This window comes from Desmodus rotundus, chromosome X, assembly GCF_022682495.2.
Source record: "Desmodus rotundus isolate HL8 chromosome X, HLdesRot8A.1, whole genome shotgun sequence".
NCBI classification, from domain to species: domain Eukaryota; kingdom Metazoa; phylum Chordata; class Mammalia; order Chiroptera; family Phyllostomidae; genus Desmodus; species Desmodus rotundus.
This window is the reverse complement of record NC_071400.1, coordinates 29,022,503-29,310,860: the sequence shown is the minus strand read 5'-3', so window position 1 is coordinate 29,310,860 and position 288,358 is coordinate 29,022,503. Positions and strand designations below refer to the sequence as shown.

Genomic DNA, 288,358 nt, shown 5'->3' with positions numbered 1-288,358 from the left:
CCACCTACCTCCCCTCTGGTTACTGTTAGATTGTTCTTAATTTCAATGCCTCTGGTTATATTTTGCTTGCTTGTTTGTTTTGTTGATTAGGTTCCAATTAAAGGTGAGATGATATGGTATTTGTCCCTCACCGCCTGGCTTATTTCACTTAGCATAATGCTCTTCAGTTCCATCCATCTTTTGCAAAGGGTAGGAGCTCCTTCTTTCTTTCTGCTGTGTAGTATTCCATTGGGTAAATGTACCATTGTTTTTCAATCCATTCATTTACTACTGGGCACTTAGGTTGCTTCCAGCACTTGGCTCTTGTAACTTATGCTGCTATGAACATTGGGGTGCATAGGTTCTTTTGAATTGGTGTTTCAGGGTTCTTAGGGTATAATCCCAGCAGTGGAATTGCTGGGTCAAAAGGCAGTTCCATTTTTAGTTTTCTGAGGAAAGTCCATACTGTTTTCCACAGTGGCTGCACAAGTCTGCATTCCCACCAACAGTGCACTAGGGTTCCCTTTTCTACACAGCCTCTCCAGCACTTGTTGTTTGTTGATTTGTTTATGTTGGCCATTCTGACTGGTGTGAAGTGGTATCTCATTGTGGTTTTAATTTGCATCTCTCTGATGGCTAGTGATGCTGAGCATCTTTTCATATGTCTCTGGGCCCTCTGTAGGTCCTCCTGGGAGAAGTGTCTGTTCAAATCTTTGGACCATTTTTTAATTGGGTTGTTTGCCTTCCTGGAGTGGAGTTGTGTGAGTTCTTTATATATTTTGGAGATCAAACCCTTGTCCAAGGTATCATTAGCAAATATGTTTTCCCATACAGTTGGTTCTCTTTTCATTTTAATGCTGTTTTCTTTAGCCATGCAGAATGTCAAATGCAGAAGCTTTTTATTTTGATGAGGTCTCATTTGTTTATTCTTTCCTTTATGTCCCTTGCTCTAGGGGATATATCGGTGAAAATATTGCTGTGTGTGGAATGTCTGAGATTTTCCTGCCTATGTTTTCCTCTAGGACTTTTATGCTGTCACAACTCATATTTAAGTCTCATCTACCTTAAATTTATTTTTGTGTATGGTGTAAGTTGGTGATCGAGTTTCATTTTTTTTGCATGTAGCTGTCCAGATCTCCCAATACCATTTGTTGAAGAGGCTATTTTTACTCCATTTTATGCTCCTGCCCCCTTTGTCAAATATTAATTCACCACAGAGACTTGGGTTTATTTCTGGGCTCTGTATTCTGTTCCATTGGTCGATGTGTCTGTTCTTGTGCCAGTACCAGGCTGTTTTGATTACTGTGGTCTTGTAATATAGTTCGATATCAGGTATTGTGATCTCTCCTACTTTTTTTTTTTTTTTTTTTTTTCCTAAAAATTGTTGCAGCTCTTTGGGGTCATTTATGATTCCATATAAATTTCTGAAATGTTTGTTCTATATCTGTGAAGTATGTCATTGGTGCTTTAATAGGGATTGTGTTGAATCTATAAATTGCTTTGGGTAGTATGGCCATTTTGCTGCTATTAATTATTCCAATCCATGAGCATGGTACATGTTTCCATTTGTGTCTTCCTTAATTTCTTTCTTCAGTGTTGTGTAGTTTTCTGAGTACAGGCCTTTTACATCCTTGGTTAGGTTCATTCCTAGGTACTTTATTTTTCTTGTAGCTATATCAAATGGGTTTTTTTTTTTTTTTTACTGATCTCTGTTTCTGATATTTCCTTCTTGGTGTACAAAAATGCCTTTGATTTCTGAGTATTGACTGTATCCTGCTGTTTTGCCAAATTCATTTATTAGGTCAAATTGGTTTTTTGGTGGGGTCTGTGGGATTTTCTATGTACAGTGTCATGTCATCTGAAAACAATGACAGTTTTGCTTTGTCCTTTCTTTTTTTAAAATTTTTATTGTTATTCAATTACAGTTGTATGCCTTTTCTCCCCATCCCTCCACTCCACCCCAGATGAACCCACCTCCCTCCCCAGCTGCTTTGTTCTTTCCAATTTGGATGCCTTTTATTTCTTTTTCTTGTCTGATTTTTGTGGCTGGGACTTCCAATACTATGTTGAATAGGAGTGGTGAAAGTGGATATCCTTGTCTTGTTCCTGATCTTAGTGGGAAAGCTTTTAGTTTTTGCCCATTGAGTATGATGTTGGCTGTAGGTCTCTCGTATATGGCTTTTGTTTTGTTGAGGAATGCTCCTTCTATTCCCACTTTGCTGTATACTCTAGTATGATTTATTTCCTAGATTTCAAAAGACTGATGTCTGCTGGACTTTCAACAGAAAAATCTAACATGAACAACAATAATGTTGTCATTTAATGAACATTTTATTTGTGCTAAGTATTGTGTTAATTGTTTTACTATATTAAATTCATTAGCTTATTTAATCTTCATGACAAATTTGAGGTAGGCATTGTGATCTTTGTTTTATGGATTAGGAAACTGACTCTCAGAGAAATTAACTTGTCCAAGGTAAAACAAATAGTGGCTTATATTACTTCAAAACTTACATTTTTAATCAGACAAACACAATTGGCTTCATCGCAATGTGATGACTTAGGACAGGGGTATCAAACTCTTTTTCACCGGGGGCCACATCAGCCTCATGGTTGCCTTCAAAGGGCCGAATGTAATTTCAACTCCTTAACAGTTAATGACTAGTTACATTTATACCATCTTAAATTTATTTTGGCCCTTTGAAGGCAACCACAAAGCTGATGTGGCCCAGGTGAAAATGAGTTTGACACCCTTGACTTAGGATGTATTCTAATATAGAGGTCTCCTACCTCCTTCCTTCCCATCCTGGACTGGGTTGCATTACCGCATGAGCTCTGCCTCCTGTGTCCCATCCCCCTTCCCAGCCTGAGCTGCACTTCCTATCTCCCCACTCTCACTCTGGTCAGTGGGAAAGTTGTCCTCCACGAAGTGGTCCCTGGTGCCAGAAAGTTTGGGGACAGCTGCACTCACACATAGTAGGTGCTCAGTGTATGTAAACTATGTTTATTAGACTTTGAACTCAAGCAAAATCTTCTCTGTGAGTCCAAATTGAAAAACCAACTCCTCATACCCTGCGGGGGTAAACAGTCTTGCTCATAGTAGTCACATTGGTGCACACATCCTGAACAAGGTCCTGCTTCACCAAGTGATCTTAATAACCAGACCAATTACATTCTCTTGGGAGGCCCATCCAGCATATTGCAATATTCTGAGCTCATTTTCATTCTGCTTGGTTGCTACGATTGAGCTTTGGGGGCTCTTGATATTCTCACATAGGTTACCCATGCCCATATACAGATGCTGGACTATTTAGAATAGTGATTAAATTTGAGGCATCAGTTGCTTTCCAATGATCTGTTGCAGCTGAAATTAAATACTCCTTTCTTTTATATCTCTACAAGGCTTGGTTAACTTCTATTTACAGATGGAATTTTACAGCTAGCATATTTTATAGAGCACTTACCCTAATGACAACAACAGAGACACCTAACAATTGTGTCAGCTTGACTTTTTATAAAATACTTTCATAGGCATCTCATTTGAATCCATGGCACTTCATCTATGCCTCATGAGATGAATGACTTCCTATCTTATATTATGGCTATTTATATACATGAGGCATTATGGTCTGGTGGGGAAAAAAAATCACAGATTCTGGCATCAGATAGACCTTATTTTGAATTCCAGATCCACCACTTACTGGATGTGTGACTTGAATAAAGCTATGATCCTTACTGAATTTTTCCTCATTTGTAAAATGGGTTTAATTATGCTCATCTTATATGGTTTTTGTGAGGAATAAGGTAACATGTAAAGTGTGGGATAATTAATAAGAACTCAACTAATATTTTCTAAAAATATTGTTAGTTTGTATACTGTTAGCTAGCAAAATCTGATTGTTCTTAGTATCACCAACAGGCCTGGCATTGTGTTTTCTATGTTTTAGAAAGAAGCTCAATACATACTTCTTGAATGGACAAGCCCAGAGGCAGTCAGGGAAGTTATTATTATCTCAGTAGATGGAGGCTAAATGGCTTGCCTAGGGCTCACACTGTTGATAAATGATAGAATTGGATTTTGAATTCTGGCCATTTTCTGCCTAGTCCAATGCATCTTCCTACAGTCTTTTGGATTGGTTTGCAAGATTGATGTTCTATGAATAAAATCTGTTGTGGAAGAAAGCCTAGTGAAAGCCTAGGATAGGTTCTGCACTAGGATTCAGATATTTTTGGGCATGCTGTAAAGAGGATCCCTATCCACTGTCCCATGGAGTACCAAGGAGACTCATGAAAAAGAGTGCCATGTACAATACACATGCTCGCCCAATAACAGAGCCTAAGTTGTTAGAGGGTTGGGGCAAGTGTGAGTACAATCTATTGCCTGCCATCCAGGTTTAGGATAGCTCCCCAGGGATTTGTGTCTAAATAGACACAAAGGTTGAGAGATGCTAAAATTCAAAACAAAATACATGCAGGAAAAACAGTAGTTTCTCTAAAGATCTCTGTGTGGCATTGGAAGGAAGACAAGGCAGGACGATTTTTAAAAAAATAATTAATTTTTTAAAAATTAATTTTTTAAAAATATATTTATTGATTATGCTATTACAGTTGTCCCATTTCCCCTCCTTCACTCCATCCTGCCCATCCTCTCCCTCCCACATTCCCCCCCTATAGTTCATGTCCATGGGTCATACTTATAAGTTCTTTGGCTTCTACATTTCCTATACTATTCTTACCCTCCCCCTGTCTATTTTGTACCTACCATGTATGCTACTTATTCTCTGTACCTTTCCCCCCTCTCTCCCTCCCACTCCCCTATTGACAACCCTCCATGTGATTTCCATCTCTATGGTTCTGTTCCTGTTCTAGTTGTTTGCCTAGTTTGCTCTTGTTTTTGTTTTAGGTGTGGTCATTAATAACTGTGAGTTTGCTGTCATTTTTACTGTTCATATTTTTTATCTTCTTTTTCTTAGATAAATCCCTTTAACATTTCATATAATAATGGCTTGGTGATGATGAACTCCTTTAACTTGACCTTATCTGAGAAGCACTTTATCTGCCCTTCCATTCTAAATGAAAACTTTGCTGGATAGAGCAATCTTGGATGTAGGTCCTTGGCTTTCATGACTTGGAATACTTCTTTCCAGCCCCTTCTTGCCTGTAAGGTCTCTTTTGAGAAATCAGCTGACAGTCTAATGGGAACTCCTTTGTAGGTAACTGTGTCCTTTTCTCTTGCTGCTTCTAAGATTTTCCCCTTATCTTTAATCTCGGGTAATGGAATTATGATGTGCCTTTGGTGTGTGCTTCCTTGGGTCCAACTTTTTTGGGACTCTCTGAGCTTCCTGGACTTCCTGGAAGTCTATTTCTTTTGCCAGATTGGGGAAGTTCTCCTTGATTATTTTTTCAAATAAAATTTCAATATCTTGTTCTTCCTCTTCTACTTCTGGTACCCCTATAATTCGGATGTTGGAACGTTTAAAGATGTCCTGCAGGTTCTTGAGCATCTCTTCATTTTTTTGAAGTCTTGTTTCTTCATTCTTTTCTGGTTGGATGTTTCTTTCTTCCTTCTGGTCCACACTGTTGATTTGAGTCCCAGTTTCCTTCGCATCACTATTGGTTCCGTGTACATTTCCCTTTGTTTCTCTTAACATAGCCTTCATTTTTTCATCTAATTTGTGACCAAATTCAGCCAATTCTGTGAGCTTCCTGATTACCAGTGTTTTGAACTGTGCATCTTATAGGTTGGCTATCTCTTCATCACTTATTTGTATTTTTTTCTGGAGCTTTGATCCGTTCTTTCATTTGGGCCATTTTTTTTTTTTTCTTGGTGCACCTGTTATGTAAAGGGGCAGAGCTTTAGGAGTTCACCGGGGTGGGGTAACGCTGTTTGCTGTGCTGTGATGCTGTACGTGGTGGAGGGGCCTAGAGGGAGTAATGGCACTTGCTGCACTCTCTGCCGGTTTTCAGTCACTTCCTTGGCTACCTACAATCAAATTGGGCCCCTCTGGCGCTGATTCCCTAGTGGGTGGGCTTGTGCATGCTCTAGGTCCCTGTGGGTCTCTCCAACGAACTCTCCTGTGAGGCTGGGAGTCTCTCCCGCTGCTGCCTCAACCACCACGGGTGTTTTCAATCAGAGGTTTGAGGCTTTATTTCCCCGTGCTGGAGCCCTGGGTTCTGCTGTCTGCTTTGCTCCCCCGCCGTTCCTCCTGGTTTATCTATGTGCGAATGTGGGGCCGCATGGTCCTCCAGCCGCCACCTTGTGGGGTCTGCTAGCTGTAGGCTGGCCTGCCCCATTCCACAATCCGCCACCTCGCTGGGTCCTCCAGACCCTGCCTTGCCGCGAGTCCTCTTCATCTGGCTGCCTGTCTCCGCCCCTCCTACAGGTCTGGATGAATGTTTCTTCTTTATCTCCTTGGGTGTCAGACTTCCATACAGTTAGATTTTCTGTCAGTTCTGGTTGTTTTTTGTTTTTAAATTGTTATTGTCCTTCTTTTGGTTGTGCGAGGAGGCACAGTGTGTCTACCTATGCCTCCATCTTGGCCTGAAGGGCAGGACAATTTTTATGTCTACCCAATTGAGAGTTAGCTGAGAACATAGATGAAGGTAATGGCTATAGACAAAGGTGCATGGGATTATCAGGGAACAGAACTCAGTTTTGGTTCTTGGCTCAGTGACACAAGGGGCAGCACTTAGCTATGGATGCTCCCCAGCCTCCAGTAACTGGCACAGCAGTAGCACCTGGTGCCATTTTGTTACAAGAGCAACACAAGGCAGCATCAGTAGCTTAATGTGGCTCTGGAGGCTTTGGGAACAGAAGGCAGCAACATTCTTGGTTATAAATGTCAATGCCCTCAGAAGGTGAGCTCTGGTAGCACTGATGAGGTGCTTGTGGTATCGCTTCTACAGGTAGTGGAGGCCTAGGAAGTCCATAAGGCTGAGAAGTAGACTTGACACAACCACTAGGGAGTGTGAAAAATAAATGGAGGACCTGTGTTTGGGTGAAAACCAGAGAAAGGCTGTTTATGACCATTAATTAATAATCTTGTTTTTTTGTTTTACCTATAGCTTGGTATAGTTTGGGCAGTTATGATTAGTAACATGATACCAAAACTCAAGACAACAATTTATCCTGTAGCCTGGAGCCCTTCCTGTTCCCATTTCTTGGTATGAGAAGTACTAATTGTCAGAGGTAGACTCCTACCTACTTCCTCCAACACCCCACAAGTTCAATCTTCTGTGCCATTGAGAATTCCTGAAAGCACAGAGATTAGAAAGAGGTTTCAACTGTGGCTCCAGATCTCCATCTGACCATTTGGGGGTAACTCCAGGCAATAGACTAAAACTTTCAGGATGACTTGAATGAGGTTTGTAAGCATTTGGAGCTTCTCAGGTGTAGGGATATGGTAGATGGGGGGCAGCATAGAGGAAACTGCCAACATTAACTATATACACAGAGACTGCTAGTCATTTGTCTTGCAGTGGGTGGCATGGCTGCGCTTCCTTCATACAAAGTGTTGCCCATGCTAGGGCTGAGAGGGTGGCATGACGCCTTTGCTGTTAGTGATACTAATTAATATGCCTACTCTGAGAGAAATAAAATAAGCTTCTTTCCTTCACAATGATCTAATCACCTTTCTTGTCCTTTAGGGTTAGCCAAAGATGTGGTAAAGGCATTAAGTACATGTGAAGAATGACACCACCACCAGCAGCAACAAAAGTAAATACTTAGAGTGCTTATTCTGTTCCAGGCACTGTTCTAACACACAGAGATACACACACTTACACTTTTTGTTCTGGAGAAGTTTGTTTCTTTATGTAATTAATGAGAGGAAGTAAGCCATTGTTCCTTTGAAAAGCATAGTAACCTCAATAATGAGAGAGTATGAAACAGTTTTTTTAAAAAAATATAACAGTAACTTTTTAAATCTCACATTAATTAGTTGCTAAAAACACTATTTTTTTTTTATTCCCCTTCATCTTTTTCACCCTTTCCTCTGGCAATCATCAGTTTTTTTCCTGTGTTTCTATGAGTCTCTTTTTACTCAGTTTGGTTTGTTTGTTTTGCTTTTTTTAGATTCCACATATAAGTGACATCATTTGGTATTTGTCTTTCTCTGTCTGACGTATTTCACTTAGCACAATACCCCATAGTTCCATTCATGTTGTGGCAAGTGGCAAGATTTAATTATTTTTTATTGCTGAGTAATATTCCATTTTGTGTGTGTATATCACATCTTGTTTATGTATTCATTTATCAGTGGACACCTAGGTTTCTTCCATATGTTGGGTATTATAAATAATGCTGCAGTGAACATAGGGGTACATATATCTTTGCAAATTAGTGTTCTCGATTTCTTTGGATAAGTACTCAGAAGTGGAATTTCTTGGTTGTACACCTATTTTTAATGTTTTGAGGAATGTCCATGCTGTTTTCATTAGTGATGGCACCAGTTTACAATGCCACCAACAGTGCATGAGGGTTCCCTTTTCCCTTGGGGAAATTTAGTAGGTGGTATTCAAGAAAGGTTTCCTTGATCAAGTAAGTTTATGAGATATTAGATGATACAGTGTAAGTATATTTCCCTACTGAAGGCCTTCCCAGTGGGCTCACATGTATGGAGATTTTGAGGGGGGAAAAATAATAGATGAAATATGAAGAATTCCTCAAAGAGTGTCAGTAAACCAAGGTGTTGAGTGGGGGCCTCTGGCAGCAGACTTTCTGGGTTGAGAATGCAGCTAGGATCTGTCCCTTGCTAGTTATAGGACCTTGGAAAAGTTTATTTCATCTTTTTGTGCCCCATTTGTCTTTATCCATGAAATGGGGGATAATGGTAATACCTATCTCATAGAGTGGTTGTAATGTGTGTGTGTGTGTGTATGTGTGTGTATTCTCATATATATATATATATAACTCATATATATATATATATAACTCATATATATATATATAACTCATATATATATATATATATATATATAGGTTCTTGGTTTTTAGGAAATTCTCAATAAATACAAGCTAATGTGATTAGACTTTCTAACCCTTTTCCTGCAAAGCATCTCATAGCATTAGGGTCTTAAGGCATACACACAGTTTGGAAAATCCTGAACTCTGTCCTTTTGGTAGGAAGATCATAGGGGGATAGCATAGGGAAAGAAAGCAAGTGAAAGAGGTGAAATCAAGCCTGGGCTGAAGGACTACAACTTTGTAGTCCAAATCTCAATTTATTTTTTATTTCTTAATTTCTTTCCCCATCTCCAGATATTTTTTTATTTCTAAGGAGATAATCTCTTGCCAGCCTCAAATTGGTTATGTGTACCTTTTTGGAAGATGGAGAATGGATTAAAATACTGAGGTGTTTTGTCAATTATCCAATGGTTTAAATATGTTTGATTTCTGCATCTGAAAAGTGGATCTACTTTTATTGAATTGCACCTTGGAGTTTTGCTTGAACAAAGGAACGATACCAAAACATTCAAAATTAATCCAAGCCCACAATAAAATTGAATTACCTTCTTGTACTCCATCAGAAAATGGCAAATGGCAAGAAATCAACTGGTATCCTGACTGGGCAGTGGTTTTTTTTTTTTTTTTGAGCTGAATGTTCTACACTTCCAACTACATTTTACAGACAGGCAGTATTGTCTCGAATGGTTCTCAAATTGTCACATGTATCAGAATTATCTGTGTGGCTTGTTAAAGTACAGAAGGCTGGGCCTCAACCACAGAGTTTTGTTTTAGTGGGTCTATTGGTGGCAGGTATGGGGAGAGGGCTGAGAATTTTGTTCCCAGGTAATGAGACTGCTGTTGGTCCAAGAACTTCATTTTGAGAACTGCTGATAAAGAGGTTAGGGGAATAGGCCCTGAAATTGGACAGACCTAGGTTTAAATTTTAGTCCCACCACTTAAAAGATGTGGAATCTAGCCCTGGCTGGTGTGGTTCAGTGGATTGAGTGCTGGCCTGTGAACCAAAGGGTCACTGGTTCTATCCCCAGTCAGGGCACATGCTCGGGCTGCAGGTCAGGTCCCCAGTAGGGGGTGCGTGAAAGGTAACCACACATTGATGTTTCTCTTTCTCCTTCCCTTCCCCTCTGTCTAAAAATAAGTAAATAAAGTATTAAAAAAAATGAATCCTGAATCACCAATTCAAAAGAACCTATACACCCCTATGTTCATAGCTGCATTATTACAGTAGCCAAGTGCTGAAAAAACTGTGATATGTTTACCGAACAGAATAGTATGCAGCAGAAAGAAAGGAGCTCCTACCCTTTGTAACAGCCCTTTGCAACAGCATGGATGGAACTGGAGAGCATTATGCTAAGTGAAATAAGCCAGGCAGTGAAAGACAAATACCATATGATCTCACCTATAAGTGGAACCTAATCAACAAAACAAACAAGCAAGTAAAATAGAACCAGAGACATGGAAACAAAGAACAAACTGACAGTGGCCAGAGGGGAGTGGAGAGGCGGATAGTGGGGGAAAGAAGGGGAAGGGTCATCAAGGAACATGCCTAAAGAACCCATGGACAAAGCCAGTGCAGGGCGGGGGGTTTGGATTGAGTGTGGGAGGAGAGGGTGGAGGAGAGTGGTGGAGGGAAAATGGGGACAACTGTATTTGAACAACAATAAAAAAACAAGGAATATTCAATAGATGAATTTTTAATATTATCAAGCTAAGACAGATAGTCACAATAAAATTGATCTTACCAATGGAAAAATAAAAGAACACTTATATGTCATATCATTCTCTTTTAATTTGCCATTGAAAAGGGACATTAATGGCCTTTGCTGGTGTGGTTCAATGGATTGAGTGCCAGCCTGTGAACCAGAGGGTTGCTGGTTTGATTCCCAGTCAGGGCACATGCCTGGGTTTTGGGCCATGTCCCCAATCGAGGGTGAGCGAGAGGCAACCACATGTTGATGTTTCTCTCCCTCTCTTTCTCTATCCTTTCCCCTCTCTCTAAAAATTAATAAAATAAAATAAATAAAGAAAAGGTACATTAATGGTAGAACTCAATGCCTTGGTTTACTAGAGATGAAGATGCTTTGGGACAGAGCTATCTAAACTCTGAGGGTTGATTCGCACTCCTCTGTTGTCTGGTTGACTGGTCTGTCTTACTCCCCACCATCTCCACCACACAACATGCTTGAGATCCTCTTTTAGCAAAGCAATAATGGTATGGTATGTGTTTGGCCACAGGCCTCTTTGAGAATCTCATGGTAATATTTTCATTGCCGGGAAATTTTATGAAGTGCTCACTTATAGTCCAACTTCCACGGTTTGATGTCTCTGGTAGAGTCTCGGCTAATTATCCTGTAAAAAAGTCCCAGTTTAAAGTTGTGATACCTTTGGTAAGTTGCCCATAGAAGAGAGAAATTTATTAGTTTACAATCCATTCACCCTGCCCTCGGGTGTGCCTCCCTTGTCCCAAGGTTTCCTGTGTACCTCTAGTTCTGATGATAATTAGGAAGCTTGTTAGCATCATCAGGATGCACCTCTGTGCCCTGTGGGAGAAGGTGGATACATCTGAGCATAATGTAACCCACTCTCACTCTCTTTGGATGACAGTCCAGTGTGATTTTAAAGATCAACTCCTGCTCTTCATTGTGGGGCTGATTCTGGTATGCTGGAGGGGAAGGTTAATAACACCCAGTGGGTCCATTAGCTTTAGCCAAATCTTTATTGATTTACTAAAATGGAGTGCAGTTATCATCCACAGCAGCTTTCTCCCTCTGCTCATTAGTTAATGTCAGCGTTTTAATAGTACAGAGCAAAAGCAAGGGGGATGTTTGTGTGTCCCCATTTGCCTTTTCCCTTAACACTCATCAACTGAGAGTAATTTGTTTCTTTCTACTAAGGGCAATATGCTATAAATGGGAAAAAACGTTTATTCTGGAACCAGCATCCCCTCTGACTTGTTCTATGACCTTGGATGTATTAACTAGATTTTCTGGGCCTTTGTGTCCTTTCCTGTAAAATAGGATGATCCTGATCTTCCCATCTCAAAGCGTTGTTGAATGTCTAATGAGATAATATAAATGGCCATGCTTTGAAAACCTATTAGTGTTGTATGGATATGAGATAATTATTATACACAGCAAATTTGGATTAGAAGAGATTGCCTTTTTATCTCACACCCGCCCAGCCCTATTTAATGAGATTAATAACACTCCTTGCAACTTTTAAAATAAAAATATATGAAATAACTCTGTATATTTTACAAAAATAAAAATTAAATTACAGTTCATTATTTTCCAAAGGGCAAAAAAAGCGCAGGGGAATTTATCTATTTGGTGCTGCAATGGATCACATTCAGAAATAAAGTAACATTTTAGAACTGACCAGTAGATGTCAGTGTTTGACAAGCACAGGGTTATTTGCGGAGGCACCCGCATTAGCATCTGGCTTCATTTCAGCTCAAGTCCCTCTGCAAAGGAGAGGGGGTTTGTGTAACTGAAGCAAAGATTTTGCTTTCTCACTTCTCACCCCATCTTGCGGAAAACAGCCTAATGCTCTGGGTAAGTCACCGTTATCTTCACTTTCAGTGATTCCCTTTATAGATCTGCAGCCTGCCGAGAAGTTTAAAACACAAAGTTAAACAAGTGCTTTGCTTCCTAAAGGCCACATACTTGTTTTTCTTCACAAAGGTGCTTTTGCTTTTTCTACACCAGCCTTCCCGTCCTCTCCTTTGTGTAATATTAATCAAATATAGCAAGGAAATACTGCTCTTTGGGGCCCACGTTCCAAAGCTCTCAAAACAAGGTCTTTAGTTTTTGCTACAAAGTGACACTTGCTCTGATTTCAGATCATTTTCTAAAAATGGCAGCTCCTTGGTATGTCATTTTTTAAAAGAAAATGTGGCCACATTGTAGCTGTGCTAAAAAGCCTTTTACAGTTCTCTTTCATTTTACATTTTTACCGGAAGGCTTGAAAAGAGGCGATGTAATTAGGTTCCAGTTCCTTCTGTTGAACTCAGAGATGCTCACCTGCTATGAATCCAGAGATGAATTCCTGTTATGTTGGTTTCTTATCACATCCTGTATTAAGGAGGAAATGTGCGGTGAATTCAGACTAAAGCTAGTGATAAAATCTACTTAGCTATTTGAAAAGGCCACCTGCTTTGGGGTTTTGGATTTCTGATTTGAGGGGCTACCACTCTTGTACAATTTTCTAATGACTGGGTAGTCAGTTTTTTGTGTCTCTCTTGCCCTTTATAGGCATCCAGCTCAGATGCATCTAGAAAGCATTCTGCAGAGTGATTTGGAATTGCAATATTCACTCCTTGGTTTGCTCTGATGCTTTTTGCCCTGCAGTTGGCCAAAAGGAATAAAATGGTTTAGTGACAAAAAATCAGAGGTGGCTTTTGACTTCGGCCACTCTTCCTGGAGGCCAGTGGAGGAGGTTCAGATGTGACAACACCTACCAGTGCAGAGTAGTGCCCTGCTGCAGTCTCCTTAGTGGCTGGTGGCCAGGAACTGGTCTTGTCCTGAGGAATGAGTCATCAGATATAAGCAGCTTGCTGTTGGAGCAGGCTTGCCACTGGTTTCAAGGTCCTGTTGATGCATATCTACTCCCACTTCACTGCGGCTCAGCCTCCCTGTGATACAGTATTTGTAGTCTTAGAGGAAGAAAGGTCCCTCACCCTTCTGCAGGCTCATTTTCCATCATCTTGCCACTTCCCAACTTGTTCCTGAGACCTTATCTGTTCCCAACTCCTGAAGGACCTTTGTCCCATATATATCAGGTTCCAGTCTGGCATCTTGAACTTCTTCCTCTCCTCACTGCCTTCCTACAAAGGAGGGAGTTAAGGACAATAGTTTTAGATTAAGACACTCAGCCACTTGCTACCCTGACAGGAAATCTTTTATTTCTGAGCCTCAGTTTCTTAATAACAGTACTTTACCTTGTCGTGCCTTGTAAAGATTAAATGAGGTAATGTATGTAAAGCAACACACACTTTGTAGGAGTTAGGTAACCATAGCTGCTGCTGTTAATTTTATTGTTATGACTATTCTAATTGCCTCCCTGCTCTTTTTTCTCTCTTCTCCATTCAATTGTTGAATATTTCTAGTGACTGGCTTGTCCTTACATTTACTCACTATCTATTCCCTCTTGTTTTGGTAATTATATATATTTTTTGAATTACAGAATGCCTTTTATTTCCACTTCCTATTCACAATTATATTTTAAATTCTAGAGCTTTATTTTGTTCTCTCCTTGCTTGTAGTATCCTGTCCATATTTAATAGGTGCAAAGTTTATCTCAAATCACTCTGAAAAAATAATTAGAATTAAAAAAAATTCTCTTTAGTTCCCAGAATTATCTATATTACAGGGTATTTTTGTTTTTCCTGTTTGCTCAATCACCCTCCCTTCTCTGATTATTGAAATTTTATCTGTTTTTTTCTATGCCCAACTGAAATGCACATCCTCCATAATGTCATCCTTAAGCCCCCAAATTAGAAGCAAATATTTCTTCTCTCCTTTACTTCTATAACTAAGTGATGGTTTTTGTGGCTTAATTTGACTTTCCTTTTGGAATTTAAATTCCTGGGGTCAAGAACTGTGTCATCAATGCTAACCTTCCTGTGGGTGTTTAGTACTGGGCTCCCTGCCTTTATGGGGGCAAGGAGGGACTTTGATGGTTACCACTGTAGTGTGAGAATCATATGTGAGGTCTGTCCAGAAGGTATCTAGCCATGTACTATGAAAAATAGAGACATTTATTTAAGAAGATACAAGATACAAGAAACAATGTACATGGGGCAATGATGCCTCAGTTCCCTTCAAAGTAGGCACCTTGGGACCTCATACAGTTCTCCCAATTGCCTTCAGCTGCCCCATCGTATTTTCCTGAATCTCATCAAGGGTCTGTAATCTCTTCCCTTTCAAAGGTGATTTTGGTTTTGCGAAAAAGCCAGAAGTCACAGGGTGCCAAATCTGGGCTGAGTCACCTGGGTGATTTTCTGTTTCACCAAAAAACTCTGCATGAGACGTGATGCACGAGCAGGTGCATTGTTGTGATGAAGATACCAATCAGTAGTTGCCCATAGCTTTGGCCTTTTAATCATCCAAATAGTTTTCATGGAGGAATGTTCAAGCTTAACACAAAATTTGATGCAGATTTGTTGCTCTACTCACTTAATCATTTTGAATGTGACGTCCACACGGTACACATGCTCACTCAATGGCATCTATAGCCCCAACCAACTAGTACAGTGAAGTCCTCATTGTTCACACAATGGCATTCCAGTCCACTCTCCTTGGCTTCCAGGTTGCATTGGTGTTGTGCAAACTGTTCTCATTATATTAACAATGGCTGGACTTTTTCTGGACAGATCTCATAAGACTTAAGTATATACTGGCAGATCAAAGATTATGGTATTTGATAGAGCTGGTGGTAGCTCTTTTTCTAGAACTCTTTGCAAATGGCTGTGTCCTCATTGGACTGAGGTGAATGAACTAGAGACTTGCCTGAAATTAGAGCATGGACAAAACAAACTGTTGTGATTCTGTAAGGACAATGGTTGTGGTCTTATGGGACTGCATTGCCTGGAAGGTCCTGTTTCTCTGAAGCAAATGGCCAATAGCTTTTACAGTACATGTGTATCAGCAGGGACCTGGTTCCTTAAGTTCTCAGCAGTGGGTTTGGATTGCATTAGGTTTTCTTCAGAGGGGATTAACACATATCTGAATGTTTTAACTCAAAGTACCCAGCAGGGAAGTCCTCCTCAATAAACATTGTAGTAGAAATGAGAAGATTGCCTTTCATTCTGCCTGAGGCCTGTCAATTTCATATATACAACACAAGGCAAGGCCAAAGCCAAGGCCAAGGCCTAATTCAACTGGTAGGGATACAATGAGTCACTTTTAGATTTAGACAGTTTAGTACTTACATAGACAGCAAAAAGAAGAATAAGCTGGAAGTATCAACTCCCCGTGGTCCTTGTCCCACACACTAAAAAGGATGACATGGAAACAAAAGGGGCTCCATGGCTGCCCTGTGAGTTTTGGGACACCCCATTGCTGAGAAGTCCAATCTAGGATGCCACTAAATAGTTTTATATTCTGCAGAATATATTTTATATAAATTTATGTCTATAATTTATATTTATATCAAGTTTGTATTTTATAAATTTACATTTATGTATTTTATACTACAGCAGTTTTATAGTCTGAGAGGGCAGGGCAGAAAATCCTATACCTCATTAGAACCCAGGAAGTGATGAGAAAGTACCTCATGAAAGCCTCCCATGGGAGGTAGGAGGGGTGAGTGGGAGAAAGCCCTATAGCAGGTCCTTACAGGCCTCCCATCCTCCCATGTTCCAGGAGGATCATAAAGCACTCCAAAAGACTCAGGCTGCCATTCAAGCCTTTGTCTGCATGACCTATGTGGATGTGTACAAGGTCACCAGGGGGCCATGGCAGAGCCATTCCCCTACAGGGCTCCTGCTTTGGAGCCCAGTCAAATGTTAACCTGTAGTACCTTTGGTTTCTGTGACAAAAAATTTCTGACGGGTTCCCCTTCCCCACCTGCTTCTCTGGATTCAGAGTTTAGGTGGTTTCCAACAGAACTATTTACACAATTTTCCCTTATTCACATTTTTCACCCTGACTGTTATACTCCCTACTCAAGCTAAGTGATTCACTTCCTTGAGTCCTCATTCGGGATTCTTTCATTATAAGAAACATCTAAGAAACTTGCTAATCAGGACAGGGACTGGCCTCTGAATCTGGCTCTCCTTGAGCCTGGCACCTCCAATGTGCTCTCTTGTTCACTTTATCCTGACCATTTGGTTTCTACAGGTCTTCAGGATTCTGTACACATATATATCTTTTTTCTAGAGGATTTTCCCTCTTTTTGTCACACATGTCCTTTTGATTCCTGACTGCTTTGTTCAGCCTTGGAACACCAGTTTGATTGATCTGTCAAATCCAAGAGCCTTTAGCTTTGCACTCTCCTGTATAGTTTCTGTTTCATTGTTCTCCTCAACCTTGGGTTCACATGTGCTACTTGACCTCTGACAACCTCCCTGCTCAGGTGCTAACCTATTGTCTAGTCTAGAGCCCTCACGTTGACATATTGTTGGCTCTCTGGATCCTGGCTCTCTGCCCTGGGTCTTCCTGCTTATGTTCTTGGCATCACCAGATTTCATAAAACTACATATTGAAAGAGTCTAAAGTAGCACAGTGAGGCTATGAACCAGATGTGAGTCCTGGCCAAAACCAGTGCTGTGATAGGACACCACTATATTTATATTTTTGACTCAATATCAGTACTATGATATAGTGCTTACTCTTTCTGTTAGATAGAATAGTTAGGGCTGTTTAAAGTAAGTAGAATATACTTTAGCTCTGTTCCCTTGGAGGTCATAGCCAGACACATAGCACTTAGTTATGACAGGAGAGTTGGGTGTGAAGAGTCACCATTGTTCCCTCTACTACGAGTGAATGGGGTAGTGGTGGGTCTCTTTGGGGGTGGCCATCTTGGATAATACACTGTTAAAATATTTTATTTTTTAGAGCAGTTTTAGGTTCACAGCAAAATTGAGAGGAATGTACAGAGACTTCCCAAATACCTCCCGCCTCCACTCATGCACAGCCTCCCTCACCAGAGTGGTACAGCTGTTATAATTGATGTACCTACATTGACACATTACAATTACCCAAAGTCCAGTTTCTATTAGGGTTCACTCTTGGTTTTGTAAATTCTATGCATTTGGAAAAATGTATAATGACATGTATCCACCATAGTATCATACAGTATATTTTTATTGCCCTAAAAATCTTCTTGTGATTCACCTGTTTGTCCCTCCCTGCCCACTTGGCAACCACTGATCTTTTCACTGTCTCCATAGTTTTCCAGAATGTCATGTAGTTGGAATCATACAATATGTAGCTTATCATATTGGCTTCTTTCCCTTAGTAATATGCATTTAAGTTTCCTCCATGTTTTCTCATGGCTTCATAGTTCATTTATTTTTAGTGCTGAATAATATTCTGTTGTCTGGATGTACCATAGTTTATTTATCCACTCACTACTGAAGGACATCTTGGTTGCTTCCAAGTTTTGGCAATTATGAATAAATATCCTATAAACATCCATGTGCACCTTGGGCAAATACCAAGGAGCACAATTGCTGGATCATATGGTCAGAATATGTTTTGTTTTATAAGAAACTGCCAAACTACCTTCTAAAATGGCTGTACTATTTAGCATTCTCACTAGCAGTGAATGAGAGTTTCTGCCGCTCCACAATCTCACCAGCATTTGGTGGTGTCAATGTTGAAGATTTTAGCAATTCTCATAGATGTGTAGTGTTATCTCATAATTGTTTTAATTTGCATTTCCCTGATAATATATGATATAGAGCATGTTTTCTTTTCTTTTCTTTAATTTTTAAATTGTTTTATTGCTATTGAATTACAGTTGTCTGCATTTTCTCACCACCTCTATACCCCACCCCAACCAAACCCACCTCCTTCCCCTGCTTCCACCCTCCCCCTTGGTTTTGTCCATGTGTCCTTTATAGTATTTCCTGTAAACCCTTCTCCCCACTATCCCTACCCCCCTCCCCTCTGGCTATTGTTATATTGTTCTTAATTTCATGGAGCATGTTTTCATATGCGGAGCATTTATGGGGGATGCAATTATGGCTGCAGGTTGAGAGTAGGGACTCATTCATTCATCTATCCATCCATTCATCTGTTCAGCAAACATTTACTGAGTGTTTTTATGGACAAGGCACTGTCCTAGGCCCATATGTGAACAAGACAGATACTATTCTTTAAATTATCATGCAATTCTAATTGGTGATATAGAGGGGAGAAAACATTAAATAAGTAAACAAAAATAATCAGATGAAATCAGGTACTTATCAGTGTTATAAAGAAAATAAATTGGCAATATGCTAGTGTAGACATGTGCTAGATCAGAGAAGCCCATCTGAGAAGAGGGCATGTGATTTATGTAAATTTCAGGAGGAATAGCATCCTAGGCAGAAGGAAGCTAGTACGGAGACAATGAACTGGGACTCAGCAGTCTAGGCTGAGAGAATATAAATAAAGTCATGGTGGCTCAGATCATCTTCATGAAAGGCCATGATGGTGGGTTTTGGAGGGGAAACAGGGGTCACTGTGAAGATGTCTTAATTGGACTTCCTTTTGTCAATACCCCCCCAAACATACAAGGAATAAGGTAACTGGAAAGCCCCTTGACCAGACACAGAGAAAACTGAAAGTGAGGTTTTTCTGTCTCTGACACCTATTCTGATGTTCAGGAGTTGGCAGAGATGGTGGTGAATACATTTGTAGGAGGCAGGAAAATAGGACTTTGTTTCCCTCCCTGCTTATCTCCTCTCTCTATATATACCTAGTGAAATAATTTGACAGATTAATTTACACTAAACTGTTAGTGATTGCATTTAACCCCTCCTATTGGAATTTGCCCTTGTAAATAAGACTTTAGGGAAAAGGGAACAAATATAGGATTGAATGAATGCATTGACTAAACTTCTAAGGTTGGAATTTTAAACCCTGGGCTAACAAAGTAAAGGAGAAATCCCCATTAAGTCTATTCACACATCTCATCTATACTTTCCAGTTCATGATGTCATGTCTGCACCTGTATCTAGACACCTTACTAACATTACTTCCCTATCCCAGATCTGGAGGCAGTTCTAGATGTGTGCATAGTAGCCTTTGGGGACCATCTACATTTTGTATCTGCTGCTGGAGCCCATTCTCTTGAACCTTGGTTTCCTACCTGAAGACAGGAACAGTTTCTACTCCCCTATACATACTTAAGTTTGGAAGGCTGACAGAGACGATTAAGATCATTGCCATCAAATTTTTATCTTCTATAAGCAAAAACAGGAAATCAAGAAATAAAGGCACGTCTCAGCAATAGCTTCTGAGTGGGTAACATGGGAGAAGTTTTCCTTAAATTCCTTTTACCATGTACCTTCCCACCCACATATTCTTAGGCAGATTTTTTTGCATATCAGTTTCTAAAGATGACAAAAAACTTGCCCTTTTCTTTACTATCATTCTCAAAACCAGATTATCCTGTACTTAGTTGAGACCTCTTACAAAACCCTTTGGATAAATAATACCCTGGGCTCAGGGAGTGGGTGTTGAATAGAGATTTTATGATTCATAGTGGAGTGTAAAAACAGCCAGTGCTGATGTAGGGGTCCTTTATCAATTTTGGAAATGACACAGAGTAGATCCACACTCTCTTCTTGTAATGAAATGTTGTAATTGAGGCAAAGTTCTAATAAGAGTGTTAAGTATCTCTTGATATTTAGAAGTTCCACATTGGGCCCTGGCTGAGTAGCTTAGTTGGTTAGAGTATCATCCCAATATGCCAAGGTTGTGGGTTTGATCTCTGGTCAGGGCACATATAAGTATCAACCAACAAATGCATAAATAAATGGAATAACAACTAACTCTCTCTTTCTCTCTCTCTCTCTCTCTCCCTCCCTCCCCCTGTTTCCCCTCCCTTCCTCCCTCCGTCCCTTCCTCTCTGTTTCTAAAATCAATAAAAAAAAATTAAAGTCCCACATTGAATGGTGGTATTTTCCAAAGTTGACTTTTAGCTTGAAAAGGCAGCTGTCCACAGAGGAAGGGACCAGAGTATTTATTCCAGGGTAGGGCAGCCCAGGACCTAAGCTGCCAGGATGATAGGAGAAAACTATTGGCATTTCCCTGGCCTGTGTCTTGAGGTGTTTGTTACCAAAGGGAGCACAGAGTCAGGGTTATATGCTCTCCCTAGAGTAGACTGAGACAAATCTCATGCTATCAGGCAATTAGGCAACATTCCCAGGACTCAGGCCTTTGCTATTTTGTCTGTCCTCTAGAGGAAATGAAAAGTGTAGATCTCTCACTAGGCCCATGGGTCTGAGGACAGTCTTACCTTGAGCAGAACCCTTCTCTTGGGATATTGTCTCAACTACCACACTCAGTATAGGCCCCATTAGTAAATCCTTCTCATTAGTGATTGTTCTGTAGTAATCAGGTTCCATGATATACCTCTCGGATTATCAGTGATCCTTATACATACCATTCAAACAACAAATACTTATATCGACTATGTTCATGATACAGTGGGCTACTTGAAAAGAATACAAAATATATTCCTGCAGCTCATGAGTTTAAGAGCCAGTTGAGGAGATAAAAAAAACCTGGAATAAGGCACTTCCGGCCAAGATGGAGGCATAGGTAGACACACTGTGCCTCCTTGCACAACCAAAAGAAGGACAACAACAATTTAAAAACAAAAAACAACCAGAACTGACAGAAAATTGAACTGTATGGAAGTCTGACAACCAAGGAGATAAAGAAGAAACATTCATCCAGACCACTAGGAGGCACGGAGACAGGCAGCCGGGTGGAGAGGACTCGCAGCAAGGTGGGGGCTGGCAGACCCAGCAAGGTGGCAGATTGTGGACCAAGGTGGGCAAAGCTACAGCTGGCCAGCGAGGCAGCAGTTGGTGGACCAGGTGACAGATGGTGAAACCCAGAGCTCCAGTGCAGGGAAATAAAGCCTCAAACCACTGACTGAAAACACCTGCAGGGATTGAGGTGGCAGCAGGAGAAACTCCCAGCCTCACAGGAGAGTTCGTTGGAGAGACCCACAGGGTCCTAGAACATACACAAGCCCACCCACCCGGGAATCAGCACCAGAAGGGCCCAATTTGATTGTGGGTAGCCAAGAAAGTGACTGAAAACTGGCAGAGAGTGGAGCAAGTGCCATTGCTCCCTGTTGGACCCCTCCCCCACATACAGCATCACAGTGCAGCAACCAGCGTTACCCCGTCCTGGTAAATACCTAAGGCAGTGCCCCTTATGTAACAGGCCCACCAAGACAAAAAAAAATAAATGGCCCAAAGGAAAGAACAGATCAAAGCTCCAGAAAAAACACAACTAAGTGATGAAGAGATAGCCAACCTATAAGATGCACAGTTCAAAACACTGGTAATCAGGAAGCTCACAGAATTGGCTGAATTTGGTCACAAATTAGATGAAAAAATGAAGGCTATGTTAAGAGAAACAAAGGAAAATGTACACGGAACCAATAGTGATGTGAAGGAAACTGGGACTCAAATCAACAGTGTGGACCAGAAGGAAGAAAGAAACATCCAACCAGAAAAGAATGAAGAAACAAGACTTCAAAAAAAAAATGAAGAGATGCTCAAGAACCTGCAGGACATCTTTAAACGTTCCAACATCCGAATTATAGGGGTACCAGAAGGAGAAGAGGAAGAACAAGATATTGAAATTTTATTTGAAAAAATAATCAAGGAGAACTTCCCCAATCTGGCAAAAGAAATAGACTTCCAGGAGGTCCAGGAAGCTCAGAGAGTCCCCAAAAAGTTGGACCCAAGGAAGCACACACCAAGGCACATCATAATTCCATTACCCAAGATTAAAGATAAGGGGAAAATCTTAGAAGCAGCAAGAGAAAAGGACACAGTTACCTACAAAGGAGTTCCCATTAGACTGTCAGCTGATTTCTCAAAAGAGACCTTACAGGCAAGAAGGGGCTGGAAAGAAGTATTCCAAGTCATGAAAGCCAAGGACCTACATCCAAGATAGCTCTATCCAGCAAAGCTTTCATTTAGAATGGAAGGGCAGATAAAGTGCTTCTCAGATAAGGTCAAGTTAAAGGAGTTCATCATCACCAAGCCCTTATTATGTGAAATGTTAAAGGGATTTATCTAAGAAAAAGAAGATAAAAAATATGAACAGTAAAAATGACAGCAACTCACAGTGATTAACAACCATACCTAAAACAAAAACAAAAGCAAACTAAGCCAACAACTAGAACAGGAACAGAACCACAGAAATGGAGATCACATGGAGGGTTATCAACTGGGGAGTGGGAGGGGGAGAGAGGGGGGAAAGGTACAGAGAATAAGTAGCATACATGGTAGGTAGAAAATAGACAGTGGGAGGGCAAGAATAGTATAGGAAATGTAGAAGCCAAAGAACTTGTATGTATGATCCATGGACATGAATTAAATTGGGGGGGATATGGGTGTGAGGGGATGTGCAGGGAGGAGGGGAGTGAAGGGGGGAAAATGGGGTAACTATGATAGCATAATCAATAAAATATATTTAAAAACCCTGGAATAAGTAGAGAAAAAATATAGGTCAGCATAAAATGGGGTGCTAAAATTGTGTGATTCAGACTATAGGGCTTATTGGGGAAGAGGAGGAAGAAGTAATGTGAACTAGCAAAGCTAGGAAAGTCTCCTTGGGGGATGCAGGGCTTAAAGGATGAATTGAATGTGGTTGGGTGAAGAGAAGAGAGTGCATTTGAGGCAGAAGGGCGAGCAAAGGTATGGAGACAGGATTGACTGCAGTGTATGTATGCATGGGGTCAGGCAGTGATGGTCTAGCAAGAAGATTGATATATCTGGAGTGTTCTTGTTTCAGGACTTGTGGGACTGGCAAGCTGGACAGCCATTTGGGGCCAGATAATGAGAATCTCAGAAGCCAGAGAACATTTGATTTGAACTGTTTTCATTACTGTTTGCAAGGGATACAGAATCTTTCAAATTATCCTAAGTAAAGGGGTGGGGGATAGTGTAAAAGAGCTATAAGGGAGAAAGATATTTTAGACCACAAAAACATCAGGAACCAGGGTACAGTGGGAATTCATGTGAACCATACTTAATGCATGGCAGCATCAGAGACCCCGGTCTCAGGATTCTGAGACTTTTTCACTCTAGTGTTCTACCATGAACATGACTCATTCAGCTCTATCCGTCCTTACTACTGCCTGCTTTAACTTTCCCTGCAGGTAAGGTTATCTTCTCTATAGTTCCCAGCTTTTATTTACTCATTGTTTCTGCTTTCTTTTAATTTTTGTTTGTAAGGCCCATCAAAGCACCAGCTTTCTACTTTTTCCCTCTTCTTCATGGCTCCTCTTTAGGAATCTTTCAGCTTCATCTCTCTTCCCTCCCCTTCTTGTTCTCCTCCCTTCTCCTCAGTGTCCCCCTCCCCCTCTAATATTTTAAGGTCAAATTCCTGAGAGTATATGCTATTGTCCTAGTTTATATTTTTGTAGCAGACACTGTCTTAGGTCACTGGCCAGAGTTTAGATTAGCAGCCATTGGACCAGGTGTTTATCCTTTGTTCTTTCAGCTGGGTCTGGGGGGAGAGTATGTGACATCAGAGAAACCACATAAGAGATTGGTCTTGGAGGGAGGAAGTGATGGAACCTGGATTTGGGTTCTGGCATTGAGAATGGAGAGGAGACCTGGCTGGTGTGGCTCACTGGATTAAGCACTGGCCTGCAATCCAAAGGGTCACAGGTTCGATTCCTCATCAGGGCACATGCCTGGGTTGTGCGCCAGGTTCCCAATAGGGGGTGCTCGAGAGGTAACCATACATTGATGTTTCTCTCTCTTTCTCCTTCCCTTTCCCTCTCTAAAAAATAAAATCTTTAAAAAAAAGACAGTGGAGAAGAAAAGATTATATAAAAGATATTTCAAACAATTTCTAGCCCTGGCTAGTGTGGCTCAGTTGGTTGGAGCATTGTCCTGTAACCAGAGGGTTGCAGATTCAATTCTGGATCAGGGAATATACCTACATTGTGGTTTGATCCCCAGTGTGGGTGCATATGATCCCTGGTCTGGGTGTGTGGGGGAGGTAACCAATTGATGTTTCTCTCTCACATTCATGTTTCTCTCTCATATTGATATTTTTCTCCCTTTCTCCCTCTCTCCTTTCCTCTCTCTCTAAAAGCAATGAAAAAATATCCTCAGGTAAGGATAAAAAAATAAAAAAAGATATTCTAATATTCTATATTGGTAGGAATCAGTATTCATTGGCTAGAGGGTCTGGTAGAGAGAGGGAAATTAATGATAAATTCTATAATCTCAGGTCTGGGTGAGTAGGAAAATGATAAGGTAAGGGATAAGGGAGCTGGGATAGGGAGTTTAGGAGAAGAGACAATGAGTTCTGTGTTTGCCATGTTGAACATGAGTCAACAGTGGGCTTTATTGGACACCTTTGTTGTGTCCTTTGTTCAGTAACATCTTTCTTCCATAACCGGAACACACAGTTAAGGAAGAGTACTGAGTGGTTCAGGTGATTTAAGCTAGGGACTAGAATATATGTGGAAAGCTTCTCTGAAAAGGTTTATTTTACTTATTTTCTCCTTCAGGAGGGTAGTAAGGAAGGCAGGTTTGAGGAGGTTCTTTTCAGTCCTTTATGAAACCTGATTTTGTTTTTGTTGTTGGTTTCTAAATATTCAGAATTGAGAAAATGGGTAAAGTCGTAAAGAAATGAATTGAAGAAAGGGGCAAACAGCCTTGAGCAAGTTAGAAATAAGCTGTTGATACATATTCATGACTATTCCATAACCACTTTGATAAAAGCATTTCAGAAATACATGCCAAGTAGAGGCAACACAAGCAATTACAGAGACCCAAGTGAAACTAGCTAAAAGAGATTTTTCCAGGAAGGGTACCTTATAAGTCACAGGTTTGGACAAAATGCTGAACAAGCAGGACTCAAGAAGGATGGGAACTAGTGCAGCTTCATTGGACTTAGGGAGTAAAAACTAGAGGCCCAGATTCTGTCAGGACTCTGCTTCTAGTCTCTGCTTCTCTCTCTCTGCTGGCTTCATCCTATTATACTGAAGATAGAGATCCCTATATGATGGTAGATTTTGCTGCTTTAGCTCTGAGGTCTCATAAAACTCTTTGACTGGAGAGGAAAGGGTCTGTTCTTGACAGTTCCAGTCCAAGAAAGCTCAAGGAAAAGCTCCCATTGATTTGTCGTCCATTATGTGCCTAGCACCACACTAATTCCTGTGGACAGGAGTATAAAACTTTGTCCATTCTAAGTTTTGGAGCAAACATTCACTTCTCAGCTAGTTAGTATGGCCAGGGATATTGAATCATGTAAAAAGAATAGCAGCTACAGTTTGGGCCACATGCCTAGAGCTGGAGGGGAGGAGGAGTGGTTCACTAAAAGAAGGAGGGGAGAGGCGGCACAGACAGGGCCATTGGGATATCTATGTGAACCAGGTAGTCATCCCAATTTCTGTTTTTCCATTGCAGTTTAGTAACTTGATGATGATGGAACAAAACTATAAGGTAAGAAGGCTCACATAGAAACAAGAGGTATAAGGAAGCAATGTATGTCTTTTCAGTATTGCCACTTGCCTTCCCTTCTCCATTGTCTGCCCTACTCCTCCCACCCCATACTATGCTAAAGTCAGACAGAATTTGTTTCTATTCCTTGAAAGCACTGTGTCCTTTCTGTTGTTCCCTCAGCTTTACTTTATCTTTCAGGATTAACTTTGGGTAATAAGGAACCCAAAATTCTTTGGGAAAATAACTGCTCTAATCATCTATCCCTACCTGGGTTAGGTATTCATTTTATTTATTTTTATTTTTGATTTAATCTTTATTATATTTTTCCATTACCATTTAGGCCCCTTATACCCCCTTACCCCCAGCAATCACCACACTGTTGTCCATGTCCATGAGTCCTTTTTCGTTTTTGCTCAATCCCTCCACCCCCTAGCCTCCGCCTCTGCCACTAGCTGCTATCTGCTCTCCATCTATGTGCTTTTATGTGATCTCATTGCACCCTGTACTTCTTCCTAGATTTTATAATTTTTTTTGTTACATATATGTCTCTCCCACTACAATGTAAGCTCCATGCAGGTGGGGATTTGTATTTCTCAGTCACTAATCTCTCTAAAATGCCTGGTTATGTGTTAGATGTGTTGCTGATCTCAACAAATATTTGCTAAATGAAATAATGAATGAATGAGTTTCCAAGCTCAGCTGACAAGGCCAAATGCCCTGAAAAGACCCCAGAACATTCCAGAAACAAATAAGAAACAGAATAGGATTCCTTCAGATAGGTTGTAAATAATACCTAACTTTTGTAGATTAAAGAAAAAATTCATTTTTTACATTATATACTTTTATCAACATTTATTTGAGGAAGGTATTGTAGTTCTCTCTTATCAATAGTTTCACTTTCTGTGGTTTCAGTTACCTGTGGTCAACCATGGTGTGAAAATATTAAATGAAAAAATCCAGAAATAAACAATAAGTTTTAAGTTGTGTGCTGTTCTTAGTACCGTGATGAAATCTTGCACCATCCCACCCAAGATATGAATCATCCCTTTGTTCAGTGTATCCATCCTGTATATGTGCTACCCACCCATTAGTCACTTAGTTGCTGTCTCAGTTATCAGATTGGTTAGAGAGAGACAGATCAGATTCATAGAATTTTTATTACAGTATATTGTTATAATTGTCCTATTTTATTATTAGTCATTGTTGTTAATCTCATAGTATAGCTCGTTTATAAATTAAATTTTATCATAGGTATGTGTGTATGAGAGAAAAACATAGTAAATACAGGGTTTGGCACTATCTGTGGTTTTAGGCATCCACTGGGGTCTGGAACCTATGCCTCATGGATAAAGGAGGGACTACCGTACTATCATTCCATTTTTATTTCTTTATTTTTTAAGTATATTTTACTGATTATAATATTAAAGTTGTCCCATATTTTTCTCCGCTGTGTCCCCACACCCTGCACTCTCCCTCCCACCCACATTCCCCCCCCCCGCCCCTTAGTTCATGTCCATGGGTTGTACATGTAAGTTCTTTGGCTTCTACATTTCTTACACTATTCTTTTTTTTTTTAATTTTTTATTTTTTGTATTGTTATTCAATTACAGTTGTATGCCTTTTCTCCCCATCCCTCCACCCCACCCCATGTGAACCCACTTCCCTGCCCCCTCTCCACCCTCCCCCTTGGTTTTGTCCATGTGTCCTTTATAGTAGTTCCTGTAATCCCCTCTACCCACTGTCCCCGCCCCCACCCCCCACCCCCGCCCTGGCTATTGTTAGATTGTTCTTAACTTCAATGTCTCTGGTTATATTTTGTTTGCTTTTTCCTTCTATTGCTTATGTTCCAGTTAAAGGTGAGATCATATGGTATTTGTCCCTCACTTCCTGGCTTATTTCACTTAGCATAATGCTCTCCAGTTCCATCCATGCTGTTGCAAAGGGTATAAGCTCCTTCTTTCTCTCTGCTGCGTAGTATTCCACTGTGTAAATGTACCACAGTTTTTGATCCACTCATTTACTGAGGGGCACTTAGGTTGCTTCCAGTACTTGGCCATTGTAAATTGTGCTGCTATGAACATTGGGGTTTTAATTTGCATCTCTCTGATGGCTAGTGATGCTGAGCATCTTTTCATATGTCTCTGGGCCCTCTCTATGTCTTCCTTGGAGAAGTGTCTGTTCAAGTCCTTTGCCCATTTTTTAATTGGGTTGTTTGTCTTCCTGGAGTGGAGTCGTGTGAGTTCTTTATATATTTTGGAGATCAGGCCCTAGTCTGAGGTATCATTGGCAAATATGTTTTCCCATACTGTTGGTTCTCTTTGTAATTTGGTGCTGTTTTCTTTAGCCATGCAGAAGCTTTTTATTTTGATGAGGTCCCACTTGTTTATTCTTTCCTTTATGTCCCTTGCTTTAGGGGATGTGTCTGTGAGGATGTTGCTGCGTGGAATGTCGGAGATTCTCCTGCCAATGTTTTCCTCAAGGACTTTTATAGTGTTACGACTTATATTTAAGTCTTTTATCCATCTTGAGTTTATTTTCGTGTATGGCGTAAGTTGGTGATCGAGTTTCATTTTTTTGCATGTAGCTGTCCAGATATCCCAACACCATCTGTTGAAGAGAATGTTTTTGCTCCATTTTATGCTCCTGCCTCCTTTGTCAAATATTACTTGATCGTATAGATTTGATTTTATTTCTGGGCTCTCTGTTCTGTTCCATTGGTCTATGTGCCTGTTTTTATGCCAGTACCAGGCTGTTTTGATTACAGTGGCCTTGTAATACAGTTTGATATCAGGTATTGTGATCCCTCCTGCTTTGTTCTTCTTTCTCAAAATTGCTGCTGCTATTCGAGGTCGTTTATTGTTCCATATGAATTTCTGCAATGTTTGTTCTATATCTGTGAAATATGTCATGGGTACTCTAATAGGGATTGCATTGAATCTAAATTGCTTTGGGTAGTATGGCCATTTTGATGATGTTAATTCTTCCAATCCATGAGCATAGTACATGCTTCCATTTGTTTGTGTCTTCCTTCATTTCTTTCTTCAGTGTTGTGTAGTTTTCTGAGTACGGGTCTTTTACCTCCTTGGTTAGGTTTATTCCTAGGTACTTTATTTTTCTGGTTGCTATATGAAATGGGATTTTTTTTCCTGATTTCTGTTTCTGCAGTTTCATTGTTGGTATACAGGAATGCTTTTGATTTGTGAGTATTGACTTTGTATCCAGCTGTTTTGCCAAATTCATTTATTAGGTTGAGTAGTTTTTTGGTGGAGTCTATAGGATTTTCCATGTACACTATCATGTCATCTGCAAACAGTGACAGTTTCATTTCCTCCTTTCCAATTTGGATGCCTTTTATTTCTTTTTCTTGTCTGATTGCTGTGGCTAGGGCTTCCAATACTATGTTGAATAGGAGTGGTGAGAAAGGAATGGCATCCTTGTCTTGTTCCTGATCTTAGTGGGAAAGCTCTAAGTTTTTGTCCATTGAGTATGATGTTGGCTGTAGGTCTCTCATATATGGCCTTAATTATGTTGAGGACTGCTCCCTTTATTCCCACTTTGCTGAGTGTTTTTATCAGAAATGGGTGCTGTATCTTATCAAATGCTTTTTCCGCATCTATTGATATGATCATGTGAGTTTTGTCTTTGCTGTTGTTGATGTGATGTATTATGTTTATTGATTTGCGAATATTGTACCATCCTTGCATCCCTGGGATGAATCTCACTTGGTCATGGTGGATGATCTTTTTAATATATTGCTGGATGCGGTTTGCTAATATTTTGTTGAGAATTTTAGCGTCTATGTCCATCAGCGATATTGGCCTGAAGTTTTCTTTCTTCGTTGTGTCTTTATCTGGTTTTGGGATTAGGATGATGTTGGCTTCATAAAAAGAGTTTGGGAGTCTTCCATCAGTTTGGATTTTTTCGAATAGTCTGTGAAGGATAGGGGTTAGTTCTTCCTTAAATGCTTTGTAGAAATCTCCTGTGAAACCATCTGGTCCAGGGCTTTTGTGTGATGGGAGTTTCTTGATGACTGCTTCAATTTCCTTTGCTGATATTGGTCTGTTCAGGTTTTCTGCTTCTTCTTCAGTCAGTTTTGGAAGATTATATTTTTCTAGAAATGTGTCCATTTCATCTAGGTTTTCAAATTTCTTAGCATACAGGTCTTCATAGTAATTTCTTACGATCCTTTGTATTTCTGTGGTATCAGTTGTAATCTCTCCACTTTCATTTCTAATTCTGTTTATTTGGATCCTCTCTCTTTTCTTCTTGATGAGCCTACTTAAAGGCTTGTCGATTTTGTTTATCTTTTCAAAGAACCAGCTTCTGGATTCATTGATCCTTACAATTGTGCTTTTAGTCTCTATGTCATTTAGTTCTGCTCTGATCTTGGTTATTTCCTTCCTTCTGCTTGCTCTGGGCTGTCTTTGTTGTTGTTCCTCCAGTTCTTGTAAGCATAGGGTTAGGTTGTTTGTTTGAACTGTTTCTAACTTCTTAAGGTAGGCCTGTATTGCTATGAACTTCCCTCTCAGGACTGCCTTTGCTGTGTCCCATAGGTTTTGGGTTGTTGTGAGTTCATTTTCATTTGTTTCCAGGAAGTTTTTGATTTCTTCCCTAATCTCGTTCTTGACCCTTTCATTGTTTAATAGCATGCTATTCAGTCTCCATGATTTTGAGTGTTTTGGGTTTTTACCCTTGGGGTTGGTTTCTAGTTTCAGACCCTTGTGGTCAGAGAAGATGCTTGATATGATTTCAATTTTCTTGAATTTGTTGAGGCTTGCTTTGTGTCCTATCATGTGGTCTATGTTTGAAAAAGTTCCATGGACACTTGAAAAGAATGTGTATTTTGCTTCTTTGGGATGAAAAGCTCTGTATATATCAGTTAAGTCCATTTCCTCTAGGGTATTGTTAAGTGACACAATATCTTTGTTGATCTTTTGTTTGGAAGACCTGTCCATTTTTGATAGTGGGGTGTTAAAATCCCCTACTATAATTGTGTTGCTGTCAATATCTTTCTTGAAATCCTCCAAGATTTTCTTTATGTATTTGCGTGCTCCTATGTTGGGTGCATATATATTGATAATGTTTATGTCTTCTTGGTGGATTCTTCCTTTGAGTATTATGAGGTGACCTTCTGGGTCTCTCTTTATGGCCCTTCTTTGGAAGTCTATTTTGTCTGATATGAGTATTGCTACCCCTGCTTTTTTTTTCCTGTCCGTTTGCTTGGAAAATTTGTTTCCAGCCCTTCACTTTCAGTCTGTCTTACACTATTCTGAACCTCCCCTTGTCTATTTTGTACCTACCATTTATGCTACTAATTCCCTGTACCTTTTCTCCCTTTCTGTCCTCTCCTGCTTCCTACTGACAGTCCTCCATGTGATCTCCATTTCTGTGATTCTGTTCCTGTTCTAGTTGTTTGCTTCCTTTGTTGTTTTTCTGCTTTTTTAGGTCTCGTTGTTGATAATTGTGAGTTTGTTGTCATTTTACTGTTCATATTTTTTATCATCTTTTCCTTAGGTAAGTCCCTTTAACATTTCATATAATAAGGGCTTGGTGATGATGAACTCCTTTAACTTGACCTTGTCTGAGAAGCACTTTATCTTCCCTTCCATTCTAAATGATAGCTTCACTGGATAGAGTAATCTAGGCTTTAGGTCCTTGCTTTTCATGACTTTGAATACTTCCTTCCAACCCCTTCTTGCCTGTAAGGTTTCTTTTGAGAAATCAGCTGACAGTCTTATGGGAACTCCTTTGTAGGTCCTTTCCTCTTGCTGCTTTTAAGATTCCCTCATCTTTAATCTTGGGTAATGTAATTATGATGTGCCTTGGTGTGTGCTTCCTTGGGTCCAACTTTTTTGGGACTCTCTGAGCTTCCTGGACCTCCTGAAAGTCTATTTTCTTTGCCAGATTGGGAAAGTTCTCCTTCATTACGTTTTCAAATAAGTTTTCAATTCCTTGCTCTTGCTCTTCCTCTTCTCCTTCTGGCACCCCTAGGTTTCAGATGTTGGAGCATTTAAAGTTGTCCCAGAAGTTCCTAATCCTCTCCTCATTTTTTTGAATTCTTGTTTCTTCATTCTGTTCTGGTTGAATGTTTATTTCTTCCTTGTGCTCCAAATTGTTGATTTGAGTCCTAATTCCTCCCCTTCACTGTTGGTTCCCTGCACATTTTCCTTTATTTCATTTTGCATAGCCTTCACTTCTTCCTCTATTTTGCATCTGTACTGAATTATTTCTGTGAGCATCCTGATTACCAGTATTTTGAACTCTGCATCTGATAGGTTGGCTATCTCCTCATTGCTTAGTTCTTTTTCTGGAGCTTTGATCTGTTCTTTCATTTGGGCCATATTTCTTTGTCTCAGTGCACCTGTTACCTTGTAAGGGGTGGAGCCTTAGGTATTCACCAGAGCAGGGCAACACAGTTCACTGCATTGTGGTGCTGTATGTGAGGGAGGGGTCAGAGAGGGAACAATTCCAGTTGCTTGGCTCTCGCCCTGCTTTCAGTCACTTCCCTCACTTCCCACAAGTGGATTGTGCCCTTTTCGGTATGATTCCTGGGTAGGTGGACTTGTGTATGTTCTAGGACCCTGTGAGCCTCTCTAATGGACTCTCCTGTGAGACTGGGTGTTTCTGTTTTTGCCACAACCCCCACAGATTTTTACAGCCAGAGGTTTTGAGGCTTTATTTCCCTGTGCTGGAACCTTGGGTTGTATGGTCTGTCTTGCTCCCCAGTTATTCCCCATGGCTTATCCACATGAGAATGTTGGATTGCCCAGTCTGCCAGCCGTCTCCTTGTTGTGCATCCTCTCCACTCTGGCTGCTTGTCTCTACCCCTGCGGCCAGTCTGGATGAATGTTGGACTTCCATAGAGTTTGATTTTCTGGTTGTTTTTAAATCGGTTGTTATCCTTCTTTTGGTTGTGTGAGGAAGTGAAGTGTATCTACCTATGCCTCCATCTTGGCAGGAAGCCCCTATCATTCCATTTTTAGATGCTTAAAGGGTGAAGTAAGGGCTTGGAATTAAATTTTCTAGAGTTATGCTTTTACCTCATGCAAGACTGCTTCCCTGACATGTATCTATGTTTGTCTGGTTTCATTCCATTATACTCTTTAAACTGTGCTCTAGCAGAGTCCTAGGGATTCTCAGGCAGTCCCTTAGAGTCTGCTAAGGGGGTCAGAATGAATGGGGTGCCATGGGAGGTTGGGGGAGGGCCCTCTATTTTATATCACAGATGCTTTGCCTTTTTCTATTTAACATAGTAGATTTGGGGGTAAGATTTCTTTAGAGGAAAGTGTCCCAAGAAAGTTTGCAAATCAGTTGAAAGATCAATTTTCTGGTTTGTGAAGAGAGGAAAGCAGGTACTTTCTTTGATGAATAGACTTTTATATAGGCACAGCCTCACAGAGTATGGATATAAATCTAAGCAAGCATTAAAGCTATTTTTGGACCTAGTGGAGAGGAAAAGTGGGCTTTTTAGGCAAAGAGGGGTATTAGGGTTCTGGCAGAGTTTAGGGCAGTCTGATAGAAGAGGAATTGGATCCTTTTCTTCCCATAAGGTAGATAGCACTTTTAGTCAGTAGGTGCTAGCAGGTACAGCAGTGACAGTTCTGGTTGAGTTTGGGGTCTGTTGCCCTAGGTGATCCTAGAGAAATTTCAGCTCCTGCCAAATATCCTCAAGTACTAGTATGGAGCCATATAGGTGTGGTGTTAATGTAGCCTGATGGCAGTAGCCTGGATGCCTGACTATTTGGAGGGGTGAGCAGGTGTTGTAGGGGCTGGGCACCCCATGCAAAATTTATTCCCTTGTCCTTTTAAAAAGGCAGATAGCTAAAAGCTGAGTAGATACTTCCATTTGAACACACATGGCATTGGTGTCTCTGAGAGTCAGTTTTATGGGTCAATTTGCCTAGGCTACAGTGTCCAGCTTTTTGGCCCAATACTAGTCTACATATTGCTGCAGTGGTATTTTGTAGATGTCATTAACAGCTATAATCAGTTGATAATAAGTAAAGCAAATCACAAATAAGTAAAATAAGTAAAATAAATAAAACAATGTGGGTGGGCCTCATTAAATCAGTTGAAAGCCTTAAGAGAAAAACTGAGGTTTCTGGCAGAGGAAGGAGTTCTGCCTAAAGACTTTAATATAGAAATTTTGCCTGAGTTTTCAGCCTGCTGGTCTGCCTTATAGGTTTTAGACTTGCCAGCCTCCACAGTCATGTGAGCCAATTCCTTAAAATAAGTCTCTTTATATATATATTCTGTTCTGTTTCTTTGGAAAACCCTTAGTGATACAGTATCCAAATTCAAACTGCTGTCATGAAGTCAGTTTGTGTCTGCCAGCTTTCTCTCTGAGGCCTATAGGCTTTAACTACTCTAGGGAACAGTGTAGCTATGAGAGAAGGTTTTGTTTGGAAAGGCCTACATTCCCCTTAAAGGGATCCTTACCAAACACCACTTCACTTTCACATTCTTATGCTGAGGAGGCAAAACAATGATGTGTGTTGGATTTTCCTAGTCCAATTCAGGAGAAAATGTCCCTGAATTCCCAAAGGGCCATCTAATAGTTCTCTGAGGACTAACAGAACCAGTTTCTCTACCTGAATTATACACACACTGCTTTTTACTGTATTTGAAAGTGCTTTCACAGACATTATCTCGAACCTTTGATGTAGTTGTGACAGAGGCTGCTATTTCCTTTTTAACACAGGTTTCTCTTTCTTCCCTAGTAAAAACTCTCAATATTTTGCCAAGTTAATTGCTTTCCTACTATGGTAGTCCTCCTTGGAGTTACATGAGGCCTAGCTTTTTTGGAAAGGTAGCACTATGGTTAGGCACACTGATTCTGAAGCCAGGCTATGTAAGGTTCAAATCTTTGCTTCATCTGGTACTAGCTATTAATTTATGTCTCTGTGCCTCAGTTTCTGAATCTGTAAAATGGTATAATAGTACCTCCTTATTCAGTTTTTATGATGCATGAATGAGTTTATATTTGTCAAGCCTTTAGAACAGTGCTTAGCACATATTACTTAGCACTAGGTAAAACAGTACTTAGCACATAGTCAATCTATAAATACTAGCTATTATTTTTTAATTTTTGGCCAACAAGATGTAAGTGGTGCATGAGATACTTAGGAAGTGTCATTAAAGGGAGGAGCAAGCCCTTCTGTTCCTTCTTACTTTCTCATAGCTAAAATGTGGGTGGAGCTTGAACAGCCATCTTGGAACATGAGGCAACAAGTTAAGGATGGTGTAATATCAAGATAGAGCCTGGGCCGCAGATGGCTGTGCAGGTGCCACAGCAGTGCTGGGCTGCTTATCTCCAGACTGCTCTCTGTGAGAGAGAAATAAGCTTTTATCTCATTTAAGACACCGTTGTTAGTTTTGTCTTTATGTGTAGCCAAACTTAATACTAAGAAGTATGACAAGACATTATTACCCTCTTTTTACAATTGAGAGATTATCTCCCAGTAAGGTTACTTTGTAAGAGTCAGAATGTTGGATTGGGGGAAAAGCACTTCTTAAATAACCTTATGTAGTTCAGATTGTGACCTGGTATGAGGGAAATTTGCCAGTCCTACGTTTGGAGAGATGTTCCTTTTTAACTCAGTTCTGTCCTCTCCTGTTTTCCCCAAACCAAGCAGAACTACTTGGTTGTTAGCTGACTTTTTCCTCTGTGTGGAAGTCATAAGAAGACTGGGACCACACTGATAACTGTATTTAAGAGGCAGGAAGCATAGTCATTTTCAATTCTATAGTAGTTCATTTGCCATGAAAGTACTATTTCCTTTCAAGGAAATACAGAGAACTCTCTTAATTAGTAAAGTTTGGAATAATGTTGATGGATAATAGTAATTATTTGGAGGCACCAAGAATATGCATTGATGTTCTGGATAATGGAGTTTCCAATTTCATTGAGAATCTAAAGTTTCTATTTTGTACCCATATGTGCCAATGATCAACTTATTGATTTTCACTTCCAGTTTTACACTTCAGTAACTCCTTTGTGATAGTGAACTGGACTCTTTCAGCATTTCTTCTTCTTCTTCTTCTTTTTTTTAAAGATTTTATTTATTCATTTTAGACAGAGGAGGAGGGAAGGAAAAAGAGAGGGAGAAAAACATCAATATGTGGTTGCTTCTTGCACACCCCCCACTAGGGACCTGGCCAGTAACCCAGACATGTGCCCTGACTGGGAATCAAACTGGCAACCCTTTGGTTCGCAGGCCAATGCTCAATGCACTGAGCTACACTAGCCAGGGTGCATTTCTTCTTTATAGTGAACACAGTGGTAAGATTTGTCAGCTATCAGTTGAGAGAACTGAAGTAAGGGGCTTCTTGTCCTGGTCCCAGGTGCTGCATTTTGCTTTTTCTTGCTCTAGCTGCATACACATGTGGTACATGTGTATGAGGACATCTGGTGGGCCTCTATCCCAGCTGTGCATCCAAAGTGCGCAGTCCTTCTGTGATCCTGGCCTGGCTAAGGTGACTACCTCACTGTAGCCTTCTCGATATTGATGCTGTGTATTCCAGACCTTGTGTCACAGCAGCACCCCAACTCTCATTGGATACCTAGTTACCAACCTTGGCTTACCTGCATTCCAGAGGATTGTTTCCATGTTCCATGTTCTGGCCTCAGCCACCGGAGAACTTCCTTGTCATTAGTGGTCTGCAATCGAACTTTCTCCAACAAGGTCTGACCTCCAGTCATAAGAAGGGGAGGGGTACTCCTTCTAATATTGTCCTTTCTTGAATTCTCTCTGTAATCCCTAGGTTACCCCTTTGAATTGTATTTATATTTTCATAGTTGTCCTACTATAATAACTTAACTATTCTTAACTTTAAACTTCTGTTAAGTTATTGTGTGATTTCTGTTTCCTGATTGGACCCAGTCTGATCCACCAGGAATAATGGAACACATCCCCTGCCCCCCAAGCTCTAATTTATACTCTCAACATCTGTACTGTGTTGAAATAAAAGAGGGAGTTACAGCCTTTTATTTTCCAAGGTGGAGTTCTTCTCTAGATTCATTGAAGTATTATTTCTATTTCCATCTTTCTTCCTGAAATTTTTATTTTCCATTTAACACTGTATTTTGAAGCCAGTTTACTCTTTCAGGTCCAACCCAAAACACTTTCCTTCAGACAACCTTCTCTGATGATTCCAACTCCTTCTTAATAGTGTTTTTGTGTGGTTCTAGCAAGGAGATCCAGCTTCTTGCTGGTCCATGATAGAAGGAAACAGGAGCCTTCATTACCTGGGAGGGTTTAAAAACAATGCCCATAGTCCTGACTAGTGTGGATCAGTGGATTGAGCACTGACCTGTGCACCAAAGGGTCACTGGTTCAATTCCCAGTCAGTGCACATGCCTGGGTTTTGGCCCAGGTCCGTAGTTGGGGTATGTAAGAGACAACCACATATTGAGGTTTCTCCCTCTCTCTTTGTCCCTCCCTTTCCCTCTGTCTAAAAATAAATAAATCAAATCTTTAAAAAAACAATGAGCATGAAGCAATGAAGAAAGAAGGAAGTCAGTCTTTCCTATGCAGCCAAAGTAGCTGAATCTAATCAGTGGAGTGACATGTCACAGATGACCTCCCATCTTCTCTGCACCTCTTTGAACTTCCACAATTCTTTTTAAAAATATTTTTATTGTTATTCAATTACAGTTGTATGCCTTTTCTCCCCATCCCTCCACCCCACCCCAGCCAAACCCCCCTCCCTCCCCCACCTCCACCCAGTGTCCTTTATAGTAGTTCCTGTAGTCCCCTCTCCTCACTGTCCCCTCCCCATTCCCCCCTGGCTATTGTTAGATTGTTCTTTTTAAAAAATTTATATTGTTATTCAATTACAGTTGTATGCCTTTTTTCCCCATCCCTCCACCCCACGCCAGCTGAGCCCACCTCCCTCCTCCACCTCCACCCTCCCCCTTGATTTTGTCCATGTGTCCTTTATAGTAGTTCCTGTAATCCCCTCTTCTCACTTTCCCCTCCCCACTCCGCCCTGCCCCTTGTTAGATTGTTCTTAACTTCAATGTCTCTGGTTATATTTTGTTTGCTTTTTTCTTTTGTTGATTATGTTCCAGTTAAAGGTGAGATCATATGGTATGTGTCCCTCCCCGCCTGGCTTATTTCACTTAGCGTAATGCTCTCCAGTTCCATCCATGCTGTTGCAAAGGATATAAGCTCCTTCTTTCTCTCTGCTGCATAGAATTCCATTGTGTAAATATACCATAGTTTTTGGATCCACTCACTTGCTGATGGGCACTTAGGTTGCTTCCAGTACTTGGCTATTGTAAATTGTGGTGCTATGAACATTGGGGTACACAGGTTCTTTTGGATTGGTGTTTCAGGGTTCTTAGGGTATAATCCCAGCAGCAGAATTGCTGGGTCAAAGGGCAGTTCCATTTTTAGTTTTCTGAGGAAAGTCCATACTGTTTTCCACAGCGGCCTCACCAGTCTGCATTCCTACCAACAGTGCACTAGGGTTCCCTTTTCTCCACATCCTCTCCAACATTTGTTTGTGGATTTGTTTATGTTGGCCACTCTGACTGGTGTGAGATGGTAACTCATTGTGGTTTTAAGTTGCATCTCTCTGATGGCTAGTGATGCTGAGCACCTTTTCATATGTCTCTGGGCCCTCTGTATGTCTTCCTTGGAGAAATGTCTGTTCAAGTCCTTTGCCCATTTTTTAATTGGGTTGTTTGTCTTCCTGGAGTGGAGTCCTGTGCGTTCCTTATATATTTGGAGATCAGACCCTTGTTTGAGGTATCACTGACAAATATGTTTTCCCATACTGTTAGTTCTCTTTGTATTTTAATGCTGTGTTCTGTAGACATGCAGAAGCTTTTTATTTTGATGAGGTCCCATTTGTTTATTCTTTCCTTTATGTCCCTTGCTTTAGGGGATGTGTCTGTGAGGATGTTGCTGCGTGGAATGTCGGAGATTTTCCTGCCAATGTTTTCCTCAAGGACTTTTATGGTGTTACGGCTTATATTTAAGTCTTTTATCCATCTTGAGTTTATTTTCGTGTATAGCATAAGTTGGTGATCGAGTTTCATCTTTTTGCACGTAGCTGTCCAGATCTCCCAACACCGTCTGTTGAAGAGGCTGTTTTTGCTCCATTTTATGCTCCTGCCTCCTTTGTCAAATATTAATTGACCGTAAAGACTTGAGTTTATTTCTGGGCTCTCTGTTCTGTTCCATTGGTCTATGTGCCTGTTTTTATGCCAGTACCAGGCTGTATTGATCACAGTGGCCTTTAATACAGTTTGATATCAGGTATTGTGATCCCTCCTGCTTTGTTCTTCTCTCTTAAAATTGCTGCAGCTATTTGGGGTCGTTTATGGTTCCATATAAATTTCTGAAATGTTTGTTCTATATCTGTGAAATATGTCATGGGTACTTTAATAAGGATTGCATTGAATCTATAAATTGCTTTGGGTAGTATGGCCATTTTGATGATGTTAATTCTTCCAATCCATGAGCATGGTACATGCTTCCACTTGTTTGTGTCTTCCTTCATTTCTTTCTTTAGTGTTGTGTAGTTTTCTGAGTACAGGTCTTTTACCTCCTTGGTTAGGTTGATTCCTAGGTACTTTATTTTTCTTGTTGCTATATCAAATGGGATTTTTTTTCCTGATTTCTGTTTCTGCAGTTTCATTGTTGGTATATAGGAATGCCTTTGATTTGTGAGTATTGACTTTGTATCCAGCTGTTTTGCCAAATTCATTTATTAGGTCGAGCAGTTTTTGGGTGGAGTCTATAGGATTTTCCATGTATCCTATCATGTCATCTGCAAATAGTGACAGTTTCATTTCCTCCTTTCCAATTTGGATGCGTTTTATTTCTTTTTCTTGTCTGATTGCTGTGGCTAGGACTTCCAATACTATGTTGAATAGGAGTGGTGAGAGAGGGCATCCTTGTCTAGTTCCTGATCTTAGTGGGAAAGCTCTAAGTTTTTGTCCATTGAGTATGATGTTGGCTGTACGTCTTTCATATATGGCCTTTATTATGTTGAGGAATGCTCCCTCTATTCCCACTTTGCTGAATGTTTTTATCAGAAATGGGTGCTGTATCTTATCAAATGTTTTTTCTGCATCTATTGATATGAACATGTGATTTTTGTCTTTGCTGTTGTTTATGTGATGTATGATGTTTATTGATTTGCGAATATTGTACCATCCTTGCATCCCTGGGATGAATCCCACTTGGTCATGGTGTATGATCTTTTTAATGTATTGCTGGGTGTGGTTTGCCAATATTTTGTTGAGAATTTTACTGTCTATGTTCATGAACTTCCACAATTCTTATTTATGTCATATAGATTTCAACTCAAGTTTTGGCGTGATGTAGAAGTTTTATATTGCCATGATAACTGAGAACAATTTTGCTTTCTGTCCCTTATTCCTTAGGGCCCCCCTTTCTATATCCCAAACACATTTTATGTATAGTAGTCCATATTTTCCAGAGTTCATTACTTCAGAAGCTCAAAGAATTGTCAAAGGCTAAGAAATGTATATTTTTCTTCTCTCCCACTAGTGCCTGTGAGGGTAAGGGAACATATCCCCAGTAGTGTGAAATATACCTCCTCCTTTAGAATGCAGAAACAGAAAAATTAGTTTGTGGTTTAAAAAAGAGTTTTTAGCCCTGGCTGGTGTAGCTCAGTGGATTGAGCATGGGCCTGTGAAGCAAAGTGTTGCAGGTTTGATTCCTGGTCAGGGAACATGCCTGGGTTGTGGGACACATCCCCAGTACAGGGGGTGGGCGTTCAAGAGGCAACCGTACATTGATGTTTCTTTCCCTCTCTTTTTCCCTCCCTTCCCTTCTCTCTAAAGATAAATAAAATCTTTAAAAAACGGTTTTTAATATCATTGTCACACTGATAATACTTGCTATTTATTGTTTACTATATAAAACACTATGCAAAATATTTTATGTGCATTATTTCATTTCACTCTCACAACACTATATTTAGGTATTACAGTATCTATTTTGCAGATAAGGAAAGAGACTCAGGAAGGTTAAGTAACTTGTCCAAACTCACATAGCTGGTATTTGAACTCAGGTCAGTCTGACTTCAAATTCCATGAATTCAACCATACACTTTATTGCTTTTCTTGTCAGTGCTCCTTACTTAATCTGTATGATTTAATTAATTATTTTGCAGTGTGATATAGTTAAAATAATGACTCTGGCATCAGACTTGAGTTTGATTCTGAACTTGTTCTCTTGCTAGTAGTTTGATCTTGGGCATACCTACATCATTTAAATGAGTGAATGAATGAATGAGTGAATGAAGGAATGTGGTAAGGATTAGATGTGAACATGCCCAGCACATATCAGATATTAGATAAAATTTTTCTCCAACTGTTCTTCCCTGGCTTATGTGGTTTGCTTGCATTTTTCCAATGAGATTTCAAATACATTAAGGACAGGGACCATGTCTTTGATTTCCTGTATAGCTTTAGAATCATACATAGTACTGGGCATATTATAGGAAACCAATTAATGCTTTTTGTATTAATATTTTTGTGTTTATTTAATCCTTTTATATTTTTATTTTTAACACTAAAAGCAAGGCTTTTTATTATATTACTAAATGTTTGAACTTATAAAAGTGATGAAGTGCATTAATAATGCAGATTATTCTTTAAAGTGTGTGGTATGTACCTATTACATTGGGTATAGCCAAAAAATTTTAATAATTAGGAAATACTTTTCCAGTATTAAAAACAATTATTCCATAAAGCAAAAATCACTTGTTATTCAAGGAGTGCAAATGGGTGACATTTCAACATATATCTTTATTGCTTCATCATCCTATTTGTTAAAGGAGAGTAGCCCTAATTCCTAAAAGAATAGGTAAATCATGTAAGCACCCATTTTACTAAAAACATATCAATACTAAATATACACCCAAAAAATACTTTTCATGAATCCTTAGGGAAATGCAACTAAAACAGAGAGAGCATGACAAACTTGTTAAAAGACCTAATATTAATAAAAATTGAATGAATCAAGATTTTGCTAGTGTGGGGAAATGCAGCCCTCATATACTATGAGTAAGAATGCATAAAGGTGTAATTAGTTTAGAACATACTTTGTTAGATTCTTCAAAAGTTAAACATTAAACTTATGAGACATGTTTGCACAGTGAACATTTATATAAAATTCAAATCAGATAGATGGCTCCTCAGAAAGATTTCTTCAGTGTCATTACACTGAATAAAACAATAATACATTCTCTAAAATCTGAACTTTTATACAGTATGAACTCTCTGATGTCAAAAGGGTATAGATTTATTGCTAAAGATTTCCCACATTCACTTCACTCTTGAAGCCTTTAAGCAGTGTGAACTCTGGTTAAGGAGTCCATGGCTACAAGGTAAAAGACTTCCCACATTTGATGTCTGCATAAGGCCTATCTCCAGTGAACTCTCTAAAGAGAAGAGAAGAGAGATCGATAGAAAAAAAATTTCCCATATTCACTGTACTCATAAGGCCTTTATACAGAGTGAAAATTCTTATCATAATGGAGGTTAGTGCTATAAGTAAAAGATTTCTTACATTGCCTGCATATATAAAACCTTTCTCCCATGTGAGCTCCCTGATTATAACAGAGGCCATGGGTAAAAGGTAAAAGATTTCCCAAATTTTTTGAATTTATGAAGACTTAGTGTGAATTCTCTGATGACAATGAAGGCCATGGCTACTGGTAAAAGATTTCCCACATTCATGGCACTCAAAAGACCTTTGTGCAGTGTGAACTCTCTCCTGATAATGGAGGTTATAGGTATGAGAAAAAAGATTTCCCACATTCACTGCAGGCATAAAGCCTTTGTCCAGCGTGAACTCTCTGATGATAACAGAGGGCAGTGCTTCTGGTAAAGGATTCCCCTTATTCATTGCAATCATAAGGCCTTCCTCCAGTGTGAAGTCTCTCATGATAATGGAGTTTACTGCCATTGGTAAAAGATTTCCCACATTCACAACACACAAAACACTGTCTGCCAGTAAGGCAGCCCTGGTCCTAAACAAGTGTGTGGTCACAGCCAATGGTTTTCTTGCATTATCTCAAGGTATAATGATATTTTCTCCTTTGAGAGGGTATTCCAGACTTAGAGATTTCATTTTAACTGTCCACGATGTGAATGGCCAGTTGCTAGAGATGTCCTAAGCTGACCAGGAAATGTTTTGCAACCTGACTTGAGGTACAAGGCTTCCATGATACATGTAAATTCCAGCTCTTCCAAGTGTGAAACTGTTTCCACATTGCTTATGAAACAATTCTCTCTTGTGTGCTGTTCCTGGTGCTGGTGAAAATTTGCACTGAAATGCAATCGTTTTGCACATGCTCTGCATCCCAGCAGTTTTTGGCTGAGTTATGTTCCCTGCTGCTCAACCAAGTAGAAGATGTCTCTCAAGACTGGCCCACAACTATCACAAGAGTAGTGTTATAGAAACAAACCCCGCACCTGGGATCTTTCTGTACTATGGTTCTTCTTTGCCCGCCACTGTTAGGAACTGTGGCTCTCAATGGCAGAGTTTGGTAAAAAGGAAAGAAATTTAATTAAAAGGTTTATAGGTTTAGAATAATGGTGGAATTCTACTGTTAAATCTCACTCCCTTTAGAAACAAAGATACACCCACAAACACACAGGCCTGCTCTCCCCACTTTGTCCAGTCAGTCCAGTCTCAGAGCATGCCAGTCAGAAGTACCACCTTCCAGAAGAAAAAAAACAAAACAAAACAGAAGTCTGCAGCTCACTTCTCCCAGTTTCTCCCAGTAACCCATGCTTGGCTGGGCAGGTCTTCCGAGGTTCCCACCACCATCATCTGTGTCGCTGTGATCTGCAGTTCTTAATCCAAAACCATGTAGCACCTCCTCATGGCCCACGAGTGAGAGTCCTTTCACCCCTTTCCTTCCCACATGGACCTGCATTATCCCCCATTGTCTTGCATTGCCCCCTTCTTACATGGTGGGCCACCTTTTTGTTTAAATCCCAGACTGGAACCTCCTCTATAAGCTCATTTCTGACTTCTCCCACAATCGGCTACACCTGCCAGCACTCCCATGTTCTGTGCCTTTCTTGGCTGCCATAGTTAGTCTGGGCAGGGGTGGCCCTGTGGCATGGAGCAAACCATCTCCAAGCTCCCCTACAGGCACTGTAATGGGGGGTGGGGGAGCTGCTTCCCAGCTGCATCATGGGTCAAAGTCATGCCCATCTCCCTGGTTCTGTGGAGGATATGAAGCTAGCCTGCTGTTATTGATAATACAAAATAACTCTCAATCCCTGTGCTCCCAGCCCCCAAGCTAGGCTTGTAGGGGGCCCTTGTGCCTCTTAGCCTGTACCCCGTTACAGTAGCTCTTCTGGGAAGAGTAAGCTTCTTTGGCATCCATTGCTTGTGCCACTTGTACAGATACACTGTATTCAATGAGTGATTCCACATCCTTACCAACTGCCATTCATCAACGCCAAACACCTTCTGAGCCCACCCTGCCATGGGTGGAGTCATTCTCCTCTTGTGATGCACAAAGGACACCCAGTTGAGCCATTACATGGAATACAGATGATACATGTCCTCAGCAGGCACCTCAGGGTCGCCTCTGCCATTGGACTCTGTGAGCTGAGCAGGGCAGGGACAGCAGGTAGAGTGGGCCCTGTCACAACCCCCGCGTGGGGTGCCTGTGCAGCTTTGCTGAGCCTCGCACATGCTGCCATGATCACCACACTCACGACTTCTCGACCTGACTCTATGTATTCTTTTTAACTTGAATTTTTTATTGTTGATACTATTACAGATGTCCCTATTTCCTGCCCCCCTTTGCCCACCAGCCCCTGCTCCCCTTCCCTCAGGCCATCAGCACACTGTGTCTGTGTCTATGGTTTATGCATATGTGTTCTTTGGCTAATCCCCACCTTCTTTTATAGACTGACAAATCTTAGAGGGGATTGGGGTAGGAGGTTGAACTTTTAAAAAATTTGAACAAATCACTTTTCTTTCTTTTTTTTTTTTAGAAGATTTTATTTTTACAGAGAGGGAAAGGGAGAAAGAAAGAGAGGGAGACAAATGTCGAGTGGTTGCCTATCAAATATGCACCTCCTCAGGGGACTGAACCCGCAATTCAGGCATGTGCCCTGACTGGGAATCAAACAGGAGACTTTTTACTTTGCAGCATGGCATCCAACCAACTAAACCACACTGGTCAGGGCTTTCTTTCTTTTTTTTTTTTTAAAAAAGGAAATCTTTTGTATTAAAATTTGATACCCCTAAAATATTTTAAGAGATTTTTCTTCATTTTAGAAACATGTAATTAATTGGGGAAGTACTGTATATTACTATGTATAATGTGCACCCATGTTTCTGGCCCGAACTTGCAGGAAAAAAATCTTTTAGTTTTTAAATTTATTTATATTTTGATACTTGTTTTTGCATTATAAAGGAATTTTAGCATTTATTTTTGAACATATTATGGTACAAGAAATTTTATGTAACAAATAATTACAAAATACGATGAGGGACAAATACCATATGATCTCACCTTTAACTGGAACATAATCAACAAAAGAAAAAAGCAAACAAAATATAACCAGAGACATTGAAATTAAGAACAATGTAACAATAGTCAGAGGGGAGTGGGGAGGGGATAGTGGGGAGAGGGGTCTATAGGAGCTACTATAAAGGACACAATGACAAAATCAAGGGGGAGGGTAGAGGTGGGGGAGGGAGGTGGGACTGGCTGGGGTGGGGTGGAGGGATGGGAAGAAAATGCAGACAATTGTAACTGAATAAAAATAAAAATTAAAAAAAGAAGTTACAAGATATTTCAGGTACTAGCCATGTATCATGTACATCCTTATTTTTCCCTAAAAAATTTGGGCAGAAAAAAGTACATTATACACGGCAAAAAACTGTACTATCTTGGTCCTTTGCCTTTCCAGAATGTGACAGTAGTATAAGCTTGTTTCTAAATGCTTTAGCAATTTTTTTTCTAATTTATAACAGGGGGGATGAGTAACAGTTTTGAAGTCCTTTTTCAAAATAAGAATTAGTTTGTGATTTGAGAATAACTTCAGAAATCCTTGGCTGGTCCATTTCCTTTATGGCCATCTTTAGGGCATGAAAAACAGTTGGTGTACTCAGAAGACTACTCAAGTTAAAAAAAAAATAGCCAAGCTATTTGTTTGGCTGAATTGTGTCTTTTACTAGGTAAATCGACAGGGTTTTATAATCAAAGTTAGTAAGGGCATACATCTTGATATATTCACATCTTATGTTTAAACTACTATTCGAGACCTTTAAAGTGAGGCTAAGAAGCATGGAGGAGAGATTTAAAAAGCCCAAAATATGTCTAAAACAAGTTCCAAAAGGAAGAACTAGAGAGAATGAGGGGAAAGGCCATTTTTAAAAAGATGATGATTGAGAATTTTCCAGAATTGATGAATGACATGAGTCATCAGATGCCAATGGCATGGATCCTAAGAAGAATGAGTAATCTGATTTCTAGACACACCATGGTAAAACTGCAGAACACCAAAGACAAAGAAAAGCCCTTAGGATTAACTTGCTAAAGATCATGGAGCTAGTAAATGGTGAAACCAGTATTCAAACACATTTTTAATTATGAGTACTAGATCCTCTAATTATAGGCTCTCATTTACAGGTGAGATAATTGAGGCGAAGAGATGGGCAGAGATTTGCCTTGGGATCTTAATGGTAGTAGGTCTTGAAGTTACACTGGCCTCTTGACCTCAGAAGTAGGAGAATGATCATTGTGAGTGGTAAGAGGAATCATGCTATACCTTGAAAACAATAAGTCATGGATTTTAGACTGTTGTTTCCAGGGTGATCAGCAGATAGTACATATAATAGTTAACAAGAACATCCAACACTTATATAGTACTTACCATGTGACAGACATTGTTCTCAGTTTTTAACATAAAAACCCATTTAATTCTTATACCAACACAGTGAGTTAGGAATTAGTTTTATCACAGTTTTCAGATGAGGAAATTAAGGTGTATAGCGATTTGCCAAGGTCACAAAAACTAGTAAGTGCAAGAACCAGATTTATACCCTAGGTAGTCTGGTTGCAGAGTCCTGAACTTAGCACTGTAGCTTAAGCAAAATAAATCCTGTAAAGTCAGGAACTGTGTCTGTCTTGTTCACTGCTGTATTCCTAGAATCCAGTGCAATGCCTGACGTATAATATATACTCAATAAATATTCATTACATTAATGAAGTCATAAATAAATTAATAAACTTGGTTTGTAATTCATGTCCAGTGTGGCTGTATGGGCTGGACTGTTCTGCAACCAGCTAGCTACGTAGTAATAGTGAAATTTCTTGCAAATAGGACCAGTTTGTTTCTTGTGATACCAAGCACCTTGGCAGTTAGAATTGTGCCTTAATGCCCTTTGCTCACACCATCAGCTTCCGCTTGCAGGCTTGGTGATTTGCTTAAGTGGATCCCCTGGTTCTGCGTCCCAACTCTAAACTGTAGCAGAAAACTAGGTGTCACTTGCCGATTTTTAAAAAATTTTTATTGTTATTCAATTACAGTTGTATGCCTTTTCTCCCCATCCCTCCACCCCACCCCAGCTAAACCCACCTCCCTCCCCCACCTCCAACCTCCCCCTTGATTTTGTCCATGTGTCCTTTATAGTAGTTCCTGTAATCCCCTCTTCCCACTGTCCCCACCCCACTCCCCCCTGGCTATTGTTAGATTGTTCTTAACTTCAATGTCTCTGGTTATATTTTGTTTGCTTTTTTCTTCTACTGCTTATGTTCCAGTAAAAGGTGAGATCATATGGTATTTGTCCCTCACCGTCTGAGTTATTTCACTTAACATAATGCTCTCCAGTTCCACCCATGCTGTTGCAAAGGGTATAAACTCCTCCTTTCTCTCTGCTGAGTAGAATTCCATTGTGTAAATATACCATAGTTTTTGGATCCACTCACTTGCTGATGGGCACTTAGGTTGCTTCCAGTACTTGGCTATTGTAAATTGTGCTGCTATGAACATTGGGGTGCACAGGTTCTTTTGGATTGGTGTTTCAGGGTTCTTAGGGTATAATCCCAGCAGTGGAATTGCTGGGTAAAAGGGCAGTTCCAGTTTTAGTTTTCTGAGGAAAGTCCATATTGTTTTCCACTAGGGTTCCCTTTTCTCTGCATCCTCTCCAACATTTGTTTGTGGATTTGTTTATGTTGGCCACTCTGACTGGTGTGAGATGGTACCTCATTGTGGTTTTAATTTGCATCTCCCTGATGGCTAGTGATGCTGAGCATCTTTTCATATGTCTCTGGGCCCTCTGTATGTCTTCCTTGGAGAAGTGTTTGTTCAAGTCCTTTGCCCATTTTTTAATTGTGTTGTTTGTCTTCCTGGAGTGGAGTCGTGTGAGTTCTTTATATATTTTGGATCAGGCCATTGTATGAGGTATCATTAGCAAATGTGTTTTCCCATACTGTTGGTTCTCTTTGTATAATGGTGCTGTTTTCTTTCGCCATGCAGAAGCTTTTTATTTTGATGAGGTCCCACTTGTTTATTCTTTCCTTTATGTCCCTTGCTTTAGGGGACATGTCTGTGAGGATGTTGCTGCGTGGAATGTCTGCGATTTTCCTGCCAATGTTTTCCTCGAGGACTTTTATGGTGTTACAACTTATATTTAAGTCTTTTATCCATCTTGAGTTTATTTTCGTGTATGGCATAAGTTGGTGATCGAGTTTGATTTTTTTGCACGTAGCTGTCCAGATCTTCCAAGACCATCTGTTGAAGAGGCTGTTTTTGCTCCATTTTATGCTCCTGCCTCCTTTGTCAAATATTAATTGACCGTAAAGACTTGAGTTTATTTCTGGGCTCTCTGTTCTGTTCCATTGGTCTATGTGCCTGTGTTTATGCCAGTACCAGGCTGTTTTGATTACAGTGGCCTTGTAATACAGTTTGATATCAGGTATTGTGATCCCTCCTGCTTTGTTCTTCTTTGTCAAAATTGCTGCAGCTCTTCAGGGTCGTTTATGGTTCCATTGATCTGTGCGCGAATGTGGGGCCCCGGGGTCTGCCGGTGGTCAGACTGCCTGCCCTGTTCGTCCCACACTCTGCCAGTCTCAGTCCCACCACAGCAATGGGAGTCCTCTCTTCCCTGATGCCGATCTCTGCCCCTCCTACTGGTCTGGATGTATGTTTGTTTTTTATCTACTTGGTGTCCGACTTCCTTGCCGTTGGATTTTCTGTCAGTTCTGGTTGTGCGAGCAGGTGCAGTGTGTCTACCTACGCCACCATCTTGGTTCTCCCATGCAGAAGCTGTTTATTTTGATGAGGTCCCATTTGTTTATTCTTTCCGTTATGTCCCTTGCTTTAGGGGACATGTCTGTGAGGATGTTGCTGCATGGAATGTCTGAGATTTTCCTGCTAATGTTTTCCTCTAGGACTTTTATCGTGTTATGACTTATATTTAAGTCTTTTATCCATCTTGAAATTATTTTTGTGTATGTCATAAGTTAGTGATCGAGTTTCATTTTTTTGCATGTAGCTGTCCAAATTTCCCAACATCATTTTCTGAAGAGGCTATTTTTCCTCTATTTGCTCCTTTTATGCTCCTGCCTTGTTTGTGAAATACCAATTGACCATAGAGACTTGATTTTATTTCTGGGTTCTCTGTTCTGTTCCATTGGTCTATGTGCTTGTTTTTATGCCAGTACCAGGCTGTTTTGAAGACAGTGGCCTTGTAATACAGTTTGATATCAGGTATTGTGATCCCTCCTGCTTTGTCCTTCTTTCTCAAAATTGCTGCAGCTATTCGGGGTCGTTTATGGTTCCATATAAACTTCTGAAATGTTTGTTCTATATCTGTGAAATATGTCATGGGTACTCTAATAGGGATTGCATTGAATCTATAAATTGCTTTGGGTAGTATGGCCACTTTGATGATGTTAATTCTTCCAATCCATGAGCATAGTACATGCTTCCATTTGTTTGTGTCTTCCTTCATTTCTTTCTTCAGTGTTGTGTAGTTTTCTGAGAACAGGTCTTTTACCTCCTTGGTTAGGTTTATTCCTAGGTACTTTATTTTTCTGGTTGCTATATGAAATGGGATTTTTTTTCCTGATTTCTGTTTCTGCAGTTTCGTTGTTGGTGTACAGGAATGCCTTTGATTTGTGAGTATTGACTTTGTATCCAGCTGTTTTGCCAAATTCATTTATTAGGTTGAGGAGTTTTTTGGTGGAGTCTAGAGGATTTTCCATGTATACTATCATGTCATCTGCAAATAGTGACAGTTTCATTTCCTCCTTTCCAATTTGGATGCCTTTTATTGCTTTTTCTTGTCTGATTGCTGTGGCTAGGACTTCCAATACTATGTTGAATAGGAGTGGTGAGAAAGGGCATCCTTGTCTTGTTCCTGAACTTAGTGGGAAAGCTCTAAGTTTTTGTCCATTGAGTATGATGTTGACTGTAGGTCTCTCATATATGGCCTTTATTATGTTGAGGAATGGTCCCTTTATTCCCACTTTGCTGAGTGTATTTATCAGAAATGGGTGCTGTATCCTATCAAATGATTTTTCCGTATTTAGTAATATGATCATGTGATTTTTGTCTTTGCAGTTATTGATGTGATGTATTATGTTTATTGATTTGGGAATATTGTACCATCCTTGCATCCCTGGGATGAATCCCACTTGGTCATGGTGGATGATCTTTTTAATGTATTGCTGGATGCGGTTTGCCAATATTTTGTTGAGAATTTTTGCATCTATGTTCATCAGTGATATTGGCCTGAAGTTTTCTTTCTTCGTTGTGTCTTTATCTGGTTTTGGGATTAGGATGATGCTGGCTTCATAAAAAGAGTTTGGGAGTCTTCCATCAGTTTGGATTTTTTCGAATAGTCTGTGAAGGATAGGGGTTAGCTCTTCCTTAAAGGCTTTGTAGAAGTCTCCTGTGAAACCATCTGGTCCAGGGCTTTTGTGTGTTGGGAGTTTTTTGATGACTGCTTCAATTTCGTCTGCTGTTATTGGTCTGTTCAGGTTTTGTGCTTCTTCTTCATTCAGTTTTGGAAGATTATATTTTTCTAGAAATGTGTCCATTTCATCTAGGTTTTCAAATTTCTTAGCATACAGTTCTTCGTAGTAATTTCTACAATCCTTTGTATTTCTGTGGTATCAGTTGTAATCTCTCCTCTTTCATTTCTGATTGTGTTTACTTGGATCCTCTCTCTTTTCTTCTTGATGAGCCTACTTAAAGGCTTGTTGGTTTTGTTTATCTTTTCAAAGAACCAGCTCCTGGATTCACTGATCCTTACAATTGTGCTTTTAGTCTCTATGTCATTTAGTTCTGCTCTGATCTTGGTTATTTCCTTCCTTCTGCTTGCTCTGGGCTGTGTTTGTTGTTGTTCCTCAAGTTCTTGTAGGCGTAGGGTTAGGTTGTTTGTTTGAACTGTTTCTATCTTCTTAAGGTAGGCCTGTATTGCTATGAACTTCCCTCTCAGGACTGCCTTTGCTGTGTCCCATAAGTTTTGGGTTGTTGTGAGTTCATTTTCATTTGTTTCCAGAATGTTTTTGATTTCTTCCCTAATCTCGTTCTTGACCCATTCATTGTTTAATAGCATGCTATTCAGTCTCCATGATTTTGAGTGTTTTGGGTTTTTTCCTTTGGGGTTGGTTTCTAGTTTCAGTCCCTTGTGGTCAGAGAAAATAGTTGATATGATTTCAATTTTCTTGAATTTGTTGAGGCTTGCTTTGTGTCCTATTATGTTGTCTATGTTTGAAAATGTTCCATGTGCTTTTGAAAAGAATGTGCATTTTCCCTCTTTTGGATGAAAAGCTTTCTCTCTATATGTCAGTTAAGTCCATTTCATCTCGGGTATTTTTAAGTGACACAATATCTTTGATGATATTTTGTTTTGGAAGATCTGTCCATTTTTGACAGTGGGGTGTTAAAGTCCCCTACTATAATTGTGTTGCTTTCAATGTCTTTCTTGAAATCCTCCAAGATTTTCTTTATGTATTTGGGTGCTCCTATGTTGGGTGCATATATATTTACAATGTTTATATCTTCTTGGTGGATTCTTTCTTTGAGTGTTATGAAGTGACCTCTGGGTCTGTCTTTATGGTCCTTCTTTTGAAGTCTATTTTGTCTGATATGAGTATTGCTACCCCTGCTTTTTTTTTTTCCTGTTCATTTGCTTGGAAGATTTGTTTCCAGCCATTCACTTTCAGTCTGTGTAGGTCTTTTGTCCTGAGATGGGTCTCTTGTATGCAGCATATGTGTGGGTTCTGCTTTCTTATCCATTCAGCTATTCTATGTCTTTTGATTGGAGCATTTAATCCATTTACATTTAAGGTTATTATCGATAGGTAGCTATTCATTGCCATTTTTTCCTACCTGTGTTCCTCTCTCTTTCTCTTTTCCTTCCTTTCCTTAAAGCAGTCCCTTTAGCATGTCTTGCAGAGTTGGTATGGTGGAGGTGTATTCTTTTAGACTTCTTTTGTCTGGCAAACTCTTTATTTGGCCTTCAATCTTGATTGAGAGCCTTGCTGGGTAAAGTAGTCTTGGTTGCAGGCCTATGGTTGTCATTACTTGGAATATTTTTTGCTATTCTGTTCTGGCTTGGAGCATTTCCATTGAGAAGTCAGTTGCTAACCTTATTGGGACTCCCTTGTATGTTACTTCCTTTTTCTCCCTTGCTGCCTTTAAGATCCTCTCTTTGTCTTGGAATTTTGCCATTTTAATTATAATGTGTCTTGCAGTGGTCCTCTTTGGGTTTCTCTTGCCTGGGACTCTGTTTCCTGGATTTTTGTGACTTTTTCTGTCATCAGATTTGGGAAATTTTCCATCATTACTTTTTCAAACAGGTTTTCTATCCTTGCTCTTCTTCTTCTCCTTCTGGTATCCCTATTATACAGGTATTGTTACAGTTCATGTTGTCCTGCATTTCCCTTAATCCCTCTTTATTTTTTCTGAGCCTCTTTTCTTTTCTTGCTCTTTCTGGGTGTTTTTTTCTACTTTGTCCTCCAGCTCTCTGCTCTGATCCTCTGCTTCAAGTCTGCTTTTCATTCCTTCTAGTGTGTTCTTGAGTTCCGAAAGTGTATTCTTCATTTCCTCTTGGCCCTTGTTGATAGTTTCTATTTCTTTTTTCATGTTGATATAGTTTGCAGTGAGTTCATTTTTGTTTCCCTGTAGTTTCTGGTAGTTCTCTGTGAGCTCAGTAAGCTTCCTGATAACCATTGCTTTGAACTCAGTATCTGATAGTTGACTTGCCTCCATTTCAGTTAGCATTCTTCCTGAGGCTTCCTCCTTTCCTTTCATTTGGAGATTGTTTCTTTGTCTTCCCATTGTTTGTGAGACCCTTTTGTCAGCCTCTGCTTCTTGAATTGATCTGTTCTAGCGACATTGAAATTAAGTCAATGTAACAATAGCCAGAGGGGAGTGAGGAGGGATAGTGGGGAGAGGGGTCTATAGGAGCTATTATAGAAGACACAACGACAAAATCAAGGGGGAGGGTAGAGGTTGGGGAGGGAGGTGGGACTGCCTGTGGTGGGGTCGAGGGATGGGGAGAAAATGCAGACAATTGTAACTGAATAAACAAAAATGATCTGTGTTGACTCACTGGGTTTATGGTATGAACTTCTATGGTAGAATGCCAGTGGTATTCAGCGGTGGAGTCTCCTTTTTCTCCTGCGCTCACTGATCTTGAGCTAATGTTTATGGGTCTAACAGGGTCTAACTCTGGTCTTTTCAGAGCTCCCGGTTTTGTTGTCTCACCTGTGGGAAAAGGAGAACGAAGAAAAAAAAAGTGAAGGGATGGAAGTAAAAAGGGAATCGAAAAGGAATGGAAGGAAGGAAGTTAGGAAGAAGGAATAGAAAAAGATTGGAGGCAAGATAAGAGGAAGGAATTTTAACAAAAATTAAAATTAAAAATAAATAAAAGAAGGCAGGAAGAAGGAATAAAAAGTAAAGGATGGAAAGAAGAAGGAATAAAAAAAGAAAGAAGGACAGAAAGGAAAAAGGAATTTAGGGGGAAAGGATGAAAAAAATATTCTGCTGGCTTTAAACAGGCCAGGTTAGTTCTGCTGGTCTTCTTGTCTGTGAAATGGGAGGGGCTGGTAGGAAGGATTGGTTTCACTTTTCTCCCTTCCTGAGCCACACTCTTCGCTGTTGTTCAGCCTCCTGTCCAGTTCCTCAGGGTCCTTCTGCTCCTCCCTAGGCCTTTAGTTCACCAGCTGTGCTGTCCTTGAGGTGCGCCAGTAAGGGGCAACTCACACTCCCCCTTCTTGCTCTTTGCTGTCTTAGATGCTAGGGGCTCTTGGTGCTCCTTCGGGGTAGTTCAGCCCCCTATTGGGTCGAGTCTTTCCGAGGACTGCAGTCTCCTCTAGCCCTGCAGCTCCCCTCTGCTGGGTGTTCTGCCTTCCTCCTAGAGAGCTAGTAGGCCCTGCAGGGCTCTGTGCATAGGGGCTAGGTGGGAGATGTATGTTCAGTCCCCTGTGCTTCAGGTGTGGTTGCCTCGGGCAACCAGGCCATTGATTGGGTTGTGTGGCTGATCCTGGCTTTGGGCCTATGCGTGGGGCAGCCAGCAGCTGATCCGGGTGCACACCCACCTGTGGTTTCAGTTGTGGGCTCCCAGGCTGCTGATGGAGGTGCGCGCCCACCCAGGCTCTTTGGGCTTGTGTGCCTAGGCAGCTGGGCCGCTGATCTGGATGCACATTGATCCTGGGCTTTGGGACTGTGGCCCCGGGGAAGCTGGCCTGCTGATCATGTTGTGCGCCCACCCGGGGTTTCAGGTGTGGGCCCCAGGCCACTGATTAAGGTACGTGCCCACTGGGGTGCTTTGGTCCTGTGCGCCCAGGCAGCCGGCCTGCTGATCAGCGTGTATGCCCACCCAGGATTTCAGTTGTGGGCGCCCAGTTTGCTGATCTGGGTGCGCACCAACAGGGCTTCAGGTGTGTGCTGGGGCTGGTTATCCCATGTTCACAGTCCACGGCCTGAGGGGGTAAGGGTGAAAGAGGCCATGGCTGCTGCGAAGAGTTCTCCAAACAGCCGCTGATTGCCTCTATTTTCTCTTTTCGAGAAATTCTTCCTATTCAAGCCCCCCTGGTCCAAACAAGCACCTGGCCTCTCACACAGCCCAGCCTGGCTCTCTCTCAAGAATCCTGCAGCAGACCCTGGTCCCCTGCCGGGGCTTCGGCCGCCCTGGTTCCTGTGCAGGTCCTAGGGACCTTCTTGTCCTTAAGCACTCTTCTTGCTGTCTGATCTTTCAATGTCCTCTATCTTTGGTCTCCGATCTTCATATATGCTGGAATACCGTTGGCTGTTCGCTCTGCTCCTCAGATCAGCTAGGCGTTTCACTGGTGCCCAGGGGAAGTAGACTGTGCTTCCACCTATCTCGCAGCCATCTTCCCAACCAAATATTTATAGTTTTTTAAAGATCATTTTGATTGTGTCTTCCTGTGGTCAATTGGAATGACTCTAAACAGTGTTGTTAGGTTGGTGATCAATTTTGCCATGACAGTGAGAATATGTCAGTTAAAATGGCTGATTCAGATAACTAGGTGGTAATGAAAATGCACTATAGTTTTAGGCTAGGGGATTGGGGCTGGGAGTGTGGGTTTGGGCATGATCTAGTCTACAGGGAACCCGTTGGAACTCCCTTTTGCCTTTGGCTGAGAGTAAGACAGGTCAGTAAAGGCTTTAATGTTTTGCTGACCTATAGTGTCCTCATGAGATGGAATCAAAATTAAGACAGTAGCCAATGGTTCAGGAAGGAGAACTCCAAAAGCATAAGCATACCTCTTTGACCCCAGGGCATAAAGGCTGAATGCATGGCATAGACAAGCCCTAAGGATCATTGTATACAGTAAAACACACTTTCAGGACAGTGAGAAGAGAAGGTTGTTAAAAAGAACTTTTATTGAGGTATACATGCAAAAGAATACACATAAGAATACAGCTTGATAAAATTTCACAAACTGAAATCTAGCCATAAACATTATTATTTTTTAAACATTATTGTTTTGGGTTCATAGAGTGCTAACTCTTTGGGGGCCATGCTGAGTCATGTGACTTAATTCATCCTAGTATATTCCTCATTGTGGGAGACTATGGCTGGCCTTTGAGTGCTGGGGTGTTGTATAGTAGGAACTAAAATGGGATTTGGTGTCAGGAGACCTGGGTTCCTGGATCCAATAAAATGTTGCTATGTGACCTTAGGCAAATCCTTTCACGTATCAGTCTTCATATCATTATCTGTGAAATGTAGTTGATGACAGCTCCTGTGTTATCTAGAGGGTCCAATATAGTTACAGTTGTGAAAGCATCTTTGAAAAATTTAAAGTGTCATTTTCCCAGTGCCTACAGAGTACCTGCAACACAGTGTTCTTGAATGCATAGAACATCATAAGTCTCAAAAATGTTTGCCATTATGGTATTGTAGGGAAACTCACGTTAGATGCAATATGGCTCCAGCAGCAAAGGCATCTGGGAAATGTTGTACTCTTAGCTGTCAATAGCATTAGGCTTGGCTGACTACCCAGGAAATGAATGCTGCCCAAAGGTAAACCTCAGGTCCCCAGGAAGGAGGTTAAAGATTTTATAGAGTGTGATAATTGCCTGATGTTATTTGTTAATTTAGGAATGCATTGCTTTTTTTCTGGTGGTCTAAGAGACTACCCACCATGTGGTTTTACTATTAGCCCCCAATAAAAAGGGATCCTGTTCTGGGGTGGGGGATGTGTGTGGATTCTTCCCAGTGGACACCATTGGGAGCAGCTGCTTTGCCTGTGTATGTAGGTTTCTCCTATTAAAACTGTTATGAATTTAAATAAGACTACGTGTTAGTTCTTTGGAATTGAACCTGAATCTAGACTTTTTGGGCTTTCCCTCAAGAGTATGAAATGTAATTTGACCTAATGCTCCCCTAAGGCCACCTTTAAGACAGAGTCCCTCATGAACATTAAAGTCAATTCAGTCACCCTGACTCTTTCAGCTTTAGAGTTCTCTTTGCTTAAAGGGAATATGAATAAAAGTACAACAGATTCCCATGGTGTCATGGTAGGACTATAGTCTGAGATGCCTGGACATGTTTTTCTGTTCACCTACAGTATTCCCCTGTGACCACTGATACTTATCTGTAATAACTTTGTAATATAATGTTTAGATAGTTGCTAGGCCCCGTTGTCTCCATGGAGACAAGGGTAGATTTCTGAGTGGGCTAGTTATTCCAAGTGACTAACTGCAGCAGATAGTTTATCCAACTTTGTCTCTCTCTTTTTAAAATTTATTTATTTATTTATTTATTCATTTATTTATTTATTGCAGTTCAGAAGTCTTGAAAAAGCCTACTGTACTGCATGATTTGTCTGGAATTCACTTTGTAAAATAACCTTCCTTCCTGAATTTAGTGTACTTTGCCTTGGGGAGAGTGCAATTTGTTTATAGGAATTATGGCTTCTTGCTTGCACATACTTTATGGGTAAAATGAAACATTCACATATAGGAGGCTTTCCAAGCTCCATTGCCCAGCCCCTCCTAACTTTAACATGTTCAGTGGAACAAAGGCAAATGAGAAATGTGCTTGATTAAGAATTACCCCAATAGGAAGGGGAGAAAATGCAGACAATTGTAACTGAATAAAAATAAATAAATAAATTTAAAAAGAAAAAAAAAGGATTACCCCAATATGCAAGGCACTCTAGAGCCTGAAAGTTCTTTCCCTCATTAGAGTAAAGCAATGGACTGAAGCTATAGTCCTCCATGGGTTCTCCATCTAGCTGAGCTTGTTCTGCTCAGGAGAATGTGGCTTATTTATGGTAATGCTTGACAGAACTGAAGCAAGAAGATATAGGGCAACTTCTCTCCATAACAAATCTCTCTGAAAATGTGGGAACCTGACACCAGGTGATGCCATCAAAACAGGCTTTGGCTTTCAAAGCTAGCTCTTCATCTCCTGGCCCACTCTCTTCTCTTTTCCTTCTCTCAGACTTTCCTTGATATTTTCACTAGGAGCAGAACAAGTTATGACCCTCTTGGATCCCAATTACCCTTTGCCTTGAGTTTGAATATAGGCAGGCTGAGTTTGGTAGAGTGAAGTTCAAGGGTCTGAGAGCTTTGATAAAGTTTTGTAATGGAATCAAAGCTCTATTATTAATCCCAGTAATTTCAAATTTGTAATAACTCAGAAGAGTGACCTAAAGTTACCTTTGTTTTGCAGTGTATTAAAAAAGAGCTTTATTATAGAAACTGTTAAATATGTGTGAAAAATAGTGAGAACAATATAATGAACCTCCATGTACTCATCACTCAACTTCAATATTTATTACCATTTTACCAATATTAACAAAACTTTTCTTCATGGAAAATTTCACCTTGGTTTTATGTTGGACTGTTTACTGCTCTTAAGACTTTAGACTATCTTAAAAAAATGTTAAATATTTTAGTTTAGAAGCTCTTCTTTACATAGCAGTAATTGATGTGTCAAATACAAATAATTCCTAATTGTTCATTAAATACATCTCTCCAAGTCATTCTGGGACATCATTTCCTTAAACCATTTTGAGTCCAGCTTGAGTTGTTTTTCTTTGAGGGTAATAAAACTGTGTTTCTTTTAAATTATCCTATGATTTGGATTTTTCCCTGGTTCACACTGACCTTATCCTTATCGTCTTTCCTAGGTAATATTAACTACCAAAGGGGGCTGATACATTTAAGGCACAAGGAGTTTGCAGCCCTGGGTTTTGTGTAGCAGCCGAGCTCTTCCTGTGGAGGCACAATCACTTAAAGGCTAATATTTCTGGCTGGATCACAAGAAGCCATTGGCTCATTTGTCCATGCAGAAACAAAGATGAGTGTGAATGGGGCCTAAATGAGATAGTGATTGTCCATTAGCCCTCCAAGAAAGGACTGAGTCATACTGTTCAAAGGGCATTAAATCAATCTGGATGGTTGGAGTAGGTGATTCACTTCCAAGCTGCTTGGATTAACAACATTATTATTTCTCTGCTATTGACCGGGCTTATTATGCTTTGGGTGAAGCACGACGAATATGCTTGAAAGCACTTGAAAATGCTTGAAGCTTTCCAAGCTCCTAAAAATTTATACACAACCTTGTATAAGTGCTTGGTCTATCTGAGGCCTATCTCTGGGTACTTCAGAGCTATTAACTTCTTTTTAAAAAGATTTTATTTCTTTTTAGAGAGAGGGGCAGGGAAGGAGAAAGGAGAGAAGCATCTATCTGTTGCCTCTTGCATGTCCCCAGCGGGGGCCTAGCCTGCAACGCAGGCATATTCCCCTACTGGGTATTGAACTAACAATCTTTTCATTTGCAGGATGACAGCCAACCCACTGAGCCACACCAGTCAAAGCAGAGGTATTAACTTCTTGCTTGTAGAAGAGAAAAATATGACTTCCCTTCTTCTGTTTTCTTAGCTTAGTGGCATAAATAAACTAGGGGGAAAAACATTTTGTCAACTCATTTGACTTTTCCAGAATTCCACTTACTCTGGCTGTCATAGGCTGCTGTATCACTGTCATGAGCATCTGTTCATGATATAGTTTTTCCTGTAAGTCAGCTGGGCAACTGCTTGGCTAGCTGCCTGCTGAGCAGCCCAGCAGCAAGGAATAGACAAGAGTCACACCTAGTAACTATGCTATTTACTCAGCTTTTATTGAGTGAAGTTTCACTCAAAGTAGAACATTAACATACATTAAAATCCTACCTACACTCTAACCGTCTAAAGGGAATATAACACACACACACACACACACACACACACACACACACACAGCAATCAATGGGGGATAATGAACCCCAGTCCCAGAGACTCAGTCTGCAGGTCTGGGAGACAGCATGGTGGGCAAGGGAGTTGTCAGTGTCTTGCAAGGAAGGATCTCCAGAGCCAGGTGGGCAGCAGGGCAGAAGTACCTAGTCCAGCAGGGCAGCGCCTCCAGCAGGCCAGAGCCTCCAGTGGCTGATGCCAAGGGAGATCAGTGTGGCATGGAGCAGCACTCTGGTGTGTGGAGCTCAGCTGCCTCAGCAGTGGTCTGGAGCCTGTCTCAGTTATATCTTGAAAGTTGTGTATTCCACCCTTCTGGGTCTTTTCGATAAATGTCTTGGCACCCCTGATGCCATGTGTGCAATTTGCCCAGGAGCCTATCTATGGAGTCTTGCAGCCTGTCAAGGCCTGGCAGGTTCACTCTAGATTTGGGCAGATGGAAGAAAATCTGCGGAGTTGTGGGAATGCTGGACATGACTTTATTCAAGGGTGGGGTGATCCACGCATGCCACAGGCTGTCTGTCACACAGCGGGAAGCCCCAACTCCCTTATATACTACATGTACACAAAGCTGGCAGGGTGCCAAAATACTGTATAACACAGTGTGATTCTACCCATGTTGGCCAACTCAATGTTATGGGAATACAGTTTACCAGACTCAGTCTCAAGGCTATGGGAACACTGCTTATCTTAGTTGCCCAGACAGCTAGGTGAGGGAGCCTGACTAACTCCATTTAGCCTACATATGGGTGGTCCTGCTCTGTAGACATGGCTACTCTGACCACATGTGCAGATATCTTATGGGTGTCTCCTTGCCAGATGTGTTTACTGTGACTTAGGTAATTTTCTCTTGAACTGAAGTGTCATGGCTGATGGATAGCCATTTTAGTTAGCATAAGTGACTCCACTTTGTTTTATATACTTTATGCTATCTTAATTGGACTGATGCCATTTTATTGGTCCTGCTCTCCACAATGACATTTCTAATAGTGTCAGCTTTCTTCCCCCCGCATTAGGGATGTAAGAACTGTGGTGTTCCTCCATCCTTCTGGAAAGAAGAACTTTGAGTTAATTATAATACTTGACTGTAAAACCCATTCACAAATATCAAGGTGAAAGTCTGCTTCCTTCAGGCCCTGGGTACTATGGGATATGTAATTGGAATCTCTGGGGTCTGAGTTAGTGCGGCTGCAAATCAATTAAGCTCAGCACTTTGAATACCATTTTCTCTCATCCAGGTGAAAAAGAATCCCAAGTGCAATGTGAGTTTGAAGGAAAAAAAGCATCTGTGTAAACTGGGTCTTGAAGGGTCCTCTAAGTAAGTCCTATATTTTCTAAGATCTTTATTTTGTACAGATAAATTATTCTTATTGCTCCCTACCCTCTTATCTTTTCTCATTTGATACTGGCTGAATTTGGAAGTAGGAAAAGGATATCAATAAGAGACATGTAATTCCCTTCTCTTTGTATGTGCAAATCTTGAGGTAAGAGCACTACTGAACTGGAATGCTTGCAAGTCTTTTTTTTTTTTTTTTTTTGAAAGAATTTGACTAGTAATGACTGTTGGTTTCAAAGCCTTCTTTTACAGCATCTATCTGTTTAGCTCTCTTGAAGGGCTCCATCGTTTCAATGTGGCAATTATTCTCTGTCTTTTAAAGATATTTTTAGGTCCTCAGGCCCAGAAACTTCTTATTTCAGAAACCAGAAAGGGAGAGGGAAGAAATATTGAGGATGAGATAGATAGTCCTTTGCTTTTATTTTCAAGGTCTGAGATTCTCTTCTGTTTACTTTTCTCTCCATTTTCTGGCAACCTCCAAAGGGTGGCTGCCCCCCCCACCCCCGCCCCGAGGAGGATCAGGCCATGCCTCATCCCTGTACTTCTTTATTTGCCCACATCAAGTGCTGTCTGTTGCTCACAGGATGCCTTCTACTTCTTCCCTCCCTCCCGCTATCCAGGATGAATCAACATGTCCCCATTTGTCACATTGTGTATCACAGTACCTATGAAATGAAAGAGACACTTGGAAGTTGTAGTTGTTATTTGTTTTCTGGAAAGTACATCAGTGTACATTGGCTGGTGTATGATCTATTGGTGGTGGTGGAGGAATATTCCTAAAGGAAGGGTGCTTCTATTAACTTCAGGGCCTCTTTCATTTATTACATGTCATGCTTTAGTGTAAATAAGTATTTGCTCCCAAAGAGAGCAATCCAACACTGTTTTCTTATTTTTCCTCCAAACTGGAAGTGTTGATAGTTGTTTATATAGGGGGTGGGGGATGAGAGAGGAAAGTAAAGAAATCCTGAAGTTCTTTTAATGAAATCAAACCCATTGATTTTTCATGGTTAGTATTAGAGGGAGGATTTCCATGTTGGGTGTGCCATCTGGATCTTAGAGTCCTCACTTTCCTTTCTCTTAGGAGATCTCTTACTCTCTTTGAATCTCTTACTCTTACATTGGCCTGAATTTTATGTTCTCAAAAGTGGTTGGAAAAAAAGTGGTTGAGAAGCCTTGATTGTGGTTCCAATCCTCTCATTAACTAACTGTTTGGATGTTTCCTCTGTATGCTCCTCTGTAAAATTCATGGGGTGATACAGATTACAGATCTCTAAGATCTAAAACCAGGTTTCCTGGCTTTCTGGTTCTAAACTCATGAGTCATCTGATTATGTCTGGTGGAAGGCATTGTTGAGCCCCTAGAGACTGGTTCAATAGGTATTCTGTGTCATTCATGCAAGCAGTGAGGACTTTTGAGCTTGCTTTCTCTGTTCCTGGGCTATAAGACATAAAAAGCAGAACAAACTCTTTCAGGCCCCTAACTATAAACTTAGTTTCCTGATTGAAGAACAAATAACCTAGTTTTGTAATATGTATGTATGTATATATTTATTTATTTTAGAGAGAGGGGAAGGGAAGGAGAAAGAGATGGAAAGAAACTTCAAAGTGCAAGAGAAACATTGATCCTTTGCCTCTCACACGCCCCCAACCAGGGACCTGGCCGACAACCCAGGCATGTGCCCTGACTGGGAATGGAACTGAACCAGTGACTTTTCAATTAGCAGGATGATTCCCAACCCACTGAGCCACACCAGTCAGGGCCAAATAACATAGTTTGGGAGGAAAAGGGAAAAGCACATGTGGCCTAAGAGTGTGAATCAGATTCCTTGGAGAATGGCATTCCAAGGGGAAGGTCTAAGCTCAGCACCACTGAGATGAATAGGAGCTCAGAAATCACTGTACTTTCCTTCTGAGACTGAATAGCTTCACATCTAGGAAGTCCTGGGAAGAGGGAGTCCTCATTCTGGGCACATTGGGTCATTGCCATGTGATACCACTTGCTCTATCAAAGTTGTAGAATAAGTGGAACTGAATTAAGAAAGACAGGCTTAGAAACATTGAATTAGTGGCACCTGCCTTTTGCTCCCACAACTCATATTATGTTGAGCACTTTCCCCACTGCCTCGGGGTTGTTGAACGGATATGTCTCCCTTGTGTTGCCCGTGAGCTAGGAACTCCTAGAGTTCCTAGAACGGGAGCAAGTGTCTTAGGCACCTCTGTAACACCAGCATCTAGCTCAGGACTTGGCACACAGTGGATGTTCAGTGAATATCTTCTGAAAAACCTATGATTATTGAAGCTGGAATCACACAGCTCCCATAGCATCCTGCACTCCTTTCATCTGTCAGAGTACTGATTACATTGTATTCTAGGTGCCAATTGACTTATATCTCTGCTCCACTACCTTGAGGCTAGAATTGTGTATTTCTTTTCTACCACAGTGACTAGTACAGAGGAGGTACTAAATAAATATTTGATGGATGTATAGATGACTTTATTTTTGCAAAAACCCAAATGTTATGTGGTAACCCTTCCCTCCTACCTCATGTGACTCCTAGAAAATCACCTTTTACAGTATTTTGCTAAATATTTTGTTCTTGTCATTTGTTTAATCCCCATCATTTAAGAACCTGTTATATGTCTACATTGTACTAGGAGCAGTCCCTATACAGAGATGAGTCAGACAGATCCTGCCTTGTCAAGAAAGTTTTTATAGGTGAGGACCCCCCAGAATTAAAACAATGTCACTATAAACTAAGAGCAAAATCTTAATGCAAATATGGGGATTTTAATCCTAAATCAATTAAGAACTACACATGAGATTTGCCTCTTTTCCATTCTTTCCTCCCTGTATCCCACTGATGGTTGTTTTTATACATCTGCCTATATCCTGTGTGTTTGCAGCCTTCATATTGGAAGTGGCAGTGTTGCAGCCTCTAGCTGTGTTAGTAGCCTGGAGTATTTCTGCTGAGAACTGCAACATCAGTGCTCATTGAGGAATGTTCATTTATGACACTATCAGACTAAATCCATGCCTAACACTTTTAGTGGAGACTTGCCAATAATGTCATCCTCTTTCATCTTATACCTTGATTAGGCAACAGAGCTGATTAGGTAAGGTTCTTTTTAAATTTTATTTTTAATTTATTATTATTTTTTATATATTTATTGATTATGCTATTACAGTTGTCCCATTTCTCACCCCCCTCACTCCACTCCATCCTGCCCACCTCCTCCCTCCCACATTCCCCCCTATAGTTCATGTCCATGGGTCATACTTATAAGTTCTTTGGCTTCTACATTTCCTACACTATTCTTACCCTCCCCCTGTCTATTTTCCACCTATCATCTATGCTACTTATTCTCTGTACCTTTCCCCCCCTCCCCCTCCCGCTCCCCTATTGACAACCCTCCATGTGATCTCCATCTCTATGGTTCTGTTCCTGTTCTAGTTGTTTGCCTAGTTTACTCTTGTTTTTGTTTTAGGTGTGGTCGTTAATAACTGTGAGTTTGCTGTCATTTTTACTGTTCCTATTTTTGATCTTCTTTTTCTTAGGTAACTCCCTTTAACGTTTCCTATAATAAGGGCTTGGTGATGATGAACTTCTTTAACTTGACCTTATCTGAGAAGCACTTTATCTTCCCTTCCATTCTAAATGATAGCTTTGCTGGATACAGTAATCTTGGATGTAGGCCCTTGGCCTTTCATGACTTGGAATACTTCTTGCCAGTCCCTTCTTGCCTGTAAGGTCTCTTTTGAGAAATCAGCTGACAGTCTTATGGGAAGTCCTTTGTAGGTAACTGTCTCCTTTTCTCTTGCTGCTTCTAAGATTATCTCCTGTTTAATCTTAGGTAATGTAATTATGATGTGCCTTGGTGTGTTCCTCCTTGGGTCCAGCTTCTTTGGGACTCTCTGAGCTTCCTGGACTTCCTGGAAGTCCATTTCCTTTGCCAGACTGGGGAAGTTCTCCTTCATTATTTGTTCAACTAAGTTTTCAATTTTTTGTTCTTCCTCTTCTCCTTCTGGCACCCCTGTAATTCGGATGTTGGAACGTTTCAAGATGTCCTGGAGGTTCCTAAGCCTCTCCTCATTTTTCCGAATTCTTGTTTCTTCATTCTTTTCTGGTTGGATGTTTCTTTCTTCCTTCTGGTCCACACCATTGATTTGAGTCCCAGTTTCCTTCGCATCACTATTGGTTCCCTGTACATTTTCCTTTGTTTCTCTTAGCATAGGCTTCATTTTTTCATCTGGTTTTCGAACAGATTCAACCAATTCTGTGAGCGTCTTGATAACCAGTGTTTTGAACTGTGCATCTGATAGGTTGGCCATCTCTTCCTCGCTTAGTTGTATTTTTTTCTGGAGCTTCGAAGTGTTCTGTCATTTGGGCCATTTTTTTTTTTTTTTTTTTTTGGTCTTGGCGGGTGTTTTACTTAAAGGGGCAGAGCCTTAGGTGTTCACTGGGGCGGGGTAACGCTGGTTGCTGCGCTGTGAAGCTGTACATGGGGGAGGGGCCGAGAGGGAGCAATGGCGCCTGCTCCACTCTCCACTGGACCTCAGTCCTTCACTCCGCTACCCACAATCAAACTGGGCCCCTCTGGTGCTGGTTCCCAAGTGCGTGGGCTTGTGCACGCCCTAGGCCCCTGTGGGTGTCTCCAACGACCTCTCCTGTGAGGCTGGGACTTTCTCCTGCTGCCGTCCCAACCCCCACGGGCATTTCCAATCAGAGGTTTGAGGCTTTATTTCCCCGCGCTGGAGCCCTGGGTTGCGAGGTCTGCTTTGCTCCCTGCTGTTCGTCTGGTTTATCTGTGCACGAATGTGGGGCCGCGGGATGCTACCCACTGCTGTGCCTGCCCTGTTCTCTGCCACTCTGAATCTGGCCCTCTCGGTTTATCTGCGCAAATGTGGGGCCGCAGGGTCTGCCAGTGGTCAGACTGCCTGTCCCGTTCCTCCCACAGTCCGCCAGTCTCAGTCCCGCCACTGCAACGCGATCCTCTCCGCCCCGGCTGCCCGTCTCCACCCCTCCTACCGGTCTGGATGAATGTTTATGTTTTATTTCCTTGGTGTCGGACTTCCTTTCCATTCAATTTTCTGTCAGTTCTGGTTGTGCGAGGAGGCACAGTGTGTCTACCTACGCCGCCATCTTGGTTCAATCTTTTTTTTTTTTCCTTTATAAGGATGTTGTTTATTTCAGCTGTGCAATCTTTTGGGAATTTTTTTCAGTGGTTGTTGCATAGCATTTGCATTGGTAGATACTTCAATTATGTTTTGTGTTGTTACCTGTCTTGTGAGACTAACTAACAATTATCCTAACAGGTAACATTGTCATTTCTATGTCCCGTCCCCAAAGAATATGAACTCTCCTCAATTAGAGATGGTAAATTCTGGATTACTTGTGTTTCTGACAAGTTTTCCCAGATATTCTAGGTGTAGTCTTGTATTGATTGGAGTAAATGCTAGCTGCTATAATAGATAAAACCTGAACTCTCAGTGGTTTAAACCAATGAAGTTTCTTCCTTATTTATGTCACTTCTTCAAGTGGTAATTCAGGGACCTAGACTCCTTTCATTTTATGACTCTGATATCTTTAACATGGCATTTCTAAGGTTGCTCTAGGGTTTACCTTTAGTCCAGCCAGCTGTAAGGAGAAAAGAACATGAAAGATGTTATATAGGATATTTTTTTAATGGGTCAAGATTGGAGATGTTTTATATCACTTTGGTCCATATTCTACTGGGCAAAAATCAGTCACATTGATAGAACTAACTATAGAAGAAATGGTAAATATGGTCTAGATATTTGCCCAGGAGGAAAGGGAAACCTGCTTTCATGAACACATAATGTCTGTATTAAGTACCTCCATGGAGACCACTAGAAAACTAAATTGTTCCTTTCACTGATGCAACAGAGCCACTGGGTAACAGATATATTGTTTCCCAGTCCTGTTGCCTTTTGAGATGTGCTCTTAGCTCTCAGATGGAAAGAGTTAGACTCTAACCTGATTGGTTGTAAAAGATTATAGAGGTAAAAAATAACTCACTGAGTACAATCGTAGGGAATGGAATGCTAAATCTTTAAAGAAGTTTATATCCTTGCAGTTTTTTCTTTAAGTTTTCCTCACAGGTTTGCCTAGACATGAGTATAAGGGGTCTCCCTCTGGTTCTTGCTGAAAGGAGACACCTAGTTCTGTGCTAAAGTATCAGAAGTTCAGGATCAAAACCTATATGTGACATCAGAATTAGAGCTGAGAAGATATTAACCAAGCAATCAACATGTGCCAAGTACTTGCTAGGAGCTGGGGATATAGAGATGAATAAGACAGCCAAAAACAGGAATGAGACATCTTTTTTTCTCTGATAATATTGGTAAAATTTTAAAGACTGACAACAGCAAGTGTTGGTAAGGATGTAGGGAAATGATACCTCTTGAGCACTGCTGATGTGCATAAAAGTTGGTACAGCTACATTGGAAAGCAATTTTTGAGTGTCCTTTATTTTTTAAAAGATTTTATGTCTTTAATTTTAGAGAGAGGGGAAGGGAGTGAGAAAGGGAGAGAAACATTGATGCGTGAGAGAAACAATGATCGGTTACCTCTCGCATGTACCCAACTGGCCCACAACCCAGGCATGTGCCCTGACTGAGAATTGAACTGGTGACCTTTTGGTCCATGGGACAATGCCTAACCTGCTGAGCCACACCATTCAGGGCTGTCAGTGTCCATTAAACTAAAAATTCATACAACCTACAATCAACAGTTCTATTTATAGATCTCTTTATTGACATAACACTTATACACCAAGATATATAGTAAAGTATGATTGTTGTGACTTTTTTGTAATAGCAAAATCTTGGAAACAACCTGAATGCCCATAAATAGGGGAAAGATTAAATAAAATGAGGTATATCTATATAATGGTTTATTAGACTGAAATTAAAAGGAATTAACCGGATATATATATATATATATATATATATATATATATATATATATATATCAACATGAATATATTTCAAAAATATTTTTGAATGAAAGAAATGTCAAAATGATGTACACAGCCCCATAACAGTTGCAAAATGATATGCAAGCCAATACTGTATTAATTTATATTAATATATCTGTAAATGTATAAAAACAATTGGATATATATATATATATATATATATATATATATATATATATCAAACTCATGTTATTGTTTGGTTATCTTTGGAAAGGCAAGGAGGGAATAGAGCATGGAGTGGAGGTCAAGGGGACTTTTGGCTTAACCTATAATATTCTATTCTGAAACAATGAGCAGTATTTTCATAAATTATTTTTAAGGGAAATATGGAGAAAAAGACTGAAAACAAATAGGAAAAGACTGGAAGCAAAAGTGCCAAAATGTCAGTAATGGTTACTTGTGGATGTTAGAAACATGGGTGAATGTTGTATTATTCTTTGTATATTTCTATATATTTTTAAATTACCAACAGAAACAACCACAAAATCCCATTGTTTATGACTTCAAAGAGCTTGCTCTCAAATGGGGGAAGACAGGCAGTTAAACAAAGATGTAAACAGGTAAAAAGTTTAGGGTGCAGAGGGAACAAAGAGGAGAGGCTCCTAACCTAGAATTAGGGGTTCAATAAAAGCTTCTCAGAGAATATGCCAATGAGTTAGGTCCTGAAGATCAAGTAATATGAACTTTCTAGGTCAAGGAGATGCACCCTGTGGAGTTCAAAGCCAAGAACATAAGCAATGAAGAGAAGATAAAAAGCAGCATGGGGGATCCAAGATGGTTGCAGAGTAGCTGGAAGCTCTGTCCACTTGTTCCCAGACTCAGACTGGTCTTGCAGCTAAACCATGGAATAATCAAATTGAAAATCCAGTGGAGAGTAAGTGAGAGTGTGTGTGAGTGCATACATGGACGAGTGTGCACGGAGTGTGCATGAGTGGGCAAGCACCTGCCCACCTGCAGGGCACTTGAGATCAGGTGGCCTGGGGTCTCCTAACAGAGTAACTGCCACCACTGTTGCCCAAACTGGCACTTCTGGCTGTGCAGATTTGGGGTGGCTGTGGATTGGCTCAGGATCCATGAACTCTGGGGAAAGAGAGAGATGACTGGGGAGGTGCTGGCTGCAGAAACAGCATGGTGGGCACAGGCCCATCTGAAGCTGAGAATCGCTCAAGGGAGTGGGGACAGCAACCTGTCACCACCTCATGTTATAGTATCACTGCAGGATTGTTATCAATGCTATCTGGGAGAGATCCAGAGAGAAACTATATCTAAAACTGTCAGAGGCTCTGGCAGGTGGTGGCCAGCCCTGACTGAGAGAGACTGTGATTTTGGGGGAGGGGGAGTACATGGACAATACACTCCCCAGGGCTCAGGGCTGCAGCATGAGGGCCACACAGAAACTCTTTTAAAAGAGGAGCTGAGGAGAGACTCAAGACTCGGCAGGGGCCCAGTGCTCATGCGCATGTGCAAGTGTGTGTAGCGGCTCTGCCAACAAAGAACTCAAGAGGGGTAGAATCATGCTGAAGGGACTGTGGGACCCAACATAGCTCTGCTGGCGAGCAGGGGACTGGACAGATTGGAGAGTTTGGGCCAGAGCCTCCAGTGAGAGAGCAGCAGTCTAGGAACTGGATGGCCAGGAGCTGAACACCTGAGAATCACTGCAGCCAGGCAAGCCCAACCCCCACTTGCGGTATTACAGGCTCTATAGGTCAGTGAGGCTGCTGCTGGGTACATTTCTGCAAGAGAAGAAGAAAAAGCTCTGAAAGGAACCCTTACCAGACACTATAAGCTACACTGTTCCTTTGGCCCTGATCCACTAAAACCATCAGGACAGAGATTAGAGACAGGTGCAACAAGGGGTGTTCAGGGCCCTGCCCAGCCTTGGCACCTAGACAGCTGCTGTCTGTGCCAAGCAGGAAAAAGCTGCCCCTTTTAGACAGATTGGCCCCTCACAGGACACAGACAGCTAATACATCAGAAACTACATTATTGGAAAGAATCTGGGACAGACCAAGATGTGTGGCAAGGGAACAGGGAAACACTCCTACCATCTTCCCTAAGACTAAATAGTGTCCCTTCGGGGTGACCCAGGGTTCCCACCCTCCCAATTGCACCAGAGACCCCCTCTGGAGACATGTGGAGAAGATGTTGGTAGTCCTCTTGGGTCATTAAATGAAACACCTCTGGGCCCTGGGGTGATGGAAGGCTGGCAGGTCAGAATAGTGGAGACCAGCCAAATCTGAAGGAGACAGCCACAGACTGTGGATCACTTGTAGACTCAAACAGGCTGCCTAGGACCAGACTAGGACACCATCTGACATCACCAGGGGTGGATTTTGAAAGAGAAGACAGTGATAAACACTAGAATCTACTGAGACAAATTCCACTGTTGTCTTCTTCATGGTTTTGAGTTATTTTCTCTCCTGCATAGCTTTTCAACATTAATTTCTTTTCCTTCAGTTTGTGCCTATTATTTCACTAATTTTTATATTTTAGCTTGTTTCAAATTTCATATTGTGCTCCTCCCTTCTCTTACTCTATTGTATGTTCTTCCTTCCTCTTATTTTTGTTTCAAATTTTATTTTTCTCTTGTTATGACATTTTTCTATTCTATACTCTTACTACTTCTTCCCTCTCCAGCCTCTCAAAATCATTTTTCTTGTCATTAGTCAACCCACATTCTTTTTCCTATTCTCAAAATGCCCTTATTCTCTCTCCACCTTTATTAGCCTTTGGTCATTGGTTGGTGATATGGTGGTGGTTGTTGCATTTCTTCGATTTTATTTCTAGACCATTATTTTTGTATTTCAAATCTCAAATTTTACCGTTTCCCCCTCTCACTCCATTTTGCCTTCCTCCTGCCCTTTCTTTTTTGCATTTTAAACTTTATTTTATGTTTTGCATTTTAAATTTTAATTATTCCCTGTCTTAGACTGGTTTTCATTCCTCACTCTTAGTATTCCTTCTCCCTCTATCCTGTCAAAATCACTGTTTTCCCCTCTAGACAGACATCTCATAAGCTTTTTGCTTTCTTTTTTTCCTTTTTATTCCCATTGCACCTATATTAATCTTTACTCATTTGTTATTGATATTTCTGTGGTGGATGTTTTTCTCCAATTTGGTTCCTATTTTTTCCAGTATATTTTAAAACATTTTTGTTTAAACCTAATACTGTATGCTCCCCTATTCTGCCTTCTTCCCTCCCTTTTTTAATTTACAATTTAAATTTTGTTTTCTCTCCTTCTTTGCCTGGTTTCTATCCCCTACTGTTATTATTTCCACTCCATTTACCTCTTAAAATCTTTTTTCCTTCAGTTAGTCATCTCATATTCATTTTTCCTTTCTTATAATAGTCTTAATCTCTTTACACCTTTATTAATATTTGCTCATTCACGGGTGATAGTGTGGTTGTGGGTGGGTGTTATTTTTGTGGGTGTGGGTTTGATTTTTGAGTTGCTTGGTTTTGTTCTGGTGCACTTGTACAACAGCACACAAGACACGGTGGGCAGTGTGACTCAGGCAGCCAGCCGGAGGGAAGGACCCACTGAAGAGTGACCTAACAACAGCCAAAACCCAATTACAACTAGAGAGCCCACAAAAATGGCATAAAGGGGATCCCAATAGCATCCAACCCAGGAGATGAAGGAAACTGAACTACTTAGTACCATAGGTCTCCTACCAGAGAAGGTCACACCACAAAGAAAGGGAGTCATAGTAGATCAATCTAATACACAGAAACAAACAAGAAGAGTCACCTAAAATTAGAGAAAAAGAAACAACAGCCAATTGAAAGGAAAGGAGGAATCCTCAGTAAATGTAATTGAGGCAAGCAAACTATCAGATATTGAGTTCAAAATAATGCCTAAGGAGCTCACTGAGAACTACAAGGAACTCCGTGGAAGCTACAAGGAACTTACTGCAAACTGCACCAGCATGATAAAGGACATAGAAACTATCAATAAGAACCAAGAGGAAATGAAGAATACAGTATCTGAAATGAACAATACATTAAAAGGAATTAAAAGTGTGCTAGATTATTCAGAGGATCAAATCAGCAAGCTGGAAGATAAGGTAGAAAAAAACCCTACCAGACAGAGCACCAAAATGAACAAAGACTCAAAAAGAATGAAGAGGGTCTAAGGGAGCTGTAGGACAACATGGAACGTAATAATATTCTTATCACAGGGATACGAGAAGGTAAAGAAGAAGAGCAAGGTATAGAAAACCTGTTTGAGAAAGTAATGACAGAAAACTTCCCTAACTTGATGAGGGAAAAGGTCACGCAAGTCCAGGAAGCAAAGAGGGTCCCAATCAATATGAGCCCAAAGAGGCCCACTCCAAGGAACATTATAAATAAACTGGGAAAATTTAAAGACAAAGAGAGAATCTTAAAGGCAGCAAGGGAGGAACAGCTAGGAACATACAAGGGAGCTCTAATAAGGCTATCAGCTGATTTCTCAACATAAACACTACAAGTCAGAAGGGAATGGCAAGAGTATTCCAAATAATGAGAAGAAAATCTCTATATCCAAGACTACTCTACCCAGCAAGGCTCTCATTTAAAGTGGAAGGCTAAATAAAGAGTTTCCCAGACAAAACAAAACAAAACAAAAACAAACCTAAAAGAATATACCTCTACTAAACTAGAAATGCAAGAGATACTAAAGGGACTGTTTTAAAAAGATGTTGATGATGAAGAGAGAGAGAGAGAGAGAGAGAGAGAGAGAGAGAGAGGAACACAGGTTCAAAGGGAAAAATGGCAATGAATAAGTACCTATCCATAGTAATATTAAATGTAAATGGATTAAATGCTCCAATCAAAAGACATAGGGTAGTTGAATGGATAAGAAAGCATGACCCATACATATGCTGTCTACAAGAGACCCGCCTCAGAACAAAAGATCTATACAGACTGAAAATGAAGGAATGGAAAAATATTCCAAGCAAGTGGACATGAAAAAAAAAAAAAAAAGCTGAGGTAGCAATAGTTATATCAGACAAGATAGGTTTCAAAATAAAGGCCATGAAAAGAGAGAAAGAAGACACTACATAATACTTAAGGTAATAATCCATCAAGAAGAGATAACCCTTGTAAACATATATGTGCTCAACATAGGAGCACCTAAATATATATGGAAAATCTTCAAGGACTTCAAGAAAGATATGAACAGCAATATACTCATTGTAGGGGATTTAAACACCCTGTTGTCAACAACGGAGAGATCTTCTAAGGAAAGAATCAACAAGGATATTGTGGCATCAGATAACACTCTAGATCAGATGAACTTAATTGATATATACATATTATTTCACTCCAAAGAAACAAAATATACATTCTTCTCAAATGAATATGGAACATTTTTAAAGGTAGACTACATGTTAGGACGCAAAACAGGCCTCAACAAATTCAAGAAAATTGAAATCATATCAAGCATCTGCTTGGATCACAATGGCTTGAAAAAACAAACCAACCTCAAGGAAAAAACTCAAAAGCATTAAAAAAACATGGACGAAATAATATGCTCTTAAATAATGAATGGGTTAACAATGAGATCAAGGAAGAGATAAACAAGCAACTGGAAACCAAGGAAAATGAGCACACAACAACCCAAAACCTATGACACTAGAGAAGGGAGTCCTGAGAGGGAAGTTTGTAGCAATAGAGGCCTACTGAAGAAGATAGAAAAATCTCAAATAAACAACCCAACACTACATCTACAAGAACTAGAGGAACAACAACAAAGAAAGCCCAGAGCAAGTAGAAGGAAGAAAATGATCAAGATCAGAGAAGAATTAAATGACATAGAGACTAAAAAAGCTATTAAAATAATCAGTAATCCAGGATCTGGTTCTTTGAACAGATAACAAATCTGACAAGGCTTTAACCAGACTCATCAAGAAAAAAAGAGCGAGGACCCAATAAATAAAATCACAAATGAAAAAGGAGAAGTTACAACCAATACTACAGAAATACAAAAGATTGTAAGAAATTACTATGAACAACTATATTCCAAGAAATTGGAGAACCTGTGCAAAATGGACAAATTTCTAGAAACATACAGTCTTCCAAAACTGAATCAAGATGAAGCAGAAAGCTTGATAGACCAATAACAACTAGTGAAATTGAAGCAGTAATCAAAAAACTCCTGGCACACAAATTCCTGGCTCTCGACCAGATGGCTTCACAGGTGAATTTTACCAAGCATTTAAAGAACAACTGCTATCCTTCTCAAACTTTTCCAAAAAATTCAAGAAGAGGGAAGACTCCTAAACTCTTTTTAGGAGGCCAGTATCATCCTAATTCCAAAACCAGATAAAGACACAACAAAGAAAGAAAACTACAGGCCAAGATCCTCGATGAACATAGATGCTAAAATCCTCAACAAAATATTGGCATCCGGATTGAAAAATACATTAAAAATATCATACACCAGATCAAGTGGGATTCATCCCAGGGGTGCAAGGATGGTACAGTATTCACAAATCAATAAACATAAAACAGCACATAAACAAAATGAAGCACAAAATCCACATGATCATATCAGTAGAGGATGAAAAAACATTTGATAAAATCCAGCACCCATTTATGATAAAAACTCTCAGCAAAGTGGGAATACAGGGAGCATACTTCAACATAATAAAAACTATATATGAGAAACCAACAGCCAACATTTTACATAACAGGCAAAAGTTAAAAGCTTTCCCTTAACATGAGGCACAAGACAAGGGTGTCTGCTTTCACCACTCCTATTCAACATTGTACTGGAAGTTCTAGCCACAGCTATCAGACAAGACAAATAAATAAAAGGCATCCAAATGGGAAAGGAGGACGTAAGCCTGTCATTATTAGCAGATGACATGATAGTGTGCATAGAAAACCCTATAGTCTCCACCAAAACTATTTGACCTAATAAGTGAATTTGGCAAAATAGCAGGATACAAAGTGAGTATTCAGAAATTGATGGCATTTTTGTATACCAGCAAGGAAATATCAGAAAAGAGATCAGGAAAAAAAATCCCAATTACTATAGCAATAATAAAACTTAAGTACCTAAGAATAAATTTAAACAAGGAGGTTTACTCAGAATGACCTGTATTCAGAAAACTAGAGAATACTGAAGAATTAAGGAGGATACAAATAACTGGAAGCATATACCGTGTTCATGGATTGGAATAATTAACATCAACAAAATGCCCATACTACCCAAAGTAATTTATAGATTCAACAGAATCCCTATTGAAGTACCAATGGCACACCTCACAGATATAGAGTAAATATTTCAAAAATTTACATGGAACCATAAAAGATCTTGAATAGCCTCAGCAATCATGAGAAAGAAGAACAATGTAGAAGGGATCATAATACCTGAGATCAAACTATATTACACTGCTACTATAATGAAAACAGTCTAGTAATGGCATAAGAACAGATACATAGAGAGCCCAGAAATAAACCCAAGTCTCTATGATCAATTAATATTTGACAAAGGATGCATGAGCATAGAATGGAGTAAAGATAGCCTCTTCAATAAATAGTGTTTGGAGAACTGGACTGGTACATGCAAACCAATGAAACTAGACCACCAAATTACACCATACACCAGAATAAACTCAAAATGGATAAAAGACTTAAATATAAGTCATGACACCATGAAAGTCCTAGAGAAAAACAGGCAGTAAAATGTCAGATAACCCATGTAGCAATATCTTTACTGAAATTTCAAATATCCCTCCCACATAGCAGTATTTTTGCTAATATATCTCCTAGGTCAAGGGAAATAAAGGGAAAAATAAACAAATGGGACTACATGAAAATAAAAATCTTCTGAATGGCTAAAAAAAATCAAACCATCAAAATTAAAAAGGGAACTGACTGTATTGTTGAAAATATTTGCTAATGATACATCAGACAAGGGTTTGGTCTCCAAAATATATAAAGAACTCTTACAACTCCACTCCAGGGAGACAAACAACCCAATTAAAAAATGGGCAAAGGATCTGAATAGACACTTCCCCAAGGAGGTCATGCAGATGGCAGGCATATGAAAAGATGCTCAGCATCACTAGCCATCAGAGAGATGTAAATTAAAACTACAATGAGATACCACCTCACACCTGTCAGAATGGCCATCATTAATAAATCAACAAACAACAAGTGCTGGTAAGGATGTGGAGTAAAGGGAACCCTCGTGCACTGTTGGTGGGAATGCAGACTGGTGCAGCCACTATGGAAAATAGTATGGAATTTCCGCCAAAAACTAAAAATGGAACTGTCTTTTGACCCAGTGATTCTGCTGCTGGGAATATACCCTAAGAATCCTGAAACACCAATTCAGAAGAACCTGTGCACCCCAATGTTCATAGCAGTGTTATTTACAAATGTCAAATGCTGGGAACAGCCTAAGTGCCCATCAGTAAATGAGTGGATAAAAAAACTATGGTTCCTTTATCCAGTAGAATACTACCCAGCAGAAACAAGGAACTTCTACCCATCGTGACAGCATGGATGAACTGGAGACTATTATGCCAAGAGAAGTAAGCCAGTCAGTGAAAGACAAATACCATATGATCTCACCTGTAAGAAGAATCTAATGAACAAAATAAACTAACAAACAAAATAGTACCACAGACATGGAGACATGGGACAGACTGAACTTGACCAGAAGTGCAGGGGGAGAGAGATAATGGGGAAAGAAGGGGAAGGGACTAGACAAAGACCATGTATGAATGACACAAGGACATGGACAACAGTGTGGGAATTGACTGTGGTAGTAGGAATGGCATGGGCAGAGGAGGGCAAAGGGAGGAAAATTGGGATAATGTAATTATAATAATAAAAATGAGTTAATTGTGATTTGCTGAGCTTCTTGAATCTGTAGGTATATATATTTTGCTAACTTTTGGACATTTTAAGCCATTATTTCTTACATATTTGTTTGGCATCGTACTGTACTATTGAGTCCTTCTAGTGAATTTTAAAATCTTTTTTTTTTTAACTTGCATATGTATTTCTCAGATTTAAAACTTCTATTTTGTTTTTCTTTATTTTTTTTTGAGATGCTCTATAGTCCATTCATTTCAAGAATTTTTTATGGTTGTTCACTTACAGTTGTCCACCTTTTTCCCAATTGCTCTCCCCTACCCTGTCCCCCCCACTCTCACAGTCAGTCCCTCCCATTGTCTGTGCCCATGAGCCCTCTATTTATGTCCCCTGACTTGCCCCTTCCCCTTCTTTCCCCTGTTATCTCCTTCCCCCTTCTTCGTTGGTAACTGTCAGTTCTTTATTTCCAAGTCTGTGGTTCTATTTTGCTCATTTGTTTGTTTTGTTGATTAGGTTCCACTTATAGGTGAGATCACAAGTTGAGATTTTCATAGTTCTTCATAGGCTGAGTAATTTTTGAATTCTATCTTGCACATTTTGAGTAGTATGTCTCTGTATCTTGTTTAAGTCCATGGAGAACATTGATGTTTTTGTTTTAGCAGGCAATCTACCAGTTGGTTTTGGGCTGCAAATTCTGACCAGATTTCTGTGAATTTTACTTTCAGTGTTAGTTCCCTTTCTAAAGATTTTACAATGCTATTTGTATCTATCCTGCACAGTGGCCATTATGGGACTTGGGCAGTGATCTATCTTGGAGTTCAGTTATCAAAATGTTGGCCTTATGACCCAGTAATTCCACTTCTGGGAATATATCTGAAGAAACCTGAAACACGAATTCGATAGAATATAAGAACACCTGTGTTCATTGCACTGTTATTTGCAATAGCCAAGATTTGGAAGCAGCCCAAGTGCCCATCAGTAGATGAGTGGATAAAGAAGCTGGGGTACATTTGCACAATGGAATACTACTCAGCTGTAAAAAAGTAAAGTAATCTTACCCTTTATGACAGAATGTATACACCTGGAGAGTATTGTGCTAAGTGAAATAAGCAATCAGAGAAATACAAGTACCATATGATTTCATTCATATGGGGAATCTAATGAACAAAATAAACTAACAATAAAATAGAAACAGAATCATAGAGAACAGACTGACAGCTGTCAGAGGGGAGGGAATTTGGGGTCTGGTTGAAAAAGTAAAGGGATTAAGCAAAAAATAAAAACCCTCATAGACACAGCAAATTTTTGGTATGTACTTTTGCATGAGGTCCTCATATGCACAACTTGGTAATGAGCCCAGGAGTTTACAAACAACAGATTTCAGGGTCAGACCACTTTGCAGAGCTTTTCTTTCTCTGCTATATCCCCTGTATTTTCTTGTTTTTTGAGGCTTTCCTTTTGGTCCTCTGGCCAGAAAATTGGCTTTTGTTATTCTATTTGCTGTGCACTACCTACAACTGTGCTCACATCTGGGCCAAGTGATAGAAGAACACAGAGAAAAAAACAGTGGGGTTTTCCCTATTCTCTTGGGACTGCTGCTTCTCTGACCTATCCTAGTGTTTACCCGCTCTTGAGCCCCCACTGTTGCTGCTACTGCTGCCTTCTTTTTGTAAATGCCTGGGTGCTTGGGTATGACAGAACAAAGAAAAGAAGAGGGAGAAACAAGAAAATAATAGAAAAAGGGGATTTCTTTCACTCTGTCTGCGTGTCAGGAGACTCCTCATACCTTGGATCCAACCTAGAGGGCTTTGTCATAGAGTTTTCCCTATCCTGACCTGGTGTCCAATTCTGTGTTTCAGGCTGTCTTGGGTTTAGACCAGAGCATACTGGAAGAAAAATGGGCAACCCAGCACTAGGTCAGTAGCACTTTTAATTCTGGTCTTCTTCCCCAGTGTGTCTGTTACTTTTTTATTCTTTCCTCAAATAGATGTTCCATGCCTTCTGTCCAGGTTTTATAGTTGCATTTAATGGTAAAAGCAGGTTGGACTGTACTTACTCCATCTTACCCAGACCAAGAACCTGTTCCCTGACCATTTTTGTCAGGGATGTGAGCTGAGAGACTCTAGCTGGGATCTTTGTTGAAAATAGCCTTCTACACCCATGTTCAGATTAGAATTAGAGGGGTACCATATTCTCCACAGAGTGTGTATTGAGTAGGGCTAGTAGCTGAGATAAGAGAAATGGGCACATACTAGAGTACAACAGGTGTGGCTCCAGCACCCCCTCCAATCTAACTCTGCATACATACTGAGAAGTAATAGCTCCAGGTTCATTCCTGCTGGCAGAGTCAAGGGTTATAGGCTAATGGATGTTGGCATGTGTTTAATTAAAGAGATGGCTAGTATTTGTCAGAGTTGATGGTAAATGAATGCTTGTTTTTATTTTCTTCCTTGCCTGTGAAATATCAGATATAATTAGATTCAGAAATACCAGGCTTATAAATATGAATGGGGTCAGGTTCTTCTCTCCTAACTGAGAGATTCCATTTTGTAATTATCAACTTTCATTGCAGAAATACTGTCATTATTGGTTTTCCTACCCTTCCATTCAGGGGAATATAGTCTATGAGTTAGATATAACTTAATCATTTCAAGGTTAATTACCTCTGAACTTGGGTGTTTTCCACCTCCCTACCTTGAGTCATCTCAGCAATCCCCTATGTGAATCATGGAGTGGCCAAAGGCACAAGAATCCTCCATGCTGAGATGGACCTTGTAGCTGATTTTGAAAGCTTGCCATAGATATAAAAGGCCCGTGGCATCTACATTTTCATCCTGCCTGGTGTTGCCTGAATATAGAACTCTGGAGTCATTTGTCCAAGCTGAAAGGGCCTATAGGGATTCTCAGATCTGTAGACAACCTGAGATTGTGGTCCAATACCTTCATTATACAAATGGGGAAAGTGACCTGTTGAAGGTTATATAAAAGGCAGTGTCAGCTCTAAGCATAGAACACTTTTCTCCTTGACTTCCTGTATATCCTTTTCTCTTTCTACTTTACTTTCTGAAGACCTTAGGGAGAAACCAAGTGCCATAAGAGTGTGTGCCCCTGTCTGTAGATCAGTCAGTTACAAGAGCAGGTAGTAGTCTAGGCTGCTCAGAGTAGCTCACTTAGGACTTCATAACACTAAGTGTTGCATCACTCCTCAGATAGTAAAGATGAGAGAGTGTATCAAGCTATACTAATTCTCATGACCTCTGTGTAAGGTGGAAAACTGTTGTTCCTATTTAACTAAGGAGGAAACTGATGCCCAGCTACATTAAAGTTCAAGTCATAGAATAAAATCCAAAGTCTGAATTAGAAGGTAGGTTTCTTGACTTTTCTTATGTTTCATTCATGGATCCATTTATGATTCTTACGGTGACATCAGGTTTTATTAAAAGAACCAGATACCACAGCTGGTCATAACCAGGGTGTAAAAATAATTTCATGGAACCTTCTATTATATACAATGTTATTCCTAATTGTTTAATAGACACAACTCTAATTACCTCTATGAGTTTTTTTTATTGACCTTGTTTCATACAAATAAAATATTTTATTACACCTGTGTGTAGGCAAAACTAAAGAGTATGAATGGAGTGAGCCTGCCTGGGGTTGCAAGACCATTTAAGATTTATGATTCTAGGTGAATCAGTTAATCTCTCTGTGTCTTAAGCTCCCTTCTCCACCATGGTGGTTTTGGCTCTTTAGGATTTAGTCTGGCTCTGAAATTTTGTGCTTCTGTGATTTGTGTTTCCTTTGGAGTTTTCTCTAACCTTTTACTTCTCTTTTGCTTCATCATCCTCCCCTTTTGTTAAAGGGTATGAAGTTGTGGGGTATGCAGGGAATGAGGGAATAATTTAATGAAATTACTGTTCTGAGTTGCTTAACTATGTACATCACAATTTTATTAAATTTTAAAAAAATTTATCGTTATTCAATTACAGTTGTATGTCTTTTCTCCTCATCCCTCCACCCCACCCCATGTGAACCCACTTCCCTCCCCCACCTCCACCCTCCCCCTTGATTTTGTCCATGTGTCCTTTACAGTAGCTACTGTAAACCCCTCTCCCCAATATCCCCTCCCCACTCCCCTCTGGCTATTGTTACATTGTTCTTAATTTCAATGTCTCTGGTTATATTTTGTTTGCTTTTCTTATTTTGTTGATTATGTTCCAGTTAAAGGTGAGATCATATGGTATTTGTCCCTCACCGCCTGGCTTATTTCACTTAGCATAATGCTCTCCAATACCATCCATGCTGTTGCAAAGGGTATAAGCTCCTTCTTTCCCTCTGCTGTGTAGAATTCCATTGTGTAAATGTACCATAGTTTTTGGATCCACTCATTTTCTGATGGGCACTTAGGTTGCTTCCAGTACTTGGCAATTGTAAATTGTACTGCTATGAACATTGGGGTGCACAGGTTCTTTTGGATTGGTATTTCAGGGTTCTTAGGGTATAATCCCAGCAGCGGAATTGCTGGGTCAAAGGGCAGTTCCATTTTTAGTTTTCTGAGGAAAGTCCATATTGTTTTCCACAGTGGCCTCACCAGTCTGCATTCCCACCAACAATGTACTAGGGTTCCCTTTTCTCCGCATCCTCTCCAACATTTGTTCATTTGTTTATGTTGGCCACTCTGACTGGTGTGAGATGGTAACTCATTGTGGTTTTAATTTGCATCTCTCTGATGGCTAGTGATGCTGAGCACCTTTTCATATGTCTCTGGGCCCTCTCTATGTCTTCCTTGGAGAAGTGTCTGTTCAAGTCCTTTGCCCATTTTTTAATTGGGTTGTTTATCTTCCTGGAGTACAGTCATGTGAGTTCTTTATATATTTTGGATATCAGACCCTTGTCTGAGGTATCATTGGCAAATATGTTTTCCCATACTGTTGGTTCTCTTTGTAATTTTAATGCTGTTTTCTTTAGCCATGCAGAAGCTTTTTATTTTGATGAGGTCCCATTTGTTTATTCTTTCCCTTTATGTCCCTTGCTTTAGGGGACGTGTCTGTGAGGATGTTGCTGAGTGGAATGTCTGAGATTTTCCTGCCAATGTTTTCCTCTAGGATTTTTATGGTGTTACGAATTATATTTAAGTCTTTTATCCACCTTGAATTTATATTTGTGTATGGCGTAAGTTGGTGATTGAGTTTCATTTTTTTGCATGTAGCTGTCCAGATCTTCCCACACCATCTGTTGAAGAGGCTGTTTTAGCTCCATTTTATGCTCCTGCCTCCTTTGTCAAATATTAATTGACTGTAGAGACTTGATTTTATTTCTGGGCTCTCTGTTCTGTTCCATTGGTCTATGTGCCTGTTTTTATGCCAGTACCAGGCTGTTTTGATTACAGTGACCTTGTAATACAGTTTGATATCAGGTATTGTGATCCCTCCTGCTTTGGAAGCATGTACCATGCTCATGGATTGGAAGAATTAACATCATCAAAATGGCCATACTACCCAAAGCAATTTAGAGATTCAATGCAATACCTATTAAAGTACCTATGACATATTTCACAGATATGGAACAAACATTTCAGAAATTTATATGGAACCATAAATGACCCCGAATAGCTGTATGTCACAATTTAACAGAAGAGCCTCTAAAAATCTGAGTGACTCTTTTATTGAGAAGACTATCTCCTGGAGGACAGATGTGGTGATAGTGAACAAATATTAGACATGCTGTAATTTACAAACCATCTCCCCCAAACAGAGAAAAACCATATATAACTTTAATTCTGTTCAGTATTCTAGTAATCTGAATGGATAAGCAGGAATTGTTTTGTATTCATATTTTTCTTATCCTACCAATGAAGAGAGTTCTCATTGACCTTGACCTTTCCCTTGACCTTCTCAGGGTTTGAAAGTACTGTGTCTGAAAAGATCAAGTGTTTATAAAAACCAGTACCTGTAAGAAATCACTTGAAAGAAAGAATTCTGGTCTATTTACACATGAGTAAGGTAATGGATTGAGATCATGCATTGTAAGTGTGTGTGTTTATGCAGTTAAAACATGTTTTTACTTTAGAAAAGCTTTAGATTTACAGAAAAATTGCAAATATAGTACGAACAGTTCCTATATACCCCACACCTAGTTTCCCCTATTTTTAACATCTATCATTAGTATTATTACAGTAGGTAGCTAACTATTAAGGAAAAAAAGCTAACTATATTAAGGAAAAAAGGGGGGCATGAACCAATCGGAAGCAAATATCTGATTAAGCCTAATAAAGCTTTACAGTCACCCTGGGGATTCCATCCCACTAACGGGGTGGGGGGAACAGAAGATGACTCAAGGGGAAGTTTTTTAAAATTACTTTATTGTTGTTCAATTACAGTTGTCTGCATTTCCCCCCCACTACTCCCCCACACCCCAGCCAAACCCACCTCCCTCCCTTGCTTCCATTCTACCCCTTGTTTTTGTCCATGTGTCCTTTATAGTAGTTTCTGAAGACCTCAAGGGGAAGTACTTTTATTGGGTGCATGCTGCACAGTAGAAGCCCAGATGGCACAATAAGCACATACATGGTAGGAGTCAAAATGGCAACCATAAACGTGACTACTCTGGGAAAATCTGGAAAAAAGATTGGATAGGATAAGGATGCAAGTCCAAGAAAGGTCAGGAAAGAGACTGGATAATTTGAAGGAAAGCCTGCTCTCTCCCAAGCCCAAGGAAATGTAGAGAAGCTTAACAAAGGCCCCATTCTCTCTTTGGCTGCCATGTGGGCTAGAGTGCAGCCAGGAGCAGAGACTGAGCTGGACTATTGGAGCCTTAGGTGCCAGGGGTAATGGCACCACAGCTCTGGGCCCTGACCATTCTGGACCTGGTGAGTGCAAGCAAGTGCGGGCCTGTGACCCTGGAAGTTAGACTTTTGCAGCAAGATAGAGCTGAACCACCTGGTTATGGATAAGACATTAGGTGTGATGTATCTGGAGGCAGGTTGACAGTGTCAACCAGCTTTTGCTTCTGGCCTGCCAGGGAACTGCCTCATAGAATGCCCAGCATTTTCAAGGGCACTCTAATAAATCTTGTCAGTACTGCTAAAAATTCTCTTATGTACGTGTCCCTGAAATTCACTTCTTGTGACACCATGGAAGAACCTATTTCTTCCAGTAACTGTATGGCACATTGGTCACAATTTATTAACCAATATTGACACAGCACCATCACCTAAAGTCTGTATTTTATTTTGGTGTTCTTATTTTTTACTTAATATCCTTTCTCTATTCCAGGATTCCATTCAGGATACCTCCTTATACCTAGTCATGTCTCCTTAGGCTCCTTATGGTTTGAGAGTTTCTCAGACTTTCATTGTTTTTGCTGACTTTGTAGGGGAGGAAAAAATAATTTTTTTCTCTATCCTTCCAGATTCTTGGCTGAGACTCCTCCTGTAAAAAATATAGATTAACAGGAGAAAAGCAAACAGAATTTTAATAATATATACATCTCCTGTATACATGGGAGAGACCCAGGAAAACTAACTCCCTGAAATGGCCCAAACCATACCTTAAATACCATCACCAGCTAAAGACAAAAGATATTGGGGAAGGAGGAAGGCTAGTTATGGGAGGTTATCATGCAAAGTACAGTGAAAAAGGGTATGGTTGCTCTGCAGATTTAAGTGACTGCCTTCTCCATTAAGAGTTTCTAGAGATTTGTCATCCTCTTCTTTCTGGTAGAAGAGGGAGGCACCCCTACAAATGGGGATTTCCCTTATTATATGTAAATGTCTTTTACAAAAGGGTAACTTTACTTGGTTTTCAGAGTTTCTCTTGTGCCTGCCATTTCTTAAAAATAACCAGCTCAAGATAAACCTTATGCCAAAGAGGCATATTTTAGGGTGGCAAATTCTGCTCCCCTTTAACTTGACAGTTTTGAGGAATAAAGTCCAGTGTTTTGTAATATCTCCCCCAATTTGTAGTTGTTCTTTTTAATTGATAATATAGTTTTGGGAGATAATTTTGTGCTGGCTGATTGTGGAATAAAGGTATCATCCTCATGTGGCTTACTTGATCTGCTTTTATTTCAGGGACAAGCTACACTTTATAGCAAATGTGTATGGTTAGCATTGGTGGGTGGTATCAGGAGGAGGAGGGGAATGTTGGCCCCCTTCTAGATAACTGTTATTTTAGAGCAGTTTTCCCTATTAGAACAAGGTCGAGTCTACTCTTTCTAAAGTGACGTCTGTATGTATAATTTCATTCCATGGAAATGCCATTTTAGGGTCCTTAACAAAGAATCCTTGAAATGGTATGCTTGCTGGAAATTTGTTGGGAAATACTGTACAAGTAGATTTTAATATGTTACCCAGGATCATCTGTGGTATTTCTTTCCCTTTATAACCTGCTACATCCAATTAATCCAGTCCTATCCGTTTTTTGCCACTCCAAATATCTTTCCAAGTTATTCTTTCCCACGCCTCCTCCATTACCATCCCAGTCCAAGCTATCAACTCTCTTCTGGAATACTCTAATTTTCTCCTAACTGGCGTCCCTACATCCACCTTGGCCACCGTCCAATGCAGACAGTTCTTGACTTATGATGGTTCCAGTTCTGATTTTCAACTTTATGATGGTGCAAAGGGATATGTATTCAGCAGAAACTACACTTCAAATTTTGAATTTTGACCTTTCTCTGGGCTAGTAATATGTAGTACAATATTCTCTTGAGATGTTGGGGAGCAGCATCCAACTGTAACTCTCAGTCAGGAATGTGATCATGAGTGTAAACAACAGATAGTCTACTGTGTATTCATTGTGTTATATGATTTTGCCCAACTGTAAGTTAACCTAAGTGTTCTGAACATGTTTAAGGTAGACCAGGCTGTGGTATGATCTTTGGTAGGGTAGCTATATTAAATGCATTTCAACTTAGAATATTTTCAACTTAAGTGGGTTTATCTGGATGTAACCCCATTGTAAGTCTGGGTGCATTTGTATATTCTTTACATTGCAGTCAGTAATTTATCCATTTATTCAATGAAAATGTATTTATCAATCGGAATAAATCCTATTGGAAGAAATGGGCAATAAGCAATTATTTTTTTAATTTATTTTTTATTGTTATTATAAGCAAATATTTAATAAAATGTTAGGTATTGATAATGACATGAAAAATTGTACAGGCAAGGGAATAGTGTGAGAGGGTGTTATTTATTTATTATATTTGTATTTATTTATTTGTATTTTCTCCATTACCATTTAGTTCCATTTTACCCCCCTCCCCTAAGCAACCTCCACACTGTAGTCCATGTCCAAGAGTCCTTTTTCCATTTTGCTCAACCTTCCTATCCCCTAACCTCCCCTACCCCCTAGCTGTCATCCTGCTCTTCCTGTATGAGTCTGTCCCCATTTTCCTTGTTCAGTTCAGTTTGCTCACTAGATTCCACACATGAGTGAAATCACATGGTATTTGTCTTTCTCTGACTGGCTTATTTCACTTAGCATAATGTTCTCCAGGTCCACCTATGCTGTCCCAAAAGGTAAACTTTTATTCTTTTTTAAGCTGAGTAGTATTCAATTGTGTTAATGTCCCATAGTTGTTTTATCCACTCCTTTACTGATAGACACTTGGGCTGCTTCCAAATCTTGGTTATCATAAATAATACTGCAATGAACATAGGGGTGCTTATGTTCTTTCAAATTAGTGTTTTGAGTTCCTTTGGACATATTCCCAGAAGTGAGATCATAGGGTCAAAAGTCAGATCCATTTTTAACTTTTTGAGTTATCTGCATACTGCTTTCCACAGTGGCTGCACCAACCTGCATTCCTTCCAATAGTGCAAAAGGGTTCCTCTTTTTCCACATCCTTGCCAGCACTTGTTGTTTGTTGATGTATTGATGACAGCCATTCTGACAGATGTGAAATGATATCTCATTGTGATTTTAATTTGCACCTCTCTGATGATTAGTGACACTGAGTATCTTTTCATATGTCTATTGGCCATCTGTATGTCCTCTTTGGAGAAGTGTCTATTTAGGTCCTTTGACCATTTTTTAATTGGGTTGTTTGGTTTTTTGGTGCTGAGATTTGTAAGTTCTTTATAAATTTTGGATATTAACCCCTTATCAGATGTATCAATGAATATGTTCTCCCATTCTGTGGGTAGTCTTTTTATTTTGTTGATGATTTCCTTTGCTGTGCAAAAACTTTTTAGTTTGATGAAGTCCCATTTATTTATTTTTTCTTTTGTTTCCCTTGCCTGGGAAGATATATCCAATAAAACATTGCTATGAGCAATGTCCAAGATTTTACTGCCTATGTTTTCTTCTAGGATTTTTTATGGTTTTGGGTCTAACATTTAAGTCTTTGATCCATTTTGAATTTATTGTTGTATGTGGTATAAGAAGGTGGCCTAGTTTCATTTTTCTGCATGCAACTGTCCAGTTTTCCCAACACCCTTTATTGAATACACTGTTTAGCCCATTGTATGTGCTTGCTTCCTGTATTGAATATTAATTGAGTATAAAGGTGTGGGTTTATTTCTGGGCTTTATATTCTGTTCCATTGATCTGTATGTATGTTTTTATGCTAGTACCAGGCTGTTTTGATTACTATGGCCTTATAGTATAGTTTGATATTAGGTAGTGTGATTCCACCAACTTTATTCTTCTTTCTTAGGATCACTGTTGCTATGCAGGGCCTTTTGTGGTTCCATATACATTTTTGAAATATTTGTTCTAGTTCTGTGAAATATGTCATTAGAATCTTGATAGGAATTGCATTGAATCTATAGATAGCTTGGGTAGTATGGACATTTTAGTGATGTTACTTCTTCCTACCCATGAACATGGTATGTGCTCCCACTTATTTGTATCTTCTTCAATTCTTTCTTCAGTGTCTTATAATTTTCCAAGTACAGGTCTTTTACATCCTTGGTTAAGTTTATTTCTAGGTATTTTATTCTTTTCTTTTTTTAGCAATTGTGAAAGGGATTTTCTTAATTTCCTATTCTGTTAGTTCATTATTAGCATATAAAAATGTAAATGATTTCTGGATATTAATTCTGTATCCTGCTACTTTGCTGAATTTATCAGTTTTAGTAGTTTCTTGGTGGAATATTTGGGGTTCTTTATGTACAGTATCATGTCATCTATATATAATGATAGTTTTATTTATTTGTTTCCCATTTGGATGCTTTTTATTTCTTCCTGTGAGGGTGCTATTTTAGATGGACTCGGCAGGGAAGTCTTTTCTGAGCACATAATATTTGTGCAGAGGCCTGAACAAAAAAGCAAGTCATTCATGAAAGTGTCTGAGGAAGGAACATTCCCAGGTAGAACAAATAATAAATCCAATGGCTGTTGGATAGGAACAAGGTTGGTATTAGTTTGGCCAAAAATTTTGTTTTTTCGATGGCTCTAGAAGCACTTAGTTGTGTTTAACTTCATTCAAAACAATTTTGTTAGATTGTATTGTAACAGCTGTCATATCACTGTGAATTTTTTTGAGCTTTTAAAAAAAATTTATTTATTTATTTTTATTCAGTTACAATTGTCTGCATTTTCTCCCCTTCCCTCCACCCCACCCCAGCCAGTCCCACCTCCCTCCCCCACCTCTACCCTCTCCCTTGATTTTGTCCTTGTGTCCTTTATAGTGGCTCCTATAGTCACCTCTCCCCACTATCCCCTCCCCACTCCCCTGTGGCTATTGTTACAATGTTCTTAATTTCAATGTCTCTGGTTATATTTTCTTTGCTTTTTTTTTCTTTTGTTGGTTATGTTCCAGTTAAAGGTGAGATCATATGGTATTTTAAAAAAATGTATCAAAATTGGTGAACAATAAATGTTATACCAAATGGGAGGTGGCCCAGGGGCCCCCAACCTCCAGGCTGAGGACTGGTACAGGTCCAGGTCTACTAGGAACTGGCCACACAGCAGGAGGTGAGTAAATTTGAATGTAATGTACTTGAATCATCCCGAAATTGTGTTGCCCCTGCCCTGCCAGTCCATGGGAAAAATTGTCTTCCATGAAACCAGTCCCTGGTGCCAATAAGGTTGGGGACCACTGAGATAGCTGACATACTCAAAATAGCCATATGAATAAGTTAGTGGTGAAAATAATAAATGTGTCTAAATTTATGGAAAAAACTAAATGGCCTTTTTGGCCAATCCAGTGTTTTGTAGGATTTAGCAAGGAAGCCAGTGTGGTTAGAGCAGAGGTAACAAAGGGAGAATAGGAAAAATAGATAGAAGTCAGAGTTTTGCAGATCATGGTTGAAGGACTTCAGTTTCTTTGGAAAATTTTTTGCAGAGGAGTGGCATGACTGAGTCATTTTTCATAATAATTTTATAACAACTTGTTTCCTGCTTAAAAGCTTTGAAAAGCTTCCCACTGATTTGGTGATTAAAACCAAATTAGTACCATGATCTATCTACAAGGCCCTGTGTGGTCTTGCTCCACCTGAGTCTTCAGCCTCATATTATGTCTTCAAATCTTTGCACTTATTAATCTTTATCTTGCCATAGGCCTTTGAACATGCTATCTCCTCTGCCTGGAATGCTCTTCCCTTCCCTTTTTGTCTCATTAATGCCTATTTATCCCTCGAACCTCATTTTCTTGTTTGTTTTCACTGACTAGGTAAAAACCCTGCTATTATAGATATTAATATCATCATATCCTTGTCTATCATAGCATTTGTCATACGTGCAATTTTATATTTGTATAATTATTTCAGTTATGTAATTTTGTCACACAAAATTAGAAGCTTCATCACCATTATATCCATAACATTGTCAGGGAAGGAAATTTCACCTACCACCTCTTAGTTGTTCTGGGTTGGTCTAATAATTAAATTGAAACAAGACAGATTGACAAGAGAAAAAAATAATTTCATGCATAAGGAGGTCTTATATATATGGGGCCTATAGAAATGACCAAAGCAGGCAGCTTTTATACTTTTTAGACAAAGAAACAATAAATTTGTGAGGAATTGAAAGGACAAAAAAACGTAGTCTTGGGAGTTTAATTAGTGAGGAAGCTAAGCAGATTTTGGGCTTGGGGTAGTAAATTAGTGAAAAAGTAAAAAGGTTGTTTACATAGGCTTTTTGACCCTGAATTTCCTATCTCTGCTAATAAGGATGTCTGTCTACCTCCTGCTGCAAAGATAATGCCTTCCATGGGGGAGATATGTATATTTTCTGTCTTCAGGGGGACAAAGGAGGGTCAGAGTGCCTTTCTTAAAATCAAAATAACCATTATGCCAAAGTGGCATATTTTGGGGTGCCAGATTTTGCTCTCCTACAGCATCTAGAACACTTGGTATCTTCACAGAAGATATAAAATCCGTATTTGTTGAATGAATGAATAATTAATAAATGTATTTCCCTGAGGTCTAACTTGTGTATTTTATGTGGCAGTAGGGGGATGGGGCTTAAAATTATCTGCTAGGTATTTGAGACACCCGAGAGATGTGTCATATATATTTTATTGTGTACCTGATGGCACTCTACTGATTCACTAGAAAGAGGGGTTCTCAGTGGGCATTGTAGTTTTCACAGATCTATTGCCCCACTGGGTACTGTTATTACTCTGCTGGTATGGTGGTGTCAACTTATACTATAGTCCTGTTACACCAGGTACCGTAGCCTCTTTAAGCCTGATGGGCATAGTGGATCTCACTGCTACTTTTTTGAATAGAGAATTGCCCTGTTGATAGGTATCATTGCTGGTACAGGTACTCTTATGTTAGACAGAGTGGCCTATGATAGAATTGAGAATGCGTATATGTGAGGTGGATCTTTCTGTATCATGTTATTCTTGGTCAGAGGAGCCCCAAATAGTGTTGCTGTGATGTTTGAGTTTAGTAGAAATGCTCTTTTCTTTTTACTAGGACAAATACATGTACACAAAAGACTATGTTGCTCTCAAACTTTGTGCTCCGATTAATTAAGGTATGCTTACTTACTCAAGCTCTTCATTCCTGGATTCTACTTCCCTTAGAATGAATTTCTCCCCAGAATTCTTTAAAAATGGATTTCTGGACTTCCAGCCAAGATGAAGGCATAGGGTGACACACTGTGCCTCCTCACACAACCCAAAGAAGGACAACAACAATTTGAAAACAAAAGCAACCAGAACTGACAGAAAATTGAACTGTGTGGAAGTCGGACAACCAAGGAGTTGAAACATTCATCCAGACCAGTAGGAGGGGCAGAGACGGGTAGCTGGGTGGAGAGGACTCGCAGCAAGGTGGGGCTGGCAGACACAATCAGCGAGGTGGCAGATTGTGGAGCAGGGTGGGCAAAGCTGCAGCTGGCCAGCGAGGCAGCAGTTGGTGGAACAGGTGACAGATGGCGCAACCCAGAGTTCCGGTGCAGGGAAATAAAGCCCCAAACCACTGACTGAAAACACCTGCAGGGATTGAGGTGGCAGCAGGAGAAACTCCCAGCCTCACAGGAGAGTTCATTGGAGAGACCCACAGGGTCCTAGAACATACACAAGCCCACCCACCCGGGAATCAGCACCAGAATGGCCCAATTTGATTGTGGGTAGCCAAGGAAGTGACTGAAAACTGGCAGAGAGTGCAGCAAGTGCCATTGCTCCCTGTCAGACCCCTCCCCCACATACAGCATCACAGTGCAGCAACCAGCATTACCCTGCCCTGGTGAATACCTAAGGCTGCACCCCTTTACATAACGAGTACACCAAGACAAAAAAAATGGCCCAAATGAAAGAACAGATCAAAGCTCCAGAAAAAATAGAACGAAGTGATGAAGAGATAGCCAACCTATAAGATGCACAGTTCAAAACACTGGTAATCAGGAAACTCACAGAATTGGTTGAATTTGGTCACAAATTAGATGAAAAATTGAAGGATGTGCTAAGAGAAACAAAGGAAAATGTACAGGGAACCAATAGTGATGGGAAGGAAACTGGAACTCAAATCAACAGTGTGGACCAGAAGGAAGAAAGAAACATCTAACCAGAAAAGAATGAAGAAACAAGAATTCGGAAAAATGAGGAGAGGCTTAGGAACCTCCAGGACATCTTTAAATGTTCCAACATCTGAATTATAGGGGTGTCAGAAGGAGAAGAGGAAGAACAAAAAAATTGAAAACTCATTTGAACAAATAATGAAGGAGAACTTCCCCAGTCTGGCAAAGGAAATAGACTTCCAGGAAGTCCAGGAAGCTCAGAGAGTCTCAAAGAAGCGGGACCCAAGGAGGAACACACCAAGGCACATCATAATTCCATTACCCAAGATTAAAGATAAGGAGAGAATCTTAGAAGCAGCAAGGGAAAAGGACACAGTTACCTACAAAGGGGTTCCCATAAGACTGTCAGCTGATTTCTCAAAAGAGACCTTACAGGCAAGAAGGGGCTGGCATGACGTACTCAAAGTCATGAAAGGCAAGGACCTACACCCAAGATTACTGTATCCAGCAAACATATCATTTAGAATGGAAGGGAAGATAAAGTGCTTCTCAGATAAGGTCAAGTTAAAGGAGTTCATCATCACCAAGCCCTTATTATAGGAAATGTTGAAGGGATTTATCTAAGAAAAAGAAGATAAAAAATATGAACAGCAAAATGACAACAAACTCACAGCTATTAACAACCAAACCTAAAAAACAAAAACAAAAACAAAAGCAAACTAAGCCAACAACTAGAACAGGAACAGAACCACAGAAATGGAGATCACATGGAGGGTCATCAACAGGGGAGTGGAAGGGGGAGTGACAGGGGAAAGGTACAGAGAATAAGTAGCATAAATGTTAGGTAGAAAATAGACAGTGGGAGGGTAAGAATTGTATAGGAAATGTGGAAGCCAAAGAACTTACATGCATGACCCATGGACATGAACTATAGGGGGGGAATGTGGGAGGGATGGGGTGTGCAGGATGGAGTGTGGTGAAGGGAGGAAATGAGACAACTATAATAGCATAATCAATAAAATATTTTTTAAAAATGGGTTTCTGCCTTGGCTGGGACGGCCCAGTGGATTGAGTGCCAGCCTGTAAACCGAAAGGTTGCAGGTTTGGTTCGCAGTCAGGGCACATGCCTGGGTTGCAGGCCAGGTCCCCAGTAGGGGGTATGTCAGAGGCAACCACACATTGATGTTTCTCTCCATTTCTGTCTCCCTCCCTTCCCCTCTGTCTAAAAGTAAATAAATAAAAAATTTTTAAAAATGGGTTTCTGTAAGGACATCCTATCCAATACTGCAGTGGGTACAACTAGACTTCTCACAGGCACTATGCAGACAAACTTTCTTCAGACCAGCCATGTTTGCAAAACATGCCCTCATATGTCTGAGCCCCAGACATAGAGACCATGATACAAGCTGAACTTCTTACACTTACAATTACCAAGAACAGGGTGGAGTGGAAGGAGCATATGTAGGCTGTGGAATCAAACAGGCAGAGCTGGGCTCATCTCCAAGCTCCACATATTACTGGCTGGATGACCTTGTATGTTTTGATTTCTCTGAGCTTCACTTGTTTCCTCATTCATGAAGCGGTATGACAACAACTTCCTTGCAGGGTACTTATGATAAATAAACCAGATAAATGCAAATAAATGTTTACCACAGAAACTGACAGAATAAGGATAGTTAACCAAACAATTTCTTCTAAGTATATACAAGTACTAACTCATTTAAATATCTTCACAGCCATCCTGTGAAGTGGATACTATTATCTTTATTTTATAGATGTAGAAAATAAGGTACAGAGAGGTTAGGTAATTTGTACAAGTTCATACAAGTGGAAGTGGTAGAGCTGGGGAACAGAAGCTGGTCTAAATGAGCTCAAAAATCCCTCCCCCAAATCCCAGGATTCTATATATTGAATTAGTACAAGGTCATTGTATTATATAAATAGATATGTTCATTCACTGTCACACTCCCAGCAGCAGTCCTTCTATAAACCAGTATTAGGGCTAACACTAATGAGGAGATAAAAGCATAAGTAGCTGCCTGACTTACTTTCATCTGAGAATAATTAAATATAACTGGCAGCCAAGGGCTCTGAACAGAGTGACTCCTTAGGATTACTGATTTAAAAGAGGGCTTTATTGTAGCCCATCCTATCCCAGAGATTTTCCCTAATGCTTATACCTTCAGGGAGGAGCAGGGCACTGAAAAGAAAATTCAAATTGGTCTTCCCACATTATGTGAGCTATTGTGGCTTGCAAATGTCTGTTTTTGGACAGATAATTTGCTTACAAGTATAACTAGGGGTTTTTTGGGGGGATAATTATTGATACTGATAATAAAAATAAAGACTAAGGAGTAGAATATTAACATAAAGGTAATTAAATTGGAAATAATGAAAAACTATACTATCATGTAACAGGCTGACAGAGGGGATGGGGTGGGGGAGAACTGGAAGAGATTAGTCAAAAAACGTATATGCATATATGCGTAGCCCATGGACACAGACAACATTTGGTAGGGAGGGGGGAATGGGTGACATCTGTAATAGCGTCAACAATTTTTTAAAAAGGTGAAACCACGTGCTGACACACACATCCCAATTGTATATGACCCGAAACAAAGCAGGGAAATTTCAGAAAATACATAGGAAAAAACCTAATAACTTTGAGGATTTACCTCAGTAGTTCCCAAACTTTGCTGCATATTAAAATCATCTGGGGAGATTTTAAATGTCCTGGTACTCAGGTTGCACTTCATACCAATTAAATCAGAATATCTGACGGTGGGAGCAGGGCTTTTTTTTTTTTTTTTTTTTTTTTTTTTTTTTTTTTTTTTAAGGATCCTCAGGAGAGTGAAATGTGCGACAAAGTTTAGGAACCACTGGTTTAGCCTATCTATACAGAAGTCATCATTTTCCCCTGAAGGCTCTATTGAAAAGTCAATGTCAATAAAGCCTTTGAAGACCTGACATTATTTAGTAAATTAATCTTCAAGGTGGGATTGCTGAGTACAGTAAGTCTTCACTTAATGTTGTTGATAGATTCTCTAACTTTAAGGGAAACAACGTGTAATGAAACCAGTTTTATCATAGGCTAATTGATATAAACAAGAATTGAGTTCCTTTGCATACCATTAATGTTATAATGAAAGGACCTTAAATAAGATGGTGGATCTTTCTTGAGATCATGGGCTTTGTTCTTAGAAGACATCTCTGCATTACGTTTAGCCTCAAATAAGAAGAGATGAAAGTTGCAAAGGAGAAGGAAGAGCAATGGCTCCAGAATTTCTTTCTAGTAGTAGCTTGCAGAGGGTGATTTGATTATAACTTGTTGTGACCATGTTTGCAAGGAACACACAATATCTAGATTATATGTTTGTTTGGGATGGCTGATGAAGGTTGCGAGGGAACATACAGCCTTTAATTGTTACCACCATGGAGAAAAAAAATAATTGACTTTCAGCACAATAGTGAGGAAGGTGAAATTCTCAGCAAAATCTGCAACTGCTTAACACCACCTTCCTCTCCTGTCTCCATTCAGTAGTATCTCTGACCCCAGTAAATTGATAAACAATCACTAATATTTACAGTTTTCCAGATGATGTTGAATCACTTGTTATATCAACACACAATGTCTTAACCCCAAAGAAATAGATGAGTGAGTGAAATATTAGGATCCGATGAATAGCTGGTAGCCGAAAATAATTACAGTGAGTGCTGGGCGGGGGGGGGGGGGGCTTAAATGAAACTATGTGGGAAATTCTCTACTTTGCCTGCTCTTCTTGTTAAAGTCAGTGGTTCTCAAACTTGTACACACATCAGAATCACCTGGAATACTTCTGATACATTTCTGGGCCCCACCTTGGAGTTTGATTAAGTAGAATCCAGGTAGGGCCTGATAATTTGCATTTCTTACTATTTCCTATGGGATGCCTGTGGTACTGGACAAGGGAAAACACTACATTACAATAATGATTTTCTTGATACCTTAGGCTAACATGAAAAAACTTGAGCTTGAAAAAGTCTTACCAAATGTTGAGAAGATAACATTCTTAGCCAAGTAGAGAGGTGTAAAAACTGCCTTGTTAACAGTTTAAATGTACTTCATGACTAAATATAAAATGAAGACAAGACTTTATTAATACCCTAGAGCTTAATCACATGACTATGACTAAGTTTCTTTTAACTTAATGGTCAATGCAAAAATCCTCAAACAAGCTAATAGTTATTCAATACCATCTTACTGGAACACTTAACTATGCACATGGTCAGGTTAAAAGTGCATCGTTTACTAGTTAGTAGAGCATTTCTATTGTACTACACAATGATGAAGGCACAAGTCAGGCAAGCTGGCTTGAAAACTACTGAAGTTGGTTTCTCAGGAAGGTTTTCTAAGGCACTCTGGCCTTCATTAAGTATTCTGATACTTTACAGCTGTAGTCTTATAGCTATGACAAAAGTGCTTCACCAGAACCAAACTATGGAAGTTCAAGGATGCAGTAAATTTTATATCTGGCAGAAAAGTGGGGGCCATTGAAATTTTAAGAAGAAAGCACTGATTTTAAAACCTTTATAAAGCTTCTTATTTAGCTGCCTAGAAATTAAAAGAAAGAATCTGTAAGCAACTCAGAGTATGTTTAGTCTATTCTTTAATGATATATAGCACACCAAGCTCACTACAGCTTGGGCTCTGCAAAGAAGTGTTTGCATTAAGATTCTCTTTTCTATTCTGCATCATCATTGTTATCATTGTAGTTTTCTTCCACAACCACTTCTTATATAGTGTTTGGAAACTTTGAGTCATCGTGAATCAGCAAATACTTCTCCACTGAAGTATAATACCAATTTTAGGATTATATGATTGTGAAAAAAGTACCCTAATTGAAAATGTTCATCAATTTTAGCTAAAGCGTTCCAAAACTCAGGCATTTCAGGAACACAAAAATAATTGAAAAAGAGTAATTGGAAGTTGTTTTGTATACTTCTGCAAGTACTACTTCTCTTGCTTAATGGCTTAATGGGTAGCTTTTTCTCCCTTCTTCCAGTGTAGTCAGCATCCTATGAGGCCTATAATCTCAAGTCCCCAAGAGAGATAGGAACCAGATAGGAGCCTAACCTAAACATACCTGTGTTAGTCAAACCCTCATTGGAGAAATGTCCATTGGGTTCAAAGAGAAATCCTACTGTGAAACTCAGTCTCACCAGTCTCTGAAAATTTGAGTCTGATGTTTTTTAGTTGGTCTAACATGGCTTACTGGGTTTCTGAGCATTTGTGTATTCCTCAGCTTTAAAACAAAAAGGAGAAATTCATTTATGGTAGCTTTTACTTCAGATTTTGCTCCCTTGAGTTGTCTTTTTAAAATTTCTTCACCAAGTGCTTCTCACACCTGTATCCATTTGGTTATTTTCTATAAGCTCATAAATTGCATTGAAGATTTTATTTTGCTTATCAAATAGAGGTTGATAGAGACAAGGGTATTTTTAATATCATGAACTTCTCTATGAAATTTGGCTTTCACTTGAGAAGATTCAAACTGAACATTTTTGAGGGCCTTAAATAACTGATAGCAGTTCTGACTGTATTCTGGGTGGGCTGTATGTGTTCTTTCAGCATATCATTTTTGGGAAGCTTCATCAGCCTCAGGAATTTGCCTCCCTTCAACAGTTTTTTTCTTCCTTCCTGTCCTCAGCAATGTGGTGGGCCTCCTTTTTTGTCATACCTTCTGATGCTGGAGCCACCATCTCCATAGCAGAAAAGAGCCTCCTGGGCACAGCTTGAGGGTCTTTTGCTCATCCAACTCAGTGCCTTTATTTTCCCCATGGTTATGTGTGAGGCCAAGTTGCTCAGGTGCCCTCCATCTCTACTTAAGTCAGGGAGCCTAGGATAGTGTGGATCGTGAAAGATGATGAGCAGGCCCTCAGCACCATATTCTATCTTCATGGTACCATGTTGCCAGATCCCTCCTCTTGGCCTTCAGGAGATGCCTCCTCAGCATCAAGGTTAACATCTGCAACACTCCTCTGGGCATGCCATTCTCCTCCCCACCCCTCCATCCTTCAGAGCAGATGCTTCATGATGGCAAATGGGAGCCGGTTTTATGTTGCTTTCATCACACATGTTAGGAGAACCCACATACCTCCTCAATAGCTATAATGGGAAGCAGAGGGACAGGTGATGGCAAACAATGATGGAGGCAGCAGCAGTGCTGCTGGGGTGAGGGAGGTGTGCTGTGGCTGAGGTGACGGCCTCTACTGCTGGGTGACCTGTATTAGGCGATGATGACTGAGGAGCAGAGACCTTGCCTGCAACTAAAAGTCCAGGCTCCTCAATGTAGGGCAGGACCAGAAGTCCAGGCTAATGGATTTCTTGTCAACCTTGGGCTGGCACTCAAATCTGGGCAACGTCAGGGCAAGTGGACAAGGCCCAGCAGGGCTCAGGAAAGGTTCACAGTTACCAATCCCCCTTGAGATGGAAGACACTCAAACAAGGTCTACGTTCATTTGCTGGAAGAGGTGGTTGACAGGCGCTCTCTTTGTTACCCCACCCACTGACCGACCCTACTGCCTCTAGTTTGCTTTTGAGCAGGGGCTCATGGCTCCCCTCTCCATGCAGGCCACAGGAAAAAAAAACCCATGTTCATGATCCCCATGTGCTGTATGCAAATATTTAAGACAGGTAGCTTTTAACATACAGTACTGTAGGTGTAAATGCCACCAAGGGGAGAGAGTTTCTTTTCACTATCACAAACTCCAATCAAACTTTTTAACCTTTTAGTCCCAGGTCAAGGAGATAGCATGGTTTTGAGCAAAATGTTGTGGAGATTAATGGTCAGATATGAATGAAAATGTTTCAGGTCTGGAAGGGACCTTAGAAAGCATGGACTCAGTGATTCTCCAAACACAGGTATTGTAGGAATCACCTGGAAGGCTCATGGGACCACAGATTCCTGGGTCCCACCCCAGAAGTCAGGGTTCCATGGATCTGGTGTGACCTGAGGATTCACATTTTCAACAAGTTTCCAGGGTGGGTGGCACTTTTGCTGCTGGTCTGGGCACTGTCCTTTGAGAACCACAGATCTAATCCAACTTCCTCATTTCACAGGAAGCTCAACTGAGGCAGAAGTATAGCTCGATTCTAGAGTTGGTTCTAACACTAATTTGCCATTTTTATGGTGTCATGACTTATATTTAAGTCTTTTATCCACCTTGAATTTATTTATCTATGTGGTATAAGTTGGTGATCATGTAGTTGTCCAGGTCTCCCAACACCATTTGTTGAAGAGGCTATTTTTACTCCATTTTGTGCTTCTGCCCCCTTTGTCAAATGTTAATTCACCATGGAGACTTGGGTTTATTTCTGGGCTCTCTATTCTATTCTATTTGTCTGTGTGTCTGTTCTTATGCCAGTACCAGGATCTTTTGATTACAGTGGCCTTGTAATACAGTTTGATATCAGGTATTGTGGTCCCTCCTACTTTGTTCTTCTTTCTCACCTCCAAAATATATAAAGAACTCACACAACTCCACCCCAGGAAGACAAACAACCCAATTAAAAAAGAGGCAAAAGACCTGAACAGACACTTCTCCAAGGAGGACATACAGAGGGCCCAGAGACATATGAAAAGATGCTCAGCGTCACTAACCATCAGAGAGATGCAAATTAAAACCACAATGAGATAGCATTTCACACCAGTCAGAGTGGCCAACATAAACAAATCAACAAACAACAAGTGTTGGAGAGGATGTGGAGAATAGGGAACCATCGTGCACTGTTAGTGGGAATGCAGACTGGTGCAGCCACTGTGGAAAATAGTATGGAATTTCCTCAGAAAACTAAAAATGGAACTGCCTTTTGACCTGGCAATCCCACTGCTGGGATTATATCCTTAGATCCCTGAAACACCAATCCAAAAGAATCTATGCACCCCAATGTTCATAGCAGCACAATTTACAATAGCCAAGTGCTGGAAGCAACCTAAGTGCCCATCAGTAAATGAGTGGATCAAAAATAGTGGTACATTTACACAATGGAATACTATGCAGCAGAAAGAAAGAAGGAGCTCCTACCCTTTGCAAAAGATGGATGGAACTGGAGAGCATTATGCTAAGTGAAATAAGCTGGGCATTGAAAGACAAATACCATATGATCTCACCTTTAAGTGGAACCTAATCAAAAAACCAAACAAGCAAGCAAAATATAACCAGAGACATTGAAATTAAGAACAATCTGACAGTAACCAGAGGGGAGGTGGGAGGGAATAATGGAGGGAGAGGGGGGAAGGGTTTTCAAGAACAACTATAATGGACACATGGACAAAACCAAGGGAGGGTGGAATTGAGGGGGGGAAGTGGGGATAGCTAGGGTGGGGGGGTAGTGGTAGGGGGTAAATGCAGACAACTGTACTTGAAAAACAATAAAATAATTTAAAGAACCCACTAATTTACCAGTTCTCATGACTGCAATCTCATTTAGATTTCCTGTGCCTCAGTTTTCTCATCTGCCAAATTAGGGTAATAACTTGTGTCCTGCATACCCCGAGGAGTTAATTTTACAGTGTGGCCACAGTTGGGCAGTTACTCCAGCCTTCAGCAAGAACCCTCTAGCTTGGGTGTCGAGTGCTCACATGGTAATAGGGTCCATGAACTTAAACATTCTCCAGCTGGCTACCGGGTCAGAGTTTCTACCCTGCTTTCCCTTTTTTCAAGGACAGAAAGAGGGAGATGCTCTCAAATTGGGGGTAGGACATAAACCATTTATTGTTTTTGTTGTATTTTTCTCAATTTATGTTTGCCTCTTAGATTAGGTAATATTTCTAAGTATATTGGTCTTGCTTTTTTGTGTAGAATCTTTCTGAATATTTTCCTTTTCTATGTCTTCCATACTCTTTAAATTTACCAATTTGTTAATCAACTGATTGTAGGACCCTTCATGCATATGTTTTTGTCATTTTCAGTGTGAAGTTTTGCCATATACACCTTTATCTATCTGGAGTTATACTGGCACATTCATGTAAAGTCCAGTTGGCTTTTTTTCTTAAACAGATAACCTCTTGGCATTATTTGTTGTGTTATCCCTTTCCTCTTTTTTGATATGTGGTTTAGTCTAGCTAAAGATTTTCAACTCTGTTAGGTTTTTTAAAAAACAACTTTTAGTGTCATTGGTCTTTTCTATTGTTTTCATATTCTGTTTCATTTCTTTTTGCTTAAATCTTTATTATTTCTTTCCATCTGTTACTTTCAGCTTAGTTTGTTCTCCTTTTTCTAGTGCCTTGAGGTATAATGTAAGATTATTTGATATCTTTCTATTTTATTAATTTAGGCATTTATTGTTATAAGCTTTCCTCCTCAAAATGCTTCTGCTGCATCCTATAAGTTATGGTATATTGTATTTTCATTTTTATTTGTCTCAGTTTATTATTTCATTGTCCATTGATTTCTTCTTTGACCCATTAGGTGTTCAGCAATGCATTGTTTAATTTCCATGTATTTGTGAATTTTCCAATTTTCTTCCTGTTATTGATTTCTAGGTTTATATTATTGTGGTCATAAAAGATACTTGATATAATTTAACCTTCTTGAATTGCTTAAACTTGTTTTGTCTATTTGGAATAACTATCACTATTAATAGTTTTTTTTTTTAATGTGTCTAAGTCTTGACTGTTTATATATAGCCTTCACATTCTCTTTTTATTTGAATCCTCATTACAGCCTGTGAGGTTTCTGCCCTCAGGGAAGTGCCATAATGTTGGATGCAGTGTTGTAGACTGACTTAAAAAATCTTTATCTTTGAATAATGAGCTCTAGAGTGGAGGAAGCAAAAATGTTTTCTTGGAGTTACTAAGAGGTTGTTATTTTCCTTCACCAAATACAGTATTTCTAATGGAAAAGTCCAGATGACTTGGTCCAAGGATTGTCTTTTAGTCCTTATGGGCTTAGTTAAATGTTTTCACTTTTTGGTTTCTACTCCAAACTTTGCAAAGACTAGTTCCCTATTTACTCCATCACTCCTTGAAATGCCTTCTCCGTATCCCTGAAGGCCCTTAATGCCTATAACTTGGATGATAGTAACACATTGCATTTAAAGCTCTCTTTGCACATGCCCCTTATCAATCTGTTGTAGGTCTGGCAGCAGTGAGCATCTTTCTATGAGGCAGAACATTTCTTGGGTATTACAATACTCTTCTGGATGGTTGGTTTGTTAAGTGTTTGGACTCTTGCTTCAACATCACTGTGACCCATTCCAATTGTCCAGAAATTTACTGCATGTTCTACATATTCTGTTGTTGAAACACTAAAGCTGTTCTTTTGGTCAGGCAGATAGCAAGCTCACCACCACAAAGAAATATGGGGCCACTGAAGATTTGTCCCCCTCCCTTGCTCCAGCCTTATGTTGGAGAAGTTCTTGTAGCCAAGCTTCTAGTCCCTTCCTCTTAGTAGCCTCTGCTTCACAAGGTTTCAGCCTGAAGCAAGACTGCAATCCCCAAACCATAGAACAGTTCATTTTCTGCTAACTGGAAGCCTTAAGTGATTAAATCAGCCTTTCCTGCTCTCTTTCCTAGAGGAAGACACCTTTGAAATTACTAGACTGAACAGCCAGACCTCCCCAGTGAACCACTCACCTCCAGCCATGGGGAAGAGGGAAGGCCAAAATGGGGAAGTGTCAGAGAGATAGTCATTATTGGAGGGATGGTCAGCTGGGAGGGGAAGGGGAAAGTAGCCTAGCACTTTTTGACTCCTCCCTTCTTATCCTGCCACACAGGCGTTTTCTTTTGTAGCAATGCCTCCATTAAGAACTTCCAGGCATAGGAGTAAAGATGTAGGCCCCTTTACCATAAGAATCAGTTGGTTAAAAGGCTGGCTCTCCAAGGCACAAACCACCTTAGATTTTCATCTAAGTTCACTGGAAGTTAAAATTTTCTCCCTAATTCCTTCCTCTTTATTCCATTCCCCAAATTCCCCAAACACTGAAAGCTCCTTTTGGATGCCTGGACAGCACCTAGCTCATTTTCTTGGGAAATTCAGAAGTGTCTTCTCAGTATACCTTTCACTGTGTCTATCTCTGTCATCTTGGGGCAACTTTGCTTAAACAGAAATATAGACCTAGTCATAACTGTGCCTTTAAGTTCTGAGTGGAATAGCTAAGAAAAACCAGTGGTTGCCTGGTTTTGCTGATGCTGGTATAATGTGATACTATACAACCACATATTAGATTTTCTATATAAAGCAGCTATTGTTCTTGATACTGTGTCTTTACTTTTAAAATAGTACTGGGTTTTGATTGACTTGATTTTATTTCCTTATTTCCATAGTGCACAGTTCATTTAGGTAGATGTGTTTTACCCAGGTAATTCTGGTAGGATAGTATTATACCTCCCTTCTATTTTATTAGTGTGGACTTCTATTAGGTTTTTTTGTTGACACTATTACAGATGTTCCCCATTTCCCCCCATTTTGCCCCCCTCCACCCAACCCCCACTCCTACCTACCTTCACCACATTGTTGTATGTGTCTATGGGCTATGCACATATGCATATATGTTCTTTGGCTAATCTCTTCCAGTTCTTCTCACTACACTCCCCTCTGAGATCTGTCAGTCTATTCCATGTATTTATGCCTCTGGTTTTATTTTATTTGTCAGTTTATTTTCTTTTTATTTTTTTAAATTCTTTTTTAATTTATTTTAAAAAATTATTGTTATTCAGTTACAGTTGTCTGCATTTTCTCCCCATCCCTCCACCCCACCCCAGCCAATCCCACCTCCCTCCCCCACCTCCACCCTCCCCCTTGATTTTGTCCTTGTGTCCTTTATAGTAGCTCCTGTAAACCCTTCTCCCCACTATCCCCTCCCCACTCCCCTCTGGCTATTGTTAGATTGTTGTTAATTTCAATTTCTCTGGTTATATTTTGTTTGCTTTTTTCTTTTGTTGATTAGGTTCCAGTTAAAGGTGAGATCATATGGTAATTATCCCTCACCACCTGGCTTATTTCACTTAGCATAATGCTCTCCAGTTCCATCCAAGCTGTTGCAAAAGGTATAAGCTCCTTCTTTCTGTCTTCATTAGATTCCACATATGAGTGAGGTCATATGGTATTTATCTTTCCCTGACTGTCTTATTTGGCTTAGCATAATATTGTCTAGGTCCATCCTTGTTGTTGCAAAGGGTAAGAGTTCCTTCTTTTTGATAGCTGTGTAGTATTCCATTGTGTAAATGTCCCACAGCATTTTTATCCACTAATTTACTGATGGGCACTTGGGTTGTTTCCAGATCTTGGCTATTATAAATAATACTGCTATGAACAGAGAGGTGCATAAGTTCTTTCGAATTGGTGTTTTGGGATGCTTAGGGTATATGCCCAGCAGTGGAATTACTGGGTCAAAAGGCAGTTCCATTTTTAGTTTTTTGAGGTATCTCCATACTTCTTTCCTCAGTGGCTGCACCAGTCTGCATTCCCCCTAACTGTGCACTAGGGTTCCCTTTGTCCACATGCTTACCAGCACTTGTTGTTTGTTGATTTATTGATGATAGCCATTCTGACAGGTGTGAGGTGATATCTCATTGTGGTTTTCTTTTGCATCTCTCTGAAGATTAGTGATGTTGAGAACTTTTTCATATGTCTATTGGTCATCTGTATGTCTTCTTTGAAGAAATATCTATTCAGGTCCTTTGCTCATTTTTGAAATTGGGCTGTTTTTCTTCCTGACATTGAGTTGTATAAGTTTTTTTTTAAAACATACAGGGTCTGACCCAAATAATGCCCCTTTTTATTACAAAATCTTTTATTACAAAATCATAAGCATGTAATTGTGTAACATAACAACGTAACACTCAAGTACACCATATGACATTTTAGGTGAAATGTTCAAATTGCTGTCCATATTGTGTGAGACATTCATGTACCCTGCCAACCACACTCAAGCAGGCGTACCTTGTGCCAGACCCTGTATATTTAGGTGCTCCTATGTATTTAGCTGTTGGGTTCATATATGTTTACCAGGGTTATATCTTCCTGTTGGATTGATCCCTTTAGTGTTATGTAGTGACCTTTTTTGTCTCTTGTTATGGCCTTTGTTTTGAAGTTTATTTTGTCAGATGTCAGTTGCTACCCCAGCTTTTTTTTTTTTCATTTCCATTTGCATGAAATATATTTTTTCTATTCCTTCCCTTTCAGCCTGTGTGAATCTTTTGTTCTTATGTGGGTCTCTTGTAGACAGCATAAATATGGCTCATGTTTTCTTATCCATTCAACTACCCTATATCTTTTGATTGGAGCATTTAATCCATTTACATTTAAGGTTATTATGGATAGATACTCATTTATTGCCATTTTATTATTTTATATCTATGTTCCTCTCTCCATTTCTTTTTCTTCTTAAAGCAGTCTTTTTAACATTTCTTGCAATGCTAGTTTGGTGGTAATGAACTTCTTTAGCCTTCTTTTGTCTGAAAAGCTCTTTATTTCACCTTAAATTTTAAATGATAGCCTTGCTGGATAGAGTAATCTTGGTTTCAGATTCTTGCTTTTCGTTACTTTGAATACTTCATGCCATTCTCTTCTGGCCTGTAGTGTTTCTGTTGAGAAATCAGCTGACAGCCTTATGAGAACTCCTCTGTAGATAAATAACTGCCTTTCTCTTGCTGACTTTAAGATTCCTCTTTATCTTTAAACTTTTCCATTTTTATTTTGATGTGTCTTAGTGTGTGTCTCTTTGGGTTCATCTTGATTGGGATTCTCTGTGCTTCCTAAGCTTGTGTGGCTTTTTATTTCACCAGGCTAGGGAAGTTTTCTGTCATTAATTCTTCAAACAGGTTCTCTATCCCTTGCTTTCTTTCTTCTAGTACCCCTATCATGTGGATGTTGTTATGTTTCACATTGTCCCAAATATCCCTTAAAGTGCCCTCTGCTTTTTAATTATTTTTTCTTTTTGCTTCTCTGATTGATATTTCTCTCTTGTCTCCTAGTTTGCTAATTCTATCCTCTGCTTCATCCAACCTCCTGATTATTCCTTCCAGTGTATTCTTTATTTCAGGTATGTTATTCTTCACTTTTAACTGGTTATTTTTCATGGTTTCTATGTCCTTTTTTTATGCTGTTGAGTATCCTTGTAACCATTACTTTGAATTCTGGTTCTGATAAATTGCTTACCTCTGTTTCATTTAGCTCTTTTTTTCTGGAGATTCCTCATGTTCTTTCATTTGGGGCCTGTTATTTGTTTCCCCATATTGGCTGTCTCTTTTGTGTTTGTTTCTCTGTTTTAACTAGAACTGTTATGACTCCCAGACTTAGTGAGGTGGCCTTCTATAGTAGGTGTCCTATAGGTCCCAGTGGTGTAGTATCTTTGATCATCTGAGCTTATTGTTCTAGAAATGACCTTTGTATGGGTTTTGTGGGCCCTTCTATTATAATTGGTTCTTCATTGCTGTTGTCCCATTTATGGGTGGGCTCAACCCTCAGGCTGGTTGACTGTGAGGCTCAATACCAACCACATTGTGCAATTTTGTGTGTGTGTGCTGACTGAACAAAACAATAGAAAGCAAAATGAAACTGAAAACAACTCAACAACAACAAAAAAACTAACACCAACTACAACAACAACATCAGAAAAGAAAAAGGAGACAAAAAACAAAAATACAAAATTAATAAATAAAAGAGCAAAAACAATAATAAAAGACAAGAAACAAAAAGAATTAGAAATAGAAAAAGAAACAGAAAAGAGAATGTGAAAGGAAAGAAGGAAAAGAAAGAAAAAATAATAAATAATAAAAATATATAGATAAAGAAAAAAGAAAATAAATTGGTAAAGAAAAACAGGAAAAAATAAGAATAGGAAAGAGAATAAGAGATGTGAAAGAAAAAAAGAGCAGAAAAGAAATGGTGAAGAAAAAAAGAAAAGATTAAAAAAGAAAAAGTGTGGTTTGCCTCAGTAGATTGTTGTGCCTGCTGCGATCAGTATCTGGATACGTTGAATGTGAAGTTCCTTGAATCCTGTTCCAGTGTTGACTGAAGCTGGCCACTTGTTGTGCCAGTCTCAGGCCTTCAGAGAGGTTCTCTGTTGCAAGCCCATGTCAGACGCTTTCCTCACCTGGCTCTTGGCAATTTTGTCAAGTTGGAAGTTGTAGTGGATATGCTGGTGGGGCCTCCAGAGCCCAGTGGTTGGGTTTGCCTTGGGTCTCCCTTTGAATGTCTCCACTGTAAGCCTTCTTTCCCCTGCCCCCCATGGAACTGTGCTCAGCTAGTGTATCCGGGACCTGGCAGGGGTGATTAAAAGTCTTGGGGGTGGTGCTTGAACTCTGTAGGAGGAGAGGCGGACACTTCCTCTCCTTCCCATGGCTGCAGGGGCTAAACTCTCTGGGGAGCTCAGTTTGCTTTCCCGTAATGCGGCAGCAGAGTCCAGGACCTGCCTGTCTGACTCCCGGACAGAAGGCCGCTTGGGAGACACAGTTGCAAAAAAACCACGTCTGCCTGGCTTGCTGACACTTTTGCGCAACCTAACCAAGCCAGAGGGGATAAAAAAAATCAGTCCTGCTTGTCACTCCAGTCTTTCTGTGCGTGGCTGGTGACAGCAGGGCAGGGCAAAACTCTTAGCTCCAGTTGAGCTCCCAATGGGCCAAATGTCTCACTCCCCACACCCCCATCTAACTGAGCAGGGCAGGGCTAAATTTCCATCCCAGAGCTATACCCCTTTGCCTTGGGGCAAACCAAGTGATTCAGCATGTGGGGGGAGTGGCACCGCACAGGCATTCAATGTGGATGAGAGTGGTCATCTTCCTCAAGCCTCATCGCCCCAACTCTGACTGGCTCTCTGCCCAAAGTCCTTCCAGAGAACAGAAGGTGCTTCAGTCACAGCTGGGTGTACCAAGCAGACCCCTTCTCCAGACAGAAACAGCTGCATGGCCCCTTAAGCAGTCACAGATCAGGACGAACTTCCCAAGCTAGCATTGTAACAATGGGCTCCCTCCTTCGAGTCTCTCAAGTGGGTCAAATCCCCATTGCTTCCCACTGCCCAGTGCTACACTGGCTCCCCTTCCAGTGTCTTGTTGCTCTGGATTGGGGTGCCCTGCATGGGGCTGAGACCCCATGCTCCCAAGGGGAGGGAGCTCCACTGCCCCAGTGTGTCCCACCTGTGCATGGCCCACCTGTGCATGGCCCACCTGTGTGAGAGGGCTCACCCTGTCACCATGTCTTCCCATCTTCCTCCATGCTCCTGTTTACAAATTTCCACATCAGCTACACTTCAACTGTTTTTTCAAGATGAATACTCTGCAGTTTAACTGCAAGTCCTGTCAGGGTCTGGGAGCAAGGGGATGGAACTTCCAGCTACTCTGCAGTCATGTTGGAATCCCCGTTAGGTTATTCCCGTTCTGAGAACTCTCCATTAATTTTTCCCACAGGTAACAACTGTTTTTAAATGAAGAAGTTTGTTTTTAAATTAACAGGTTATTTGTTTTTAATGCCCAGAGGCAGTCTTGTAAGTATTCAGCTTCTTTGTAGTATCTCTGATATTTGCTATATGAAAACCAAATACAACAGAACCTGTTCTTTAGTCTGTCTCAGTCTGTCTGTCCCATGGGGAGGGAAATCAAATAGGATATTGACAAGTCAAACCTGAAGGTTGTCAGAGAAGCAAAAGGATCTCCACAGGTGGTGTGGGGCATAAAGGGCCTCTATAGAGGTATGTCTAACCAAGCTGATAGCCTCTGGGTGAGTATTTGTATGGGGGGAGAGTGGTATTGAAGAGAAATTTTGTATCTAAATACCTGGAGAGCAAGCAGAGCCCAGTGGGAGGGGAATGCAGTTAGGGGTGAATAGAGGTGGCTAGATTATTGGTGGTTGTACTCAGCCTAGACCAGAGATACAAGTCTTATAGCAAGATGGGCTACTAGAACAAATTAGTTTCAGAAGCAGGAGACCCCAGTGTATTAAGGTAACAGAATGTAACTGGATGTGAAGAAGGGAAAGGGGGAATAGACCAGGCCCTGTCCCGTCCCATCCCTCAAGCCTGGGAGCACAGACCCCAGCTGTGTATGAGGCCCTCCCAAGGACAGCCCCAACAGGAGCACGTGGGCCCTGGCAGTAGGCGTGGGGACTGTTCAGGGGTGCCAGGGAGCATGGGCTAGTAAGGGCCCACCCTGCGTTCTGTGGTCTGGGCTCCTCCTGGCCCTGTAGGGATGAGCATGGTTGGAAGAGAACAAAGTGGGGCCTGTAAAGCATGGAGCTCAGGACACAGGTCCCTTTTGCCTGGGTCTAAAAGCAAAACTATAATCATCAACTTATACAATGTAAACACTGACAAATCAGAATCAGTTTGAATGTGCTTAAATAATACAACTTGGCCGGCTTTCACTTCAAATAATGGCAAAAAGAAGCCCTTTGCCTTCTCTCTCACCATGTGATTCCAGTCATAAGTAATACTATATGAAGTACATTTTAAAATGTCAGCATTGGTCATCAAAAAGGAGTGTGGGAGTGTTTAGTTCACTTTAATAAAAATTAAGTACCTACTAAGAAAAACTTGTTGCCTAGGGGTGTGGGAAGGAAAGATAAATAAAACCCTTTAAATTCCCAACTGTTCATTCATTCCAGGGGTTGGTGTTATAGGAAATATAAATAAATAAATAAATCATATATAAATTAGATTTTATATATATTATAGATTATTGTATATAATATACATAGGATACGAGATGTGCTAACACAGAATACTGTATGAGAGAAGGCATCGATGCTATGAAGGAGGTATCTAGGAAGCTGTAACTAAATGTAGAAAGGAGGCCGTCTAGCCTGAAACCCCTTTCTCCTTCTGTCATCCTTCACTCAGATCACCTCTGACTTTATCTTATTTTTTCTTGAGCAGATTTCAGAGATTAAGTTCATTCTCCCCCTTTACTCTTTTTATTTTCCTAATTACTTATTATGGCTAATTTCAGATCTACACAACATTATAAAGGATACTATAAACATCAATTTACCCACTGCCCAGCATAAGAAATGGAACATTACAAATACAGTTGAAGGCCACAGTGGAGCCCTCCCCAATAAAATCTCCTGCCTTCTTTTCCCAAAATGTAACCACCATCCTAAATGTGTTCATCTATCCAAGCATGCGCTTCTGTATGGTACCTTTGTAAACACTTTTTACATGCATGACTTACTCTATTTGTATCCACAATCAATATATATGGTGGTCATTTTGCATGTTTTTTAGACTTCATATACATGGTACTATGTTTGCATCCTTCTGGAACCAGGGTTTTCTCCTTATGCATTTTTTTGCTTCCATCACCCATTCTTAGCCCCTGTACCTGTTAGCCCCTGTGAATTTTAGTCTCCTCCCCAGTCCAGGCCTTGCCATCCTGTTTCGTTTTCCTGCAACAGTCCCAAGCCAGTGAGTTAAGGCTGGTCCTACTACAGGTGAATCTGAGCTGCTTCTTCCTCTGTGTCTTTGAACTAGTGCTTCTAAAACCTGAGCTGCATCAGAAGCCCCTGGAGGGTTGGTTAAAACACGGGTTGCTGGGCCTACCCTCAGAGTTTCTAATTGAGTAGGTCTTGGGTGGAGCCTAAGCATTCCTGGGTGGTGATACTGATGATGCTGTTTTGGGGACCAAACTTTGAGAACCATGGCTCCAAATCAATATCTGGGCCCAGGACCAGTAGCACCATCTGGCATCCAGGCAAGCTGGGCCATATAAGAGGTTTCCTTCAAAGCTGTGGTCTAGAGACTCTGTCTAGCAGATATATGATGCAAGTCACATGAGTAAGTCTAAGTTTTCTAGTATCTACATCAAAAAAGAAACATGCAAAATTAATTTTAATAGTATATTTTAACTCAATATATTATCATCTAAACAGGTAATCAGTATACAATTAATTAGTGAGACAGGTAACATTTTTTTATAGTTACATTACATCTCAAATCAGACTGCATTTCAGCTCACCAGTAGACAGAACAGCTCTAAAGGCTTGGCATCCATTTCTCACTTTACAAATATTGTGTTAAAATTGACATTTTAATTTATTTTGGACTGCCATAAAATAATTTAAAGCAGGCTTACAAAATGGTGTAAAGTGACACCTTTCAAAACAAAGAGGTAAGAGAGATTTGAGTCGGGATTATTTATCTAAATAAAGTCTTCCTGCATTTCATTTTATTAATGAAAACAAACTTATTTTTAACTAAAACAAATATTGTCAAATACATCTATAAAAATAAGTAACATATCATTGGATAGCACCTTTTGAGTAATAAACTTTGGAATGTTATCAGTGCTTAATAAAATGCCCATGGACTTCTTAAATTGAAAAACCTAAAAAGAATGCACAATGGAGTCTTCCTTCTTTCTCCATCTTCTTTGTATTCTTCCAAACTGCAGGATGAAATGAGAGAAAATGAACAATTACACAGCACTAACCAACTCCAATGACGTTATAAATCTAAGAAAATAGCCTTATGTGTATGTGCTGCATTTGTGTGCTTATGTCAACAAGCAGAGAACAAAACATTTCCCTCTTGTAGCCTGCAGTGGAGAACATAGGTCTTGTCCAAAAGGTCCATTGAGACATTTGGTCCACACTAAAAGGTCCTTGATTTTGGGTCCTATCCAAAATGTCCAGGCTTAGAAAACATGCTGGGTTCAAATACCCCATAATGTTTATTTATACTTCTGATTTACAGGATTAATACATTAAGAAATGCCATCATGTTTTATTGGTCCAATAATTATATTGTGGCTGTACTGCCAGTAATAACCTTTCTTGCCTCAGTAGCCTAGCTGGTAATGGCTCATGGGGTTAAGAAGGTGAATCAGGGTTTGAATCTTACAGAAGAGTGGAATTTAAATATCAAGAACTTTTTGGTGTGGACCAAATGTCTCCATGGATGTTTTGGACAGGACCAAATGTCCGGGCATCGTAACCTGCACCCTTGGATATAGGGTGCTCCCGTAACCCATGGCTCCAGTCATGTGATCATACCAACTTTGTCTCCCTCTTGCCTAACACCATAAATGCTTTTCCTTCTCCTTGGAGGCCATTCTTGGATTTAAATTAGTTTCTCCACCTTAAAAGCCTGTGCTCATTCCACAAATGATGCTCCCTTACCCTCCCAGGCCCTGGATTTTCGTATCCCCCATATGAGAGGTTGTTGTTATAAAATATACAATTGTGAAAGTACAAAAATAGAGAAGAAATGTTGATCATTTTTAAATGGACTCAAAGATAAGATTAACATTGAGATTTAATTACCAATTCAGTGATATATAATAATCATACTCTGATTTCTTTTCTTTTGACTGTCACATAAAATACAAAAATCTACAACCAAATCAATGTTTAAGGATTAATCATTAAATGTGGTCCTACATGAAATTCTTAACTTTTTGCTATTTTAAGTAGCCCTTGTCTCCTAGTTGGTACAGGAGACTGCATTTCTGTGGCCAAATGATGAAGGCCCGGCCAGTGCACAGCCCGGCTACTTCAGCTGCTGCATCTAGTAACTTCTGTAAATGAAATACTGGGCTTAGACACTCAGGCATTCGCCATTTGTCAATGGTCTTTACAGGGAGAGGACAGAAGATCTCGTAAGACTGATTAAGTCATGAAGTATATTTCAGTACATAATGTGTTTTATATTACTAGGTATATGAGTATTCTATTAACATTCTAAGTACATAAAATTGAATTTTTAAAACTAATTTCAAACGAACTTTTTTCTTAATTTACTGGGAGCATTAACAAAAATAAAGCTGTCGGCCTGGCTGGTGTGGCTCAGTGGACTGAGTGTCTGCCTGTGAACCAAAGGGTCCCCAGTTTGATTCCCAGTCAGGGCACATGCCTGGATTGCAGGCCAGGTCCCCAGTAGGGGGAGCACGAGAGGCAACCACACAGTGATGTTTCTCTCCCTCTCCTTTTCCCTCCTTTCCCCTCTCTAAAAATAAATAAATAAAATCTTTAAAATAAATAAATCAATAAAATAAAGGAGTCAGTAACAGATACATGCCAGGAATGGTTGGGTGGTATTTAAAGCTACACACAGATACCTGGATTTTTCGGGCCTGCTCTCTGGTGGATTCACATCCTTTTCGGGTCCTTCTTGTTCTCGTTTAACTCTTCTTTTTCTTCCTTAGTTTCAGAATCTTGGGCCTCTTCCTCAGTTTTTTCACACTGATATTTAGTTGTCTCTTTAGTAAAGAATAAGACAGACTTTAGGACCAGACATTCACAGAAAAAAAGTCCCAGTTCATAATGAATGGGGACATCCAGTGCTCCAGCAACCAGGGAAGCAGAAACATCCAAGTAATTAGGAAAAGAAAAGCTGGGCACCTTCCTACTGGTTGATACAATACTCCCGTGGCCCTCACATTTCTGCGACTTGATCGTTTTTACAGGGACATTATTTTTCCAGTAAAGCTGTACTGCTGATGACTTCTGGCCCTCCAGAGAAGAAGGGATCAGAATCATCAGGGTCTAGGGCATTCTGTACATTTTGATCAAAACTTTCTTGTGAAAATATTTTTTGCTTCAGCGACAAATTGTATGGTGAAGCTCATCAGTTCCTTAACCCCTTGAATGTTTCATTTTTACAAAGTCCTCCTGTATCAGTTCTAGTGTTTGGGGATCAACTTTCTAAGAGTCTTGACACTTTTAGAAGCCATGAACCAAACGTGAAGTATGGTTCAAACATTTGCTTGTTCTTTTCCTTCAGGTTCCCTTTCCATGTCCTCCCCCACTCCCTCCTGAGTACCTGCCCTCTGGAACATTCGGACTTTCATCTATGGGCCATGAACTGCACTGATGAGCTCAGATCTCTTAGCAGAGGGCGGGAGAGGGCAAAGTTTTTTTTCTCCAAGCGGGGAGGGTGGTTATTGAGTTGGGCTTCTCCTGGGGCCCACTGGGCCTGCAGTGTGTTGAGGGTCCCCGCCCACTGGAGTGAGTGTAACTGGCCACAGGCCAGCTGTGCCCGCCCTCCTTGGGGCCTCCCGAGCCCTGGGGCCCGCTCCACCCCCATCCTCACCCTCTGGGCCTCCAGCCTTCTGCGCAGGCTCCTCCACGTCCGCTTCGGGCTGGTCCTCAGGCGCCGGGGCTGCGGCCCCCTCTCCGGGACCCTCGAGCGCCAAGGCCGCGGCCCCCTCTCCAGGGCCTTCCAATGCCATAGGTGCGGCCCCCTCTCCCAAGCCCCAGGGCACCATGGCTGCGGCCCCCTCTCCGGGGCCCTCCAGCACCATGGCTGCGGCTCCCTCTCCCAAGCCCCAGGGCACCATGGCTGCGGCCCCCTCTCCGGGGCCCTCCAGCATCATGGCTGCAGCTCCCTCTCCCAAGCCCCAGGGCACCATGGCTGCGGCCCCCTCTCCGGGGCCCTCCAGCATCATGGCTGCGGCCCCCTCTCCGGGGCCCCCCAGCACCATGGCTGCGGCCCCCTCTCCCAAGCCCCAGGGCATCATGGCTGCGGCTCCCTCTCCCAAGCCCCAGGGCACCATGGCTGCGGCCCCCTCTCCGGGGCCCCCCAGCACCATGGCTGCGGCCCCTTCTCCCAAGCCCCAGGGCATCATGGCTGCGGCCCCCTCTCCCCAGCCCCAGGGCACCATGGCTACGTCCCCCTCTCCGGAGCCCCAGGGCCCCATGGCTGCGGCCCCCCTCTCCCGAGCCCCAGGGCACCATGGCTGCGGCCCCCTCTCTGGCCCCCTCTCCCAAGCCCCAGGGCATCATGGCTGCGGCCCCCTCTCTGGCCCCCTCTCCCAAGCCCCAGGGCACCATGGCTGCGGCCCCCTCTCCGGGGCCCTCCAGCACCATGGCTGCGGCCCCCTCTCCCAAGCCCCAGGGCACCATGGCTGCGGGCCCCTCTCCGGGGTCCTCCAGCCCCATGGCTGCGGCCCCCTCTCCAGGGCCCTCCAGCCCCATGGCTGCGGCCCCCTCTCCGGAGCTCTGCGGGATAATGGATATAACTCCCTCCCCAGAGAACATGCGGATGCGGCCCAAGCGGATGGGCATCTGAGACCTGGACTGAGCTCTTCTTAAGCGGCGGCGCGGAGGCACAAAGATATGGTTACTGTAGTACAAATGGTGCAGCATTGTGCGTACCAGGTCCAGGAACACGAAGCGGAAGTCAGCCACTGGGAGCTCAGCGGCATCCACCGCCGGGTTTGGGAGCTGCTGCCCCTCGTCTGCCGACCCCATGTTGGAGTCCTCCCCGCTAATACCTCCTTCGGGGACTCCCACTTCCATGGCCTCCTCACTCAAACTGCCTGCGGCCCCTGGGACTCCCACCATCCCGCCCTCGGCCTCGGCCTCGGCCTCGGCCTCCTCGTTCCCGCGGGGCTCAGAGTCGCAGATAACTGCGTCCTCAGCTCCCACCTCCCAGACCCAGGCTCCCACGTCATCCACGGGGTTCTCCTGGCCCCCCGGGGCAGGGTTTCCCTCACCAGTGTCAGACATGGCGCCAGGCAGTACCTCAGCTGGGCAGCGATCAGGCGGTGGCGTCAACGGCCAAGATGGTGGACACCGAGAGGACGTCCTGGGCAGTGGGGCCCGACGTGTGGTGGACCGGCGGCAGAAGAGCGGCTGTTGAGGGGAGAACAGTTTCTGTTGGCGCCTAAAGTGGCCTCACAACCGCAAAAGCAAGGGGCAGACGGCAGGAACCACCCACCAAGGCTTCACCAGACAATGGCGGGGAGCAGCGGTAGGGGTTCCAGAAGAGTCTACGAAGGGCCGTGTCCTCGCATCACAAACGTCAAGCTCATTGGCTGAGAAGCAAAGATTGACATGCCGTGTGTCCAATGAATGGCCAAGGCCCTTAGATTGTAGGGTGGCTCGTAAGGGCCTCACTTCTCTCTGAGGTCTTAGGGTCCTGAGCTATGTTTAGGTCCACACAAGTCCTGTCCTTTTAATTTTGTGACTGTCTGAAAAGCTATAGTTGTCAGACATGGAGGCACCCTCGGCCATGTGAACTGAGAGGAATACCCCAATTTCCACTGTTGTTATGGCTCATCTGAGTAGAATCAGGGTCATAAAAATGTTGTGGGGCTCATACTTCAGTAGCAGTAAAAACCTCCTAATATTGGAGAACAAGGAATTTGGACCAGTTAATGAGATTAAACCTACTTGGAAAACAATGGACAGAAATTAAGTGGATCCACCAGGAACTAAGTGTTGAAGTGGTAACCGACAGAAATTGGAAGGTATTTAATAAACCTGATATTCAATTCAAGCCTCCAAAGAATGAATTAAAAAAGACATATGTCCTGTAGTGGACCAGATCATCTTCTAAGAGCTAAGCATGACAGACATTAAAAGACCAGGCTTCCTAGGATGTTTCTGAGGCAACAGTCCAAGACTGTTGATTTTAAGACCCACTTAATCAAGACCTCAAGTGTGAATAATTCGGAAAAGTATACAGAAATTAAGTCTATTTTATATTCATTCTGTAGGAAGTTTCATAACACTGAATGTTTTTTGAAAACCAAATATATATATAATTATGTAAAATATTTAGGTAAATGTAATATTGGATATTACATTATAATACCAATAATTCCTATCAAGGTGAGGAGGATTTTTTTCCGTTCATAAATCCAACCAAATTTCAATATTTTTATTTTTCTTCTGGTTCCACCTCAAGAATGGAGCATGATATTATCATAAATTATTGGTTTAAATATGGAAGGCAATGTAGAAAATCTGTAATCAAAATCCTCACTATAAAGACACCAAAACTGAGGCAGAATCCCATTCTGAGGTCTACAGTTGGTTTTAACATTTGTCCCCTGATGTGATCTTGGGAAAGTTACATATCATTTCTAGGCCTCAGTTTTATCATCTTTAAAGATAATGATCATTATAGCTGTGAGAATCAAATAAGATAATGGGGTGAATGCCCTATTCATACTGTGAAATTCTATATACATATTACACATTATTATATCAATAATAATTTTTCTATTCTTGAACTACTAGAGAGAAGTTATAGTGAAGTCATCAGGTGTTCAGAGAGAATCATCTAATTTGATTTTGGAGGAATCAGTTCTTCCAAGCTATATGGAGTTACATACTTACTCCCAGAGATAGATAGGTGGAATGAGATAGTACTATATTTAACATATTAACCATTTCTTGAAAATATATCCCTAGTTTGATTTTTGCCTTCTAAGTTGGTTAATTTCTAAGTACATAGTTTTTTATTTTTATGTTGCAAAATCTAATATTTTTTTCATGGTTTTAACATCATTCTAGGTTTGCAAATCTTTTTTTATTCAGAGAAAAACTATATTTTATTCTTTTTTTGAGGTTTCTGAATGTTTACATTTAACTCCTTAACCCATTTGGAATTAATACTAACACATGTGTAAGATTTTCATTTTTGTAAATATATTTATTGATTATGCTATTACAGTTGTCCCATTTCCCCCCCTTCACTCCACTCCATCCTGCCCACCCCCTCCCTCCCACATTCCTCCCCCTATGGTTCATGTCCATGGGTCATAATTTTGAGTTCTTTGGCTTCTACATTTCCTACACTATTCTTACCCTCCCCCTGTCTGTTTTCGACCTATCATTTATGCTACTTATTCTCTGTACCTTTCCCCCCTCTCTCCCACTCCCATTCCCCAGTTGATAACCCTCCATGTGATCTCCATTTCTGTAGTTCTGTTCCTATTCTAGTTTGTTTTTGTTTTAGGTATGGTTGTTAATAACTGTGAGTTTGCTGTCATTTTTACTGTTCATGTTTTTTATCTTCTTTTTCTTAGATAAGTCCCTTTAACATTTCATATAATAAGGGCTTGGTGATGATGAACTCCTTTAACTTGACCTTATCTGAGAAGCACTTTATCTTCCCTTCCATTCTAAATGATATGTTTGCTGGATACAGTAATCTTGGATGTATGCCCTTGCCTTTCATGACTTTGAATACTTCTTGCCAGCTCCTTCTTGCCTGTAAGGACTCTTTTGAGAAATCAGCTGTCAGTCTTATGGAAACTCCTTTGTAGGTAACTGTGTCCTTTTCCCTTGCTGCTTCTAAGATTCTCTCCTTCTGTGTAATCCTGGGTAATATAATTATGATGTGCCTTGGTGTCCAGCTCCTTGGGTCCAGCTTCTTTGAGACTCTCTGAGCTTCCTGGACTTCCTGGAAGTCTATTTCCTTTGCCAGACTGGGGAAGTTCTCCTTCATTATTTGTTCAAATAAGTTTTCAATTTTTTGTTCTTCCTCTTCTCCTTCTGGCACCCCTATAATTCGGATGTTGGAACGTTTCAAGATGTCCTGGAGGTTCCTAAGCCTCTCCTCATTTTTCTGAATTCTTGTTTCTTCATTCTTTTCTGGTTGGATGTTTCTTTCTTCCTTCTGGTCCACACCGTTGATTTGAGTCCCAGTTTCCTTCGCATCACTATTGGTTCCCTGTACATTTTCCTTTGTTTCTCTTAGCATAGGCTTCATGTTTTCATCTAGTTTTCGACCAAATTCAACCAATTCTGTGAGCATCTTAATAACCAGTGTTTTGAACTGTGCATCCGATAGGTTGGCTATCTCTTCGTTGCTTAGTTGTATTTTTTTCTGGAGCTTTGAAGTATTTTGTCATTTGGGCCATTTTTTTTTTTTTTTTGTCTTGGTGCATCTGTTACTTAAAGGGGCGGAGCCTTAGGTGTTCACGGGGTGGAGTAAAGCTGGTTGCTGTGCTGTGACACTGTACATGGGGGAGGGGCCGAGAGGGAGCAATGGCACCCGCTCCACTCTCCACCGGATTTCAGCCACTCCCTCGGCTACCCACAATCAAATTGGGCCCCTCTGGTGCTGGTTCCCGAGTGGGTAGGGTTGTGCACACTCTAGGCCCCTGTGAGTCTCTCCAACAACCTCTTCTGTGATGTGCCTCAGTTTTCTCATGTGCCAAATTAGGGTATAACCTCTCTCCTGCGTACCCCGAGGAGTTAATTTACAGTGTGGCCACAGTTGGGCAGTTACTCTGGCCTTCAGCAACAACCCTCTGACTTGGGTGTGGAGTGCTCACATGGTAATAGGGTCCATGAACTTCAACATTCTCCAGCTGGCTACCGGGTCAGACTTTCTACCCTGCTTTCCCTTTTGTCAAGGACAGAAAGAGGGAGATGCTCTCTAATTGGGGGTAGGGCATAAACCATTTATTGTTTTTGTTGTATTTTTCTCAATTTATGTTTGCCTCTTAGATTTGGTAATATTTCGAAGTGTATTGGTTTTGCTTTTTTGTGTCAACTTTCCCAACATTTTCCTTTTCTCTGTCTTCCATACTCTTTAGTTTTATAAAATTGTTTGCATTTGGTGATACGATTCTTCTAATTTTTGGTTTGAATTTTTACCATGTGTACCTTTATCTATCTGGAGTTATAATGGCATATGATGTGAAGTTCCGATCTTTTTTTCGAAACAGCTAACTTCTGACATCGTTTGTTCAGTTAATCCCTTCCTCCTCCCTTGATGTGTGTCTGTGCACTCTATCACTTTCTGGGAATGTTGTATAGGTTCGATTGAAAGTTGTGTCCAAGCCCACCTTTTTTTCAGATGGGGAAGGTGAGGTCCTGAGAAGTATAATGGTTTTCCTAAGATTATGTTAGTTAATGGAGATGCCATGAATAAAACCAAGATCTGACTTCTAATGTGAACTTGAGGTAGTTCTGCTTCTTGTCTACCCAACTTTCTTTGTGGAGATTGGCTAATGTCTCTTTACTTTCGTCATGTGGGAATATGACCTGTGTTATTTAATTTAATATTTTAAGAGCTACTAACCACCATATTTTTAATGTGAATCCCTTAAATTTTAAATTATTATTTGGGCCAAAGACAATATGTTTTCTACTCATGTGTGACCATGAATTGCTAATTTTTGACCTTTTAAAGTATTTTTTTTGGTATTGTAAAAGTAATTTTAGGAGTGACATGGAATTTTTAGCCTGAACTCTGTTCTACCTTTCTCAAACATGGATCCTCCAGCTATTATCAGAAGAGAAGCATTCCCTTACTCCTTTTATTTCTCTTTCTTCTGCTCCCAGTAATGTAGCAGAACAACTTGTATTAGTATTCCTGTAAGAGACCTGCTGAATTAGACTAAGTTAGTTTATGGAATTAATGCTATTTCTGATATTTCCCTGATTTTATTAGACTTGAATTATAATCTAGGATTAGACTAATACATGGCAGGCTACCCATCATTATGGTTCTTGGAGTAATGAAAATGCAAGGTCCCTCATTGACTTAGTGAGATAACGGAGATCCAAGTGTGCTAGATTTTAAGGGAAACCAGCGTAGTAATTGCATACTAGTGACACTTCTTTTCATTTAGCCTTGCTTTAACTTGGACACAACCCTGGCACAGATTTCAATACCTATCCTTTATCTGTAGCAGTTGCATAGAAATATTTTGAAACTTCTGACTTCCTGTTTGAATTACAGTTCATTAACAAATGTACTGTTAATATTCAGACAGTGGGCCATTGATGCACTATTTAATTAGGAAACTGATAGTTGAGGGAGGACTAAGAGATTTTATAATAGGGAGAGTAAAAAGACCAAGCATTTAAGGGATGGTATGACTTTTTGTATTGGAATATAAAGGTTCTTATAAAAGTGTTTCCTTTGGTTATGCCACAGTATCTTTCAGGAATGGTACAGAATTTGATGGTAAGATGGAGAAGAACACCTAATGTACTTTAACTCTTTTGCTTCCTCCCTAGTTCAAGCTTTAAGAAACTCTCACCTTGAGCCCTGGCTGGTGTGACTCAGTGGATTGAGTGCTGGCCTGTGAACCAAAGGGTCGCTGGTTTGATTCCTAGTCAGGGCACATATCTGGGTTGCAGCTTGGATCCCCAGTGGGGGGAGGGTGTTCGAGAGGCAACCATGCATTGATGTTTCTCTCCCTCTCTTTCTCCCTACCTTTCCCTCTCTAAAAATAAATAAATAAAACCTTAAAAAAAAAAAGGATCTCTCACCTCGATGGTAGCAATATCATAAGAACTGGTCTCCCTGCTTGCACCATTCCCATCTTTCAGTCTATTCTCAATACAACAGTCAGAGTGATTTGGTTAATTCCTAAACCAGATTCTGTCCAAAATCATCCTTCCAGTGACTCTCATATCATGTTAAGTAAGACCAAAGTAATCCCAATAGCCTTGTAGAGCTCTCCATGATCTGGACTGTCATTCCTTCTCCAACCTCATATCCTCCTTCTTTCCTCATTACTCTGTCCCAGTCCTATTGGCTGTGCCTCTTTGACACAAACCAGGCATTTTCTTCCACAGGACCTTTGCATTGGTTTCCCCTCTGCCTGGAATCTTCCTCTGAAGTTCCCTCACCTTCTTCTCTTATTTAATCAAAGGTCATCTTCTAACTGAGGCCTTCCCTGATTATTCTAAATTGAAGTCTTCCATGAACACTTCTACTTCCCTTTCACTGCTTTATTTTCTTACCAGATTATATCACTTTCTAACCTATTCTATATTTATTTGTTTACAGTTTAGAAAGATGTCTCTGGGCAGGGCAGGAGAGTCTTGGGTCCACAAGGTGAGATCTTCTTCATGAGATTAAGGAATATTTTCTTTGAGGTTTCTTAAATGCTTTTTCTACATGTATTGAGATAATAATTAGATTCTCCTTTCCTTTTAATGTGGGAATTACATTCTATGGGGTTTTTCATTTCTATTTTCAATGAACCAGTTTCTGGCTTTGTTGATCTTCTCTATTTTATGTTTAATTTTTATTTCATTCATTCTGGACTTTATTATTTCCTTTCTTTTACATTCTTTGAGTTTAATCTTATTCCCTTTTCCCAATAGTTGAGGTACCTACTTAGATTTGAATTGATTTTTCATCTTTTCTAAGATATGTATGTGAGGCTAAGATCACCTTCACGGGTATGCCACCTATGCAGTCACATAGGGCCCCATACTCAGAAGGACCCATGCTTTATTTAATGCTGTTACCATCTTGCAATTCTTAGTACAAAGATAAAATTTGTGTGTTTGTGAGCTTCCTTTTTATTTATTGATTGATAGATTTTAGAAAGAGGAAATCTATAGTTTATTAAATAGTTACTGAGCATTTACATGTGACAGGTATTAATAAATTAGTGATTAAGGGCATAGTAGGTCATGCAGCAAAGGACCCAAATATGAGCTATGCCATTTACTCCCTCTCTTTATGGTTCTAACTCATACCATGCCATAATTCCCACTCTGCTCTCACCCAGTTATTCTCTATAATTCTCTCTTAATTGGTACAGATTGATAAAGACTCATCTCAGAGAATGGAAATAATTCAATCCCTATGTTTCCTGGAGTTATATTGTTCATCCAAATCAATTTATCCAGGTAAACCTGTCTTCTGTTTCTATAGTACTTTATAATACCATCAAAGAAGTTTCTAAGTTTTAAGTAAATACTTGTTTTAAAAGTTCTAAAAAATAGACTTAATAAAACAAATTACGATATAATTATTTTTTTAAATTTTAACCCAAACCAAACTACATCTTTATCACCTGGTATTAGCACTTTTTTTGTGTGCTTTAAAATTAGTTAGTAGGTGAAGAGAGGAGTGAGTCACCACACCTTTGGTGTAGTGATGTTGCTAGGACTGTGTCAGCTTGAGGAACAAGAAAGCCTCCTCACTGATGCTGAAATGGAACTGTGATATGAAGTTAGGGAAATTCCTGCAGCTTTTATATACTGAAGCATATTATATATTTATGTCCAGATCTAGCTTTGTTTTAAACCTCTTTTGCTGCTCTCACTTTGGCTCTGCTGACTGAATGGGTGAGGGATTCAGCCTCCTGTGGTAGGGCTTCTCCTAAGGGAAAGAGATGGCACACTTCCATTTTTATATAAATAGGCTGATTTCCTGTTTCTTTAAGGCTCCATTTTGTGTACTGAAAGAAAAACAAGAGAAAGATACAGTTGATTAAGGCCATCCCTCCAGGGTATGGTACTGGGCCAAAGACATACTGTGTGTGATTATTTTGTTTGATATTTGGTGTGCTTATAAAAAATAACAGTAGCAAACATTTATTAGGCTTTAATTTTGCAACAGTGGTTAGCACCTTACATTTCATTTTATCTTTCCAATAGCTGTATGAATTAGGTGTTGTTATTATTTCCATTTTATAAAGATGAGGAAGCTGGGCCTCAGAGAGTTGAAGTGACTTGCCTAAGGCACATATTTAGTCAATTTTGGAGCTAGAATTCTAGGACAGGCAGTATAACGATAGATTCCATGCTCCTAACCAGGGATTGGGAAAAATTTTTCTGTAAAGGGACAGATAGTAAATGTTGTAGGCTTTATGGGCCATATGGCCTATGATGCAACTACTCAACACTGTTGTAGCGTAAGAGCAGCCATAAACAATACATAGATTAATGGGTATGGCTGTGTTCCAATAACATTTTATTTACAAAACAGGTGGAGGGCCTGTGGATGTTTGTTGAACTCTGCTCTTAACCACTATAAAATACTGTTACATTGTTAAGGATTAATGATTAATGACAAAACAAAGCATCTGTTTTCCTTGTTCTTCTGTGGAAGATATACAATGCTTTTGATGGGGAACTCAAGAGTTGAAAATTTTTCCTTTTAGGTAATAGTTAATAAGCTTAGTAATACATGTAAAAAGCTATTGTTTCAGGAACTGAAGGTATGACCCACCCTGACTCCAGGAGACCACAAGCAATTAGACCTTTGTCCTTCATGGGGACTGTGAGTAATCAAGATGGTATCTGAGCCATTGTGTTCTAGGGAGGGACACCTGTTCACCCAGGACACTGGCCAACAGATGAAAGGGTGCTAGGGAAATTGCCCCAGTGCAGCTTTTATCTGATTAACCTTTTTCCAAACCCCTTACCTACATTTTTTCCTCTTTATAAATAAAGCTGGCTTGAAATGAAGTAAGCCATTCTTTTAGGGTACATAAACCACAGTCTTCTCAGATTGCCAGCCATTTGAATAAAGTGCCCATAAAGATTCAATCCCTGTCTCTGCTTATTGGTTCTGGTGGTGACAGGCAGCATGAACGCCAGCATTTTTGGTTTGACTTTTAGTCTTACAGGATAAAGTCAAAAGGATAGTATTAGACAGTATTTGTATCCTTTTGCTTTTAAAAAGTATTTCTACACTTATATGTACATATACACATATTTAAATATATCTATATAGGGTGCACACAGGGGATATACATATTTGGGATATATATGTATATGTTTTTCTCTTTATATAGAAGGACATACATTAAAATTTTAATTGTTATCTCGGGTTGAGTTGGAGGTGTTTTGAATTTACTTCTCTAAAAGTAGTGAGTTTTTCAATTTTTCTATAATGTGTATTTATTATTAACTGGAATCAGGACAAATTAAAATTACAAAAGTACATTTATCAGGTTTTTTTTTTCCTGGGCAGGAGGCAGAGGAGAAGAGGAGAGAAGGCATAGCATTAGGTAGAAACTAGAGCTAGGAGAAACAGGCTGCTCAAGAACCTACCAAGGTTTAACAGATCTGACAGTATCAGTTTTTGATTTTATCTGTGAGAGTAAATCTAGACTTTTTAAATGTTTTTCCTTTTCTACATATCATGATATTAAGCTTTGTTACCTGCTACTAAAGAGACAATAGAAGAAGAAAACAAATTTTGCCTTCTGGTTCCAATGTGCTCACAAAATAGGCTTCTGCAAGGCAAGTGGCTTCCCTAGAGTCCAGGTCCTGGAGTGCCAGTGGCTTCTCCAGTGCCTGGCTTCTGTAGTGCATGGGATCTAGCAGCTCCCAGCTGCCAAAAGCTTCCCCTGGTAACACCTTCTTAGGTTTTGTAGTGGAGTGCCTCTGATGAGGTACTTCCCATGAACCTCCATGAGACTGAGTTTCTGACAAGTTCTGGAGAGCAGAATTCTAGCAACTTTTCCTGGTGTGGCACCACAGCAACTTCTCTGCCATCCAGTTAGCCATGGCTATGCACTTTCCATCTATGTCTGGATCTCAGCCCTGGTGGAGGGAGGTTGTTGGGGTGAAGAGGAGCTCTCCTTGGACATTTTATCTCCACCTTAGGGTTAGTGATTGCTCCTTTATATGCTACTTCTGTATTTAGATTTCTCTTTGCTTCTTTCTAGTCAATCCTCTTTTACTCCAATCTCCTATTGTAATTAATAACTTTATATTAAATTGTCCCTGTTAAAATTATTATGCCATTTATTACTCATGACTGGAACCAGACTGATGCACCAATGTACTGAACCTGAATCTAGGGACCAGTAGACAGACTTTTCTTAGGCGACCAAGAGGGAGCCAAGTAAAATGGGAAAGTGAATATTGACCCTTCTGACAGACATGGAAAGATTGAATCAGAAGCAGATATATTGGGTTGGCCAAAAAGTCTATATGGTATTTTTTTCCATAAAATAAAAGACACATTTTCCATTTTCACCAGTAACTTTATTGATTTGTATATTTTGAATATGTTGGCTATCTCCTGCTATTGGCTTCTAGTGGGGAGAGACCAGGGGTGCTGCTAAACATCTTCCAATGCATAAGGCAGCCACACAGCAAAAAATTATTTGGCCAAAATGTCAACAGTACCAAGAAACTTCGCAAACCACTTTTGACAACATTTTATCAGTCACAGCACCTTCTCCATACACTGCACAAATATTTTTTATGTTTCAGTTGCATTTTTGCCTTTCTTGACATAACAAAGCATAATATGCCAAAAATGTCACACATTTTCTTCCATCTTCAATATTAAAATGGCTGCAGAAAGATTCATCAATTTTGATAAATTTTTAATGCATGTTGATGTAACAGCTGTCACAATACAATCTAACAAAATTGTTTCTAATGAAGTTAAAGATAAGTAAGCACTACTAGAGCCATTGTGAGGAAAAAACTAAACGAACTTTTTGGCCAATCCAATATAATGTGAGAACCAAATGTCGTAGCTCTTATTTCTGAATTGGATAGAGCTGCTCTCAGTCTCTCATTACTACATTTCACATTGCCTAATTGATGTGGACTTTATACCTTTAAGTTTCATGCATATGAAACTTTTTTCTAGATGGCAATGTTATATAGTACCAAGTATAGGTTTCGAGCCAGCCAGGCAGATCTGTTTGAATCATGGCTTTACCACTGACTAGCTATATGACCTCAAACAGATAAATTAGTCATTTTGAGTAAGTTCAGTTTTCCCCTTTGTAAAATGGGGACAATAGTGAGTACATGTAACATTACTGAAGGATTAAGAACAATGAGCGTAAAGGCCATGGTGTGGTGCTTCATACATAATAAGTGCTAAATAAATGGTAGCTAGTAATTGTTGTTGTAAAAATTATTCACTGTGTACAGAAAGTTACCTTCCAAGTAGATGTAGAGGAAACAAAGAGGAAACAAAAGTTATGACCTCAAAGCTGGACCCATACATTTGTCAAGAGCAGATTGTAACAAATCTATGAAAGACTACTTTCTTTAGTCACCTTTCCTTTCAGGAAGACCCACATCTATAGCCTACAACTGGACAATGAAGAGTTAGGATGGAGTCCAGGAGCAGACGTTGGAAGCAGCGCTGGTTCTGTTAGGTCCTGACTGAGTTCAGCATGCTTATGTGTGAGTGAGGGGGGCTGACTTTCACTTAATGGGTGGTAGTAACTCAAAATTTGGTAACTATTATATGATGCCAATAGTTATGACTCCTGCTGCTCTCTGTGCCAGTAGGTTTTCTCTTGATTCAGATTCCCAAGACTCCTCAGGAATAAAGTGAGGGCTTATTTGATCTTCACTCTAGGATTTGGGTATGTATTAGGGTGGTGGTGAGTCTTTTCCTTGAGCTTCTGCTGTGATTGACTCCTCACAAATAAAGCAAAATATGCATATTGCTTGGCTCCCTTTTTATGCCTCTGTAAAACAGGATTGATTCAATTCTTTTTTGCTGGGACCACATCCTAGATGAGCTTATGGTATGTCATATCCACCTGTCTTTGTGTGTCTGACTGCTTCTGTACTTATCATCAACATTCATTTGTGGAAGGAAGAGCTGAAATGAAAGTAGCTTCTGCAGTTTCAGCTCTGATAATGACTTTGGCCAGGCGTGGCTAAGTAGGTTATGCTGGATTGGGCTGGTCTTCCATGGAAGTAGAGTAGGTGCTGTTCTTTGAATTAAGTTTTATTAAGTACTCCTGTTAACATTTATTGACTACTTTGTGCAACATTCTGCATGAAATGTAAACAAATGGTCTCATATTAAACCTCAGAAGATTACTAGAAATAGGTGCTACTATTATCCAGTTTTATAGATAACGAAACTAATGCAGTGTTAGGCAATTTGTCAAAGGTCATACAGCTAAAAAGTGGCATTTATTCATTCAATGAGAATTTTTGAGCACCTCTTATGTAGCCAGTAGTGTTCCAAGGGGTAGGGATAGAACAGGAAAAAAAAAGAGACAAATATCCTTACCCTCATGGACCTTACATTTCTAATGGTAAAAGACAAATAATTGGAATATTTGTTATATAGTGGTAAGTGCTAAGGAGAAATATAAAGCAGAAATGGGGTACAGGGAGTATGTGTGCAGGATTGCAATTTAGAGAGGGTAGTCAGAAAAGGCGTCCCTGGGAAGGTGACATTTGAGTAGAGCTCTGAAGGAGGTCAGAGAGTGAGCTATAAAAATATTTGTAGGAATGAACATTCTAAGCAAAGGAAATAGAAATTTCAAAGACCTTGATGCAGGAATATTTCTGAGGTCAATGTAACTGGAGGAGAGTAAGCATAACTGGGAGAGTAGGAGATGAGATCAGAGGGGTAAAAGGGGTCAAGATTGTTTAAGACCTGATAGCCATTGTAAGGATTTGGCTTTCACTGTGAGATTGGAGAGTTTGGGCAGCAGAATGATATGATATGACTTTTGTTTTAACATGATCTACCTTTCTGTTATATTGAGAATAAACTTGGTTAAGGTGTTCTAACAAGGAGGAATAACTCACTAAGTGATTTGTCCAAAGAGTAAATCTTTGAGTTCAATAAACACTGAATGCAGGCCTAGACCTAGTGTTTGGGGGTGTGAGGCTTTATACAACTTTGAGAGACATTTTAAGTGAAAGATTTAACAAATTGATATGAAAGTGAGTTTTTTTTTTAAATAAAGAAAAGAAAGGACTAGGAAAAAGGTCTGTTCAAGTAAGCAACTCAGAGGCATAAGCTTTATTACCTTCACAGGTAACTATGCCTCTGAGTGAATTAAAATATATCAGACTCTATGCTAGGACTTGGGAAAAGAGTGGATAAATCACAGTGATTAGATTTAATGCCTGGGCTATTAATAAAGCCTCCTATCTGGCTTTCCTTATCTCCTCGTTCATTCTGTTCAGCATACAAATAAATTTATTTCACCGGAATCACCACTTTATCACTATAGTACTCCCCTTTTAAAAGCCTCTAAATGGCTTCCCACTGTGGCTTTCAATTGCCTGAAGGAGTTCTTATATTCTATCAGGCATCAGAATCATCTTGGAGAGGTGGTGCTTGTTCAGGTTTCCTTGCTCTAGCCCTAAACCTACTGAATCAGAGTCACTAGAATTTTGGCCTGCAATTCATTTTAAACAGTTTTCTCCAGGTGATTCTGATGCAGATTCCTACACTGTAGTAGTAGCTAATGGACTAAGGCCAAAGCTCCTTAATATGGAATATCATCCATGATTTTGACCTAGCTGCATCTCTCCTATTCTCATCATAGACCCTCCATTCTAGCCATTGTCCCCCAAACATGCTTTATACATATTTGACTCTATAGAGCCTTTGATCACTTTGTTCCATCAGTCTTAAATGCCCTTTCTTTTCTCACTGCCTCTCCAAGTCTTAGCTGTTCATTAAGTCCTAGATTAAGTCTAATTTCTTTCTTGGTGCCTTCTCTGACCCAAGAGCCCACAGTCTTCAAGCTCCCAGAGTAATCCTCAGTAACCTTGTAATATTTATTGCATTGTTTTACTTCTCAGACAAGTCTATGTCAACCAAACCATGAACTCCTTCGGGGTAGGGTCCATTTCTTTACACTTTTGTATCTCACAAGGGTCTTACTCAGTACTGAGCAGGCAGAAAAACAAAAAGAGGATGCTGGAAAGACTGTTTATGCTCAAAATGGACCATGTTTCTTGTGCTTTATATTCTCGTTTAGTAGAGCAAATTCCCGAACAACTAGTTCTCAATGAACAACACAGATTTGGATCAAAAATACAGGTTTCAAAATAGATTGGAGATAAAAAGCTCATTAGTTCAGAGTCTCTTATAGGAAGGCATTCCTATATTCCTGGATACTGGCTACTGTTTTAGTAAATATTTTGGGAATCAATTTATTCAGTGCTATGATTTTTATATATGTATCCACAGTTGCATTTCATATTTTATTGCTTTTAAAGGAGTTTATCTGAATGCTGAAATAGTCCACTCTTAGGCTATTTGGAAAAGAAACAATATCACCAAAGTATTCCTAGAGATTTCATTGGAGTCTGCTAATGATTACGACTTCATACTTAGGGTTAAGATGATGGTTCCAGAGTCATTCTCTCTCATTAGAATGCTCAGGCACAAATGAGTATTATATCTACATTTTTAAAAGGAAGGCACACCTCAGGCACAGGTTAATAAGCCATGATGAGGCAATTAAATTGTACTCTTCCTGGAAGTGGGATTTATGGAGTCTTGGTTTTTCTATTTTCATAGAGAGGCAGCAAAGTTTAGTACAATGATTACATGTTTTCCAGAGTCTTAGGGTTCTACAGAGTTGCTCTGAGGGCCAAAGGACAATGATCTGATGGTTAGGGCTGATATTTTTGTAAGAGAGGGAAAAGTATTATTCAAATTTCATTTTCCTTCTGTCTCCATCACAAAAGGTAAAAGTAACCATGGTAATGTTAGTTAGGTAGGCAGCTAGGAGTTAACAAAAGAGAAGGGAGCAAAACTGGCTAAGCTTAATTAGGTTGGAAGCTACAGCTTCACACACTTCAGGGAATAGCCACATTGCCCTGTCAAGGAAATTAACACCCCTCTGTCCCTCCACGTAGGGAGGAAGGACCGGCTTTCCAATCTCCCTGGGGTACAACTGGTCTATTCTCCTGGATGATGTGGGTGAGGAATAAACAATAAAGGGGAAATTTCTGTGCTGGGTGCATGCACAGTAGAAGCCAACATGGTGCAGGGGAAGGTCCTACTTTGAGGCATGTGCAGTTGTAGTCAACATGGTGACTATGTCTTGGAAAAAGATAGGATAGGTTAGGGGGAGGGCCCAGCCAAAGCCCAGGAAGGATGGGAAAGGGATCGGTTAGTTCGAAAGAGCACCTGGTTTTTCACAAGCCCAGGGTAATATAATCAAAGCTTAACAAAGGCCCTCTCTAGGTAGCATGCTTCACCCATTTGTGCATTCTTTCTCTGTCAAAGCCATGTGGGGCTAGGATCTGTGTAGGTCCAACTGCAGCTCCTAGTGCTGGCCAAAAGCTGCCCCGGCCCAAGCACAGGCTCTAAGCGTGGGCTCTAAGCCCTGGCTCCAAGTGCAGGACCAAGAATGGGTCTGGATACAGCTCCACAGCACCAGCCAGAGCATAGACAGAACAGAGACTAAGCTAGCTGGATGGGGACAGAGACTAAACTGGACTAAGCTTCGGTACGATCTGAACTGATGGCACAGAATTTCTAGGCCCTGGCCCTTCTGGGTTTGATGGAGACAAAGCTGGACTTTTTTTCACAGCTGAATTACCTGGCCATGGATAAAACATAGACTCTGCGCACCTGGGGTAAGTCCTTTGTATTTCTTTAGCTTTAGTAAGTTTTACCACTATACCTCATCCTCCCATATTTGGTCCCTGAAATACTTTTCTTGTGACATTGCAAAAACCCTATTTCCACTGGCAATAGTAAGAAGGAATCAGTGCCAAGATTAAAGATGAACTGGTGACATCAGGACTCATAGTCAGGTTTTTGATCTATTTTGATTGAATTGTTGTATATTGTAGGATATAGTCATCCAACATCATTCTTTCTTTTAAATTGTTTTTTATTGTTCAACTACAGTTTTCCCATTTTTACCCCCATTACTCTCCACTACCCTGCCCACCCCCACCTCCCACATTCAATCCTTCCACCCATTGTCTTTGTCCATTGGGTCCTTTGTACATGTTCCTTCACTTGACCCTTCCCCTTTCCCCTATTGTCCCCTCCCCCATCCCCTCTGGTCACTGTCAGTTTGTTCTTTATTTCCATGTTTCTGGTTCGGTTTTGCTTGCTTATTTATTTTGTTGATTAGCTTCCACTTATAGGTGAGATCATATGTTATTTGTCTTTCACTGCCTGGTTTATTTCACTTAGCATAATGCTCCCCAGTTCTATCTATTCTGTCATAAAGAGTAGGATTCTTTCTTTCTGCTGCATAGTATTCCATTGTGTAAATGTACAATAGTTTTTTGATCCACTTATTTAATGATGGGTGCTTAGGCTGTTTCCAGCTCTTGGCATTTGTAAATAACACTGCTATGAACATTGGGGTGCATAGGTTCTTTTGAATTGGTATTTCAGGGTTCTTAGGGTATAATCCCAGGAGTACAATTGCTGGGTCAAAAGGCAGTTCCCTTTTTAGTTTTTTGAGAAAATTCCATCCTGTTTTCCACAGTGGCTGCACCAGTCTGCATTCCCACCAACAGTGTACTAGGGTTCCCTTTTTTCAACAACCTCGCCAGCACTTGTTGTTTGCTGATTTGTCAATGATGGCCATTCTGATTGGTGTGAAGTGGTATCTCATTGTGGTTTCAATTTGCATATCTCTGATGGCTAGTGATGCTGAGCATCCTTTCATATGTCTCTGAGCCCTCGGTATGTCCTCCTTGGAGAAGTATCTGTACAGGTCCTTTGCCCGTTTTTTTGATATCCATCTGTATCTCTAAAAACACTTATTTTTTGGTTTTAACATCTATTTTGACTAATATTAAAATAGTCACTCAGGTTTTTTATGTTGTGGTTTGCATGATATATCTATTTCTTTTTTTTAATTTTAATTTTGTATTGTTATTCAATTACAGTTGTATGCCTTTTCTCCCCATCCCTCCTCCCCACCCCAGCTGAACCCACCTCCCTCCCCCACTTCCACCCTCCCCCTTGATTTGGTCCATATGTCCTTTATACTAGTTCCTGTAATACCTTCTCCTCACTGTCCCCTCCCCACTCCACGCTGCCCCTTGTTAGATTGTTCTTAACTTCAATGTCTCTGGTTATATTTTGATTCCTTTTTTCTTCTATTTATTATGTTCCAGTTAAAGGTGAGATCATATGGTATTTGTCCCTCATCGCCTGGCTTATTTCAATTAACATAATGCTCTCCAGTTCCATGCATGCTGTTGCAAAAGGTATAAGCTCCTTTGTTCTCTCTGCTGCGTAGAATTCCATTGTGTAAATATACCATAGTTTTTTGATCCACTCGTTTGCTGATGGGCACTTAGGTTGCTTCCAGTACTTGGCTATTGTAAATTGTGCTGCTATGAACATTGGGGTGCACAGGTTCTTTTGGACTGGTGTTTCAGGGTTCCTAGGGTATAATCCCAGCAGCGGAATTGCTGGGTCAAAGGGCACTTCCATTTTTTGTTTTCTGAGGAAATTCCATACTGTTTTCCACAGTGGCCTCACCAGTCTGCATTCCCACCAACAGTGCACTAGGGTTCCCTTTTCTCTGCATCCTCTCCAACATCTATTTGTGGATTTGTTTATGTTGGACACTCTGGTGTGAGATGGTACCTCATTGTGGTTTTAATTTGCATCTCTCTGATGGCTAGTGATGCTGAGCATCTTTTCATATGTCTCTGGGCCCTCTGTATGTCTTCCTTGGAGAAGTGTCTGTTCAAGTCCTTTGCCCATTTTTTAATTGGGTTGTTTGTCTTCCTGGAGTGCAGTCCTGTGAGTTCTTTATATATTTTGGAGATCAGGCCCTTGTCTGAGGTATCATTGGCAAATATGTTTTCCCATACTGTTGGTTCTCTTTTCACTTTAATGCTGTTTTCTTTAGCCATGCAGAAGCTTTTTATTTTGATGAGGTCCCATTTGTTTATTCTTTCCTTTATGTCCCTTGCTTTAGGGGACATGTCTGTGAGGATGTTGCTGCGTGGAATGTCTGAGATCTTCCTGCCAATATTTTCCTCAAGGACTTTTATGGTGTTACGACTTATATTTAAGTCTTTTATCCATCTTGAGTTTATTTTTGTGTATGGCGTAAGTTGGTGATTGAGTTTCATTTTTTTGCACGTAGCTGTCCAGATCTCCCAACACCATCTGTTGAAAAGGCTGTTTTTGCTCCATTTTAAGCTCCTGCATCCTTTGTCAAATATTAATTGACCATAAAGACTTGAGTTTATTTCTGGGCTCTCTGTTCTGTTCCATTGGTCTATGTGCCTGTTTTTATGCCAGTACCAGGCTGTTTGGATTACAGTGGCCCTGTAATACAGTTTGATGTCAGGTATTGTGATCCCTCCAGCTTTCTTCTTCTTTCTCAAAATTGCTGCAGCTATTCGGGGTCATTTATGATTCCATATAAATTTCTGAAATGTTTGTTCTATATCTGTGAAATATGTCATGGGTACTCTAATAGGGATTGCATTGAATCTATAAATTGCTTTGGGTAGTATGGCCATTTTGATGATGTTATTTCTTCTAATCCATGAGCATGGTACATGCTTCCATTTGTTTGTGTCTTCTTTCATTTCTTTCTTCAGTGTTGTGTAGTTTTCTGAGTAGAGGTCTTTTACCTCCTTGGTTAGGTTGATTCCTAGGTACTTCATTTATCTTGTCGCTATATCAAATGGGATTTTTTTTCTGATTTCTGTCTCTGCAGTTTCGTTGTTGGTGTAGAGGAATGCCTTTGATTTCTGAGTATTTACTTTGTATCCAGCTGTTTTGCCAAATTCATTTATTAGGTCGAGTGGTTTTTTGGTGGAGTCTATAGGGTTTTCCATGTACACTATCATGTCGTCTGCAAACAGTGACAGCTTCATTTCCTCCTTTCCAATTTGGATGCCTTTTATTGCTTTTTCTTGTCTGATTGCTGTGGCTAGGACTTCCAATACTATGTTGAATAGGAGTGGTGAGAGAGGGCATCCTTGTCTTGTTCCTGATCTTAGTGGGAAAGCTCTAAGTTTTTGTCCATTGAGAGTGATGTTGGCTGTAGGTCTCTCATATATGGCCTTTATTATTTTGAGGAATGCTCCCTCTCTTCCCACTTTGCTGAGTGTTTTTATCAGAAATGGGTGCTGTATCTTATCAAATGCTTTTTCCGCATCTATTGATATGATCATGTGATTTTTGTCTTTGCTGTTGTTGATGTGATGTATGATGTTTATTGATTTGCGAATATTGTACTATCTTTGAATCCCTGGGATGAATCCCACTTGGTCATGGTGTATGATCTTTTTAATATATTGCTGGATGCGGTTTGGCAATATTTTGTAGAGAATTTAGCATCTATGTTCATCAGCGATATTGGCCTGAAGTTTTCTTTCTTCATTGTGTCTTTATCTGGTTTTGGGATTAGGATGATGCTGGCTTCATAAAAAGAGTTTGGGAGTCCTCCATCAGTTTGGATTTTTTCGAATAGTCTGTGAAGGGTAGGGGTTAGCTGTTCCTTAAATGCTTTGTAGAAGTCTCCTGTGAAACCATCTGGTCCAGGGCTTTTGTGTGTTGGAAGTTTTTTGATGACTGCTTCAATTTCGTCTGCTGTTATTGGTCTGTTCAGGTTTTGTGCTTCTTCTTCATTCAGTTTTCGAAGATTATATTTTTCTAGAAATGTGTCCATTTCACCTAGGTTTTCAAATTTCTTGGCATGCAGTTCTTCATAGTAATTTCTTACAGTCATCTGTTTTTCTGTGGTATAAGTTGTAATCTCTCCTCTTTCATTTCTAATTGTGTTTATTTGGGTCCTCTCTCTTTTTTTCTTGGTGAGCCTACTTAAAGCCTTGTCGATTTTGTTTATCTTTTCAAGAACCAGCTCCTGGATTCATTGATCCTTAGAATTGTGCTTTTAGTCTGTATGTCCTTTAACTCTGCTCTGATCTGGTTATTTCCTTCCTTCTGCTTGCTCTGGACTGTCTTTGTTGTTGTTCCTCTAGTTCTTCTAGGCGTAGGGTTAGGTGTTTGTTTGAAATGTTTCTATCTTTTTAAGGTAGGCCTGTATTGCTATGAACTTCCCTCTCAGGACTGCCTTTGCTGTGTCCGATAGGTTTTGGGTTGTTGTGAGTTCATTTTCATTTGTTTCCAGGAAGTTTTTGATTTCTTCCCTAATCTCGTTCTTGACCCATTCATTGTTTAATAGCATGCTATTCAGTCTCCATGATTTTGAGTGTTTTGGGCTTTTTCCTTTGGGGTTGGTTTCTAGTTTCAGTCCCTTGTGGTCAGAGAAAATGCTTGATATGATTTCAATTTTCTTGAATTTGTTGAGGCTTGCTTTGTGTCCTATCATGTGGTCTATCTTTGAAAAAGTTCCATGGACACTTGAAAAGAATGTGTATTTTGCTTCTTTGGGATGAGAAGCTCTCTATAAATCAGTTAAGTCCATTTCATCTAGGGTATTGTTAAGTGACACAATATCCGTGTTTATATTTTGTGTGGAAGACCTGTCCATTATTGACATTGGGATGTTAAAGTCCCCTACTATAATTGTGTTGCTGTCAATATCTTTATTGAAGTCCTCTAAGATTTTCTTTATGTATTTGGGTGCTCCCATGTTGGATGCCTATATATTTACAATGTTTTTGTCTTCTTGGTCAATTTTTCCTTTGAGTATTATGAAGTGACCTTCTGGGGCTCTCTTTATGGCCCTTCTTTGGAAGTCTATTTTGTCTTATATGAGTATTGCTACCCCTGCTTCTCTTTCCTGTCCGTTTGCTTGGAAGATTTGTTTCCAGCCCTTCACTTTCAGTCTGTGTAGGTCTTTTGTCCTGTGGTGGGTCTCTTGTAGGCAGCATATGTGTGGGTCATGTTTTCTTATCCATTCAGCTATTCTATGTCTTTTGATTGGAGCATTTAATCCATTTACATTTAAGGTTATTATTGATAGGTAGTTATTCATTGCCATTTTTTCCTACCTGTGTTCCTCTCTCTTTCTCTTTTCCTTCCTTTCCTTAAAGCAGTCCCTTTAGCATCTCTTGCAGAGCTGGTTTGGTGGAAGTGTATTCTTTTAGACTTCTTTTGTCTGGGAAACTCTTTATTTGGCCTTGTATCTTGATTGAGAGCCTTGCTGGGTGAAGTAGCCTTGGTTGCAGACCTCTGGTTCTCATTACTTGGAATATTTTTTGCCATTCTCTTCTAGCTTGGAGTGTTTCCATTGAGAAGTCAGCTGCTAACCTTATTGAGGCTCCCTTGTATGTTGCTTCCTGTTTCTCCCTTTCTGTCTTTAAGATTCTCTCTTTGTGTTGGAATTTTGCCATGTTAATTATGATGTGTCTTGCAGTGGGCCTCTTTGGCTTCCTCTTGCTTGGGACTCTCTGTGTTTCCTTGATTTGGGTCACTTTTTCTCTCATCAGATTAGGGAAATTTTCCACCATTACTTTTTCAAACAGGTTTTCTATCTCTTGCTCTTTTTCTTCTTTCTCTGGTATCCCTATTATGCAGATATTTTTATGTTTCATGCTGTCCTGCATTTCCCTTAATCCTCCTTCATTCTTTCTGAGCCTCTTTTCCTTTTCTTGGTCTTTCTGGGTGTTTTTTTCTACTTTGTCCTCCAGCTCGCTGATCTGATCCTCTGCTTCTTCGAGCCTGCTTTTGATTTCTTCTACTGTGTTCTTCAGTTCAGAAATTGTATTCTTCATTTCCTCTTGGCCCTTGTTGATAGTTTCTATTTCCTTTTTCATGTTGATATAGTTTGCAGTGAGTTCATTGTAGTTTCCCTGTAGTTTCTGGTAATTGTCTGTGAGCTCATTGAGCTTCATTGTAACCAATACTTTGAACTCAGTATCTGATACTTGACTTGACTCTTTTTCATTTATCATTGTTTCTGAGACTTCCTCCTTTCCTTTCATTTGGGGAATTTTTCTTTTTCTTCCCATTGTTTGTGAGACTCTTCCTGTTAGCCTCTGCTTCTTTAGTTGCTGTGTTTTGACCCCCTGAGTTTTTGGTGTCAACTTCTGTGGTAGAATACCTGTGTAATTTAGTGGTACTGTCTCCTTGATTTCCCGAGCTTAGTGATCTTGGGCTGTGGTTTATGTTGGCTCTTTGTATGTCTTTAGTTTTTGCTGTTGTTGGGTCTTTCTTTGGTGGATCCTTCCCACCAGCTCTTTATCTGAGGGTCAGTCTGTCTCCCACCTCTTGTTTTCTGTTGTGCAGGTGTGGGCAGGTTGTGTTGGAGCTGGTTCTTCCGTGTTTACAAGGTTTTGAGGCTTTTCTCTTGCTCTTGCTCAGTTCTTTGTTCTTAGTGATTTCTTCACTATTTAGTTGTATTTCCAGATAGGCCCTGGGTTGAGTTAGTGTGACTTCTGCTCCCTCCTTCACCTTTTTCCATTCTTATCTCTTGGTGGGTCCTTTGTTGGTGTGTACCCTCTTTAAGGAGGTATTGTGGTGTGCAGAGCTTCTACCCACTCTTTTTAGTGATAGTTTGGTGGGGGAAGGTGAAACGGTTTAAAACAGCAGTAGTGTATTCTATAATATTTAAATTCCCAGCTTTTAGAGAAGAGATAGGAGATCCTTTGGATATGTATAGTGTTAACCATGATAATTCACCCACCAGCCACTTTTTAGAAAGGGTGAAAAGAAGATAAGACTCTTGTTGTGGGGTGGGGGAAGGATTGTGTTGGATCTAGAAATCTGTTAGGTTGTTGGAGGTGTGACTGTGAGGTAAAGTGAGAGTAAAGTGTAGAAAGTAGGTGTAATGTGGGGGGAGAATAGAGTTAACCACACCAGTAATAAAGTTCAGGAAACAGTGAAGTGGGCTGAGATCTTGGAGGGTTTCTGTGTAGCATTTACAAATGTATGGAACAGCTATTATTTACAATAGTAATGGAACAACAATCATATGACAGAATCTATGTGATCTGGATAACTAGAATAGGGAGTATAGGTCCTATGGTACTGTGCTAATGGAACACAAGCAAAGTGAAAGACAGTTAATTAACAACACTATAGAAGAGAGAACAAGGGGAAACTAGTTAAATAATGCAAATTAACCAGTCAAGCAAAGAAGACTAAACAGAAAGAAGAGAAATGCAAAAATACTAATAAAATGAGTAATGTAAGAATAATGAAAAAAATAATACAAATATACAATAACTTGCAATTTCTCTGGAGTAGCAAAGTGAAATGTGTTTCACTGTCTTAGCTGTTGGGATGCCCCCTCTTTGAGTCCAACTCTGGTCTTTTCACAGTTCCTGGTTTTATTGTCTCACTTGTGCGAATTAAAAAAAAAAAGAAGAAGGAAAGAAGAAGTGATATAAAGGGAAAGAGAGAAGGAATAGAACAAGAAAGAAGGAGAGGAAGAAGGTGTTGAAAGAAAAAAAATAATAATAAAGAGTTACTTAAAAAAAAAAAAAGCCTCCTGCTGGCTTCAATCTGGCCAGGCCAGTTTTGCTGGTCTATTTGGCTGCAACAAACTCAGGGGGCTTAGTTTAGCTCTTCTGTGTTCTGACTAGTACTCAGCCAGCCTCCAGCCCAGCTCCCCAGCAGCCCCCAGTCCCACAGGTTCAGGCACATGCCCTTGTTGGGGCTATAGGTACACACATGCGGGGCCTTCCATGGTGCATACTGTCCCTGATGTCTCAGATGTGGTCTCAGGTCCCTCTGAGGTCCGCACTCTCCCTGGTGCTTCGGATTTGGGCTTGATGCCCCCCCCACACACCCCTGTGGGAGCGCCCAGAGGCCGGTGGAGAGGAGGCTGGAGCTACTGCTGTAGTAGAATTTCCATAACTGACCCTGAGTGTCTCTCTCTCTCTCTCTTTTTTTTTTTCCCCACTTTTTCTTTTTGAGAAAATCTTCCTGCTCTATCCTGCCACTCCATACAAGGAAGGGCCTGTCCTCTCACACAGCCCACCTCTCCAGCTAGACAGGGACTGTCCGGGTCAGGGCCCCACATGGCCCAACTCTCGACTCTCCCCAGCCAGCACACACAGTCTCCATGGGTTTACCACTTCATCCTTATTCCCCTCTCTGCGACTTCAAGCAACCAGGTCTCCCTCAGTGCTGTTCAAGCCTTGTTTGGCAGGGGATGGAGCTGTTAACTCGGCTCTGTCCCAGGAGTCCTGTGGCAGGCTGGGTGGGTGTGGGCCTGGGGCTGCAGTTGTACTGGTCCCCATGCTGGTCCCAGTGACCTTTTTGTGTCCTGAAGCAATCCCCTTACCATCTGTTTTTTCAGTGTCCTCTATACTTTATGGTCTCCTATCTTCATAAATGCTGGGGTACTGTTGGCTGTTCGCTTTGTTCCTCAGTAGATCGGCTAGCTGTGTCACCCATGTGCAGGGGGAAGTGGACTCTGCTCCCACCTATCTCAACACCATCTTCTCTCTCCACAGCTTGCACTCTTGACTTTCTCAGGACCCTCTCAAAAGCATATCTTCAATCACAAGGTTTGAAGGAGTGGAGAGGATTCTTATGGAGGAGCAACTCTGCATTCACATTTTGTTGCAGGAAGGTTGGGATTTTTATCTTTATATCTGAGTGATACTGCATTCCAACCCTTAAAACATAGCTCCCTGTAGGAGGCAGATGGGTTATGAATAACTATATTATGCCTACGCTGCAGGTTTAAAAAATATGTAATAATAGAACTTAATTGAACATAGTTTTCCCACTTGCTTTTTGCCTGATGCCTAATTCCTGTTATTTACTGTATGCTCTGTTTCATCCTTGCCTCCCCCAGTGGCTTGCCACCTGAAAAATAGATCTCTCACTGTTTGACATCTGAGAATCAGAGCTTTGGGAAGTTGATATTTTGAAATTTCCAGTAGCAAAGCAGAGTTGGGAGGGTGGGGGGCTAGACCATGGAGCAGGTATTTTCCAGCATAGTTGCAATATAGATAACATGACTGTAAATTTGAATTAGTCCCTTAAAGAAAACTTAATTTTCTTTTTCTTTTTTTTTATTGATTTGAGAAAGAGATGGGGAGGAAAGGAGAGAAATAGAGAGAGAAATATTGATTTATTGATCTACTTAATAATGCATTCATTGGTTGATTCTTGTATGGGCCTGGGCTGGAGATAGAACCTGCAACTTTGGCATACTGGTACAATGCTCTAACCAACTGAGCAACCTGGCCAGGGTCAGGGCCAGGCTTAGTTTTCCTTGGACTGTTCTCCCCACCCCCTGCCTTCCATCTTTGCCTAATTGATAGAAGCTGGAAGACATAATTTGCTAAACTAAAAAAATTGAGCTCCTAATCACCTCACCGTGGCAACCCCATCATTGCCTAGAGATATGTTGTATGTAGTCCTTTTGATAACCCAAGTGTCTCTTAAGAGAGCCCACACAAGCCTTCTGTGGGGTTTCACCAGACTTCATATAGAAATTCCCATGTTCTCAGGGTTAGGATGGGTTTAGGGTCCTATTTTACTAGAGGAAGAGTGGAAGTGAGTGATACTCATATCAGGTCCTGTTAGCCTAGGTTTTACTGATGGTCTGTGGGGAGTCTGTGAACCTCCATATACTGAATGTAAAATTTGGTGTGTATGTATGTATATATATATTTTTTTTTACAAAGGGAAGAGCCAGGATTCATAGCATTCACCAGGTTTTGAAAGAATTGCATAGCCTCCCTTGCACCATTGGGAGCCTTTCCGATTGATCTGTTAGATAAATCCAGATTTGTTGTATCTAATTTCAAAACTTCATTAAAATACTATGAAAATTAATGGGTTAAAATGGGATTTTTAAGGAAAGAGAAGTATCCTCAATTACCACTAAACCCATAACCTGCTTGCTACTCTGTCACACTGGTAATTGGTGACCACACCCCAGATGACCTGAGTTGATAGCCAATAAAATCAACTACATTAAATGGCATACATTGCAAAGGGTGTGCCCTGAGCTGAATGAATCTCTGGAGAGACTCACTGCAACTGAGGGGTCAGTGTGGAAATGACCACAGACCAAATTACAATGTAAGAATGAAAAAAAAATATGAGTGTTGCAGTGGTTTACTGCCAGGTAGTATGCTACGTATTTTCATAAACTAAACTTAATTTTCACAACCATCTTGTGAGGTAAATATTGCCATTCTGATTCTATAAGCTCAGAACAGTGAAATGACTTGGTCAAGGTGTTATAGTCAGTAAAGTGTCAGATCTGCAACTGAATTCTTCTATTTCTGTCATTGCCTGGTGTGTTATGAAAGCATAGAACCAGGAAGAATATCCACAGGGAGTCAGGGCTTGAGTCAGTGTTGGAGTCAGGGTGTGGTCTTTTAGCCTGAGAAGTAATTCACTTGTCACACCTTTAAGAGTCTGATCCAGGATGACTCAGTGGCTCTAACAAGTACAAGTTCTTTTGCTGGGGAGGCCACTGTTCTGTCCCCTTGATCAGCTCTAAGTCTTGATTCTGTTTGCATGTTCTCTAAATAACACTGGCATTAGCCCACACTAAAACCACCTCCTCATGATTTTGAAGTGCTGCACAAATAGCTAAGAGAGAGCATTGTCTAAAGCTATATAAAAGGACTTGAATTTGTCTGGTGAACAAAAATTTTGCAATTATAACACCCTTTACTCCCACAGCAAGCAGAACTTTTTCTTTGTGGAGCCAGGAAGCAAACATTTTATTTTCAGAATAATGATGCTCTTTAAAGGGACGGTGCCAGCAGTTTAGCTCTTGAGTTATTTCTCTTTACCATCAGAGGAGAAAAGCAGAATTCTAAATGCATATTCTTAAAAGCACTGAAAAGAGAATTTATGTTCCTTTTACTTGAGTGGATCCATGTGGGCTTTATTGACAAACTAATAAGTATGATATTTCAAAGGCTGTTTCTCAGCATCTCTGACATCAGAATTACCTGAGTGCTTATATAAACTGAAGAATCTTGGACTCTACCCTAGACCTACTGACTCATAATTTTTTGTGGGGATTGTGTAATGGGGCCCAGGAATATGCATTTTAACCACCCCTCTGTAGATTCTCATGCACACTAAAGTCTGAAAACCACTGTAATGGAAATATAAAACTGATAATAATCCTAGTTACAATATTCTTGCTATAATAGCATTTGACTGAAATGAATCTAGTAACTACATTCCTTGAAAGAAAGCCAAGTTAAATGCAGTTTTTCTGTAGTAAATTCCCACATGAAAGAGAGTTGAAACAACATCTGGATAAGAGCTTTAATGTCTTTAAGATCTTGAAGGGCTGGAAGACATAGTCTGAGATGCCTCAGAGGTCAGAACTTGTGTCATATTTTAAAACAAGAAGGGGCAGACATGGAAAAACTGACATCCACAACTAGACTGAGATAAATGGGTTGAGGCAGGTAAACACCCAACTGCAGAGTGTTGGAAGAAGTTCACAGTTTTGTAGGCTAAACAGGTTACCCCCAAATATGGAAACAGACAGCATGTGAGAATCTAGGCCTGGGGCATGCAGGACCTTTTTGGTCCTGGAACCTCCATTGAGAATGGTGGTGCCAACCCCAAATGCAGACTCCAGGAAGGAGCATGAAGCCAGACAGCAACTGGAAACAAGGTAAGCCACCTGAATGATTGTGCTACAACTGCTGGCAGTTCCCCACGGGTGGTATTTTAAGTGGGGGAAGGAACTCAGGGCACAGCCTGGGACTGGTCCAGCATAGGGTGACTGGAGGGTTTTTTTTTTTTTTTTTTACTCACATTTACTGTGAGTGAGTGTGTGTGTCTCTGTGTCTGTCTATGAGAAGGTGTGAGGCATTGTGATGGGAAATTGAGGAATAAACAATAAAACAAAGACCCTATTACCTGTTATGATCAGGTAGGTTAGGCTAATCAAGAAATTAGTTACATCAGGGAATGTTAAAGAAGACACATATCTAAATATTTCATTTTAACTTCAAACATTCACTTAATAGCTTTACTATTATTTATTCTCTATCAAATGAAATACCCCTAGATATCCTGATATTAGCCACACTTCCTCTACTCTTCTGTCTGAAGGTGTGAATCTTCAAATTGGCCTGATGGTGTTACCAAACAGAAGTGCGGTTTAGTTGCCCATCACCACCCATAGGCAAATTTCAGAGGCAGAGGTTTGGGTATAAAAGGAAAGAGGTTGTTTATTCAAAAGCTTCACAATCAGGGAGGATGACAGGCTCCTACCTCAAAGCCCATCCCTTCCAGAACACCCAGAGGAGAACCCAGCCTCCCTATGCTGGACCAGTCCAAGGCTGTGCCCAGAGTTCCTTCCCCCACTTAAAATACTGGCCATCCATGGGGAGCTACAGGCAGTTGCAGCACAATCATACAGCTGGCTTAGCTTATTTCCAGTTACTGTCTGGCTATATGCTCCTTCCTGGAGTCTGCATTTGGGGCTGGCACCACCATTCACCATGCAGCTTTCAGGACCAAAAAGGTCCTGTATGCCCCAACCCGCATATCTGTGCCATGTGTCCAAGAGGAAGTGAGTGTTTCTCTCATCTCTTGGTTTAAATCTCCTGGCCCAAACTTCACAGTGCTCCAAGAGGGTCTGCCCCGCAACCCCTGTCTCTGCCCTAGCCAATCCCATCCTTTTCCCAGGCTAGACTGACAGGTTTTCCCAGTACAGCACCTCCCTCTTCCACCATGTAATGGAATAGAGTAGAAGGTCCTTTCCCTTAGCCAAATAATTCACTAGCCTTGCGCACACTCAGTGCAATACTTCCTCCTGCCTTGACTGCTCCGGTGTGGGGAAATCTGTTGTCATGTGCCATGTAAGCTTGTTTACCCCTTCAGCGCGGCCTTACCGGAACTGCTTCGGTATGGCCCCTCCCTCACTCGGTATGCTGGTTATCCATGGTACTGCACTCCACCACTGGAATTGCTATTTTGATGATTGAGTCCAGGATCAAAGAGCCTTCTTTTTCAGTCCAAAGCCAAACTTTTGCAGGGAGTTTTAGATGAACAATTCTAGTTAGGGAAACTGTTCTAACCTCTTTTTATTATTCTAGTTAGGAAACAATGTATCTGTGGAGAAATCAAATTACAACTTCCTTCACCGTTTTGGAATACAAAGGGACAGATGTCTCCTTAATTTATCTATGAAGACATACATATATAGAAGAATAAGCAAAGAGGTAAGCAGGTGAGCAAGCAGTGTTCCCAAACTAAGGGGATTTAATCAGGAAACCACAAGATAATTTATTTTCACTTATGAAGATATGTAACTTTATGAACAGAGTTTTGTGACCTTGGCATACTTTCTTAAAAACAATAGTCATTAATATCCTCTGTTCTTGGGAAAAGAACACTTTGATAAATCTTATAATATGGAGATTGAACTCTTATCTAGCTAAATATAGAACCTGGTAAGTAATTGGAAGGAACTGAATAAGCATAAAAATTGAAGGTAGATCACTGGGTAATAATTCAACCTAGGTATATGAAATTTCATATCTTTATTCTAATCATGCCTCAAACTTTTGACCTTGGAGTTATTGCATCCAAGGTAAAATTAGAAATAATGCCCAGGAAGATATATGTATATAATTTATTTAATTTTATTCAGTTACAATTGTCTGCATTTTCTCCCCTTCCCTCCACCCCACCCCAGCCAGTCCCACCTCCCTCCCCCACCTCTACCCTCCCCCTTGATTTTGTTCTTGTGTCCTTTATAGTAGCTCCTATAGACCCCTCTCCCCACTATCCCCTCTCCAGGCCCCTGTGGCTATTGTTACAATGTTCTTAATTTCAATGTCACTGGTTATATTTTGTTTGCTTTTTTCTTTTGTTGATTATGTTCCAGTTAAAGGTGAGATCATATGGTATTTGTCCCTCACCGTCTGGCTTATTTCTTTATTTTTTTAATTTTTATTGTTATTCAATTACAGTTGTATGCCTTTTCTCCCCATCCCTCCACCCCACCCCAGCTGAACCCACCTGCCTCCCCCACCTCCACCCTCCCCCTTGATTTTGTCCATGTGTCCTTTACAGTAGTTCCTGTAATCCCCTCTTCCCACTGTCCCCACCCCACTCCCCCCTGGCTATTGTTAGATTGCTCTTAACTTCAATGTCTCTGGTTATATTTTGTTTGCTTTTTTCTTCTATTGCTTATGTTCCAGTTAAAGGTGAGATCATATGGTATTTGTCCCTCAGCGCCTGGCTTATTTCACTTAGCATAATGCTCTCCAGTTCCATCCATGCTGTTGCAAAGGGTATAAGCTCCTTCTTTCTCTCTGCTGCATAGAATTCCATTATGTAAATGTACCATAGCTTTTTGATCCACTCATTCGCTGATGGGCCACTTAGGTTGCTTCCAGTACCTGGCTATTGTAAATTGTGCTGCTATGAATATTGGGGTGCACAGGTTCTTTTGGATTGGTGTTTCAGTGTTCTTAGGGTATAATCCCAGCAGCGGAATTGCTGGATCAAAGGGCAGTTCCATTTTAAGGTTTCTGAGGAAATGCCATACTGTTTTCCACACTGGCCTCACCACTCTGCAATCCCACCAACAGTGCACTGGGGTTCCCTTTCCTTCGCATCCTCTCCAACATGTGTTTGTTGATTTGTTTATGTTGGCCACTCTGACTGGTGTGAGATGGTACCTCATCGTGGTTTTAATTTGCATCTCTCTGATGGCTAGTGATGCTGAGCATCTTTTCATATGTCTCTGGGCCCTCTGTATGTCTTCCTTGGAGAAGTGTCTGTTCAAGTCCTTTGCCAATTTTTTAATTCGATTGTTTGTCTTCCTGGAGTGGAGTCGTGTGAGTTCTTTATATATTTTGGAGATCAGGCCCTTGTCTGAGGTATCATTGGCAAATTTGTTTCCCATTCTGTTGGTTCTCTTTGTAATTTGGTGCTGTTTTCTTTAGCCATGCAGAAGCTTTTTATTTTGATGAGGTCCCATTTGTTTATTCTTTCCTTTATGTCCCTTGCTTTAGGGGACATGTCTGTGAGGATGTTGCTGCGTGGAATGTCTGAGATCTTCCTGCCAATGTTTTCCTCAAGGACTTTTATGGTGTTACGACTTATATTTAAGTCTTTTACCCACCTTGAGTTTATTTTCATGTATGGCGTAAGTTGGTGATCGTTTCATTTTTTTCATGTAGCTGTCCTGATCTCCCAATACCATTTGTTGAAGAGGCTGTTTTTGCTCCATTTTATGCTCCTGCCTACTTTGTCAAATATTAATTGACCATAAAGATTTGGGTTTATTTCTGGCCTCTCTGTTCTGTTCCATTGGTCTATGTGCCTATTTTTATTCCAGTACCAGGCCGTTTTGATTACAGTGGCCTTGTAGTACAGGTTGATATCAGCTATTGTGATCCCTCCTGCTTTGATCTTTTTCCTCAAAATTGCTGCAGCTATTCGGGGTTGTTTATGGTTCCATATAAATTTCTGAAATGTTTTTTCTTGTCTGTGAAATATGTCATACGTACTTTAGTAAGGATTGCATTGAATCTATAAATTGCTTTGGGTAGTATGGCCATCTTGATAATGTTAATTCTTCCAATCCATGAGCATGGTACATGCTTCCATTTGTTTGTGTCTTCCTTCATTTCTTTCTTCAGTGTTGTGTAGTTTTCTGAGTACAGGTCTTTTAACTCCTTGGTTAGGTTGATTCCTAGGTAGTTGATTTTTCTTGTTGAGATATCAAATGGGATTTTTTCCCCCTGATTTCTGTTTCTGCAGTTTCGTTGTTGGTATACAGGAATGCCTTTGATTTCTGAGTATTGACTTTGTATCCAGCTGTTTTGCCAAATTCATTTATTAGGTGGAGTAGTGTTTTGGTGGAGTCTATAGGATTTTCCATGTACACTCTCATGTCATCTGCAAACAGTGACATTTTCATTTCCTCCTTTCCAATTTGGATGCCTGTTATTTCTTTTTCTAGTCTGATTGCTGCGGCTAGGACTTCCAATACTATGTTGAATAGGAGTGGTGAGAGAGGGCATCCTTGTCTTGTTCCTGATCTTAGTGGGAAAGCTCTAAGTTTTTGTCCATGGAGTGTGATGTTGGCTGTAGGTCTCTCATATATGGCCTTTATTATGTTGAGGAATGCTCCCTCTATTCCCACTTTGCTGAGTGTTTTTATCAGAAATGGGTGCTGTACTTTATCAAATGCTGTTTCCACATCTATTGATATGATCAAGTGGTTTTTGTCTTTGTTGTTGTTTATGTGATGTATTATGTTTATTGATTTACGAATATTGTACCATCCTTGCATCCCTGGGATTAATCCCAGTTGATAATGGTGTATGATCTTTTTAATGTATTGCTGGATGTGGTTTGCCAATATTTTGTTGAGGATTTTAGCATCTATGTTCATCAGTGATATTGGTTTGGTGTTTTCTTTCTTATGTCTTTATCTGGTTTGGGGATTAGGATGATGTTGGCTTCATAAAACGAGTTTGGGAGTCTTCCATCTTCTTGAATTTTTTGAAATAATCTGTGGAGGATGGTGTTTAGCTCTCCCTTAAATGCTCTGTAGAATTCTACTGTGAAACCATCTGGTCCAGGCCTTTTGTGTGTTGGAAGCTTTTTGATTACTGTTTCAATTTCATGAGGTGTTACTGGTCTGTTCAGGCTTTGTGCTTCTTCCTCATTGAGTTTTCGAAGATTATATTTTTCTAGAAATTTGTCCATTTCGTCTAGGTTTTCAAATTTTCTGGCATACAGTTCTTCATAGTAATTTCTTACAATCCTTTGTGTTTCTGTGGTATCAGTTGTAATCTCTCCACTTTCATTTCTAATTCTGTTTATTTGGATCCTCTCTCTTTCCTTCTTGATGAGCCTACTTAAAGGCTTGTCGATTTTGTTCATCTTTTCAAAGAACCAGCTCCTGGATTCATTGATCCTTACAATTGTGCTTTAGTCTCTATGTCATTTAGTTCTGCTCTGATCTTGGTTATTTCCTTCCTTCTGCTTGCTCTGGGCTGTCTTTGTTGTTGTTCCTCCAGTTCTTGTAGGCATAGGGTTAGGTTGTTTGATTGAACTGTTTCTAACTTCTTAAGGTAGGCCTGTATTGCTATGAACTTCCCTCTCAGGACTGCCTTTGCTGTGTCCCATAGGTTTTGGGTTGTTGTGAGTTCATTTTCATTTGTTTCCAGGAAGTTTTTGATTTCTTCCCTAATCTCGTTCTTGACCCATTCATTGTTTAATAGCATGCTATTCAGTCTCCATGATTTTGAGTGTTTGGGGTTTTTACCCTTGGGGTTGGTTTCTAGTTTCAGACCCTTGTGGTCAGAGAAGATGCTTGATATGATTTCAATTTTCTTGAATTTGTTGAGGCTTGCTTTGTGTCCTATCATGTGGTCTATCTTTGAAAAAGTTCCATGGACACTTGAAAAGAATGTGTATTTTGCTTCTGGGATGAAAAGCTCTGTATATATCAGTTAAGTCCATTTCCTCTAGGGTATTGTTAAGTGACACAATATCTTTGTTGATCTTTTGTTTGGAAGACCTGTCCATTTTTGACAGTGGGGTTTTAAAATCCCCTACTATAATTGTGTTGCTGTCAATATCTTTCTTGAAATCCTCCAAGATTTTCTTTATGTATTTGGGTGCTCCTATGTTGGGTGCATATATATTTACAATGTTTATGTCTTCTTGGTGGATTCTTCCTTTGAGTATTATGAAGTGACCTTCTGGGTCTCTCTTTATGGCCCTTCTTTGGAAGTCTATTTTGTCTGATATGAGTATTGCTACCCCTGCTTTTTTTTCCTGTCCGTTTGCTTGGAAAATTTGTTTCCAGCCCTTCACTTTCAGTCTGTGTAAGTCTTTTGTCCTGAGATGGTCTCTTGTAGGCAGCATATGTGTGGGTCATGTTTTCTTATCCATTCAGCTGTTCTATGTCTTTTGATTGGAGCATTTAATCCATTTACGTTTAAGGTTATTATCGATAGGTAGTTATTCATTGCCATTATTTCCTACCAGTGTTCCTCTGTCTTTCTCTTTTCCTTCCTTTCCTTAAAGCAGTCCCTTTAGCATCTCTTGCAGAGCTGGTTTGGTGGAGCTGTATTCTTTTAGACTTCTTTTGTCTGGGAAACTCTTTCTTTGGCCTTCTATCTTGATTGAGAGCCTTGCTGGGTAAAGTAGTCTTGGTTGCAGACCTCTGGTTCTCATTACTTGGAATATTTTTGCCATTCTCTTCTGGCTTGGAGCATTTCCATGGAGAAGTCAGTTGCTAACCTTATTGGGGCTCCCTTGTGTGTTACTTCCTTTTTCTCCCTTTCTGTCTTTAAGATCCTCTCTTTGTCTTGGAAATTTGCCATTTTAATTATGATGTGTCTTGCAGTGGGTCTATTTGGCTTCCTCTTGCTTGGGACTCTCTGTGATTCCTGGATTTGGGTGACTTTTTCTCTCCTCAGATTAGGGAAATTTTCCATCATTACTTTTTCAAACAGGTTTTCTATCCCTTACTCTTCTTCTTCTCCTTCTGGTATTCCTATTATACGGATATTGTTACGTTTCATGTTGTCCTGCATTTCCCTTATTGCCTCTTCATTCTTTCTGTGCCTGTTTTCCTTTTCTTTCTCTTTCTGGGTGTTTTTTTCTACTTTGTCCTCCAGCTCGCTGATCTGATCCTCTGCTTCCTCAAGTCTGCTTTTAATTCCTTCTACTGTGTTCTTCAGCTCAGAAATTGTATTCTTCATTTCCTCTTGGCTCTTGTTGATATTTTCTATTTCCTTTTTCATGTTGATATAGTTTGCAGTGAGTTCATTGTAGTTTCCTTGTAGTTTCTGGTAGTTCTCTTTGAGCTCAGAGAGCTCAGTGAGCTTCCTGATGACCATTGCTTTGAATTCAGTATCTGATAGTTGACTTGCCTCTTTTCCGGTTAGTATTCTTTCTGAGACTTCCTCCTTTCCTTTCATTTGGGAATTGTTTCTTTGTCTTCCCATTGTTTGTGAGGCTCTTCTTGTTGGCCTCTGCTTCTTAAATTGCTTTGTTCTGACTCCCTGGGTTTATGATATGAACTTCTATGGTAGAATGCCAATGGGATTCGGTGGTGCTGTCTCCTTAATCTCCTGTGCTCACTGGTCTTGAGCTGATGTTTATGTGTTTAACACGGTCTAACTCTAGTCTTTTCAGCACTCCAGGTTTTGTTGTCTCACCTGTGGGAAAAAGAGAAAGGGGGGGGGAGAAAGAAAAGAAAAAAAAAACAAAGATGGGAAGGAGGGAAAAAGGAAATAGAAAAGGAGGAAAGGAAGGAAGGAGGGAAGAAGAATAAAGAAAGATCGGAGGCAAGATAAGGAATTTTAACAAAAATTAAAACATAGAAATAGATAAAAGAAGGCAGGAATAAGACATAAAAATGGTAAAGGATGGGAGGAAGAAGGAATGAAGAAAAAAAAAGGAGAGAGGACGAAGGAATTCAGGGGGAAAGGAAAAAAAAAATCTTCTGCTGGCTTTAAACCGGTCAGGTTAGTTCTGCTGGTGTCCTGTCTGTGCAATGGGAGGGGGTGGTTGGCAGGATTGGTTTCACTTTTCTCCCTTCCTGGGTCACACTCTTCGCTGTTGTTCAGCCTGCAGACTCTCCTATCACTCCAGCTCCCCTCTGCTGGGTGTTCTGCCTTTGTCCTAGAGAGCTAATAGGCCCTGCATGGTGTGTAAGTGTTAGGTAGGCGTTGTAGGTGTGGTCCCTGGCAGGCAATCAGGCCGTTGATCAGCCAATCCAGCAGCTTTGTTCTTGGGACACGCAAGCGCCAGCCGCTTTGGCTTGGGACATGTGCGCGCCAGCAGGGGGATCCAGCTGCCTTGGGTCTGTGATGCTCTCAAGCTGCTTTGTGCTCGGAGCGCCCAGCCGGCTGATCTAGCCGCCTGGGCTTGGGACGCTGGCGCGCAGGAGGTGTATTCAGCCGCCTGGGGTTAGGACGCTCGCCAGCGTCTTTATGCTTGGAAAACGCGCATCCAGCCGGCCCCGCGCTTGGTGAGCGCGCAGCCGGCTGAGCCAGAGGCCCTGTGCTTGGGGGCCCCATCCAGCCGCCCTGGGCTTGAGTCTCTCGGGCTGGCGGGGCCGCCCTGGGACTGAATCACACGGCACTCGGTTCCGAGGTTTTGGGCCTGTGGGTGGAGCAGCTAGCCTCTGCTCCAGATGATCTCGGAGGTTTCAGGTGTGGGCACCTCTCCGGGGTTTCATGTATGGGCCCCGTTCGCTAATCTGCGCCCGTGCTCGCCGTGGCTCCGGTGCTGCTTATCCCGTGCTCGCAGTCCAGGGGCAGAGGGGGGAGGGGTGCCAGGGGCCTCGGCTACTACCGAGAGTTCTCTAACTATCCCCTGAGTGTCTCTATTTTCTTTTTCTTTTTGAGAAATTCCTCCTTTTCAAGCCCCCCTGGTCCAATCAAGCACCTGGCTGCTCACAGCTCAGCCTGGCCCTCTCCCAAGACTCCTGCAGCAGCCCCTGCGCCAGGGCTGGCCCTTGTACCGTGCGGTCCCGGGTCCCGGGGACCTTATTGTCCTGGAGCACTCTTCTTACCGTCAGATCTTTCAATGTCCTCTATCTTTGGTCTCTGATCTTCGTATATGCTGGAATACTGTTGGCTGTTCGCTCTGCTCCTCAGATCAGCTAGGTATTTCCCTGGCGTTGAGGGGAAGTGGACTCTGCTCCCACCTATGTTGCCGCCATCTTCCGAGTCTCAGGCCTTTAAAAATCCCTATTTTACTTAGATGATTTTGTTGACAATATAAAATATATTTGTCAAGCAATTAAGACTGGTTTAGGAATTTTTTTTGTTAGGTAATTCCTATAGTCCAGTCAAACTTCTTTTAGCTCCCTTTTCAAACCATTTGTTCATTTTCCTGCATGAAGCTTATTTTTGAAAATGGACAAAGGTGGGGTTTTTTTTTTTTTTTTTTTTGTATTAAAAGTGGGGCTTCTGCCCTGGCCCAGTAGCTCAGTTGGTTAGAGCATCATCCCAATACACCAAGGTGGTGGGTTCCATCCCCTGTCAGGTCACACATAAGAATGAACCAATGAATGCATCAATAAATGAAACAAGTCTCTCTGTCTCTGTCTCTGTCTTTCTTCCCTTTCCTCCCTTCCTTCCTCTCTCTCTCAAAAATAATAAAAAACTGGGGCTTCTAAGTTTGGAATATGTGATGTTTTAACTGTGGCTTTTGCAGCTCTTTCAGCAAAATCATTGCCTTTAGAAATTTTGTCATTTCCTGTGTGAACTCTACAATGAATCACTGATAATCTGAGTCAGCTGTTGTAAAGCCTTTAACAAATCGGGTTTCAATTCTCCATGGGAAGTTTTAATTGTCACAGAAGTCAAAAATTCCCTGTTTTTCTAAATTTCCCTTGCTGCATAACAGACATCAAACCATATTTACCATTGGTATATATATTTGCTTTTAAGTTCAGAACCAAGCGTTTTAGCTCTATCAACTGCTATTAACTTATTTGCTTGTGTTAACTTAATTCCAGATAAACATAAGCTTCTGAGATTTCATAAGTCGCAACAGCATAGAAAGCCTCAAGTTGGTCACTTTTGTCCTGAGTATATGACCCATCAGTAAACATTATGAAATCTGCATTTTGAAAAGCATTATCAAATAAATCAGACTGGGGCCTAGTATTTTCTCCTATTACTGTTGTAAAATTATGATAATCTATTTATCTAAAATCTGGTAAAACAGTAGCAGGTTTAGGAAATTGCCTCTTCCAAGCACACTATTAGTATTGGATAATAACATTTGTTCATAGCTAGTTTGATGGTGCACCAAACAAATGCTAATTCAGTCTTACGCACTTGTAAGATAACTACCACCACATATGGAATACTCAAATAAACCAAATGACCCAATATAAGGGCTTAGAGCCTTTCCAGTAAGGGTGGTGGCTACCACCACAACTAACAGACATTCAGGAATTCCCAGTGCCATGGCATCCAGATTGGTCTATAGTATAATGCCAACTTTAGAGTTGAAATTTTACTAGCAGCATCTTTATTTTCAGGACAAAAAAAAAAAGGGAAAGGTTTTGCAAAGTTGTAATTCCCAAACCTGGTGTAGAGACTATGGTCAATTTAAATAGTTCGAATATCTTTTGAGATTCTAGGGACCAAACCAGAAGATCCAGAGATTTAACATGCAATTGCATTGTCAGAGGTTTTGCCTGCTCTGTAAAAGCAGTCCTAAAAATTGTCTAAGTTTTTCTTCATAGTAGGTAGTTTCATCTGCATAATTGGTTCTTATAAAACTTTGTGGCTATACCTATAACACATGCCCAAATATTTTTTTCAGTTTGGCAATATTGCAATTTTTCTGGTGAGGTGTTAAACCGCTGTGAAGCCACAGTATCATTTTTGCATTACTCTTTAGTTTCTGAAACAACCAGAAAATCATCTTTACATTGAATAATTATAGATCCTCCTGGTGGGAGAAATTTCTGTTTTCCTGTGTCTAGAGAAAATAGTAGGAGACTCCCAAAACCCTTTTGGAATCCCCTAACTTCACAGGACCTAGTTATGACTCCTTTTTTAAGTAAAAGCAAACCAAAGTATAGACTCATCCATTAGCTGAAAAGAAAAAAGAAAAAAAGCAGAATATAGATCAACTGCAGTGAAAAACTTGCAGACAATGGTACTGAAATCAGAATAGTGGCAGGGTTAGGAACAGAAGGTTTATTTACTTTATGATGTTGTACAAATTTACACAGTGGTCAACCACCTGTATCAAATTTATCTTCTTTACTAAAAGTGTAGGCATTATTACAGTGTGAGTACAGTTTAAACATTTTCCCTCTTTTACCTCTAATTTTTTATGACTAGTTTTATTCCTTCAAATTGACCTCTTAACAAAAGATATTGTTTTTTACATTGCTATGACTTCTTTTTTTTTAGTAAGATATTTTTACTGGTTCTCTGTTTCAAATCAAATCAGTGTCATTATTCTCAAATAATAGCCCAAAGCAATGTATCAATTTGTTTCAGCCCTAGCTTATAGTAACCAAGTTATATCATTTTTTCCAAGGGAGATCCACAGACACTCCATTTGAAGTATAGAATATGGTAACCTTTAATTTTCACAGCAGGTCTCTCCCCAGTAGGTTTACAAGAGAATTGGGAGAAAGCAAGAAAGCATGTTCCTCAGAGGAATAATCCGTATGGGAACAACTGAAGAAAAGGAACAAAAGTGTTGGGAAGAAAACATTTCTTCCCCTATTTTTCTAGGTTATTCTGGTTGATCTAGTAATTAAATTGACATGAGACAAATTAACTGGAGAAAAACTAATTACATATGTATGGGGGCCCCACAGGAATATCAGACCCACAGGTAGTCAGGCAATTTAGGCTTATATGCTAGTATGAGCTAAGGAGAAGTGGTTAAGGGTCTGGTCGTCAAGCATGGGGAAGACAATATATAGGAAGATAGGAAAAGCAAATGTTTGGTAAACAAATGTTTGTCTTGCCATGCAGAGACAATGAAATACAGAGAGAATTTTGAACAAACAGGCCCTGCCAAGCTTCCCCTACCCACCCCCAGCAGACCACACCTAGCCAATATTCTCTGTAGTTATCTCTCATGATAGAGGGTTTGGTCCAGGAAAAGAACCATCTAAATTATTTTAGGCAGTTAAGGGAGAGGAAGAAAGCTCTTCCTGAGACTTTTGGGCCTCAATTGTCTTCAGCTTAAAATAATCGCATAAAGTGGCACATTCTGGGGAGACTTGTTCTGAACCCCTTCAGAAGGCTGACACAAAATATCAACAACCTGTAATGATGCAAAATGAGAAAATTTCACATTCATTGAAGAATAAGTAGCAGCAGTATGTACCAGTAAAGGTAAGAATAGATTAGCTTGAGGGAAAATTATTGAAGCATATGGTTCCTCAGTTCCTATCTCTGAAATTTCCCCAATATGTCCTATTTGAGCCATTTGCTAATTATTTCCTAGATGAGGGTTTTGTCCTCCCGGGTTTTCCTGATTTCCTTGTTGCAATATTTACATCCTCCAGAGTCTCTATCTTCTTATATCTTGACTTTTTGCAATAATAATATAAATTTTTCCTTCTTTTTTTGCTCCCTTCATAAGTTGACCAGAGTAGAGTTATTCCGTTTAGTAAGTGGTGTAACTGAGTAGCTACCACTAACGTTTTACTTTTTTCCCTCTTTCTTTAAATTGCCACAAAACTGAGTAGCTGCTGCTAAGATTTGAGTAACAGTCTGTTCTTGCTATCCTATTATCTTTTCCCTAACTTAAGTTTGGGTAGTTGTCAAGAGAGCCAAGACAAAGGTGAATTGGACTAAAGGATGATTTTGATCTACCCCTGTATCCATGACAGTGAAGTTTGAGAAAGCAACAAATTGCTGATGAATATCAATTAAGGATTCACCAGTTTCTGGATACATTGTGGCAGTGTTCCCCAACTCACTATTAGCAGAAAGGTTTAAGTATGGCCACCGGCAACCCTTCCTGATAGGTTTCTAAAGCCCTTAGTTCTTCCATAGTTGTAGTGGGTGGCTAACAGTCAGCTTCCCTTTGTTATGATACTCATTGTGGTGAGTTACCTTCTAGTTCCCAACATGTTTGCTCCGTAACCTGAGGGAAGTCTGCTGATTGCAGAATTCCCAGTAGCAGCCAGTGGACATCTCTGTATGTGGGGCTACAAACTGAAAACATGCTGTGGAGTACTTGGGTGAGTCTTTCTGGACACAGGAAAAGAAGTCTTTTTTTTTTTCTTTTTTACATTTTTTTTCTTTCTTTTTTTAATTTTTATTGTTATTCAATTGAAAAGAAGTCTTTAAATGATTAGTATCAGCTGGTGAGAAAGGCTCATGGATTACTGGGAGACCTGGGTAAATTCTGGATGGAATCAGTTTCACAGGTGATCTGAATAGGAGGGGCTGGTTTTCCTTATATTGAGACAAGAAAATGTAGGATTATCTATCTGGCACTTTGGTTTCTTTCCCCATGTTGATATTAACCAGGCCTAATACCCTTTTTGGTTTGTCTTCTTCCTGTGGCTAGTGCAGCTACTCTATCCTGATGCCATCATACACTGTGTTTGATCCAAATTCTCAGTTATTCCCTGATCACTATCCTTTATCGTGTCTACTTTCCTAGCTACATGGTGCCTGTTTGAGAAGGGACTCTTAGAGGTGGATTCCAGAGCTGAAACATGAAGTAGATTCAGGCTAGGACATGAGGCACACAAACATGTGCCCTCAAACAGGGCAGATAATTCATTAGTAGCTGTAGAAGTTGTATACTTGACCTTTTTTTTTTTTTCAGGGAAACCTACTAATGGAGGGAACCACCCATCTAACTAGACATTGCCTCCTTTTTTCCCCAGGAATGTAAATTTAATGCAGGGTAAGATAAAGAGACCCAGAAAAACTAGGACAACAGTGAAAAGAGGGCGGTTCTGTGAAAGAGGAAGTGGTTTTAATTCATACATTTACTTTTCCATTTTTCTCAATCTTTTCTTCTGGTAGCAAATAATTTTTTGTTTACTTTCTCCTTAGGATAATAGTCATACCACAATGCCAGTAATTCATATTCCTGGAAGGAGGAAGTTCAAAAATCCCCCATAAATATGTTAATTTCTACAAATCAAAGAAAGTCCTCAGACTATTGTAAGACAGTATTCTCATATGTACACCTATTTCAAATGTGACAGAGAGATATTAGCAATTTATTATTTAAAAAAATGTTCTTATTGTTGTTCAATTACAGTTGTCTGCATTTTCTCCGTACCCCTCCACCCCACCCTAGACAAATCAACCCCCCTCCCACAACTCCACCCTCCCCCTTGAATTTGTCCATGTGTCCATTACAGTAGTTCCTCAAAACCACTCTCCCCACTATCCCCTCCCCACTCCCCTCTGGCTATTGTTAGATTGTTCTTAACTTCATATCTCTGGTTATATTTTGTTCGCTTTTTTCTTTCGTTGATTATGTTCCAGTTAAAGGTGAGATCATATGGTATTAGTCCCTCACTGCCTGGCTTATTTCACTTAGCATAATGCTCTCCAGTTCCATCCATGCTGTTGCAAAGGGTATAAGCTCCTTCTTTCTCTCTGCTGCATAGAATTCCATTGTGTAAATATACCTTAGTTTTTTGATGCACTCATTTGCTGATGGGCACTTAGGTTGCTTCCAGTACTTGGCTATTATAAATTGTGCTGTTATGAACATTGGGGTGCATAGGTTCTTTTGGATTGGTGTTTCAGTGATCTTAGGGTGTAATCCCAGCAGCAGAATTGCTGGGTCAAAGGGAAGTTCTATTTTTAGTTTTCTGAGGAAATTCCATACTGTTTTCCACAGTGGCCTCACCACTCTGCAATCCCACCAACAATGTACTAGGGTTCCCTTTTCTCCGCATCCTCTCCAACATGTGTTTGTTGATTTGTTTATGTTGGCCACTCTGACTGGTGTGAGATAGTACCTCATGGTGGTTTTAATTTGCATCTGTCTGATGGCTAGTGATGCTGAGCATCTTTTCATATGTCTCTGGGCCCTCTGTATGTCTTCCTTGGAGAAGTGTCTGTTCAAGACCTTTGCCCATTTTTTAATTGGGTTGTTTGTCTTCCTGGAGTACAGTCCTGTGAGTTCTTTATATATTTTGGAGATCAGGCCCTTGTCTGAGGTATCATTAGCAAATATGTTTTCCCACACTGTTGGTTCTCTTTGTAATTTGGTGCTGTTTTCTTTAGCCATGCAGAAGCTTTTTATTTTGATGAGGTCCCATTTGTTTATTCTTTCCTTTATGTCCCTTGCTTTAGGGGACATGTCTGTGAGGATGTTGCTGCGTGGAATGTCTGAGATTTTCCTGCCAATGTTTTCCTCAAGGACTTTTATGGTGTTACAACTTATATTTAAGTCTTTTTTTTTTTTATTGTTATGCAATTACAGTTGTATGCCTTTTCTCCCCATCCCTCTACCCCACCCCAGGTGAACCCACCTCCCTCCCCCCTCTCCACCCTCCCCCTTGGTTTTGTCCATGTGTCCTTTATAGTAGTTCCTGTAATACCCTCTTCCCACTATCCCCACCCCCACCCCCCACCCCCGCCCTGGCTATTGTTAGATTGTTCTTAACTTCAATGTCTCTGGTTATATTTTGTTTGCTTTTTTCTTCTATTGCTTATGTTCCAGTTAAAGGTGAGATCATATGGTACTTGTCCCTCACTTCCTGGCTTATTTCACTTAGCATAATGCTCTCCAGTTTCATCCATGCTGTTGCAAAGGGTATAAGCTCCTTCTTTCTCTCTGCTGCGTAGAATTCCATTGTGTAAATATACCATAGTTTTTGGATCCACTCGTTTGCTGATGGGCACTTCGGTTGCTTCCAGTACTTGGCTATTGTAAATTGTGCTGCTATGAACATTGGGGTGCACAGATTCTTTTGGATTGGTGTTTCAGTGTTCTTAGGGTATAATCCCAGCAGCGGAATTACTGGGTCAAAGGGCAGTTCCATTTTTAGTTTTCTGAGGAAATTCCATATTGTTTTCCACAGTGGCCTCACCAGTCTGCATTCCCACCAACAGTGCACAAGGGTTCCCTTTTCTCCACATCCTCTCCAACTTTTGTTTGTGGATTTGTTTATGTTGGCCATTCTGACTGGTGTGAGATGATACCTCATTGTGGTTTTAATTTGCATCTGTCTGATGGCTAGTGATGCTGAGCATCTTTTCATATGTCTCTGGGCCCTCTGTATGTCTTCCTTGGAGAAGTGTCTGTTCAAGTCCTTTGCCCATTTTTTAATTGGGTTGTTTGTCTTCCTGGAGTGGAGTCGAGTGAGTTCTTTATATATTTTGGAGATCAGGCCCTTGTCTGAGGTATCGTTGGCAAATATGTTTTCCCATATTGTTGGTACTCTTTGTAATTTGGTGCTGTTTTCTTTAGCCATGCAGAAGCTTTTTATTTTGATGAGGTCCCATTTGTTTATTCTTTCCTTTATGTCCCTTGCTTTAGGGGATGTGTCTGTGAGGATGTTGCTGCGTGGAATGTCTGAGATTTTCCTGCCAATGTTTTCCTCAAGGACTTTTATGGTGTTACGGCTTATATTTAAGTCTTTTATCCATCTTGAGTTTATTTTCGTGTATGGCGTAAGTTGGTGATCGAGTTTCATTTTTTTGCACGTAGCTGTGCAGATCTCCCAACACCATCTGTTGAAGAGGCTGTTTTTGCTACATTTTATGCTCCAGCCTCCTTTGTCAAATATTAATTGACCATAAAGACTTGAGTTTATTTCTGGGCTCTCTGTTCTGTTCCACTGGTCTATGTGCCTATTTTTATGCCAGTACCAGGCTGTTTTGATTACAGTGGCCTTATAATACAGTTTGAAATCAGGTATTGTGATCCCTCCTGCTTTGTTCTTCTTCCTCAAAATTGCTGCAGCTATTCGGGGTCATTTATGGTTCCATATAAATTTCTGAAATGTTTGTTCTGTATCTGTGAAATATGTCATGGGTACTCTAATAGGGATTGCATTGAATCTATAAATTGCTTTGGGTAGTATGGCCATTTTGATGATGTTAATTCTTCCAATCCATGAGCATGGTACATGCTTCCATTTGTTTGTGTCTTCCTTAATTTCTTTCTTCAGTGTTGTGTAGTTTTCTGAGTACAGGTCTTTTACCTCCTTGGTTAGGTTGATTCCTAGGTACTTTATTTTTCTGGTTGCTATATATAATGGGATTTTTTTCCTGATTTCTGCTTCTGCAGTTTCGTTGTTGGTGTACAGGAATGCCTTTGATTTGTGAGTATTGACTTTGTATCCAGCTGTTTTGCCAAATTCATTTATTAGGTCGAGTGGTTTTTTGGTGGAGTCTATAGGATTTTCCATGTACACTATCATGTCATCTGTAAACAGTGACAGTTTCATTTCCTCCTTTCCAATTTGGACGCATTTTATTTCTTTTTCTTGTCTGATTGCTGTGGCTAGGACTTCCAATACTATGTTGAATAGGAGTGGTGAGAGAGGGCATCCTTGTCTTGTTCCTGATCTTAGTGGGAAAGCTCTAAGTTTTTGTCCATTGAATATGGTGTTGGCTGTAGGTCTCTCATATGGCCTTTATTATGTTGAGGAATGCTCCCAGTATTCCCACATTGCTGAGTGTTTTTATCAGAAATGGGTGCTGTATCTTATCAAATGCTTTTTCTGCATCTATTAATATGATCATGTGATTTTTGTCTTTGTTGTTGTGTATGTTAATTTTTATGTTTATTGATTTGCGAATATTGTACCATCCTTGAATCCCTGGGATGAATTCCACTTGGTCATGGTGTATGATCTTTTTAATGTATTGCTGGATGTGGTTTGCCAATGTTTTGTTGAGAATTTTAGTGTCTATGTTCATCAGCGATATTGGCCTGAAGTTTTCTTTCTTCATTGTGTCTTTATCTGGTTTTGGGATTAGGATGATGCTGGCTTCATAAAAAGCATTTGGGAGTCTTCCATCAGTTTGGGTTTTTTCGAATAGTCTGTGAAGGATAGGGGTTAGCTCTTCCTTAAATGCTTTGTAGAAGTCTCCTGTGAAACCATCTGGTCCAGGGCTTTTGTGTGTTGGGAGTATTTTGATGACTGCATCAATTTCGCCTGCTGTTATTGGTCTGTTCGGGTTTTCTGCTTCTTCTTCATTCAGTTTTGGAAGATTATATTTTTCTAGAAATGTGTCCATTTCATCTAGGTTTTCAAATTTTCTGGCATACAGTTCTTCATAGTAATTTCTTAGAATCCTTTGTATTTCTGTGGTATCAGTTGTAATCTCTCCTCTTTCATTTTTAATTGTGTTTATTTGGATCCTCTCTCTTTTTTTCCTGATGAGCCTACTTAAAATCTTGTCAATTTTTGTTTATTTTTTTTAAAGAACCAGCTCCTGGATTCATTGATCCTTAGAATTGTGCTTTTAGGACACATGGACAAAATCAAGGGGGAGGGTGGAGGTGGGTGAGGGAGGGGCGTTCAGCTCAGGTGGGTTGGTGGGATCGGGAGAAAAGGCACACAACTGTAATTGAATAACAATACAAAATTAAAAAAAAAAAAGATATGTGCTTTTAGTCTCCATGTCATTTAACTGTGCTCAGGTCTTGGTTATTTCCTTCCTTCTACTTGCTCTGGACAGTCTTTGTTGTTGTTCCTCAAGTTCTTCTAGGCGTAGGGTTAGGTTGTTTGTTTGAAATGTTTCTATCTTTTTAAGGTAGGCCTGTATTGCTATGAACTTCCCTCTCAGGACTGTCTTTGCTGTGTCCCATAGGTTTTGGGTTGTTGTGAGTTCGTTTTCATTTGTTTCCAGAAAGTTTTTGATTTCTTTCCTAATCTCGTTCTTGACCCATTCATTGTTTAATAGCATGCTATTCAGTCTCCATGATTTTAAGTGTTTTGTGTTTTTTTCCTTTGGGGTTGGTTTCTAGTTTCAGTCCCTTGTGGTCAGAGAAAATGCTTGATATGATTTCAATATTCTTGAATTTGTTGATGGTTGCTTTGTGTCCTATCATGTGGTCTATCTTTGAAAAAGTTCCATGGACACTTGAAAAGAATGTGTATTTTACTTCTTTGGGATGATAAGCGCTCTATAGATATCAGTTAAGTCCATTTCCTCTAGGGTATTGTTAAGTGACACAATATCCTTCTTGACATTTTGTTTGGAAGACCTGTCCATTTTTGACAGTGGGGTGTTAAAGTCCCCTACTATAATTGTGTTGCTGTCAATGTCTTTCTTGAAGTCCTCCAAGATTTTCTTTATGTATTCGGGTGTTCCTATGTTGGTAGCATATATATTTACAATGTTTATGTCTTCTTGGTGGGTTGTTCCCTTAAGTATTGTGAAGTGACCTTCTGGGTCTCTCTTTATGGCCCTTCTTTGGAAGTCTATTTTGTCTGATATGAGTATTGATACCCGTGCTTTTTTTTTTCCTGTCCATTTGCTTGGAAAATTTGTTTTCAGCCGTTCACTTTCAGTCTGTGTAAGTCCTTTGTCGTGACATGGGTCTCTTGTAGGCAGCATATGTGTGGGTCATGTTTTCTTATCCATTCAGCTATTCTATGTCTTTTGATTGGAGCATTTAATTCATTTCCTTTATGGTTATTATCGAAACATAGTTATTCATTGCCATTTTTTCCTACCTGTGTTCCTCTGTCTTTCTCTTTTCCTTTCTTTCCTTAAAGCAGCCCCTTTAGCATCTCTTGCAGACCTGGTTTGGTGGAAGTGTATTCTTTTAGACTTCTTTCGTCTGGGAATCTCCTTATTTCACCTTCTATCTTGATTGAGAGCCTTGGTGAGTAAGTAGCCTTGGCTGCAGCCTTCTGGTTCTCATACTTGGAATATTTTTTGCCATTCTCTTCTGGCTTGGAGCATTTCCATGGAGAAGTCAGTTGCTAACCTTATTGGGGCTCCCTTGTATGTTACTTCCTTTTTCTCCCTTGCTGCCTTTAAGATCCTCTCTTTGTCTTGGAATTTTGCCATTTTAATTATGATATGTCTTGCAGTGGGTCTCTTTGGGTTCCTCTTGCTTGGGACTCTCTGTGTTTCCTGGATTTGGGTGACTTTTTCTCTCCTCAGATTAGGGAAATTTTCCATCATTACTTTTTCAAACTGGTTTTCTATCCCTTGCTCTTCTTCTTCTCCTTCTGGAATCCCTATTAAATGGATGTTGTTATGTTTCATGTTGTCCTGCATTTCCCTTAATTCCCGTTCATTCTTTCTGAGCCTCTTTTCCTTTTCTTGCTCTTTCTGGGTGTTGTTTTTCGACCTTATCCTCCAGCTCACTGATCCAGTCCTCTGCTTCCTCAAGCCTGCTTTTGATTCCTTCTACTGTGTTCTTCAGTTCAGAAATTGTATTCTTCATTTCCTCCTGGCCCTTGTTGATATTTTCTATTTCATTTTTTATGTTGATACAGTTTGCAGTGAGTTCATTGTAGTTTCCCTCTATTATCTGGTAATTCTTTGTGAGCTCATTAAGCTTCATTATACCCAATTCTTTGAACTCATTGTCTGATAGTTGACTTACCTTTTTTTCATTTAGCATTGTTTCTGAGACTTCCTCCTTTCCTCTCATTTGGGAATTGTTTCTTTGTCTTCCCATTGTTTGTGAGATCCTTCCTGTTAGCCTCTGCTTCTTACATTGCTCTGTTCTGGCCCCCTGCGTTCATGGTGTAAACTTCTGTGGTAGAATACGTGTGAGATTCAGTGGTGCAGTCTCCTTAATCTCCTGTTCTTACTGATCTTGGGCTGTGGTTTATGTTGGCTCTGTGTAAGTCTTTGGATTTTGGTTCTTTTTCAGTCTTTGTTTGGTGTGTTTTCCCACCAGCTGTTTATCTGAGGGTCAGTCTGTCCCCCACCTCTTGTTTTCTGTTGTGCAGGTGTGGGCAGGTTGTGTTGGAGCTGGTTCTTCCATGTGTACGTGGTTTTGAGGCTTTTCTCTTCCTCTTGTTCAGTTGTTTGTTCTTAGGAACTTCTTCACTATTTAGTTGTATTTTCCAATAGGTCTTGGGTTGACTTAGTGTGACCTCCCCTCCCTCCTTCATCTTCTTTTGTTATCTGTTGGTGTTTCCTTCATTGGTGTGTTTCCTCTTTAAGCAGGTATCCTGGTGTTCCCGGCTTCTACCTACTCTTTTTTATGGTAGGCCTCCTCCGGGGTATGGGTATGCGCGGGACGTTCCTTGATTAGCACTCTACCTGTTTCCGTGGTCTCAGGCCTCTTGAGTTGTACACTCCTTAGTCTGTGCCTGTGGTCTCAGTTCCCTCCGTGATGAGTTGGGGACACTCCCCGGTAGGTGTGCACACTCCCCGGTTGGTGCCTGTTGTCTCAGTTCCCTCTGAGATGAGGTGCAGACACTTCCCAGTTGGTGCCTGTGGTCTCAGGTCCCCCGAGGTGTGTACTCTCCCCGCCCCCCCCCCCCCGTGCTTCAGATTTGGGCTCGATACCCCCCACACCTCCAAGGGAGCGACGGATGGGTGGGTGGCCTGAGGGGAGAGGATACTGGAGCTAATGCTGCAGGGGAATTCCCCAAAGTGCCCCTTAAGGTCTTTTTCTTTTTGGGAAAATTCTCCTGCTAAATCCCGTGGCTTCCTCCATACAAGGAATTGCCTGTCCTCTCACTCAGCCCACCTCTCCAGCTAGACCAGGACTGTCCGGGTCAGGGCCCCACATGGCCCAACTCTCGACTCTCCCCAGCCAGCACACACAGTCTCCATGGGTTTACCACTTCGTCCTTATTCCCCTCCCTGCGACTTCAAGCAACCAGGTCTCCCTCAGTGCTGCTCAAGCCTTGTTTGGCAGAGGAGGGAGCCTTTAACTTGGCCCTCTCCCAGGAGTCTTGTGGCAGGCCTTGTGGGTGCGGGCCTGGGGCTGCAGTCACCCTGGGCCCCGTGCTGGTCCCAGGGACCTTTTTGTCCTGAAGCACTCCCCTTACTGTTTTTTCAGTGTCCTCTATACTTTTTGGTCTCCTATCTTCATAAATGCTGGAGTACTGTTGGCTGTTTGCTTTGTTCCTCAATATATCAGGTAGGTGTTTCACCCATGTGCAGGGGGAAGTGGACTCTGCTCTCACCTATCTCGCCACCATCTTTTTTTCCCCTGATATTAGCAATTTAAAGAGAGAGCTGCAGGCAATATTTCTGGCTTCCCACATTTTTCTACTGTTAAAGCAAATGGTAATCTGGCAGGATTTTAGAACTGGTATCACCTATGCTTACTTAATAATAAAATCTTGAATTTGGAATGGGTAGTTCATCTGGCTATGGCTAGTATTCCAAAAGAGTAGAGAGCTAGAAAGAAGAATTTTTATAATTTATTGCCTGACTGGTATGTGGCCACAGACCTTAAGCTGATCCACTCAACTTAGCAATAGCCAGATGGATCTTATCCTTATTGCCAAATTGCTGGGGAAATATAATTAAACAAAAATTTCTTGCCAACCCGATAAAACCTCTCCATAAAATGTAGAAAAGAATAAAATAGTTTAATTATTGAATAAGCATTAAACAAGATTGAGATGTACATTACAGGCCATCCATCAAATAGACTACAGGTACAAAAAATAATTCATACTCTTGTATATACATGTTAACCTATTAATGTGTATATGTTTTATATATATGTTAATTTACTATGTACACATTAATTGTATCTATCTAGAGGAAAAATAAAATTTATCATCTTTTTTACATGCCAGAAGTTACATCTGGGAACTAAATTCCCTCAGACAGGGAGACTGGACGTCACCCTTCTTGGTGTTTACTTTTTAAAGAGATGACTCCTTGGTCTCCATGAAGAGCAAACATTCCTGGGAGGCAAAACTGCAAGAGGTGGATTTAGTTCTTAAAAAGATTTACGTACCTTTCAAAGAGGCAGAACTAGTATTTGTAATCTCAGGTTTTCTGAAGGAAATCCTAAAATAAAAGTGGGAAGAAGAAAGTACATTTTTGCATTAAGGAAAATTTTCAATTGATTTCTTCAGATTTTTATTTACCCTTACACTGGCAAAGAAAAGTCCAGGTTACAGTCCCAGAGGGCCTATAATGCATAATAAATTACCTAGACAGGGAATAAGAAAAGGCCTTAGTAACTGGATCTCTAGAATATTAGGTGAGCACTGGTTCTCAGTTAAAAACAAGATAACAAGATGGAGTTACTTGTGCTAAGTCTCGTATCACCAAACCAAGACTTAATTACAGTTTTGGCTTTCCCAGAATGGAATTTTAAACCTGCCAATCAGGAATAGCCTGATCAGTACTAGTTAGATAATCTTCCTGATAGGCTCCTTACTATCAGGAAGTACTATCTCCTAAAGGAAAGTAACCTTACAATAACCAATCTGCTTTTATACCTGGTATAACTTCCTTGTTCCTCCTCCCTTCTGCCTATAGAAGTCTTCCTTTTTTTTTTTTTTAAACTTCTTGGAGCTCCTTTCTATCTGCTAGATTGAATGCTGCTCTATTCAAATTGATTTTTACTCATATAAAAACAATTTTTAATATGTTTCACTTTATTTTTTAACACAGCAAAGGGGCAATGTCCCATTATAACTGAGACATAAGGTCATGGTTGGAGTAACAAGAGGGATTTGATGCTGGGTTTGACATACATAGGTTAGAGCTGCTTCAATACTCCTGGTTTGTGTGACTTCTAGAATACAGGTCAGGGATCAGCCTGAAGATAATCAAAAAGCAATTTGAGCCTAGATACGAGAACATTAAAAGTTACAGAGAGATAGATTTATATACAAAGGCCTTTTTGTTTTTTACAACCATATTAAAATTTACTCCTTTTACCCAGGTTAACAAAATATATCACAAGGAAAACTAAGCATTGGGTTAAATAAAAACAATATTTTTGAAAGTAGAACACATTTTTTTTTTAGGAAATAATATTGCTAATGGTCACATCTAGATCAATTTACTACACTAGAACAACAAAATCTTAGAGGATAGCTATGCTCAACTGAGCCACTTATTTGCACTATAGTAAAGCTGCTTGAACTCATCCCTGTGATCAAGATTTAAAACCATTTTAAGAGATAAGACTTTGTGTTTTATAGCCACCTCTGTAAGAGGTGCTTTTCCTTCACCCAAAAGTCAAAGCTTATTAGAAGTTTGACAATATTTACTTTTTTTCTCATTATGCCTTCTATTCAAAATAATATTATCATTAGTAATATAGTTTATATCTTGTCTGACCTGGATGATGCAGTCCAAGAAGTGGAGTTTGAGAAGACAAACCCTGCATTCATTGAGAAAGGAATGGTCTTCTGTGTGTAGGCCACGTACCATGACTCACTTCCCCTAGTTATATAAATAGAGGGCTCAGAGTTCCTTGATCTTCAGTGAACTGGGGTAAAGAGTGAGAGGAATGGTGAAAAGGATGTGTATTTACAAATGAACTACCCTGTTGAGGTGGAGCAGGTCCTGGAGGAAGATATTTCATATAAGGTGCCATCTGAGCAATAATACACCTATGGAGAGGGTGGTGGAATAGAAAGCATTGGTGGACCTTAAGCCTGTCTATAAATCAAGTGAGAAGTATCTGCAGCCTGGGAAGGATATGGGATTTGATGGCCTATTGTAAATGGAGAATATAGTATGGTACAAAATGCTGTTCTGGAGATATAATATGATGAGAATTCAATATCGGTGGTTGACTCTGATATTCAGAATAATGGTGAACAGGTGCAGAGGCAGGCAGTGGTGGTGATTGCCTGAATTTGAGTTATTCTGAATAGGGAGTTATTAAATTGCTGTTTTCTTGTTGAAATAGTTTTCCTGACTCACAAAAGGAGGTAGAGGTGAAGCCAGGGACAATTAATTCTGGTAGATGAGCACTCATGTCTTCTTATGGCTGATTATATGACTCTGGCACATGTTACAAAGGAGGTGGTAGTATAACCTACTACTTTGGTGGAATACAGTTCATATGATGCCTGTCTGTTGGCATTAGAAAAGGATTACAGATTTCATTTGGTGGTGGGGCAATGTGCAGAACAAACATTTTTTTTCTTTCTGTTTTTAACAAGTGTTTTTTAAAAAGAAATAGGCAAAGCCAGCTTTCTTTTCACAATCAAAATGCAGATCAAATGGAAACATTGTGGTATTTAACCTTCACAAGTTTGAGCCTCCACAAATAATGCAATCAAGTTTTACATTTTCAACAGCCCTTCTACATATGCTCCATCTTCTCTATCTTGGTTCCAAGTTTTATCTTCCAAAATGAACATTTTCAATTTAGGTATAGACAGCAAGATTTTAAGCTCTCATATGGCATAAATTGATATGAGTGTCCAAGTCCCTTTGAGATAAATAGGTTCTCTTACATTTTTGAACACTGCTACACATGAAGAGAGAACCTTGTGTGTGTACCTCAATTCGCTCCACAGGATTATCACAGTGTGGATACACCCTATCGCCTTCTTTTCTATAGAAAACAGCACACCTACAGCAAAAAGCGTGCTTGCATGGAATCATCCACCCATAGATTTTATTGGGTGGGTGAGTTGCATTCTTCACAGAAATGAATTGGGGTGCCATCCTTTTTACCTGGGATGTTTGTCTTAAAGTCCCAAAAAGATTTTGAGGAGCTATTTGATCATATCTAGACAATTTACTCCCAGCAGAGTTGTAATAGCCTTCCTTGCAGGAGCTAAGTCCTTCGTTGGCTCACTCCATGATTTGGCTCTCAGGGTGCACTTGGAGCAGAAGTGAACCTCACTGACTCAGGGAGCGAGTGCATGCACCCTACCTATGCTGTGGGCTCCAGGAGGCAGAAGTGGGCTTGTGTTGCTCCAGCTTTGATGTCTTCTTACCTAACCCCATTACAGTGACTGCATCAGGCAGAAGGTGAAAGAGCAAGCAAATGACAAGTTTCAGTGTTGAGATGGCTTAGGCTGCTCTTCTTACACTACAAAGAAAAGTAGCCTTTAACTGGAAAGAGACTAATCCAGAATGCGCTCGGGGGAAAGAATATGCAGAGGCACTAGTACCTAAAGGCATAATCTCTAGTCAGGTAAGGCAGCCAGCCTGCTCTTGAAGGACTTTTTTTTAAAACATGACATTATATTTTTTATTATAAGGTTTTGGAAAATATGATTTCGCAAAACATATGAAGATAGAAATACAATATCCTTACTCAGAGATTGCAATGCTAATATTTTTATATACCTTGCTATATAAAGATATCATATGTATCACATAAATTATGCCCAGAAATGGATATATTTATGCATTTGAACAATGTAGTATTTTGCTTTTTGGGGGTGAAAGCACCCTATATATGAAATGTTCAAATAGAGACTGGATAGCTTCTTGTCAGAGATCCTGTAGATCCAACTTCTCAAACTTCTGCCAAAGTACCCCAATTGTAGAGAAGGGTAAACTTTACCATAACTGTGAGAGTGAGGGGGAAAACTTCCAAACACCTCTGAAAACAAGATATTTCTTTGAATAGTTGGACTTTACCTTAAAATTATACGAATATAACTTCTTGCTTCAGAATATTCATTTTAATAAAAAATATTGTTTTTAATTAGTTAAATTACTTGAATCTCTCCTTGCTTTCAAAGTGTTGACTAATAGTGAAATCCTGGGAAGCTGCACCAGAATATGTGCCAAATCCTGTAGCACACTGCTGTTATCTCCACTTGGTGCTGGTACAGTAGTCTATGATGTACTACATAGAGTAGCTCCTTTACTGAGTACAAGGTAATCCATTAGAACTTGGAAATACTTTTTATGTAGACTCCTTTATAATGGTATTTGTCTACAGGGGTATTTATCTGTGAATAAATGTTCAAAGTTAAAAGTCCCAACAAATTAGGGAAGTGATTAGTCATATTAGGAAATGTTTTTCCATATCCCCAAATTTCTAATTTTCTTTCTTTAAATATTACATTCTCTTGGTATATTTGATGTATATTATAGAGCATTAGCAACTTAAAGGAAAGACTTAAGTAAAATAAAAAATAAAGGGCAGATAATGTGATGATCACTCAAAGAGAAATATGGAGCATATTAAAAACAATCACATTCATTTATGGAAAGATAAGGCTTGGATTTGCAGAAATGCCATTTGTACCGACCTTTTGATAACCTATGTCTACTATAAAGTGAGGTTCATCCTTCCTGTGATAGCTTAATTCCATCTTGTCCAGAATAAGTGTTCTTATTCTCATTTGCAAAGCAACATTGAAAAGAAACTGATGAACTACCATGACCAAATTGTGCCAAATATATGATAAAAATAATTAAAGGATAGGTCAGAGCAGGGAAATGCCCTTATTAGGCAGATTATCCATCTCTGCTGAAATGCCAAGACACAGTCAAAGCTGACCTCTGCCAAACAAAAAGACAAAGTCAGCAAGGATGTTGTCTCAGGTAGAAAATGCTACAGAGAAAAGAAAAAGAAATGAAAGCCATAAAAACATTTTTTGATGATCTCCATTTAGATACTGGAATTGTGAAAGCATACAGCTGGATCAGAATGTTTTTTCAATAATACTCCATGATTGATGGTGGGGATTTGGAGAGACTCTGAAATAGTGGAGAGTTGATAAGTTCACATTTACTGTCATGCTTTATAAAAGAAAGATATATAGCTACATAGGGCATTTTATCAGAGAGAATGAGGGAGCAGCAGAGGTAGGGTTAAAAAGAACATGATGTTGCAAATGATTATGAATCTTACAGGTGGTTGAAAGAAGGAACGAAGGGCAGAGGGTTAGGGAAAAATTGCTTCTCTTTATCCATTTCATTATTGATGAATTCTGCAAAGTTGCATGTAAGTAGATACCAGTTTTCTCATCCTGACCTATAATATCATTTCATGACTTTTTTGTCTTTATTTTGAATTTGTTATTTGTGGGCAATAGCTACTGATACTTACACTTCTGTTTTCTACGTAAGTGTACAAGGGGTCCTGTGACTCAGTGTGCACCCTTCTTTCTGCAAAATAATCCTATTTCAAATGAAGTGGTTTTCAAATCTTCTTTATATTCAGAAGGGTACAGCTGCTCTGAGGGAAGTTGGAGGGGGAGCCCAGAGTCCTACTTTCTCAACACTTGCACAACTCTGGCACACCTTTTACCCCCTCTTACAGTGGTCTTTTAGGCAGCTCAGTGAAGCACAATTTGACTACTACTCCTCAAATATATATGTTCTGAACTGATGTATAGAATATTTATAATGAACTATATCATATATCCAAAATAGTAATAGATGAGCACCAATATATCTACCACCTATGTATTTACCACCCATATATCTATCAGTGAATTTGAAAACACTGCTTTTACCCCTCACTCATCACCACCTTCATGAGAGGAAAACATACTGAGTTGTGTGTTCATCATCCTCTAGCTATTTTCAGTTATAAAAATTACATATATATATCTTTATACAAAATATTATTTAACAGATTGAGCAAAAAGGAAAAAGGACTCATCGACATGGACAACACTGTGGTGATTGCTGGGGGGAGGATGGTGTAAGGAGACTAAATGGTAATGGAAAATTACAATAAAGATTAATTAAAATATTGTTTATTTTTACATATTTTCACTTTATATGGATGAATAATACTGTGATTTTCTTTATTCCCTTAGGATTATATTTCTGACATGTTTTCATATTAACTCATGTATTTCATTCATTTTCAGTACTGTATTCTACTGTGTGAATATATTTTAATTTAAATATTCTCCTATTAATGGATATTTGGTTTGTTCTCAGGTTTTGCAATTGAAAGTGCTGCTATGAAACATTTTTGTATATGTGTCTTGTACATGTTCAAGGATTTCTCTAAGGTATGTATAAAGGAGTAGCAGTACTGGATCAGGGAGAATGAACATATTCAACTTTTCCAAAGTACTCATACAAATTTAACAGCAGAGTATAAGACTTGTCATTGCTTCTCATCTTTACCAACACTTATTAACAATACTCTTAATTTATTTGGTGGTCGTAAAACTCATATTATGTTTTTATTTTGTGTCTCTCAGGTTACAAGTGATGTTGAGCAGCTTTTCAAATTTTATAGTCTGTTTATATAGTTTCTCTTTTGTCAAATGCCTGTTCATATAATCGGGCCATTTTTTGTTAAACAGTTTGTGTTTTCCTTTATTGACTTATAGGAGTTCTTTATATATCCCAGATACTATTTTTTTGCCAGATATATTACTTGCAGTTCTCTAAGTTTGTAAGTTTCTTTTTTAAAAAAAGATTTTGTTTCTTTATTTTTTAGAGAGGGGAAGGAAGGGAAAAAGAGAGGGAGAGAAACATCAATGTATGGTTGCCTCTTGCACGCCCCCTACTGGGGGCCTTGCCGACAACCCAGGCATATGCCCTAGACTGGTAATTGAACCAGCGACTCTTTGGTTCACAGGCCAGTGCTCAGTCCACTGAGCCACACCACCCAGGGCTGTCAGTTTCTTTATGGTGTCTTGTGATAAACAGAAGTCCTCAATTTTCATGTATCAAACTTATCAATTATTTTCTTTGTTACTGTTGCTTTTCTGATATGGTAAAAATGTTTTCCCTAACCTGAGATCATAAAGGATATTATCCCTTACAATTTTTTAAGTTTGCTCTTTCAGATGGAGTCTTCATTAATTGATCTGCAACTGATTTTATATGGTGTAGTATAGGGATATTTACCCTCCATAAACATAGTCAGTTACTCCAGAACAATTTATTAAATAGTCCATTCTTTCCCTTCTGATCTTCAGTGGCTAATTCTGTAATATATCAGGTTTTCATATATGCATGCACAAGTCTGTTTCAGGATTCTGTATTCCATTCCATGGGTCTATTTTTCTATCTCATCTTAATTACTGTGGCTTTATAAAGTTTTAAGATTTTGAAAGGGGGAGCAAGTCTCCCCAATATTTTTTAGGATCACAGTAGTTATTCTTAACTATTTTCTTTGTCAAAATATTTTAGTTTGGTGGGATGTTGAAGATAAGGATGAAGAAGTCCCGAGTGAAAAGAAAGGGTGAGAAGAAGGTTTAGAAATACATGTTTACTCATGTTATAGTTATTCTAAAAGTCAGCAGTGCCTTTGGAGTCAGGTATTTTCAAAGACCAGAAGAACTGCCTGTCTAAATTTACTGGCATCATTGTCTTTGCTCTGTGAGATGAGGTACAGGGTTAACATAATTTTTTTTTTTTTTTTTACTTTAAAAGCTAACTTCTTTTGAATCTTACTATTTCTTGGGATAGTCAGCATAGCATTGTGATACATAGTGTGTGGGAGGGGAAATTTTGTCTTTTTCCTCTTAGTTCTTCTGGCTGGTTTAAAAATCAAATTCACATGAAACAGATTAACAGGAGATAATAACCAAATTTATTATGTATGTACATATGAGGTTCCATAAGAATGTGGGGCCTCTAGCCTGGTGTGGCTCAGTGGGTTGAGCGCCAGCCTGTGAACCAAGAATGTGGGGCCTGAGGACAAATTGGGCAATTGAGCTAAGGAGAAAGTGGGTTAGTGGTTTGGACTTCAAAGAGAAGGTAGGCAATTCACGGGTAGATAAGAAAGACTGAACATGTGGTAAACCAATTCTTGCCACTCTACCCAGACACAGAGGGGAGTCTAAGAAACAGACTTCACTAGGTTCCTCCCTGTCACACTTGATCATATTTATGATGCTAGGGTGATCTCTCTTCCTGGAGTAGGTTTTTCTATCTGAATTCTTCTAGGTAGGTAAAGGAGGAGGTAAAAGGCTTTTCTTGAGTCTTTTGTTTTTTTAAAAATAACCAACTTACATGTAGGGTTATCAGTGGGGAGGGGTAGGGAGGAGAATGGGAGAAAATGTACAGGGAATAGGAAGCATAAATGGTAGGTACAAAACAGACAGGGGGAGGTTAAGAACAGTATAGGAAATGGAGAAGCCAAAGAACTTATATGTATGACCCATGGACATAAACTAAGGGGGGTGGGGGATGTGGGTAGGAGGGGGTTGCCGGGCAGAGGGGAATAAAGGGAGGAAAATAGGACAAAAATATATCAATAAAAAATGACCAACTTCAAAAAAATCAATATCCCAAAAAGGCTTGTTTTGGAGTGGCAAATTCTGCTTCCCCTGAAAGCATGGCCTCTGCTGTCTGACATACTGCTGTCTAAATTCTTGTTTTGCTACTTATTACCTGCATGACTTTAGGTATATTCTTAGTCTTCCTGAGACTTATTATTTTCTTTTTTTGGTAGGGACATGGTGGTAATAATAATAACAAATAAAAACTATTATTATTTACCTGCTGTGTTAGTTTTCTATTGCTGCCATAACAAATTCCCACAAACTTAGTGCCTTGAAACAACACAAATTTATCATCTTACACTTCTGTTGGTCAGAAGTCTGACAAGGCTTTCCACTGGACTAAAATATAGTTTTCAGGAAGGCTGCATTCCTTTTTGGAGACTGTAGGGGTGATTCCATTGCCTTGTTCATTCAGAGTCTTGGCAGAATTTAGTTCCTTGCAATGGTAAGCATAAAATCGCCTTTTCCTTGTTGGCTCTCTTCTGAGGGCCAATCCCAGTTTGTAGAGGTCACCTGCATTCGTTGGCTCATGGCCCCCTTCCTCTACTTCAAAGCCAGCAGTGGTGAGTTGAGTCCCTCTCACCCTTTAAGTCTTTTTTGACTCTTTATCTATCATATCACTTTTTTTTAATCCTCACCCAAGGATACTTTTTCATTGCTTTTAGAGAGAAAGGACAGGAGAGAGTGAGAGAAACATTGATTATAGAGAGAAACATTGATTGATTACCCTCTCATACATGCACTGACTGGGAACCAAGCCTGCAACTCTTCGGTCTATGGAATGATACTCCAACCACTTAACCACACTGGCCAGGGTGTCATCAGTCTTTATCTGTCTCACTGTTTCTCTCTCTTCTTTCTCATTCCAGCTTGGAAAAGTACTCCACATTTAAGGGCTCATGTGATCAGATTGGGCCCATTTATATAATCCAGAATAATCTCCCCATTTTGAGGCCCTTAACTTTAACCACTTATGCCCATGACCCTTTTGCTATGCAAACTAACATATTCACAGGTTCTGGGGATTCATATGTGGCCGTCTTGGGTGGGGGGGAAGATTGCATTATTATTCTGTTCCTTCTGCCACACCTACTTTATATGATTGTTGTGAGGAATGAATGAACTAATGTATGTAAAGCATTCAATATAGAGCAGGAAACATTCCATAAGTCTTCGTTAATATTTGTACTATTTATCACTGGCATAATGTGCATGTTCCCCTTTTGTTTTGGGGGGGGGTTATTTATGTGACTTAATTTTACATTCTACTCACATAATTCCTTAAAAAATTCAAGCTATGTAATATTTTAAGCAAACATAATTTTTTGAAAAAATTGATGTCCTACATAGCTGTAGTGGGTTGAATTGTGTTACCATCAAAAAAAGACCAAATACTAGTCCCTGGTACCTGTGAGTATGACCTTATTTGGAATAGGGTTTTAGCAGATATAATAGAGTTAAGATGAGGTCCTACTGGATTAGGGTGGGCCCTAAATGCAATAGCTGTTATCTTTATAGGAGAAAGGGGAGGGAGGTTTAACACAGAGACACAGAAGAGAAATTTAGAGAAAAAAATAAATAGGCCATGTGATGCCAGAGGCTGAGAGTAGAGTGGTGAAGCCAAGGAGTGCAAAGGATTTCTGGCAACTATGAGAAGCTAGAAAGAAGCAAGGAAAAATTCTCCCCTAGAGCATTCACAAGGAGCATTGCCCTGCTCACACCTTGATTTTGGACATCTCAACCACAGAACTATGAGAGAATAAATTTCGGTTGTCTTAAACCACCTAGTTTGTGGTGTTTTGTTATGGCAGCTCAGGAAATGAATACAACAGCTTACAAAGTTTTTCCAAATTGTTTTTTTTCTTTGAAATAGCATATTAAAAATGGTCTTGTTAATTTCCAGCATATAAGACACCTACATTTAACTATATAAAGTACATGGCTGTAAGAGCTTTTCTAATTGTCAGACCCTAGATCTTTGGTTGAGGTAGTAGAATTATTTTTATGAATGTTTTGGATAAAAATTAATTTTAAAGAGAATCAGGTAGCCTTGTGGTAAATCAGGAAGAAAAGTTTTGTTTTTTTTTTTACATTGTAACATAAAAGACAAGTCTGTACTAGTGCTTGCTTACTTAGATGTATATAAGAAAATACAGAAAACTGTATCCAACACTTTCTGCATGACGTTCAAACAATTGGTTGATCAGGAACAAAATTTGGTTAAATGATTATCTAGTCTATATTATAAGGCTGCATCTAAATCAATTGGTAGAATTAGTTTTAAAAGCAGTGAATTATCCAGTGTTTATTGAATGCTCCCTATGTGATATAAGAGTTGTAGATGACGCCATTACTGCGCTAGTTGATTTTACTATACTCTTACTAGGTTGTGTAGTAAATATTTGCTGGGTTTCTTCCCAGGATCCATTCTCTTCCTAACAATATTCATATTTTCCTTCTGGTATCCATCCCTTTCTTTCACTGGCCACTTGCTTCAGGCTACCTAATCAGGGGTAAATTTTAGTGCTCCTGTTTGGATGCTGGTAAGAATCTTTGTGTTCCTCTTGATAGTAACAAGAAAATATGCAGTCTTGATGGTGGCTGGCAGCTATATTTTTGCTAGGATGGCAGAGCAGAAAGATGTAAACAAATTGATTGCTTGAAGATATTGAATTACTTGGTCAACCAATACTTAGATGATCCAGTTGAGTGAGAAAATATATCCTCTTTTTGTTTAAGCCAGTTTGCCTTGGGTTTTGTGTTCTTTCCAGCATAAAGTCTTATCTGATATGTTCATAAATCAATAGAAGAATAATAAATGACAATATGTAATCAAGAGCTAGGTATGCTGAAGATAGAACCCTAGCAGCATTAGCATTATGGGGAACTTGATAGAAATGCAAATTTTCAGGCCCTATCCCAGACTGTGACTTAGTAACTCTGATGGTGGGGACCAGTAGTCTTTGTTTTAACAAGCCCTCCAGGGGATTCTGATGCATGCTGAAGTTTCAAAACTGCTACCCCATATAAGTGAGATCATAAGGAATTTGTCTTTTTCTGTCTAACTTATTTCACTTAATGTAATACCCTCTAGGTTCATCTATGTTGTCACAAATGGATTTCATTCTTTTTTATGGGTGAGTAATATTCCATTGTATATATGTACCATATCTTTTTAATACAATTGTCTACTGATGGGAACTGGGGCTGCTTCCATATCTTGGCTATTATAAATAATGTTATAATAATGGGGAACCAAGATGGCGGCGTAGGTAGACACACTGTGCCTCCTCACACAACCAGAACTGACAGAAAATCAAATGGCAAGGAAGTCTGAAACCAAGGAAATAAAAACATAAACATTCATCCAGAATAGTAGGAGGGGCAGAGATGGGCACCAGGGTGGAGAGGACTCGTGTGACTGTGGCAGGACTGAGACTGGCGGAGTGTGGGATGAATGGGGCAGGCAGTCTGACCACTAGCAGACCCTGCGACCCCACATTCGCGCACAGATAAACCGAGAGGGCCGGATTCAGAGTGGTGGAGAACGGGGTAGGCACAGTGGCGGGTAGCACCCGGTGGCCCCACATTCGCATAGAGATAAACCGGGACAAATGGCGGGGAACAAAGCAGACCACGTAACCCAGGGCTCCAGCGCAGGGAAATAAAGCCTCAAGCCTCTGAGTGAAAACGCCCATGGGGGTTGGGGCGGCAGCAGGAGAGACTCCCAGCTTCACAGGAGAGGTCGTTGGAGAGACCCACAGGGGCCTAGAGTGTGCAAAAGCCCACCCACTCGGGAACCAGCAACAGAGGGGCCCAGTTTGATTGTGGGTAGCGGAGTGAAAGATTGAGGTCCGGTGGAGAGTGGAGCAGTCGCCATTGCTCTCTCTCAACCCCTCCCGCTTGTACAGCGTCACAGTGCAGCGACCAGCGTTACCTCGCCCTGGTGAACACCTAAGGCTCCTCCCCTTAAAGTAACAGACACGCCAAGTCAAAAAAAAAAAAAAAAAGGCCCAAATGACAGAACACTTCAAAGCTCCAGAAATAACTCAACTAAGTGACGAAGAGATAGCCAACCTATCGGATGCACAATTCAAAACACTGGTAATCAAGACGCTCACAGAATTGGCTGAATCTGTTCGAAAACCAGATGAAAAAATGAAGCCTATGCTAAGAGAAACAAAGGAAAATGTACAGGGAACCAATAGTGATGCGAAGGAAACTGCGACTCAAACCAAGGATGTGGACCAGAAGGAAGAAAGAAACGTCCAACCAGAAAAGAATGAAGAAACAAGAATTCGGAAAAATGAGGAGAAGCTTAGGAACCTCCAGGACATCTTGAAACGTTCCAACATCCGAATTATAGGGGTGCCAGAAGGAGAAGAGGAAGAACAAAAAATTGAAAACTTATTTGAACAAATAATGAAGGAGGCCTTCCCCAGTCTGGCAAAGGAAATAGACTTCCAGGAAGTCCATGAAGCTCAGAGTGTCCCAAAGAAGCTGGACCCAAGGAGGAACACACCAAGGCACATCATAATTGCATTACCCAAGATTAAACGCAAGGACCTACATGCAAGATTACTGTATCCAGCAAAGCTATCATTTAGAATGGAAGGGAAGATAAAGTGCTTCTCAGATAAGGTCAAGTTAAAAAAGTTCATCGTCACCAAGCCCTTATTATATGAAATGTTAAAGGGAGTTACGTATGAAAAAGAAGATAAAAAATATGAACCGTAAAAATGACAGCAAACTCACAGTTATTAACGACCACACCTAAAACAAAAACAAGAGCAAACTAGGCAAACAACTAGAACAGGAACAGAACCATATAGATGGAGATCACATGGAAGGTTGTCAATAGAGGAGTGGGAAGGGGAGAGGGGGGGAAAGGTACAGAGAATAAGTAGCATAGATGATAGGTGGAAAATAGACAGGGGGAGGGTAAGAATAGTGTAGGAAATGTAGATGCCAAAGAATTTATAAGTATGACACATGGACATGAACTATAAGGGGGAATGTGAGAGGGAGGGGGTGGACAGGATGGAGTGGCATGGGGGGGGAAATGAGACAACTGTAATAGCATAATCAATAAATATATTTTAAAAAAAGAAAGGGAAATGGTTTCTCTTAAGAAAAGTTAGTTCTGACTGCTATATTTTTGAAGCTTTTCTTTGTACCATTTTAGATGCAAAAAATCATGGAAGATTGCGTATTTGGGTGGTACTTTTTAAATAACAATTCTTTCAGTCTCTTGAGAAGATTGTAGGCGAATTTTAAAACTTAACACTTTGCTTTTGGGGAACAGAACCTCTTTTCATTTTAAGGTGGATTTTCTGATGCTTTTAGACATAATAGCTCATTAGTTCTGTTTTTGTCATCCTAATTTGGCATGAGTGGGTTGAAGTCATCTTTATACTGCAGTGTTATGAGCATGGCTGAAGCATTAAAAACTTTATAATAAAAAAAACCCAAACAAACAAACAAACAAAATAATGTTACAATGAATATTGGGATGTGTATATCTTTTTGAATTAGTGTTTTGGATTTCTTCAGATAAATACACAGAAGTGGGATTGTTGTGTCATAAGGTAGTTCTATTTTTATTTTTTTGAGGATACTCCATATTATTTCCTGTAGCGGTGGCTCCAATCAGTATTCCCACCAACAGTGCACTTAGGTTGCCTTTTCTCCACATCTTTGTCAATACTTGTTTTTTATTGATTTATTGATGATAGCCATTCTGACAGGTGTGATATAATTTCATTTATATGTAGAACCTAAAAAACAAAACAAAAATTCATAGAAACAAAGAACAAACTTATGGTTTCCAGCTGCAAAGGTGCCTGAGGGGCTACGTGAAAAATTGGAAAGTATTAGGAAGTACAAACTGTATATTATAAAACAGTCATGATTATGTAAAGTGCAGCACAGGGAATATAGTCAACAGTATTGTAATAACTATATATGGTGCCTGGTGGGTACTAGACTTACAAGGAGGATAACTTCATAAGTTATATAATGTCTAACCACTATGCTGTATAATATCAAATGTCAAGTGTAACTGAAAAATTAAAAATACCCTGAAAAACTATTACCCCAGAAGTTCAGGAAAGGAGGACCTCATAGAGAAGGTGAGATGAAGTAAATATAGGAACAGGTTGAACTTTTAAAAATAAGACTGAGGTAGCAGTAGGAATAAAGGCACAGAAGTAGGAATGAATGTTCTTTATTGGGCATTACCTGGCTAATTGTGACTTTAATCAAATATGTTGAGATCAACCTGTTTGGACTATAACCATAGAATATTAAGAGCATCAAGTCATAGAAAGAGAATGGTCTAGTCTTACTTCTAGTGGTGTAAGGCATATAGAGAAGCATCCTTCCTGGACTTCAAACATTTGTTTGAAGAGAGTTACTTTCATATTGTCAAAGTTTGACACCAGCAAGGTGACCAGCAACCCTGATAATTTAACCTGTCCTGGCTTTCTATGACTTTGGGTGTAATTCCTGTCTTTTCCCTCCTTCTTTTCCATATTTTATGGAAGAATTTTCACTTTAAATACTGATGTTATGTTCAAGGTTTTATATTACCAGAGCAGCCCACACTGTCTGCTCTGTTTGATAATGTGTCCTTGGATGGAGCTGCTTACATTCCACCTTTTCCCCTAAAGTGTTATAAGCCATGCATAATGACACAGACTGTGGAATTATGGAATGGGATCTGACTTTGGTTCAGAGAGAATGCTGAAAAATGAGAGACAAGCATTTTAAAGCTAAAATACTAATGGATACAAAACAAACAAACAAACACTAGACCTTGAAGCCTTACTCGTTTCCATATTTGTCTAGACCTAAGTTTTTGCTGGTAGTGGGTGGGTGTGTAAGTGACAGTGGGGTTGAGGGAGGATAGGAAGGGTTTTAACCTAATGATGCAAATAACTTTTCCTTATGGAGAACCAGCTTCGTGCTAAGAAGTGCCAGACAGTGAATAAGCATTTCAAAAGCAGAAGCACTGCTCAGTGTATTTAGTCATTAGTCATTATTTAATTAGTCTTGATAATGGAGCTTCATTTAGAGAGACTATAATTTAATAGTCCTAATATTGAATGACCTTGTTACGGCAAAGTTGCTTGTCTTTGTGTATATATTTGTGTGTAAAATGTAAATGATATGAGTGGCTTTGGAGTTGGGCCAAAAAATCCTCAGCACCAAGCTAAGGTTACTTGAAATCTGCTTGCTTTGCTGGTCAAATTGAAGGATGCCTGAGACAAGCAATAATTTTTTCCCCTCTGCCACTTTGGGAGGGCAAAGCAGCCAATGAATCACAGGTTGTTTGTTCAGATAGACTGACCCATCATTTCATTTGATTTGAGGTTCTAAAGTTTAATTTTGATAAGGGAGAGACTGTAGGAAGAAAATGTTCAAATCATGGGACACTAGTGAATTGTATGGCTAGAGGAGTCATCTTCACCTGACACTTTACTTAGAGGAGCAACTTGGAGCTCTGTTAGCCTGTTTCCTGGTGGGACAATTTCTGCAGGCAGAATGTTTTCCATAGGCATAGGCTGGTGGAGCCTTGGATTTCTAATCCTTTCTTGGACAAGGTGGTGCTTTGGTAGCCTTAACACAGGACTGATAATTTCTCCATGTTATCCTAGACTCTCTATCCAGTGTTTGCTTCTGAACTATATGAGGTTTTGGCTATTTGGGAGATGAGCATTGTGTATTGCTTCCCTTCTTCACTCTGGGGATTTTGAGCTTTGGTATGATTTCAGAGACCCTTTTAGATGTTCCATTTCTAGGTTCATTTTCAATCATGAAATGCATCTCTGGCCTTCAGTGTGACTTGAAGTTAAAGAAAGATATATAGTCTGACAAACCCTACAGGGTCTTTTGTGAAGTATTTAACCTAAGTCCCTGTTGCAGCCAACATATCCATGAGACAGCTGACAGTTATTGCATAACTATGAAGTATTAGACATTGTAAGATAAAAGCAAAGATGTAAAAATGTTAAACATATAGATTATATCTGCATACAACTGGTTTACAGACTTTGTTATCATGTTTCTTTTACAAAATTTACTGGTTCTTTGGTTGGTTTCTCTACTGGTGAGTACAAAGTACTTTTAGATTGCAGTTCTGCCTCTATACTTCCTGAACAGTGTACTTTTGGGTGAGTCTTACTCTCTCAGTCACAGTTAACTCAACTGTGAAAGAGATAACACTCGATCTTGATCTTCCTCACTCATGGGGTTGTTGTAAATGTAGCTAATGGTCCCAGTTTGATTCTAAGCTGGTATTACCCTGTGAATGGGACGTGCGTGGGCATATGTGGAAGGACCATGAGGCAGATTTGCCAGGAGTCTGTTACAAAGGACTGCAGATTCTCTTGGAAAAGAAATCCTAAGCAAAAATTGATTTAGGCACATGAACTTGCTATAGGAGCCGTACTAGGAAGCCATAGTAAAAGAAATAGCTAAATCTTGTTAGAATCAAAATTGATATGGATCCCGGCCCGCAGGATCCTTGTGTTGTGGCTGCAGTGGACAAATTCACACAGACTACAGAAATCCTGTGGAGAAAAAGGAATGGCATGGCCACTCTCTAAGTGAGAGAGGGCGAGAGGGCCAGAGAGAGCCTGACCCCTGCCTGGACAGACTTTTATTGCTTTTCTGGGCACATTACATCGAGGATGGTCCTCATTTACTATGGACAGGTTAGCTGTAGGTGATTACCTTTTACAGACAACAAAGGAAAGAATGTTGCTAATTACTTCAAAGAAAAGGATGTTACAGCTCAAGGGGGAAAGTGTTTGAACTGGTTACACTCCATACTTGGGAGGTTTAGCACAGACTTTAGGAAGTTAAAGATAGTAAGCATTTGCTGCCTCAATCCAGGGTGAGGGAGTTTTAGCAAAAGCAAGTCTCATAGCAGCCTAGGTACAATGCAGGCCTGATTCCCCACGGGAGAACCTGTCCGTGGGTGTGGGTCCTGTGTGCTGGACCTCACACCCCACTGGCTTTTCCAAGTGGGGGCTGGGCTACATTTCCCACATGTAGAACGGTTCCCTTTACAAAACCAGAAAGATAACTGGAACGTTTTAGTCTAAGCAGCAGACCAGAATAGCCTATATTGGTGTTTTAGGGAAATGTAGGAGATGAAAATCACCTTTGGGAAGGATAAGCAAAGAGCTATGGTAAGAGAGGAAATGACAGGCACTGGTGGACTGAGTTCCCAGGTCCTTCTGACCATCAGGAGAGAGTCCACTACCTATTCCTGGACTCTGAGGTTTACCCACTGCATGGTACACTAGTTTTCTATTTCCTCTTCAAGGTGTAGATGGTAACTCAGATACCTTGGTATAAATAAGACTTGGCCAAAAGAAACTGATAGATATGTACAAGTTCCTAAATTAAATGGGCCTCCTTTAATTCATTCCTTTCCTAGATGTTATGTTCAGGGTACAGGGACAGAATGGTGGCTGGCCAATTAGGGCTTAGCTAAATACTGTAGTTATGGAGAAGAGGGAAGTGGAGGCAATAGAGAGTCCACCTATATTTAGCTATCCTCTCTACTATGCTCTTTCTAGCAGCATGAATATGACCAAGGAGCTCATTGGCTTAATCCACAGCTTAAGATCTCAGGGTCCTGAATGAGATAAACTCATCTTTGGCCCTTGAACCAGAATGACCTATGAGAAAGTAGTGGTGAGATCTTGTGGTTTTACTTTGGTATTCTTAGTGTGGTCGGCCTGGGACCTTGAGCTACTTAGGTAGGGGTCCTGAGTGTGGCATATGCAACATGGGCAGGCCATTCTCTGTGGGAAAAAAGTTGTTTATTGCTCTTAGTATAGCTGAGGTATCTGAGAACAGGCTTCTGCTTTGAAGAGTAGGATGAATGTGAAGGAGCAAATTGGAACCTAATCGGAGAGGACCTTACAGAAGGGTTGACCATAGGTCCAGGAGGTAAGCCCAATATACACCTGTAGTTCTGGCATAATTACTTAGAGCACCTCTTTTCATTCCTTAAATTCTTATGGTTTGGATGGTAAATTATATGGCAAGGAGCTTGGGTGAGGTTGTTTTGTCTCTTTGAATTTTCTTTTTTTTTTTTTTTTAATTTTTTTTATTGTTATGCAATTACAGTTGTATGCCTTTTCTCCCCATCCCTCTACCCCACCCCAGGTGAACCCACCTCCCTCCCCCCTCTCCACCCTCCCCCTTGGTTTTGTCCATGTGTCCTTTATAGTAGTTCCTGTAATACCCTCTTCCCACTATCCCCGCCCCCACCCCCCACCCCCGCCCTGGCTATTGTTAGATTGTTCTTAACTTCAATGTCTCTGGTTATATTTTGTTTGCTTTTTTCTTCTATTGCTTATGTTCCAGTTAAAGGTGAGATCATATGGTACTTGTCCCTCACTTCCTGGCTTATTTCACTTAGCATAATGCTCTCCAGTTTCATCCATGCTGTTGCAAAGGGTATAAGCTCCTTCTTTCTCTCTGCTGCATAGAATTCCATTGTGTAAATATACCATAGTTTTTGGATCCACTCGTTTGCTGGTGGGCACTTCGGTTGCTTCCAGTACTTGGCTATTGTAAATTGTGCTGCTATGAACATTGGGGTGCACAGATTCTTTTGGATTGGTGTTTCAGTGTTCTTAGGGTATAATCCCAGCAGCGGAATTACTGGGTCAAAGGGCAGTTCCATTTTTAGTTTTCTGAGGAAATTCCATATTGTTTTCCACAGTGGCCTCACCAGTCTGCATTCCCACCAACAGTGCACAAGGGTTCCCTTTTCTCCACATCCTCTCCAACATTTGTTTGTGGATTTGTTTATGTTGGCCATTCTGACTGGTGTGAGATGATACCTCATTGTGGTTTTAATTTGCATCTGTCTGATGGCTAGTGATGCTGAGCATCTTTTCATATGTCTCTGGGCCCTCTGTATGTCTTCCTTGGAGAAGTGTCTGTTCAAGTCCTTTGCCCATTTTTTAATTGGGTTGTTTGTCTTCCTGGAGTGGAGTCGAGTGAGTTCTTTATATATTTTGGAGATCAGGCCCTTGTCTGAGGTATCGTTGGCAAATATGTTTTCCCATACTGTTGGTACTCTTTGTAATTTGGTGCTGTTTTCTTTAGCCATGCAGAAGCTTTTTATTTTGATGAGGTCCCATTTGTTTATTCTTTCCTTTATGTCCCTTGCTTTAGGGGATGTGTCTGTGAGGATGTTGCTGCGTGGAATGTCTGAGATTTTCCTGCCAATGTTTTCCTCAAGGACTTTTATGGTGTTACGGCTTATATTTAAGTCTTTTATCCATCTTGAGTTTATTTTCGTGTATGGCGTAAGTTGGTGATCGAGTTTCATTTTTTTGCACGTAGCTGTCCAGATCTCCCAACACCATCTGTTGAAGAGGCTGTTTTTGCTCCATTTTATGCTCCTGCCTCCTTTGTCAAATATTAATTGATCGTGTAGACTTGAGTTTATTTCTGGGCTCTCTATTCTGTTCCATTGGTCTATGTGCCTGTTTTTATGCCAGTACCAGGCTGTTTTGATTACAGTGGCCTTGTAATACAGTTTGATATCAGGTATTGTGATCCCTCCTGCTTTGTTTTTCTTTCTCAAAATTGCTGCAGCTATTCGAGGTCGTTTATGGTTCCATATGAATTTCTGCAATGTTTGTTCTATATCTGTGAAATATGTCATGGGTACTCTAATAGGGATTGCATTGAATCTATAAATTGCTTTGGGTAGTATGGCCATTTTGATAATGTTGATTCTTCCAATCCATGAACATGGTACATGCTTCCATTTGTTTGTATCTTCCTTAATTTCTTTCTTCAGTGTTGTGTAGTTTTCTGAGTACAGGTCTTTTACCTCCTTGGTTAGGTTTATTCCTAGGTACTTTATTTTTCTTGTTGCTATATCGAATGGGATTTTTTTCCTGATTTCTGTTTCTGCAGTTTCGTTGCTGGTGTACAGGAATGCCTTTGATTTCTGGGTATTGACTCTGTATCCAGCTGTTTTGCCAAATTCATTTATTAGGTCGAGTAGTTTTTGAGTGGAGTCTATAGGGTTTTCCATGTACACTATCATGTCGTCTGCAAACAGTGACAGTTTCATTTCCTCCTTTCCAATTTGGATGCCTTTTATTGCTTTTTCTTGTCTGATTGCTGTGGCTAGGACTTCCAATACTATGTTGAATAGGAGTGGTGAGAGAGGGCATCCTTGTCTAGTTCCTGATCTTAGTGGGAAAGCTCTAAGTTTTTGTCCATTGAGTGTGATGTTGGCTGTAGGTCTCTCATATATGGCCTTAATTATGTTGAGGACTGCTCCCTTTATTCCCACTTTGCTGAGTGTTTTTATCAGAAATGGGTGCTGTATCTTATCAAATGCTTTTTCCGCATCTATTGATATGATCATGTGATTTTTGTCTTTGCTGTTGTTGATGTGATGTATTATGTTTATTGATTCGCGAATATTGTACCATCCTTGCATCCCTGGGATGAATCCCACTTGGTCATGGTGGATGATCTTTTTAATATATTGCTGGATGCGGTTTGCTAATATTTTGTTGAGAATTTTAGCGTCTATGTTCATCAGCGATATTGGCCTGAAGTTTTCTTTCTTTGTTGTGTCTTTATCTGGTTTTGGGATTAGGATGATGTTGGCTTCATAAAAAGAGTTTGGGAGTCTTCCATCAGTTTGGATTTTTTCGAATAGTCTGTGAAGGATAGGGGTTAGTTCTTCCTTAAATGCTTTGTAGAAATCTCCTGTGAAACCATCTGGTCCAGGGCTTTTGTGTGATTGGAGTTTCTTGATGACTGCTTCAATTTCCTTTGCTGATATTGGTCTGTTCAGGTTTTCTGCTTCTTCTTCAGTCAGTTTTGGAAGATTATATTTTTCTAGAAATGTGTCCATTTCATCTAGGTTTTCAAATTTCTTAGCATACAGGTCTTCATAGTAATTTCTTACGATCCTTTGTATTTCTGTGGTATCAGTTGTAATCTCTCCACTTTCATTTCTAATTCTGTTTATTTGGATCCTCTCTCTTTTCTTTTTGATGAGCCTACTTAAAGGCTTGTCAATTTTGTTTATCTTTTCAAAGAACCAGCTCCTGGATTCATTGATCCTTACAATTGTGCTTTTAGTCTCTATGTCATTTAGTTCTGCTCTGATCTTGGTTATTTCCTTCCTTCTGCTTGCTCTGGGCTGTTTTTGTTGTTGTTCCTCCAGTTCTTGTAGGCGTAGGGTTAGGTTGTTTGTTTGAACTGTTTCTAACTTCTTAAGGTAGGCCTGTATTGCTATGAACTTCCCTCTCAGGACTGCCTTTGCTGTGTCCCATAGGTTTTGGGTTGTTGTGAGTTCGTTTTCATTTGTTTCCAGGAAGTTTTTGATTTCTTCCCTAATCTCGTTCTTGACCCATTCATTGTTTAATAGCATGCTATTCAGTCTCCATGCTTTTGAGTGTTTTGGGTTTTTACCCTTGGCGTTGGTTTCTAGTTTCAGACCCTTGTGGTCAGAGAAGATGCTTGATATGATTTCAATTTTCTTGAATTTGTTGAGGCTTGCTTTGTGTCCTATCATGTGGTCTATCTTTGAAAAAGTTCCATGGACACTTGAAAAGAACGTGTATTTTGCTTCTTTGGGATGAAAAGCTCTGTATATATCAGTTAAGTCCATTTCCTCTAAGGTATTGTTAAGTGACACAATATCTTTGTTGATCTTTTGTTTGGAAGACCTGTCCATTTTTGATAGTGGGGTGTTAAAATCCCCTACTATAATTGTGTTGCTGTCAATATCTTTCTTGAAATCCTCCAAGATTTTCTTTATGTATTTGGGTGCTCCTATGTTGGGTGCATATATATTTACAATGTTTATGTCTTCTTGGTGGATTCTTCCTTTGAGTATTATGAAGTGACCTTCTGGGTCTCTCTTTATGGCCCTTCTTTGGAAGTCTATTTTGTCTGATATGAGTATTGCTACCCCTGCTTTTTTTTCCTGTCCGTTTGCTTGGAAAATTTGTTTCCAGCCCTTCACTTTCAGTCTGTGTAAGTCTTTTGTCCTGAGATGGGTTTCTTGTAGGCAGCATATGTGTGGGTCATGTTTTCTTATCCATTCAGCTGTTCTATGTCTTTTGATTGGAGCATTTAATCCATTTACATTTAAGGTTATTATCGATAGGTAGTTATTCATTGCCATTATTTCCTACCTGTGTTCCTCTGTCTTTCTCTTTTCCTTCCTTTCCTTAAAGCAGTCCCTTTAGCATCTCTTGCAGAGCTGGTTTGGTGGAGCTGTATTCTTTTAGACTTCTTTTGTCTGGGAAGCTCTTTATTTGGTCTTCTATCTTGATTGAGAGCCTTGCTGGGTAAAGTAGTCTTGGTTGGAGGCCTCTGGTTCTCATTACTTGGAATATTTTTTGCCATTCTCTTCTGGCTTGGAGCGTTTCCATTGAGAAGTCAGTTGCTAACCTTATCGGGGCTCCCTTGTATGTTACTTCCTTTTTCTCCCTTGCTGCCTTTAAGATCCTCTCTTTGTCTTGGAAATTTGCCATTTTAATTATGATGTGTCTTGCAGTGGGTCTCTTTGGGTTCCTCTTGCTTGGGACTCTCTGTGTTTCCTGGATTTGGGTGACTTTTTCTCTCCTCAGATTAGGGAAATTTTCCATCATTACTTTTTCAAACAGGTTTTCTATCCCTTGCTCTTCTTCTTCTCCTTCTGGTATTCCTATTATACGGATATTGTTACGTTTCATGTTGTCCTGCATTTCCCTTATTGCCTCTTCATTCTTTCTGAGCCTCTTTTCCTTTTCTTGCTCCTTCTGGGTGTTTTTTTCTACTTTATCCTCCAGCTCGCTGATCCGATCCTCTGCTTCATCAAGTCTGCTTTTAATTCCTTCTACTGTCTTCTTCAATTCAGAAATTGTATTCTTCATTTCCGCTTGGCTCTTGTTGATATTTTCTATTTCCTTTTTCATGTTGATATAGTTTGCAGTGAGTTCATTGTAGTTTCCTTGTAGTTTCTGGTAGTTCTCTTTGAGCTCAGAGAGCTCAGTGAGTTTCCTGATGACCATTGCTTTGAACTCAGTATCTGATAGTTGACTTGCCTCTTTTTCGGTTAGTATTCTTTCTGAGACTTCCTCCTTTCCTTTCATTTGGGAATTGTTTCTTTGTCTTCCCATTGTTTGTGAGGTTCTTCTTGTTGGCCTCTGCGTCTTAAATTGCTTTGTTCTGACTCCCTGGATTTATGATATGAACTTCTATGGTAGAATGCCAATGGGATTCGGTGGTGCTGTCTCCTTACTCTCCTGTGCTCACTGGTCTTGAGCTGACGTTTATGTGTTTAACACGGTCTATCTCTAGTCTTTTCAGCACTCCAGGTTTTGTTGTCTCACCTGTGGGAAAAAGAGAAAGGGGGGGGCGAAAGAAAAGAAAAAAAAAATAACACACACACACACACACACACACACACAAAACAAACCAAAAGAAAGATGGGAAGGAGGGAAAAAGGAAATAGGAAAGGAGGAAAGGAAGGAAGGAGGGAAGAATAAAGAATGATCGGAGGCAAGATAAGAAGGAATTTTAGCAAAAATTAAAACATAGAAATAGATAAAAGAAGGCAGGAAGAAGACATAAAAATGGTAAAGGATGGGAGGAAGAAGGAATGAAAAAAAAGAAAAAAAGAGAGAGGAAGAAGGAATTCAGGGGGAAAGGAAAAAAAAAGAAAAAGGATAAACAAACAAACAAACAAACAAACAAACAAACAAACAAAAAAACCTTCTGTTGGCTTTAAACCGGTCAGGTTATTTCTGCTGGTGTCCTGTCTGTGCAACGGGAGGGGGTGTTTGGAAGGATTGGTTTCACTTTTCTCTCTTCCTGGGTCACACTCTTCGCTGTTTTGTAAGTGTGGTCCCTGGCAGTCAATCAGTCCGTTGATCAGCCAATCCAGCCGCTTTGGCTTGTGACGCGTGCGTGCGCAGCAGGGGAATCCAGCCGCTTTGGGTCTGTGACGTTATTTTGTGCCCTGAGCGCGCAGTTGGCGGACCAATAGAGCAGCCAGGGCTTGGAACGCTGGCGCGCAGGTGGCGGATTCAGCCGCCTTGGGGTTAGGACACTCGCCAGCAGCTTTGTATTTAGAAAACAGGCACCCAGCCGGCCCTGTGCTTGGTGAGCGCGCGCAGCCCGCTGAGCCACAGGCTCTGTGCTTGGGGGCCCGATCCAGCCGCCCTGGGCTTGAGTCTCTCGGGCGGGCGGGGCCGCCCTGGGACTGAATCACGCGGCACTCGGTTCCGAGGTTTTGGGCCTGTGGGTAGAGCAGCTAGACTCTGGTCCAAATTATCTCGGAGGTTTCAGGTGTGGGCGCCCCTCCGGGGTTTCAAGTGTGGGTCCCGTTCGCTAATCTGCTCGCGCGCGCGACCGGACCTCAGGTGAGCGTAGCAGTCCAGGGGTGGAGGGGGAGGGGCGCCAGGGGCCTCGGCTACTACCGAGAGTTCTCTAATTAGCCCCTGAGTGTCTCTATTTTCTTTTTCTTTTTGAGAAATTCCTCCTTTTCAAGCCCCCCTGGTCTAATCAAGCACCTGGCTGCTCACAGCGCAGCCTGGCCCTCTCCCAAGACTCCTGCAGGAGCCCCTGCGCCAGGGCTGGCGCTTCTGCCGCCCTTGTACCGCGCGGTCCTGGGTCCCGTGGACCTTATTGTCCTTTAGCACTCTTCTTACCGTCAGATCTTTCAGTGTCCTCTATCTTTGGTCTCTGATCTTCGTATATGCTGGAATACTGTTGGCTGTTCGCTCTGCTCCTCAGATCAGCTAGGTATTTCCCTGGCGTTGAGGGGAAGTGGACTCCGCTCCCACCTATGTTGCCGCCATCTTCCTCTCTTTGAATTTTCATTCTGCTCCACTGGCTGGCCCTTCAATTGGTAATTACTTCATTTTGTCTGAGGTGCCCAGAGATCTCCTGTACTTCCTTTCTGATAGGTCCATCTTCTGTCTGCTCCCTTATCCTCCTCCCTTTTCCCATCCCAGGATTTTACAAATTCTTTATATTTGTGGCTCTTTTTTGACCATGGGGATTGTGCAACCTGTCTGGCTTTGTACCAAGCTACAATGTCCCTAAGGCTTCATTCATTGTTATCCTTTTGCCAATTGAGAATTTGATGCCCAAATGCACAAACAAAAGGAATGTCCTCTCTATTCTATTGGGGAGTCGGTCTTGTACATCAGTTACTAATGTCTCTAGAGCCAAGGATTTGTGAAATTTAGTACTGCCCACTTGCTATGATGGTCCTGGTCTGAGTGACGGTTAACCTTCACTGCAACAAATACTTATAGCAATTTTCTCCAAAACAATGTGTACCACTGTTCCTGAAGGAAATATAAGAAAAAATAGAAAGTAAAAGTTTTTTGGAGATCACCAGGAAAGCCTAATCATCTGACCTGAACTTCTGCTGATAGAGTCCAGTTAGCTAATGTCAGGATTTGCCCCACCCACACTCTTCCAGCATAGAACATTGAAAGCAATAGTCTTATGAAATCTGTAGATTTCCTATTCGTCTTTTTTAAAAAATATATTTATTGATTATGCTATTACAGTTGTCCCATTCTCCCCCCCTCACTTCACTCCATCCTGCCCAACCCCTCCCTCCCACATTCCCCCCCTATAGTTCATGTCCATGGGTCATACTTATAAGTTCTTTGGCTTCTACATTTCCTACACTATTCTTACCCTCCCCCTGTCTATTTTCCACCTATCATTTATGCGATTTATTCTCTGTACCTTTCCCCTCATCTCCCCCTCCCACTCCCCAGTTGATAACCTTCCATGTGATCTCCATTTCTGTGGTTCTGTTCCTGTTCTAGTTGTTTGCTTAGTTTGCTTTTGTTTTTTTTTAGGTGTGGTTGTTAATAACTGTGAGTTTGCTGTCATTCTTACTGTTCATATTTTTATCTTTTTCTTAGATAAGTCCCTTTAACATTTCATATAATAAGGGCTTGGTGATGATGAACTCCTTCAACTTGACCTTATCTGAGAAGCACTTTATCTTCCCTTCCATTCTAAATGATAGCTTTGCTGGATAGAGCAATCTTGGATGTAGGTCCTTGCCTTTCATGACTTGGAATGCTTCTTTCCAACTCCTTCTTGCCTGTAAGGTCTCTTTTGAGAAATCAGCTGACAGTCTTATGGGAACTCCTTTGTAAGTAAATGTGTCCTTTTCTCTTGCTGCTTGTAAGATTCTCTCCTTCTGTGTAATCTTGGGTAATGTAATTATGATGTGCCTTGGTGTGTTCCTCCTTGGGTCCAGCTTCTTTGGGACTCTCTGAGCTTCCTGGACTTCCTGGAAGACTATTTCCTTTGCCAGACTGGGGAAGGTCTCCTTCATTATTTGTTCAAATAAGTTTTCAATTTTTTGTTCTTCCTCTTCTTCTGGCACCCCTATAATTCGGATGTTGGAACGTTTTAAGATGTCCTGGAGGTTCCTAAGCCTCTCCTCATTTTTCTGAATTTTTGTTTCTTCATTCTTTTCTGGTTGGATGTTTCTTTCTTCCTTCTGGTCCACACCATTGATTTGAGTCCCAGTTTCCTTTGCATCACTATGGTTCCCTGTACATTTTCCTTTGTTTCTCTTGGCATAGCCTTCGGTTTTTCATCTAGTTTTCGACCAAATTCAACCAATTCTGTGAGCGTCTTGATTACCAGTGTTTTGAACTGTGCATGTGATAGGTTGGCTATCTGTTTGCTGCTTAGTTGAATTATTTCTGGAGCTTTGAAATGTTCTGTCATTTGGGCCATTTTTTTTTTTTTTGGTCTTGGCGTGTCTGTTACTTTAAGGGGAGGAGCCTTATCTGTTCACTGGGGTGGGGTAATGCTGGTTGCTGCGCTGTGATGCTGTACGTGGGGGAGGTGCCGAGAGGGAGTAATGGCGCCTGCTCTACTCTCCACTGGATTTCAGCCACTCCCTCGGCTACCCACAATCAAATTGGGCCCCTCTGGTGCTGGTTCCCGAGTGGGTGGGCTTTTGCACACTCTAGGCCCCTGTGGGTATCTCCAACGACCTCTCCTGTGAGGCTGGGGGTCTCTCCTGCTGCTGCCCCAACCCCCATGGGCATTTTCAATCAGAGGTTTGAGGCTTTATTTCGCTGCGCTGGAGCCCTGGGTTACACGGTCTGCTTTGCTCCCCGCCGTTAGTCCCGGTTTATCTCTACACGAACGTGGGGCCGCTGTGCCTGTCCCGTTCTCTGCCACTCTGAGTCCGGCCCTCTCAGTTTATCTGTGTGCTAATGTGGGGTCGCAGGGTCTGCTAGTGGTCAGACTGCCTGCCCCGTTTGTCCTACACTCCTCCAGTCTCAGTCCTGTCAGGGTCCCACCACAGCCATGCGAGTCCTCTCCGCCCTGGTGCCCGTCTCCGCCCCTCCTACTGGTCTGGATGGATGTTTATTTTTTATCTACTTGGTGTCGGACTTCCTTGCCGTTCGATTTTCTGTCAGTTCTGATTGTGCGAGGAGGCGCTGTGTGTCTACCTACACCGCCATCTTGGTTCTCCCTATTCATCTTTATATTACTCAGTTGTTATATCTCTAGGGTGTAAAGACTATTAAACAGAAGAGCAATTTTATAGGTTTATCAGGGCACTGATGTCATTTGGGGATAGAGTACTTCACTTACACATCATGTGTGAAAAACGGAATCAGACACAAATCACAGGGAAATGTAGTTAATGTTTTATGAGTTCATAAATCTGTAGCTGTGACTAACACTGAGATCTTCAATGACAACTTCTAGCCTTATAATTCAGCAGCCCCGAGGATTAATGTTATCATACACAGTTTGTGCTGGGAGTTAATACATATTCACATGCAAATCCACACTCTGAAGAATACCTGAATGCATTCCTATATGGAGATTTGTGAATTTGCACTGGTGAAATAATCTCATAAGATGCCTTTGAATTGTCACTTGCTAGTTGCACAATGTGCAATATCTAGGAAAGTAATCCTTCTGTTGAAATAAATCCTCAAGGTTTAATTATAAGAGAATTCGTCCTGTAAAATTTAATTGTGATTGACAGCCATTATCTCATATGACTGTAAATTTGTGTTCCTATTTCATAGATGAGAAAATTGAGGTTAAGCCATGTTAAATAAATTGCTCAAGGTCATGATTCCATGAAGTTGTAGAATTGGGCTTTCTGACTCTATGACCAATGATTTTCCTGTAACATCACACTGTCTATGACAAGAATACAGTAAAAGTCATCCATCTCTTTTTGTTCCTGCAAATGTGGGCTTCATGGATGGTAAAATTCAAACCAAGTAAGATACAAGGATGAGGATGGTTGTGGGAGGAAGTCTCTGTATAATGCACGTCATATAGGATAGGTCAGAGTTATAGCTCCATAGCTTCATCTTTCATAGGAAAGGATTTCATCAGAGTTGGAGCATTCTGTCAATTACACATCAATCCTAGAGGAAAAGTTAGGCCCCTGCTTTCCACCTAATGGTTTATTTTGTAGAAGCACAGTAGATTTCTGTCAGCCATGGCTGACCTTACATGAAAGCAATGTTGACGACCATCCTTGTGGTGTGATTTAAAGGGACTGAGGAAAGCTGACTAGTGTGCTCAGTGGGTTGGGTGTCATCCTGTAAACTGAAAGGTTGGTGGTTCAAGGCACATGCCTGGGTTGCAGGCCAGACCCCCAATTGGGGATGTGTGAGAGGCAACCAATCTATGTTTCTCTTACACATTGATATTTCTTGTTTTAATGTTAAGCACTATATTGACTCCTTAGCTATGATATATGTCTACTACTCTTAACTCTATTTCCAAAATTTAATTCCATTATTATTTTTACATTACTCAGAATTTTTAAACTTTATAATCTGTTATGTACCTATACATAATTTTCTGTGCTTTATCTATACATCAGTTCTAAAACAATGTTGAATATCACAAGATCACATTATAATTATAGAATTATGGAAATATCAATCACGGTGAAATCATATACAGGGATTTTATCCAAGGAAAAGAAAATATGTTATTAAACCCTTGCCTCTGACAGAAAAATCAGAAATTTCAGGGTGTATTGTATACACTTTATTTCATTTCAGGTTTCTTTACTGTCTCTGGAGTATACTCATTTGCCACTGTTTCTTTTATCCCATGTTTTTCTCATTCTTGCATTAAACTTTTATTTCATTGATGAAAATTCTCAATGAAATATTTTAATATATTATGAGTGGATATTAAACTTTGAATTCTTGCATGTTCAAAAATTTTTGTTTTGTCTTACCCTTGATCAAATACTTAATTAGATTTACAATACTGGGTACAGAACCATTTTCCCTTAAAACTTTGCAGATTTACTTCTATTGTCTTTTAGCATTATGTAATGCTAATAAAACATGTTATGGTAGTCTGTTTATTTTTGAGGGGAGGTTATTTTCAGTTTTTTGTTATATGATATTGGATGTATTCTGAGAATAAATGTAAGACATCTAAGTGTGAATTTTAATAAAATAAATATTTTTTTTTGTTTTCCGGAGCTTTATTTTTTTATTGTTGTTCAAGTATAGTTGTCTCACCTATAAGTGGCACCTAATCAACAAAACAAGGAAGCAAAATGAATATCTTTAAAGCCACCAGCTAACTAGAACACTACCATACCTCTGCATCTATCTGTGTATTTTTTCTATTTCCCTCCCTCCTTACTTCACTCCACTCCAGGTATGATTATCTCAAATTTTGTGTTTACTGTTGTTGTTCTGTTAGTTATAGCTATTGAATATCTATGAATCCATCCTTATATAATGTATTACAGATGCTCCTCAACTATGATGGGGTTATGTCCTGATAAACCCATTGTAAGTTGAAAATATCATAAGTCCAAATGGATTTAATACACCTAACCTATCAAGCATCATAGCTTAGCTTAGGCTATCATAAATGTGCTCAGAACACTTCCATTAGCCTACAGTTGGCCAAATTATCTCACTGCTGCTGCCCAGCATTATGATAGAGCATTCTGCTGCATATTGCGATCATGGGAAAAGTATCAAAATTCGAGATTCTCAGTACAGTTTCCACTGAATGTGTGTTGCTTTCACACTATTGTAAGGTTAAAAAATCATAAGTTGAGGAACCATGTGTATTTAGTTTTTCCTGTCTGTTGTTTTTTTCTTAGTTTTAAAAATGTGGTAAAATATACATAAAATAAAAATTTAACACTTTCCAAGCATACAATTTAGTATACAATTAAGTACATTCACATTGTTGTACAGCTATCATCACTATTCACTTCCAGAGCTTTTTCCCTCATTCCAAAACAGAAATCTCTATTTGCCTCACTACCCAGCCCCTGGTAACTTTTTTACTTTATATCTCTATGCATTTGCCTATTCTAGGTATCTAATGTAAGTGGAATCATTAAGTATTAATTGTTTGTGTATGGATTTTATTTAGCTTAACATAATGTTTTCAAGGTTTATCCATGTTGTAACATGTATCAGAACTTCATTCCTTTTTTATGTCTCAATAATATTTCATTGTATGTACATACCACATTTCATTTATTCATCTGTTGATGGGCACTTGGGTTGTGTTCAGTTTTTGGATGTTGTGAATACTATTGCTATGAACACTGGTGTATAAGGATTGTCTGAGTTCTTGTTCTAAATTCTTTTGGGTATACACCTAACAACAGAATTGCTAGTTCGTATGGTAATTCTCTGACCATTTGAGGAACAACCAAACTGTTTTCCAAAGCAGCTACACCATTTTACATTCTACATCCCCACTAGCAATGTGCAGGTATTCAGTTTCCCCACATCCTTGGCAACACTTGACGGTTTTCCTTTTTTTTTTTTTTGATTGTAGCTGTCCTAATTAGATGTGAAGTAGTATCTTATTGTGGTTTTGATTTACTTTTCTCTAATTATTAGTGAATTTGAGTATCTTTTCAGGTGCTTATTATTGACCACTTGTATATCTTCTTTGAGTACTATTACAGCCCTTCGTTTTTGTTTATTTTCCCTTTTTTCCATTTTTTGTTAGGGTTGTTTATTTTGTTGTTGTTTATGTTGAATTATAGGAGTTCTTTATGTATTCTGGATATTAATCTCTGATCAGATACAAGATATGCAAATGTTTTCTCTTGTTCTTTCACTCTCTTTATACTTTTTTGATGCACAAGATTTTAATTCTGATGACATCTAATTTATATATTTTTTCTTTTGTTGCTTGTCATGTCCTAGAAATAGATGCCAAATCCAATGCCATGAAGATTTTCTTCACTATTTTAGATTGTAAGATCTTTGATCCATTTTGAATTAATTTTCATACATGGCCCAATTTCTTTTGCATGTGGATACCTGTTTTTCCTAGTTGCACTTGTTGACTCCCTTTTCCCCATCAAATGGTCTTGGCACCTTTGTAAAAAATCATTTGATCATATACATGAGGGTTTTTTTCTAGACTCTCTATTCTAGTCCATTTGTCTATATGTCTTCCCTTATGCCAGTAGCACACTATTTTGATTACTGTAGCTATGTGTAGTAAGTTTTAAAATCAGGAAGTATAAATTCTCCAATATTGTTATTTTTCAAGATTGTTTTGGATATTCTGGCTCTCTTGAAATTCATATGAATTTTAGGATAGCATATTTTGCTTCTACCCAAAACATCATTAGGGTATTAATAGAGATTGCATTGAATCTGTAGATCATTTTTGAGTAGAATTATCATTTTAACAATTCAAGTGTTTTTTATTGTTGTTTTTAAAAAGATTTCATGTGTTTATTTTTAGGGATGGGGGAGGGAGGGAAAAAACAAGGGAGAGAGACATCTGTCTGTGGTTGCCTGTCACAGGCCCCCTACTGGGGACCTGGCCTTCAACCCAGGCATGTGCCCTGCCTGGGAATCAAACTGGCAACCCATTGGTTCACAGGCCAGCACTCAATCCACTGAGCCACACCAGCCAGGGCTAGGTAATTCTTAAAGATTAGAACTATAGAATAAATAATGACAGCATCAGGTTGAACTTTAGAAACCATCTAGTCCTGTTATAACCATTTTCATAAGAAGGATACAAGAGTTTGAAATGGGGAGTAGCCCTAGTTCAGATAACAAGTTAATTCAGAGCTGAGGCTAAAACCTAGAATGGACAGGTGATTCTCTGTTTCTGGAGGGAATGCAGAAGAAACAGAAGCAGAAGAACAATTTTTTTGGCCTGGACAGATTTAACCGAAGGATAAGTCCATTTTTGAACTTTGTTTCTTAAAATAGAGTGTCTTCTACATTTACACTGACTAAACTTTCAGAAAATTGGGCTGATAGAAGTCACAGAGGGAATTAGCAGTTGGTATAAGAAAACCAAAAGGATTGTTGCCAGACTTCATAAATTTGGCATATTTGAAAAAATGTCTCAATATGTTACATATGCTATTCATGTGTATAAATTTTTGGGTATAGTGCTTTAGCAATATAAATATGTTTTGCATTGTAAGTTGGTCTGAGTGCTGGACTGCATGTCTGTTAGTCCCTGAGAACTCCAGTAGCTTTCCTTCTTTTCTGCTACCTCTCCTTACTTCATTTCTCCTACTCTTTTGCTGTACTTATTTCCTCTGTGCACAAAGCAGCAGAGTGGGTGGGGAATATGGTCAGAGATGTCAAGAAGTTCATTCTACTTCTTCTAAATCCTACTGTCCCATCTAGCCTTAGTGACAATTACATTTGATCTCCACATTGTCCGGAGTTTTAAGATCAAATCATATCAATCATGCTCCAGCAGAGTGGAAAAATAAGTGCTATTTAAAGAACTGGGTAACTAGCAAAAAGTGGGTAAAGGACCAATATGAGGGAATAATATAGTCACTCTTAAAGTGGGATAGGCCCAGACTATTGTCCTATAAAAATAATCAGTAAACTAAAATACATGCCCTGAAATAGCTATGTACAAGCACAGAGACATCATCAGTCAGATTGATTTTTTCACTCAGGTTTTACCATAACCAACTTCTCAGAAAAATTGTGAGAGGAAAATAACAAAAGCCATGTTTTTTTTTTATGTAAATGGACTCATTGTAAAGTGTTTTGTTTGGCGTCATATTTATACCCCAAGTAGGGTAAGTCATGAGTTGTGTTGGGGAAGGAAAATTTTCCTTCTACTCTTCTAGTTCATTTGGCTGGAATAAAATTAGCATAAAACAGATTAACAGGAGAAAAACAAGCAAATTTAACTACAGAGGTATGGGTGCCCCATAAGAATGTCAGACCTACAGGCAGGCAGGCTTATATGTTCTCCTGAGATAAGAAGAAAGGGCTGGAGAATCTCAGACTTCAAAGCAGAGGAAGACAATACAGGAAGATGGGAAGAGCAAATGTTTGGTAAACAAATGTTTGCCATGCCATGCAGACACTGAGACACAGGAAGTTGATCTCCAGGCCCTGCCAAGCTACCCTCCAGATTACCACACAACCCATATTCTTTGTAGTTATTTCTGATGATACTTCTCTTTGTGGACCAAGACCTATATCTAAATTTGTTTAGGCAGTTAAGGGAGAAGTAAAAGTTTTTTCTTGAATATGCTGGCTCTTGATTGCCTTCAACTCAAAATAGTCTACATGAAAAAGTGGCACATTTTGGGTAGGCTCTTTATGAACCCCTTCACATGCTGAAGCAGCAAAAACAAACCAATGAGGAAAGGGAAGAAAACTACGATTTTTCTTTAAACATGCCGTACAAAGATTCTGACATGTATGCTCTATTGGCCTATCAATAATAAATAAATTGGTATATGAAATACCAATTGTTAATCATTCATTTGGTATAGGAAATGATTTTAAAGTTATTTTTAAGCAGATGAACTGTTTGATTTGTCAAATGCAATCTTACATGGAATCCCAATATAAAATAAAGAAAAATAGCCCTGGCTGGTGTGGCTCAGTGGATTGAGTGCTGGCCTGCGAAACAAAGGATTGCCGATTCGATTCCCAGGCAGGGCACATGCCTGGGTTGCAGACCAGGTCCCCAGTTGGGGGCATATGAAAGGCAACCACACCTTGATGTTTCTCTCCCTCTCTTTCTCCCTCCCTTCCCCTCTCTCTAAAAGTAAATAAATAAAATTTAAAAAAATAAAGAAAAGTAGAAATGAAAACAGAGCTGCTCTTGTTGAAGCATCTCCACAAGGCACATTTTAGGAAACTCTGGATTAAGGCACTCAATACTTTTTGAAATGTAGAAGATATTAAACTATTTTTTAATAATACTTTTAGAAAAATTAAACCACATCTGGAATACTGTGTTAACTTCTGGGAGCTATGCTTTAAGAGGAGAATAGAAAATCAGAGTTTCATCTAGAATAGGGTTTCCAGACTTCATTGTTCTTTTGTGGAACTGAGATTTTGAATGAAAAGTATTTAATTCAAGTTTTATCTATACCATTTAGTAACTTGATGACCTTGGGCAGTTCATCTCTATGAGGTATAATTTCCTTATTTGTGAAGGGGAGCTATATCTCCCCAGAATGTACCTCTTTGGAATGAGGATTATCTTGAGCTGATTATTTTAGGAAATAGCAGAGATAGGTGAATCACTTAAAAATGAGTAGAAATTACTCTTTTGAAAGAAACATTTACATTTATAAGGGATATCCCCATTTGTTAAGAGTGTCTCCCTTTCTGTACTAGGAAGATCTAGGAACTCAAATCTCTAGAAACTTATCAGTGGAGAAGACAATGACCTGTGTCTGAATGACAACCATATCCTTGTTTACTGTGCTTTGCTTGATAACCTGCCATAACTGGCTCCCCCTAACCCCTCCAACATCATCTTTTGTGTTTAGCTAGAAGTGGTATATAAGCTGGTGGTCTGAGCCATTTGGGGGGAGATACTCAGTTTTCCTGGTATCTCCCATGTACATAGGAGATACACATGTTATCAAACTTCTCCCCCCACTCCCCATTAATCTGTCTTTTATTGGGGTTGTGTCTCAGCCAAGAACCTATGAGGGTAAAGGGCAATTTATTTTTTTTACCTTTTAACTGCTTTGTTGCTTTGGAGGCTGGCCTTTATTGACTACATTAATGAGCTCCCCTTCCCTCTGGCTTTTCATTAACTTTAGTCAATGGGAGGTACCAAGAGGAAGTTGGAGAGTGGGAAAAAAGAGAGATTGGGACATCTATTCCAGACTTCCTTATGGGTGTGGTTTGGAATTCAATTTGTACCTCTACTAAATACCTCAGCTCCTGTCTGGTAGCACTTTCCTGAAGTTCTTTACAGGTTCTGACTATGTCTCTCTCCCATGTTTCTTCAGGTAACCATCATGGTAAAGTCTCCTGGTCTCTGTTGCTAGCCCTGGAATGCTTCCCCTTTCCTTATTGATTTCCCTTAATTTCCCCCTACAACAGTATAAATATTTCCTTTATTAAGTTCTTTTGAATGTGCCATATTTTTGTTGGGTGGGTGGGGACTCTGATTAATTCAGTATGAAAAAAGTTACCCCATTTTTGGAATGTGTATATTTTGAGAATATTTCCTAGAAGTATGAATATAGTACGGTATTTCCTCAGGCACATTTATTATGTAAATAACACTGTGGAATTAGTATTTATCCTATGATTCTTAGATTTAATTTTGGGCTTTTCTCACATTTCATTGTCTGTGGGCTCCCAAGAATTGTGGACTCTGCTTGGGTGCTCTATTCACATAAAATTCACTACTATGAGTTTTATGTAAGTTAGTGGACAGTGAAGTCAGTGGTTTTCTCAGCCTGGGGCTGAGGAAGATATGGCCACATTTTTATCCTTGTGGAGGACATTTAGGTAACTTGTCTTCAAAATTTTCAGGTGGTACTTGCAATATTGGTCAAAAATGATTATTTTTGAGGGTCAGCCAGGGCAATAAGGCTGGCTCAGATCAAGCAGCAAAATAATTCAGTTTACTGATCTTGGATCAGTTGTGTTTCTTCGTCTAGGAAGAGCAGTGATATTGTCTACAAAAGGAACAAAGAGGCAACTAAAATAATATACTGAACTGACTCTACGTGAAGTATTCCCACAGAATATTTATATTGTTTTTTTGGGAGGTGTGACTTATTGTTACCTTTCTTTCTGGCTTGGCTATCAGGATATGAGTTGCTGTGTTTAAAACTCAGGCTGGGATTCGGAGTTTCCCCTCACCCAGTTCCTTTGCAGAGCCCCTGTCCCCGTGGTCCCAGGTCATGCCAGGAGTCCTCAAAATTATCCCAACTCCTGCTAAACAGTCTTGGCTCATCATATCCTGCAACTCCATTGCCTTAACAGAGGAGGAAGATGGTGGTGAGATATATGGGAGTGGAGTCCACTTCCCCCTGCCCATGGGTGAAACACCTAGCTGATACTCTGAGGAACAGAGTGAACAGCCAACGGTATCCCAGCATATATGAAGATTGGAGTACAAAAATTGTAGAGACATTGAAAAATCAGGTGGTAAGACAATAAAACCTGGAGCTCTGAAAGGCCAGAGTTAGACCCAAAGAGGGGTCATCCCAACAACTGAGAAAGTGAGACAAATTTCACTTTGCTACTCCAGAGAACTTGCAAGGTGGGAGCTGTGAACACAAGTACACCTGCTAGAAAAGGAAACCCACCAACAAAGAGACCAACAACAGATAACAATGGAAGAAGGTGAAGAAGGGAGTGGAAGCCACACTAACTTCCATCCAGGACTGATCTGGAAATACAACTAAATGGTGGAGAAATTACCCAGAACAAATGACTGAACAAGAGCGAGAGAGAAGCCTCAAAACCATGTACATACAGAAGAATCAGCTTCAACACAACCGGTCCACACATGCACAACAAAATACAAGATGTGGTGAATGGAGTGACCCTCAGTTAAACAGCTGGAGGGAAGGACGCACAAAAGAAAGACCCAACAAAAATAAAAACCCAAACACATACAGAGAGCCAACATAAATGACAGCCCAAGGCCAGAAAGCTCAGGAGATTAAGGAGACTGCACCACTGAATCCCACAGGTATTCTACCATAGAAGTTCACACCAGGAATCCAGGGAGTCAGAACAGATCAATCTAAGAAGCAGAAGCTAACAAGAAGAGTCTCACAAACAATGGGAAGACAAAGAAACAATCCCCAAATGAAAGGAAAGGAAAAAGTCTAAGAAACAATGCTAAATGAAATAGAGGCAAGTCAACTATCAGATATTGAGTTCAAAGCAATGGTTATCAGGAAGCTCAATGACCTCACAGAGAATTACCAGAAACTACAGGGAAACTACAATGAACTCACTGCAAACTATATCAACATGAAAAAGGAAATAGAAACTATCAACAAGGGCCAAGACAAAATGCAGAATACATTTCTGAACTGAAGAACACAGTAGAAGGAATCAAAAGCAGGCTTGATGAAGTGGATTGGATCAGCGAGTAGGAGGACAAGGTAGAAAAAAACACCCAGAAAGAGCAAGAAAAGGAAAAGAGCTCAGAAAGAATGAAGAGGGGTTAAGGGAAATACAGGACAACATGAAATGTAATAATATCCGTATAATAGGGATTCCAGAAGGAGAAGAAGAAGAGCAAGGGATAGAAAACCTGTTTGAAAAAGTAATGATGGAAAATTTCCCTAAACTGATGAGAGAAAAAGTCACACAAATCCAGGAAAAACAGAGTCCCAACCAAGAGGAACCCAATGAGGCCCACTTCAAGACACATCATAATTAAAATGGCAAAATTCCAAGACAAAGAGAGGATCTTAAAGGCAGCAAGGGAGAAACAGCAAGCAACATACAAGGGAGCCCCAATAAGGTTAGCAACTGACTTCTCAATGGAAACACTCCAAGCCAGAAGAGAATGGCAAGAAGTATTCCAAGTAATGAGAACCAGAGGCCTGCAACCAAGGCTACTTCACCCAGCAAGGCTCTCAATCAAGATAGAAGGTGAAATAAGGAGCTTCCCAGACAAAAGAAGTCTAGAAGGATACACCACCACCAAACCAACTCTGCAAGAAGTGCTAAAGGGACTGCTTTAAGGAAAGGAAAGAAAAAGAAAGAGAGAGAAACACAGGTAGGAAAAAATGACAGTGAATAAGTACCTATCGATAATAACCTTAAATGTAAATGGATTAAATGCTCCAATCAAAAGACATACAATAGCTGAACGGATAAGAAAGCATGACCCACACATATGCTGCCTACAAGAGACCCCACCTCAGGACACAAGACCTACATAGACTGAAAGTGAAGGGCTGGAAACAAATTTTTGAAGCAAACGGACAGGAAAAGAAGCAGGGGTAGCAATATTGGTATCAGACAAAATAGACTTCAAAAAAAGGACCATAAAGAGAGACCCAGAAGGTTACTTCATAATATTTAAGGGAAGAATCCACTAAGAAGATGTAAACATAGTAGATATATGTGCATCCAACATAGGAGCACCCAAATACATAAAGAAAATCTTGGAGGACTTCAAGAAGATATTGATAGCAACACAATTGTAGTAGGGGATTTTAACACCCCACTGTCAAAAGTGGACAGATCTTCCAAACAAAATATCAACAAAGATATTGTGGCATTGAACAATGCCCTAGATGAAATGGATTTAGCACATATATATATGTGCTAAATCCATATTTCATCATATATATATACACACACATATATATGTGTGTATATATATACACACACACATATATATGTGTATATATATATATATATATATATAGAGAGAGAGAGAGAGAGAGAGAGACAGAGACACAGAGACAGAGAAACAGAGACAGAGAAAGACAGAGAGAGACAGAGAGAGAGAGCGCCTTTCATCCCAAAGAAGCAAAGTACACATTCTTTTCCAATGCAAATGGAACATTTTCAAAGATAGACCACATGATAGGACACAAAACAAGCCTCAACAAATTCAAGAACATTGAAATCATATCAGGCATTTTCTCTGACCACAACGGGCTGAAACTAGAAACCAACCCTAAGGAAAGAAACGCAAAACATTCAAAATCACAGAGATTGAATAACATGCTATTAAACAATGAATGGGTCAAGAATGAGATTAGGGAAGAAATTAAAAAATTTCTGGAAACAAATAAAAATGAACTCGCAACAACCCAAAACTTATGGGACACAGCAAAAGCAGTCCTGAGAGGAAAGTTCATAGCCATACAGGCCTACATATAAAAGACAGAAACACTTTAAGGCCATGGAGGTGAGGCCACTCCAGCAGCTTATTCCTGAGGAGGAGATTGTAAATTCCAAAAAATGGCTCCTGCTTCAAATCTGTGCAGTCAGACATGCTGGGCCAGGTTGTGGTGGTGACAACAGCTGTGCCAGGAAAGCCCTGGCTGTCCACACCCAAGCTCCCTGCAGGCAGACAAGCACTCGCACACTCACACACATACTTGCACACTCATCTGCGCACACTCACAGTCAGATGGATTTTTGAGTTGATTGCTCTGTGGTTTAGCTGCAAAATTGGTCTGGGACTGGAAGCAAGTGGATGGAGCTCCCAGCTACTCTGCAGCCATCTTGGAACCCTCTAGAAAAAGATTTTATAAAGTTTTCTAATAGGGAGAGAAGACAATTAGAAGTTTCTCAAGAGGATACAAAAGAAACCCATAGAGAAGCAGTTTATTTCCAGTTAAAAATCAAAGGGTAGTACATGGTGCCACAGAATTAATATTTCTTTTAAACCTTAATCTATTATTATATTTTTGGCTTCTTTTTTAAAGAATGTGTCATTTAATAGGTATCACTATATTTATATGAAGTTGTGTTTTGTAGGAAAAAGTATGTTCATGTCTGGACATAGGTACTAGATACTTGGAGTCTCAGGTAACCATATTTAAGGCCAGAGTATAATTATGCAGTTTATAGGACTCTATTGTAGTTCTCGCTAAATATACTTGATTACAAACCCCTGTCAAAAAATGTATGCATCACAATATATATGTATGTCTTTACAAAATATTACATAGAAAACTGATTTAATGTATTGTATTATAAAACATATAGAAATTGAAATGAGAATAGGTTATATATGTAATCATTTTAATATTCTCTTCCCAAACCACAGTGGATTGATTGTTATTGGTATTCATGAGTACCTGCAAACCACTTTTGATACCACTGCTCTTTCCTGTTTATTCTCAAAGTTGGGTTGACCATTAGAATGACGTTGGAATATTCAAAAGGCAGTTAGATTCTTGTGCCCTATCCCAGGTCTATTGAATTAGAATCTCCATGGCTGGAACTTGTGAACCTATACTTTGAAAAAGTCACCTCAGGGAATTATGATGTCCAGTCAAGCTGGGGAAATGTTGATTTAACAGTAGAGGTCACCTAGTAGATTCTCTAGGACCATGATTCTCAACCTTGGCTGTACAATAGAACTACCTTGGAAACTTAAAAAATGTGGATGTTTGGGCTCTATCCCTGGAGGTTTAAATTTGGTCTGGGGTATGGCATGGGCATTGGGCTTAAAGCTCCCCAGGTGAATCTAATGTTCAGCCAAGGTTGAGAACCATTACTGTGGTGGAGAGAATAAAACAGGTCCTGAGAAGCTGTATTAGGATTAGTTTAGTTACTAATTGCACAAATCTAAGCTAGTTTAAGCAAAAAGAAATTTATTGGTTCACCTAAAATGTCCAGGGATTTTCTTATTTCAGACATACCTGGATTTAGGGGCTGAAACAATGGGATCAAGGATATTACTCTCTCTTTATGTCTCTTGACTCTCCTTTCTTCTATACGGTTACATTCTTGGGTAAACTTTCTCCTTATGGCCGGAAACATTGTCACAACATCTCTAGGTTTATATGATCCTTATAGCTTGCAGTCCTTGAAAAAGAAAAATATTTACTCTTATAGTTTATATATTACTCTTAGAGGAGACTATGACTGTTCTAGTTTGCTTCAGGCACCTATCTGAATTAATCACAGTGGCCAAATAGATGGTCTGGAGGGTGGGAATTATGATGGTCTCATTTAAAGCTCATGGAATGAGTTTCCTATAGGAAGGGAGGCTTGGTTATAAGAAGGAAGGGAAAAGGAATATTATGCTAGGCATATGATATCACAGTCCACTACTGAAGTGTCTGTGTGTTGTGACCATTCAAGACCTGACAGGTTCACAGTATTTGGGCAGATGGAATAACATTCACAGAGCCATTGGGATGTCTGACATGCCTTTCTTCAAGGGTAGGTAATCCATGAATGCTGGAAGCTGTGTGTCCCCCTGCATGTCTCTGTGTGGTACACTGCATGTCACCTGTCCCCTGCACCTGTCATAGCACATAGTGGGGAGCCTCTACCCACTTAAATAATAGAAAGAAACAAAGCCGGCAGGGTGCCAACAGATCTTATGCAACAGAGCTTCATACTATGCATGCGAGTCCACTCAAGGCTATGGGAACAGCTTATCAGACCTAGTCTCAAGCTATGAGAACACTACTTATCAGGCCCATTCTCAAGGTTATGGGAAACTGCTTCCCTTAGTTGCCCAGACACCTGGATGATGAAGCCAGACTGCCTCCATTTACCCTACAGTCTGTCTAAGGGTGAACACTGTATAAGGCTAATCTTGCTTGAAATCATGCTATAGATTCTTACATAAGTTAATTTTTTTTTCCTTTCCAATGGAAGTGTCACCTGACCCCTACTTCATGAATTGGCTAATTGTTTTTCCCTACTATGGACAATAACTGCTGAGATCTTGGGATTAACTGAATTCTTTTTATGAGAGAATGTTTTGATGAAAATCTTAAGTCCCAGGTGTCAGTTGTTCAATTGTTTAACATTCAGTTGAAAAGAAATCCCTTTTTAGACTGTTGGTTTACGGACTGATAAGACATTGCTCTTGCTATAATGATCAAGATAGTGAACATTGTTAAAGGTGAGATCATATGGTATCTGTCCCTCACCGCCTGGCTTATTTCACTTAGCTAATTGAACATAATCAACAAAAGAAAAAAACAAACAAAATATAACCAGAGTCACTGAAGTTAAGAACAATCTAACAATAGCCAGAGGGGAGTGGGGAGGGGATAGTGGGGAGAAGGGTTTACAGGAGCTACTATAAAGGACACCAGGACAAAATCAAGGGGGAGGGTACAGGTGGGGGAGGGAGGTGGGATTGGCTGGGATGCGGTGGAGGGATGGGGAGAAAATGCAGACAATTATAACTGAATAACAATTAAAAAAAAGACAATGAACATTGTGCAGCTATTAAAATTCTGATATTGTCAGAGTTCTATGTGAGAGTCCAGCTCAGGGTTCTTCTCTGAGATAGTGTAATATATTCACAGTTGAAGGCTTGGCCCTGAAAATCTGATTGTCACTTGAGAAAATCACTTTTAGAGTCAGCTTCCTCTGTAATTGGTTAACACTCTTCTTTCTTTATGGAATCAAGTAAAGAAAAATAAATGCAGAGTAAATAGAATTTCATGCTTGTGCATGTCACTGGCAAAATTATCCTTGGGTCATGTGGGAAGAGATGTTTGATTCAGAGGAAAATTTCCTGGAAGGGAAACATTTTATTTCAATCTTCCTTCTTTTATTTACCCTATTTGAAATTCTGGTTTTAAAATGCTGATTCTTCCTGGAAAGGTGTACTGGGAAGAAGGGGATTTGCACCTGTCCTAAGGATCAGATGAGCTACTGCAGAATTAACGAATGACTGATTTACTCCTCCTAGGTTATTGATATAAAAAGAGAAGAACATATTAGAACCCAACTATTATCTAAATAGGGGTGTCAAACTCATTTTCACTGGGGTCCACATCAGCCTTGCAGTTGCCTTCAAAGGGCCAAATGTAGAGCTCCTTGCCCCTAGTTAAGGAGTAGTTACATTTATACAGTCCTAAAGTTACATTCAGCCCTTTGAAGGCAACCGCAAAGCTGATGTGAACCCTAGTGAAAATGAATTTGACACCCCTGATATAAAGTGTCTACTGATTTTATCTGTTGAGCAGAATAGCAAAGTAGGCAAAGATTGCCTAACAGATAAATCATCTCAATTCTGCTGTGTGTGTGTTTACCCACACATACAGGTCCTCCCTACCCCTTACTGTCTCACCCTATCACTCTTCCCACTATGTTGTATTAGTTTCTATTGCTGCTATAACAAATTACGATAATACACATTTATTGTCTTACAATTATGGTCAGAAGTCCAGAAATCTAAAATGTGTCTCAGTGGGCTAAACACCAAGGTGTTAACAGGGTTGAATTCTTTCCTGGAGGATCTAGGGGAGAATCTGTTTCATTTCCTTTTCCAGCTTCCAGAGGCTACATTCCTTGGCTGTGGCTCCATCTTCCAGCTTCAAAGCCAGTCAAATCTTTCTCATGTGGTATCACTGTGACATACTCTACTGTCTCCCTCTTCTCTTTTGACTATATTGGACCCATCCAGCTGATCCAGGATAATCTGTCTATTTTAAAGTAACTGGGTTAGTAACATTAATTCCATCTGTAGCTTTAGTTCCCTTTGGCCATATAGACTAATGTTCTCAGATTCTGGAGTTTAGGATCTAGATATCTTTGGTGGGGGTGAGGTGCATGATTCTGCTACCATACATGTTAAGTGCTCTAGGCTTTTATTATATTAATTGTTGGCCACAGTCTCTGACACTCATGTACCACTGCTATATCCTAGACATCTTGGAGTGTAATGGATAGATAGTGTTACAGAACTCCACCAATGTTGTTCTGAAACAACTGTGGAGTTCAATTGCCTGCCACCAAGAAGTGTGACTCCTGGTGCAAGAGCTTGTTGTAAAAGGAAAGGGGTTATTGATTTAAAGGCTATACAGATTTAGAATAATGACAGATTTCTGCCATTAAGTCCTACTCTGTTTAAAACACCCAAAACACATAGTTCTACCTCCCTTTGCCAAACCAGACCGATTTCAGAATACACCAGAGTTACCATCTTTCAGAAAAGCAGAAGTCTGTAGCTCAGCATTCCCAGTCACAGTTCAGTTCAGCTCCAGGAATTTCCCACTAATCTGTGCTGGGTTAGGTGGGTTTTCACACAGCTCCAACAGCTCTGCCACCATATTCTCCAGGCAGATTTCCCAGAGGGTCTCCTCTTTCTTACTCTAGCTCCTACTGCAACGCACATGGCATCTCCTTATACATCAGACCTCATGGAGGTCTGGGGCCCCTTCTCTATACCCCTTCAAACTGCATGACTGCTTCCTCCTTCTATTTCAGCCTGTCCTTATTTTAAATATTCAGCCCAGAACTTTGCCAGTTCCCCTGCATATTTTACATTATTTTGGCTGCTATCTTTAGTCAGGGTAAGAGTTCTCAGTGATATAGGGGCATGTGGCTCTAGCTTCTCATGCAGGTACTGTACAAGCTCCCTGGGCAATGTCACAAGTCCCCGAATGCTCTCAAAATCACATATTCCTTTTGCCCCCAGGGCGGGAGCACAGTTTTTAATTTGCCATTGTCATGCAAAAGCCATATCACGCACTCTCCCTTTCCCCCAATCAAGGTTGGTAGGGGGGAGAAGGTGGCCGCAAGAGAGGTAGGAGTAGAGTCCACTGCCCCTGTGCATGGGTGAAAGACCTAGCTGATCTTCTGAGGAATAGAGTGAACAGCCAACAGTATTCCAGGATATATGAAGATTGGAGACCAAAAATTGTAGAGGACATGGAAAAATCAGAAGAGAACTTGCAAGGTGGGAGCTGTGAACACAAGTACACCTGCTGGAAAAGGAAACCCACCAACAGATAACAATGGAAGAAGGTGAAGGAGGGAGTGGAAGCCACACTAACCTCCATCCAGGACTGATCTGGAAATACAACTAAATGGTGGAGAAATTACCCAGAACAAATGACTGAACAAGAGCGAGAGAGAAGCCTCAAAACCATGTACATACAGAAGAACCAGCTTCAACACAACTTGTCCACACATGAACAACAGAATACAAGACGTGGTGAATGTAGTGACCCTCAGTTAAACAGCTGAGGGAAGGATGCACAAAAGAAAGACCCAACAAAAATAAAATCCCAAGCCCTTACAGAGAGCCAGCATAAATGACAGCCCAAGATCAGAAAGCTCAGGAGATTAAGGAGACTGCACCACTGAATCCCACAGGTATTCTACCATAGAAGTTCACACCAGGAATCCAGGGAGACAGAACAGATCAATCTAAGAAGCAGAAGCTAACAAGAAGAGTCTCACAAACAATGGGAAGACAAAGAAACAATCCCCAAATGAAAGGAAAGGAAGAAGTCTAAGAAACAATGCTAAATGAAATAGAGGCAAGTCAACTATCAGATATTGAGTTCAAAGCAATGGTTATCAGGAAGCTCAATGACCTCACAGAGAATTACCAGAAACTACAGGGAAACTACAATGAACTCACTGCAAACTATATCAACATGAAAAAGGAAATAGAAACTATCAACAAGGGCCAAGACGAAATGCAGAATACAATTTCTGAATAGAAGAACACAGTAGAAGGAATCAAAAGCAGGCTTGAGGAAGCAGAGCATTGGATCAGCGAGTAGGAGGACAAGGTAGAAAAAAACACCCAGAAAGAGCAAGAAAAGGAAAAGAGCTCAGAAAGAATGAAGAGGGGGTAGGGGAAATACAGGACAACATGAAACATAATAATATCCATATAATAGGGATTCCAGAAGGAGAAGAAGAAGAGCAAGGGATAGAAAACCTGTTTGAAAAAGTAATGATGGAAAATTTCCCTAAACTGATGAGAGAAAAAGTCACACAAATCCAGGAAACACAGAGAGTCCTGAGCAAGAGGAACTCAAAGAGGCTCACTTCAAGATACATCATAATAAAAATGGCAAAATTCCAAGACAAAGAGAGGATCTTAAAGGCAGCAAGGGAGAAACAGCAAGCAACATACAAGGGAGCCCCAATAAGGTTAGCAACTGACTTCTCAATGGAAACGCTCCAAGCCAGAAGAGAATGGCAAAAATATTCCAAGTAATGAGAACCAGAGGCCTGCAACCAAGGCTACTTTACCCAGCAAGGCTCTCAATCAAGATAGAAGGTGAAATAAGGAGCTTCCCAGACAAAAGAAGTCTAAAAGAATATACCTCCACCAAACCAGCTCTGCAAGAGGTGCTAAAGGGGCTGCTGTAAGGAAAGAAAGGAAAAGAGAGAGAGAGAGAGAAGAACGAAGGTACAAAGAATCCGCAATGAATAAGTACCTATAGATAATAACTTTAAATGTAAATGGATTAAATGCTCCAATCAAAAGACATAGAATAGCTGAATGGATAAGAAAGGATGACCCACACATATGCTGCCTACAAGAGACCCACCTCAGGACAGAAGACCTACACAGACTGAAAGTGAAGGGCTGGTAAGAAATTTTCCAAGCAAAGGGACAGGGAAAAAAAAAAAAAAAAAGCAGGGGTAGCAATAGTCATATCAGACAAAATAGACTTCCAAAGAAGGGCTATAAAGAGAGCCCCAGAAGGTCATTTCATAATACTCAAAGGAAGAATCCACCAAGAAGACATAAACATTGTAAATATATATGCTCCCAACATAGGAGCACCCAAATACATAAAGAAAATCTTGGAGGACTTCAAGAAAGATATTGACAGCAACACAATTATAGTAGGGGATTTTAATACCCCACTGTCAAAGATGAACAGATCTTCTAAACAAAATATCAACAAAGATATTGTGGCATTGAGCAAGGCCCTAGATGAAATGGACTTAACTGATTTATATAGAGAGCCTTTAATCCCAAAGAAGCAAAATACACATTCTTTTCAAATGCACATGGAATATTTTCAAAGATAGACCACATGATAGGACACAAAACAAGCCTCAACAAGTTCAAGAATTAAGAACAATGTAATAATAGCCAGAGGGGGATGGGGAGGTGATAGTGGGGAAAGAGGTCAATAGGAGCTACTATAAAGAATACAAGGACAAAATCAAGGGGAAGGGTAGAGGTGGGGAGGGAGGTGGGACTGGCCTGGGTGGGGTGGACGGATGGGGAGAAAATGCAGACAATTGTAACTGAATAAAAAAATAAAAAAAGAATTATCAAGAAAAAAATTGAAATCATATCAAGCATTTTCTTTGACCATAAGGGACTGAAACTAGAAATAAATCTCAAGGAAAAAACCCCAAAACTCAAAAACATGGAGATTGAATAGCATGCTATTAAACAATAAAAGGGAGAAAAATGAGATTAGAGAAGAAATCAAAACGTTTCTGGAAACAAATGAAAATAAACTCACAACAATCCAAAACCTATGGAACAGAGCAAAGGCCGTCCTGAGAAGGAAGTTTATAGCGATACAGACCTACCTAAAAAGAATAGAAACAGCTCAAATAAACAACCTAACTGTACATCTACGAGAACTCGAGGAACAACAAACAACAAAGACTACCCAGAGCAAGTAGAAGGAAGGAAATAACCAAGATCAGAGCAGAATTAAATGACATAGAGACTAAAAGCACAATTGTAAAGATCAACAAATCCAGGAGCTGGTTCTTTGAAAAGATAAACAAAATCGACAAGCCTTTAAAGTAGGCTCATTAAGAAGAAAAGAGAGAGGATCCAAATAAACACAATTAGAAATGAAAGAGGAGAGATTACAACTTATACCACAGAAATACAAAGGATTGTAAGAAATTACTATGAAGAACCTTATGCTAAGAAATTTGAAAACCTAGATGAAATGGACACATTTCTAGAAAAATATAATCTTCCAAAACTGAATGAAGAAGAAGCAGAAAACCTGAACAGACCAATAACAGCAGATGAAATTGAAGCAGTCATCAAAAAACTCCCATCACACAAAAGCCCTGGACCAGATGGTTTCACAGGAGAATTCTACAAAGCATTTAAAGGGCAGCTAACCCCCATCCTCCACAGATAATTTCAAAAAAGTCAAGAAGATGGAAGACGGAAGACTCCCAAACTCGTTTTACGAAGTCAGCATCATCCTAATCCCCAAACCAGATAAAGAAATAACAACGAGAGAAAACTTCAGGCCAATATTTCGCTGATGAACACAGATGCTAAAATCCTCAACAAAATATTGGCAAACCGTATCCAGCAATCCATTAAAAATATCCTACACCATGATCAAGTGGGATTCATCCCAGGGATGCAAGGACGGTACAATATTTGCAAATCAATAAATATAATACACTACATAAACAAAAGCAAAGACAAAAACCACTTGATCATATCAATAGATGCGGAAAAAGTATTTGATAAGATACAGCACCCATTTATGAAAAAACCCTCAACAAAGTGGGAACAGAGGGAGCTTTCCTGAACCTAATGAAGGCCATATATGAGAGACATACAGCCAACATCACACTCAATGGACAAAAACTTAGAGCTTTCCCACTAAGATCAGGAACAAGACAAGGATGCCCTCTCTCACCACTCCTATTCAACATAGTATTGGAAGTCCTAGCCACAGCAATTAGACAAGAAAAAGAAAGAAAAGACATCCAAATTGGAAAGGAGGAAAAGAAACTGTCACTGTTTGCAGATGACATAATAGTGTACATGGAAAATCCTATAGACTCTGCCAAAAAACTACTCGACCTAATAAGTGAATTTGGCAAAACAGCTGGATACAAAGTCAATACTCACAAATCCAAGGCATTCCTGTATACCAAGAATGACACAGCAAAAACAGAAATCAGGAAAAAAATCCCATTTGATATAGCGACAAGATAAATGAAGTACCTAGGAATCAACCTAACCAAGGAGGTAAATGACCTCTACTCAGAAAACTACACAACACTGAAGAACGAAATTAAGGAAGACACAAACAAATGGAAGCATGTACCATGCCCATGGATTGGAAGAATTAACATCATCGAAATGGCCATGCTACCCAAAGCGATTTACAGATTCAATGCAATTCCTATTAAGGTACCTATGACATATTTCACAGATATAGAACAAACATTTCAGAAATTTATATGGACCCATAAATGACCCTGAATAGCTGTGGCAATTTTGAGAAAGAAGAACAAAGCAGGAGGGATTACAATACCTGATTTCAAACTGTATTACAAGGCCACAGTAATCAAAACATCCTGGTACTGGCATAAAAACAGGCACATAGACCAATGGAACAGAACAGAAAGCCCAGAAATAAACCCAAGTCTCTAAGGTCAATTAATTTTTGACAAAGGGGACAGCAGTATAAAATGGAATAAAAATAGCCTGTTCAACAAACGGTGTTGGGAGAGATGGACAGCTGCATTCAAAAATTGAAACTCGATCACCAACTTATACCATACACAAAAATAAATTCAAGATGGATAAAAGACTTAAATATAAGTCATGACATCATTAAAGTCCTAGAGGAGAACTTTGGCAGGAAAATCTCAGATATTTCATGCAGCAGTATTTTCACTGATATGTTCCCTAGAGCAAGGGACATAAAACAAAGAGTAAACAAATGGGACCTCATCAAAATAAAAAGCTTCTGCATGGCTAAAGAAAACAGCATTAAAATGAAAAGAGAACCAACAGTATGGGAAAACATGTTTGCCAATGATTCCTCATACAAGGGCCTGATCTTCAAAATATATAAAGAATTCACACGACTCCACTCTAAGAAGACAAGCAACCCAATTAAAAAACAGGCAAAGGACTTGAACAGACACTTCTCAAAGGAGGACATACAGAGAGGGTAAGAGACATATGAAAAGATGCTCAGTATTGCTAGCTATCAGAGAGATGCAAATTAAAATTATAAGGAGATACCACCTCAAACTGGTCAGAGTGGCCATCATAAACAAAGGAACAAACAAGTGTTGAAGAGGTTGTGGAGAAGAGGGAACCCTAGTGCATTGTTGGTGGGATTGCAGACTCGTTCAACCTCTATGGAAAACACTATGGAATTTCCTCAGAAAACTAAAAATGGATCTGCCTTTTGACCTGGCAATTCCATTGCTAGGATTATATCCTAAGAACCCTGAAACACCAATCGAAAAGAACCTGTTCACCCCAGTGTTCATAGCAGCACAATTTACAATAGCCAAGTGCTGGAAGCAACCTAGGTGCCCATCAGCAAATTCATGGTTCAAAAAACTATGGTACATTTACAGAATGGAATTCTATGCAGGAGAAAGAAAGAAGGAGCTCCTACCCTTTGTGACAGCATGGATGGAACTGGAAAGCATTATGCCTAGCTAAATTAGCCAGGCGGTGAAAGACAAATACCATATGATCTCACCTTTGACAGGAACCTAATCAACAAAACAAACAAACAAGCAAAATATAACCAAAGACACTGAAATTGAGAATAGGATGACAGTGACCAGAGGGGAGAGAGGAGGGAATTTCAGGGGAAAAGGGTGAAGGATTTGTAGTATCAATTATAAAGGACACATGGACACTAATGGGGGAGGGCATAGAAATGGGAGGGAGGTGGGGAGGGCTGGGGGTTAGTCTGCGGTCGGGGGAGAAGGCAGAGAACCCTACTTTAACAACAATAAAATTTAAAAAATCGTTTGTGGGGCATATGCTTTGCTATTTCGGGGGACCCTCACTCTGCACCCTGTTACTATAGGAAAACCAGAATAGGGGACAGAAGGCCCAGATTGGAGAACAGCCTCTCCACTAATGTATGAGCTGTGTAACCTTGGGCAAATCCTTTCACCTCTAGGAGCCTCAGCCTCCTCATCTATTGTCTTTTCCTCCTTCCTCTGTCAAATAATATCTATTCTATACCCTTTCTAGCAGGCCTTAAGTAGGAACTAAAGTTAATCTGGAAACCTAATTCAAGATAAGGCATTCACAAGTGATAATGTTTTCATACATTACCACTCCGTTCTCTCTAACCCCTATACATATATACCCTCTCTAGTAGCTCTTGTATTTAATAAGGTGTATTCACCTGGGCAGAAATAATTTTATTAAGTGTTCAGTATAACTAAATGGATTAGGGTACTGCCTACCTTTTAAAGCTGGCTTTGTCTCTGAACATATAACAAGAATGTGTCTATAGGATAAACAGAGGGCCTGGTTTACTCAGGATATTCCCATTTTATGACTATTGCCTTATTTTACAATCAAGTATCATGATTTGGGTGATAAATTATATATGGTAATTGTATTTATTTGGCCCTTGTCAAGGTCTTGAATGTATTGATAAAATTTCCCTCCTACCTTGGACTTTCAAAAAAGAAGGGGCATTTAAAAAATTACACTTTCTGCAATAGGTAGCCTAGAATCTGCATACCTTGGCTTTTGGGTAGCCTTTCTGATAGATTATATTCCATATTTCCTTTTTTAAAAATTTTTATTGTTATTCAATTGCAGTTGTATGCCTTTCCTCCCCATTCCTCCACCCCACCCCAGCTGAACCCACCTCCCTTCCCCACCTCCATCCTCCCCCTTGATTTTGTCCACCTGTCCTTTACAGTAGTTCCTGTAATCCCCTCTTCCCACTGTCCCCACCCCACTCCCCCCTGGCTATTGTTAGATTGTTCTTAACTTCAATGTCTCTGGTTATATTTTGTTTGCTTTTTTCTTCTATTGCTTGTGTTCCAGTTAAAGGTGAGATCATATGGTATTTGCCCCTCACCGTCTGACTTATTTCACTTAGCATAATGCTCTCCAGTTCCATCCATGCTGTTGCAAAGGGTATAAGCTCCTTCTTTCTCTCTGCTGCGTAGAATTCCATTGTGTAAATATACCTTAGTTTTGGGATCCACTCACTTGCTGATGGGCACTTCGGTTGCTTCCAGTACTTGGCTATTGTAAATTGTGCTGCTATGAACATTGGGGTGCATAGGTTCTTTTGGATTGGTGTTTCAGGGTTCTTAGGGTATAATCCTAGCAGCAGAATTGCTGGGTCAAAGGGCAGTTCCATTTTAATTTTCTGAGGAAGGTCCATATTGTTTTCCACAGTGGCCTCACCAGTCTGCATTCCCACCAACAGTGTACTAGGGTTCCCTTTTCTCCGCATCCTCTCCAACATCTGTTTGTAGATTTGTTTATGTTGGCCACTCTGACTGGTGTGAGATAGTACCTCATTGTGGTTTTAATTTGCATCTCTCTGATGGCTAGTGATGCTGAGCATCTTTTCATATGTCTCTGGGCCCTCTGTATGTCTTCCTTGGAGAAGTGTCTGTTCAAGTCCTTTGCCCATTTTTTAATTGGGTTGTTTGTCTTCCTGGAGTGCAGTCCTGTGAGTTCTTTATATATTTTGGAGATCAGGCCCTTGTCTGAGGTATCATTGGCAAATATGTTTTCCCATACTGTTGGTTCTCTTTGTATTTTAGTGCTGTTTTCTTTAGCCATGCAGAAGCTTTTTTATTTTGATGAGGTCCCATTTGTTTATTCTTTCCTTTATGTCCCTTACTTTACGGGATGTGTCTGTGAGGATGTTGCTGCGTGGAATGTCTGAGATTTTCCTGCCAATATTTTCCTCAAGGACTTTTATGGTGTTACAACTTATATTTAAGTCTTTTATCCATCTTGAGTTCTTTTTTGTGTATGGCGTAAGTTGGTGATTGAGTTTCATTTTTTTGCACGTAGCTGTCCAGATCTCCCAACACCATTTGTTGAAGAGGCTGTTTTTGCTATATTGCATATTTCACATCTCAGCCATCACTATTTCTCCAAGTAATCCTTATAGACTTGTGTGATGAAATGAATTGTGTCTAATCCCCCCTCTCCCCAATTCATATGTTGAAAACTTAATCCTTAACTTGATTATATTTGGAGATAGGGCCTTTAATGAGGTAATTAACATTAAATGAAGTCATGAGGGTTGGGCCTTGATCCAATAGGATTGGTGTCATTATATGAAGAGGAAGAGGCATGAGGGATGTACCTGCACAGAAAAAAGATAACGTAAGGACACAAATAAGACATCCATCTGCTAATCAAGGACAGAGGCCCCAGGAGAAACCAAATCTGCCAGCACTTGGATGTTGGACTTCTAGTATTGAAACTGTAAGAAATAAATTTCTGTTGTTTAAGCCACCCAGTCTATGGTAATTTGTTATGGCAGCCCTAGCAGACTAATATACCAATCTGTAAAAATAAATAAATAAATAAATCTAGATCTGCTCCATAAAAAAAAGCAGTTAGAGATATTGTTAAAAATGCAGTTTCCTGGGTGCTCTCCTAGACTTAATCAGAAACTCTGTGGTAGGGCTCAAGGAAGCTCTATGTTTTCCTCAGTTGATTCTTATACATGCTAAAGTTGGGAGCCACTGAAACAGAGACCTCAGGGCACTAAAAGGGGACTTTTTCACATTTCTATATCACAGCAAGTCTTTATTCTCTCTTCTGAGATTTCTACCTGAGCATTAGTAGAAGACAGGTATTGAATATCCTAGTTATCTTTGGGATATATTAAGTTGTCAATGAAAATTCCAGAAAGCCTTGAGGCTATGGGGACTATATGTGTAAAATGAATCAAGGAAAAGAGGGATATAACATTTTAGGGTGAAGTTAGTATCAAAACTAACCTAGAATTAGTCCTTTAAAATTGTCATTAGGAAAGCCATGAAAGCTAAATTTGACCATTGCCTACCTCTCCCTTCTCCCCCCTCTTCAGGTAGTAAACAGTACTTAATAATAATGCTTTTCCCCTTTCCTTGGGGTTACTTAAGAAGCTTTAAGCCCTGGCTGGTGTGGCTCAGTGGATTGAGTGCTGGCCTGTGAACCAAAGGGTCACTGGTTCAATTCCCAGTCAGGGTACATGCCTGGGTTGTGGGCCAGGTCCCTGGTGGGGGGCATGTGACAGGCAACCGTACATTAATGTTTTTCTCCATCTCTTTCTCCCTCTCTTCCCCTCTCTCAAAATAAATAAATAACATCATTTAAAAAAGAAAAGAAAAATTATTTGAAAAAAACAGAAGCTTTGACTTTGAAGTCTTTGTCTCTTGACCACTTACTTCTGGTACAGATGCACTTAGTCCCCGGAGATTGAATCCTATCTCAATAGAGGCTAGATTGGGACTGCTAAGACACATTGATTCAATTGATAAATATCCCATTCTGGAAAGTTTGAGATGTTTATGCCTCAGAAGTTATCTGCAACCATGATGTCAGACCTAGTTGAAATTAATATGAGCTCCTGCCAATTCCATAGTCTGTGGAAGTCCAAAGCCTTCCCCTAGATCCCTAAAAATAATCCATTCATCCAAGGTACTTCTAAGCAGTATAGATTTTACTGAAATTTTGTGAAGGTGTGGAGAATAACTTACATTGCTGCAATGCAAATGACTTTAACATCTACCATACATTTTATAGGCAGTTCTTAACTATCCATTAACTACCACTGCCCTGTGGAGTTTCACTAGCCTGTCAGGTGAACCCAGTTCTGGGTCAAGTGACTTCATCTAGTAAAAAGAAAATCCGGTACTTAAATTTAGGTCTGAGTCTTTATATAATTTTCACTGAACCACCTACCACATGCTTCTGAATCTGGAGTCTTGGGGCCAAAGTTTTACTAATAGTTTGTGTGCCCTTGGAAAAGTCATGTTTACTCTCTGAGGTTCAGTTCCTCATATATAAAACAGGAAGCCTGAATTAAATAGTTTGTAAAGTCCTTTTGACCTCAGATAATATGACATCCTGTGACCTCTCCTTATACTGCTTGTCAAGTAAAATTGGAAGTTGTAGTATGCCTTGCTTAATTAAGGCAGGACCTCATTAAGATCTGGATCCTGGGTTTTTATTGTCCTGCTCCTGAAGTTGATAATTTATGTGTTTGATTGATTGATTGATTGATTTCTATACTGGAGATTGACTAGGTTTTAGATATCTTCTGCTCTCAGTAAACCCAACCTTGGCTAAGCAAGACAGAACAGAGTAGAGGATACAGAACGGTATCATATTTGTGTCTGTTCAAGTCAGGTCAGTAAAACCTGGTACCATAAATTATTGCAATTGAGGACCTGCATTCATTTTTTGTGCTTGATAAAGCAGTTATATATCTTTCTTTGAAATATTTTGGGGAAATCCAAGCCTAGGCATCAATATTAAGTTTGATAGAACAATTATAGGATTCAGGGCATCCTGAGCAAGGACAGAGAAAAACAGGATGAACAAGGGAGAATGTATTTGTGATTGGGTGGGAGCTCCATGCTGCATGAGCCTCTTTAGCACATCTATACTTGAAAGGTGAAGATTATCTAGATACCTATGCATCTACAGGCAGGAAGTTTAGTTCAAGTTCACAAGCTGCAAAGATGTAACCTGTGTGGCAATTTGCTAGATCTTCAGATTAATAATAATAAATTGTGATAACTCTCTTTCCCTCCCACCCTCCTTCCTGCCACCCCTCCCTCTTTCTCTTTCCCTTTCTCTCCCTCCCCCTCCTTCTCTCCATTTCTCCCTCTCTATCATCATTTATCTCTATCTCATCATTTATATGTCATCTATCCCTATAACCTATCATTGTCATCTAACATCTAACTATATCCTCCAGAAGTCTTAGGCAGTACCTCCAATGCTATATGTACAAAAAATCCCCCTTTCTGTGTGTTCCTCTCAGGTCCAGTTCTTTCTCTGACTAGGGCACCATGGAGCAAGGTGTGGGAAGGTCAGCTTGTAACATCTCCAATGTCAACATCATGAGCTATGACTATTCTATATCTACTTTGCAAAGAGAGAAAAAGTCTCTAAAAGATGAATTTGACTTGACTGATAGGTTACATAGTATAACTACAGCTGGCCATGTCAGTAAAAACCACCAATGAACATTACCTCTTGGTATCATAGCAATAGGCAAAAAGTTAAGGTTGATTGCATGAATTTCTCATCACTCAACCAGCTATATTAGTATCATGTGGATGTCACAGTATTGGGAATTGGAATGACACAGTTCTCCAAATGCTTCCCAGTTTTTAAACCCTAGAAACAACTATGTGTGTCTATGTCAGTCTCTGCACATCTGCCTGCTGTTTGTGTCACTTGCATATTCAAGGGCTTTTTGTTTTTACTGAACCCCAATGCTACTGTTTTTTTTGGGGGGGGAAGGGAGTTGTTTCTGGAGATGATAGTCTCTTTAAAAAGTACTACTTCTTCCTCTTTGATTTAGCATCCTGCTTGCAGCTGTCCCGCAGAAACCTTGACTCCCTGGTTATGGCTGGAATCCAGGTCCTGTCTCTCTCAGTTTTTGGTGCATGTTCTGAGCTTTGTCAGAGCCGTTCTACATTTGATTTATCTTCTGCTAGGATGGTGGCTCCATATTCAATCTGTGTTCCAAGTGCTTCTGAGGCAGCTTTTCCAAACCAGATAATTTAATTTCTCCATTTTCTGAAAACAAAGAGCAAGCCACCTTATTAATTGGAAATGTGCTTATTTAGTGCTGTGTGGGGGCTGACATTATCCCTCTGAATGTTTAGGAAGCTCATCTTGTTCCTTACATTTAATTTTCTCTAAAATCTCTCTGCAGCTTTTCTAGCCCCATCCCACACACATCCTCAGACATGGACATACATACATACTTCCAACTACTTAAGTTCTATCAGTTCCTTGAGGTTCAATTTAAGTCTCATCCTCTCCAGGGACTATTCCTCAGTTAGGGAACCTTCATTGTGTTCTCCTATAGCACCTATTGTCTGCAACACACAATTTAACATTTGCTTAGTATACTTTGTGAGGGCTTAGTCCATGTCTTATAATTCTTCTCTTTGTGATTGCTTTATTTATTCATGTATTCAACAAGCATTTATTGAGTACTTTCCATATTAGGACCAGTGCTAGGCACTGGAGTTTCAACGATAATGGTTAAGACATGTTCCTTGCCTTCAACAAGTACCCAGTCTAGTAGGGGAGATAAATAAACTTAAAAATGCAATAATGTATTTAGGTGCCATGATAAAGGTCAAAATAGAGTAAGGGAAAAGCACAAAAGAAAGAGTAGGGGCCAGTTCTACTTGCAGGAAGCAGGAAAGCATAAGAGAGGTGATGATTTATTGAGTTTAATTTTATTTACTTGGCAGAAAACAAGTGTATTCCAAACAGCAAAAACATCACAGAAAAGTCATAGAGGCTTGAAAAAGTATGAAACATTAGACAAAATAGAAATGGTTTAGCATGATTAAAAGGCAGTTAGTTGGAGGTGGGTAGAGTGTCCGGTAAGAGCTAGAACTGGAGATGTATTAGGGATCAGATTATGGAAGGCCTTGTGGAGTTAAGGCCACTTAATTTTAGGCTGCAGTCAGAGGTGAGCCATTGTAGAAATTTGTTCAGTGGAGTTATATAATCTAATTAGTGATTAAAAAAGATTACTTTGGTAGATGGCACGAGGCTGATTAGGGTGTTGAGATAAGGAGGGACTGATGGAGTGAGTACCATGGCAATAGGAATTGAGAGAAAGTACCGATTTTAGACACATTTGGGAATCAAGTGATTGGACTTAGTGATCGATTTGATAAGAAGGGCCAGAGACAGAGAAGTCTAGAATGATTCTCAGGTTTCTGGTTTGGACCACTGGGTGAGTGTGGTAGTGCCACTCACAGACAGAAAACACAGAGCAAGAAGAAAGCCCACTCCCTCATAGCTCTCCCCTCCTCTTCACTGCAATCTCATGTGGGTCCACAGTCAGCGCTCAAAAATGGATATTTATTTAACTTTACCCTGTTAAGAGAGAGGAGAAGGTATTGTGTTTCTTTATGTCTTTCCTTATCTTATTAAGATACTTCCTGTAGTGGAAGGTATCTTAGCTTCGTGGCCTCTATTGCTTGCTTATGACCCTTCTCTCTGTTGCTAAGATTTATTTGTGCATTTCTGTGGCTCTGGTGCAGGTTCTGGACTCACACCTTAGCTAGATTTTCTAGTTAGTGCTACATCATTCTGTTCCTGGTTCATACATATGATTTAATAATAGTAATCTCTCACATTTGAATTGTGAGTTGGAGTTCAGAAGGCATGTTCAGATATATTTTATCTCTTCTGATCCCTGTTACTATACTGTGAAGTAGGTAGTAAGGTAGCTTTAATTGTCCCTGCTTCATAGATAAAGTAATATGGGCTGTAGTGATGTGACCTGTCAAGGATTACAGATGTAGTAAGTGGCATAATTGCCTCCCTATCCACTGCTCTTAGTTGTACAATCCTGATCCTTGTCTTGCTATCTGGTACCCATGTTCTTCTAGATTCCTCATGGCTTGTCTGATTTCTCCCCTCTGCCATATTCTGACCTCCAGTGCTTATTTGTGCCTCACACCCATTGTGACCTTCTGGTTTCAGTTACCTCCCTTGCCTATACCTTGCCCTGTATGTCCATCCCTATTTTGGCTTTCTTAGTCTTGTCCATGTAATCCTTGTACCCACAGTCCTGGCAGGACTTGCAGATGATTTGTGGCACTAGAACTTTTCTTCTGAAGAACATAGAGGAACACCCACTTTCAGTCTGTTAGGAAGCAATGTGACCTGAGGAAATGCTGGCCTTTGGACTATATTAATTGCAAAATATTTAATTTGTGAATATAAACAATGAAAGAAGACATAAAGAGCAAGGCAAATTTTATAACCTACAGTCTGCCTCCTCTCCATCACAGGTCTCATTTAAGGTTCTCAATGGGCTACATTGCCTGAGCCTCACTCTCCCTGTAAGCTCATGAGTATCCTGACTCAAATGTTCGGTCTGAGCATTTTGAACCATTTTTTCATTTATGTGGTAATAACAAACAGCTTTAAGGATCATATAAATTGTTGGTATCTTCTTCTCAACACTGAAATGGTTTAATGGGTGGCCCTGTGTGTATAAGTCTCTGTGGATCCAGGGGGAGCTAGGATTGCTTAAACGTCCTTAGCACTTCAGCATTTTATAGTTAAGTGGCAAGTACTTGTGAAACACCAACTGCAGAACAGAGATATAAGAAGACTCCTTGCTCTTGAGCCTGCCATCTAGTTGGAAAGAGAAGCCTTACGTTTTGTTCACCATGACTGAGCAGCATACGACACAATTATAAATCCATGCTAGGAATGTTGCTACTTAAAGAAGTTTCCTAAAAGATGACATTTGAACTGGGCCTTAGAGAATGGGTAAGATTTGGATTGCAGAACGTTTGAGAGGCAGTGTTAGTGCTGATATTCGGGGATGGCAGAATGACATGATAGAAACCCCATATTTAATTCCTTTTTAAAGAATATTTCTCAGGTGACAAGTTTAGGTGGGGACCTGTTAAAGCAGGCTTTTTAAACAGTGCAAAATCCTGCACTCTAACTTCCTCAGATGTACAGTTTGGTTATTTTGGAACATGATTTTAGGGTCTGATGTGGACTTAGTTCAGGAGATTCCTTTTCCAAGTCAAGTCTCCACTCCAGGTGAAAACTGGATTTGTTTTTGAGGTAATTGTCCTCTAAGAAGGCGGTGCTGCTAAAATAGGCTAGAATAGGAAAGCTGAATTTGTGTAGTTGTGAGATGCAATTTTCTCTCTTCTTCCTTGGCAAAGATGATGCTGTGGCTGGGGAGTCTTCTCAGAGTGACAGATCTGTGTGGGCTGAAGCCCCAGTTTGATCATGAGGGGGCAGAAGATGGAATTTTTTTCTCTTCTCTGATGGAGGCAATTGTATACTCTGGGAGCTATTGTTGGGGGTATGATGTATGCCTTGTTTCTCAGTTGAACATTATGGAACAAATGACATCTGAAATATATTTTTGAAAGTGAGGCAGAGGGTAGGATATAATGAACAGATTAAATAATAATTTCTTGGATAGAACAGGTTTGTTGGAACTGTGGCCTGAAGAAATGTTGCATCCAATATCAAACCCAATTGCCTTACCCAGTGTTCCACTTTTTAAAAGATTTTCCTACATGTTAGGGTGGATTGAGGTAAGATATTCTATCTTTAAATTTGGAGGAGAGGATTGTTAAGTGAAAGTGGGCTGATGTAGTTGGCCCTTGGCCAGCTGTGAACTTGGCAAAATATGTCTAATTTTTCACTTTCCTATTGGTTTTCCCTTTTGCCTCTTGGCACTCTCCCCTGCAGAATGTAGAATTCTTTTGTTAAGTCTAGGCTGAGACTTCAGTGGTAACTTTCAGAGAAAGGAGAGTATGCCTGGGTTGCAGGGGTGGTGTCAGGACTGCCTCTTCTAAAGGGCTCTGTCTCAAAAAGAGTAGGCAGCAGTCCAGGCATGATGTGCTAAGGATGTAGCAAATTCTTCTTCATGTTGGACCATTATCTATGCCCAAGGATATGAGTCGACTGAGAGACTCCATTAGCAGGTACTTAGGCTCCTCCCGGCAACCCACCTGTTCTACTACTGAGTAGAAAGGATACAAATACATTAAGGAGGGATAGGAAAATAATATAAGTGGAGATTAAGAAAAATATTCTCAAGGACTTGTTTAAGATGGATTCAATAAGGTAGAAATTAGTATCTACATGGTAAAAAATACTAATAGCTAACATTAATTGAGCCCTTATGATATGCCAAACATTTTATATATATTTCTTATCTAATTCTCATGATAAACCTGTGAGTTTTAAAATTCACATTTTACATACAGGTAAAATGAGGTAAAGTTACCCAAGGTCATAGAGCTAGGAAGTGATTGAAGTAAGATTGATTAAGTGATATTTTAAAAAAAGATTTTATTTATTTATTTTGAGAGACGGGAAGGGAGGGAGAAAGAGAAGGAGAGAAATAGCAATGTGTGCTTGCCTCTCATGCACCTCCTTCTGGGGACCTGGCCTGCAACCTAGACATGTGCCCTGGCTAAGAATCGAACCAGTGACTCTTTGGTTTGCAGGCTGCCACTCAATCCACTGAGCCACACCAGCCAGGACAAGTGATATTTTTTATTGTGGTAAAATGCACAACATAAAATTTACCATCTTAACCATTTTGAATAAGGACTTATTTTTCATGTAACTTTTAAAATTATCATTCACTGAAGCTGTCTTTTATGGTATATAACTTTGAGTTTTAACATATATATAGATTCATGAAGCTACCATCACAGTGAAAATACAGAACAGTTCCACCTCCCCTGAAAACTCACTTGTGTTCTTCCTTTGTACTCATACTCTTTGCCCATATCTAACCCTTGGAAAAAGCTGATAAATTTTCTATAACTATAGGTTTGTATTTTCCAGGATTCATATACATGGAATCATATTCTATGTAACCTTTTGAGACTAGCTTCTTTTACTTAGCAAAATTCTCTGGAGATTCATCCAAGTCGTTGCATGTTTATTTCTTTTTATTGTCAAGTAGTATTCTATTGTATGGTTGTACTACAGTTTGGTTATCCATTCATCTGTTAATGAGCATTTGAGTTGCTTCCAAGTTTTTGCAGTTATGAACAGAACCTTTATAAATATTCATACATAGGTTTTGGTGCTGGGTCATATGGTTAAGCATATGTTTAAGCTGTATGATTTTGCACTTCTACAAAGTGGTAGATATATGAGAGTTGTTGTTTTGGATTTTCACAAACTCTTGGTATTGTCAGTATTTTTTTTTTTTTTACTTTAGTCATGCTGATAGGTATGTAGTGGTATCTCATTATGGTTTCAATTTGCATTTTCCTAATGACTAATGAAGTAGTACATCTTTCTTGTGTTTTTTTTTTGCCATTTTCATATTCTCTTTGATGAAGTATATGGTCATCAAGTCTTTTGCACATTTTAAAATTTGATAATTTATGTCTTTACTGTTGAAGTTGAAAGTTCTTTATACCTTCTGAACATGTCTTTTGTCTAATATGTGATTTTACATATTTTCTTCCTGTTTGAAACTTGTCTTTTTTATTCTCTCTCTTCTAAAGATTTTATTTATTTTTAGACAGAGGGGAATGGAGGGAGAAATGGAGAGAAATAGCAATGTGTAGTTGCCTCTCAGGTGGCCCCCACTGGGGACCCAGTCCACAATCCAGTCATGTGCCCTGACTGGGAATCGAACCAGCAACCCTTTGGTTCACAGCCCACACTCAATCCACTGAGCTACACCAGCCAGGGCTCTATTCTCTTAATAGTGTACTTTATAAATTTTTCTTTTACTTTAAATTTTATAAAGTGCACTTTTTCGATTTTTATTTTATGGATCATGCTTTTGGTATCACATCTAAGAACACTTTATAATAATAGCAGATAAGAGATTGCTTAGGGATCATGTACCTATATCATTTAAAAAATAATAACTTAATGAAGCATATTTTACATATCATATAATTCATTCTTTTTTAAAAAATATTTTATATATTTATTTTTTTAGATAAAGGAGAAGGGAGAGAGAAAGAAAGGGAGAGAAACATTAATGTGTTTGCTTCTTGTGTGCCCCCAACTAGGGGCCTGGACCGCAACCCAGGCATGTGCCCTGACTGGGAATTGAACCAGTGACCCTTTGGTTCACAGGCCAGCACTCAATCCACTGAGCCACACCAGCCAGGGGTAACTCATTCTTTTGAAGTGTACAATTCCATGATCAAAAAAGTAAATTTACCAAGTTCTGCAACCATCGCTATGCATTGGTTTTAGAATATTTTCATCACTCCATAAACATTTACTGTTAATATCCATTGATTTCTAATTTTGCTCCAGAAAACATCTAGTCTACTTTCTATATAGTTTTTCCAGCACCATTTTAATCTAAGTTGTGAAAAACACAACATAAAACTTATCATCTTACCTTTTTAAGAGTACAATTTAGTAGTATTAAATGTATTCACAGTGTTGTATGACCAATCTCCAGAACTTTTTCACACTGCAAATCTGAAACTCTATACCCATTAAACAACTCTGCATCCCCCGCATTGCCTGCCAACCACTATTCTACTTTCTGTTTCTATTAATTTGAGTACTGTAGATATTTCATATAAGTGGAATCATAAAGTATGTGTCTTTTTGTGACTGGTTTACTTCACTGAGCATAATGTCCTCAAGGTTCATCTGTGTTGTAGCATGTGTCAAAATTTCCTTCCTTTTTAAGGCTGAATAATACTCTATGTAGATTCTACATTTTGTTTTATCCATTTATCTGTTGATGAGTACTTTGGTTGCATCTACATTTTGACTACTGTGAATAATGCTACTCTAAACATGAATGTACAAACATCTCTTTGAGAGCTGCAGCACCATTTTTTTTTTGGAAAAAACTATTTTCTCCATTAAATATCATTGTTTGCCTTTATTCAAAATCAGCTTACCATATGTATATGGATCTGATTCTAGACCATTTCCTCCCATTGATCTATATGTTTATTCTTTTGTCAATAACAGGCAATCTTGATTACTGTAATTTCATAGTAAATTCTAAAATTAGGTGTGTGAGTCTTTCGAGTTTTTCCTTTTTTCAAAATATTTTTGGCTAATCTAGGGTTTTGTTTGTTTGTTTGTTTACCTTTCCCCATAAGTTTTAGAATCAGCTTGTCTATGTCTACAAAACTCCTGATGGGATTGAATTACACCAATCACTTGGGGTTAAATAACATCTAAATGGTATTGAGTTTTTGAAAATGTTGTCCCTCTATTTATTTAGGTTTTTGTTTATTTCTTTCATCAAAATTTTGTAGGTTTTTTTTGATATATTTATTGATTATGCAATTACAGTTGTCCCATTTCAGCCCCTTCACTCAACTCCATCCTGCCCACCCCCTCCCTCCCACATTCCACCCCTATAGTTCATGTCCATGGGTCATACTTATAAGTTCTTTGGCTTCTACATTTCTTACACTATTCTTACCCTCCCCCTGTCTATTTTCTACCTACCATTTATGCTACTTACTCTCTGTACCTTTCCCCTCTCCCTCCCCCTCCCAATCCCCTATTGATAACCCTCCATGTGATCTCCATTTCTGTGGTTCTGTTTCTGTTCTAGTTGTTTGCTTAGTTTTCTTTTGTTTCGGTTTTAGGTGTGGTTGTTTATAACTGTGAGTTTGCTGTCATTTTTACTGTTCATATTTTTTATCTTCTTTTTCTTAGATAAGTCCCTTTAACATTTCATATAATAAGGGCTTGGTGATGATGAACTCCTTTAACTTGACCTTATCTGAGAAGCACTTTATCTTCCCTTCCATTCTAAATGATAGCTTTGCTGGATACAGTAATCTTGGATGTAGGCCCTTACCTTTCATGACTTGGAATACTTCTTGCCAGTCCCTTCTTGCCTGTAAGGTCTCTTTTGAGAAATCAGCTGACAGTCTTATGGGAACCCCTTTCTAGGTAACTGTGTCCTTTTCTCTTGCTGCTTCTAAGATTCTCTCCTTCTGTGTAATCTTGGGTAATGTAATTATGATGTGCCTTGGTGTGTTCCTCCTTGGGTCCAGCTTCTTTGGGACTCTCTGAGCTTCCTGGACTTCCTGGAAGTCTATTTCCTTTGCCAGATGAGGGAAGTTCTCCTTCATTATTTGTTCAAATAAGTTTTCAATTTTTTGTTATTCCTCTTCTCCTTCTGGCACCTCTATAATTCGGATGTTGGAATGTTTCAAGATGTCCTGGAGGTTCCTAAGCCTCTCCTCATTTTTCTGAATTTTTGTTTCTTCATTCTTTTCTGGTTGGATGTTTCTTTCTTCCTTCTGGTCCACACCATTGATTTAAGTCCCAGTTTCCTTTGCATCACTATTGGTTCCCCGTACATTTTCCTTTGTTTCTCTTGGCATAGACTTCGGTTTTTCATCTAGTTTTCGACCAAATTCAACCAATTCTGTGAGCGTCTTGATAACCAGTGTTTTGAACTGTGCATCTGTTAGGTTGGCTATCTCTTCCTCGGTTAGTTGTATTTTTTCTGGAGCTTTGAAGTGTTCAGTCATTTGGGCCATTTTTTTTGGGTGTGTGTGTTGGCGCGTTTGTTACTTAAAGGGGCAGAACCTTAGGTGTTCCCTGGGGCTGGGTAACGCTGGTTGGTGGGCTGTGACGCTGTATGTGGGGGAGGGGCCGAGAGGGAGCAATGGCGCCTGCTCCAGTGTCCACTGGATTTCAGCCACTCCCTCGGCTACCCACAATCAAATTGGGCCCCTCTGGTGCTGGTATCTGAGTGGTTGGGCTTGTGCACACTCTAGGCCCCTGTGGGTCTCTCCAAGACCTCTCTTGTGAGGCTGGGAGTCTCACCTGCTGCCGCCCCAACCCCCACGGGCGTTTTCAATCAGAGGTTTGAGGCTTTATTTCACTGCGCTGGAGCCCTGGGTTAGGCAGTCTGCTTTGCTCCCCGCCGTTCATCCCGGTTTATCTCTATGCGAATGTGGGGCCACCGGGTGCTACCCGCCCCTATGCCTGCCCCGTTCTCCGCCACTCTGAGTCTAGCCCTCTCGGTTTATCTGTAAGCTAATGTGGGGCTGCAGGGTCTGCTAGTGGTCAGAGTGCCTGTCCCGTTCGTCCCACACTCTGCCAGTCTCAGTCCCGCCAGGGTCCCGCCACGGCCACGCGAGTCCTCTCCACCCTGGTGCCCGTCTCCGCCCCTCCTACTGGTCTGGATGTCTGTTTCTTTTTTATCTACTTGGTGTCGGACTTCCTTGCCGTTCGATTTTCTGTCAGTTCTGGTTGTGCGAGGAGGCGCAGTGTGTCTACCTACGCCGCCATCTTGGTTCTCCAATTTTGTAGTTTTCAGCATAGATATCCTATACATTTTTGTGGGATTTATCCTTAAGGGTCTCATGTTTTGGAGCTGTTTTAAATGGTATCTTTTTTTTTTTTTTTAAATTTCAGTTTCCTAATGTAGTTGTTACATTACAAGTACTCAATACATATTTTTTGTGTTAAGGAATAATGAGGTATGTTAGAAGTTACATACTCATTTGGCTGGTGGAAGGATAAACAATCACTCTCTGGAGGGCAGCTTGGGAATATGAATGAACAACAGAAAAATACAAGAATTTTTCCTAGCAATGTAATTAGAGATGCAGAATTACATCAGTATTTTTTAAATAAAGGTGTATTTTATTTTAAGTTTTTATTTATTTATTTTTAGAGAGAGGGGAAGGGAAGGAGAAAGAGTGGGAGAGAAACATCAGTGTGTGGTTGCCTCTGATGCACCCCAAATTGGGGACCTGGCCCACAACCCAGGCATGGGCCCTGCCAAGGAATCAAACTGGCAACCATTTGGTTCACAGGCCCATACTCAATCCACTGAGCTACACCAGCCAGGGTTACATCAGTAATTTTTATGTACAGCAATAAATTGCATTGGATCCAATATTGTGGAATATTATACAGTCATTAATATACCTGTTTTGAAGCATATTTAATGAAAACATTTAAGACATAAGCACACCCCTGTGCTCATTGTAGCGTTATTTACAATAGCCAAGATTTGTAAGAAGCCCAAGTGTCCATCAGTAAATGAGTGGGTAAAACAGCTATGGGACATTTGCACATTGGAATATTACTCAGCCATAAAAAGGAATAAAATTTTACCCTTTGTGACCACATGAATGGATCTGCAGAATGTTATGCTAAGTGAAATAAACCAGTCAGAAAAAGACAAACCATATGATTTCACTCTCACATGGAATCTAATGAACAAACTGAACTAACAAGGAAAATGGGGACAGAGTCATAGATGGAGAGCAGGCCTACAGCTTGGAGGGGTGTACGTTGGAGGGGTGGAGGGATCCAGCAAAAAAGAAAAACAGAGAAAGAATTTATGGACATGGAGAATAGTGTGGTGATTGCGGGGCTTGGGATGGGGATGGGTAGAGGTGAAAGAAAGTATAGGGGGATAAATGGTAATGTAAAAAATACAATATAAAGTAAAATAAAATAAAATGCAGTCTCTATTTAAGTCTTTATTGATTTCTTCCATCAAAATTTTGTAGCTCTCAGCGTACATATCCTACACATGTTTGTGGGGTTTATACTTAAGTGTCCTATATGTTAGAGCTCTTTTAAATGGTATATATTTTTCAAATTTCAATTTCCAGTTGTACATTGCTAATATATAGAAATGTGATTGATTTTTGTGTGTTGATCTATTTTACAATCCCATTAAACTTATTAGTACTAGGATGGTTTTAGGTGTTATTTGCTTAAATCTAGGATTTGATACTTAAATAAGCATGTTGACAGCAAATAGAGATTATTTAATTTCTTCCTTTCCAATTGGTATATATGTTATTTATTTTCCTTCCCTTCTTGTACTGGCTAGGTATAGTGAGCAAGAACATACTTGCCTTGTTCCTGATCTTAGAGGGAAAGCATTTACTCTCTCTCCATTAGGTACAATGTTAGCTATAGATATTGTAGGTGCCCTTTATCAGGTTGAATAAATTCCCTTCTATTTCTAGTTGAGGGTTTTTTAAAATCACGTATTAATACTGGATTTTGTCAAAAGATTTTTCTATATCCATTGATACGATGTGATTTTTTTACTTTAAGTTTTTTAATGTTGGATTACATTGATTAATTTTAGAATATTGAACCAACCATTTCTAATATAAATTTTATTTGGTTATCTGGTATTAGTACTTTTATATGTTGCCTGATTTAATTTGCTAATATTTTGTGGAGAATTTTTACATTTACTTTCATGAGGGATATTGGTATATAGTTTTATTTTCTTGTACTGTTGTCTGGTTTTGATCAGTGTAATGTTAGCCTCATAAAATGAGTTTGGGAGTGTTCCTTCCTACTCTGTTTCTCTAGAGAAGCTTATGTAGACTAATATTTCTTCTTTAAATGTTTGATAGAATTTTCCAGTGAAACATTGTGGGTCTGGAAATACCATATTTTTAGACAAGCTCTAAAGATAAACATTTAATATCTTTAGTAATTATAGGACTGCTGAAATTATTTCTTCATCTTGTGTTTTGATAGTTTGAGATTTTGGTGGAATTGGTTCATGTTTTCTAATATACAAAATTTAGGTACAAAGAGTTATTTATAGTGTAGTTGGTTATAACACATTAAAAGATGATCCAGTCATTTAAACAGAAATGACAAATTTTGGAGAGAAAATAAATAAATGCAGGCACAATATATTCATGGTTTAGAAGTCTTAATGTTTTAAAGATATCAGTTTTCCAAACATTGAACCATATAGATTGCATGAAAAACTAATCACTACCTAAGCGGTTTCTAAAATTTATGTGGAAATAGAAATACCCTAAGTAGTTAAGGAAATATTCTTAAAGAACAGAAAATTTATGTTACTAAATATCAAAGTATATTAATTCTTATGGGCTCCAGTAAAATATAATGTGATAATTGGACAAGAATGGAGAAATAGACCTATAGAACTGAAAACAAAATCCAGAACAAACACACATATATAGAATTTTGATATATGACAAAGTTGGAATGGAGATTATTGGGTAGAGGATAAACTATTAAATAAATGAAGCAGGAAACATTGGTTATTCAATATGGAAACAACATAGACTTCTATCTCCCATGATTATATATGAAGGTTAACTTCATGAGAAATAATAGATGTCAAAATAAAACTAATAATTTTAGTAAAAACATTGCTGAACATCTTTTTGATTTTGGGGTAGCAAACTATTTCTTAAACAAGACATATAATGCAAAATCAGAAAAAAAACTAGTAAGCCTGATAAAATAATTCACATTCAATTACAAACTTTTGTTAATGAAAGGATAACTTACCAAAAATGAAAAGACAAGCTACAGATTTAGAAGTTATTTGCAGCACATGAAATCAACACAGTATTGGATTCAAGAATATGTAAAGAACTCATAAAATCAATTTAAAAATATAACCTCATAGAAAAATATACAAAATGCATGAATTTTATAGATGAAGAAATAAATAAGTATACTAAGCCTCAGTGTTGATTAGGAAATTTCAATTTTTTCTCTAATTTTATTGTTGTTCAGGTACAGTTGTCTGCCTTTTCCCCCCACCCCAGCTTAACCCCTAGCCCTCCTCACCTCCCTCCTGTTACCACTCCCCCACCCCCGTTATTGTCCATGGGTCCTTTATAAATGTTCCTACAAGCCTTTCACCCTTTTCCCCTGATATTCCCTCCCTTCTCCCTTCAAGTCACTGTTGGCCTTTCCTCAATTTCAGTGTCTTTGGTTATATTTTGCTTGTTTGTTTGTTTTGTTGATTAGGTTCCTGTTAAAGGTGAAATCATATGGTATTTGTCTTTCACCACCCGGCTTATTTTACTTAGCATAACGCTTTCCAGTTCCATCCATGCTGTCACAAAGGGTAGGAGCTCCTTCTTTCTTTCTGCTGCATAGAAGTCCATTCTGTAAATGTACCATACTTTTTTGATCCATTCATTTACTGATGGGCACCTAGGTTGCTTCCAGCACTTGGCTATTGTAAATTGTGCTGCTACGAACATTGGAGTGTATAGGTTCTTTGGATTGGTGTTTCAGGGTTCTTAGGATATAATCCTAGCAATGAAATTGCCAGGTCAAAAGGCAGATCCATTTTCAGTTTTCTGAGGAAATTCCATAGTGTTTTCTATAGTGGTTGCACCAGTCTGCAATCCCACCAACAGTGTACTAGGGTTCCCCTTTCTCCACAACCTCTCCAACACTTGTTGTTTGTTGCTTTGTTTATGGTGGCCATTCTGACTGGTGTGAGGTGGTATATCATTCAAGTCTCTATGGTCAATTAATTTTTGACAAAGGGGGGCAGAAGTATAAAATGGAGCAAAAACAGCCTCTTCAACAAATGGTGTTGGGAGAGCTGGACAGCTCCATGCAAAAAAAAAGAAACTCGATCACCAACTTACACCATACACAGAAATAAATTCAAGGTGGATAAAAGATTTAAATATAAGTCATGACACCATTAAAGTCCTAGAGGAGAACAGAGGCAGGAAAATAGATATTTCATGCAGCAATATTTTCACTGATATGTCCACTAGAGCAAGGGACATAAAGCAAAGAATAAACAAATGGGATCTCATCAAAATGAAAAGCTTCTGCATGGCTAAAGAAAACACTATTGGTCGGGAAGATGGCGGCGAGATAGGTGGGAGCAGAGTCCACTTCCCCTCAACACCAGTGAAACACCTAGCTGATCTGAGGAGCAGAGTGAACAGCCAACGGTATTCCAGCATATATGAAGATTGGAGACCAAAGATAGAGGACATTGAAAGATCTGATGATAAGAAGAGTGCTTAAGGACAATAAGGTCCCTGGGACCTGCGTGGGGACCAGGGCGGCTGAAGCCCCAGCCCGGACGTAGGGTCTGCTGCAGGATTCTTGGGAGAGAGCCAGGCTGAGCTGTGTGAGCAGCCAGGTGCTTGTTTGGACCAGGGGGGCTTGAATAGGAAGAATTTCTCAAAAAGGAAAAGAAAATAGAGGCACTCAGCGGCTAATTAGAGAACTCTCTGCAGCAGCCACGGCCTCTGGTGCCCCTCCCCCCTCAGCCCCTGGACTGTGAACTTGGGATAAGCAGCCCCAGCACTCATCTGAAGCCCGGTTGTGTGCACCCAGATCAGCAGACGTGGCGCTGACACCTGAAACCCCAGCTGGACGCCCACACCTGAAACCCCGGCGGGGTGCCAACACCTGAAACCTCAGGTGGGTGCGCACCAGGAGCAGAGGCTAGCTGCCCCACCCACAGGCCCAAGGTGGCAGACTGGCCACCTGCGCAACTCAGTCCCAAAGCCCCCGAACGGCAGACCACGGGACCCAGGCCAAAAGGAGCAGATCGGCTGATCAATGGCCTGGCTGCCTGTGAGGGACCACACCTGAAAGCACTGGTTCTGAAGAACTCCTACCTAGCCCCTGCACACAGAGCACTGCAGGGCCTACTGGCTCTCTAGGATGAAGGCACAACACCCATCAGATGGGAGCTGCAGGGCTAGGGGAGACTGCATTCCCCGGAAAGATTCAACCCAGTAGGGGGCTGAACCACCCCATAGCAGCACTGAGAGCCCCTAGCACCTAAGACAGCAAAGAGCAAGAAGGGGGAGTGTGAGTTGCCCCTAATTGGTGCAACTCAAGGACAACACAACTGGTGAACTAGAGGCCTAGTGGGGAGCAGAAGGACCCTGAGAAACTGGACTAGAGGCTGAACAACAGCCAAGAGTGTGGCTCAGGAAGGGAGAAAAGTGAAACCAATCCTTCCAAACACCCCTCCTGTTCCAGAGACAGGAAGACCAGCAGAACTAACCCCACCGGTTTAAAACCAGCAGAAGACTTTTTTTTTCTTTTCTTTCCTCCTTTCCCCCTGAATTCCTTCTTCCTTTCTGTCCTTCTTTCTTTTTTTATTCCTTCTTCCTTCCATCCTTTACCTTTTTTATTCCTTCTTCCTGCCTTCTTTTATTTATTCTTTTGTTTTAATTTTTGTTAAAATTCCTTCTTAACTAGCCTCCAATCTTTCTTTATTCCTTCTTCCTTCCTTCCTTCCTTTCCTTTTCTATGCCCTTTTTCCCTCCTTCCCTTCTTTTTTCTCTTCCCCACCCGCTTTCTCTTTTTCCCACAGGTGAGACAATAAAACCTGAAGTGCTGAAAAGACCAGAGTTAGACCATGTTACACCCATAAACGTCAGCTCAAGACCAGTGAGCACAGGAGATTAAGGAGGTGGCACCACTGAATCCCATTGGCATTCTACCATAGAAGTTCATACCATAAACCCAGGGAGTCAGAATACATCAATTTAAGAAGCAGAGGCTAACAAGAAGAGTCACACAAACGATGGGAAGACAAAGAAATAATCCCCAAATGAAAGGAAAGGAGGAAGCCTCAGAAAGAATGCTAACTGAAAAAGAGGCAACTCAACGTTCAGATACTGAGTTCAAAGCAATCGTTATCAGGAACCTCACTAAGCTCTCTGAGCTCACAGAGAACTACCATATAAACTACAGGGAAACTACAATGAACTCACTGCAAACTATATTAACATGAAAAAGAAAATAGAAACTATCAGCAAGGGCCAAGAGGAAATGAAGAATACAATTTCTGAATTGAAGAACACAGTAGAAGGAATGAAAAGCAGACTTGATGAAGCAGAGGATCAGATCAGCGAGCTGGAGGACAAAGTAGAAAAAAACACCCAGAAAGAGCAAGAAAAGGAAAAGAGGCTCAGAAAGAATGAAGAGGCAATAAGGGAAATGCAGGACAACACGAAATGTAACAATATCCGTATAATAGGAATACCAGAAGGAGAAGAAGAAGAGCAAGGGATAGAAGACCTGTTTGAAAAAGTAATGATGGAAAATTTCCCTAATTTGATGAGAGAAAAAGTCACCCAAATCCAGTAAACACAGAGAGTCCCAAGCAAGAGGAACCCAAAGAGGCCCACTGCAAGACACATCATAATTAAAATGGCAAAATTCCAAGACAAAGAGAGGATCTTAAAGGCAGCAAGGGAGAAACAGGAAGTAACATACAAGGGAGCCCCAAGAAGGTTAGCAACTGACTTCTCAATGGAAAAGCTCCAAGCCAGAAGAGAATGGCAAAAAACATTCCAAGTAATGAGAACCAGAGGCCTGCAACCAAGGCTACTTCACCCAGCAAGGCTCTCAATCAAGATAGAAGGCCAAATAAAGAGTTTCCCAGACAAAAGAATCTAAAAGAATACAGCTCCACCAAACCAGCTCTGCAAGAGATGCTAAAGGGACTGCTTTAAGGAAAGGAAGGAAAAGAGAAAGAGAGAGGAACACAGATAGGAAAAAATGGCAATGAATAACTACCTATCAATAATAACCTTAATGTAAATGGATTAAATGCTCCAATCAAAACACATAGAATAGCTGAATGGATAAGAAAACATGACTCACACATATTCTGCCTACAAGAGACCCACCTCAGGACAAAAGAATTTCACAGACTGAAAGTGAATGGCTGGAAACATATTTTCCAAGCAAATGGACAGGAAAAAAAGCAGGGGTAGCAATAATCATATCAGACAAAATAAACTTCCAAAGAAGTGCCATAAAGAGAGCCCCAGACAGTCACTTCATAATACTCAAAGGAAGAATCCACCAAGAAGACATAAACATTGTAAATATATATGCACCCAACATAGGAGCACCCAAATACATAAAGAATATTTTGGAGGACTTCAAGAAAGATATAACAGCAGCACAATTATAGTAGGGGACTTTAACACCCCACTGTCAAAAAAGGACAGGTATTCCAACCAAAATATCAAGAAGGATATTGTGTCACTTAACAGTACCCTAGATGAAATGGACTTAACTGATATATATAGAGCTTTTCATCCCAAAAGCAAAATACAGATTCTTTTCAAGTGTCCATGGAACTTTCTCAAAGATAGACCACATGATAGGACACCAAGCAAGCCTGAACAAATTCAAGAAAATTGAAATCATATCATGCATTTTCTCTGACCACAAGGGACTGAAACGAGAAAACGAACCCCAAAGGAAAAAACTCCAAACGCTGAAAATCAGGGAGACTGAATAGCATGCTATTAAACAATGAAAGGGTCAAGAACGAGATTAGGGAAGAAATCAAAAACTTTCTGGAAACAAATGAAAATGAACTCACAACAACCCAAAACCTATGGGACACAGCAAAGGCAGTCCTGAGAGGGAAGTTCATAGCAATACAGGCCTACCTTAAAAAGATAGAAACATTTCAAACAAACACCTAACCCTACGCCTAGAAGAACTAGAGGAACAACAACAAAGACAGCCCAGAACAAGCAGAAGGAAGGAAATAACCAAAATCAGAGCAGAGTTAAATGACATAGAGACTAAAAGCACAATTCTAAGGATGAATGAATCCAGGAGCTGGTTCTTGAAAAGATAAACAAAATCGACAAGCCTTTAAGTAGGCTCATCAAGAAAAAAAGAGAGAGGATCCAAATACACAAGTAGAAATGAAAGAGGAGAGATTACAACTTATACCACAGAAATACAGGGGATTGTAAGAAATTACTATGAAGAACTGTATGCCAAGAAATTTGAAAACCTAGGTGAAATGGACACATTTCTAGAAAAATATAATCTTCCAAAACTGAATGAAGAGGCAGCAGAAAACCTGAACAGACCAATAACAGCAGACGAAATTGAAGCATTCATCCAAAAACTCCCAACACACAAAAGCTCTGGGCCAGATGGTTTCACAGGAGATTTCTACAAAGCATTTACGGAAGAGCTAACCCCTATCCTTCACAGACTATTCGAAAAAATCCAAACTGATGGAAGACTCCCCAACTCTTTTTATGAAGCCAGCCTCATCCTAATCCCAAAACCAGATAAAGACACAACGAAGAAAGAAAACTTCAGGCCAAAATCGCTGATGAACATAGACGCTAAAATTCTCAACAAAATATTGGCAATTCACATCCAGCAATACATAAAAAGATCATCCACCATGACCAAGTGGGATTCATCCCAGGGATTCAAGGATGGTACAATATTCACAAATCAATAAACATAATACATGACATCAACAACAGCAAAGACAAAAATCACATGATCATATCAATAGATGCGGAAAAAGCATTTGATAAGATACAGCACCCATTTCTGATAAAAACACTCAGCAATGTGGGAATAAAGGGAGCATTCCTCAACATAATAAAGGCCATATATGAGAGACCTACAGCTAACATCATACTCAATGGACAAAAACTTAGAGCTTTCCCACTAAGATCAGGAACAAGGCAAGGATGCCCTTTCTCACCACTCCTATTCAACATAGTATTGGAAGTCCCAGCCACAGCAGTCAGACAAGAAAAAGAAATAAAAGGTATGCAAATTGGAAAGGAGGAAATGAAACTGTCACTGTTTGCAGATGACATGATAGTATACATGGAAAATCCTATAGACTCCACCAAAAAACTACTCGACCTAATAAGTGAATTTGGCAAAACAGCTGGATACAAAGTCAACACTCAGAAATCAAAGGCATTCCTGTACACCAAGAACGAAACTGCAGTAACAGAAATCAGGGAAAAAATCCCATTTGATATGGCAACAAGAAAAATCAAGTACCTAGGAATCAACCTAACCAAGGGGGTAAAAGACCTGTACTCAGAAAACTACACAGCACTGAAGAAAGAAATTAAGGAAGACACAAACAAATGGAAGCATTTACCATGCTCATGGATTGGAAGAATTAACATCATCAAAATGGCCATACTACCCAAAGCAATTTATAGATTCAATGCAATCCCTATTAGAGTACCCATGACATATTTCACAGATATAGAACAAACATTTCAGAAATTTATATGGAACCATAAACGACCCCGAATAGCTGCAGCAATTTTGAGAAAGAAGAACAAAGCAGGAGGGATCACAACACCTGATATCAAACTGTATTACAAGGCCACGGTAATCAAAACAGCCTGGTACTGGCATAAAAATAGGCACATAGACCAATGGAGCAGAACAGAGAGCCCAGAAATGAACTCAAGTCTTTACGGTCAATTAATATTTGACAAAGGAGGTACGAGCATAAAATGGAGCAAAAACAGCCTCTTCAACAGATGGTCTTGGGAGATCTGGACAGCTACGTGCAAAAAAATGAAACTTGATCACCAACTTACACCATACACAAATATAAACTCAAGATGGATAAAAGACTTAAATGTAAGTTGTAACACTATAAAAGTCCTAGAGGATAACATTGGCAGGAAAATCTCAGACATTCCACGCAGCAACCTCCTCACAGACATGTCCCCTAAAGCAAGGGACATAACGGAAAGAATAAACAAATGGGACCTCATGAAAAGAAAAAGCTTCTGCATGGCTAAAAAAAGAGCACCAATTTACAAAGAGAAACAACAGTATGCGAAAACATATTTGCCAATGATACCTCAGACAAGGGCCTGATCGCCAAAATATATAAAGAACTCACACGACTCCACTCCAGGAAGACAAACAACCCAATTAAAAACTGGGCAAAGGACTTGAACAGACACTTCTCAAAGGAAGACATACAGAGGTTCCAGAGACATATTAAAAGATGCTCAGCATCACTAGCCATCAGACAGATGCAAATTAAAACCACAATGAGGTACCATTTGACACCAGTCAGAGTGGCCAACATGAAGAAATCCACAAACAAATGTTGGAGAGGATGCGGAGAAAAGGGAACCCTAGTGCACTGTTGGTGGAATACAGACTGGTGAGTCCACTCTGGAAAATAGTATGGAATTTCCTCAGAACACTAAAAATGGAACTGCCCTTTGACCCAGCCATTCCCCTGCTGGGATTATACCCTAAGAACACTGAAATACCAATCCCAGAGAACCTGTGCACCCCAATGTTCATAGTAGCACAATTTATAATAGCCAAGTACTGGAAGCAACCTAAGTGCCCATCAGCAAAGGAGTGGTTCCAAAAACTAAGGTATATTTACACAATGGAATTCTACGCAGCAGAGAGAAAGAAGGAGCTTATACCCTTTGCAACAGCATGGATGGAACTGGAGAGCATTATGTTAAGTGAAATAATTCAGACGGTGAGAGACAAATACCATATGATCTCACCTTTAACTGGAACACAATAAATAGAAGAAAAAAAGGAAACAAAATATAACCAGAAACATTGAAGTTAAGAACAATGTAACAATGGGCAGGCGGGCATGGAGAGGGGACAGTGAGGAGAGGGGATTACAGGAACTACTATAAAGTACACATGGACAGGGTCAAGGGGAGGGTGAATGTGGGGGAGGGATGGGGGTTCAGCTGGGGTGGGGTGGAGGGATGGGGAGAAAAGGCACACAAGTGTAATTTTATAACAATAAAAAATAAAAAAACAAGAAATGAAAACATATGACCACATGAAAGAATTATACATGCATGTTCATAACAGCGTTCTTCATAATAGTCAATAAATGGAAATGACCAAAATGTTCATCAAATGGTGAATGGATAAACAAAATGTATATTTGTAAACTAGAATATTATTCAGCAATAAAAAGGAATAAAATACAGACATACATCAGAGATATTGCAGGTTCAATTACAGACCAGAGCACTGCAATAGAGTAGGCATTGATATCTATTAGAGTGTTAGATGTAGTAAAGGAAATCATAGGGTGTTATGATCATTGTTATGGACCCCTGGGTATTAGGAGCCTTTAGGCTATGAATACTGCCTTAAAACAATTATTCTAAATTCAGGGATAATTTACATTTTAAAATCGATCTGTGGATCAGATATTAGGAGATTTCCATTATAGATATAGATGTGCTAGGAAAGATCTCTATGGCTTTGTTCAAAGCAAATATATTTTTTGTAAGCCTCTATTTTCTCATCTTCAATATTGGAATAGTAAATCCTTTTCACCTTGTAAGATTATTATGATAATCCCATGATAAACATTTAGTGAGCACCTACTATGTGGTAGACACTTTTCATAGACATGTACAGGGTGTGGCAAAAGTAGATTTACTGTTATGAGTATGCAAAACCTGGTTTGTTTTGGTATAATTATGTATTCATTATTGTTTTTTTTTCCATATGAACAATTGCAAACCTACTTTTGCCCTACCTTGTATTATTCATTTAATTCTCAAAATAACCCTATGAGGTAGGTATTGTTTTTGCTTACTTTTCAAATAAGGACATTCAGCTCAGTGAGTTTCCATAAGTTATTTAAGACCATACATCTAAAATAAAACTTAAACTTGGTCTCTTTGACTTCAGAGTCCAAATTTGTAACCATTAAGTCTATATTATATTATTTCATATGGGCCATTATGTTGCAGGAACAAACAACCCTGAATCTTATTGCTTAAAATAACAAAAGTTTGTTTCTTGTTCTTGCTCCATATTTTTGGTTGCTTGAGGAGCTGATACATATCATTATCATTCCAGAACCCAGGGTGACATAGTAAATGTCATCTCTAGCATTGCTGGTTGCTTTGACAGAGAGAAAGCGTATGTGGTGCATTATGCACCGGATCTTAAAGCTTCCTCCCAGAGGTGACATATGTCACTTGTACTCATGCATCATTGACCAAAGCTAGTCACATGGCCATAACTAATGTGTGTGTGTTAAGGGAACACAATCCCACTATGTGCTGGGGAGGAGGAGAAATGTAAATATTTGGTAAGCAGCAGTAATACCTACCACACTTTTCAAATGTGTTTATTAATATAAAACTATTATTATGACTGTGAATATTGTTCTGAATTATGGTGCAATGAGGTGGGTTTACATTTAGATTTTTTGAACAATCTCTGTTGTAATTCATACCATAAAGTTTGCTTGTATGCTATAATTAAAAAATTAAACAGTAAGTAAGAAATACAGTAAATAATTAAATGACTAAATTAGAATCTGAACTCTTTATATTGATATATTTTAATGTAGCTTTCTTCTCATAGGAGGGTGGGTTCTTTTTTTCTGAAATATATTAGATGAAAAAATGGAGTTACATATAAATTGGAATGAAAGCTGTAAACATTTAAAGAGGTTTGCTATGCCTTTTTGAGCCTGGCTGATTTGAGAGCAATTTCATGCATGTGATTGTCACAATGGCTAACATAGCCATTTATAATATTCAAAGTGAGCTATAGCATATGACAGAGCTTTCTGTAAACTGTAAATATTTTGTGAATGTAACTATTATTATTGTCATTTCATGATGTCACTTGATCCTAATAATTACCCTGTGAGGTACACCCAATATTGTGATTGTTATTTTCAATGTCTTTATTTACAGTGTAGGAAACTTAGGAGTATTATACTATTCTTCATTGCTATGTTGTTAGTAAACAGAAGACTTAGAACAAGAACTCCAGTCTGTAATGGCTTGGTCAGCCCTATTCCCACTCCACATTGCTGCCTCTCCAGTCAAATTCTTGGGTGTAACTTAAATGCAGCCTAGAGAAATTAAAAATGACAAACTTGAAAGAGGAACACATAAATCTCAATTTCCCAAGACAGCTGGCATCATGCATGCAAACACACTGAGGGAGCAGAATCTACTTCTGATAAGGAACTCCTGAAAGAATGGAATCATTCTGGGATTTAACATTAATGGTGAGAAAGTGGCCTTTCCAAGGGACCAATTAGAGGCTTGGTAGACTAAAGTATTTTACAGAATGTTATAGCTCAAGGAAGCTGAGGAAAGGTAGTTATGCTTGCCTTGAAAAATTGTGCAAAGTAGGTTATCAGAGTTGCTTCCATTTTGTGAAAGAGAATGCCTTTCTAATTTTAGAGTTTTTCAAGAGGTGGGTAGGCTTTTGTGTGAAGGGAAGCTTTTCTCAGTGCTCATTTTGAGAGGTGCCTGTGAAATCATTTTATATCCTGTTTGGAAAAGGAAGACAATGTGGTGGAAATGAAAAATGAGTTTGTGTAAAAAGTTATCTTTCCCAGAAGAGACAGTGGAAATAAGGCTCCACAGCCATACTTATTACTTTTTTCCCTCAGTTATAGAGATGTGTGTTATCAGTTCAATGCAGGTATTGGACTCCTTTAACTATAATGTGTCTCCTGATGTTATACAGTAGGAATGTTTATTTAGCAGATCGTTTGAGAAAGGACAAAGACTTTCTTTTTTATCCTGGAGAGTGTTGGATTTTCCCCAGCTTCTCAATATCTCTACTGCAATTTATTTTGTAAATTTAAATTTTCAGAGCATTAAAATGTGGTTTATAAACTGACCTTTTATTTTAACCCATTTTTACCTCTGGTAAACAGCAAAACTCCAAATGCAAACACTCCCAGAAAGAAAAGAAAGGTTCCCACCGAAGGCCTGAGGTCTCTTTATAGATTGGCGATTGTATAGATACCTTTGTTTAAGTAACTGAGGTTAGATTATGTCCTGAGAAATCATTTTTAAAATTTTGTTTTACCTGAAGAATTTACATGTATTATAAGATTAGGAATTGTGACTTCTGGCCAAGATGGAGGCATAGATACATACACTTTGCCTCCTTGCACAACCAAAAGAAGGTCAACAACAAATTTAAAAACAAAAAACAATTAAAACTGCCAAAAAATCAAACTGTATGGAAGTCTGACAACCAAGGAGTTAAAAAAGAAACATTCATTAGAACTGGTAGGAGGGGAGGAGATGGCAGCTGGGGAGGAGAGGATGCATGGTGAGGCAGCGGCTGGCCAAATGGGAGGTCTCACATTCACGTGCAGATAAACTGGTAGGAACAATTGGAGAGCGAGACAGGCCACACAACCCAGAGTTTCAGCATGGGGAAATAAAGCCTAAGAACCTCTGGATATAAAAACCTATGGGAATTGCAATGGTGGGAGAAACTTCCAGCCTCACAAGAGAGTTCATTGGAGAGACCCAGAAGGTCCTAGAGATGCACACAAGCCCACACACCCAGGAATCAGCACAGGAAAGGCCCAATTTGATTGTGGGAAGTGGGGGAAGTGACTGAAAGATGGCCAAGAGCTGAGGAAGTGGCATTCTTCCCTCTTGGACCCCTCCCCCACTTACAAAGCCACAATGCAGTGACCTGGGATGCCCTGCTTTGGCAAATATCTAAGGCTCCATCCCTTACTACATAACAGGTGCACTGAGACAAAAAAAAATATGGCCTAAATGAAAGAACAGGTCAAAGCTCCAGAAAAAATATAACTAAGCAATGAAGAGATATCCAACCTATCAGATGCACAGTTCAAAATACTTGTATTCAGGATGCTCACAGAAATGGTTGAGTATGGTCACAAAATAGAGGAAAAAGTAAAGGCTATGCAGAGTGTAATAAAGGAAATGTACAGGGAACCAACAGTGAAGGGAATGAATCCAGGACTCAAATCAATGATTTGGAGCAGAAGGAAAAGTAAACATTGAACCAGAACAGAATGAAGAAACAAGAATTCAAAAAAATGAGAAGAGGCTTAGGGATCTCTGGGAGAACTTTAAATGTTCCAACATCTGAATCCTAGGGGTGCCAGAAGGGAAGAGGAAGAGAAAGAAATTGAAAACTTATTTGAAAACATAATGAAGGAGAACTTCCCCAATCTGGCAAAGGAAATAGACTTCTAGGAAGTCCAGGAAGCTCAGAGAGTCCCAAAGAAGCTGGACCCAAAGAAGCACACACCAAGGCACATCATAATTACATTACTCAAGAATGAAGAGAAGGAGAGAATCTTAAAAGCAGCAAGAGAAAAGGAGACAGTTACTTACAAAGGAGGTCCCATAAGACTATCAGCTGATTTCTCCAAAGCAACCTTGCAGGCAAGAAGGGGCTGGAAAGAAGTATTCCAAGTCATGAAAGGCAAGGACCTACATCCAAGATCACTCTATCCAGCAAAGCTTTCATTTAGAATGGAAGGTCGGATAAAGTGCTTCCCAGATAAGGTCAAGTTAAAGGAGTTCATCATCACCAAGCTCTTATTATATGAAATGTTAAAGGGACTTATCTAAGAATAACAAGATAAAAAATATGAACAGTAAAATGACAACAAACTCACAACTATCAACAATGGAACCAAAAAAAACAAAAACAAAAATAAACTAAGCAAACAACTCGAAATAGAACAGGAACAGAATCACAGAAATGGAGATCACATGGAGGGTTATCATTGAAGAGAGGGAGGGAGAAGAATGGGGGGAAAGGTACAGGGAATAAGAAGCATAAATGGTAGGTACAAAATAGGCAGGGAGAGGTTAAGAATAGTATGGGAAATGGAGAAGCCAAAGAACTTATATGTATGACCCATGGACATGATCTAAGGGGTGGGGGTAATGCTGGTGGGAGGAGGGTGCAGTGCAGAGGGGGATAAAGGGGAGAAAAAATGGGACAACTATAATAGCATAATCAATAAAATATAGTTAAAGAATAAATAAAATTAGGAATTATATCTACAAAGATGAAAACTTTTTAAAAACTTGGGATTTAAGATTATAAAATTATGATGTATTCTGCTCTCCAAGACCTTGAAGGCTAGGGTTAGATTAGAGGAGTATTGTAGGTGGTTTTTTCAGGACCAGTCAAAAGGCAGTGAGATTCCCTTGAATAAGGAGTATACTGAAGATTTCCATTACCTCCAGAGACATGAAAATGCAAGGAGAGGAAGGATGGATCCTAGTGAATTTTTAATATATATGGTCCCAAACTAATATGGTGAGTCCACATTTTATAGAGGATATAATAAGGCTCAGATAGAAGTTTATTAATGGGCCTAAGGCCACATGGCTAATAAATAGCAAAACTAGAATTTATTTATTTTTTGGCTATTATTTTTTTCAATTATAGTTTTCATTAAATATTATTTTATATGTTTCAGGTGTACAGCATAGTAGTTAGACAATCATACTTTACAAAATGATCCCCCAGTATTTCCACTACCCACCTAGAACTATACATAGTTATTTATATATGTACATATATATTTTTTAATTTTAAAGATTTTATTTATTTTTAGAGGGAGGAGATGGGAGGAAGAAAGAGATCAACATCAATATAAAAGATAAACATCAATTGGTTGCCTCTTGTATGCCCTTAATCTGGGATGTGGCCCTCAACCCAGGCATGTACCCTGACCATAATTGAACCAGTGACCTTTTGGTCTGCGGAACAACATCCAACCCACTGAGCTACACCAGTCAGGGAAATTATTACAATTTTATTGACTATATTCTCTATGGTGTACTTTACATCCCCATATCTATTTTGCAACTACCAATCTGTACTTTTAATCTCTTCATCTTTTTCCCCCATTCCCCAGATCCCTCCCTTCTGGCAGCCTTCAGTCTGTTCTTTGTATTCGTGAGTGTGTTTCTGGGCAAAACTAGAATTTAAATCCAAATCTGTGATACTCTCAAACCTATGTTCATCTCTGTAGATGTAGTAGACTCAGGATGACCTGTCAAGTCTTGTTAGATAAATATAGAGTTATTAAGAGAAATCAAGGATATTAAAACTTTCCTTAATATTTGAGACTGATAACCAAGGATAACTAGACCGTCCTACCTTAAGGCTCAGGCAGAGAACTTGAAACGAGGTAGATGATAAAGCCGAGGTTGCAGTCATTCCAAGCTTCTTCATACACCAGTTAGCAATAGCTACCTTTAAGTTAGATACATGTTCATCACCCAGTCAGCTAATGCCAGAGTGACATGGTGCAAATCACTGTGATCTTTGGGGCACATGTGACCTATAAGAACACTGGTTACTTTGTTCACCTGGGATTTGTGATAGGCATGTAAGATTCATGTCCTGTACAGGTGACTGTATAGAAGAGAGCTGTCTAGAACAGATTTGTCATTTACTAGCATTGACCAAGCTGTTTCTAGATTCAAATAAGATACATGTCCATTAATATTTGGCTTAAATGGAATTCTCTCATTCAATAAATAACTTCATTGTATATTTTCCTTTTTGTTTTTCTCTTGCTTGTCCCCATGAAAATGTAAGCTTCATAAGAGCAGGGATCTTGTTTTTCTTGTTTCCTGTGGTAATGCTAGCTCCTAGACAGGTGCTTTACATAGAGGAGGTCAGTAAATATTGATTCAGTGAACATAAAGACTATTTGCCTTCAATGATTCTTGCCAGTCTCTTTCCGTGGTTGGTTCTTTCTCCTCTTCACCACACAAGTTATTTGGTCTTCTCTACTCCTTCACTCTCTTTGAATCTCCAATCTTTTCATATGTATTTCTCATTCTCAGTAAAGCATGCCAATTCCTACATTTTAGAAAAAAAATAGAAGGCATCAGATGGGAATTTCCTCATCCTCTCTAAGTCCACAAATTTACATTTGCTGCATCATGCTGGTCTCTCCCTCTGTTTGCTCATGACATTCTCCCTGTATCTGCCTGTCTTCACATGATATTTTATTCTTATGAGGATACCTATCATGTCAGGTTAAGGGCTGATCCTACTCCAGTATGACCTCATCTTAACTAATTATATCTGCAATGACAATTTCCAAATAAGGTCACAGTCTGAAGTACTGAGAATTAGGACTGCAACATATCATTTTAGGAGACACAAGTCAACCCATATACCTATATTGCCTTCTAACAATTGCCTTGTATCATTCTGCTCTTCCCAATTGTATTTGTTTGTTTATTTATTTATTTAATTGTTGTTCAACTACGGTTGTCCCTATTTCCCCCCCCCCATTATCCTCCCCCTGCCCTACCCACCCCCACCTCCCACATTCAACCTCCCACCCACCACATTGGCTTTGTCCATGGGTCCTTTATATATGTTCCTTGATGACCCTTCCTCCCTTTCCCCTGTTATCCCCCTTCCCCCTCCCTTCTGGTTACTGTCAGTTTATTCTTTATCTCCATGTCTCTGGTTATATTTTACTTGCTTGTTTAATTTGTTGATTAGGTTCCACTTATAGGTGGGATCATATGGTATTTGTCTTTCACTGTCTGGCTTATTTCCCTTAGCATAATGCTCTCCAGTTCCATCCATGTTGTTGTGAAGGGTAGGATTTCCTTCTTTCTTTCTGCTGCTTAGTATTCCATTGGGTAAACATACCACAATTTTTTTTTTTCAAAGTTTTGTTTTTTGTTTTTAATTTTTATTGTTATTCAATTACAGTTGTCTGCATTTTCTCCCTATCCCTCCACCCCACCCCATCTGAACCCACCTCCCTCCCCTGCCTGCACCCTCCCCCTTGATTTTGTCCATGTGTCCTTTATAGTAGTTCTTGTAAACCCCTCTCCCCACTGCACCCTCCCCACTCCCCTCTGGCTATTGTTAGATTGTTCTTAACTTCAATGTCTCTGGTTATATTTTGTTTGTTTTTTCTTTTGTTGATTATGTTCCAGTTAAAGGTGAGATCATATGGTATTTGTCCTTCACCGCCTGGCTTATTTCACTTGGCATAATGCTCTCCAGTTCCATCCATGCTGTTGCAAAAGGCATAAGCTCCTTCTTTCTCTCTGCTGTGTAGAATTCCATTGTGTAAATGTACCGCAATTTTTTGATCCACTCATTCGCTGATGGGTACTTAGGTTGTTTCCAGCACTTAGCTATTGGAAATTGTGCTGCTATGAACATTGGGATGCATAGGTTCTTTCAGATTAGTGTTTCAGGCTTCTTAGGTATAATCCCAGCAGTGGAATTGCCAGGTCAAAAGGCAGTTCCCTTTTAGTTTTTTGAGGAAATTCCATACTCTTTTCCACAGTGGCTGCACCATCTGCATTCCCACCAACAGTGTATTAGGGTTCCCTTTTCTCCACAACCTCACTAGCACTTGTTGTTTGTTGATTTAGTTATGATGTCCATTCTAACCAGTGTGAAGTAGTATCTCATTGTGGTTTTAATTTGCATCTCTCTGATGACTAGTGATGCTAAGAATCTTTTCATATGTCTCTGGGCCCTCTGTATGTCTTCCTTGGAGAAGTGTCTGTTCAAGTCCTTTGCCCTTTTTTAAAAAAAATTGGATTGTTTGTCTTCCTGGAGTGGAGTAGTGTGAGTTCTTTATATATTTTAGAGATCAGACCCTTGTCTGAGGTATAATTGGCAAATATATTTTCCTATACAGTTGGTTCCCCTTTTCATTCTGATATTTTCTTTAGCTGAAATGGAACTTCATCAAGTTAAAAAGCTTCTACATGGCTAAAGAAGTCATTCTCCTCTTAATCCACCCTTGCTGAATGAGGTATCTGTACTCACTGTCTATTTTTACACTCCTCAATACACTTAAATAAGCTCCTATTATCATCACTCCTCTAAATCTACTTTTACTAACCTCTTTGTCCAGTGGACACTTTTCTGTTTTTAATCCACTTTCCCTTATAGAAATATTTGACATTGCTGGCTACTCCCATCTTGAACCTTTTTTCCTGTGACTTTGGTAAAACCTCTTCTTGTTTATTTTCTAATTCTAGGAACTCTTTCTTCTTGTTGATGCCTCTTCTGTTCATCTCTTAAATGCAGGTATTCTTTGGTGTTCTGTCCTAGGCCCCTTTCTCACTCTACATAATTTCTCAGACTCACACATTTTGATGGCTTAAATTACTAAAATGACTTTGAAATCTCTATCTTCAGCTCATCTCTTTTCTGAGTGCCACCCTCACCTCAAGTTCTTCCCCAACAGGTACGGCAAGGTGAAATCTTTTCCACAAGACCTGATCTTCCTTATTTTTGGTGATTTAAATACTTCAACCCACTTGATTTTATTTTGATTTAAGGAATGGAGTAGGGATGTGTCCTTTCTTATATTTCAAATGATTAATCAGTTGATGCAGACTCATTTATTGAGTAATCCCTCTTTTCTTCACCCACTTTAAATGCCACTTTTATCTCAAACTCTTTCTATATTTGGTTAGGGCTATTTTCAGTCTGTCTATTCACTTTCAGTGGTCTATATACTTATTTCTTTTCTTATGAAATAGTTTTAATTATTGAAGCTGCATAATATGTTTTAATAGGCAATGATTGTACTCAAACATTTTACCTATTTCCTCTTTATTTATTCAGTTTCTCATTGTCAATAGAAAACTCTTATCCTATATGATTTCTGTGAATGCCACAGAGTAGCCACATTTTCCCCCTGCTTATTGTGATTATAGTAGTTGACTGGACATTGGGTGTTAATTTTTTAAAATTAATTAATTTACTTTTATTCAGTTAAAATTGTCTGCATTTTCTCCCCTTCCCTCCACCCCACCCCAGCAATGACAATCTTGGGGGAAGGAGAGAATGGTTTCTGCCAAAGCCTCAGTTCTTTCAGCCTAATCAATTAGAAATGCTCTGTTGCTGCTCTCTGGAAGGGATAGAAATTGGTAATTATCACTTTCCCAGCTCTGCAATCCAGCATTCTGCATCTCTGTCTCTCACCTTCAGGACTTTCTAACAGCATCAGCAACCCAATTTTATCCTTTGTTCCTAATGAGGAAAGTACAAAGACTACTGTAATTTGACCCGGGAGCCTTAGGGAAGAGGTTGTATGTATAAAGGGCCACCTTGGTTGGTTCCTTTTAAAATTTCCTATATTGTTTACTTTCATGGCTGATCATTTGTTGGGCTTTCTTATATATTCCTTATCTTTTTAAGGGAAATGAATGAAATTAAAAACTCAATATATTTTTATGTATATCTAGAGTGCAATACTTTTATCTTTCTACTAAAAAAAAAGCAAACAGATCTCTTTTGCTTTAGTCTTTGCATCCTCAAAGTCACCTTCTTTACTGCAGCCAGTGTGATTTGACTCCCTTGTTTTTATCTCCAGCCTAGGTTTTTGGGCTGAGCTGCTGACTCATATATACAGCTACCTATGTGACATCTCCTTTAGGATATCTCAAATACAACACCTTCTAAATGAAACTTTTAATCCTCCCTCTGAAACTACTTTTTTTCCTCAGAATTTCTTCTTTTGGTAAATAAACATCTGCCTCCAGAAATGCATTAATGAGTCTCAATAATTTCCTTGGCTATTGTAACAGCTTCCTAACTGACCTTCTTTCTTCCATTTCTGTTTCTCTCCAAACTATTTTAACCCAGCAGTCAAAAAAACTTTGTAAAATACCAATCTTATCACATCAAATTCCTGCTTAAATCTCTTTAATGACCTTCCATTGCTATTAGAATAAATATAAGTCATCTCAACATGTTTCACAAACCCTGAATAACCTGCCTCCCTCTACATGTCCTCCCCATTTTCTTCTTTCCCCTTGTCCTGTCTACTGACAGGGATATTTTGCCTCCTAGATATTCTGAACATATCTGTTCAGTGCCAACACCCCATTTCAAGCCACCATGTTTTCTTTATCTTTTGTTCTTTTTGGGGGGACTAACTGGTTCTCTTAATTTACTCTTGTCTCCCTTCAACTCACCTCCACACAGTGGTCAGAATAATCTGTTAAACATGGGTATGCTCATGGAATTTCTCTGCTTCCAACACCTCTTTCATATATAGCATAATATGCCATCTATTTAGTATAGCACACGAGGCCCTCCATGATCTGGCTTTATGCCTATAATTTTCATCTCAATATTCACCTCATCTCACACATTTTCACCTCACACATTTTCATCTCAATATGTCATCTCAATAACACCTCAATATTCATTTGCCTTGTATTACAGTTTTAACAGTAATTATAACAATCCCAAATATTACTAGCAGTTAACAGTTAGTAACCATTTTCAAGGCACCAGCTCTATGAATCGCTCTAATTCTAAAAGCAATCTGTTTGTTTAGGTATTGTAGAACCACTGCTCTAAGTTTGCTATTAATTGGGATACTGGCTATTGGTTTGAAATAAAAAAAAAAAACTCTTTATCTTATGAAGTGATTATTCTTCTATTTCAAGTTTACTAAGAGATTTATGAGGAATACAACATGGAATTCAATAAATGTGTTTTTATATCCATTAAGATGGTCATGTAGATATTTTTTCATTGTTCTATTGATGTGGGATGTATTATCATTGTAGATTGCTAATATTAAAGGAATTTGAGGATCCTTTAATCCTCATGGTGGATTAATCTTTTAATCCACATTAATCCTACATGGTGTCATGGTATTTTAATCTTTTAATATACTGCTATATTAGATTGATTAGTATTTTATTTAGCATTTCTAGTTCTGTATTTATAACTGAAATAGGTCAGTGCCTTTTGTATATCTGTATGTGTGTGCTTGCATGTGTGTATTTATGTGCTGTCTTTTTCAGCATTGTGATGCTATCATAAGACATATCGGTAAACTTAATCAATATTCTTATAATTGCTTGTTGTATATATGTCTCTCCCAGTAGATTATAAGCTCCACAAGGGTAGGAACCATGTCTAGGGATAATCCTAGCACAATACATGGCACATTATAATCAATATATAAATATTTGATGAATGTTTGAATGAATCCTCATGTTATAGTTGGGAAGCTGAGGCTCAGAGTGTTTAAGCAACTTGGCCTGGGTTATATAGTTAGCAAATGGCAGTGTTGGTCCTATGAATGTGTAAGTAAAATCTAATGGCTCAGACTTGGGTAGGAAGGTATTGGGCATGAATTGGAAAGTTGACATTTTGTGGTGAGAATTTCAAAAACGGATGCTATCTTACCATGTCTTGGCTCAGACTTATGGGCTCCACTCAGACTACAGAGTGTGTGCAACTTCTGCCTTATCATGCTGCCTCTCAAAGTACTTACACTTCCTCATATATGCAGCATGGTTGCATAATATATTGTCCAAACTGGAACAACTTTGAGAATGAAAGGGGCTGCTATTACTAAGTATTCCTGGATAACAGAAATAAATTGAGACTATCTTGGGTACCAGGATGCATTTTTCCTTCTTTGTCCAGCCCACACTTACTAATATTTCAAATGCTTCCTAGCTGTGGGAAGCCTTGTCAGGCTCTTCCTCACGCCCCTCCACCCCTGATTCAAATTGAGTATTTTACCTTTGTGTGTTTTCAGCACTTTGTGATTATTCCATTCAAGGATTTATCATACTCTCCTGTAAGTATGTATAAAGGAGGACCCCCCAAAACCTGGAATTATCTTCTGGAGGGTGGGCCCCTTGTAGTACAGGCTTTCCCCACTAGGTGAGTGTTCCAGGAACCTGTCTGTTTCAATGTACCGGCTGGTATTGTTGTGAGAGGCTATGTTGGCTTCAGTGAATTTTTTTGAAGACCCTTTCAATGCCCATTTCATGGTGGATGATTTATGAGCTCGCCTGCCCACACCACTCTGAGTGTTCAGCAATTTTTGACCAAAAATAGTATGGCCCCTGTGCCCGTCCCTATTCACCTGATCTCACCCCCAAATGACATTTTTTGTTGTTGTTGTCTTCCTGGATGAAAAAAGCCATTGTGGAAGAGGTTAAACAAAAAACAGCAGAAACACTAAAAGGCATCAAAATCGATGAATCCAAAAACTGTTTTGAGCAGTGGAAAAAAATATCTCAATAGGTGTATTGCATGAAATGGAGAGTACTTTGAAGGTGATGGAAGTTCAGACATGTAAGAATAAATACACAGTTTTTTAAATAAATAAATAGTGGGTTTTTTTGGTCCCCCCTCGTATATTTAGTGGCCCATCTTCCTGATAGACTGTGAGCTCCCTGAGGACAGGGACCATGTCTTTATTTTCCCCTGATGCTTGGCTTTGCTTGGCACATTGTAAGCACTCATTATTTGTAGAATATGTGAATGTATAAATAAATTAGTGAACAACAAAATAAAATTGTTCTCCCTATACCATAGAACTGCTATCTTTTGTGAAGGGAATAGGACATGAAAATATTTTCTAGCTTTCTACTTGACATGCATGACTGTGATCTCTCCACTGTCAACACTTTAGGAAACATTAGGGCAGGAACAGATGGTCTCACTGTGCTATGAGGTATACTGAAAGAGGGCCTAAACAATACAACTTCCCCTGGTATGCCACACTGCCTGGAATGCTGCCATCATACCATCACAGCCATCCCTTCAGAGTAAATACTGTCTCCAGATGGACATTCCTAAAATGTGTATGCATTATCTAATAAGAGAAGCCCTCTAAATGATTACCCACTTAGATTTTTCTAGGACTAGGATATAATATGTGAAATGGATGAATTTGGATGGCAGTGAGGGAGACCTGGTGGATGGAATTTTCCTTGTCTGTAATTATTTATCCATGTGATTAATGTTTGTCTCCCTTGCCATACTGTGTGCTCCATGAACACCAAGGCATATCTCCTTTGGGTTACTCAACACCAAGAATAGCACCTGACTGATAATAGTGTTCAATAATATTTGTTGACTACCTTATTCTGTGCTTATATACCACTTTGTGCATATGTATAAGCCAAATATCATTGAACCTCATTTGTTTATTTGCATGTTGCCAGGCCCTGCTTCTATGAATCAGAACCAAGGTATATTAAACCTGTGGGTTCACCCTACCCAGCCCAGCCTCAAGATTGACTACTGAAGGATGTGTATTAGCAAATGGAGCCCTAAATTATTTTGCTTCCCCAAGCCTGTGTGTGTTTGTGTGTAGGCTATGCCTCAGGGCCCCTAAGGAGCCATAGTCTTCCTGCTAACCCTTTCTGTTCTAAACTTTAGATGACCCTGATTGGTTCTTGCCAATTCCCCTCCTCCAACTTCATGGGATTGGATTGTGCTTTTTGTGTGCTTAGATTCTGTCTGTGGCTCTCTATCACAAGATTGTATTATAATTCTGTTTACAGCGTGGGCTTCTCACTGTCAGGCACCTTGTTTTGTTCATTGCTCTACCTCTGATGTTCAGGATTTGACTTGGCACAGAGTACGTGTTCAATACATTCTACTGAATGAATGATAGAGCCTTTTCCAGGGAAGGGTTCTTTGCTATTAGGAGGGTAGTGATCTTGGACAGTAATAGCTACCATTTAGTGTTTGAACAATCTATACCAAACCTTGTGCTAAGCATTTTAAGAACATTTTTCTAAGTGGCATAATGATGTTATGAAGCAGGTGGTATTATCTTCATTTTACACATTACTAAACTGAGGCTCAAAGAGGTAAGCAACATGACTAAGGTCATATAGTAAATGGTGGAACAAACCCATATTGTTGATTCCAGAGCCTCCATACTTTCCATTTTATCATATGAGACTGTATTTTCACAGATGGAAATGGGGTGGCAATTTGGGGGTGCAGGTGGGTTAAAGAGATGGTATGGGTACCAAAGATGGAAGCCATTGTCTGACATATTTGCCAAGTATCAGCTCTGTTGCCCTTTAAATCTGAAGTGCTGCTATAACCAGAAGAGTCAGGCTGTTCATCTCTGAGAAGTCTGTGGCTCAGTAAGCACTGACAGCAGAGAAGACACTAAGGTGGGCAGGCATCAATAGTCTGTTCTGGGAAGTGGCTCTGTGTTGTTCACTACTGCTCTGTGAAGGCTGGTGAGGGTCCTGGGAATTAGTGCTTACACAGGATTTTAAGCTGAGGGAAATAGTATAATTAATTTTGTTTTATCTGCTTGGTTCCCCAAGAGAATACCTCAGAAGAATTCATATATAAATTTTGTTCTGTTTTCTCTCCCCTCCCTTCTTCTGCGTTCCCCCCTCAGCAATAAATATATTGACAACTTTTGGGTGTAATTTATTCTATTTGGTGGAATTTGAATGGAAAGTGGGCCAAAATGTAAAGGTAGTTGTACTAGGACTCTTAAAAAAATTCCTGAAACTCAAAGGAAATGCTGAATTATGGGGAGATTAACTCACATACCTGGCTTGTGCCAGCTTTGGCTGGTTTCATGTGGTGGACGGTACAGGTTAGCTTGATTTTTTACATTTAGACTTAAGTTTTCTTTTATATATAGTGTTGAGCGTATAGTACAGAGGTGGCAAACACAAGGCCTGTGGGCTGAAGCCAGCCTTCCACCTTGTTTAATCTGGCCCAGCACCTGGTTTCTCCCTGGTGGCAGCACCAAGCTCTCACTTAACTGTTAAAGGTAGTTAACATTTATACAGTCCTAAAATTACATTTGGCCCTTTGAAGGAAACTGCAAGGCTGATGTGGCCCCCGGTGAAAATGAATCTGAAACCTCTGAAATAGTAGGTAGTTAGGATGTAAAGTTCATCTTAAAGAAGAAGGAAGCCAAGCTGTGGTTCTGAACATAGAAATTCCAAGAATAAGGGGTCTTTGTTTATGTAAAGTCAAAACAACTGTGATAAAACATAAAAGCAACCCAAATAAGTGTTGTGTATGGGATTGTTTTGGAATAGTGGAGGTGAAGTGAAGGAATTAGGCAGTGTAAAAAGGATAATTTGGTTGATCTTTCTCTTTTTTTGATGAAATCAGTTATTTTTATAAATTTGATTATTAAAACATATTTCATGAAATAAAGTTGTTGCAAATTCTTCCATGCACCTATTTTCAAAAACAGGAAAATAATTAACTGATCAGTTAGCTAACAAAGCATTCTTGTTCCCAGGTTAAAACTTTTTTTCAATTTTTAAATTATTTTATTGTTGTTCAATGACAGTTGTCTCCATTTTCTCCCCATCCCTCCACACCACCCAAGCCGAACCTACCACCCTCCACCACCTCCACCCTCCCCGTTGCTTTTGCCCATGTGTCCTGTATAGTAGTTCCTGTAATCCCCTCTCCACACTGTCCCCTCCCCACTCACCCCTGACAATTGTTACATTGTTTTTCACTTCAATGTCTCTGGTTATATTTTGTTTCCATTTTTCTTCTGTTGATTATATTCCAGTTAAAGGTGAGATCATACGGTATTTGTCCCCAACCGCCTGCCTTATTTCACTTAGCATAATGCTCTCCAGTCCCATCCATGCTGTTGCAAAGGGTATAAGCTCCTTCTTTCTCTCTGCTGCGTAGAATTCCATTGTGTAAATGTACCATTATTTTTGGATCCACTCATTCGCTGATGGGCACTTAGGTTGCTTCCAGCACTTGGCTATTGTAAATTGTGCTGCTATGAGCATTGGGGTGCATAGGTTCATTTGGATTGGTGTTTCAGGCCTCTTAGGGTACAATCCCAGCAGCAGAATTGCTGGGTCAAAGGGCAGTTCCATTTTTAGTTTTCTGAGGAAATTCCATACTGTTTTCCACAGTGACCACACCAGTCTACATTCCCAAAAACAGTGCACTAAGATTCCGTTTTCTCCACATACTCTCCAACATTTGTTTGTTGATTTGTTTATGTTGGGCACTGTGACTGGTGTGAGATGGTACCTCATTCTCGTGTTGATTTGCATCTCCCTGATGGCTAGTGATGCTGAGCATGTTTTCATATGTCTCTGGACCCTCTGTATGTCTTCCTTAGAGAAGTGTCTGTTCAAGTCCTTGGCCCCTTTTTTAATTGGGTTGTTTGTCTTCCTGGAGTGGAGTCCTGTGAGTACTTTATATATTTGGGAGATCAGGCCCTTGTCTAAGGTATCACTGGCAAATATGTTTTCCCATACTGTTGGTTCTCTTTGTAATTTAGTGGTGTTTTCTTTAGCAATGCAGAAGCTTTTTATTTTGATGAGGTCCCATTTGTTTATTCTTTCCTTTATGTCGCTTGTTTAGGGGACATGTTTGTGAGGATTGCTGCATGGAATGTCTGAGATTTTCCTGCCAATGTTTTCCTCTAGGACTTTTATGGTGTTACAACTTATATTTAAGTCTTTTATCCACCTTGAATTTATTTTTGTGTATGGTGTGAGTTGGTGATCGAGTTTCATTTTTTTGCATGTAGCTGTCCAGATCTCCCAAAACCATTTTTTGAAGAGGCTATTTTTGCGCCATTTTATACTCCTCCTTCCTTTGTCAAATATTAATTGACCGTAAAGACTTGGGTTTATTTCTGGGCTCTCTGTTCTGTTCCATTGGTGTATGTGCCTGTTTTTATGCCAGTGCCAGGCTGTTTGATTACAGTGGCCTTGTAATACAGTTTGATATCAAGTATTATGATCTCTCCTGCTTTGTTCTCCTTTCTCAAAATTGCTGTAGGTATTCGGGGTCATTTATGGTTCCATGTTAATTTCTGAAATGTATTTTCTATATCTGTGAAATATGTCATGGGCATTTTAATAGGAATTGCATTGAATCTATAAACCTCTTTGGGTAGTATGGCCATTTTGATGATGTTAATTCTTCCATTCCATGAGCATTGTACCTGCTTCTATTTGTTTGTGTCTTCCTTAATTTCTTTCTTCAGTGTTGTGTAGTTTCCTGAGTAAAGGTCTTTTACCTTCTTGGTTAGGTTTTTCCTAGGTACTTTATTTTTCTTGTTGCTATCTCAAATGAAATTTTTTTTCGTGATTTCTGTTTTTGCTGTTTCATTGTGGGTATACAGGAATGCCTTTGATTTTTGATTATTGACTTTTTATTCAGCTATTTTGCCAAATTCATTTATTAGGTCAAGTAGTTTTTGGGTGGAGTCTATAGGATTTTCCATGTACACTATGATGTCATCTGCAAGCAATGACAGTTTCATTTTCTCCTTTCTAATTTGGATGCCTTTTATTTCTTTTTCTTGTCTGATTGCTGTGGCTAGGACTTCCAATACTGTGTTGAATAGGAGTGGTGAGAGAGGGCATCCTTGCCTTGTTCCTCATCTTAGTGGGAAAGCTCTAAGTTTTTGTCCATTGAGTATGATATTGGCTGTAGGTCTCTCATATATGGCCTTTATTATGTTGAGGACTGCTCCCTTTATTCCCACTTTGCTGAGTGTTTTTATCAGAAATGGGTGCTCTATCTTATCAAATGCTTTTTCCGCATCTATTGATATGATCATGTGACTTTTGTCTCTGCTGTTGTTGATGTGAAATATTATGATTATTGATTTGCGAATATTGTACTATCCTTGCATCCCTGGGATGAATCCTACTTGGTCATGGTGTATGATTTTTTTTAAATATACTTATTGATTATGCTATTACAGTTGTCCCGTTTACCCCCCTCACTCCACTCCATCCTGCCCACCTCCTCCCTCCCACATTCCCCCCTATAGTTTATGTCCATGGGTAATACTTATAAGTTCTTTGGCTTCTACATTTCCTACACTATTCTTACCCTCCCCCCTGTCTATTTTCCACCTATCATTTATGCTACTTATTCTCTGTACCTTTCTCCCCCTCTCCACCTCCCACTCCCGTGTTGATATCCCTCCATGTGATCTCCATTTCTGTGGTTCTGTTTCTTTTCTAGTTGTTTGCTTAGTTTGCTTTTGTTTTTTTTTTAGGTGTGGTTGTTAATAACTGTGAGTTTGCTGTCATTTTTATTGTTCATATTTTTTATCTTATCTTTCTTAAATAAGTCCCTTTAACATTTCATATAATAATGGCTTGGTGATGATGAACTTCTTTAACTTGACCTTATCTGAGAAGCACTTTATCTTCCCTTCCATTCTAAATGATAGCTTTGCTGGATACAGTAATCTTGGATGTAGGCCCTTGCCTTTCATGACTTGGAATACTTCTTGCCAGTCCCTTCTTGCCTGTAAGGTCTTTTTGGAGAAATCAGCTGACAGTCTTATGGGAACCCCTTTGTAGGTAACTGTCCTTTTCTCTTGCTGCTTCTAAGATTCTCTCCTTCTGTGTAATCTTGGGTAATGTAATTATGAAGTGCCTTGGTGTGTTCCTCCTTGGGTCCAGCTTCTTTGGGACTCTCTGAGCTTCCTGGACTTCCTGGAAGTCTATTTCATTTGCCAGACTGGGGAAGTTCTCCTTCATTATTTGTTCAAATAAGTTTTCAATTTTTTGTTATTCCTCTTCTCCTTCAGGGACCCCTATAATTCGGATGTTGGAACGTTACAAGATGTCCTGGAGGTTCCTAAGCTTCTCCTCATTTTTCCGAATTCTCGTTTCTTCATTCTTTTCTGGTTGGATGTTTCTTTCTTCCTTCTGGTCCACACCGTTGATTTGAGTCCCAGTTTCCTTCCCATCACTATTGGTTCCCTGTACATTTTCCTTTGTTTCTCTTGGCATAGCCTTCGTTTTTTCATCTAGTTTTCGAACAAATTCAACGAATTGTGTGAGCGTCTTAATAACCAGTGTTTTGAACTGTGCATCTGTTAGGTTGGCTATCTCTTAATTGGTTAGTTGTATTTTTTCTGGAGCTTTGAAGTGTTCTGTCATTTGGGCCATTTTTTTTTTTTTTTTTTGTCTTGGCGCATTTGTTACTTAAAGGGGCGGAGCCTTAGGTGTTCACTGGGGCGGGGTAATGCTGGTAGCTGCGCTGTGAGGCTGAACGTGGGGAAGGGGCCGAGAGGGAGTAATGGCGCCCGCTCCACTCTCTGCTGGATTGGAGTCATTCCCTCGGCTACCCACAATCAAATTGGGCCCCTCTGGTGCTGGTTCCCGAGTGGGTGGGCTTGTGCACACCCTAGGCTCCTGTGGGTCTCTCCAAAGATCTCACCTGTGAGTCTGGGAGTTTCTCCTGCTGCTTCACCAACCACTACGTGTGTTTTCACTCAAGAGGTTTGAGGCTTTATTTCGCCACACTGGGGCCCTGGTTTACGAGGTCTGCTTTGCTCCCCGTCATCCTGGTTTACCTATGCGTGAATGTGGGGCCGTGGGGTGCTACCCGCCACAGTGCCTTCCCTGTTGTCTGCCACTGTGAGTCCAGCCCTGTCTGTTTATCTGTGTGCGAATGTAGGGCCCCAGGGTCTGCTAGTGGTCAGACTGACTGTCCCTTTCATCCCACACGCCGCCAGTCTCGGTCCGCCATGGCAACGCAAGTTCTCTCCGCCCTGGCTGCCGTCTCCGCTCCTCCTACCAGTCTGGATGAAGGTTTATTTTTTATCTCCTTGGTGTCCAATTTCCTTGCCCTTCCATTTTCTGTCAGTTCTAGTTGTGGGAGGAGGCGCAGTGTGTCTACCTACGCCGCCATCTTGGTTCTCCGTGTATGATCTTTTTAATGTATTGCTGGATGCGGTTTCTCAATATTTTGTTGAGAATTTTAGCATCTATGTTCATCAGCGATATTGGCCTGATGTTTTCTTTCTTCGTTGTGTCTTTATCTGGTTTTGGGATTAGGATGATGCTGGTTTCATAAAAAGAGTTTGGTAGTCTTCCATCAGTTTGGATTCTGTTGAATATCTGTGAAGAATAGGGGTTAGCTCTTCCTTAAATGCTTTGTAGAATTCTCCTGTGAAACCATCTGGTCCAGGGCTTTTGTGTGTTGGGAGTTTTTTGATGACTGCTTCAATTTTGTCTGCTGTTATTGGTCTCCTCAGGTTTTCTGCTGCTTCTTCATTCAGTTTTGGAAGATTATATTTTTCTAGAAATGTGTCCATTTCACCTAGGTTTTCAAATTTCTTGGCATACAGTTCTTCGTAGTAATTTCTTACAATCCTTTGTATTTCTGTGGTATCAGTTGTAATCTCTCCTCTTTCATTTCTAATTGTGTTTATTTGGATCCTGTCTCTTTTTTTCTTGATGAGCCTACTTAAAGGCTTGTCAATTTTGTTTATCTTTACAAAGAACCAGCTCCTGGATTCATTGATCCTTAGAATTGTGCTTTTAGTCTCTATGTCATTTAACTCGGCTCTGATCTTGGTTATTTCCTTCTTTCTGCTTGCTCTGGGCTGTCTTTGTTGTTGTTCCTCCAGTTCTTGTAGGCATAGGGTTAGGTTGTTTGTTTGAACTGTTTCTATCTTCTTAAGGTAGGCCTGTATTGCTATGAACTTTCCTCTCAGGGCTGCCTTTGCTGTGTCCCATAGGTTTTGGGTTGTTGTGAGTTCATTTTCATTTGTTTCCAGAACGTTTTTGATTTCTTCCCTAATCTCGTTCTTGACCCATTCATTGTTTAATAGCATGCTATTCAGTCTCCATGATTTTGCGTGTTTTGGGTTTTTTCCTTTGGGATTGGTTTCTAGTTTCAGTCCCTTATGGTCAGAGAAAATGCTTCATATGATTTCAATTTTCTTGAATTTATTGAGTATTCTTTGTGTCCTATCATGTGGCCTATCTTTGCAAATGTTCCATGGACACTTGAAAAGAATGTGTATTTTGCTTCTTTCGGATGAAAAGCTCTGTATATATATCAGTTAAGTCCATTTCATCTAGTGTATTGTTCAGTGACACAATATGTCTGTTCATATTTTTTTGGAAGATCTGTGCATTTTTGACACTGGGTTGTTAAATCTCCTACTATAATTGCATTGCTGTCAATACATTTCTTGAAGTCCTCCATGATTTTCTTTATGTATTTGGCTGCTCCTATGTGGGGTCCACATATATTTACAATGTTTTTGTCTTCTTGGTGGATTCTTTCTTTGAGTATTATGAGGTGACCTTCTGAGTCTCTCTTTATGACCCTTATTAAATGTCTCATTTTTCTGATATGAGTATTGCTACCCCTGCTTTTTTTTCCTGTCCGTTTGCTTGGAAAATTTGTTTCCTGCCCTTCGCTTTCAGTCTGTGTAAGTCTGAGGTGGATCTCTTGTAGGCAGCATATGTGTGGGCCATGCTTTCTTATCAATTCAGCTATGGTTTGTGTTTTGATTGGAGCATTTAATCCACTTACATTTAAGGTTATTATTTATATGAACTTATTCATTGCCACTTTTTATACCTATGTTCTTCTCTCTCTCTCTCTCTCTCTCTTTCTCTCTTTTCCTTCATTTACTTAAAGAAGTCCCTTTAACATCTCTTGCAGAACTGGTTTTGTGGAGGTGTATTCTTTTAGACTTCTTTTTTCTGGGATGTTCCTTATTTGTCCTTCTATCTTGATTGAACGCCTTGCTTGGTAAAGTAGCCTTGGTTGCAGGCTTGTGATTTTCATTACTTGGAATATTTCTTGCCATTCCCTCTGGCTTGCAGTATTTCCATTGATAGGTCAGCTACTAACATTATTGGGGCTCCCTTGTATGTCACTTCCTGTTTCTCCCTTGCTGCCTTTAAGATTCTCTCTTTGTTTTGTAATTTTGACATTTTAATTGCAATATGTCTTGCAGTGGGCCTTTTTGGGTTCCTTTTGATTGGGACTCTCTGTGTTTCCTGGATTTGGGTGACTTTTTCTGTCATCAGATTTGGGAAATTTTCCATCATTACTTTTTCAAAAGGTTTTCTATCCCTTGCTCTTCTTCTTGTCCTTCTGGTATTCCTATTATACGGATATTGTTACATTTCATGTTGTCCTGCATTTCCTTTAATCCCTCTTAAAAGGGGAAAGCAATCAAACAATGAAAATTAACCAGTCAAGTGAAGAGGACTAAACAAAAGAAGAGAAATACAAAAATACTAATAAAAATGAGTGATATAAAATAATGAAAAAATAATAAGACAAATATACAATAACTTGCAAGTTCTCTGAGGTAGCAAAGTAAAATTTGTTTCAGTGTCTTAGCTGTTGGGATACCCCCTCTTTGGGTCCAACTCTGGTCTTTTCACATTTCCAGGTTTTATTGTCTCACTTGTCGAGATTAAAAAAAAAAAACAAACCACGGGGCATCTGAGAGAACATGGCGGCAAGATAGGTGGGAGCGGAGTCCACTTCCCCTCGGCACCAGTGAAACACCTAACTGATCTGAGGAACAAAGCGAACAGCCAATGGTATTCCAGCATATATGAAGATCGGAGACCAAAGATAGAGGACATTGAATGATTTGATGGTAAGAAGAGTGCTTAAGGACAATAAGGTCCCTGGGACAAGCACAGGGACCAGGGCGGCAGAAGCCCTGGCCCAGGTGCAGGGTCTGTTGCAGGATTCTCGGGAGAGAGCCAGACTGGGCTGTTTGAGAGGCCAGGTGCTTGTTTGGACCAGGGGGGCTTGAAAGTAATAATTTCTCGAAAAGAAAAAGACAAAATAGAGGCACTCAGCGGCTAGTTAGAGAACTCTCTGCAGCAGCGGCAGCCTCTGGCACCCCTCCCCCCTCAGCCCTGACTGTGAACTCGGGATAAGCAGCCCCATCTCTCACCTGAAGCCTGGCTGGCGCACACCCAAATTAGCGGACTGGGCGCCCACACCTGAAACCTCGGGTGGGTGTGCACCCGGATCAGTAGCTGCTACGCTGCACAAAGGCCCAAAGCTGTGGATTGGCCCCACAACGCAGGCCAAAAGCCACAGATGGCCACGCAACCCAGTCAACCACCTGGCTGCCTGCGGGCAACCACACCTAAAAGGACTGGTTCTGAACAACTCCCACCTAGCCCCTGCACACAGAGCCCTGCAGGGCCTACTGGCTCTCTAGGAGGAAGACAGAATGCCCAGCAGAGGGGAACTGCAGGGCTAGGGGAGTCTGCAGTCTCCGAAAGACTTGACCCAGTAGGGGGCTGAACTACCCCGTAGGAGCACCTAGAGCCCCTAGCATTTAAGACAGCAAAGAGGAAGAAGGTGGAGTGTGAGTTGCCCCTAATTGGAGCAACTCAAGGACAGCACAACTGATGAACTAAAGGCCTAGGGAGGAGCAAAAGGACCCCGAGGAACTGGATGGAGGATGAACAACAGCGAAGAGTGTGGCTCAGGAAGGGAGAAAAGTAAAACCAATCCCTCCAATAACCCCCTCCCTTTTCACAGACAGGAAGACCAGCAGTAGTAACCTGACCAGTTTAAAGCCAGCAGAAGACTTTTTCTTTTTCTTTTCTCTCTCTCTGTCTTTTTTTCTTTCTCCTTTCCCCCTAAGTTCCTTCTTTGTTTCTGTCCTTCATTCTTTTTTATTCCTTCTTCCTTCTTTCCTTCCTTCCTTCCACTCCTTTTCTAGTCCCTTTTTCCCATCTTCTCTTCCTCCCCCCCCCTTCTTTCTCCTTTTCCCACAGGAGAGACAATAAAACCTGGAGTGCTGAAAAGACCAGAGTTAGACCGTGTTACACCCATAAATGTCAGCTCAAGACCAGTGAGCACAGGAGATTAAGGAGACAACACCAATGAATACCACTGGCATTCTACCATAGAAGTTCATACCATAAAACCAGGGAGTGAGAATAGATCAATTTAAGAGGCAGAGGCTAACAAGAAGAGTCTCACAAACAATGGGAAGACAAAGACACAATCCCCAAATGAAAGGAAAGGAGGAAGCCTCAGAAAGAATGTTGACTGAAAAAGAGGCAAGTCAACTATCAGATACTTAGTTCAAAAGTATTGTTATCGGGAAGCTCACTGAGCTCACAGAGAATTACCAGAAACTACAGGGAAACTACAATGAACTCACTGCAAACTATATCAACATGAAAAAGGAAAGAGAAACTATCAACAAGGGCCAAGAGGAAATGAAGAATACAATATCTGAACTGACAACCCAGTGGAAGGAATCAAAGGCAGACTTGATGAAGCAGAGGATCAGATCAGCAAGCTGGAGGACAGAGTATAAAAAAACACCCAGAAAGAGCAAGAAAAGGAAAAGAGGCTCAGAAAGAAGGAAGAGGGATTAAGGGAAATGCAGGACAACATGAAACGCAATAATATCCATATAATAGGAATACCAGAAGGAGAAGAAGAACAGCAAGGGATAGAAAACCTGTTTGAAAAAGTAATGATGGAAAATTCCCCTAATCTGAGGAGAGAAGAAGTCACACAAATTCAGGAATCAAAGAGAGTCCCAAACAAGAGGAACACAAAGAGGCTAACTGCAAGACTCATCATAATTAAAATGGCAAAATTCCAAGACAAAGAGAGAATCTTAAAGTCAAAAAGGGAGAAACTGGAAGTAACATACAAGGGAGCTCCAATAAGGTTAGCAACTGACTTCTCAATGGAAACCCTTCAATCTAGAAGAGAATGGCAAAAAATATTCCAAGTAATGAACCAGAGGCCTGCAACCAAGACTACTTTACCCAGCAAGGCTCTCAGTCAAGATAGAAGGCCCAATAAAGAGATTCCCAGACAAAAGAAGTCCAAAAGAATACATCTCCAAAAACCAGCTCTGCAAGAGATGCTAAAGGGACTGCTTTAAGGGAAGGAAGGAAAAGAGAAAGAGAGGAACACAAGTATGAAAAAATGGCAATGAATAACTACCTATCAATAATAACCTTAAATGTAAATGGATTGAGTTCTCCAATCAAAAGACATAGAATAGCTGAATGCATAAGAAAACATGACCCACACATATGCTGCCTAGAAGAGACGCATCTCAGGACAAAAGACTTACACAGACTGAAAGTGAAGGGCTGGAAACATATTTTCCAAGCAAATGAACAGGAAAAAAAAGCAGAGGTAGCAATAATCATATCAGGCAAAATAGACTTCCAAAGAAGGGCCATAAAGAGAGACCCAGAAGGTCACTTCATAATACTCAAAGGAAGAATCCACCAAGAAGACATAAACATTGTAAATATATATGCACCCAACATAGGAGCACCCAAATACATAAAGAAAATCTTGGAGGATTTCAAGAAAGATATTGACAGCAGCACAATTATAGTAGGGGACTTTAACACCCCACTATCAAAAATGGACAGGTCTTCCAAACAAAATATCAAGAAGGCTATTGTGTCACTTTACAATACCCTAGATGAAATGGAATCAAATGATATATAGAGAGCTTTTCATCCCAAAGAAGCAAAATACACATTCTTTTCAAGTGTCCATGGAACTTTTTCAAAGATAGACCACATGATAGGACACAAAGCAAGCCTCAACAAATTCAAGAAATTTAAAATCATATCAAGCATCTTCTCTGACCACAAGGGTCTGAAACTAGAAACCAACCCCAAGGGTAAAAACCCCAAACACTCAAAATCATGGAGACTGAATAGCATGCTATTAAACAATGAATGGGTCAAGAACGAGATTAGGAAAGAAATCAAAAATCATTCTTTCTGGAAAGAATGAAAATGAACTCACAACAACCCAAAACCTATGGGACACAGCAAAAGCAGCCCTGAGAGGAAAGTTCGTAGCAATACAGGCCTACCTTAAAAAGATAGAAACATTTCAAACAAAGAACGTAACCCTACGCCTACAAGAACTCGAGGAACAACAACAAAGAGAGCCCAGAGTAAGTAGAAGGAAGGAAATACCGAATATCAGACCAGAGTTAAAGGACATAGAAACTAAAAGCACAATTCTAAGGATCAATGAATCCAGGAGCTGGTTCTTTGTAAAGATAAACAAAATTGACAGCCTTTAAGTAGGATCATCAAGAAAAAACACGGAGAGGATCCAAATAAACACAATTAAAAATGAAAGAGGAGAGATTACAACTGATATAACAGAATTACAAAGGATTGTCAGAAATTACTATGAAGACCTGTATGCCAAGACATTTGAAAACCTAGGTGAAATGGACACATTTCTAGAATAATATAATCTTCCAAAACTGAATGAAGAAGCAGCAGAAAACCTGAAGAGACCAATAACAGCAGAATAAATTGAAGCAGTCATCAAAAAACTAACAACACACAAAAGCCCTGGACCAGATGGTTTCACAGGAGAATTCTACAAAGCATTTAAGGAAGGGCTAACCCCTACCCTTTACAGACTATTCAAAAAAATCGAAACTGATGGAAGACTCCCAAACTCTTTTTATGAAACCAGCATCATCCTAATCCCAAAACCAGATAAAGACACAACGAAGAAAGAAAACTTCAGGCCAATATTGCTGATGAACATAGATGCTAAAATTCTCAACAAAATATTGGCCATCCGCATCCAGCAATACATTAAAAAGATCATCCACCATGACCAAGTGGGATTCATCCCAGGGATGCAAGGATGGTACAATATTCACAAATCAATAAACATATTACATCACATCAACAACAGCAAATTCAAACATCACATGATCATATCAATAGATGCAGAAAAAGCATTTGATAAGATACAGCCCCCATTTCCGATGAAAACACTCAGCAAAGTGGGAATAGAGGGCGCATTCTTCAACATAATGAAGGCCATATATGAGAGACCTACAGCCAATATCATACTCAATGGACAAAACTTAGAGCTTTCCCACTAAGATCAGGAACAAGATAAGAATGCCCTCTCTCCGCACTCCTATTCAACATAGTATTGGAAGTCCTAGCCACAGCAATCAGACAAGAAAAAGAAATAAAAGGCATCCAAATTGTGGAGAAGGAAATGAAACTGTCACTGTTTGGAGATGACATGATAGTGCACATGGAAAATCCTATAGACTCCACCAAAAAACTGCTCGACCTAATAAATGAATTTGGCAGAACAGCTGGATACAAAGTCAATACTCAGAAATCAAAGGCATTCTTGTACACCAACAGCGAAACTGCAGAAACAGAAATCAGGAAAAAAGTCCCATTTGATATAGCAACAAGAAAAATAAAGTACCTGGGAATAAACCTAACCAAGGAGGTAAAAGACCTGTACTCAGAAAACTACACAACATTGAAGAAAGAAATTAAGACACAAACAAATGGAAGCATGTATCATGCTCATGGATTGGAAGAATTAAAATCATCAAAATGGCCATACTACCCAAAGCAATTTATAGATTCAATGCAATCCGTATTAGAGTTCCCATGATGAATTTCACAGATATAGGACAAACATTTCAGAAATTCATATGGAACCATAAACGAACCTGAATAGCTGCAGCAATTTTGAGAAAGAAGAACAAAGCAGGAGGGATCACAATACCTGATATCAAACTGTATTACAAGGCCACTGTAATCAAAACAGCCTGGTACTGGCATATAAACAGGCACATAGACCAATGGAACAGAACGGAGATCCCAGAAATAAACTCAAGTCTTTAGAGTCAAGTAATATTTGACAAAGGAGGCAGGAGCATAAAATGGAGCAAAAACAGCCTCTTCAACAAATGGTGTTGGGATATCTGGACAGCTACGTGCAAAAAAATGAAACTCGATCACCAACTTACGCCATACACAAAAGTAAACTCAAGATGGATAAAAAACTTAAATATAAGCCGTAACACCATAAAAGTCCTTGAGGAAAACATTGGCAGGAAAATCTCAGACATTCCACGCACCAGCATCCTCACAGACATGTCCCCTAAAGCAAGGGTCATAAAGGAAAGAATAAACAAATGGGATCTCATCCAAATAAAAAGCTTCTGCAGGGCTAAAGAAAACAGCACCAAATTACAAAGAGAACCAACAGTATGGGAAAACATATTTGCTAATGATACCTCAGACAAGGGCCTGATCTCCAAAATATATAAAATACTCACACGACTCTACTCCAGGAAGACAAACAACCCAGTTAAAAAATGCGCAAAAGACTTGAACAGACACTTCTCCAAGGAAGACATACAGAGGGCCCAGAGACATATGAAAAGATGTTCAGCATCAGTAGACATCAGAGAGATGCAAATTAAAACCACAATGAGGTACCAACTCACACCGGTTAGAGTGGCCAACAAAGACAAATCCACAAACAAATGTTGGAGAGGATGCGGAGAAAAGGGGACCCTAGTACACTGTTGGTGGAATTGCAGAGTGGTGAGGCCACTGTGGAAAACAGTATGGAATTTCCTCAGAAAACAAAAAATGGAACTGACCTTTGACCCAGCAATTCTGTTGCTGGGATTATACCCTACGAACCCTGAAACACCCACCCAAAAGAACCTGTGCACCCCAATGTTCATAGCAGCACAATTTACTATAGCCAAGTGCTAGAAGCAACCTAAGTCCCCATCAGCAAATGAGTGGATCCAAATATAATGGTACATTTACACAATGGAATTCTACACAGCAGAGAGAAAGAAAGACGTTTTACCCTTTGCAACAGCATGTATGGAACTGGAGAGCATGATTCTAAGTGAAATAAGCCAGTCACTGAGGGAGAAATATCATATGGTCTCACCTTTAACTGGAACATAATCAACAAAAGAAAAAAGCAAATAAAATATTACCAGAGACGTTGAAATTAAGAACATTATAACTATAGCCACAGAGGAGTGGGGAGGGGATAGTAGGGAGAGGGGTGTATAGGAGCTACTGTAAAGGACACAAGGGGATAATCAAGGGGGAGCGTAGAGGTGGGGGAGGGTAGAGGTGGTGGAGGGAGGTGGCACTGGCTGGGGTGGGGTGCAGGGAAGGGGAGAAAATGCAGACAATTGTAACTGAATACAAATAAATAAATTAATTAACAAAAAGATTTTAAAGCCACAAAAAAAATTTGACAAAGGAGGCAGGACCATAAAATGGAGGAAAAACAGCCTCATCAACAGATGGTCTAGGGAGATCTGGACAGCTACGTGCAAAAAAAAGAAACTCAATTACCAACTTATGCCATACACAAAAATAAACTCAAGATGGATAAAAGACTTAAATATAAGTCGTAACACCATAAAAGTCCTCAAGGAAAACATTGGCAGGAAAATCTCAGACATTCCATGCAGCAACATCCTCACAGACATGTCCCCTAAAGCAAGGGACATAAAGGAAAGTATAAGCAAGTGGGTCCTCAGCAAAATAAAAAGCTTCTGCGTGGATAAAGGAAACACCATTAAAATGCAAAGAGAACCAACAGCATGGGAAAACATATTTCCCAGTGATACCTCAGACAAGGGCCTGATCTCCCAAATATATAAAGAACTCACACGACTCCACTCCAGGAAGACAAACAACCCATTTAAAAAATGGGCCAGGACTTGAACAGACACTTCTCCAAGGAATACATACAGAGGGCCCAGAGACATATGAAAAGATGCTCAGCATCACTAGCCATCAGAGAGATGCAAATGAACACGAGAAAAGGTACCATCTCACACCAGTCACAGTTTCCAACATAAACAATTCAACAAACTAATGTTGGAGAGGATGTGGAGAAAAGGGAACCCCAGTGCACTGTTGATGGGATTGCAGAGTGGTGAGGCCCTGTGGAAAACAATATGGAATTTCCTCAGAAAACTAAAAAGGGAACTGCCCTTTTACCCCTCAATTCCGCTGCTGGGATTATACCCTAAGAACCCTGAAACACCAATCCAAAAGAACCTATGTACCCCAATGTTCATAGCAGCACAATTTACAATAGCCAAGTACTGGAAGCAACCTAAGTGCCCATCAGCAAATGAGTGGATCCAAAAACTATGGTATATTTACTCAACGATATTCTATGCAGCAGAGAGAAAGAAGGAGCTTATACCCTTTGCAACAGCATGGACGGAACTGGAGAGCATTATGCTAAGTGAAATAAGCCAGGTGGTGAGGGACAAATACCATATGATCTCACCTTTAACTGGAACATAATCAACAGAAGAAAAATGATAACAAAATATAATCCGAGTCATTGAAGTGAAGAACAATGTAACAATTATCAGGGGGGAGTGGGGAGGGGACAGTGAGGAGAGGGGTTTACAGGAACTAGTATAAAGGACACATGGGAAAATCAAGGGGGAGGATGGAGGTGGGGGAGGGACGTGGGTTCAGCTGGGTTTGGTTGGAGGGATGGGGATAAAAGGCATACAACTATAATTGAATAACAATAAATTTTTTTAAATGACGGAATGGAGAGATATAAATGGAGAGAAAGATGAAGTAGAAGAAGGGAGAAGGAAAGAGAGGAAGAAGGTGTGAGAAGAAAAAAAATAATAAAAAAATTATAATGGAGAATTACTTAAAAAATAAAACAGAAAACAAAAACAAATACAAAAAAGCCTGCTGGCTTCAAAGTGTCCAAGTCAGTTTTGCTGGTCTTTTTGGCTGCAGCCAACTCTGGGGGCCTAGCCTAGCTCTTCTCAGTTCCTGACCAGTCCTCAGGCAGTGTCTAGTCCAACTCTCTAGCAGCCTTGGGACCCACAGGTTCAGGCACTCACCCTCCTCTGGGCTATGTGCACGCACGGGGCCTTCAGGGGTGCATACTCTCCCAGGTGCCTGTGGTCTCAGGTCCCTCCAAGGTGTGCACACTCCGTAGTGCCTTGTATGTGGTCTCAGTCCCCCCACCCCACTGAGGTGTGCACTCTCCATGATGCCTCGGATGTGTGCCCAGAGGCCTTCCAAGGTGCATACTCTCCCTGGTGCTTTGGATTTGGGCTTGATGCCCACCACACTCCTGCAGGAGTGCCCAGAGGCTGGGTGGAGAGGAGACTGGAGCTGCTACTGCAGGAGAATTCCTCAAACTGCCCCCAAATGTCTTTTTCTTTTTGAGAAAATCCTCCTGCTCAATCCAGCTGCTCCATAGAAGGAAGGGCCTGTCCTCTCATGCAGCCTACCTCTCCAGCTAGACCAGGGACTGTCCGGGTCAGGGCCCAACACGGCCCAACTCTCAACTCTCCCCAACCAGCACACACAGTCTCCATGGGTTTACCACTTTGTCCTTATTCCCCTCCCTGTGACTTCAAGCAACCAGGTCTCTCTTGGTGCTGTTCAAGCCTTGTTTGGCAGGGGATGGAGCTGTTAGCTTGGCTCTCTCCCAGGATTCCTGTGGCAGGCCAGGTGGGTGTGGGCCTGGGGCTGCAGTCTTCCTGGTCCCTGTACTGGTCCCAGGGACCTTTTTGTCCTGAAGCAATCCCCTTACCGTCTGTTTTTTCAGTGTCCTCTATTATGGTCTCCTATCTTCATAAGCGCTGGGGTACTGTTGGCTGTTCGCTTTGTTCTTCAGTAGATCGGCTAGGTGTTTCACCCATGTGCAGGGGGAAGTGGACTGCTCCTACCCATCTCACTGCTATCTTGAGAATCTGATTTTTTTCTTCATTGATTGATTGTCCGGTTGATGTAGTGACAGGTCTTCCACATACAAGTGCATTGACTATTTTGGCTGAATCATGCACTTAATAAGCAATCAAAGGTAGATAAAGCAACATCTAGATAAATAAATTTAGATTTATAGATGGGCCACATTCTATAAATTGATCAATTCCTGAGAAGTAAGTGTTGATATAAGCTTTCTCTTCTTTAACTTGGGTTATCATTTTAGATATGCTTTGCCTTCAGCTGACAGTGACATATAAGATCTTAGCTTTAAGCTTTTATCTTGCCCACTTCCCTGTCAATTACAGTGACTTCTTTAAGGAGAATATAAATCCACAAAACATTGTCAGGATGGGGTAACTATTTGCATTCTGAAATTGACATGATTTCTACCCACAGTTTGCCCGAAATATATTAACTGGGATTGGACTTAAAAAATTTCTACTGATGTATGTATACAATATGTAAAACACATTTATAATCAAATCTATTAAGTGTAGGAAGCTATGATTAATATATAACTCATCCATAAATGTATTGAGTTCTGGTATTGGAAGAACCATTTGGTGAAAACTTGTTGATGTAGAATTATTACCTATTATTTATTTGCATTGGTCCCTTGGAGTTTTGTTCCATTGAGTTTTCATAAAGTGATGATTGCCTGTATACCAGGTTCTTTCAACCTTGGCACTTTAATATTCTGAGCTAGATAATTCTTTGTTGTAGAGGTCTATTTTGTTTGTTGTAGGATATTCAGCATTTTCCATGGACTCTATACCATGGAGGCTAGTAGCATCTCCTCCTTTTTTTGGTGACAACCAAAAATGTCTCCAGATATTGTTAATGTCCCCTGAGAGGCAAAATTGTCCCTGGTTGAGAACTACTGCACTATACAGATTGTGAGTATTGAATATATATATGATGTATGTATGTATATGTATATATACTAGAATAATAATAGCAATACTTACATATAATATTTATTTGTATCCAGGAATAAGTATTTTGCTCATATAACTCATTTATGCCTTACAATTCTGTAAAATAGGTTCATTATCCCAATTTACTGATAGGGAAATGGAGGTACCTAGTAGTTAAGTAATTTGTTCAATGTAGATGTAATGCCAGGGTTTGAATTAAGGCTGGCTGACATTAGAATTTATCCTGTGAACCACTGTGCTACACTATCTGTAAATGGAATGGCCAGAACATAGATTTTTTTTAGGAGGAACAATATTTGTATTTTTTCTTAGTTATCCACATTGACCATCCAGAGGGATGTTGTGCACAGCCACTATGGGCATACCACAATGGAGGATTTCTGATAAAGACTGAATAATTATAGCTAAATTTTTAATCAACTTTTTATGCCAAACATTTATAGGCCTACCTTTGGTCAGTTTTGATTGAGTCAATGAAAATTCTGCTATTTGACAGACTGGATGTGGCATATGTGCAGGCAGGGCCCATCTATGCTGACTTTGATGGTGTATACTATTTCAGTAGTTTCATGAAAAATAATGCAATTTTAGCTGAGCTTGGTAGACTCACACTGCCCAGAATTTGATCACCAGCCTGAAGTGTGTGGATAGCTCCAAAATTCCAGTGTATTCTTGGTGGTTAGTTATGTAAAATTTTCATGTATGTACTTTGGGTAGTTTGAAGATCAAGGAGACACTGAAAACATAAATCAGGACTCTTCTTAGATGAATACGAGTTGACATTGAACATCTATAATTTGGTTTCTTGGTTTTGACATCGGGTCTGATTATTCTTTTAGAAATAGACAGTAGCGGACCCTTGATCATTCATAGGCTAGAGGAGTACATATGGCTGGAAAGCCTGTATTGGTTATGACAGTTCTATATTTTAATTTATTATGTTCCTTCTTTTATTTATGATCTATTAAAGAATCATTCTAGCATAGTAATTAAGACTACTGACTTTCAAATCAAATTCTGCCTATGACACTTATTGCCTGTATGATCCTGGATAAATTACTTAATTTCAAAGCCTCAGTTTCCCATTTGTAAAATTGATATGTAAATATTGTTCATCACAACATAATTGCTTTGAGGATTACATCAAATAATGTGCATAAAATTTTTAGTACATGCTCAATGGGTATTAGCTATTACTAATATTGTGTACTTATTATGTCACTGTGTGTGTCTACTAGGGGAGAGAAAATAATGACATAACTACAATACAAGGCAGAAGGTACTACAGCAGGTCCTTGATTAATGTTATTTTGTTCCATGTTGTTTCATTATAATGTTGATGAAATGCCATAGGAACTTCACTCATTTATAGTTTATGGTAAAATTGACTTGCTATACATCATTTAGCTTTAAGTTATAGAAGCTATCAACAATGTTAAGTGAGGACTTATTGTATAATGTCATGAAAGGAGGAAAGATAAAATGCTCCTTCAGTTCAGAATAGTATGGGAGTCATTCTGGATGAAGAAGCACAAGGAAGGAATCATGGAGTAAGTATCAGCTAAACTGAGTCTTGAAAGAAGGAGAGAATTAAGGTGACTCATCCTTTTCTTCTTCATCATTCTAGCAATAAGCTAAGAGGAAATCCACAATGGTAGCAAATTCCTGCCCACTGGAGTGCCACCCCCCATTCATTTTCCAAGGAGAACATAGAATGGCAATCTTATTTCCTGCTTTAATACTAGAGACACTAAGTTCAAGGTCATGTAGTCAGCCTTAAATTAGACACAGGTCCCTGAACCCTCTAAGTAATAAAACACGGTGTACATTTTTTATTAGGCATCTGCTCTAACTGATATCGTGTGATACTTTAATGGTACAGAAGTATGTCCTTGAGAGAATTATGGTCACATTGGGAAATATGACATAAATATACTAAATAGTATTATAAAATAATGTAGAATCCAATACTCAGCTATGTGATGTGGACTCTTTATCTAATAATATTTCTGAAAAAAAGATTGATCTGTGGAACCTGGGATGATTTGGGAAAGAATATTTCATAGAAGGTTAGGAACTTGAGTTGAATTTAGGATTGATGTAGGGGAAGTGAGGGAAGAGGAGAACATTAGAGATAGGGGAATTTATTTAGTCAAACTGATAATTCATGCATGAATAAAAAGAGGATGTCTTTTAATTCATGGATTAAAATTTCAGTGATGCCTGTATCTCCTCAACTGAGTGATATTTGCAGAGATGTGTTTGGGTCTGTCCTGTCCTAATGTCCTGCCCCCCAACATCAGGTGATTTATAAACCATGCATATAATTGGGGTACTTTCTCAAACTTTTGCTCTTGCTGATGCTTTCCATCACCCAGAAACTATGCATGCGTGAGCTAAACAAATGTCATGTCATTGACAGGAATAATACTCTACCTTTAGAAATTTTGAGGGAATGGGTAATATTGGTTCATTTCAAAAAGGGGTGTTTCAAAGTCAGCAGATTCTCTGACATTCTTTTCCCTTCTCCCCCTTCAATGTGTGAACCCCCACTGAAATCTTAGAAAGATGCACTGGTTGTCATGGTAAAAACTACACTAATTGGCTTCCTCTAGTTGATGTTCTGTCAAGCTCACTGCCCCATTCCTCAGTGGATTTGGAATAGAGCACTTAACTTTTTACTTCTCAGAGAACTTGTTCCGAGCAAGTCAGCTGCCTCAGCAGAAAATGGAAGGTATTTGAAATGTCCAATATGTTATCCAAATATTTCTCCCTTCATGGGGCCACATATACATAGTTTTGCCTTCATTTGGTATCTTCTTTCCACAGAGAGTACTGATGGAAACTTAGCTGGAAATTTTTAACTGCATTAAGTGAATTTGGGGAAGTTGTAAAGAATGAAGGCATGTGGGCAGACCATTAATTTGAGAAAGCAGACCTGAGTCTAGGGCAAGGCTGGTCTGAAACCAACTGTGAAGTAGTCCTCTCTTTTGTTGTCACCTTGCCCTGTTTTCCCTGCTGCTAGTAGGAATGAATGAAGGAAAAAAAAGGAAAGCAAGCAAGCCTGGTACCTCCTTCACAAGGTGTGGTCTTATCTTCAGACTCTTCTGTAGTTCCCTTCTCTTCCAGCCTTTCAAATCAAAATGTAGCTACCTGGTGCATCATATTACAGGTCATTTTTCTACCAGGTCATTTTTCTTTGCCAAGTAACTTATAGGAAAATGTGAGCTATGGTTTGCATGGTTTTGAATGATTTAACATATCACTTATATAACTTATTTGTAATTGCCCTTGATGACCATTGGGATAGATATTTTTGTTTTCTTTACATGACATTGGGTAAGCAGATGCCATCATCTACATAATGGTTTAGTTGTGTCTCAGAATTTCTCCATAGCAGTGACTCCTTGAGAAATTCTGAGTATTCTGTGTAGCTTTATGCTTTAGTTTTACCCCTGGATGAATGGGGTTGTGAGGCTGGTTCCTCTTACTTTGGAGGAAGACATGCCTAGGGGGTATGATATCAGGTGTTCCTGGAGGTCTCCTTCCATCTCTTGGAATACTTTTAGTGATGTTGCAAACTCATCTGAAGACCCTCCAGCCCACCTATCTTTTTAAATCCACTTTTAACTGTCATTGGTGCTCTATACCTCAGTGTGAACGGGTGTGAGAGGTTTTGGGCACTGGCCACCAGGGTGGGAAAACACTGGGAAAGAAGAGTGTCCAATGGGTGTTTGAGACTGGAAAATGTCTTGCCTTTTGAACAATTTTGCTTCAGGCTTGTAGTAAGGATAATAACGATAATTATCATCATCAGGAAATGGTGTCAAATTAAGTGCCTAATTGGGCATGATGCTGTACTTAGAGAACATCATAGACCTATCTGTTTCTGCACTGAGCCTAAGACAAACACACTGTTGTAGAGACTGGGTTGTTTGATGGAAGTATTAAGTCAGATCAGTTCATTTGGGGGAAATAAGGGGCAGTGAGATAAAAGATATGAAGGGAAGTGGAACCTGAATATTGTTTTGGCTTTATTCCTTTCCACATATTTAGAAACATTTGAGCTCTCATTCATGCTTCAGAAAGTAATGTCAGATTTTTTGGTGATGAAGTCCTTACTAAGCACCAGGGACATTGTTTAGGCTAACAGAGAGGGCTGTATACTCTTGGAAATGGGGACAGAAAAGGTGAGGGTTGGGTGGGGACACATACTAAGACACCTCCTGGAAGATGGTTTGGGGTGACTGTATGGACTAAAAGAGTATAAATACACGCTACGATTTATTGAGGTCTTACTAAGTTTTAGGTGCTGTGTGAAGCACCCAACATCAGTTATCTCATTTAATCTTGCTAACAACCACCACATAAATGAAGAAATGAAGGTACAGAGTATAAAGAAGTTGTCCAAAGTCACAGAGCTATACAGAGTCCCCCCACCCTTTACCCACATGATCTTAAATTTCTGTGATATGTTTTTTTTTTGTTGTTGTTGTTATTATTGGGCACTCTCTCTGCAAAAGTGTATATAGGTAGTTCAGGACTCCATTTAATTGGATTCTGGTTAATTGAGGGTTGGCTCTTTCATAGGGAGGTTGCAAATGACTCAGCTCAGGCATAATCAGCCCCTTACTGTCCACCAAATAATCACATCTCATGGTACTTTATCGGTGGAGTTTGAGAAAGCTATATTTATACACCAAAGAAACTTGATATATCAAAGGAGAGGACTGAGTTAACTGAAATAATTCAAAGGGCTTAGAACTCTGTTAAATTCAAGCTGTTCTTATAACTCCATTATTGTAAATTCTTTCCTTTCCAACAACCCACCAGCCATCCAGCTATAATGACTTGTATACGTGGGGTTTCTTTATTTTAAAGGGAAGAATAGCTTTGAGCTCATAGGGTGGAGGTGAAGCCTGTCTATTCTGTAGTTCCTACAGTTTGCCTTTACATGTTTCCATAGAAACAGAATTGTTGCTTGAACTGAAAATTCTTAGATTTGTTTTCCTTTTTATGTTGTTTGAAACTTGTGCTAACTTTATCAGAATTGAGGGGCAGATTTGTGGCTTTCCATTTTACTGGCAAGTAGTGGAGCCTGTATCCTCAGAGGAGAAAGAGGCTACTCAGGGCAGATTTTTATTAACCCTTGATACCAGTGAAGAGAGATATACAGGGTCCAGCAGAAGTAAGGCCTGCTTCAGTGTGGTTGGTAGGGTAATAATATGGGTATAATAATTTAAACATTTCACCTAAAATGTCATATGGTGTGCTTGAGTGTGATATTATGTTACAGAATTAAATGCTTATGATTTTATAATAAAATATTTTGTAATAAAAAGGGATGTTATTTGTGCTGGACCCAGTGTATACATGGATGTGTGAATCCCCTTCCTATAACTGTCTTTTCTAACTTAATCTTTTTTAGCCATCTTGCCTCAGGGCATAGGATCACTTTGGAGCAAGAGTATATTTAAGAGCACAGGCACTACAGTCAGGTTGATGTGGATTTAACTTCTAGCCCTGCTAAACGTTACCTTATGTGAGCTTGGGAAAGTAATATAAGCACTCGGATTTTCAAATCCTCATCTGTTAAATGGGGAATAATACTGATACTGGTTTAATAGGAATAACATGAAGGCATAGTTTCTGAAACATGCTAAACATTTGATTAATGGCAGGCTTTTTTTTTTAGTTACTTGTCCTCCACCTGAAACTTCACCAGTCTCTCCTTTGAAAGGCTTCTTCTTGAACCCCACCTCATGTTGCTTGCTTCGATGTCACATTGCTGGGCACTTTTGAGTTGGTTGTTGATTGGGTTCTAGTTCTTTTATTATATATGGGTGTTGGCTCTCAGAACACATAGGTTGTAATCACCTGAGTGCACTAGTGGGCTTTTGCCTGAGCATGCAGGAAATACTAATTAAATACTCATGGGAGATAAGACACAATCTTATCCAGAGACTGTTTGGAGTTGGCTTTTTGTCTACACAGGAATTCAGGTAACCACTCTCTCTCTCCTAGCTTTTGCTGCCTCACTAATGCAATCTGCTAAGACATGTCCAATGTGCCCAATATAACAGAGGCCATTTGTAAGGACCTATGAAGAGAAAAGAATGTATCATACAACCTTCTCTGCATCAAATGCCCTTCTACCTGTGGTTCATTCTACTTGGGGAAAACACTATGTTAAGTTTGGTCCATCTCAAGGACAGCTACTGGAGCCTCTTATTGGGTGTGAATTGGCAATGCCTCCATCCAAGTTGAGCTGAGATGGGAGCAAGGTCAACTTCACTCTAAGATTCTCCTACTTATCACCATTGGGTGGCAGTATTACTCAGACTGAAGGTGTTAACTTTCAGCTTGGGCTATTTTTCTCAGACATTTTGCAGTTAAATATGATATCTAAGGTGAAAAATCGATTATGAAAAAGTGCCCAAGTTAAATGGCGAGCTGCTTGCAGGCAGCCTGCTGGAGCAAAAAGGGAGATAGTAAGGAATTATTAAGGAAAAATCAAATGTTTACCAGAGCTTTGTAAAATAGAGGGGGAAATGAAAACAGGGCTTCTGCGATAAATGAACAAAGAACATGGATTTACTTCCGTTCTAAACTCCTCTATTGCTCTAGTCAAATAGCAGAAGTTTTTTTGAACTCAAACTATTTTTGTCACACCGAATAGAGGAGGCCTCTAAGGAAGGTCTTGGTAGGATTTTTAGGTAATAGCCTTATCCTAGTGTGTGGGTAAGTTTTGCTGTTCCCTCTGTAACCATCCCTATAGCTATCACTGTGGATCACATCTAGGTGCCAAGTTGTTTAAATATTTTCCATAAAGAGAAAAACCCAGTGTTGGAAACTTCTCCCTCCATCCTAGAGAGCTACCTGCAATTCACCAGGGACCAAGGGCAGGCCTGAGTCACTGACTGGTTTGAAGGCAGCAGAAGAAGAAGGGAAGTGTGCAGGAGAGAGGGGAAGAAGGGAAAGGCAAAAGGGGTAGTATCTGGGCTTATTGAACCAGCCTGTTAATTGTACTCCCTACCTGCAGTACTGCCTCTCTTCAATGCATTCTCCACACAGCCACCATTGATTTTCCTAAACATAAATCTGATTGTCTCATGCCCCTGCCTAAAACTCTCCAATCTTTCCTATTAAGTTGAACATTAATTCCAAGCTCCTTGACATGATGTACAAAGCCTTTCATGATCTGTCTCTTGCCACAATCCATCTCAACTCTTCCTACTTTATGCCTTGATGCTGCACTAATATTGAATGGCTTACAGATCATTCTGTTTCTGCTCCCCTACTACCCACTTATGCATACAGAAGACTGCCCCATGTCCTTGTTCATGTAAATCATTCTGCCTGGGACACTGTTTCCACCATTCCTGTTCACATAATATTTCAAGACACACCTCAGATATCACCTCCTCGAAGAAGCACTTCAGAGGGGGCTGTGTTTCTTATCTGAGTTCCATGACACCTGTGTATATACTTCCGTGCTGTCACTTACCCCATCATATTGAAATTACTTATTTACATATCTGTCTTCCCCACTAGACTGAGACATCCTTGAGGATGGGGCTAAAGGCATTCAAAATATTTCATATGGTGGCGAGTGGCATAGAGGGGACCAAGGCAGTGGTCTTAAGTGCCTGTCAGAAATAGCTATGGTTTGCACTTCCTTTCTGCTCAGCAGATGTCTGCTTTCTCACTGGCTTATAACTTCTGGCTCTAGGAATGTTTGCATTTTAAATGGGTGTTCTTAGTGCTTTACCTTTAGGGAATAATGGAATTCCAGGTACTAAGGCAAGCCGATGTAGGGACATTTTCCTTGGCTCTTGCACAACATGGTATAGACCACTGTCCATTAAGCCTGTGTTTAAGATCCACCCTGAACCCAGTGCCCGCTTATCATCATAGTGATCTATTAACTGTTGACTTTTTTCTTAAAAAAATATGGGCATGTTGATTATGGGACCCTAGCTAGAGTGTGAGCTCCTTGAGGAGAGTAAGTGTCTCCAACTTATCTAGGGTTTTCCAGAGGACTCTGTAACATTGGTAAGGCTTTGAGAGGGTTCTTGATAATCCTGATTATTTATGGGGAATTTCTCTTTTTACATTATGCCTAAACCAGAGTGGAGGGCAACACTAATACAGTTCAACCAAGATTGGTTGTCCTGTGCCTCAAATACTAGATTGCTATCTTAACTAAATCAAAGGCTTAAATAAAAGTTAGTGCAAATGAAGTGAAGAATGGATTGAAAACAGCTTGGACTATCAAACTTGGCTGCTATCATCACACTAACATTTCTTAGAAATTTCAAATGATTTTTATCATAAAAAAAAAGAAAAAAGTAACATAGTATCCATAGGAAAATGTGCCTTATTAGCAAGATTCAGTCTGTACTTATTGGAGAATTGCCAGTTCTACTGATGAAAAGATTTTCTCAGGCCATCTGTCAGTTATTATAGCAGTCCGTGTTTAACCCCTTCTATACCATCACAAAATAATTCAGTAATCTAGTGAGTTGCAGCATTGGATGCTATGAGGGATAAGACATGGTGTCTATTTTCATGGGGCTTAAAATTTAATAGAGACAAGAGACATACATAATCATATATAAAGCAGGGCAAATGTACTGAGTGCCATGAGAGATACCAAATATGGTGAAAGCACCAATGAGAGGGAAATTACTTTTGAGTACTTGCTGGGGAAGTCTCCATAGAGGTATCTGGAGGCAGGGAGAAAGAGTAGGAATTGTGTGCATTCTGAGTGGAGGAACTAGCATGTTCTATGCCAACAGAGGTGTAAAAGTCCAGCATAGGTCTGTACGATGGTAATAGTCTGGAGTTATAGGTATATGGAATATTGAAATAACAGTAGAAAGTATTGTATAGGTTGTTTGGAGGTCAGATAAAGGAGGAATTTGACTGTCAGATTAAGAGGTTGACATTTATTCTATAGAGTAGACAGTGGGTTACCAGTGGCATGGTTTAGAATAGTCAGTGCCTTGCTCAGAGCTGCGCTTTTAGAAGGATTATTTGATTAGCCTACGAAGTATAGGTTAAGTACTGAGCTATTTTCTCTAACCTCAGGGGAGGTAGAAATGGGTTCGTGGCTTCTGCTAATCCGGATATGATGCACTAGGTTTTGGAGTGCATCATATTTAAAAGTGTATTTTTCTTTTATTAGTTGCTACAAGATTGATAGCCTTAAGGTCACTGCTCACGCCAAACAGCTAGCTAGCTGCAATGGGAGGCTACATTTTTCTGTTGGACTTTGAACCTATGTGAACTCTGTGGGTTTTCAACTAAACCTTGGCCAATTTTTCAATACCAGTTTGATGTTCTTCTTTATCTTGTGAGTGTGTATGTATGTCTGTGTGTTCTTTTTTATCGTTTAAAAAGTCTTTGTGACTATTTTTGTGCTGGAGGTTGAGGGTAGTGGTAAGGATGTAGGATCACATCTGAAATGCTTGTATTTTCATTCTCCAAATTTGTTCTGGCTTAGTGGTATCAAGGGACTTCTGTTATGGGGTACATTTTTGGTTGGGGTAGCACTAGGGTTTTTCAAAGCGTAACTGTTTTTGACTACCTGGGGAATTTACCTGAGGAGGAATCTGGCTTAAGGCTCTGACCTAGGTGGGATGAATCAGAGACAGGTATCTGTTTGTTTAATAAGGCCACCAGGTTATACAAATGCATATTAAAAACTAAGAAATGGAGATTTGAATTTAAAAAGAAAAAAGTAGATCATAAGGCTATTTAAAGGAGTTTTGAAAAGTGTAGAAAACTTGGCCTTTTGGATTTTTTCTTTTAGTTTGTCAGTCTAGGAATTAAGGGGTCAAAGAAGAGAAACTCGTAATACAGTAGAAAGATCTTCCCGTTTGGGAATGGTTTTTCTCTTTTACCACTCCCTATACAAATCTTACCCATAATGTAAGGCTCATGCCTTCTCATATGTGTTCCAGGACCACTTTAGCCAATGAGATTTTCTTGTTTTTCAGAGTTGCCTTCACTTTCTGGTTGTCCCTTTCATTTGCCATCAAGCCTTGGGGTGTCTTGTGTATTATCAACTTACTCTAGAATTATTGGTGAGTTCACCTTGATTTGGGATTTACCTGCTTAATGCCTGTTGATGTTGCCTCCCTAAATAGTCTCTAAAATTCCTTGAGGGCAAGGAATCTCTTTTATTCTTGCTTCCACACTCTCCAATCCTATAGTATCTGACATAGTGCTTGTCACCCAGTAAGAGTGTGATAAATGCTTGCAGAGCAAATGAAAGGATTTCAAGGGACAAGATGTAGCTTTGCTTGAGGAACATAAATACCAAACCTAAGTTTAAGGATAAATGGGAAAGGGAACCTAAAATGCAAGCTTATATTCACTGAAAGAAATAGTCAAGTACTTAAAAATGAAGTGTGCAGAGTTCTTTGTCTTCCCAGTAGCTTTTAGAGAATTGTAGAGAGCCAGGATTCTTTATTTCCATTTATGAGAAACAAACCCATTTGCATAACTCACCTTCCACTTTCAACACTTTTTTTCAATTCTAACTATGACTCAGGATTGCTTTATTTCTGGCAGCACTTAGTTTTTTAACTAGGAAGTGAAAAGAACATGGAACATGTCTTTCAAACTTCTCCAGTCCTTCAGTAATAGACCCTCTTAAGTGCTGAGAGATAGCAGGTTGTGCACTCACTGATTACATCGTCCATTATGCTGACCCTGCCATGGGATCCTTTTTCTCCTTTTGTGATTTGATAACTGACCCTGCTTAATTTCACTTGTCAAAATGCATCTTACCCATTTTTCCCATTCCCCTCATTCTTCCTTTGAAGCTACAGCTTCCCTGATTTTACAATGTGGGGGATTAGGTGTGGGTGGGAATTGATGCCTGCCTGGGCTTTTTAAGTACCAGCAGCAACATTATTTCTATATTTTTTTGTTCTGCCACTGAAAATGCCTCAGCCCACACATAACTAGTTCTCATTCTCTTCCTGTTCCCCCACCCACAGAAACCTCCTGCTCCCTCAAATGCCTTACCCCTTCTCAGAGGCCACTTTCCTTCACAGTTCCAGAATGGTTTCATTCATCACTGTCACAGTCCCTCTGGATGGTAAACTCTTTCATCTTATCTGTGGCCATCAGTAAATGAGTTTACATTTAATATTTTAAAGTTTTCTTAGTTTCTGACACTTCTCCACCCACCGATACTTGCACTTATGTGGCTTGCTGTCACTTTTTTCTCTGCGGGTTGGTTGGCAGGAACCAATCTCCCCCAGAAAATTAAAGAGGATCATACTGTCACTCAGGAAATCTGTCTAGTTTTCATATGACGTTGGTTACAAATGCTCACTTTTTTCTTTGGGTGAGAAAGGCAGGCATAAGAAGAAGAGTAACAATTTAAGAATTTGAAAGAGGAGGCTGAAAGTTACAGATTATTGGGCTGGACACTGGGAAATTTTGGATTTCAGTTCCTGCCCTGGGTTAACCTGCTGTCAGTTCTGTGTAAATTACTTGCTCTATATGTATACTCTTCTGTGCTATAGGTATGCTGTTAACTTCTAAATTGGGATCGGGGGTGGAAGGATTAGGTACCATATTTTGAAAATATAAAGGGCATAGACGATAATGATATTTGCTATCATCTTGGTATGTACAAGGGTGGTAGGTGATTTGTACACCTGATTTCTACCCCTTAAAACAATGTTGAATAATTTGAGGCTCAGAGATATTCAATGCCTTGCTCAAGAACACACAGCTTATATGGGATGAAATAAAGATTTGAACATAGATCTGTATGGTTCCAGAGTTCACACTGTTATGATATTTTTGTTATATAAGATCAGGTGGTACTACTGGCCACAGTTAGGTGTTCTCAGTGATTTGTGTCTGCTCTTACCTTGCTTTCCTTTAGGACATCCACTGATACTGAGCTGATGTATGACTGTGAGTGTCTGGGTTTGAATTTCAGCTCAGCCATTTACTAATGTAACTTTGAGCCAATTATTTTATCTCACTGTTCCTGTTATCTTCATCTGTAAAATAGGGGTGTTGACAGCCTCTATCCTATAAACTGAAATATCTAAGATTCACCAATATCAGGTAGCATCAAAATGGAGTCAGGAGGTCAACTCTGTATTAGGAGAGTCAGAGTTACCCACATCTGCACCCAGATGACATTTGGACTTTTGAACTTTCATGCTTACTGTAGAAGTACCATATTTGCCATGTATAATGCACACTTTTTTGCCTAAAGTTTTGAGGGAAAAATAACAATGTACATTATACATGGGTAGTACTAATTCTGTATCTATATAAATGTTTTTAATTATTTTATTTATGCTTATGCATTAAAAGTATAACTCTAGAAAGCAATAATGATATATATGCAAAGTAATACCCTGGAATATGATAATTGGCTTTGTATATAAATAAAAATTTAGTTAAAAAATTAAAACAAAATATTTTTTTTCCTGAAGGTTTGATCCAAAAACATAGGTGCACATTATACATGGCAAAATATGGGTACATCCTTGAACTTGCTCAATCTCCAGGCCTCTCCCCCACCTTTTTTTCATGTAGATGCTTACCTCAGAATTATATTACCCAGACTTGAATAATCCTTTTTGAATCAGCCATCAATTCATGTCAATAGGAAAAGTTTTATTTGTTCCAACTTGTGGTGTTTGCCTTTGTAGCCTTCAGCTTTCTTTGCTCTCTTGAAGCACAGTTTGGGTTGCTACCTGAATCTCTGTCTTCTGGGTCACAATGCCTTTTGCTCAAATAAATTTTTTTAAAAAATCAGAGTTATGGTTTATTCATCAAAATAATACACATTAAAATCATCCAAGGGAACAAGTGCACGGGCAATATCCAGGAAAAAAAAAAAAAAAAAACAGGGCAGGCTTCCAGTTGTCCTCTCCCAGTAATATAACATGGGCATGTTTAATTCTCTCAGCAATGATGTTTGGCAATACATGCAAAGTGTTGCCAACCAGGAAAACTCAACTAAACCTTGGTGTCTAAGATTTTTATTGGAGAGGTCACTCATAAAGGCATATAGTGCCTACATGACTGATTATAGCTACTCAGGTTCTAGCCCCTCAGAGAAGAATATGAATTTATCACAAATAACACTTAGTAGCATAAATTATCTCATCAAACTGGTACCACATGGCCCAAGGCCTCAGGTATACAAAAGCAAGTGCTCATTATAAATCACATTTGTTAGCCAAGGGCCAGTCCTGAAGACAGGCCTTTCTTGGGGGTATACAGGATTTGAGCAATCCATGGCAGCTAAGTTA

General features: G+C 39.9%; 1 protein-coding gene across 1 annotated transcript; it reads right to left on the bottom strand.

Annotated features, from left to right (window-relative positions):
* Positions 1–110,756: 110,756 nt before the first annotated feature.
* Positions 110,757–248,259, bottom strand: LOC112310542 (spidroin-1-like). Its single transcript, XM_053917333.2, is given in 6 exon segments — positions 110,757–111,274; positions 112,946–113,086; positions 113,920–114,598; positions 114,600–115,463; positions 165,259–165,311; positions 248,123–248,259. Coding segments are annotated over 3 exon segments (1,527 nt in total). The 5' UTR covers positions 115,338–115,463; positions 165,259–165,311; positions 248,123–248,259; the 3' UTR covers positions 110,757–111,274; positions 112,946–112,976.
* Between the last annotated feature and the right edge of the window lie 40,099 nt (positions 248,260–288,358).